General features: G+C 43.9%; 2 protein-coding genes, 1 long non-coding RNA gene and 1 pseudogene across 3 annotated transcripts; 1 reads left to right on the top strand and 3 right to left on the bottom strand.

The window, feature by feature from the left end:
* Window positions 1-20,463: 20,463 nt before the first annotated feature.
* LOC146346938 (epidermal retinol dehydrogenase 2-like) lies at window positions 20,464-70,619 on the bottom strand. The gene is made up of 7 exons (XM_084849485.1): window positions 70,558-70,619; window positions 57,678-58,021; window positions 54,860-54,991; window positions 41,508-41,607; window positions 32,616-32,760; window positions 24,958-25,083; window positions 20,464-21,845 (listed from the first exon to the last, which is right to left on the bottom strand). The coding sequence occupies exons 2-7, from the start codon at window positions 57,996-57,998 to the stop codon at window positions 21,704-21,706; spliced, it is 966 nt and encodes a 321-aa protein (XP_084705611.1). The 5' UTR covers window positions 57,999-58,021; window positions 70,558-70,619; the 3' UTR covers window positions 20,464-21,703.
* A 22,127-nt stretch (window positions 70,620-92,746) lies between these two features.
* LOC146346935 (uncharacterized) lies at window positions 92,747-220,215 on the top strand. Its single transcript, XR_014789841.1, has 4 exons — window positions 92,747-93,127; window positions 155,574-155,693; window positions 210,365-210,530; window positions 219,566-220,215. It is a non-coding gene; the product is annotated as an uncharacterized LOC146346935 (long non-coding RNA).
* Window positions 104,750-111,794, bottom strand: LOC146346937 (epidermal retinol dehydrogenase 2-like; annotated as a pseudogene).
* On the bottom strand, window positions 126,072-137,197 carry PENK (proenkephalin). Its single transcript, XM_084848063.1, has 4 exons — window positions 137,012-137,197; window positions 136,801-136,897; window positions 135,545-135,685; window positions 126,072-127,024 (listed from the first exon to the last, which is right to left on the bottom strand). Exons 3-4 carry the CDS (start codon window positions 135,680-135,682, stop codon window positions 126,359-126,361), a joined length of 804 nt encoding a protein of 267 aa, XP_084704189.1. The 5' UTR covers window positions 135,683-135,685; window positions 136,801-136,897; window positions 137,012-137,197; the 3' UTR covers window positions 126,072-126,358.
* Window positions 220,216-255,160: the final 34,945 nt, after the last annotated feature.

Raw genomic sequence — 255,160 nt, 5'->3', positions numbered from 1 at the left:
CCGAAATATCCTGTGTCCCCCAGACGCTGTCTAGGAGACATAGGATCGTGCCCTAAGTCAGTCAATTTTGGCATTATAGCTGTATCACAGTTCATTAACTGGTCGAGCAATAAATGCTGTGGACATTCTCACCATCAAATCAACCTATGGAAATCTTCGCTGTCACCTTTAACCACAGATAAATGTAATAGTATAACAATAGATCTTCCAGTAAACAGTGTATCATAATTAGTTTGCTTATAAACCAGTCCTGTTCTTCAAAAACTATTACTGCACAATTTTGAAAGTGTGATATAAGTTGGAGTATGATTCACCGCATCTCTGGCAGACATTAGTTTGCCGCTTATAAATAAATGTCACTCTGTTTGGGGTCAAGTACCACTAATAGTGCATATTCAGTATGTTTTAAGTGCGTAGGTGCAAAAGTTCTCATGCTATTATTTTCACGTCCATTGCCAAGTATCCTGGAGAATAGGCACACCGTAAGCTCTCCTACTTTCTCTGAAATATTTTTATTTTCTAAGGAAGTTGCTTACAAATCTGTCCAGTGTTCTGTTCTTTCATATGAACTAGCTTTTAAAACTTTGTTGGTTCTCTAATTGAACCATATTTCCATGTTTTTAAATAAGTCTTTTATCCAAAGATCTTGAGGGTTCTTCCACTTTAATCTCACTGGCTAAACTAATTTTCGTCACAGTTATAGGCCAGAGAAATATTTCAACATAAATGAAGATAGGGTCTCACCTGTGGAATAGCCCAGTAAGTTGGGGGAATAGCAGACAATGTTCATGGGAGGTAATATAGAAGTGTAGGCTTATACACCTCTTCTGGGAGGAAATTGTGTGGTAAATCTAAAAATCATAAATGAAGCAGTACTGTTCTGCATGTGCTACCAAAAGTTGTACGCCAGGAATGGGGAATGTGTGGCCCTCCAGATGCTGGACTACAATTCCCATTGTCCCTAATTAGCATAGCCAATGGTGGGGGATTATGGGAGCTACAGTCCCACAACATCTGGAGGGCCACATGTTCCCCATACCTGATGTAGACAATACTATAAAAGGTTTGTAGACCAGTATCCTACAGTGTCATATCACTAACACAGATTACATTGCACTAGCACAATGTCAATACTATTAGCTTGTGTGATGAGTTTTCCAGGAGTCCTGTTGTGTAAGCTAATGCAATTGACTTTGTGCCGGACATTCCTTACACTAGGACAATGTAGTTTACATTAGTGGAATGACACCACAGGATTCTACCTAAATAATTTTTTAAGCTTCTGATTTCCATTTTAATTCCATGTTTCTTACACAATGCTAGCATAAACTATAAAACTGGCCTTACTCGGCAGAAGGCTTCTTCTGTATGTGGAAGGGAACTTTTGCATACAACTTCATTTGTAGCAATGACTTGCATCAGATGAGGGAAAAGGTGCTGCTGTCCTGCCTGATCACCTGACTATTCGCAGTTAATGCTTGATTCATGCCTACATCCAGTGCTATAGTCTTACCACTGAAATAGCATGTTGCTAAATCAGATACCTTCAGCTTTAAAATAAATGTATTTCAGTTGACAATATTTAAGAGCAGTCTAAAGTTACTATACTAACTACAGCTGGCTAAGCTGTAAAGCCTCTAAACAGTGCTGAAACCAGAATGCTATGACGTTGCTGCTACATATCACCAAATGACAAATGGACAGCAGTGTTTGGTCAAATTCAAAGAAACTGTTCCATTGTTTGACACAATCTAACCTAGCTGTTGCTGTACCATAAAACGCTTATTATGCCTATTTACTGTAGAATCTTTTGTGTACATACTTACCTTAAAGCCCAGTACTCTGGTTCAGTTCAACTGTCAAGTGTTTATCTATTTAATAGAGAGGTTGAGAGTGTAAGGGGACATGGCCTGAAGGAGAGGAAGAACTCTAAAAAGGTGCTTGGGAAAACCTGTGGTAAATGCAGTATTTTTTTAGTATGAAATTACAGGATGGTTAACTACATCTGTTCCAGGTAAATTGGTAGAAAGTGTTAAAGCTATCAAACACAAAGAAAGGGATGGGGATATGTGGCCCTCAAAGTTCCATCATTTCTCACCGTTGGCTATAGGCTAATGGGAACTACGTTCCAACAACATCTGGATGGCCACATGTTCCCCACCCTGATACAGAAAGACAAGTCCTGAAGAAGATTCAAAATAGTTCTGCAAAGATATGTCTTGTCCTACCAACCTTTTAGAATTCTTTGGGAGTGAGTAAACACGTGGAGAGGTGTCACTCAGTAGACCTCTGCCTGAGACCCTGGAGATCTGCTGCTAGTCAGGTAATACTGGGATAGACAGACTAGTATGGCTACTATAAGGTTATGCTATTACCATATAAAGCCCTAAACAACTTGGGACCAGACTGCCTTCCCTTAGATATACCAAGGCGACATCTAAGATTGTCAGAGGAGGGTCATTCCAAAATGAAAAGAATGTTTCCATGAAGAACCCTGATGGCAGGCCTTCTCTGTAGCAGCACCTGCCCTCTGGAAAACCCTCCCCCATGCAGCTTGGTAGGAAGAAAATGTGGCATCTTTCAAATGCCTCCTAACAACACACCTTTTCACACAGGCTTTCCCTGGGCTGTAAGTAAACTAATGCCACTTCACTTTGCTGCTCCTTCAATAGTTTTTACTGTAGGTGTTTTAATGTGCTTGTCATATGGTGTTCTTAATATTGTACCTAAATGTATTTTAATACTATGAACCATTGAAGCTTTTTATTATATTCAGTGGTATACAAATGCCACAAATAAATAGTGGGGATAGTGCCTAACCTGAATATTCTCCCAAGACGCAGCACATGGAGCCATATGGGCCCATTAGGGAAAAAATAAACTAGCAGTGTCGGGCAATACTTTTATTAGACCTAACTAAAATACCACAAGATAGTGTTTTGTTTAACATCTTGACTGAGGAAGCATTGTAGAGAACTCAAAAGCATGCTTATTGTTTTGCCACATTTTAATTGGTCTTAAACAAAGGTATTGCCTAGCATGACTGGGTCACCTTCTAAACCTAGAATTCCTCAGCATGCTCAGGATGATGCTAGTCTCCTTAAACACATTTTTCTTTTATGCAGACACTAGAATCACTTGCTGAAAAACGTAATAACAGAATTGAGGTGCAATCCTATGGCCTCTTGACAGCAGCTAGATGGCCATAGGATTGTTTGGTTTCTGGGAACCGCCTTCCTGCCCCCTCCCATGCCACCTTGTGGGCAGCTCAGATTGTCCCTGGGCTCCACGCTCAGGTGAGCAGCATGGAGCAAGGAAGAAGGGGGTGTTCCTGGGTGCAGGGAGTGCGGAAGTGCCAGTACAATGCTTCCTACGTGTTGTTCAGCCAAACTCCCCCCCCCCCTCCAAAGTCCTGTGTCTAGACAGCCAAAATCAGCCAATTAGCTGCAATTGGCGGCTGGAGTGCAGGGAAAGATCCCCTCCGCGCACAGCCTGCCCTGCTTTGGATAGGTGGTCGCCTATCGCAATAGGATTGTGCCCTAAGTCTTCCACAGAGGGTAAACTTTGCATGTGTGTACATACCTTATCGTGTACTTGACTTTCTCAATCCTCCTACTGATGAAGTTTCATTTCTAGAGTAAAGCATGAAATCATACTTTCTCAAATGGTTGAAAATGGTTTCTTCCATCTTGGTAGCTGCATACAGTTAGCAACTGCCAGAGGTGAAAGATATTAAGGTGAGAAGCAGATACACTGAAATGCAAAGTTCAGCACTGGACTTCTGAACATATATGCATTCTTCTGGTTCTTCCATCGTTTCCTGGTTACTGAAGCTGGAACAATGCTTCTTTCTGTTGCCAATCACATGGTTCTCATTAAGAGAGCTTTGATTTTTGTTCTCTGAAGAGCAGAAGCATGCATTTAGTAAAGTGGAGGTATTTGAAAAGTTTAAATACCCCCTGTATCAAAGGTGCTACTAGCAACCTTCTGAGAGAAGGTATAGCAGACTTCCCTGAGATTTAACCAATTTAGTTTTGTAATCATTTCTGTGCTGTGAGAGAACAACGTCGTGTCTTCATGAAACCTCATGTTGTATGAGGTGACACCATTGGACTGCAATATTCAAATCATGTTTGCAGTGCTGCCTCTAAAATTGATTGCAATTCTACAAAGCAAATGATGGAAAGGCTGCAGCACTCGGAGGAGATTATGTTTGCTAAAGAAAAATGTTTTGAGGAAAGATTTGAAAGAGAGCAGCTGAGAAAACACATTTGTGCTAGGACAACCTTCCCCAACCTAGTGCCCTCCAGACATTTTAGAAAACAACCCCAACATACTTTTCCATTGGTCATGCTGGTTGGGCTGATGGGAGTTGAAATCCAAAGCATCTGGAGGGCACCGGGTTGGAGAAGGCTGTGCTAGGAGGAAGTTCCAATTTTAAGGGGAAGCCCGTATCTTTTCTCTCTTTTCTTGGTCCTGCTCATGTGTCTTTTACTAGTAGCCTGGCAGAAACTTATGTGAACTTTTCCTCAACTTTTGTTTCTATGAAAGTAAGAGCTTTACTGCTAAATCTGTGTCTCAGATGGATGTAAACTGTTAAACTCACAGAAGCAGGTGCTGGGGAAAAATGTAGCAACCTTTGATGATACTCTGGCTTATGATTGAAATGAATAACTTTTTCTTGCTCCAGCCAACTAGCTTCTTTCCCAAACTTGAATGGGTGAATCTGAGATTCATCAGATCAAGAGCGAATAAACAGCTTTGAGGACAGCCCCCCCCCCCCCCGGTAATAGATTTGCAAATCTTTACCAAGTGTTTAGGGCTTCAAGCATTACTGTATGGGTAGTTAGTGGTCCCTGAAATCTCTCTCAAGCCAGACAACACAAAGTTGGTATTAAAGAATATATATATTTATTGCTCAAACAGTCCAAGAGAATAAAAAGTATTAGCTAAGATGAGGCAGATTACAAACATTCATAAATCACTAAGGGAGCAATCCTATGGCTGCTAGACAGCGGCTAGACAGCCATAGGATATCTGGTTTTCTGGGAACTGACCTCGGAGCTCACGCTTCCGGAGAACTGACCTCCCCTGACTTCCGCACTGCCTTGGAGGCAGTGCAGAACAGCCCTGTCCTCTGTGCTCACAAGAGGAGTGCGGAGTGGCCAAAAAGGGGCATTCCCGAAGGGCGTTCCGAGGCTGGGAGGGCAGAAATGCCTGTACGACACATCCAATGTGTAGTAGAGCAGCCTCCTCTGCTGCTCTGCCCTCCCGTGGCTAGACAGCTGGAATGCAGGGCAAGAGAAGAGTGGAAGGAACAATCCCCTCCATGCTTCTGCCTTGCATTGGATAGGCGGTTGCTTCTGAACTCGGAGGTGGCCGCCTATCTGAATAGGATTGCGCCCTAAGAGTATAATGAAAATAATAGCAAGCATATTTTCAACATAGTAAAACCTAGGTTCCTCGCAATCTAATAGTCAATATCAAACTTTCATGTTTACCTGATTAGGAGTGTTATTCCATGCGCTGTGGATACAGTTAGTGAGCAAGAGGCGGCCTGTGGCAAACCAGTTTTGTGGGATCAGCTCCAGCTTCTTCCTTCTGATGAAGTGGACAAGGTGCTTTCATCTGTAAGGCCAACCACCTGCTTACTTGATCCTTGCCCATCTTGGCTCATTATGGACTGCAGAGAGAGACTGGGTGAGGGGATCAGGGTGGTGGTGAACGCCTCCCTTGAGGAGGGAGTGATGCCATCAGCCCTCAAGGAGGCAGTGATAAGACCACTATTAAAGAAGCCCTCCTTGGATCCCCAAGTTCTGAACAACTTTCACCCAGTCTCGAATCTGCCATTTTTAGTCAAGGTGATTGAGCGGGTGGTGGCGATGCAGTTGAAGGCACACGTGGAAGAAACCGATTATCTAGACCCATTTCAGTCGGGCTTCAGGATTGGGCATGGGACAGAAACGGCTTTGGTCGCCTTGGTGGATGATACGAGGAGGGCTCTGGATAGGGGTGAATGCTCCTTCCTTGTTCTCCTTGACCTCTCAGCAGCTTTTGATACCGTTGACCACGGTATCCTCCTGGACCGCCTGGAGGGGTTGAGCATTGGAGACACCGTATTGCGGTGGTTCTGGTCCTCCTCTCCGGCAGGTGCCAGAGGGTAGCACTGGGAGAGAAGGTGTCAGACCTGTGGCCGCTCACTTGTGGGGTGTGCGTGCAAGATAAGAGTTGAAAATGGGAAGGGAAGGAATACAGGAACTGAGAAGGGGGGAGGAGCCAAAGAACAAGGCAAAGAAACTAAAGTACTTTTTAATTGCTTTTTTGTTTTTTTAATAATGAATCTAGTAGAAAATAAAGAAAGGGAAGACTAATAGGAATAGTTGAATTGAGAAGGACTGGGTGGGAAGGAAGAAGAATGACAAGCAAAGCTGCAGTAGAACACACACCACACAGATCTAGGCAGCCAACTCTCTCTCACAGTGAAACCAACGCAGACTGATCTGTTATAAACAGCATTCTTCCCCCCCAATCACTGTCACTGATTGGAGGCTGCTGGGTTAAGTTCAGCCCTAATCTGGCAACTAGAGTTGCCATTTGTCAAGGCTCACCATTTCCCTCCTCTCCCCTTCCCCTTCCCCTCTTCTTCCTTGCCCCCTCCTTGATCTTTACAAGTTGATACATTTTAGAGACAGGTTGTCTGGGCTTCAGAATAGGTCTGAATCTCCAAGGCACATCAAGTACTTTGGGGGCAACCCGCTTCACTTCAGACTGCCTATTCTGACCTGCTTTGGAGCTCAATGAAGCCCCCACCCCTGCACCTTCATTTGCTTCAGGACTCGGACCAAAACAGTGCACAGCCCTAATACCCACTACTATAGGGAACAAGAACGTAAGGCAGTGGGGTTTTTCCTCTACCCTACATAAGGTAAAATCTGAAGCTACTTCTTCCCAGTGAACCATTCATCGATTTAAACCCTCATGATCAAGGTTTACTCCAAATATGAGCCATCTATCTCAGGACATAAAGCACATCTACAACAGAAATGCATAATGTTCATATATAAATCTGGTGACAAAAAGCAGATTTGGGCCACAAGATACTTGGAATGCAAAAAAAAACCTAAAATGCGTTTCTTTGCTAATGGTCTGGGACTGATTGGAAGTATAATGTTCGTATTTCTTAATTGTTTTTGAAGTACCATCTTTCAGTGAAACTGCTGTAGTTATAAATAGGAAACACTCTTTTTTTAAAAAACAGCTTTGGTACAGCAGCGTCTGCAAAAAGTTTAGTCCTGTCTTCAGATATTAGCATATCAAGATGAAAAGACCAACTCTATATAAAACACAAACCAGGCCTCCCCACAGTGAAAATAAACAGCAACTCCTATTTTGGAAAGTAAATCTCTGTGACTCTATATGGGGCATGCAGTGGTGGAAGTTTGGATGCTGAAAGGTTAGTACAGTCTCGGAACAAATATAGAACTTCTTCATACAGTTCATAGATAAACTATGGAATTTGCTACCACAAGATATCGCAATGGCCACCAACATGGATGATTTTAAAAGGGGACTGGACACATTCATGGAGGATAAGTCTATCAATGGCTACTAGGCATGATGGCCATATGCTACCTCCAATATCAGAGATAGTATGCCTCTCAATACCAGTAGCTGAGGAACACAAGCAGGAGGGTGCTATTGCACTGTTGCACTGCTTACGGGCTTCCCCATAGGCATCTGGGTGGCCACTGTGGGAGCAGAATGCTGCACTAGATCAGACCAACAACAACTAGATAGGTTGTTGGTCTGATCCATTATGGCTCTTCATATGTTCTTAGATTTATACAACAGACAATGCATACAATAAAGGGTGCCATGTGGTGGCTGTTACTAAATGGGAAGCCATACCTATACATTGGTACAAAAAAATACATCTCGGAATTTTCCTCTATGCTTCAACACAGCAAAAACCAAAAGAAATGGCTGGAGATAACTACCCAATGCATTCAGCAAGCTGCAGCTATCATGTTGTAATGTGTGCAAAGAACACTATGGATTGGACCCAGGATCTGCCTTCTGTAGATGAAGGGCTCCGATTATGAAAGGTGTCGCTGGCCAGTTTCTGAAGATCCTCCCCTGCCCCCCACAGTTCACCCTATTCAGCAGGGATTCTGACCCCCTGTGTAGCATTTTCAGGGGGCTGGACAGGCTGCTCTGGGGGAAGTTAGAAGGGCAGATAAATCCACTTCCACAGGCCCAGTTGCACACCTCTAAATCTGGATCCAGATTTGGAGGCCCGATTGGCACAGACATTGGTCTTGTTTTGGCGCCAAATAAAAATGTGGCTTTTTACCAAAGCCTTCGAGGGCTAAATGCATTCCCTGGCACATTGTTTTAACTGTTTTATTGTTTTAGATTTTTACTGGTTTTAGCTTGTTTAATAGTTTAATATGTTTTTAGGTGTTTAAATTATTTATTGTTATATACTTTTTACACTGATTTTATCTGTATGCCACCCTGAGATCTTAATGATATAGGGTGGGATAGAAATATTTTAAATAAATAAATAAAGCAAGCAAGCAAGCAAAAACAGTGAGATGGACAATTCACTTCTACATCCAATGTGGGTGGAGGATGAAAGGTGGTAAAATGTCAGCATTGGTTATAGGCAAGTTACTCTAGTTACCATCATTCCTTCACACTAACTGGAAAAATAACTAGCAGCGTTGCACCCAAGTCCTGCTGTCCAGAATGCCTCAGGAGGGAAGCCTGAAGCTCAAAGATATGGGAATGCATGCATAAGCATTTCTCTGCCAAAGTCACCTAGCAGATACTATCATTCTATTCGGTGGTTTGGAATTCAGGACCAGTGAACAGGGACTTTCATTTGGGAGTTTAACAGAAGTGTTTGAAGGGAAGTCCAGGAAAGGCCGTGTCACTTGTGCAGAGAACGGAGCAACATGGTTGGCAAGGGAGCTATTGTGCTAAGTTGTTATATATGTGCTATGTTTTTTCCAGCGTGAGGATGTGCAAAACTACACAAGTGCAAGCTGGAAGGTCTAGGGCTTCGGGTGCACCTGTCCATGCTGTGCTTTATCAGGGAAGATGAGTTTCTGGACAGAATACAGGAAGCACTCTAAAAGGACAACAGGAAGTGGAGACTTTAAGGATGAGGAAGAAAATCAGATATATGCAGGAGACAGGCACATGCAAGAACATCACACGCAATCAGTAAAACATTCTGTGACTTTGGAGCTATGCAGTCCATTCCAGGGCCAACCCGTCAACGATGTTTCTGGACCACTAGAACAATGACAGGTGAGCCAGGCTTCACAGAGCACAAAGTAGGCCTCAGAGGCCTCTGTGGATGGGAGGACTCCTGCTGTGGCTATAATTAAAAGAGGATGTGTGGTGGTTGGGGAGCCCTTACTGAAAGGAATGGAGGCAGTGATGTGCTGTCCTGATATGTCATTGTAGAAGGTGAGTTTTCTCCTTGGTACACATAGCTGGGATGTGAAAGAGCATTCCAAGGCCCATAAAGCCTGCGGATCATTCTCCATTCCTGCTGATCCATGTGGGAAAAAATGATACTGGCAGACACGGCTTTGAACATGTTGCCAGTTACTACGAGGCTCTGGGTAGGAAAGTGAAGGACTTTGGGGCATAGGTGCCATTATCATCACTCCTTCATGTTGAAGGTTATGTCCTAGGAAGAGAGAGAAGAATACTGGCATTGAAAAACTGCCTACATGGATAATGTCATCAGAAAAGGCTTGGTTTCTGAGATATCCGGTTGGAGCCATGGCGTCCTGCAGTGACTTGCAGAGCTCCGCAGATTGCTTATCTCAAACAGCTGGGAAAAGGTTGAGAAACCTTTTTATCTTCCCCTGGAATTAAAAGGTGAAGCTTACATTACCATCCAGATGAAATCTTGGAAGAACAGCTGCTTCTGCAGAAAAACAGAGGGACTGAAATCTAAGATTAGACGCCCGAGTGTCATCTACTGAATTCTGTTTGAAACTCCTAAGCAATTAGGAGACATAAAGACAAATGGCTCCAAATAGCACTTCTGAATATAAACTACCAGCAATATCTGAGGACCTGTAATTAAATCTGCGTGGTTTTTTTGTTTTTGTTTCTGCAATTATACTTGCTTGTGCTTTTGAAAGTGGAGGATGGCAGTACCAAAGGAAAAAAGGAAAGGCTTGAGAATGCCACCTACGCCCCCAATTGCTCCCTCAGCAAAGGTTTCTAGAAATGCCGGAGATGAAGAGGAGTTGCTTGCTTTGATAAAAACTATGTCTTCTCAGCTACCAGAGCAGTCAAAGAAACTTGAAACAATTCAGGACTCAATTACTGCCCTTCAGGGGGCTGTGGAGTTAATTAATATCTCTTTTCAAAAGATGGAAGCGAAGGTTAATGCTCTTGAAGATCGGGTTACTGCTCATGAAACGGCCATGGAAGTGCCTCACAATATTTTGTCTGCTCAAATTTCTCAACAAGAGGCCTTCACATGCAGAACGAATCTACGTATCCTTGGTATTAAAGACGTGGCTACTGATATAGGTTTGGCTGAATTTATGGATAAACTTTTGCATGAGCTATTTGCTTTACCATCTGATTTTTTACTTGATATTGAGCATGCATATCATGTTCCTGGTTCAATACGTGGCACAAAAGGGACTTTTGGAACTCTTATTGTTCAATTTTCACGAGTCTCCACAAAAAATTATCTTATGTGTCCAGCAAGAGAACGAGGTGAGCTCCGATGGGGACCAGCAAATTACAAGATTATGCTATTTCCTGATTATACTAAAGAAATCCCTGACAGAAGAAGGCAATTCACCAAAGTGAGAAGTTTGGCAAAGGAAATTAACCTGCAATATCATATTAAATATCCAGCTACATTTTGCATTCTTTTTGAAGGCCAGATAAAAAGATTTTTGGATCCTGATGCTGCAGAATGATTTTTAATTGGTATTAAAATTAAAATAAGGGAACCAACTCTCTCAGCAGATTTCCCCAGAGTCCCTGAGTGTCTTCCAGATTTTTTGCAGTCCCCCCCCCCTTTAAATAGGACAAGCTATGCCAACTGCGGCTGCAACTGGCATATCTTGGGCAAATTACAGCCGCAATTTACATATAGCTAAGCACTTTATGGCCACTAATGGTGTAAACTAATTACACTAATTATGGCCGCAATTTCCCCAAGATACACCAGTTGCGGCTGCAATTGGTGTATCGTGCCCTGTTTAAAGAGCAAAAAAATCCACAAACAATCCAGAGGCCCACTAGCATGGAGAACCGGTCCGCTGTGGACTCCACAGGTCAGATTCCCAGGAATTTGACCACATTTGGGTCTGCAGCGGATTTCTCCAGCATCCTTAGATGAGAAGCATGATTAGAATGTAGAGATCTAAGGGTATAACTTATTCAAAAGGAATAGACCAAAGTGTAAGGGAGTATCATTATATGTAAAGGATGCATACACTTGCAAAGGATGCAGACACATCCATGAATCTCAGCATGGAAGGTTGTTTAAGAGCATTTGGGTAAAATTAAAAGGACACAGAAATGATAGCACTATTGTAGGAATCTGCTGCAACCTGCCAAGCCAGGCAGAAGACTTGGGGGATCTTTGACAATGGAAGGAGAAGCAAATGGTGGCTTACCCAGATTTTTCAAGGAACCAGCTTTGGTCCATGTAGGGCTCCACAAACGAGTGCACTGCACCATTCTAAGTCACTTCACAGGAACATACTTCTGGGTGGGGTGGGGGGATTGGAGGGAATGTCTTCAGACTGGCAGGGGCTGCTCAACCAATAAGAGAGGTCCCCCCCCTGCCCTGTCCAAGCTCTATCCCCCTTTCTCCTTCTCCTGAAGCTCCCATAATACAAAGGAGCGAAGCTTCGCATTAATTACTTCCTTAAAGCAACAAAGCAAACAGTAAAGAAATGCAGCATTGATATTTAGGGAACAGGCCTCATTGACCACAATGGGAGTTACTTCTGAGGAGACACCTGCTTCCCAACCTATGCCTGATTCCACCATTTAAAACATTTCTTTCCCTTTAAAACCACATTAGCAAGCATTGCCCCCTATCTCATTATCTCACTGTCTTCTATTGCACATTTGCCAGCAATTCCTGTACCCCCATCTCACTATCATGCAATAGCGTTGTTGCGCAATAGTGAGCCAGGGGTATATGACTTCCTGGCAAATGCACAATAGTGAGATTTTGATCATACTGTCATCATACTGTCAAAATCATACAGATTTTGATCATACTTTGCTCATACTGTCAAAATGATGATTGACAGTACCATCTGCGTTACTTAAACGTTGGCTGCGCTTGTGAAAACCCCATTTTTCATGCCGTGGCCTTAGCGTTCTGCATGGTATCCATAGCCTCATCATTAAATAACCCATCACCAGTGAATGGTAGGTCCTCAATCCGAGAGCACCCCTCCTGTGTAAGTCCAGCCGAGCGCAACCAAGCATGCCTACGGAGTGCAATTTCTCCGCATCACAAGCCATTTGGTGTCGAGCAGTGTTAATCTGCTGCCTTGCTACTCTTGTTGCCTCTGAGTGAAAGACGCGGGCCAACTCACGCTAATCATCTGGGAGAGAATCACACAGTGAACCCATCTTGTGTTTAACGAATTGAGTAACGTTAGATGTCCAAATAGTATAGGCATTATATTTTACACTATTTAATACTATTAAATCTAATAGTGTGTATAAAGGACAAAAAGTGGAATGCTGTTATCAAGCGCTCTGCTTGCAGGTGATTAGCATTGTCAGAGCCTCTCGCAGTGACTGAGAGATTTATGTTCTTATGAGCAGCAATAGGAGAACATGCTGTTCATTCAGAAGTTCCAGGTTCAATCCCCAGCATCTCCAGGAAAATAATCTAAATAGCAATGCTGGGGAAGGCCTCTGTCTGAGAAATGGTGAGCTATGGCCACACAGAATTGGCTATACACGTCTAATAGTCTGACTTGGTAAAAAGTAGTTGATACAGTTTACCACTGTGAGAATCTCTGGCTTGCAGACGCAGTGTAGGATGATGCAGGCATCCGTTCCTATTGAACCGAAGGAGTGGAGTCTGGGGGTAATGCCGAACGGTACCCTGGTGCTTGTAAACTAACAGTTATGCAATGCAGCATAACCGCTTCTGGACATGACCGTACAAGAAGGACCAGAACCATTGTGGTGAGCAGTTCCACCTTCTCTGCCACCTGCTAACGTTTATCCATCTTCTCCATGCATTTCCTTGTTCTTCCTCTTACTCCAAACATAACAAAAGATGTTTTTGTTTTTGTTTTGACATCTCTTACAAGCCTAAGCTCATTCTGTTAGCGCTTTAGTCCTGACGCTCTCCCTACAAACTTTGGTTATTTGATTATCCTCATCCATTCCCTATAAATGTGCCTCTTCAATCTGTGTTCATCAGAAAGCTCCTTATGCAGCTACACACACCCCCAGTTTCTTTAGATCCCTTCCTTTTTTCTTCTTCATGATAATTTTGTTATTGTGCCTTCCACATCTTGCTTTGAATTGCATTCTCCCCAAGTATTTCTAGTTTACCCATGGAATCCCATCCAGTATTTTCCTTAAACTTATTGAAATCTACTTTCCTAAACTCAAAGGTGCATGTGTGACTACACTCAGCTTTCTGTTTCCTCAGTATCATGGTCACCTCAACCCAAGGTTACTATTACTTTAACCTCATCAACCAGTCCTTCGTTTTCGTGAAGATCAGTTCTAGGATAGCTTATCCCTTTATCTCTTCTACCACCTTCTGGATGATAAAATTGTCAGCAAGGCTTGTCAGGAATTTATTAAACCTTCCATTGTTAGTAATGTTTGACTTCCAACACATATCAGGGTTGTTGAAGTCTCCCATTACTACTATCTCCCTCCTCTTTATAAGTTTAGTAATCTGATCTTGGAAGGCATCATCCAAGGGAGTGTCTCCACGAGCAATTTACTTTGAAGTTGCTGTGGTTGGCGGTCATTCAGGGCACATGACATTGAACCATCTCTCAGCCACCACGGAGTTTCGCACTGAAAAACAGGTTCTTCTGAAACTACTTTTAGTCCAATTGTTCTCCTTCTGTTGTGGTGTGCACCACCCTCCACATTTACTCCAGCATGGTTTCCCTGCCCAGGGGTGTGTCTTTCACCTGGCTGTGGCCTCACTGACCCAGTCAAGGGGTGTTTCCCCAATTTTTTCCCTGCCTGTGTTTCCCTGATGTTTCTGCCATTTCACGGCTGGCCATCAAGAGTTCTGAGCTATCTCATGGCATTTACTTCACCTTGCCTACCTCTAAACTCTGGTGGCCATCCCTGCAAAGTATAGGTGTGCTCTGAGCATCCTCTAACTTTTTTAAAATAGTAAAGCATTAAACAAAATAGCGGTTTTGTCATCAATTATGACAAGATGATTCGCTCCCATCTTGCCACCTTTTTTACAGCATGGGAGGGGATACCAACAGATTCTTGGGCCCTAGAGATTGTATGCCAAGGCTATGGATTCGAGTTTTACACTGTTCCTCCCTTTTTGGGCATTACAACCATGACTTCTTCTCTGGTGCTTTTAGAAGAGGTGAGCAACCTCCTGCTGAAAGGCACAATCAAGCTGGAGCCTCCCACGGACATGCAAGGGGGTTGCTATTACCAGTATTTTACAGTACCAAAAAAAGGTACGGAGGGCTTTGCCCAATTCTGGACCTCAGAGGGGTCAACACGTTCATCTCACCCAAAAAGTTCAGAATGACGACGTTGACCTCAATCCTACCCTTTCTGCAGACAGGAGATTGGTTCACGATCATTGACTTAAAAGGCGCGTACTTTCATGTTGCGATAGAGGAATTCAGCCAGCACTTTCGGTTTGCAGTCAACGGCTTCCCTTACTAGTTCTGGGTTTTGCCGTTCTGGCTCACCACGGCTCCATGAGTCAACACAAAATGTATGGCCATGGTATGTGCACACCTGAGACTACAAGGAATTCAAATTTATCCTTACATCGACGACTGGCTTCTGGTTGCTCAGTTGGAGAGCCAATTGCAAAGTGCCATTCTATGGACACTGGATCTATTGGAAGACCTAGGTTTATGCATAAACCTGGAGAAGTCAGTCTTGACTCCCGCCAGACTTATCCAGTCCATTGGGTCAGAGGTCGAGCGTTCCTGCCTCGGGATCGAGCACACGTGTTGGTGAAGTTGGCTACTGATATTCAGGGCCCTTGCACCGTGCTTGTTTACACGATACAAAAGTTGTTGGGGTTGATGGCGGCTATGACAGCAGTAGTGCAATATGCCCATCTCCACAGGAGAACACTACAAAACTGGTTTATAAGGTCCTTCAACCTTTGACAAGATGTGCAGAACATCTACCTTCATCTCCATTTTGTTGTCAAAGCTTCTCTTCAGTGGTGGACGGTGCTACCCAACCTCATACAAGGCACACCTTTCCAGCTTCCTACTCCATCATGGCTCGTTACAACAGATGCCTCTCTACTAGGATGGGGGTGCTTATTGTGGGGACCTCTCTACTCAGGGGTTGTGGATGGAGAACGAGGCCAGCAACCACATCAATGTTTTAGAACTTCTTGATGTCAACAAGGCTCTGAGAGCATTCAAGGAGGTCGTTTCCACCGTCATATTCAAATCGCATCCTATAACATGACAGTTATGTATTACCTCAACAAACAAGGTAGGACCCACTCTGTACCATTACTTTGTCTATTGATGTGGATCGTGGAGTGGTGCATTGCTCAGAGGATTGTCCTTACTGCGAGTCATGTGGCAGGCAAGGACAACTGTTGGGCAGATCACTTCAGTCGCTCTCTTCCAATATCTCATGAACGGGAACTCAAGGCAAGTGTACGCAACTGGCTGTTCAGTCGATGGGGTCACCCTGTCATAGACTTGTTTGCGTCAGAGGAGGATGCTGTGTGTGAGACATTCTGCAGCTGAGCTGGCAGAGGTGCATGGTCCCTAGGGGATGCATTTACGAGAGACTGGAGCAGAAGCTTTCTTTATGTTTCCCTGATTTCCACTCCTCATCCGAGTGGTGGCGAAGATGGAGAGGGTCAATGTAGATGGCATCCTGATCATGCTGCGGTGGCTGAGGCAGGCGTGGTTTTCCAGACTCCTGTACCAGGCCAGGGGAGAGTATCTTCAACTCCCACTGATACCGAACCTGCTCTTCAGAGATGTGGACAAAGTGAGACACCGGACCTAGTTACCTTGCATCTTATGGCGGATCCAGCCCTAGATTGGATGAACTTACTTGCACCAATTCAAGCTGTTCTTGAGGCAGCTAGGAAACTTGCCACCAGAAAACCTTATGCAGGTAAGTGGGCAAGTTTTACATCTTTTGCTCAGGACAATGATTTTAACCCTGCCTGCTGTACCATACAGGACATACTGAATTTTTTGTTGTTGCTCCATGAGCAAGGACTTAAATATTCTTCTCTTCCGGTTTATATAGCAGCCATTTTGGCTTCCTGTCCTGTTGCCAATTGTTCTGTTTTTTCCCATCCTTTGGTTCATCAATTTTTGAAGAGAGTTGGGAATCTTGCCCCTCTGGCAAGATCTCTGGTGCCAGCATGGAGCATATCAGTGGTACTGCGTGCACTCACCAGGAAACCTTTCAAGCCAGTTGCTACAGTGGATTTTCGTCCTCTCTCTAAAAGTGGCATTTTTAGTGGCCATTACCTCTGCCAGACACTCTGGAGAGTTATGTGCTTTTAGAGTGGACACTCCATATCTGTGTTTTCATAAGGACAAGGTAATACTTTGTCCCGATGTTGCCTTTTTGCCTAAAGTTGTTCCAAGCTTTCATTTGGGTCAGGATATAGTTCTTCCTGCCTTTTTTGCTTTGCCTTTGTCAGCAATTGAAAAAACGCTACACACCTTAGATATTTGCAGGGTTTTGGCATCCTGTAAAGCTAGAACAGAGTCACTTTGTTGGTCCCAGCATTTGTTTGTTATGGGGGATCTAAGAAAGGGCTCCCCGTCTCCTCCCAGTGCCTAACGTCCTGGGTAGTCCAGGCTGCTAAACTGTTTTATGATCTGAGATGGTTGGACTTGTCTGGCGAGGGTGCACTCAGCCAGAGTGGTAGCGACGTCAGTGGGATTTACAAGAGGGGTGTCGATACCAGATGTCTGTAGGGTGGCAACATAGTCGACCCTGTCCACTGTGTCAAGCACTAGCATCTCGACATGTAAGCCAGGAGAGATTGTTCTTTTGGCTGGACAGTTCTGTCAGAGGTACTTCGAAGAGGACACCAACCCACCTCCTGATATGTAAGCTTGTTATTTGCCCATATGTGTGATGCACAAAGAAGAAAGTCAGGTTGCTTACCTGTAAATGTAGTTCTTCGAGTAGTCATCTGTGCATTTGCACAATCCACCCACCATCCCCACTACAGTGTCAGTGTAATGTTTTTTCTCTGTTGGTACCGAGGTTCCTTGGTTTCTAAGGGGGCCACAATTGCCAGTCTCCTTGGAACTGAGGGATTGAGTGGGAACCTGGTAGAGTATGCACATTGGGATGGTGGGGAGAGGGTTCCCTCCAAAATTCCTCAGCTATAGATGTTTCCCAAATCGAGGCTCCGTGCAGGCGCAGAGCCCATATGTGTGACGCACAGATGACCACTTGAAGAACTACAGTTACAGGTAAGCAACCTGACTTTCTGAATTTTTTTTTCCAATTCTACAATATCTTTTTTCAGTTGTGGTGACCAGAGTTGTGCACAGTATTCTAAGTGTGGTTGCACCACAGATTTGTAGAGGGGCAGTATGATACTGGCAGTTTTATTCTCAATTCCTTTCCCAATTATGCCTAACATGGAATTTGTCTTTTTCACAGCAGCTGCACACTGGGTTATTTTCACTGAGCTGCCCACCCAAACCCCAAGATCTCTTTCTTGGTCAGTCACTGCTAGCTTATACTTGAAGTTGGGATTTTTTGCCCCAATGTACATCATTTCACACCTGCTTACATTGAACCCATTTGTCATTTTGATACCCACTCTCCCAGTTTAGAGAGAGATCCTTTTGGGGCTCCTCGCAATCCCTTTTTCTTTTAACCACCCTAAATAATTTGGTATCATTGGCAAACTTGGCCACTTCACTACTCACTCCTAATTACAGATAATTTAGGAATAAGTTGAAAAGCATTGGTCCCAATATAGATCCCTGTGGGATCCCACTATTCCCTCCACTGGGAGAATTTACCATTTATTCCTACTCTCTGCTTTCTGTTATTTAACCAGTTGCTGATCCACAAGAGGATCTGTCCTCTTATTCCATGACTGCTAAGTTTGCTGAGGAGTCTTTGGTGAGGGACTTTGTCAAAAGCCTTTTGGAAGTCCAAGTAAACAGTGTCTACCGGATCACCCCTGTCTACATGTTTATTGACACTCTCAAAGAACTTTAAAAGGTCAGTGAGACAGGCCTTGCCTTTGCGGAAGCTGTGATTCTTTTTCAGCAGGGCTTGTCCTTCTATATGCTTACTAATTTTATCTTTAATAATGCCTTCAACCGATTTACCCAGAACAGATGTCAAGCTAACTGGCCTGCAGTTTCCTGGGTCCCCCCTGGAAGTCTTTTAAAAAATTGGCGTTACATTGGCCATTTCCCAGCCTCTCGTACAGAGGCTGATCTTGGGGACACGTTGCATATTTTTGTTAGAAGTTCAGCAATTTCATATTTGAGTTTTTTAAGAACTGTAGGATGGATAGCACCTGAGCCTGGTGATTTATTCACTTTCAATTTGTCAATAAGGTTGAGAACTTCATTTTTGTTACCAATGTTTGCCTCAGTTCCTCCAACTCCCTTCCTGAAAACATCAGTTCAGGCACATGTATCTGTCCTATATCTTCTGCAGTGAAGACAGATTAAAAGAGTTGGAGTGCCTGGTTTTAAAGGAGAACCTAGATGTAGTGGGCATTCTGGAAACCTGGTGGAATGGAGAAAAACAGTGGGATACAGTCATCTCTGTATATAAATGCCATAGGAAGGACAGAGAAGGGCATACTGGAGGAGATGCTGCTCTATATGTCAAAGAAAGCATAGACAACCTAAGCACTTTGGCTTGGGGGCTTTTAGCATTTGCATAGAAACACCTAATCACAGCATCTGCCCCCAGATGACTCTGGCATGTGCATCTTCTGCTATGGCACTTAGGCCTCTTTGATTGGCTATCATGTTTTACCATATGCTTATGGCCTATTTCTTTCCCTTCTACATTTCAGCAGTAAGAAACATTTTAATTTTCATCCCCTAGGGATGGTTCAGTCCAAACTGGATGCTTCCCAGTTCCTGTCGGCTTTCCCCCAGGGTTCAGTTTAAAAGCTGGTCTGCCACCTTTTTTGTGTTTAGTATCAGCAGTTTGGTATCATTTTGGTTCAAGTAGAGCCCGTCCCTCTTGTACAGGCCTGGCTTGTCCCAAAATATTCCCCAGTACCTAACAAATCTGAACCCCTCTTCCTTCCACCACCGTTTCATCCATGCATTGAGACTTCTCAGCTTCGCCTCTCTAGCTGGCCCTGCGTGTGGAACAGGTAGCATTTCAGAGAAAGCCACCTTGGGAGTCCTGGATTTCAACATCCTAACTAGCAACCTAAATTTGGTCCAGGACCTCACAACTACATTTCCCCATATCATTGGTACCAACATGGACCATGACCACTGACTTTACCTCAGCACTAGAAGGCTACCTAAATGGCTTGTGATATTTGTAACCTTCACACCAGGCAGGCAATGTATTATGCAGTCTACATGCCCATCACAAATCCAGCTGTCTATGTGTCTAATGACTGAATCACCCACTACCACAAGCCCCCTTCTCTTGGAGACACATCCTTATTGTGAAAGGGTATTTGCTCATCTTCCAAGGAACGGGTCCCTTGGAAGGGATTCATCATTTGCTTATGGCCTATTTCTTCCCCTTCTATGTTTGGGCAATCAGAAACATTTTCATTTTTATCCCCTAGGGAACGTTCAAGCGGAACCAGATGCTTCCCGGCTCCATCTTCCTCAGAATGACACCCTCCTACCACAAGACCCCCCCCCCATTCTTCATGACAGCAGAGCTGCTGTCACCCAGGGATTGGGATACAGCTGTTAGGTCCCTGAAGCTATTGTCCACCAACCTTTGCCTCTCTTAGCTTCTCCTGGTGAGCAACCTTGGCTTCAAGGGAACAAACTTGTTCCCTGAGAGCCAGGAGCAAATTATGCCAAGCACATACCCATGACTTCTGTCCAGCAGACAGTCATACATGTGTGCAATACACTGGATAGCCCCCATACCCCTACTGGCTTTGTACCATCAAAAGGTAGGCTCAAGATCAGATTCTTGCTTTGCCATGAAATGCATTAGGTGGCTTTGATCAATTATAACTTACAGGGTGTCTTTGAGGGCAAAAAGAAGCACACATACATACTAAAATTAGAGATGGGCAAACTGCCAAGCTTGATTTCATTCCACTTCCCATTTTTCCACTGCTACATGTGTTCCATCTCGTTTCTCCACTGGATTTACATTTTTTAAAGTCTGTATGAAAATGCATATGTATTTCGTACACAGTTCTAGCAAATGTATGCGTTTGTGTGTGCACTTTTTCAGATGTACACACTTTTTGTAAGTGAATTTTTTCCACTGAAAAGCATTTTTCTGCACATAAATATACGCATTTTGCACTGGATCCAAGTCTTCCCACATACCAGTGGGACGCACTGCTCATGCAACAAGGAGATAGAGGTTCTAAAATCAACCCCAAATAAGCAGAAACATGTTTACGGTACAGGGTAGGTTAGTGAAGTAAGCAGAAGGAAGCTCTGCAAACCTGAACCAATCCAGAAACAAGTGTTCCTGCTTTTTTCCGGCATTTATTGCGGGATTGCTAGTTCCCTAATGGATGGGTCCCACTTGTGCAACAGATCAAGTGGGAGTGCAGCAGCAGTAATGGATACTGCCCTTTCTGCGCTATTTGAAATACATGCATTTTGTGCACACTTTGTCAAATGTACACTTCTTTTTTAATGAGAATTGTATCAAAGTTTGGAAAAACAAGGATTTTGATATCTAACTGCATTGCGATTTGTGTTCAGGTTTGGGAAATACAAATTTGTTAAGTTTGCACTGAAATGAAAACTGAATACATTTCTCACCCATCCCTAACTGTAACCTTCCTTAGGCCCTTGGGACAGAGGAGAATAAAAGAAAACAGGAGAGACATTTATCTATTAAATATGTTATTAATTAGTTACTGCTTTTTCCACTTCACTTTCACCAATATTACGAATTTTAGCAACATATAAATAATCTCTCAGGTGTCTTTAATTCCTGATATCATACGTGTTAAGAAAAGCATAACTTCTTTACTGTCACTATTTAGTTTGTTTATAAAAGAAAAAAAAGCTGTACAAACCTGAATGCAATGAAATGGCATTGATTTCCAAGAATTAAGTGATTTTATTGAAATAAAACTCTTGATAAGCTATATAAGGGACTTTCCATCAATGCTAAAAATAGTTGTAATTTTTACACCCATAAATGTAATTTGGTTCTAAAGTAGATTTTACTTCTTACTAATGATCCATCCCAGTGTTTAGGCATAAACATTCAGAATTCTAAGACTTCGTCATTAAGAGAGTTCCATACATCTTGCTTTTCAGTACAGAAGTCAGTCAAGGGAACTTGGAGTTTTTGTTGCTGGTTTCTGATATTTGTCTTTAATCGTCTTTGTCCGACCGCTGAACTTATCCATCATATTGAGAACCCCCATATAGTTTTCAAGAAGAAGACACACTTTTACAGACACAATGCTAGGAAGAGGGAAAAAAGAACACAAATCACCAAATGTTAAACTTCAAGAAAAACTCTCCCTGCTTTATTCCCATAATTTAATTTATTATCCCACCTTTCCTCTAAAAATGTAGAGCTCAAGATGGCTAAACATTAATTCATAAAATAAATTTAAAAGAATACAGTACAATAATAGGAAAATTAAACAGGACAGCCTGGCAGACAATTAAAATCACAGTCCCAGATAATCTATACAGGCCAATAAGAAGTCCACCTAAACAAAACAGTCTTAACCAGATGACAGAAAATGAAAAGTAATGGGTCCAGATAAACCTCCTGTGGAAGAGAGATCCACAAGTCAGGTGTATACACAGAAAATGCTCTCTTATACATCTCAACCAATCTTTGATCAGCTGGTGTTGTGAGACAGAGATATGCCTCTCCATTAGGTTTTAGGATGACCATGGTTAGTGCAAAAGCAATTGATAAAGGTTGCCGCAGTTAGTGCGAATGGGAGCAAAAAGGGGGGTGGCTTATAGATTTCTGTGAAAAAGACTTACTGGAGATTGGGGCGAGTGTGGATTCTAAGCAGGGCCCCCACCCCCAAGGGTCAGGGTAATACTTAAAACCCTGGGGATCACTTTGCAAAGGGGGCAATTGTAACCCCTTTCCCCCCTTTTAAGTGTTAAAGGCTGTCAAATGAGCCTGTGTACAGTCTCGTCCTGTCAGTTACCTTGTATGTTTGACAACTGAAACATACAAGGCAGCAGACAAGGCAAGCCTATATATTTTTGACAGCCGGAATTGCGCAACTCCAACCAAAAATAAAATAAAATAATGACGACATTTGCACACATTCCTGGGGCAGAAAAAAAACTCAGCTCCATTTATGCAAATGTCAGGCCCAATTTTTTTTTTTTTTAGGGGTTGGCAAATGACTGACAGCCCTTCCAAAGTGCCGCTTGGGCATCAATGGAGGGGCCGTCACTGCAGCATGGGCAAGATCACTTGGGAAGAGTGGCAGGTGTTTCTGCCCCTCTTGCCAAATGGGTCACTCACCGATATCTGCAATCAATGGCTTGGCAGTGCTGGGTTTGGATGACATGCCAACCCATCGTGGGTTCAACAACTCCTACAACAAGCCAAGGGTTGTCAGGGTGGCTTGTTGGTGACAGAAAAGAGGAACAGGTTCTCAGGATGCAAAAATAATTGTCTGGAACAAACCATGATGGGTTGTTGTGTTGTTTGAACCTAGACTACTTCCCGCAGAGTGACTTGTTTGTGGGCAACAAGCCACCCTAAAAAGCAGGGGGAGGTGAGGATCCAGTGTAGGTCACAACGAAGCAAAACATGTTCTCAGGATGCAAAAATAATTAACAGGAAGCTTGACATGTTTTGGTCTATCCCTTGTTTTGAGGTCTTCTCAGTTACCAGTAGATTGATACAGGAGACAGTCTTTTTGCTGTGAGAGACTGCAGACATCTTTCTCTACCCCCTGAAGAAGGCCTTAAAACAAGGGACAGGCCAAAACACATCAAGCTTCCTGTTAATTATTTTTGCATCCTGAGAACATGTTTTGCTTCGTTGTGACCTACACTGGATCCTCACCTCCCCCTGCTTTTTAGGGTGGCTTGTTGCCCACAAACAAGTCACTCTGCGGGAAGTAGTCTAGGTTCAAACAACACAACAACCCATCATGGTTTGTTCCAGACAACAACCCATGGTGGGTTGTTGTGTTGTGCAAACCCAGTCAGTATGTTCACGATCCAGAGAATCTCCTCTTGAGTCTTCAGCTGCAAGAATGGCATTCTGCCAAGTCAGACTATTAGTCTATTGAGCCTGTTCTCCCCTTCTAAATCACTTCTAAATCACTTCACCCACCACAGCTGCTGCTACGACAGAAAAAGATACCTGTACCTATTATTTCTCCACTCCAGGGACAGACAGCATGTGGAGAGTAAATTAGCAGCCCTTCTCCACTCTGCCCAAGCAAACTAGTGCCCCCCTGAACAGCAGCATTTCAGTAAAAGGAAATGCTGAGAGAGCCAATCATGGCTGTCACATATATCTTGGTCCTTAGTTGCTCCTCCTGCCTTTTCTGGGCCTGTGGACAGAGCAATGTTAGATGGCTTGTCACAGTGAGGGCAAAATGCAATGGGATGGTTATGCCCCACTGATTTCATACCATCCCGATTCCCTTCTGCAAGTGGTGGGTCCTGCCAATTCTGTCACACAAGACCCACTGCTTACGCAAGGGAGATTTAGTGCTTTAGGGGGCAACAGTAGCACTCTTTCTGCAAGGAGGGAGGTTGGCGGAGCATCCTTATGCGAGTTCCGCTTACCAACCTCCTTCCAGAAACGAGCATTTTAGCTCATTTCAGGTTGTCCCAGAAATGCGGAATTGCAGTTGTGAAATTGGTGGTAGCCACTTTTGCAATGGAATTAGCAGGGCATCATGGAATCGGCGGTGGTGTAAGAACCCCGTTGTATTCTGCCCAATGATTGGAAATGAACTGCCACCGCATACAACAGTAATAGATTAGTTTCCCTCTGTAATAAAAGCCTACATTTCCTTCAAATGTCTGCTGGTATGTTTAAAACTTGTTTGTTTTGTAGATAAGCTGTTGGTAAACCATTGAATGCTTTCACAAGTCACTTGGCAGCCCCAAGCAGCAACATAGCATGAACCAAGTAATGCATGCTACAATTCATTTCAATGTGGAACATAGGAAACTGCCTTATACTGAGTTAGACCACGGGTCCATCCAGCTCAGTATTGTCAACACTGACTGGCCGTGGCTCTCCAGGTTCTTAGGGGAAAGTTTTCCCCTACTGGAGGTGCTGGGGACTGAACCTCAGACCTTCTGCATGCAAAGTATGTGCCCTTCCACTGAGCTACAGAACTTCCCCTGCAAATGCCAATGTCATAGAAGATCATGGGTCTCCTCTCTGGATTGCATGCTGCTTGACTAGTGACACTAAAATACTGCTTGAGTTTCTTTTGTCTTCAGGGAGGCGTTCTTCATCTGTTAGCTCCAAAATCTTACAATATTAAGTGCCTTCACTGGCTGTCAGGCTTCAGGGGAAGAGAGAATGTGAAATGGATGTAAAAGGAAATAATTTTATTCTTACCTTTTTAGTGTGTGAATGAAGTATATACTTCGTGGCATGTAGATATATGTATCATTCTTCAGAACACCAGACACAATTCTTTCAGCCACATATTCTGACTCTAGAATGGGCAGTAAAACTGGCCACCTGATAAGAAATATTAAAGAAGAGTACTTTGAATGGCCAGGCCTTCCCTGCTGATAGCACTAGTGTGAAGTAAGTAATTTTCTAAATCTGTTTATTGTAAACAGTCCATGGCCAGATTGTAAAAGCAAGGCATACAAGATATACACACAAAAACATATAGAGAAACAACGAAGAAAAGTGCTGAGCAAACCAAAAACAAGTTAACTGAGCTTTCAACTTAACTGCAACAGAAAAAATCTTAGCAACTTTTCCAGTAACTACAGGAATGGTGTCAGCTAAAACATAAAACATACATAAAACAGATGATCTCTGCCAGGAGCCTTAGATAATAAAGGCATAGTCCATTCTTTCCTATTATCCTGATAGGAATTACTGTATAATAAAACATGCATTACAGTCCCTAAATCCCCTGAACCACAGGGATAACAAGGTTGCAGTGAAGAATCCTCCTGAATCTCCTCTCTAGCATGGCAGATGGTAAAGCATTAATACGGACCAGTGTGGGTGGGTGAGCTGGGTGGAGTCAACCTGACTCATCTCTGCCCTCCTGGGAACTCACTGCAGCACCAACATAGGTTGGAGGCCGAGGGGGGGGGGAGTTGCCGTGGTTCACAGAACTTCCATCTCTATCACCAGGAGACCACTCCACCTTGTAGTGGGCCTTGGGGGCTGCACCTGGTGTTGGGCCACAGAGACAGATTGGGGATGCTGCTGGTGTGCTGCCCACCCTGCTGCCCAGCATCCTCCCTGAGCTGGCGGAGGCAGTCACAAGTGTGGTGTTGGAGGAACCCAGGACGGTGGTTCTGGGTGACTTCAACTTCCATGCTGAGGCTGTCTCCGGAATTCCAGCTCAGGACTTCATGGTCTCCATGACAACCACGAGGCTATCTCAGTATGTCATCAGCCCAACACATGAAGCAGGGCATACCCTTGATTTGGTTTTTGCTCCAACTTGTGAGATGGGTAGTCTGAAGATTGGGGGGGCTCTAGGTAACCCCATTGTCATGGTCAGACCATTTCCTGGTGAGATTTGAACATACGGCATTACTCTCCTCCCGCAGGGGTGGGGGACCTATTTGGATGGTCCGCCCCAGGAGACTGATGGAATCCAATGGATTTCTGAATGCTCTTCGGGATTTTCCAGTGGAGAGAGCTGGTGATCCAGCTGAGGCCCTAGCCTCGCTGTGGAACAGTGAGATGCGGAGGGCCATCGACTTGATTGCACCTGAGTGCCCTCTCCGGCACTGTGGAGCCCGTTCTGCTCCCTGGTATACTGGGGAGCTACAGTCAATGAAACGGGCTGGATGTCGGCTACAGCACAAATGGCGCAAGACTTGAAGTGAAGAAGACTAAGCATGCTTTAGAGTGCATAATCATGCCTACTGTGTGGCAGTGTGGGCAGCAAAGAAGGTTTATTTTGCTGCCTCCATTGCGTCCTCAAGTAGCCATCCAGGGGAGCTCTTCCAGGTGGTCCAGTGGTTGTTAACATCTTCCCCAGTAAATGGGGCCCTGGCCCCATCAAGGACCCGCTGTGACCTTTTTGCATCGCACTTTGAGGACAAAATCGCTTGTCTCCGCAGCGACCTTGATGCTATTGTTAGTGCAGTACAAGTCGAGGTGTCTGATGCCACCATCTGACCGATTCTGTGGGATCAGTTCCAGTTGTTATGGCCTGATGATGTAGACAAGATGCTTGCAATGATGCAACCATGTGCCTTCTTGATCCCTGTCCCTCCTGGCTAATAAAAGCTAGCTGAGGGTGTATGACTGGGTGAGTCCAGAGAGTGATAAATGCTTCCCTACGGGAAGGGAAGGTCCCTACTGTCCTTAAGGAGGCAGTAGTGCAGCCACTCCTGAAGAAGCCCACTCTGCACCCAATGGTATTAGACAGCTACTACCCAGTCGCAAAAAAACCCTTTTTAGGGAAGGTAGTTGAGAGGGTTGTGGCGGACCAACTGCAGGCACTCTTGGAGGATAATAATTAACTAGACCCATTTCAATCTGGGTTTCATCCTGGTTACAGGACTGAATCAGCCTTGGTCACCCTGATGGATGACCTTTTATTGAGAGAGGGACAGGGGGAGTGCAATCCTGTTAATTCTGCTTGATCTCTCATCGGCTGTTGATACCATCAACCATGGTATCCTCCTGGATCGACTCCATGGGATGAGTATCAGAGGCACTGTGTTACAGTGGTTCTGGTCCTACCTACAGGGCTGATTTCAGAGAGTAACATTGGGTGACTATTCCTCGGCCCATTGGCAATTGAGCTATGGGGTACCGCAGGGCACCATCTTGTCCCCAATGTTGTTTAACATCTATATGAAGCCACTGGGAGCAGTCATTAGGGGATCTGGAGCTAAATGCCATCAGTATGCTGATGACATGCAGCTCTATCTCCCTATGAAATCTGAAACAGGAGAGGCTGTGCAAGTCCTGATTCAGTGCCTAGACTCAGTAATGGGCTGGATGAGGGCCAATAAACTGAAGCTGAATCCTGGCAAGACGGAAGCCCTGTGGGTGAGTGGTTCCCAGGTCTGGGAGATAGGCTCATTGCCTGTTCTGGATGGGGTTGAACTCCCTCTGAAAGACCTCTGAAGTCTGGGGGTACTCCTACATCCATCATTGTCGCTGGAGGCCCAGATGGTTGCGGTGGCTCAGAGTGCCTTTTACCAGCTTTGGCTGGTTCTCCAGCTACGGCCTCTCCTGGACAGGGGTGGCTTGACCACAGTGGTACAGGCATTAGTAACCTCAAGACTGGATTACTGCAATGCACTGTATGTGGGGCTGCCCTTAAGGCTGGTCCGCTAGTGCAGAATTCAGCAGTTCGGCTGTTGTCGGGAGCTGCCCCTTCTCAGTGTGTAACTCCTCTGCTGAAGGAACTGCACTGGCTGCCTGTTCACTACCAGGCCAGGTTTAAGGTATTGGCACTAGTGTACAAAGCCCTAAACAACTTGGGACCACAATACCTGAGAGCGCCTCCCTCCTTACCAACCTGCCCGATCCCTGAGGTCATCAGAGGAAATGTTCCTGGATTCCACCAGGAAAAGAGCCTTCAGTGTGGTGGCCCCCTTCCTGTGGAATTCCCTGTCTTTAGAGGTCAGGCAGGCACCAACATTGTGTTCCTTTCAGCGCCTCCTGAACACGTTGTTATTTCAAGAGGCCTTCCTTTCATGACCAGCCGTAGTTTGTTAAATACCGCTTTGTTGGGGTTTGTATTTTTAAATTTTTTTAAAAAAGTCTTTTAACGTGTTGTTTTATTCTTTTACCATGTTGTTCACTGCTCTGAAATCTTTTGATGTGGAGTGGTATATAAATATTGTAAATAAATAAATAATAAATGCAACCTGAGGCTTATAAACATAAACAGTTTTGAGTTAATTAGCCCCTTTCTTCCCAACTGGGAACTGAATGCCAAAAGAAGAAGAACATTTGCCTTCCAAGGATATCAAATTTTGCCATTCATTATTATACAGTCCTAAAAAAAAAAACACCCCTTCTTTTGCCTTTTCCTTGCCCAAAGGAATACATTCAGATGGAGAAATGCCCATTTCCATTATTTTACAGATAATGTACAGCATTAAACCAACTATTGTTATAAGAGTTTCGTCAGATCATAGAACAGTAGCAAGAGTCCTGTTGGTCAAAACAAAATTTAATCAATCTAGAGTAGATGCCCAAGCTATACAAGTTATGGAGTTTAATTCAGTTTCCAAGCAAAACACTGCATTTGCTACACACCTAGTGACCCCAAGAGTTGTTCTGAGGAAAAGTGACAAATCTTTCTACCTCATTATTTATGCCCTGTATCCAAATGGCTACCCTATATAAAAGCTGGGTTATAATCTTAGCATGAAGTACCTGTAAAGTCATATTTATTAATCAGCCACCCTTTGAAAAACAGAATCTTTGGAGAGCTTCTAGGCTATTATACACCAACAACAGTGCAGAAAGCCTCTGAAGGCTCCATTTTAAAGTATGACGAAAACAAATACCAAGATACTTATAATAATATAGTTGTTCAATTGAATTTTCCATTGAGAGCCCAGCTATATAATTTTCTAAGTTTTGAAAAGACTAAGATCTCCGTTTTGCTATAATTTATAACTAAATAATTAATGTCACAAAAAATGGGCAAAGGCCTTCAATGAAGGATATAGTCCCAGCCTTGATTGTGACAATAAGACAGAGGCTGTGTTTCGATGTGGGGGTGAATGAAGCCATACTAGCTTTTTCCCCCACCCATGCTGTGCGTGCGACCACCATTCGCATAATTACCCGCAATGCAGTGTGGGTTGCAATGTTGTCTGAACCCACGCGCTGTGCATCGGGGGTGATTTCTTATAAATGCCACAACCCATACTACAGCCATGGGTTGTGGCATGGGTAAGAAGCCACACCCACCGTGCCGGGTTTAAGCAACATGGCAACCTGCACCGCACGCACGGGAGCAGGGGATAAGCCACAATGGCTTCTTTTGCCCCGTGATCGTCTGAACCCGGTCAGAGTCATCAGCATACAGCAACAATGGTAACTGAGTGGCAGCTAGTTTGGGGGCATGAGAATCAATTGAATTTAATAAATTCAATTCAGGAATAGATTAAATAAAGTGGGTGCTAATATACAGCCTTGTCTTACACCTCAAGTAGAGAAGATAGCCTTAGCTAATATCACCATTTTGGCCACATCTAACTTGCAGAGTTGTTGCTGGATGTAATTATTTAATTAGCAAAATAGCCTCTTATCAACTGAAGAATTTTTTAAACTTCTGCCAGATGCATCAAGCAAGCTCCTGGGTAATTACTGCCAGTGTCTGTAGACTGTCTGAAAAAAGCAGAATCAAAATCTGTTAACTCTCCCTGATGCCAGTGATTTGAAGCTACCAATGTGGAATCATTGGTACCATATCCTGCATTTAAATCTCCCATTAACAAACAAGAGGCTGAAGTATAGATAATTCTCATGTTGCGTATATGCTGCTTTAAATTATCCCAAGCTGTTGTAATTTCATTGATATGACTTAAAGGGGGGACATAAATATTAATAAAAATTCAATTTCCCTAAATTTAATCAATAATGTCATTGCATATGGATTTAGGTCAGGAAGTCTAATAACATCTGCATCCAACGGTGCAGTGGTTTTAGATATTTACTGCTTATTATAGCATCATTCCCAATGTATGCTTTAACAACTGAATAATCCTACTGACAATCTCTTCAAAATGAAATCATGTCTTCTCTGCTTTACAGAAAATCACATTATGAACATTCTGGTGGTGGAACTATTCATGATTTTGAGAGAGAATATGATGTATCATCTGCAAATGATGGATAAACTCAGGCATAATATTTCAGACATTTGATAATGGCATAGGTTGGCCAGGTTACCTGAAGGATCATCTCCTTCCATATATACTTGCCTGGACCCTAAGATCATCTTCGGAGGACCTTCTCTGGGTGCCCCCACCAAATGAGGTAAGGCGGGTGGCTACTAAGGAGAGGGCCTTTGTAGTGATGGCATCCCAGCTGTGAAATTCCCTCTATGGAGAGGGTCGCCTGGTGCCTACATTGTGGTCTTTTAGGTGACCATAATTCTGCAGTGAATCAGAAGATTGTAGAGAAGAATATCAGGCCATCCACCCTGAAGCTGAACTGAAAGTAGGTCATGCATCAAGACAACGATCCTAAACATACAAGCAGATCAACAAAAGAATGACTGTGGAAGAGGAAATTCCATGTTTTAGAATGGCCTAGTCAAATACCAGAACTAAACCACATCGAAATGTTGTAGCAGGACCTGAAGCAAGCCATCAAATGTCATGAAGCTGAAGCAGTTCTGTAAGGAAGAATGGGCTAAAATTCCTCAAAACCGATGTGAGAGACTGACCAACACTTACAGGTAACGTTTACTTGAAGTCATTGCTGTTCAAGGGGGTGCCACCACGTACTGAATCTAAAGGTTCACATACTTTTCCACACATGGATTTTGAAGGGTGAATCAGTGGTGGATAAATACATAATGAAAAAGCATTACATCTGTATGTCATTTGTTTAATCAAGTTATCTATTGTTCTTTATCTAGGATTATGGGGTTAGATTAAGACCTAATAACATTTTAGGCTGGAAATATATGATGATCCTAAGGGATGCTCAAACTTTATCTTGCCACTGTAAGTGTGTGTGTGTGTGTGTGTGTGTGTGTGTGAGATATTTGCTATCTTCCAGTAAAGAGGGTTGTATTTTTGTTAGAACATCAACAATTTCACATTTACAATGAATGTCATCCAGACCCTCCAATTTGTTAATTTTTAAATGGTCAATTAGCTCAAGAACTTCATCTAGTCACCTCCATTTGACTCGGTTCTTCAGATCCCCTAAAGTGTTTCAAGCATAGGTCTAACATGCAGTGAAGATTGATGCAAATAATATAGCTTTTTTGTAATTTCCCCAGCCTCCTTCAGCAATACTTTCATGCCTTTGTGTGAAATATTTTCACAGCAATACTTTGTCTTAACAGTCTAATTACTTAACTGGGCAGCTATTTGCTTCCGATATATCTAAAGAAATGCTATTAAGGGAGCAATCCTATGTCTCCTAGACAGCATCTGGGGGACATAGGATGATTTGGATTCCTGGATCCAAGGCTGGAGCCAGCACTCCAACCTTGGAGCCAGGAAACCAAGCTCCCCTCCCTCTTCCCTTGGAGAGAACTGCACTGGCTGCTTCTACAAGCTTGCAAATGTGAGCTCGTAGAGGGGTCAAAGGGAGTGTGTCAGTGGGCAGGGAGGGGACTGGGGACATGGGGATGTGAGCTATCTCCAGCAGTCCCTAGCCTCCTTCTCTCTCCCTCTTCGAAGCTTCTGCTAGAGAGGCAAAAATGTCCACCTAGCTAAAATGGAGAGTGGGAGGCTCAATACACCTCCCACTCTGCACTGGATACACATAGGCCTCCAATTTCAGAGGCATACAAGTACCCAGGGCAGATCTGATAGGATTGCACCCTAAGTTATCTTTCACTTGCCTTGTTGTCAGCCTGTTTTACCACTTGGTGCTCCTTTTTAATTTCCTAATTTGAGTAACATTTCCACTTTTTGTAGAATCTTTCCTGACTCTTTCATTAATTTGTGTCTCATTAAACCACCCAGAGAGCTTTGGCTACTGGGTGGTATAAAAATGTAATAAATAAGTAAATAAATAAATTTAATAAGCTTTCACAACAGCAAACAAGGAAGGGTAATTGTGGCATTTCTTTTGTATGTGCTATTGGTCTGATTAGTCATGTTCTGATGGAAAAGGAAAGCATTTATTCTGAATAGCTGTCACCTCCCCAAACATGAGTGTACACCAACCCATCATACACACATTCCTTATATAGAATAAACCTCCAGTAGAACCTGCTTCCTTATACATATGCTTAAGGAACTGGGTACAAGAGCAACTCCTTTTATGTTTTAATCTATCTTCATTAATTATCTTATACAGATAATAATTTTAAGGCCATACGCACATAAATATATAAACAGTTAACTCACTGTGTTTGACAGCCATCAAACATTCCTGTGTTGATGAAAAATGGGCAGGCAATTGTGGACTTAACACCAGTCTTTCCCAGTGCCACCATCTCTAAGATTAGAGACTCAGCGAAGCCAACAGCGGCAAACTTACTTGCACAGTAATCTGTAAAGTGAGAAAGAAGATGTAGAAACATCGTAGCAGTATAACATTGGTATAAAGGAGAATATTTGTTCTAGGCATGATCCTTTTTGCACATCACACCGGGGACATTTTGAGTTTGTAACAGCCAAAGCCATTCTTATATTTCTTCACAATTTTGTTTAAAAATGATTAACTCTGAATTCTTGCCAGAGGAACATATCTCAACTTAATACAAGCACAAGTGACACTGCTTCTAAAGAATCAGAGCCAAAACAGACATGACCGTAAATCTACATCTAGCACCTACATCTTTTAATTTTTTTACTCTAGAGTAGGCACAGGGCTTCCAATCTGGATTGGACTCTAGCATGGGGCGGGGCAGGGAAGGAGGCTTTTAAAATCCAGATCAGGCACCCTGTGCTTACTTTACAGTAAAGATAAAAGAAACAAAGCTGCTAATACAGATTTAAAGTATGTCTGTTTTGGCCCTTATTGTTTAGAGGCCTGTATGTCCCTAACTAACTCATTGCCTTCAGTTCCACTTTGCTAGGACAGATACTGATGCTGAAGCTCAAATATTTTGGCCACCTAATGCGAAGAGAAAACTCTCTGGAAAAGACCCTGATGCTGGGAAAGATTGAAGGCAAAAGGAGAAGGGGACAGCAGAGGACGAGATGGCTAGATAGCATCACTGATGCAATGAATATGAACTTGAGCACACTACGGGAGAGAGCGGAGGACAGGAAGGCCTGGCGTGCTATGGTCCATGGGGTCACGAAGAGTCAGACATGACTTAACGACTGAACAACATGTACCTAACATGTAGCTAGTCTTACTAGCGATATTTAGTGAAGCTATATGCCAGGTCTGTTACCCAGAAAACATCCCTCATCTATGACATGATCCTGGATGAGGGTGCAGACCTGGCATGTATTACGGAGACCTGGCTGGCTGAGGCTGCTGCTCCAACTCTGGTGACCATGTGCCCAGCCGGGTTTTCGTATGCACAGAAGCCGAGGGCTAGGGATCAGGGAGGGGGGAGTGGCTGTTATCTACCAGGAGTCCTTGGTCTTCACCAGACCCCCTCTCTAGGAGACCAAAGTTGCTGAGTGCATGTACTGGAGGTTGGGCCTGAAGGGCAGTCTGGGGATTCTGCTCGTGTACCATCCACCTCGCTGCACGACTGACTCCCTGGCCGAGGTGCTTGAAGTGGTCTCTGATGTGCGTGTACAGTCCCCTAACTTATTGGTGTTGGGAGACTTCAATGTACATTCAGAGGCCGTCCTCATGGGGGCACCTCAGGACTTCATGGAGACCATGGCTTCCTGGGAGCTGCACCCGATTCCAGCTGGGCCCACCCATGTAGCTAGACCTTGCGCTAGGTCATGCGCTAGACCTTGTGTTTGTTTCTGGAGAAGCGGGGAGTGATCTGGAAGTTGGGGGTATATCCACCACTCCCTTGTCATGGTCAGATCACTATCTGGTGACATTGGACTTCTGGGTTCCACAACCCCTCCGCAGGGGTGGAGGACCCATTAAAATGGTCCGCCTCAGGAGTCTTATGGATCTGAATGGATTCCTGAATGTGCTTGGGGATTCTCTGAAGCACGCCAATGGCCCCTCAGTCGAGACCCTGGTGGGTGGGTGGAATGCCGCAATCACTGGGGCATTAGATCAGGTGGCTCCGAAACGCCCTCTCCCCCTGAACAGGGCTCGAACTGCACCATGGTTCAATTTGCAGTTACGAAACAGGAGGTGAGATGGCTAGAGCGCTGGTGGCGGAAGTCTCACTCTGAAGACGATCAGACATGGGCTAGAGCTGTATCTTCAGCCTATCACGTGGCAGTAAAGACAGCAAAAAAGGAATATTATGCTGCCTCTATTGCATCTGCAGAGTGCTGTCCCAGGAGGCTGTTCCAAGTGGTCCAGAGCCTGGTCAGTCCAGTTGCTCCAGAACCGCTGGAGCATTCTAAGGCCTCCTGTGAGGCCTTGGTAAGGCACTTTGCAGATAAAATTGATCGGATTAGGAGTGTTATTCCGTGCGCTGTGGATACAGTTAGTGAGCAAGAGGCGGTCTGTGGCAAACCGGTTTTGTGGGACTGGTTCCAGCTTCTTCTTTCTGATGAAGTGGACAAAGTGCTTTCATCTGTAAGGCCAACCACCTGCTTACTTGATCCTTGCCCATCTTGGCTCATTATGAGTGGCAGAGAGAGGCTGGGTGAGGGGACCAGGGCGGTGTTGAACGCCTCCCTTGAGGAGGGAGTGATGCCATCAGCTCTCAAGGAGGCAGTGATAAGACCGCTTTTTTTAAAAAAAGCCCTCCTTGGATCCCCAAGTTCTGAACAACTTTCGCCCGGTCTCGAATCTGACATTTTTGGGCTAGGTGATTGACCGGGTGGTGGTGATGCAGTTGAAGGTACACTTGGAAGAAGCCGATTATCTAGATCCATTTCAGTCAGGCTTCAGGCCTGGGCATGGGATAGAAACGGCCTTGGTCGCCTTGGTGGATGATATGAGGAGGGCTCTGGATAGGGGTGAATGCTCCTTCCTTGTTCTCCTCGACCTCTCAGTGGCTTTTGATACCGTTGACCACGGTATCCTCCTGGACTGCCTGGAGGGGTTGGGCATTGGAGACATTGTATTATGGTGGTTCCGGTCCTTCCTCTCCGGCAGGCACCAGAGGGTAGCACTGGGAGAGGAGGTGTCAGACCCGTGACCGCTCATTTGTGGGGTGCCACAAGATTCCATCCTCTCCCTGATGCTATTTAACATCTATGTGAAGCCGCTGGGGGCTATCATCAGGAGGTTTGGGGTGCGGTAGGCGGATGACACACAGCTCTACCTCTCATTCAAATCTTCACCAAAGTTGGCTGTAGAATCCCTGTCCAATTGTCTGGAGACGGTGAGTGGCTGGATGGGGAGGAATAAGCTGAAGCTGAACCCTGACAAGACCGAGGTACTTTTGGTGGGAGAGAAGAGGAGGTTGGGGGATGATGACCTGGTGTTGAATGGGGTACGGCTACCCTTGAAAGACCAGGTCTGCAGCCTGGGGGTCATTTTAGACTCCCAGCTGTCCAAGGAGGCTCAGGTGTCAGCTGTGAGCCAGACAACGCTGTACCAACTCCAACTTATACAGCGGCTGCGCCCTTACCTTCCCGTCCATCTGCTCCCATCGGTAGTACATGCCCTGGTCTCCTCTCGGCTAGACTACTGTAATGTGCTCTACATGGCATTACCCTTGAAGACGGTTCGGAAGCTGCAGCTGGTACAGAACGTGGCAGCTCGCCTGATTAAAGGCAGCTGCCGGCGAGATCACATCACTCCAGTGCTGAAGGAGTTGCACTGGTTACCAGTCGTTTTCCGGGCCAAATTCAAGGTGTTGGTTTTGACCTTTAAAACCCTATATAGTTCCAGCCCAGCCTCTCTTAAGGAGCACGTCCAGCAGCACCAGACAGGCTGCTTAACAAGATCAGCCTTGGATGGCCTTCTCTCTGTCCCATCAGCCAGGAGAGCTAGACTGGTGAGGACGAGGGAGAGGGCCTTCTCTGTGGTGACCTCCACTCTGTGGAACTCCCTCCCTAGGGAACTCCACCATGCCCCCTCTTTAATGAGCTTCCGCCACATATTGTTCAGGCAGGCATTTGGGTTGATTGTGTGGATCACAACAAACTGTGGCTAATTCTTAAAGTGATGGGAGTACCAGACCACCTTACCTGTCTCCTGAGAAACCTGTACGAGGGTCAAGGAGCAACAGTAAGAACCAGACATGGAACAACCGAGTGGTTCAAAATTGGGAAAGGAGTACGACAAGGCTGCATATTGTCGCCCTGCTTATTTAACTTATATGCCGAAGACTTGATGCTTTCGAACTGTGGTGCTGGAGAAGACTGTTACGAGTCCGCTGGACTGCAAGGAGGTCAAATCAGTCCATCCTAAAGGAAATCAACCCTGAGTGCTCATTGGAAGGACAGATACTGAAGCTGAAGCTCAAATATTTTGGCCACCTAATGCGAAGAGAAAACTCTCTGGAAAAGACCCTGATGCTGGGAAAGATTGAAGGCAAAAGGAGAAGGGGACGGCAGAGGATGAGATGGCTAGATAGTATCACCAATGCAATGAATATGAACTTGAGCACACTCCGGGAGAGAACACAGGACAGGAAGGCCTGGCATGCTATGGTCTATGGGATCACGAAGAGTCGGACACGACTGAACGACTGAACAACAACAGGGGTATTTTTAGAAATATGATGTTTTTAATGTAGAATGTTATTGTTTTAATCTGTTTCTATTATTGTACATTGCCCAGAGTGGCTGGGTGACCAGCCAGATGGGTGATTAATAAATTTAACAAATTTTTAAAAATAAACTATTTGGGCCATTTTGTGCCTCTATTATACTCTAAAACCTGGTTACCAATGCTACATTCGAGAGAAGCCCTTTTTTAGCTCTCCCTTATTCCAAACACTTCCAAAACACTATAGGTGGCTTCACTTTCTTCTCTGGTATCTACCATGGTAGATGATTATTTGACAGATTGCTTTATTATTTCACCACAGAGAATTTCCCATGGCACATGACCCAGAAATTCTATAGTTATTGCAGTTGTTTATTTCCCAGTTTCCACACAGATCTGTTGATTGCAAGCATGACATACTGCTTCCCAATTTTGGTAGCCCCCAAAAGTGCAGCCAAGGAAAACCCTGGAATCAAAGTTATATTTTGTTTTCCTCTCAAACTGCGTGAGAGATATTTCTGTGGAAACCATAAAATAAACATTCATGAATGCAGAATTTAGAACCTGCCATGGAATTTGAACAGAAGATTTAGGGCACAATCCTATGCATGTTTAGACAGAAAAAAATCCTACAACTTCCAGTGTTCCCCAGCCAGCATAGGAGTTGTAGGACTTTTCTGGGCTAAGCATGCATAGGATTGCACCATTATTGGATTATGTGGGGATCTGAACTCCATCCAGAAGCTCTCAACATAGCTCCCAGCAGCACTAGTCCTGATCAGAGGCCTCTAGGCCAGAGATGCAGAATCAACCTCAGGCCCAGGGAAACCTGGCTGAGTTTCCCAGATGTCCATGCCCACTTCCCCTGCCCCCTCCCCAATCATTTGGTGGTTTCTGAGTGTTGGTGCAATTTTTCCCCATTCTAAAATGTTGAAGTGCCTCCCCTAAGGCTTCGTTACAGGCAGCAAGAGCTTTACGTTAAAATATGCTGGTATTTTGACCTTGCCCCTTATGCCTTTGGCTCTGCCCACTGCTGGAATACGGCCCCCCAAAAGCATCTCTGAAATGGAATTTGGCCCTTGAACTGAAAGAGGTTCTGCAGCCCTGCTCCAGTAACAGTGTACACCAATGACATCATTGGTTCACAATAAGATTTGTCTGCTGCAAACTACAATGCTTGGACTAAGTCTTCCCTATTGCTGCATTTGTAAGGCACTGGAAACAGGCCAAATCTGAGTGGTACAGATTTTAGCCAAAGTGAAGGCCTGAGTGCTCCTGTAGCATCATGAGAATGATAGTTCCAGTGCCTGCCTCAGGTACACTATGTATATAAAGGGAGAGCCAGAGCTTTAGCAAGAGCTACATCTTATGGCATCAGTCTGTAGGCCCTCCCTGGTGAACCACTAAAGAGGTTAGGAGAGTCCCATCCATGCTGCAGCCTTTGCAAAGGTCTGTGCATACAGGTGTGCATTAGTGATGTCACTGCCACACATTAACATTTATACAGCTACAACACTGATACGTACCAAATATTTTATTTTTCTTGAAATTTATCTATCTAAAATTATTTCTAGGCTGCCTTTAAGGGTGAAACCCTCTCGAGACAGCATACAAGATGAAACCCACATAAAGCGGATACAGTAACAAAAATCCATAAAAGCAGAGATTGCCAATTAAAATAAAGAAAAACTAAATTTAGCAATAAAAACCAGTGGCCCTGATTTAAGGGAAGGCCAGTGAAAGTAGATGGGTCTTCAGAACTTTTCTGAAGACCTACGAAGAAGGGGTCTGATGAACCCCTGATGGAAGTTGATTCCAGAGTTACGGGGCCACCACTGAGAATGCCCTCTCCCTTATACTCATCAGCGTAACCACCCTTGATAACCTAAGACTATGGGCAGACTGGTATGGGAGAAGGTGGTCCTTGAAGTAGCTTGGGTCCAAATCCTTTAAGGCTTTAAAGGGCAGAACTAGAGCTTTAAATTGGACTCGGAAATACACTGGCAACAGTGCAGCTGGTGCAGCACTGGTGTCACATGAGCTGACCACTCGGCCTTCACCTATATCCATGTGGCTGTATTCTGCACCAGCTGAAGCTTCTGAACTGTTTTCAAAGGCAAACCCACATATAGCACATTACAGTAGTCCAGCCTGGATGTCATCAGAGCATGAATAACTGAGACAAGGTTCTCTCTCTCCAGATAGGGTCACAATTGCCATACCAGCCTAAGCTGGTGAAAAGTACCCCTGGCCACGGTGTCCTCCACCTGAGCTTCCCCAGTTAAGGCTGAGTCCATGAGCACGCCCAAACTGTGCACTTGGTCCTACAGGGGGAGTGCAGATCTAATCCGCTATCTAGATTAGTTGGATTCCTTACCCACAGTTCTTTCATCTTTTCTGGATTAAGCCTCAGCTTGTTTGCCCTCATCCAGCACCAAAACCATCTCCAGACACTGGTTCAGTCTCCCTAGGATCATTAGATGGAAATGACAGGTAGAGCTGAGTGTTAGCTGCACATTGGCAACACTTCAGCCCAAACCTCCAAGTGACTTCTTGCAGCAGTTTCATGCAGATGCTGAAGAGCATAGGAGACAAGATGGAACCCTAGTACACATCATGGGCCAATGGCCATGGGTGGAGCAGAAGTCTCCAAGCAACACCTTCTGTGACCATTCATCCAGGAGGGGCTGGAACCACCATAACACCATGCCTTCTATGTCCAACCCACTGAGAGAACCAACAGGGACAACCAACAGGGACACACTCCCCCCATCCCTTCCCTGGCATATGTCATAAGGTGACCAAAGCTGTTTCTGTCCCAAAACTGAGCCTGAAGCCAGACTGGAATTGATCTAAATAGCCTACATCATCCAACATTGCCTGGAGTTGAGAAGCCACCAATGCTCAAGAATGGCAAGTTTGACACCCGGCAGAAATTATCAGAAACCAATATATCTTAGCAAGGTTTCTTCAACAGTGGTTTCACCACTGCTTCCAATAGCGGTTTCACCACTGCTAGCAGAGATCACCACTTCCCTCAAGGAGGCATTAATCACCTCTGAGGTCCAAGTACCCAGTTCAGCTCTGGCTGATTTCACAAGCCAGGGTGGGCAAGGTTCCACTAAGTAAGTGCTGGGCCTCAAGCTTCCAAGCAGTTCATCCATGTCCTTAGGCTGTACATGCTGGAAGATATCCATGATAATGTGAGTAGATGGCACTCCCATCACATCCTTCTCTAACTTTGTTAAAACACTGGTATCTAAATCAGCACAGATATAAGTGACTTTATCTGCAAAATGACCAACAATTTGATCACAGTGGGCTTTTGAGGGCTCAAGTTGTTGTTTTTCCAGGGCCAACTCTGAGAAGGCCCTTAACTATCTGAAAAAGCTCTGCTGGATGACATTTACCAGATGCAATGGTGGCAAAGAAGTACAATCTCTTCTCCGCCATCAACACAGAAAACGATTTAAGATGAATTCTTAATTGTGTTCAGCCTTTTGCCATTTGCACTCTAGTTGTCTGCCCCATTGCTTCACTGCCCTTAGCTCCCCAGAATACCAGGGTGCTGATGTGGCTTTATGACAGGGTTGGGGAAGTTTGGGAGCTATTATATTAAGAGCCTAGTTACTCTTGTCATTCCAGGCAGAAACTAGGGTCTTGGCAGGACCGCCAGGTTAAGTCTGCAGGAAAATTCCCATGAGACCTCAGAAAACCCTCTGGATTCATCAGCCTCCTGTGGGAAGACCCACATTCAGTTCACCACCCCTGTGGAGGTTACAAGCAGCTTGAGGGTCAAGACTGGCCAGTTAATGGTCTGTCCATGCCAACTGAGTTATTTCTCACTCCTCCACCCACAGATCACTATTCCTAGCCCAGTACAGAAAAACCAAATCTAAGGTATGTCCTGTTACATGTGTTGGGGCAGATATTACCTGAGATAGGCTCATGGTTGATATGAAGCCCACGAAATCCTGTGGCCTTGGTATGAATATTAAAGCCCCATTAAATTAAATTAAATATTTTTAAATTAAAATTTTCCATGAAACCTTTCAGCTGGCATCTCCAACCTGGTGCATACGGGTGCCAATGTGGCCACAGATACTTCTCTTGGTGCCTGCCAGGCTCCCTGATTTATTGTGTTGCTTAAGCTGTTTTTAATTACATTTAAGGCTGCTAGGGACTGCAGTAAAATTCTATTTCACAGTTGAGGTCTGCTACATAAATCCCTAGAGTTTATGTGAAAATCTACATGGGGGCATTATTCCATGAAGCTCTTCCCACCAAAGCTACATGTAGTTGCGCCCTCTTCCCCAGTCTGTGACTTTGAGGTTCTAAAAAGGGGACTTGATACTTCCATGCATGAGCCAGGAATTTGAGCACGAAGTCAAATTAAGCTGTTGGACTAAAAACTGAATTAGAATAGTTTCCATATACGCTTTTGTAAACCATGGATTGAAGAGCAATGCTAAAATAGCAGAAGGGCTATGCAGTTTGTACCTTTAGATTCCAAATCTCTGCTGTGTACCAACCTGCCAGTCCATTGACACCAATTAATCCAGCCACGCTTGCAACAGTCACCAGATGTCCATGATTAGAGGCTACCATGGCCGGAAGAAATGCTTTGACAGTCTACGAAGAAAACACAGGAAGGCAACCAATCATACTATAAGAGATGACCATATGAGTGTGTGTGCACACGCTACTGTAGTGGTCAAGACAATGGGCACAAGTGAAGAAGTACCCTTTTAAAGCTTCGATGACCAGCGATGACCTCATCATTTCCCAGCCTCTGCTGATACTACTTTACCATCATATAATGCTACCTCACAGGGTTATTATTTATGGAAATCATATTTTGAGAGGGAATGTGCTAAGTATTATATTAGAAGGAAAGGTGACCTACTGTCCCCCACCTTCTTGTATATTTTTATTAAAATAGTTCTCAAATGACATGACTTAATGACTGAACAACAACAATTATTAATAATATTTCATTTCTGCAGGAATACCATAGAAAATTAAAAAAAAGTTTTTTTCTCACGTACCATCATTTCTCTTTTCATAAGCAGTATGAGACTATCATGGATTTACAAACTTTTCCATCTTTTGTCTTCCTTACAATTAACCCAGTTTGAGTAGCGTGCCATACCTTCATAGTCCACTATTTAAATTGTGGGAATTTTACTCAGTTTGCATAAGTTTCTGGCAATGGTAATTTCTGCTCTTGTTAGAAGTTGGGAGATTAATAGCAGATGTTCAGTTTTTAGCTTTACTGGATACAACTATTAATACTATTGTTGGGTCCAAAAGTAAATATCAGTTTATTTTGCAATGTGCACTCTTAGAATCACCATCATTAGCAAAAATATGCTCTACTTTTAAGCAAATGTAATTCCTGTTTTTCCCTTATACAGTCAAAACTATTATAATCTAACTAGTTTAATAGTGCGAGTTTGTTGTGTCAAACTCAGAAAATTACGGTTATATCTCCACAATTTTTCCTAAATTAGCCACTAGGGGGCTCCATCAGGGAAACTGCGGGCATTAACGCTTTTCCTTTTCCAGTTCTACACTGCAGATTCTAAATCAATCATCCTTCATCTCTGAACATAACATTGCCAATAACAATTGTTGTCTTTATTAATGACCTATTCTTCAGAAGACTTTTCATCGCCCTTACAAATATTGTTTATCTATAGCTGCATTTGTACTATCTGGGAAATAGGAGTGATATAAATTTATCGGAACAAAAAGGCGGATTTTCTGCTTTTTCTTTTTGTGTGTGAATACAAATACTTTATTTGCAAATAAATTAGAAATACTTCACTCTCATGAAGTAGAGCAAGCCAAACAACATCACTCTGGGACATGAACCTGGCATCATTTTTCTATTGGAGACTAGCTCACTAATCCCACAGGATCATCCTCAGTGGCAGAAAACCTGTGGCCTCCCAGATTTTGTTGGTACTCCAACTCCCATCAGCTCCAACCAGCATGGCCAATGGCCATAGAAGGTGAGAGTTGTGATCCAGCAATATCCAGAGGGCCACATGTCCCCCACCTGTTTTAAGTATAAATACCCAACTGTCCCTTTGAAATCAGAGCTTCTCCAGGTTTCTATCATCCATCACACCCCCACAGCAATTCCCTCATTCTTAACTCGTTTTATGTTTGCACAGAAACTAAGAGTGAAGACAGCCATTCTAAATATAGTGTACATCAGCAGTAGGGAACCTCTGCCCATCCAGATACTTTGGATGACATAATCCCTTACCAGTGGCCCTGCTGGCTTGGGGCTTCTGGGAGTTGGAATCCTAAACATCTGAAGAGCCAAAGGTTCCCCACTTCTGGTGTACATGGTCTGAAAACTGTAAGTGTTCATAAAACGTCCGAGAAATATTTGTGTCTTTTTTTTTCTTTTTTGTAACTTACCTACACATCCGCTGCCCTAAAAACAAATGGCTCAGGATGCACAGAATGTATATACCACATTTTAGAATATATGCCTATCTTTAGCTGACTTTCAAAAGTCTTTCAGAATAAGTCTTTCTTATTCAGGATTCATTATGATAGGAGGGAAATTTGGGGGGCCAAAATCCTTCATTTAGGATTCTCAGAATGGACCATTAACCTTTATTTCCGGGCCCGATTCAAAGTGCTGGTATTAACATTTAAAGCCCTTAACGGCTTGGGGCCAGGTTATCTGAATGATCGCCTCCTCCCATATGTGCCTGCCCAGACCTTAAGATCATCCTCAGCAGCCCTTCTCTGTGAGCCCCTGCCAAAGGAAGTGAGGTGGGTGGCTACTAGGAGGAGAGCTTTTTCTGCTGTGGCACCCCAGCTGTGGACTGAGCTCCCTAGTGAAGTTCGCCTGGCACCTACACTGTATTCCTTTCGGTGTCAGGTGAAGACCTTTTTATTTTCCCAGGCATTTTAGCATTTTAGCTTTCTAGACTTTCAGCTTTGCTGTTTTAAATCTGTATTTTAAATTCCTGCACTGCTGCTAGGTTTTATTGTAGTTGTATTGTTATATTGTGGTTTTAATGTTCTATATATTTTAAATTGTTTTACTATGTGCCATTTGGTTTTAATTTTTGTGAACCGCTCAGAGAGCTTCGGCTATTGGGCAGTATAGAAATAAATAAATAAATAAATTTTAAAATACTGTGTAAAGGTCTCTGTTAAACAGAAAGGGGAGGATTGTGCTGTATTTCAATTATAACACTTCCTAAATTCCAACTATTCTACAAACTAAGACTTCTGTGCACATTTACATGGGGAAAAGTTCTATCAAACTCAGTAGGACTTATTTCTGAGTAAACAGGCATCGACTCATGCTGTAGCAGGATCATGCTGTAATGCACACTGGCCATTTGCTTTAAAAAGGCTCTCTTGACAGCTGTAAACTTTACATGCCCAAGGTAAAGCTAAACAATCTTTTTTTTGTATTCTGAAGTTTTAAACTATTCTAGGAACGCCATCAAAAAAAGAGAGCCCTGTCCTGTATGATTTTCACCTGCGCTCTTATTTTTAGTTCCTTTTGGTATTTTAGTCAGTTATGTTCAGGCTAACAATTTGAAATATTAGAACTGGAAGCACCAATCAAGTCCTTTGGCATGTAGATCGAAGAAGGCAATCCAGTTTAGCCTGCCCACCATCACATTCCTACTTCTTTTTAGTCTGAAGGTCAAATCATTTATTTATTTGTATCCTGTCTTTCTACCCAAAAATGGTACTCAAGGTGGCTACATCTAACAACACCTTACATTAAGCACACTTTTTCAAAGGCATGCTTAATAGTGCTGCTTGTATTTTGAAGCAACAGCAGCTGATCAGCACGGCTGCTGGTGAGGAAAGGCAATCAAACAGTAAACAGTAATCTCTCCTCCTTCCCTCTGCCCTACAGCAGAGGCTGCATAAGAGGAGCGGAAACCCTCTTGAGACCCCACCTCCAGCAGTGCCTCTTCCTCTGGGCATTAAGGCTTCCAGCAATGAGGGGAGTGTGCAAGCAAGGAAAGGTAGCAACTGCTTCTGCCTCCTATCTTGTTCACCTCTTTTGAGCACCACTGAAGGGAGGATGGGGCCCATGGCAGTATCTAAAGAAAATCTCAAGCGGTTGCCTCTGCCTGTGCACTCTCTCTCTCTCTCTCTCTCTCTCTCTCTCTGTGATGCAGCATAGATGGTTGCTCATATTAGGATGAGCCACTCGCTCACCTGTGGTTTCCCTATGGGTTGCATGAGAGTGAGGATTGGGCCCAACAATCCAAACCACACCACCCAGTGAGATGATGAGCAAGAAGAGATTACAGTCACTCCTCGCTTCTTTCTCTCAGCAGCAAGGATTGGGCAAGTAAGAACATAAGAAACGCCATGCTGGATCAGTCTGAAGGTCTATCTAGTCTAGCATTCTGTGGGAAGCCCATAAGAGAACCAGCAGCAGCCAGCAGAGCCAGAACTGTGGCAGCAGAGGAATTCATCTGAGGAGCAGGTGGGAGGTGTTTTCCTTGGGCAGCGTCAACTCCCTGCTCCTTCACTGCTGCTACAGCAGCCTGTCTGGCCTTGGGAAGGCCTCATTACTTCTGGCAGCTGAGGACCTGGTTCCCTGGGGAGTGTTTGGCATCCAGCCATTGGCTGTCCCTCCAGGGAGCTGGACTTAAGGGAAGCCAACGTGGGCGGTGGTGCCCTCAGAGGGGGAGACACCAAAGGGGGGGGTCGCCCCTTTGGGGGGGCAGCGAGGGTGAGGGCCATATCCCTTGGTTTTCTCTCCTCTCTCTGTGTTTCCCGTCTTTCTCCTCCCCTTCTGGGGAGTGAGGGGGGATTACTGGGGCTGTTGGGGGGGTGGCCTTTGACTGTGTTCATTTGTTTTCAAGTCAGGCTCTCTATTATTGTATGGGTGAAAGGGAAGTGATTTTATACCACAGGGTGAGAGCCTGCTGGTATTGAATTGTGCCCCCGCCCTCCGTCCAGGGTGAGAGATGGGAGGGGAGTGTTAGGTGTACATTCCAGGTGAGAGATCGGATGTTGGGCTTGACTGTTTTATTCTGCTGAATGTTGCTGAGTTTGATGTCTTTTCTGAGACAAAGTCAGCATTATGTGTGTAGGGGGGGCAATAACGGGACGGGGGCATGGGGAGATATGGTGCCGGCAGAACAAACATTCATAGGAGAAAGGAGAGCAGGTATCTTACACCTATCCAGCCTTCTGGTTGCCCTGTCAGCCCAGGTACCTTGGGAAGCAGGGCAAGCCACCGGCAGAATCTTTGCCTGCTCCTTTGCAATGCCAGGTCAGTCCGGAATAAGATCACAACCATCCATGATTTAATCTTGGATGAAAAGGCTGACCTGGAATGCAGTATAGAAACTTGGCTGGGGGAGACAGATGGGCCTGAATGGGCACAGCTTCTCCTGGTTGGGTACCCCGTAGTAGAGCAGGTAAGGAGAAGAGGACAGGGAGGTGGTGTAGCAGTGGTCCACAAAGTTAACATCCCCCTGAGCAGACTCACTGTGAAGGAACTGGCTCACATCGAGTATGTATATCTTGGTCTCGGGACAGACTGGGGATTCTGTTAGTGTACCAGCCACCCCAGTACAAGAGATGAAGAGGTACTCCTCCTCAGCAAATGAGATCGTTACCTTGTCATGGTGCTGGAGCTTGAGCACCTCAATGACGTCATGAGCTAAACCGTGAAGGGACACCCAAGACCCCCCCCCCCAACAGCCCCAGTAAAGACGAGAAGGTCATGGCAGAGAGGTCAGACTAAATACGATCCCTGGGGAAGGAAACGGCAACCCACCCCAGTATTCTTGCCATGAAAACTAAATGGATCAGTACAACCAGAGATATGTCGGTATACCATCGGAAGGTGGAACTCCCAGGCCGGAAGATGGTCAAAAGGCTACTAGGGAGGAACAGAGGATAAGTTCAACTAGCCCCAGATGTGATGACGCAGCTAGCTCAAAGCTGAAAGGACGGCTGGCAGCCGATGGTGCTGGTGGTGAACGATGAATCCGATGTTCTAAAGATCAACACACCATAGGAACCTGGAATGTAAAATCTATGAGCCAGGGCAAATTGGATGTGGTTATTGGGGAGATGTCAAGATTAAATATAGACATTTTGGGTGTCAGTGAACTGAAATGGACTGGAATGGGCCACTTCACATCAAATGACCACCAGATCTACTACTGTGGACAAGAGGACCACAGAAGAAATGGAGTAGCCTTCATAATTAATAATAAAGTGGCTAAAGCAGTGCTTGGATACAATCCAAAAAACGACAGAATGATCTCAATTCGAATTCAGGGTAAGCCATTTAACATCACAGTGATCCAAATATACGCCCCAACCACAGATGCTGAAGAAGCAGAAGTAGATCAATTCTATGAGGATCTGCTGCACCTACTGGATAGTACGTCAAAAAAAGATGTTATTTTCATTACAGGAGACTGGAATGCTAAGGTGGGTATTCAAACGACACCTGGAATTACAGGCAAGCATGGTCTGGGAGAACAAAATGAAGCAGGACATAGGCTGATAGAATTTTGCCAAGACAACTCACTGTGCATAACAAACACTCTCTTCCAACAACCTAAGAGACGACTTTATACATGGACTTCACCAGACGGTCGACACCGAAATCAGATTGACTACATCCTTTGTAGCCAAAGGTGGCGAACATCTATGCAGTTGGTAAAAACAAGACCTGGAGCTGATTGTAGTTCAGATCACGAACTTCTTATTGCACTATTTAGAATCAGATGAAAGAGAATAGGGAAGACCCACAGATCAGTCAGATATGAGCTCACTAATATTCCTCATGAATATGCAGAGGAGGTAAAGAATAGATTTAAGGGACTAGATTTGGAGATAGGGTCCCGGAAGAACTATGGACAGAAGTTCGCAACATTGTTCAGGAGGTGGCAACAAAAAACGTCCCAAAGAAAAAGACAACCAAGAAGGCAAGACGGCTGTCTACTGAGACACTGGAAGCAGCCCAAGAAAGAAGGAAAGCAAAAGGCAACAGTGATAGGGGCAGATATGCCCAATTAAATGCAAAATTCAAGAGGTTAGCCAGAAGAGATAAGGAATTATTTTTAAACAAGCAATGCACGAAAGTGGAAGAAGATAATAGAATAGGAAGAACAAGAGACCTCTTCCAGAAAATTAGAAACATCGGAGGTAAATTCCAGGCAAAAATGGGTATGATCAAAAACAAAGATGGCAAGGACCTAACAGAATCAGAAGAGATCAAGAAAAGGTGGCAAGAATATACGGAAGATCTGTATAGGAAGGATAATAATATCGGGGATAGATTTGATGGTATGGTCAGTGAGCTAGAGCCAGACATCCTGAAGACTGAGGTTGAATGGGCCTTAAGAAGCACTGCCAATAACAAGGCAGCAGGAGATGATGGTATCCCAGCTGAACTGTTTAAAATCTTGCAAGATGATGCTCTCAAGGTGATGCATGCCATATGCCAGCAAATTTGGAAAACACAAGAATGGCCAACAGATTGGAAAAGATCAACTTATATCCCCATACCAAAAAAGGGAAGCACCAAAGAATGTACAAACTATCGAACAGTGGCACTTATTTCACATGCCAGTAAGGTAATGCTCAAAATCTTGCAAGGTAGACTCCAGCAATTCATGGCATGAGAATTGCCAGATGTACAAGCTGGGTTCAGAAAAGGCAGAGGAACTAGAGACCAAATTGCCAATATCCGCTGGATAATGAAGAAAGCCAGGGAGTTTCAGAAAAACATTTATTTCTGTTTCATTGACTATTCTAAAGCCTTTGACTGTGTGGATCATCACAAATTGTGGCAAGTTCTTGGTGGGATGGGGATACCAAGTCATCTTGTCTGCCTCCTGAGGAATCTGTGGTTCCAAGTAGCAACGGTAAGAACAGACCACGGAACAACGGACTGGTTTAAGATTAGGAGAGGAATACGGCAGGGTTGTATACTCTCACCCTACCTATTCAACCTGTACGCTGAACACATCATGCGATATGCTGGGCTTGATGAAGCCAAGGCTGGAGTTAAAATCGCTGGAAGAAACATTAACAATCTCCGATATGCAGATGATACCACTTTGATGGCTGAAAGCAAGGAGGAGCTGAGGAACCTCATGACAAAGATGAAAGAAGAAAGTGCAAAAGCTGGGTTGCAGTTAAACCTCAAAAAAACCAAGATTATGGCAACTAGCTTGATTGATAACTGGCAAATAGAGGGAGAAAATGTGGAGGCAGTGACAGACTTTGTCTTTCTAGGCGCAAAGATAACCGCAGATGCTGACTGCAGCCAGGAAATCAGAAGACGTTTACTTCTTGGGAGGACAGCAATGACAAATCTTGATAAAATAGTGAAGAGCAGAGACATCACACTGACAACAAAGGTCCGCATAGTTAAAGCAATGGTATTCCCTGTAGTAACCTATGGCTGCGAGAGCTGGACCATAAGGAAGGCTGAGCGAAGGAAGATAAGATGCTTTTGAACTGTGGTGCTGGAGGAAAATTCTGAGAGTGCCTTGGACTGCAAGAAGATCAAACCAGTCCATACGCCAGGAAATAAAGCCAGACTGCTCACTTGAGGGAATGATATTCAAGGCAAAACTGAAGTACTTTGGCCACATAATGAGAAGACAGGATACCCTGGAGAAGATGCTGATGCTAGGGAAAGTGGAAGGCAAAAGGAAGAGGGGCCGACCAAGGGCAAGATGGATGGATGATATTCTGGAGGTGACGGACTCGGCCTTGGGGGAGCTGGGGGTGGCGAGAGCCGACAGGAAGCTCTGGCGTGGGCTAGTCCATGAAGTCATGAAGAGTCGGACGTGACTGACCGAATAAACAACAAACTGGCCACCCCACTGCCTAACAGAGTCCCTAACTGAGCTCACAGAGCTGGTCTTGGAGCTGGTATTGGCTTTTAGTCCTGGGTGACTTCAACATCCCCCTCAGGTCCAACTTGCCAAGTGTAGCTCAGGAGTTCATGGCAACCATGGCCCTGTCCCAGATGGTCAAGGGGCCAACACATGAAGCTGATCACACGCTCAGTTTGATCTTCTGCTCCAATCAGGAGAATGATCCATGGGTGGAGGCTCTATCTGTCTCCACATTGTCATGGACGGATCACTGTCTGGTCAGGGCTGGTATCATGGCTACTACCCACCTCTGCAGGGGTGGAGGACCAATTAAGATGGTCCACCTCCGAAGGCTGATGGATCCATTGCGATTCCACAATGCCTCGGGGGGGGGGGTGTTCTTGGCTGGTGCCACTGCCGACCCTGTCAAGTCCCTGGTCTCTGTGAGGAATGAAGATCTGACCAGGGTTATTGACATGGTCGCTCCGAGACGTCCTCTCCTACCCGCTTCCAAATAAGCTACATGGCTTACAGGAGAATTGAGGGAGCCGAAGCTGCAAGGACGACAACTAGAGCGCCGATGGCGGAAAACTCAACTTGAATATAAGACACATCATAGGGATCATTTGAAGACCTATGGGGTGGTGATATGTGCAGCAAAGACAGCTTTCTACTCTACACATATCATGTCCGCAATCTCGTGCCCAGCTGAGCTGTTCAGTGTGGTTAGGGAGGTGAGTCAGCCCCCCCCCCCCCACACACACACACACTGAATCTGATCTTAGAGCTTTCGGTAGCTCGCTGTGACGCCTTTAATGAGTTTTTCGCAGATAAAATCTCTTGGATATGAGCCGACTTAGACACTGTCGTAGGGACAGAAATCAACGGTGGGGTGTCCAGCAACTCTGCTTGCACAATTAAACTGGATCATTTTCAGCTTGTGAGTCCTGATGATGTGGACAAGCTGCTTGGCTTGGTCAAAAAGACAACTTGCCCTCTCAATCCCTGCCCATCCTGGCTTGTAGTCCAGGGAGGGGAGAGGGTAAAACAACTTTTGCTGAATATTATTAATGCCTCCCTAAGGGAAGGTAATTTTCCATCTTGTCTGAAAGAAGCAATTGTTAGACAGCTTCTGAAGAAGCCTTCCCGTGACCCCCTAGACTTCAATAATTACAGGCTAGGAAACAATCTACCATTCTGATGCAAGGCAATTGAGAAGGTGGTGTCCATTCAACTCCAGGCAGTCTTGGATGAAACTGATTACCTGGACCCATTTCAAACTGGCTTCAGAGAGGGATATGGAGCTGAGACTGCCATGGTCGCATTGGTGGATGATCTTCGCCTGGGAATCGATAGGGAGAGTGCATCCCTGTTGATTCTTTTGGATCTCTCAGCGGCATTTGATGCCATCAACTATGGTATCCTTCTGGATCGCCTGAGGGAGTTGGGGGTTGGGGGAACTGCTCTGCAGTGGTTCTGCTCCTTTTTCTCAGGACGGTTCCAGATGGTGTAGCTCGGGGATAGCTGTTCCTCGAAAAAGGAACTATTATGTGGAGTCCCTCAGGGCTCCATTCTATCCCCAATGTGGTTCAATATCTACATGAAACTGCTGGGAGAGATCTTCAGGAGGTTTGGGGCTGAGTGTTATCAGTACTTTGATGACACTCAAATCTATTTCTCCTTATCATCTTTATCCAAGGAAGGTATGACTCCTCCGAATGACTGCCTGAAGTCAGTAATGGGCTGGATGAGGGAGAATAAGCTGAAACTGAATCCAGGCAAGACAGAGGTGCTCATCGTGAAGGGTCCAAATTCAGATATTGAGGTATGTCAACCAGTTCTGGATGGGGTTGCACTCCCCCTGAAGGAGCAAGTTTGTAGCTTGGGCAGCTTTTTGACCCAAGCCTGCTCCTGGCACCCTAGGTGGAGGCAATGGTGAGAAGTGCCTGTTATCAACTTTGGCTGAGACACCAGCGACACCCATTCCTGGAATATGTGGTTCCACATATATGGACCTGGTAATGGTGGTGCACGGGCTGGTAATCACTAGGCTTGATTTCTGCAATGTGCTGTACTTGGGGCTGCCTGTATATTTAATTCGGAAACTTCAACTAGTATAAAATATGGCAGCCAGGCTGGTCTCTGGGACATCCCGTGGAGATCATATTACACTGGATTGAAAATCTTTACACTGGCTGCCAATTTGTTTCCGAGCAAAATATAAAGTGCTGGTTCTTACCTTCAAAGCCTTACATGGTCTAGGTCCAAGGTACCTTAGGGAGCGCCTTCTCCCCTACATCCCAGTCTGCCACCTAAGGTCCTCTGAGGGCTCTCTGCTGCGGCTGCCTAATGTGAGACTGGCAGCCACACGCAAGGACCTTCTCCTTTGCCGACCCTCAGTTGTGGAATGACCTGCTGGTTGAAATGCGCCTGCTGACCTCGTTGAAGGTTTTTAAGCAGGCATTAAAGATGCTATTATTCTGGCAGGCCTTCCCTTTTTGGAACCCTTTTTCTTCAGCTTTTACACACCTCCTCACCTTTAAACTTTGTGCCAGTTATCCACGTATGTTTTGAAGCCTGCCTGAGCCTTGGGCTTAGTTACCTGAGATACTGAGGAAGAAAGGGCTGTATGCCAGAGCAGGTTTTGTGGACTCCCACATACACTTCATACTTATTTTCACTGAATCTCATTTGGCATTTTCTTGCCCATTCACGTGGTTTAGATACTTCTGAAGTTCTTCATCATCCTGAATCCCTGCCTCTCATTTGCAAGCCTGATGACCTTACTGCTCATCTCTGATTTCAGATCAGGAGGGTAGGGGGCACTGCTTGTCTCCATCCACTGTGGAAATTGCCCATATTTCCTGTTCTCTTCTATCTGTTCTTTAGCCAGTTTCCAATAGGTAATTATGATTATTTAGTATTTCTATGCCACTCTTACTCACTGTCCATCCAGAGGGACTTACAAATATGAAACACCAACAAATATATAACAGAAATAATTCGACCTTCTCTTGTCCCATCACTAAGTTTACTCAGCAGTTTTTGGCAAGGTCTTTCTGAGAGATATATTCAAGCTTAATTTGAATAAACTGATTTATAAGATTTCTCAGGATTTAGACAGATGGGCATCTTTAAAGATGAGTTTGTGGGATAAGGTAAATACACTCAAGATGAATACTAAACCTAAGATTGTTTATGCTGTATGTGGGATTCCTTTATCTATACACCTGGCAAATATTTTCATAAAATCAATGCTCTGTTTCATAATTTTTTTGTGGGGGGGGTATGCGTCCACTCCACCATGATTATCTTTGAAAAGGATGCAACTTCCAATTAAATATGGTGGATTTGGTTTTCTGGATCTTGCTCTATATCACCAGGTTTATCAGTTGAATTGTACTGTATTTTGGTAATTCCCATTTACATCGGCTCTTCCGCTTTGGTCAGTTTTGGAATCTTCTTGTCTGGTTCCTCTCTCTAAATGGAATGTATTAGGTTCTAGGCACACAAGAACAGATAGGGTTCCTCCCACAGTTTCTGCTGTTAGAGATGTGTGGCATATAATGTCACGTCAGTTACACTTTGATCCGTTTTCTCATGCTACCTTGACTTTATGGGGAAATCCAGATCTAAATTGGTAAGACATTATTTTTGTGGTGCACATGGACAGATAAAGCGATTTTTACTTTGGATCAACTGGTGGGTGCTAATGATAAGTTCTTGTCGTTTTTATCCTGTGTGCCAAATATGATTTGCCAGCTATGGCTGAATGGCAATGCTTGCCATTTGTGAGTATCTAGGTTTGGTCCTGCTGCTTTTATTGCATCAGAGTTTCCATCATTATTGGAAGTGCTTATTGAGGCTGGTCAGGCAAAACAACCCAGAATCCATGTCTATAAATGCTTGTTATTGGTGAATAATTACGATATAGAGGAATGGAATAGGGAACGGGATCGTCCCATTTTGCCCAAACAACAGATCATTGCTTTGGCTTCTATACCTGTCACATCTAGGGATCTTGGGCTGCGTCTTATTCAGCAAAAACTTTTGCTTCATGTCTAATGGATGCTGCAACGTCTCTTTAATAAGGGTTTGTCTAATTCAGCTAATTGCTGGTGGTGCAATGCAGGTAATGCTTCTTTTAAACATATCTGGCAATGTCCAGTCGTTGCTTCTTTTGGGGAGGAGGTTATTATACAGATGAATTTTGTACTGGAATGGCCTTTAATATTTACAGATGTACATGCCCTTCTAAATTATCTACCATGGAAATTAACAAATAATCAGCGTAAATGGAATTTCCGTGGCCTTTTGACAGCTCAAAGACTGATATTACAACACTGGAAAGATAAATATTAATCTCCTATAATGCAATGGATTGTGGACTTTACAACATTTTCAATATTTGAATGGGTGGTGTATTGAAGCTACCTTCAAATGGATGTTTATTTGGATAAGTTGAAGCTTATGTATAATTACAAAGAAGTTGTATTTTTATACATATGTATTCACTGATATGGATATATACAAATCTATGTATGTATATAATTTTTATATACATTTCTTTTTGTTGATGAAATTTCACAATAAAAATGAGTAACAATGAAATGAAATAAAATGAAATAAAATAAAATAAAGCTTCCTATTCATTTATGTAGGACAGAAGTTAGGCTGACAGATCTTTAGTTTCCCATAGCCCCTGGATCCCAAGTTGGTGTTACAGTAGCTACTTTCCAATCCTCTGCAATGAGATGGATTCTAATGATGTTGCCTTTTTTTCACCCCCAGCTATCATCTTTTGAGTTATTTTCTCTAGTAAAATGTTTCTCCTGGCCACTTGTTAATCTAGGACTAGGAGTGTCAGACTGGCTAACTTCAATTCTGTAAAGTGCTTGGCTATATCACAGAATCCATTAACCCTACTACAAGTCCTATAAGACTGGTTGTTGATTAGTAAAACAACAACAACGATTCAAGTCCAAATGTACTTTCACAGTTAATCACAAATTTGTTACCCAAAAGTTTGCCACTGCATTCACTTCCATTGTCTTCTCCATCAGCAAGTCTGGAGAGTCCAAGAACTTACTTCCTGTTACAACGCCGGCATTGTTAATCAGGATACTAACATCACCAACTTCCTTTTTCACCTAGAACAAGCACAGCCTGTTAGAATATGTTCCATTTTTATTTTATTTTTTTACAAAATTTAGCAAGTTTACAGAGTTGAAAATAAAGCACTAAACAGAGAAAATGCCATCTCTGTAACCAGGATAAGCTTCTGAATATAAAGGGATTTGCAGGATTCTTCATAATGGGTGAGTTTGCACGACATGACAGCCCACCCTGGTGAACAAGCCATCCAGTGTTGGTTGCTCACAGAACAACCCACGGTGAGCCAGACAGATGATTGGGCTTCCTGTGGGTTGTTCTCCCCCTCAGTCCTCCGGATGGCTCCGGCACATATCCCACAGGACTTTGTAGCAGAATCCATCTTGTCTGCCCATCCCATCCCCATTGCAACCCCATTTTTGTTCTGCAGCTTTCTTTTTCGGGCCCCAACGTTTGGGCAAATGGCGCTGGAATATATGTATGTACGTGTGTGTAATTTTTTTCAGCCCCAATAATTTGTGCAAAGGTCTTTGTTATTTTTAATTATTCTTATTTTTGTCAGCTTTTTGCAGTTGCACAAGTCTGCACTTGTGGCTGTCAGAAGTATATAAAGCCCTGCCTTGCCTACTGCCTTGTAAGTTTCAGCTGTCAAAGGGAACCAATTGAAATATGAAGCATACAAGGTAATTAACAAGAAGGGGGTGCATACAGGCAACTTTGACTGCTGTTGACAATGGATGGGTTGGGAAAAGGGGACCAGATTCCCCCCGCCCCCTTAGCAAGATGATCCCCAGGGTTTTAAATGTTGAACTGCTACTTGGGGGTGCCCTGCTTCCATTCCATACTTCCCCGAGTCTCCAGCAAGTTCTTTTAAGGGAGATCTACTTTCCCCACCCCCCTTTTCACTGCTCCCATTCGCAGTAACTACAGCATGTTCATGGGGCTGAAAAAATAATAACAACATTTCCAGCCCCATTTGAGCAAATGTTGGGGTATGCAAAAATAATTTTAAAAGGGGTTGGTGAACGAATGACAGCCCCTCCAAAGTGACATTTGGGCATCGGTGGAGGGGCTGTCACTGTGGCACAGGCGAGGTTGCTCAGGAAGAATGGTAGGGCTTTTCTTTGCTCTTGCTGAATGGTTCACTGCCCAATCGCCACAACCCATGATGGGTTGGCTCTGCCGGGTTTGGATGACACACCAACCCATCATGGCTTAAACAACCCCAAGAACAAGCCATGGGCTGTCAGGGTGGCTTGTTGGCAAAAAATAAGCCACCGTGCGGGAAGTGGTCCAAGTTCAGATGACACCACAACCCACCAGGCTCGTTTCACACAATAACCCACAATGGGTGGTTGTGTCATCTGAACCCAGGCAATGTCTAGGTTCACACAACACGCTAACCCACAATCAGTGGTTGAGTGTGGGTTGTTGTTGAACCATAGGTTGTTTGTTGAACCATGGGTTACTGTGTTATCTGAACCCAGGACATTTTCTGCAGTGTGGCTTGTTAACCACCCTAAACAACCCAACAACAACCCATGGGTTCTTAAAGTGGTTTGTCTGAGAAAAATAGGTCATATTGCATGGTTAACAAGCCACCCCATGGAAAATGTCCTAGGTTCTGACAAAACACTAACCCACAGTTCAACAACAACCTACACTCAACCACTGAGTGTGGGTTAGCATGTCGTATGAACCCAGCCAATGTCAAGAAATCTTTTTTTCTTTTTTAGTTTATCAGTTTTCCTAAGAAAGACCAAACATTCTCTGACTTATTTTTCTAGAAAAATAGCAGAAGAGGTTCTTATAGTCAAACCCTTACCCACTTGAGATTAACAGCACTTTGAATGGCCTATTTATAGTCACTACGGTTACCCTGTGATGAGGTGGTATAAAGCTCTTACTATTTTTCAAATAAATGTTTTGCAAAGTATGTGCAGATCTACTTCTTCCATTTAAACTAATAGGGAATTATTTGCGGATAGCGAGGACTCCTGTGCCTATAAGAAACTACTAGGCAGAGGCAACATTTAGTGATGCAACATTTCACAGAAGCCAGCTATACAAGACAACAGTAAAGGCATATGTTAGAATATGGGTCACCACAAAATCTTCATTAACCAGGGTATAGGGCAATGCTTTACTTTTTGCTCACAGCCTCTTTCTCAAGCAGGGTATGCTTCTGATTTCAGAGCCTCAAAAAAGAAAAAAGAAAAGCAAACTGGTGGGGGTGGTGGAAAGGTTGTGAAAGAGAAAAAGGGTTCAGCACACCCTTCCTGCCCACCAGCACTTCCCTCCTTTAGATTTCACCCTCAACTTTTATAAAATCTGACAGTGATCTGTGTTCTAAATGTGTAGTTACCCTCTCACAGTAAACACAAATAACGAAATCCAGTGACATCACTGCAGTCTGAGGGACCATAGTTCAGTGGGATATTATATGCTTTGCATGCAAAAGGTCCCATGTTCAATCCTTGGTGTCTCCAGCTAAGGCAGTCAGGTAGTTGGTGACTCCTACCTGAATAAATCAAAAGGCTGGTAGTATCAGGCTGACATGGTGGCTTTTTACAAATGGAGTTAAGCGCAACTTTACATGAAGCTGAACTTCCTGTTTCATCTCCTAAGATATCCACATGCCACAGCTGCACATCTCAACGTGCTTAATAATGACTAGGTAAAATATTATAAGTAATACAAAGTCCATCTCCAATATATAATTACCTGATCTGCCACACGATAGATCTCTTGCCTCTTGCTGCAGTCACAAATGTAGTCATGTACTCTTACAACTCCAGTTTTTCTTGCTAGTCTAGCTGTCTCTTTGTTCCCTTCCACATTAATATCCCAGAGAACTAGAGTGGCTCCAAGACGAGCAAATTTTAAAGCCATAAGCCTTCCAATTCCACTTCCAGCTCCAGTTATAAGCACTATTTCACCAGCAACATTCTTCTTCCGCACAGGAATAAATAACAAAAAGATGGACTCCAGTGTGTAATATATTAATAGCCCAACGACTCTGAGTGTTTCCAGGAAGAAATTCATCTTGGAGAATGTTTTCCAATTAGCTGTTGAATAACCACAAAGATCAATTACAGTCAATTGCCAACAACATACATCAAGCTCTACCGTCCATCCACAGTTGGGGTCAAAATGTATCCCAACAGTGCAGAGCGGCAGGGGGAAATCATAAGATTTCTAAGTCTTCTACAACTCCAGGTTCCAAGAATCCCTCAACCTTGATAAGGTTTGAATTGCCAGGTAGTCCCACCACCCAATCTAGCGAAAAAATGATGAGTTTATTCTGTTTGGGGTCAATATTAACCCCTACTGGAATGACTAAGAAAAGTGAAAAAAAAAAAACCACCCTTAAGCTAGTGAGTTGACACCTCCAGGGTGTCACTCACGGGACCTGCTACTTTGACCTGGCGCTGGGTAGGCAGGCGCTTTGGAGTTCCGCATTCTTCACTCTGAAACCCAGAGCGCTCCTCATGTTGAGGTGGAAATTGTGATGATCACAAACCCAGCATCCTGTACTGCCTTCAACATATTCTTCTCACCATCATGACCATATAACCTTGACTGAGCTGATGCTGCCCCAGCCACTTGTCCACCATCCTCATAACGGCCACCTTGATTTCTGCTGCTGTATGGGACTAGTCTATGATGTCATCAGGAAGAAAGGCCCATCTACAGCCTACCTTCACAGTCTCAATGGTGCTGGGTCTTGTTCCTGTGCCCATAGGCTCCTCCCACCAGTATGCTATGAGGGGCAGGTAGGCATGCACTCCACCCTGGCTGCTGCAAATATTAAAGGTGAAATGCACCATCTGCACTTCTGCTCTCCGCAACTGATCCAGCACTTCCTCCTTGCATGCCTGGTCCAGGGAGGGCTCTATGGTCTTGTGAAGGTAGTACATTGTAATACAGGACCACAGCCTCTATCAGCTGCCTGAACCCAATGGACTCCACCAGACTGAATGGCTGGTCACCCAAAGCCAATGTCTCACCAGTGCAGCTGGTGATCTACAGTAGTGTTGGAAACAGACATCTCGTGACTCTGTATTTGCCCCACCCCATGTCCTCCACAGTGGCCTGCCTAATCCTCTGTTTCTTGGGGGGGGGGGCACTGACAGGTGTAAGCCTTGAATTGCTCATGCTGACTCTGTCCCGGCACAACAGCCTTACCCTTGCCCCCTGACTCTTCTGTCCCTAGCAGGAGTGACTGATGTTGCTTCTTCCAGTGCTGACAGAGACCGGTGGTGGCATAGTGCCCAGCTTGCTTTCCCCTGCTCATATGCTTCCTGCAGTGCAGGCATGTGGCATACCTGGGAATCTGCAGCAACCCCAGAATGATCCCACACAACACTATATTTCTTGGAAGGTGACCCAGAAGTTCTGCTACCTCAGTTCTGAGTCTCCTCCAACAACACAGGAGTACTGGGGGCACCAGAGGGGAGCTGGTGCTGGCAGTTGTGCTTCTGCCTCTTCCACACTGCTCACCACACTAGTAATACAGACAATGCTGCCTTCTGTGCAGGAGCTAAGGCTCATAGGGCTGTGGGCAAATAGATCATCCGCTTCTCTGGCCTTGCAGAGAGACACTCCACTGCATCTGAAAGCTCCTGAGGAATGCCAAGACCTAATAAAATCTCTTCCCGCCTCTTCCACCACTGGGGAGTCAAAGTCCTGCTGCTGCCCACGGCCTCCTCCACAAAAAGAGCCTGCTCTGCACTCTGCATGGGCTGCCTCCTACTCCCGCAACCAGCCCCAGAGCTTGGATGAAGCTTCTTGGAGGAATGCTCCAACATGCTATTACTGCCTGCTGCAAAGGAGGGACATTTGATCTTGGGCAGGAAGGGCAGCGGCAACAGCTCTCCCAGTCCCACTGTCTCCTCTACCTCTTCCCCAATAATATTACTGCTACTGACACTACACGCCTTGCCCATGCCATGAGCTGATTTCATAACAGACACGTGTTAATGTTATTAGAATGAAACAGTGCTTGAGCAGACAAATTATCTGTCATACACACAGATAATTAAGTACTAGATGATTAATTACTGGGTATTAAAGTAATATACCCACAAGACACCTCCCCCAAAGTGATTGAAGCTCGTTAAAGCACACCCTTGAAGGTGGGCCTGTCAGTCACTCAACCATACTCCGTTCCTCCCCAGTATCAAAGGATACCACCTAGGAAAGCTAGAAAAAAGGGAAATTAAAACACTCAAAAGTAATCAGAACTAGTGACTTCTACCAGAAGGATAAACATTGATAAGCAATTCATATAATTTTGGCATCTATATTGTATGCCTACAGAATTTGGGGGCAGCAGTAGTGAACCACTGACCCCTCTTGGTTGAGCTGATTTGAGATAGATCTTACAGTGGTCCCACACACTCAATTCTGAGGGAATAGAACAGGCAGCACAGAAAACCCACAGGTAGTTTCTCTTAAGGGAGGGAGTGATCACTTTGTATCGAACTAAACTAGCACCCTGGCTCCACGGACAGGGCCATCTACAATGGCAAGGTAGACAGGTGGTCCCAGGAGGCTGGAAATCTAAGGAACAGGGCAGCCAAAGGAAGAAGGCCATCAGCAGTAGACTGAAAGGCAGGTCTGTGTGAACAGTAGGTAGAAAAAACAGATGCCTTATGAAAAGAAGACAAGGAACAGAGGAAACAAGAGCACTGAAAGATGGGGAGTGGGGAGAATGCTCATACAGAAGTAGCAGAAGCTGTCTGTTGGCAGAAACAGAAGGGACCAGGACAGACGAGACAGATACTTGATAAAGTAGGAATGTGAACAACCAAGACTTTTTCCAGCATGGATATGCCATTTTTAAAGGCACTGGAGCCCTGAGAGAAGAGAGATGGTAGTAGTCCTACATATAACCTTGGAACACAAATGATTTTGAGCTGGATAGGAAAATGTCCACTTTCTCATTCTGAAGTTCCTTGCCATAAATACCTCTTCTGTCTACCTGTTCTTTCTGTTTTCCCTCCCCATATTCTTTTGGATCATTCTGATTCTGATCCTCCTTTTCAAGTTCCTCCTTCTTCCCTTGGTAGCAGCTTTTTCAGGCCCCTGCCTCCTCTTTTCCTAGGCCCTTGCTTGATCTATTCCTAGGTTCTTCTGGCTGTGTCGCAAATCATTAGGAGCTGAACCAGAGATAAACATCTGCCCTTTAAACTAGAACAGCATATCAGACAGAGCTTCCTACTCTTCTCCCATATGCCAATTATCTCTCCCTTCTTCCATTCCACACCTACTTCTGTTTGGATTCACCTTAGAATCATAGAATAGTAGGGTTGGAAGGGGCCGACAAGGCCATCGAGACCAACCCCCTGCTCACTGCAGGAATCCAAGTCACAACATCCCTGACAGATGGCTGTCCAGCCTCGTCTTGAATGCCTCCAGTGTGGGAGAGCCCACCACCTCCCTAGGTCATTGGTTCCATTGCTGTATTGCTCTAACAGTCAGGACGTTTTTCCTGACGTTCAGCTGGAATCTGGCTTCCTGTCACTTGAGCCCATTATTCCGTGTCCTGCACTCTGGAATGATCGAGAAGAGATCCTGGCCTTCCCCTCTGTGACAACCTTTAACCTCTGTGACAAACTTGAAGAGCGCTATCATTTCTCCCCTCAGTCTTCTCTTCTCAAGGCTAAACATGCCCAGTTCTTTCAGTCTCTCCTCACAGGGCTTTGTTTCCAGTCCCCTGATCATCTTTGTTGCTGTCCTCTGAACCCTCTCCAGTTTGTCTGCATCCTTAAAATGTGGTGCCCAGAACTGGACACAGTACTCCAGATGAGGCCTAACCAGTGCTGAGTAGAGGGGAACTAGTACTTCCCAGGATTTGGAAGCTATGCTTCTATTAATGCAGCCCAAAAGAGCATTTGCCTTTTTTGCAGCCACATCACATTGTTGGCTCATATTCAGCTTGTGATCGACGATTCCAAGATACTTCTCGCTTGTAGTGTTGTTGAGCCACGTATCCCCCACCATGTAACTGTGCATTTGGTTTCTTTTTCCAAGGTGCAGAACTTGGCATTTACCCCTATTAAATGTCATTCTGTTGTTTTCTGCCCAGCGCTCCAGTCTATCCAGATCACTTTGAATTTTGTTTCTGTCTTCCAAAGTATTAGCTATCCCGCCCAATTTTGTGTCATCTGCAAATTTGATCAGCATTCCCTGCACCTCCTCCTCCAAGTCATTAATAAAAATGTTGAAGAGCACTGGGCCCAGGACAGACCCCTGCGGTAGCCCACTCCTTACCTCTCCCTCGTTTGAGAAGGTCCCATTGAGAAGCACTCTTTGAGTCCGATTCTGTAGCCAACTGTGGATCCACCAGATTGTTGTTTCATCTAGCCCACTTTGAGCAAGTTTGCTCATCCAGATATCATGGGGCACTTTGTCGAAAGCTTTGCTGAAGTCAAGTTATATTATGTCTACAGCATTCCCACAGTCCACAAGGGAGGTGACTTGATCAAAAAATGAGATCAGGTTCGTCTGGCAGGATTGTTCGTGACAAATCCATTTTGGCTCCAAGTAATCACGGCATTGTTCAAGGTGCTTACAGATGGATTGCTTTATCATCTGCTCCAGAATTTTCCCAGGGATTGATGTCAGACTGACTGGTCTGTAGTTCCAAGGTTCTTCCTTTTTACCCTTTTTGATGATAGGGACAACATTAGCCCTCCTCCAGTCATCTGGCATGTTACCCATCCTCCAGGATTTCTCAAAGAGAATAGACAGCAGTTCTGAGAGTTCTTCTGCCAGTTCCTTTATTACTCTAGGATGAAGTTCATCTGGCCCTGGAGATTTGAACTCCTTCAAAGTAATTAGGTGTTCCTTGACCATATGCCTATTGATCTCAAGCTGCAATCCTGCCCCTTCAGCCCATGCTTCGCCTTTGCCAGGGGGGTCATAGACCCTCTTTTGGGAGAAGACAGAGCCAAAGTAGGAATTGAGCACCTCTGCCTTTTCTTTGTCATCCGTTATCGTTTTGCCATCCTTATTTAATAGCTGAACAACCATTTATTTCCTCTCCCTTTTACTATGCATGTAGCTGAAGAAAGCCTTTTTGTTGTTTTTAGCATCCCTCACTAACTTCAGCTCGTTCTCAGCTTTAGCCTTCCTGACGCCATCCCTGCAATTCTGTGCTACCTGCCTGTACTCTTCCTTTGTTACTTGGCCTTCTTTCCACTTCCTATATGTGTCCTTTTTTGTTTTCAGGTAATCTCTAAGCTTTTTGGGAAGCCACACTGGCTTCTTCTGTTGTCTTCCACCTTTTCTTCTTGTTGAAATTATTTGTAATTGTGCCTTGAGAATTTCCTTTTTTAAAAGCTCCCACCCATCTTGAACTCCTTTTCTCGTTAGCATTGCTTGCCATGGGACCTTACTGATCATTGTTCTGAGTTTATTAAAATCAGCTTTCCTAAAATCCAGGGTACGCGTTTGACTACACTCAGCTTTTGCTTCCCTTAGAACCAAGAACTCAAGTACAACATGGTCGCTTTCCCCCAGAGTTCCTGTAACTGCTACTTTATCCACTAAGTCATCTCTGTTGGTTAGGATCAAGTCAAGGATAGCCGATCCTCTAGTTCCTTCCTCTACTTTCTGTAGGAGGAAGTTATCCGCCACACAAGTCAGGAATTTCCTGGAGGGGCCATGTTTTGCAGAATTTGTCTCCCAACAAATATCGGGGAAACTGAAGTCCCCCATTACTACTACATCATGCTTCCTTGAAACATTGGCTATTTGCTTTTCAAAAGTTACATCCTCGTCTTCTCCTTGATTGGGTGGCTGGTAGTAGACTCTGACCATCAGGTTCCTTTTATTCTTGGCTCCATTTATTTTGATCCAGATGCTCTCAATGGGGCTACCAAACTCATCCTCCTGCATTTCTGTGCAGAGATGTGTATTTTTTACATATAGTGCAACCCCACCTCCCTTTCTGTTCCTCCTGTTCTTTTTGAACAAGTTATATCCTTCAATTGCTGTATTCCAGTCATGAGAGTCATCCCACCAAGTCTCAGTTATACCTATCAAGTCATAATTTCCCTCTTGTATTAAGAGTACAAGTTTGTTCTGTTTGTTTCCCATACTCTGGGCATTAGTATATAGACACTGAAGACCATGTGCTTCATAGTCTGGCTTTCTTCCTACATGTGTCTGAAGACTATTATTGGGCGCTATTAGAGCTGTTCTCTCCGTTGCAGTGCATGAGCCTACGTCCATTGTTACCCCCAACTTTACATCTCCCTTCCCCATAGGATTCAGTTTAAAGCCCTCCTGATGAAGTTCTACATGCTGTGGCCAAACGCATTCTTCCATCCTTTGTGAGGTGCAACCCATCCCTTGCCAACAGCCCATCTTCCAGGAAGTATAGCCTGTGGTCCCAGAATCCAAATCTCTCACGTCGGCACCACCTTCGTAGCCAGTCATTCACCCAGAGTATTTTTCGTTCCCTTTCTATCCCTTTTTACTGGAAGTATGGATAAGGAAACTATCTGGGCCCCAAAGTTCTTGAGTTTCCTTCCCAAAGCTTCAAAGTCTGAACCTTGAGAGGGTTCCACTATTAAAGGTGTCCTAGAAATCATTATATATATATATAAAAAAATACATTCTATCAGATACAAGGGTGTGCCCAAGCCAAATAACTCTGGCAAAAGCACACATGATTTGGCCTAAGATCTGGGTTGGCTCAGATGCTTTTGCTCTAACCTTTGCTCTCTAAATCTCTCAGTCCCAAATACATTTACTTGGAAGTAAATGCCACCGATTTCAGCATTATGTGCTCCCAAGAAAGCATTATTAAGCAGGCAGGAAAAGGACCATTAGCCCCTGTGGTAGCAGAGAAAGGATATGCAATACACGAGCTGTATTTTGAGAACAGGGACTCGCCTGGCCCCCAAATCAAGAATACATTTGTATAGTTTCCCATAAAAACCTTGCCCATAGTCTTATGCACTTTTCAGTTTGAGAGACTTGAGGTTGTTCAATCCTAGGAACAGCTTTGGGGAGCAGATCCTATTGACCTAGTCAGGTTTACTTGGAAGAATCAGGCTACACTTCTCCTGAAGTCAATGAGACAGATTTAAAGATACATAACTTCAGCTTTAAAATATGGGGCACAATCCAGCTGAATTATCCCTTTCTCCCAGTCACATTTTAGACTAGTTTTTCCTAAATATCCCGTTCCTACCTCTTCTACCTCTTTGTCGCCAGAAAGTGAACTGTACTTTTCCGGCTGATGTGTGACGCAAAGGAAATCTTGAGCATACTGAACATGATTTCAGAGTTGCAGGTGCTGGAAGTGTGGTCTCACTTTAATATTAATGTTTCAAGTCAGCCTTTTCTGACTTGGTGCCCTTCAGCTGTGTTAGACTACAACTCCCATAATCCTCAGCCAGCACAGCACAGATGGGGTGATGGGAGTTGTAGTCTAAAAAGGTGAAGGGCACAAGTTAGGGAAGGCTGTTCTAAGTACAACAGGTTAAAATGGAAATTTTCATTTTCCATATTGTTCGTTTCTAATAACAAAAGTATTTCCATATTTGTAAGTTTCTGATACAATAGTGTTTCATTTAAGAATTATTTTGTCCTGCCTTTGTATTACAATTACCCTGCAGGTAGCTCACAAGTCAGTACATATGAACATAAGAAGTACCATGTTGAAACAGGCCAAAGGCCACTCTAATCCAGCATTCTATTCATACAGCGGCCAACCAGATTGATTGATTGATTGATTGATATTTGTCTCTCGCTCTATATCAGTGAGATCTCAGAGCAGCATACAGATAAAATACGTTGAAACAGTATAAAACAATAAACAATTTAAACCACTAAAAGCATATTTAACCATTAAACAACCAACTGAAACATCTAAAACAATACAACAGTTAAAAGAGTGTGCAACTTTAGGGAGCTCAAAGGCTTAGGTAAGAAGCCATGTTTTAACTTGGCGCTGAAATGAAACCAATGTCTGCGCCAATCGGGCCTATAAGGGGAGGGCATTCCACAATGGGGGTGCCACAGCAGAGCATTTGCATCAGTTCTAGCCATGGCTAGTTTTTAAAGCAGGGTTTTGGAAACCAGCTTTCTTGCCCTGCAAATACCATGTAACTTTAAAAGCTTGGCTGTGTATATTTGCACACTCTTGCCAGTACTGTTCTAACTACAGGAAACAGGAGATGGTGGTGTTAGTTAACACATTACTACCAGTTAGTCATGTTAACAAAATTTAGCATTTAAATTTAATGCCAAGTTAGAAAAGGCTGACTTGAAACAAGTAGAACATCAGCACAACAGCACCCTCCCGCCCATGTTCCTCAGCAACTGGTGTACATAGACACACTGCCTCTGATACTGGAGGTAATACAGCCACTGATAGCCTTACCCTCCATGAATTTGTCTAATCCCCTTTTAAAGCCAACCAAGTTCGTGGCCATCGCTATATCTCGTGGTAGTAAAATCCACATTTTAACTATGCACTGTATGGAGAAGTACTTCCTTTTATCTGTCCTGAATCTCCCAGCAATCAGCTTCATTCTGGATTCCAGTATTACGGAAGAGGGAGAAAACCTCTCTACTTTTCCACACCATGCATAATATTGTATACTTCTATCATGTCTCCTTGTACTTCCCTTTTTTCCAAGTTAAACAGTACCAGATGCTGTAACCTTTCCTCATAGAGGAGTTGCTCCAGCCTCTGAATAATTTTGGTTGCTCTTTTCTGAACCTTTCTCCACTTTATAATATGGTTTTCAGGTGTGGTGACTAGAACTGTACACAGTACTCCAAGTGTTGTTGTACCACAGATTTGCATAAGGGCAGTATGATACTGGCAGTTTTAATTTCAATTCCTTTTATAATTACGCCCAACATCAGATCTGCCTTTCTCACAACTGCTGCACACTGGGTTGACATGGGTAGAGCAATCCACTACAACCCCAAGATCTCTTTCTCAGTTTGTCACCCTCAACTTGAATCCCATCACTGTATACAAGAAGTTGGGATTTTTTCCACCAATGTGCATCACTTTACAGTTGCTTACACTGAGCATTAAAATGGCAAATGCAGTTCATTTACCCACTTTAGAGAGGTCCTTTTAGAGCTCTTTGCAATCCCTTTTTAACCACTCTAAATAATTTGGTGTCATAAGCAAAACTGGCTGCCCCACTGTTCACTCAAAATTCCAGATAATTTATGAACAAGTTAAAAAACACCAGTACCAATACTGATCCGTGTGGGTCCCTTCTGTTTATATCCCCCCACTGTGAGAACTGACCATTTATTATTACTGTCTGCTTTCTGTTCTGTTCCAGTTACCGGTCCATAAGAGGACCTCTACTTTTATTCCATGACTGCTAAGTTTGGTCAGGAGTCTTTCATGCGGGACTTTGTCAAATGTCTTTTGGAAGTTCACGTAAACATTCACAGCAGATCACCCCTCTCCACATGTTTTTTGACACTCTCAAAGAACTCTAAAAGCTTAGTGAGACAGCACATACCTTTGTGGAAGCCATGTTGATTCTTTTTCAACAGGCTTGTCCTTCTAGATGCTTATTAATTGTATAATTAATGCTATTTTCCACCAATTTACCCAGAACAGATGTTAAGCTAAGTGGTCTATAATTACCTTAATTCCCCCAACCTCAAGATATATTTTTAAAAATTAGTGTTACATTTGCTACTCCCCAGCACTTGTTGTTCAGTTGTTCAGTTGTGACCAACTCTTCGTGACCCCATGGACCATAGTACGCCAGGCCTTCCTGTCCTGCGCTCTCTCCCGGAGCGTGCTCAAGTTCATATTCATTGTATTGGTGATGCTATCTAGCCATCTCATCCTCTGCCGTCCCCTTCTCCTTTTGCCTTCAGTCTTTCCCAGCATCAGGGTCTTTTCCAGAGAGTTTTCTCTTCGCATTGGGTGGCCAAAATATTTGAGCTTCAACTTCAGTATCTGTCCTTCCAATGAGCACTCAGGGTTGATTTCCTTTAGGATGGACTGATTTGTCCTCCTTGCAGTCCAGGGGACTCATAAGAGTCTTCTCCAGCACCACTGGAGAAGACTCTTACTTGACTCCCCAGCACAGGGAGAGGCTAATCTTAGGGACATGTTACATATTTTTGTTAGAAGTTCACATTTGATTTTTTTTTAAAAAAAAAACCTCTAGGACGGATGCCATCTGGACCCAGTGACTTGTTTGCTTTAAATTTTTCAGTAAGATCTGGGGCATGCTGGGAGCTGTAAGCCTTTTTTTCTGTCTAAACATGTATAGGATTGTACCTTAAAAGGTGATCAGGAAGCAGCATGGCCAATGTCTAGGGAGGGCGCCCCACAAGCAAGGGTATCTGAAGATGATCTTAACTGACAGACAGTTTTATATGTGATCAAGCAGATATCCTAGGACCAGACTGTTCATAAAGTTTTGTAAGTGAAAGCTAGGACTTTGAAGAGCTAACTAGTTGTGAATCTCCTCTCTGAATCACCCCCCCCCCCATAGTATTCAAGCTGCTCAGTCTTCCTCTCTGCTCCTACTTACATAAAAATGGTAATGTTAATTGCATTCACACCTTTAGCATCATGTGTAATTTAGCCTGAGTTGTTCCTGGAAACAGACAGGGACCTAGTACAAAGCACAGAAGAATTATGTTCCCCACGGTAAATCCCAATTAATAATCTAGCTGCCATATTCTGGACTAGCTGAAGTTTCCAAACAGCTTTCAAAGGCGGCCCAACATATAATTTACCACAGCATGCATAACTGTGGAAATTATTTAATGAAAGGGAACTCATTGATACTGGAACACAGAGAAGTTAATTTTGTAGATTTATCATCAGCAATGCTGAGCTACTTACATGGCACTGTATCCACTTTTAGTCTAACTGAAGTTCCATTCATTTGAATGGGCCTCATCTAAATAGGGCTAACATTGGATACAACCCATGGTACTTTCATACTTGGTGTAAAATATCTCTGTGTCCCAGGAGTGCTATGCTTTACCAGGACACATCTCACTGAATGTAGTGGGACTTACTACTGAGTAACAGTGCTTATGACTCATTGTTAGCCTGATCTCATTGTTCCTTCACTGTTGTGCAGAACACTGAACATCTGTTTTGTTTATTATTGTGCAAAGCATGCAAAACATTGAGAGAAAGTGACTGCTAGAGACATAACTCACATGATATATCTTCCGTCTAATTACAGTGTGTTTCCTCTTTAAGACAAACTATCATTTGATGGGCTGTTTTCTCAACTTAAAAAACCTGCTATACAACTAGAAGAGTCTACAAAAACAGTTTTCCTTATCCTTCTGTCAAATCTCAGTGTCACAGTTACATCATCTAAATAAATGTTTGGTCAAGAAAGGGCATGGCACCATCAAAGTTAAACACTTTTACAGCATAATCCTCTATGCATGTGTACTTACAAAAAGTCTGGGGTGGGTTTCCTCCCTGTATTGCAGTCCTGATTCCATCTATTTAGGGTGCGTTCCTATGCATGTTTAGATAGAAAAAAGTTTTACAACTCCCAGCATCCCCCAGCCAACATGGTTGCCTGGGACACGCTGCAAGTTGTAGGGCTTTTTTTTCTGTCTAAACATACATTGGATTGCACCCTTAGGCAATCAAGACTTAAGCATATGTTGAAATCAGTGAAACTTAAAAAATGCTTTTCTTTAACTAGATTCCAGACACAGTAATTGATAGCTTAGTTCAGTCCCAGTTTTTATCAAATATAGCCTACTTTGCACAAAAATATGCTGCCTCTCCAGAATGAACCAGGGTAGATAAGCTAGCATGTATTTATTTACCACATTTCTATGCTGCCCAATTAGCCAGAGCTCTCTGGCCGGTTCACAAAATTAGTACATTTAACAGCAGCAATTTCTGAAGGGTGGATCTGTACGTGCCCAGAGCCACTGGCAAACAAAATCCCAAATTTCTAGAATCATAATGGCATTACTGTTCACCACTGTCCAGACCGGTTGGACAAGAAGCTCAACAGGCCGCTGGCCATGTTTTTCAAGAATCAGTCCCGCTGATTTCAATGAGTTATGCTTCCCTCCAAGTGCCTTTACATCGTCAACAGCCCAGCCCTTCTAAAAAGGGAGCGGCGTTCATTAGTTGCTGTGGTTCAGTCGTGCCCGACTCTTCGTGACCCCATGGACCATAGCACGCCAGGCCTTCCTGTCCTCCGCTCTCTCCCGGAGCGCGCTCAACCGGTTTCGTTTGGCGCTTCACAAACCACTGCAGCCAGAATACCTCTTCGGACGGGAGGAAGCGCTGCCGTGCACAGGTTTCGCTGCCTGGCGGGAGCGAGGGCTTAAGCGGCTCGTGGACCGCGGTCTCTACGTTACCGCTTAGCAAAGCAGCAGAAACGCGCTCCCAGCCGCCTCTCTGCGGAGCCTGGAGGGGCGGAGAGGCTCCCCAAAGAGGAGACTGACGCCACCGCGGCGGAGTCGGCGGCGCCCGCCGCGCGAACGCGAGAAACCCCCGGCCGCCCTCCCAGCCGGCTAACTGCCGCGCGCGCACGGAGTCACGGCGCCCTTCTTCTCCCCCTGGGGAAGCCGCGGGAGCTGAAAACATTACCTCGACTCGTCGACACAAACCAAGCGCGGCGCTGGAACTTAGCCCGACGCACGGAGACAGGCAGGGCGGCGGAGGCAGCGCAGGCGCTCTATAAACCCGTTCGGGACAGGGTCCGTCCGCCGCTGTCTCCTCCCTCTCTGGCTCGCTGTGTGAGAGCGCCAAGGCCGTGCCGAGAAGGGGGAGGAAGCGAAAGGGAGCCGCCTCCTCTCTGAGGCGCGGAGAGACCGTTTGGCCGGGGTGCTGGGGCAACTTGTGGCCTGGCGCTGAGGCCCCCACCTTTCCAGCCCGAGTCAACCCAACTCCTCCCCAAGTCCAAACGGACGGAGGCGAAGGGCCTGCTCCCTTCCTGGGCGGCCTTGCGAGGACGACTGGACGCCTGGGTATCTGCTACCCCGAGTGAAGAAGCGCAAACTGGCACCTCCCCCTCCTCTGGGTAGCGCAGCGGAGAGGATTGGGCCTGCTGGGCTGAGTGTCCCAGGGAGGCTACTATAGTTGGGCAAAGGCAGATGTTCATGCATGGAATAGCTGGTCGTCTCAGCTGCGCATTCCCCCCCAGGTGGCCGGAAGGCTGCCCTGCCCTCCTTGGAAGTAGTGGTCCAGCTAAGCTTGGAGCTAAAGCCAAGAACCTCACAGTCCAGGGTCCCCCCAAATTAGGGATGTCAGAGCATTCCACCACGGATCTCAGTGAGGCCGAATGCCAGTGCATTCGCCCCCCCCGAAATCCATGGCGGAACGAAGCCCCCCGCCCCACCACCCCGCGAAAGGCACGCAAAATGGAGCACTTACCCGGTGCCGTTCGAGCTGCTTTGCGAATGGCGGCCGTGTCTGTGGCCGCCATTCGCTTCCCCATTTTTGCCGTGATAGGCTATGTAAATACTTAGGTAGCTTATCATGGCTAACGCAGGGACGCCATTTGCGTCCCTGCGGAGGCCGTGATAAGACTACGTAAATATGTACGCAGCCTATCACGGCAAAAAAACAGGAATGCAAAAGGAGGCTGCCGTAGCCGCCATTTGCGTCCGCAGGCTCCGCACGCCTGTGAATGCACCCGGCCGGCGGCTCCGTGGAATTGCCACGGAGCGGAGCTGGCCGGGTTAGGATTTCAGGGGGAGGTGCAGAGCGCCTCCCCCCAACCGTGAATCACCCTGTTCGAAAAGGTAAGTGACTTTCGCACATCCCGACCCCAAATAACTAACCAGTGTGCAGCAGTTGATGAGGGCAGTACGGCAGCAGAAGCAAACCCCTATTTTATTTTTGTAGTTACGCTGGGACTGTTGCAGAATTTTGCCCTTTTGCCTGGTTCAGCTAGACAACAGATACAGACTTTTGTTTGAGCAGATGTTTATTACAGAACACCAAGGTGTGGTGCAGTCAGGCGTGACCAATGTGGCCCCTCAGAACTGGACTCAGAACGATAGGCGACTTGACAAACAAGTAAACAAGGCACGTGACGTAGGCTTTGGTCAGTATTTGGTGCAGTGCTGAGTCAAGGGGCTACAACCTTCCTTCAGAGGAAGTTTTCCAGTTTCCAGACTTGAGGACCCTGCTAGGCATTGTGACTCACGTGCAGAAAGTTAATCAGCCACCATCCGCTAATATTAATTCAATCACTGCCTCTAGCATTAATCCAATAACTCTCAGCACCTCAGCAACACATTCCTATGGTAACAATGCAAGTGGTATTTTTCCACTTTAGTATGATGGTTTAAGTGTGTTTATAATGCACTTAATCAGGCTTGGCAAACATTTGTTCTAGCATATCAGGAATGTTGAAGTAGTAGTAACACGTGGAATGGCAGTGGGGGATGGGGACACGGCACAGAAATGTTAGTTGTGTGCTTCACAACTGAAGTGATATACATGGCTATTTAAAGGGAGCCACCATAAGACCACCCCTTAATGAATTGCTGCCTTGTTGTGGCGAAGGGGCTTGCATAACTCAGTGAAGCCATAAGCTATGCCGTGCAGGGCCACCCAAGACGGACAGTTCATGGCAGAGAGTTCTGACAAAATGTGGTCCACTGCAGAAGGAAATGGCAACCTACTCCAGTATTCTTGCCAAGAAAAGGCTAAAAGAGATGATGCCGGAAGATGAGCCCCTCAGGTCGGAAGGTGTCCAATATACTACTGGGGAAGAGCAGAGGGAATTTCCAAGTAGCGCCAGAAAGAGTGAAGCGGCTGGGCCAAAGCCGAAAGGACACTCAGCTGTGGATATGTCTGGTGGTGAAAAGACAGTCTGATGCTGAAAAGAACAATATTGTTTAGGAACCTGGAATGTAAGATCAATGAATCAAGGTAAGCTGGAGATGGTCAAACATGAGATGGCAAGATGGAACATCGACATCTTGGGAATCAGCGAACTAAAATGGACAAGCATGGGCGAATTTAATTCAGGTGACCATTATATCTACTACTGTGGGCAAGAATCCCTTAGAAGAAATGGAGTAGCACACATAGTCAACAAAAGGGTGGGAAAAGCAGTACTGGGGTACAATCTCAAAAACGATAGAATGATCCAAGGCAAACCATTCAACGTCACAGTAATTCAAGTCTATGCCTCAACCACTGAGGCCGAAGATGCAGAGGTTGATCAGTTCTATGAAGACCTACAACACCTTCTAGAACTAACACCAAAAAAAGATGTCCTCTTTATCATAGAGGATTGGAATGCTAAAGTAGGAAGTCAAGAAATCACTGGGATAACAGGCAAGCATGGCCTTGGTGCACAAAATGAAGCAGGACAAAGGATAATAGAGTTTTGCTGAGAGAATACACTGATCATAGCAAACACTGTTTTCCAAAAGCACAAGAGGTGACTCTACACATGGTCATCACAAGATGGTCAATATCGAAATCAGATTGATTATGTCCTTTGCAGCCAAAGATGGAGAAGCTCTATACAGTCAGTAAAAACAAGATCTGGAGCTGACTGTGGTTCAGATCATGAGCTGCTTCTTGCAAAATTTCGGCTAAAATTGAAGAACGTAGGGAAAACCACTAAACCATTCAGGTATGACCTCAATCATATCCCTTATGAATATACAGTGGAGGTGAGGAATAGATTTAAGGGATTAGACGTGATAGACAGAGTGCCTGAGGAACTATGGACGGAGGTCCGTAACATTGTTCAGGAGGCAACAACTAAATCCATCCCAAAGAAAAAGACATGCAAGAAAGCCAAGTGGCTGTCTGACGAGGCTTTACAAGTAGCTGAGGAAAGAAGGGAAGCGAAAAGCAAGGGAGAAAGGGGAAGATATATCCAACTGAATTCAGAGTTCCAGAGAATAGCAAGGAGAGACAAGAAGGCCTTCTTAAATGAACAATGCAAAGAAATCGATGAAAACAATAGAATGGGCAAGACTAGAGATCTCTTCAAGAAAATCGGAGATTTCAAGGGAACGTTTTGTTCAAAGAGGGGCTTGATAAAGGACAAAGAAGGCAGGGACCTAACAGAAGCAGATGAGATTAAGAAGAGGTGGCAAGAACACACAGAAGAACTATACAGGAAAGATCTGAATGTCCCTGATAGCCATGATAGTGTGGTCACTGAACTTGAGCCAGACATCCTAGAGAGTGAAGCCAAGTGGGCCTTAGGAAGCATTCCTAACAACAAAGCTAGCGGAGATGTCAGTATTCCAGCTGAGCTATTTAAGATCCTAAAAGATGATGTTATTAAAGTGCTGCACTCAATATGCCAACAAATTTGGAACACTCAACAGTGGCCACAAGACTGGAAAAGGTCAGTTTACATTCCAATTCCAAAGAAGGGCAATGACAAAGAGTGTACAAACTACCGCACAATTGCGCTCATTTCACATGCTAGCAAGGTTATGCTCAAAATCCTACAAGCTAGGCTTCAGCAGTATGTGAACCGAGAACTATGGGAAGTACAAGCTGGGTTTCAAAGAGGCAGAGGAACTAGTGATCAAATCGCCAACAATCACTGGATTATGGAGAAAGCAAGAGAATTCCAGAAAAACGTCTATTTCTGCTTCATTGACTACACTAAAGCCTTTGATTGTGTGGATCACAACAAACTGTTGCAAATTCTTAAAGAGATGGGAGTACCAGACCACCTTACCTGTCTCCTGAGAAACCTGTATAAGAAGCAACAGTAAGAACCAGACATGAAACAACTGATTGGTTCAAAATTGGGAAAGGAGTACAACAAGGCTGTATTATTATTATTATTATTTATTGTATATTGTCGCCCTGCTTATTTAATTTATATGCAGAGTACATCATGAGAAATTCCGGGTTGGATGAATCACAGGTCGGAATTAAGATTGCTGGGAGAATTATCAACAACCTCAGATACGTAGATGATACCACCCTAATGGTAGAAAGTGAAGAGGATCTAAAGAACCTCTTGTTGAGGGTGAAAGTGAAGAGTACAAAAGCTGGTTTGAAACTCAACATTTACAAAACTAAGATCATGGCATCTGGCCCCATCACTTCCTGGCATATAGAAGGGGAAGAAATGGAAGCAGTGACAGATTTTACTTTCTTGGGCTCCAAGATCACTGCAGACGGTGACTGTAGCCATGAAATTAAAAGATGCTTGCTCCTTGGGAGGAAAGCTATGGCAAACCTAGATAGCATAGTAAGAAGCAGAGACGTCAGCTTGCCGACAAAGATTCGTATAATCAAAGCTATGGTTTTCCCAGTAGCAATGTATGGCTGTGAGAGCTGGACTATAAGGAAGGCTGAGCGCTGAAGAATTGATGCCTTCAAACTGTGGTGCTGGAGAAGACTCTTACGAGTCCCCTGGATTGCAAGGAGGTCAAATCAGTCCATCCTAAAGGAAATCAACCCTGACTGCTGATTGGAAGGACAGATACTGAAGCTGAAGCTCCAATATTTTGGCCACCTAATACGAAGAGAAAACTCACTGGAAAAGTCCCTGATGCTGGGAAAGACTGAAGGCAAAAGGAGAAGGGGACGACAGAGGATGAGATGGCTAGATAGCATCACCGATGCAACGAATATGAATTTGAGCACACTCCGGGAGAGGTCTGGCGTGCTATGGTCCATGGGGTCACGAAGAGTCAGACACAACTTAATGACTAAAGAACAACAACAACAACAACCATAAGACCAATAAGTCCAGAGTCTAAAATTACCTAAAATTACACAGCTTGCAAGAAAAGAAAGGGAGGATAAAAGTATCATAAATAATAGCTTTCATGCAAGTGTATGTTTTGAATAGGCAGTACATCTGTTCTTCCATTTTAATTATATGGGCCTGTTCATACATGCAAGTCTTGTATATATGTAACCATGATAGCTACTAATGTGAGCTGAACAGGTTATGGATACAGGCAGCAACCATTTCCCCAATTGTGGCTGTTGCTTTCCCATTCATCGGGCATACTGTGGATATCTCTGTGTATTAATTGCCCAATTTACATTAACAATTCTCTATGTAGTTGTCTACCGGCATTCACAGATATATGAAAAAAAAAATGTATGATCTAGCCCCAAACATCTGGGAACTTCAGGGAAGATACTCTTAGCATTAACAATCCGAAGGCATTGTGCAGAAATTCCATCCTTTTATTTCCTTAAGGGATTTTCCACAGTAAGGAAAACAATGGAAGAAGTGGGAAAACATGGGTGGGCTATGAATAGAAGACAACGATGTTGTCTTCTATTCATAGCCCACCCATGTTCTGCGTGGGATGTTCTGCGTGGGATCGAGACCCAAGTATGTCGCGAAGACCCGTGGACTCGCCAGGTATGTTGTCTCCCGGGAGGACAGATTAGAGACATGACTGAAAGGTTGCCTGCATTCATAAAGCCCACTGACAGGTATCCCTTTCTTCTCATCCATGTGGGAACAAATGATACCGCCAAGCGGAGCTACGAAGAGATCACGTCAGACTTTGAAGCTTTGGGAAGGAAACTCAAGAACTTTGGGGCCCAGATAGTTTTCTCATCCATCCTTCCAGTAGTTAGAAGAGGGATAGAAAGGGAACGAAAAATACTCCGGGTGAATGACTGGCTACGAAGGTGGTGCTGATGAGAGAGATTTGGATTCTGGGACCACGGGCTATACTTCCTGGAAGATGGGCTGTTGGCTAGGGATGGGTTGCACCTCACAAAGGCTGGGAAGAATGTGTTTGGCCACAGCATGAAGAACTTCATCAGGAGGGCTTTAAACTGAATCCTACGGGGAAGGGAGATGTAATGTTGGGGGTAACAATGGACGTAGGCGCATGCACTGCAGTGGAGAGAACAGCGCTGATAGCGCCCAATAATAGTCTTCAGACACATGTAGGAAGAAAGCCAGACTATGAAGCACATGGTCTTCGATGTCTATATACTAATGCCCAGAGTATGGGAAACAAACAGAACGAACTTGAACTCTTAATACAGGAGGGAAATTATGACTTGATAGGTATAACTGAGACTTGGTGGGATGACTCTCATGACTGGAATACAGCAGTTGAAGGATATAACTTGTTCAAAAAGAACAGGAGGAACAGAAAGGGAGGCGGGGTTGCACTGTATGTGAAAAATACACATCTCTGCACAGAAATACAGGAGGAGGAGCTTGGTAGCCCCATCGAGAGCATCTGGGTTGAAATAAATGGAGCAAAGAATAAAAGGAACCTGGTGGTCGGAGTCTACTACCGGCCACCCAGTCAAGGAGAAGCCAAGGATGAAACTTTTGAAAAGCAAATAGCCAATGTTTTAAGGAAGCATGATGTAGTAGTAATGGGGGACTTCAATTTCCCCGATATTTGTTGGGAGACAAATTCTGCCAAACATGGCCCCTCCAGGAAATTCCTGACTTGTGTGGCGGATAACTTCCTCCTACAGAAAGTAGAGGAAGGAACTAGAGGATCGGCTATCCTTGACTTGATCCTAACCAACAGAGATGACTTAGTGGATAAAGTAGCAGTTACAGGAACTCTGGGGGAAAGCGACCATGTTGTACTTGAGTTCTTGGTTCTAAGGGAAGCAAAAGCCGAGTGTACTCAAACGCGTACCCTGGATTTTAGGAAAGCTGATTTTAATAAACTCAGAACAATGATCAGTAAGGTCCCATGGCAAGCGATGCTAGCGAGAAAAGGAGTCCAAGATGGGTGGGAACTTTTAAAAAAGGAAATTCTCAAGGCACAATCACAAACAATTCCAACAAGAAGAAAAGGTGGAAGACAACAGAAGAAGCCAATGTGGCTTCACAAAAAGCTTAGGGATGACCTGAAAACAAAAAAGGACACATATAGGAAGTGGAAAGAAGGCCAAGTAACAAAGGAAGAGTACAGGCAGGTAGCACAGAATTGCAGGGATGGCGTCAGGAAGGCTAAAGCGGAGAACGAGGTGAGGTTAGCGAGGGATGCTAAAAACAACAAAAAGGCTTTCTTCAGCTACGTGCATAGTAAAAGGCAGAGGAAAGAAATGGTTGTTCAGCTATTAAATAAGGATGGCAAAATGATAACAGATGACAAAGAAAAGGCAGAGGTGCTCAATTCCTACTTTGGCTCAGTCTTCTCCCAAAAGAGGGTCTATGACCCCCCTGGCAAAGGCGAAGTACAGGCTGAAGGGGCAGGATTGCAGCTTGAGATCGACAGGCATATGGTCAAGGAACACCTCATTACTTTGAATGAGTTCAAATCTCCAGGGCCAGATGAACTGCATCCTAGAGTAATAAAGGAACTGGCAGAAGAACTCTCAGAACCGCTGTCTATTCTCTTTGAGAAATCATGGAGGACCGGGGAAGTGCCAGATGACTGGAGGAGGGCTAACGTTGTCCCTATCTTCAAAAAGGGTAAAAAGGAGGAACCTGGGAACTACAGACCAGTCAGTCTGACATCAATCCCTGGGAAAATTCTGGAGCAGATCATAAAGCAATCCATCTGGAAGCACCTTGACAACAATGCTGTGATTACTCGAAGCCAACATGGATTTGTCAAAAACAAGTCCTGCCAGACAAATCTGATCTCATTTTTTGATCAAGTCACCTCCCTTGTAGACCGTGGGAATGCTGTAGACATCATATACCTCGACTTCAGCAAAGCTTTCGACAAAGTGCCCCATGATATCCTGATGAGCAAACTTGCTCGAAGTGGGCTAGATGAAACAACGATCATGTGGATCCACAGTTGGCTACAGAATCGGACTCAAAGAGTGCTTATCAATGGGACCTTCTCAAGCTGGGGAGAAGTAACGAGTGGGGTACCGCAGGGCTCAGTCCTGGGCCCAGTGCTCTTCAACATTTTTATTAATGACTTGGAGGAGGAGGTGCAGGGAATGCTGATCAAATTTGCAGATGACACAAAATTGGGAGGGATAGCTAATACTTTGGAAGACAGAAACAAAATTCAAAGTGATCTGGATAGACTGGAGTGCTGGGCAGAAAACAACAGAATGGCATTTAATAGGGACAAATGCCAAGTTCTGCACCTAGGAAAAAGAAACCAAATGCACAGTTACAAGATGGGAGATACGTGGCTCAACCACACTACGAGCGAGAAGGATCTTGGAATTGTCGTCGATCACAAGCTGAATATGAGCCAACAATGTGATGTGGCTGCAAAAAAGGCAAATGCTATTTTGGGCTGCATTAATAGAAGCATCGCTTCCAAATCCCGGGAAGTACTAGTTCCCCTCTACTCAGCACTGGTTAGGCCTTATCTGGAGTACTGTGTCCAGTTCTGGGCACCACACTTTAAGAAGGATGCAGACAAGCTGGAGAGGGTTCAAAGGAGGGCAACAAAGATGATCAGGGGACTGGAAACAAAGCCCTATGAAGAGAGACTGAAAGAACTGGGCATGTTTAGCCTTGAGAAGGGAAGACTGAGGGGAGATATGATAGCACTCTTCAAGTACTTGAAAGGTTGTCACAGAGAAGAAGGCCAGGATCTCTTCTTGATCATCCCAGAGTGCAGGACACGGAATAATGGGCTCAAGTTACAGGAAGCCAGATTCCGGCTGAACATCAGGAAAAACTTCCTGAGTGTCAGAGCAATACGGCAATGGAACCAATTACCTGGGGAGGTGGTGGGCTCTCCCACACTGGAGGCCTTTAAGACGAGGCTGGACAGCCATTTGTCAGGGATGCTCTGACTTGGATTCCTGCATTGAGCAGGGGGTTGGACTCGATGGCCTTGTAGGCCCCTTCCAACCCTACTATTCTATGATTCTATGATTCTATGTCTGGACTCCCTGTGAGAAACACAGGGAAAGCACCTTCCATTATTTGTAACTGATGAAGCAGGAATTGGCTATTTGCTACTGTTTTGAAATTAGTACATGAGGGCCCCTTCACACATGACCATAGCTATGCAGGAACCTCTATGCAACATTTGGAAACCATAACCACCGTATCATACTAAGGGCCCTAAAATAAGATGTAATTAATCAACCTGTATTATCTGCTGAAAGCCAGGTTTGTGTGAATGGGAATATATCCAATAATACATATTTCAAGGCTTGGCATGTGTGGTTTTAGAGGGGACAAGAGATAACTAACTGGTAGGTGAACATTAACAGTTTCTCTCATCAGGAGGGAGATATAGATAAGGTTAAAAAAACACCTGATAGCCAGCACTTATAAATTCCATGCTGGAGGCTTCTAGAACCATCCAGTCACTGCTCTGTTCTGGACTGGTAAGCTATATGCAGAACTGAAATTGACTCTCCGTGCATTGAGGGGATAGGCTATTTTGTATGTACACCATACTATGTTTTGTCCACAGTAGTGGGCATGATATAGCCATGTTGGCAGGCAAGAGACAATTCACCTGAGCACACCACCTTAAAAATATTTTTTGTTTGTTAATTTTAAGAAATCAGTTAAAATTGTACTACAACACCTTTTTATGTAGGCCAGGATGGGGAACCTTCAAGCCCCCTGGAGCAGATAAGGGGCGGGGTATAGGTAGAAGAGGTAATTGGCAAACATTGCCTGCCCTCTTCCACTCCCAGAACCATCTGGTTGCAGGTGAGACAGTTAAAAGCTGCTATAACCTGGACATGTTCTGGAGCAGCATAAAACCTTCCAAGCATGTTTATTTTTATCCAACAATTCAAATCAGCTAACTCTTCAACCTACTTCAGCATTTACAATCAACTATCAAGTTTTTAGAAAGTTTCCAAAAACAATAGCCAATGGGCTGCCCACATTATATGTTCAAAATTACCTCAAGAAGACCCATGGTGGATAAGACCAAAGGCCTACCTAGTCCAGCATTCTGTTCTTATAGTGGCCAGTCAGATGTCTATGAGAAACCCACAAGCAGGACATGAGCACAATAGTGCCTCCAGCTTATGTTCCTTAGCAACATGTATTGAGGAACATACTGCCTCTGAAACTGGCGGTAATATATAACCATCATGAATAATAGCCATTAAGGACGTAATCCTATCAAGATAGTCGGCTGCCGCCAGACTCGGAGACGGTCAACTATCCAATGCAGGTGGAGTATGGAGGGGATCCTCTCCTCCGCACTCCTCACGCCACCCTGCATTTGCTACTAGACAGCTGATTTTGGTTGTCTAGCTGGTAACTTCAGAGTGGGAGGGGGGAGGCCACACGGCGCATAGGAAGCATCATTACGACACTTGTGTGGTCTCTTCCCTCCTCACCCCCAGAAACACCCCCTTTTCACTCACTCCACACTACGTTTATGAGCATGGAGACAGGGAAGAACTGTGCTGCCTACGAGAGGGTGGGGAGCATGTTTTCTGGGAACCGTGTTTGGAGCCCTGGCTCTGAGCTCGGTTCCCAGAAACTGAATAATCCTGGATTGCTTTCTAAGAACCTTATCCTCCATGGAAATTGTCTAATTCCTTTCTACGGCCGTCCAAGTTGGCAGCCATCACTACATCAATATGTTGTCCAATAGCAGTGTTCTCTGGGCAGCATATACATTCTCACTGCATTCATCCCAGATTTCAGTTTACTCTGAATATGTTTTAATTGTTTCTCAAATAAAAACACTAGCACTGTTGTTAGTCTTAGTTGATGTAATCATTAATGAAACCTATGGTTAAAGGGATTGAACACCTCCCTCAATATCTACCTACACAGTGCTTTAGGTAGGTATTGCCCCTGAAAACACATTTGGCTGTCTGTCTTATTGTTGGTGTGTATGTTTAAAAGGTAGAAATACAGTTTTAATTGAACATGGATCAGGATGGTCAGTGAATTAATTGCCATGCAGAAAGGTGAATTTACAATTACATTTCAAATGTCCTGCATTTTTTGTGTCATCTCTGAATACATGCACTCTACCATGCATTCTTATTTGTTGTCAATATCACTTGTGTGCATTTCCCCCCTTCAAAAGAGCATGATATACATACAGGTTCAAGTATACTTTGTAATATGAGATATAAGTTAAATTGGCAAGGCTTTCCCCTTGTCAGTTTTGAGTCTGGAGAGGTGACAAGATTAACAAAAACAGTAATATGAAATTGACAACATTTTTTTCCTTGGGTGTGTCCATTTCTCATGAGATCAAAGGGAACATTTGACCACCCACTGCATTACCCATCAGACTCCCTGCCTGAGCTGATGGAGGTGGTCTCAGATTTGGTATTGAGGGCCCATAGGATAATGGTTCTGGGGCCTCTCAACTTCCATGCTGAGGCTGCTGTATCTGGGACAATTCAGGACTTCTTGGCTGCCATGACAACCGTGGGGCTGTCTTGCATGTCTTTGGCCCAACACATGTAAAAGGACACATGCTTGATCTGATTTTCTCGACTGGGCAGGAGAATGGTGATCTGAAAGTGGGAGAATTAACATCTGTCCCATTGTCATGGTCGGATCACTTCCTATTGAGATCTAGACTCTTGGCAGCCTTTCTCCTCTGCAAGGGTGGGGACCTATTAAAATGGTCTTCCCACAGAGGCTAATGGATTCCAATGGATTCCAGAGGATACTGGGGGATTTTCCTGCTGATATGGCTGGTGCGCCTGTTGAAGGCCATGCCACTCTGTGGAATGCAGAGATGACTTGGACAGGTAACACGATCATACCCAAGCACCCTCTCCCTCTGAGCAGAGCCTGGCCAGCTCCTTGGTAGACACCTGAGCTGAAGGAAGACCACTAGAACATGCCAAGTCTGACCAAACTGAGCTCATTATCGAGCCTACTCTGGTAGTGAGGGTGGCAAAGAGAGATTTCCACCACTATTGTATCTTCTCAGTGTTGTTCAGTTGAGCTTTTCCAAGTGGTTTGTGGGCTGTTACAATCTGGTCCAGGGAAAGAAATGGTGGAACCCTTGGTAGCACGCTGTGATGAGTTTTCATGGGACTTTGGAGATAAAGTCACTCAAATTCATCATGAACTGGAAACCACAATGAATGCATTTCCATTAGTAGAGGTGTCCAGAGCACCGTCCGGTCCATTTTTATTGGATGAGTTTCATTTATTGAGGCCCAAGGATGTGGACAAGGTGCTTGGTTAAGTCTTGTTGATCATCTGTGTGCTTGACCCTTGCCTGCCATGGCTTATTACACTGAATAAGGAGGGGATGTCTGGCTGGGTCCAGGAGGTTGTAAACTCCTCCTTGAGAGAGGGAATGGTGCTGGCCTCTCTAAAAGAGAAGATAATTAGGTGACTCCTGAAAAAGCCTAAACTGGACCTAGAAGACGTTAACAACTATAGGCCAGTACCTAACATCCCCTTCCTGGGCAAGGTGCTTGAGTGGGTGGTTGCAGAACAACTCCAGGCAGTCTTGAATGAAAATGATGATCAAGGTCCATTTCAATCAGGCTTCAGGCCTGGTTTTGGAATGGAAACTGCCTTGGCTGCCCTGTGGGATAACCTTTGCTGGGAGAGGGATGGGAGGAGTGTGACCCTGTTGATTCTGTTGGACCTCTCATTGGCTTTCGACACCATTGATCATGGTATCCTTCTGGATAGGTTGTCTGGGCTGGAAGTTGGAGGCACTGCACTGCAGTGGTTCCGCTTCTATTTGGATGGCTGATTCTAGAAGGTGGTGCTGCGGGATTAATGCTCTGTGCCTTGGCAGTTATGCTATGAGGTTCCGTAGGTCTCTATTCTATCCCCCGTGCTGTTTAATATTTACATGAAACTGCTGGGAGAGGTTATCCAGAGGAGTGGGCAGAGGTGTCATCAATATATGGATGGCAGCCAGCTCTGTCTCTCCTTGTCATCAAATCCAGGTGAGGCAGTGGCTGTTTTGAACCATTGCCTGCGCACAGTAATGGACTGGATGAGGGCCAATAAACTGAAACTCAATCCAGACAAGACGGAGGTACTGTTAGCAGCTGGGTCGTCTGCCCAGCTAGGTGATACCCAACCTGTTCTGGAGGGGGTTGCACTACCCCAAAGCATCAGGTTTGTAGTTTGGGGGTGCTCTTGGACCCAGAGCTGTCACTTGAGGCACAGGTGGACTCAGTGGCATGGAGCACCTTTTATCAGCTTAGACTGATATACCAACTGTGCCCTTATCTGGACAGAGGTAGCCTAGCTACACTTATCCATGCTCTGATAACTTCTTGTCTGGATTACTGCAATACGTTATATGTGGGCCTGCCTTCAAAAACGGTCCAGAAACTTCAGCTGGATCAAACAGGGCTGCAAGACTGTTAATGGGGACTGCCAATGTGATCCTATTATGCTAGTACTTTTCTGCTCTGGCTGCCTCCCTTTCTGGGCCAGATCCAAAGTGCTGGTAGTAACATTCAAAGCCCTAAATGGCTTGAGGCCAGGTTATCTGAAGGATCATCTCCTCCCATATGTACCTGCCTGGACCTTAAGATCATCTTCAGCAGCCCTTCTCCAGCAGCCTCTGCCAAAGGAAGTGAGGCAGGTGGCTACCAGGAGGAGGGCCTTTTCTGCTGTGGCACCCCAGTTGTGGAATGAGCTTCTCAGAGAGGCTCACCATGCACCTATATTGTGCTCTTTCTGGCACCAGGTGAAGACCTTGTTACTTTCCCAGGCATTTTAGGTTTTTTTTAGCTTTCTTGTTTTAAATCTATTATATTTTTAATCTTTGCATTGCTGCTAGGTTTTATTGTGGTTTGTCCTTTTATGTCATAGTTTTAAGCTTTTAAAAACTTATACTGTATTTTATAATACATTTTGTGGTTTTAATTGTTGTGAACTGCCCAGAGAGCTTCAGCTACTGGGCAGTATAGAAATGTAATAAATAAATGAACATCTGTTTTATACTGTGTTTCACTAACATGGGTGTGTCTGTATAGAGATGGTGAAAGAAATGGTGTAATGTATGAGCAAGCAATGCAGAAAGGGTAGATCATACACAGCTTCCTTGCCTCCCTTTCCATTTTCATTTCAGACTTTGAGATCTGGATTACTTCTTGTTATCTAAAAACATTCCCTTGGTGATTTAGCAATCAGTTGATAATTACTTTGATTAATCCACCTTTGAACTGATATATCTGCATATTGCCTTTGGCATACTCACTGTTTTTTCATTTTTGCATTCATTCAGATGCCTCTGACCATCACTGCATCGTCTTCCATTTTGTAAAATTACATTCAGGGCAGGAAAAGTGCAACATGTGAAAAGAGGTAATAAACGTTAATTGAAGTCAGGAAAGTTCACAAGTGATTATTAAAGTGTTTGAAATTGTTCATGTGCTTTTAGCACAGGAGGAGTTATTTGACCACCCAGCTCTTGATGTTTCTGATGGATTCATGTGCTGTCAATTCAAAAGGTTGAAAATGACAGGAAAAACTGTACATGTTTAAGCGGAGAATTGTGATTGGTGCTAAATGGAAGACAGGCACCTGAACAGTTGGACAGACCATGCTTCTCCCTCATGAAGTAGAGAGACACAGTGAGGAGAAAGGTGCTGAGGTTAACACCTGCTTGCAAGCCATATTCTCTGACCTGGTTATGTGCAAGAGTGAACTGTGGTCAAACTGTGGAGACAGAAAGTCATCCTCACATGCTCAGAGGCATTAAGTTCATTAGTGTATCACTTACCAAAGAAAATATGTTCTGGGAATGGATCCTGGGTTATGTAATACCTGTATCTGGGGGATGGGGTGTTAAGTTATTTTTATGGCAGTCCTCCTGTGTCTTTAACAACTAGAACACCTTGATATACACCCATTACTCCTCTGTTAAAAGAACTGCACTGGCTGCCTATTAGCTATCGAGCCAAGGTTTTGTTGCTGATATACAAAGCCCTAAATGACTCGGGACCAGAATACCTAGCTGACAGTCTTCCCTTATACACCCAGTTGACTTCTGAGATCTTCTGAGGAGGGCTCAATGGTCATTCTGTGGCCAGTGGAATGTCACCAGGTAGCAGTACATAAGCAGGCCTCCTCAATGGTGGCAACCACCCTTTGGAACCCTCTCTCACGTACGATTTCAGAGGCAGAAATAGTGGCAGGATTTAAACACTTCTTGAAACACACGTATTCAGGGCTCCTTCTCATGGAACTTTTATCCTGCGATTGAGATTGCTCCTTCACAGAAGTTTGCGGGCTCTTTACATGATGCCGTGACCCTCCAGGGCGTCTCCTGCACTAAACGCCCTTTGTTCCATTTTTAAATAGATCACAGATAATGAGCTATCAAATTACCCCGTTGTGTTCCACTTCAGTTTCCTCCATGAAAAAAGTTAAAGCAGCAAGAAGAGGAGCAAGATAATGAAAGATAATGGAAGACTCAGATATAGGGAGAAGGGGAAGGGGAGGGCAGGGGGGAAAGGAAGCATGTGTAAAGGGAGTCAGTTGTGATCCTGCATTTAAAACAGAAGCAGAAAGCCCCGTTTTAAATACAGGATTTTAGGATGGTGTAGAGATGCTCTCAGACAGGCTTTTCCTGACTTGTGAGGGACTGTTACCACACTGTTTATTGCTTTGATGATACAAGGTTTCAAATTCTTTTAAACTTTATTTATTTATTCTTTTTATATGGTTGTACTGTATTTTAACATAAATCGTTTAGGAATTTTAATATATTTAGTTACATTATTTATATATCGCTCCACATCAAAAGATTTTGGAGCAGTGAACAGCAAGGATAAAAGAACAGAACACCATGTTAAAACAATTAAAACGTTTAAAAAGAAACAAGTTCTGAGAAGACCAGATTTAATAAACCATGGCTGGTCACTCAAGGAAGACTTCTGGAAATCAAGTCTTCAGGAGGCACTGGAAGGAATACAACGTTGGCACCTGCCTGACCTCCAAAGGCAGGGAGTTCCACAGGAAGGAGGCCACCACACTGAAGGCTCTTTTCCTGGTGGACTCCAGCTGGGCCATGGGTCCATGTGGAACCATCAGGAACATGCCCTCTGATGACCTCAGTGACTGGGCAGGTTGGTAAGGAAGGAGGCGCTCTCTCAGGTATTGTGGTCCCAAGTTGTTTAGAGCTTTGTACCTTAAACCTGGCCCAGTAGTGAATAGGTAATAGAGTGATACAGAAGTATTATAAACTAGATAATAAACAAACTGTGGAATCCAGAAATTCAACATGTGAGGGGATGCTTTAGTTATTGTATCATTATGCTGAAAAAAGCATCATGGGCTGCACTTCATATTGTCATGGAGGGGTCCCATCTGTTCAAAGTGTTGGGGCCCTGATAGAAAAAGAGGTTTATAACTTTATTTATTTATTTATTTATTTAATGCATGCAGCTATCTTTCAAGAACCATCATCCCAGGGCAACTTACAATATAAAATGTACAATATCAATTTCATATAAAATCCATAAAATCACAATTCAATTTTAAACAACAAATTTAAAATAAGCCAGTTTCAATAAAATACCCTGAATAGGGGAATGCTCCTTATTCCCACTGCCATGATAGCTACCTACAGTGAGTAGGACTGAGCTGCAAGGTAAGCTTTAGTTAATACTAAAAAAAACCCTCCCCAATTAAGTTGGATAGTTTATTTAAAATTAGGCCAGACTTAATTGTGTCAGTTGAAAAGACATGGGATGGAATTAGGTCCATCTGGAAAGAAGTAGGATGACATCTTACTCCACTTCATGTAAGTGGACTTGCATAATAAGTTACACAATACATTGGTAGCAATGTTTGAATATATTACTCTAGAAAGAAAAACCTTGAAATATTTTCATTTTCTTTCTCGATTATCTTGCAAATCATTTTTTTCTGGATTGCCCTCCTTTTGAAGTGCAAGCTGAGGGGAAGTAGGCATTAAGAGTACCACTGTCAACCATTCCCACATAAATGCACAATTAGTTATTGGTGTTAAGTAAAATATTATGTATCTTATTTTAGCTGCTGCACATATGACATGACGCAAGTGACTGGCTCTGTGTTAACACCTATGAGGGAATAATCACAATGGCCACTGGGGCTGCTTTTCTGAATAGGTCTCATAGGTGCGATTTAAGATTATCTAACATTTTATAACAGAAAGCAATTTTAACAGGTGCAGGAAATGTTTCTTTATTAAAATGCTATTCAGTGAATTACAATACATTTCAAGCTGAAATAGCTTTTCTATCAGAAGATCATTACAGCGATTGAAGAAAATTCCATGCTCCAAATAGAACTCCGTTCTTTTCCTGAAGATAGGTATTGCAACTCAGATTTATGCCTCTGAAGCCACACAACATAAGGAATCCTCAAAGGGATTCAAAGGGAACCGTATTAGTTGGTTGTAGCAAAAATAACAAAGTGTCTCGAGGCATCTTAAATATTAATGACGTAATGCTATATAGCATAGCAGGGGAAGGTTTCAGGGGGTTGAGAAAGAAAAAAGTTTTTATTTTTCTCTCCCAACTCTGCAAACCCTGAACAGCATACAAGATTGTGTTCTAGGCTGGGTGGAATTCCTAAGGAAGAACATTCCAGTTAGGATATGGCCTTTGTTGTTGCAGGCCCTCACTTGTTATTACTCAGTTTAAGGAAAGTTAGAAAGAAGTGCAATTAAAAGCAAAGCAGAACAGACAGCATAGTTATCTTCTCATGGAACAGTAGCAAGCTCTATATAGTAATACGCTTAGTGACTGCTAGTTCTTAAATACAGATGTTTGAGACAGCTGCAGTGCATTCTGCTTTTTCAGCCTGAGGAAACAGCAGCCTCTACAGGCAGGCAAGTGGAAAAGATTAGCATTAAAAAAAATGTAAAGCTCTCTATCTAGCTGGTAGGAAAACAAAAGAAAGTCCTCCCAAATTAAGAACAACCACAACAACAATTCAAGTGGAAAGAAGCAGAAACGAAGAGTTGAAGCCATCATCCCACATATTTTAAAACCCCGTAGTTGTAATGGGAAAGAAAAAGGGAAGAATTCAAGCAATAAAGCATAGCAAAAGAGTTGGGCTAGCCTTCAGGAAGATAAGGAGCCAGATGGATGTCCCTTGAGTGGATTTTGGAACAGCATTGACATTGAAAGGAAATAGCATCCTTGGAGGTAGATTATAGGACAATGGTGGTGGTAGTTTGGGACCTGAATTTAAATGGCATTCCAGGCCTTTCCTTTGTTAGCTCAGTGATGCACCCCTTTTTACAAGGAAAAGGGATTTGATCACACTATAGAAAACTGATTTTTTTCCCCCCACCAGGAGATGATATTTTACAAACTAAATTGAGATTGATGCTAACTTATGTACATGTAAATTCTAAACACTCCCTAAAATGGTCTTACAGTGTAATCCTATGTAATCCTATGCATGTCTACTCAGATGTAAGGGAAGAGTATATAAGACTGCAGCCTTAGGGCACAATCCTTAGGGCGCCTTTGGTAATTGGAAGCCCCTGAACTTGGGAAGCATCCGATTATCCAATGCAAGGTGGGAAGAGTGGTGGAGGTTCTTGTCCCTGTTCTCTCACCCTGCAGATTTCACTAGATGGCCTTTTTAGCCTGTCTAGTGAGAATGGTTCAGAGGACGAGGGAAGGAGGCTGGAAGAGGCTCAGGATGACTTCCCTGGCCTCCTCCCTCCCCATCCACCAGAACGCCCTACTTTCTCCCTCTCCATGGTTGGGTTTCTAACCTTTGAGAGTCAGCTGGTGCGGTCCTTTCCACTCCAGGGGGTGGTGGAGGGGTCAGATCTGACTCCCTTTCCAATGTTGGAGCACCGTCTCTGACCTTGGAATGATTTTACGAGCAATCCTATGGTCCCTGGGATGCTCTCCCAGGGACCATAGGATTGCACTCTCTATGGTGTAACACTAACCCCATCGCACCACAAATATGTACACACTGCATGCATCTTTCATACAACCACAGAAACAAACAAAACTAATGCTAATAAGCACAAGACAAACACAATTGAAATGGCATGGAAACACCTTTTTTTCTTTTTCTTTTTTGTATGGACAGTATATTGATCTATGGCACAGTTGTGGGAGATAAGACTGCAATGAAATTGCGAGCGGAGAGGTGTAATAAAGAGATGGACGCAAGTGCTTGGATTGAAGTTAGGCCACATTTATTGAAATATTTGCAAAGGGGAAAACCTAGGTTGGGCACTGAACTGTGCCAGCTGCTAGCTGGCACTATAATGGGTGAAAACATACACAGCCTGAGGAGTGGCGTGACAGCATCGCCACCCCTCAGGACTACCCCTTATGGGGGAGGTAGACCTTCCCCTGTCACCGCCTCCTGGGCCGCAAAGCTCCTGGGTGAGTGAGGTGAGTCGGTCTCACAGGCAACCTTTATCCCCCTGCCAAGCCGCAAAACCTGTTCGGGAGGCCTCAGGCGTCACCATAACAGTGCCTCTGAAGGTTCACCATCCCTTAGCTCATTCCCCCTTGCCTGTCCTATCCACCCTCGGAAATGCTACCTGAACTTAACAAAAAATTAGATCTTTACCTAAAGGACTCACCCAACCCCATTAACAGTGCGAAGTAGGCGAAAAGACGCACAGCCCAGGCCAATCGGACCATCAGCCAAAAATTCTTACATGGCCCCCAAAAGGGCAACTGGTTAGAACCCACACTGCTTAAGGGAGGGCAGGAGAGAGCCACATGAGCGAGAGGCAGTTGGGAGGGGCGCAGAGAGTAAAAAGGCCTCTCCGACCCCTCCCAGTGGCACCATGGGGGTTCCACCAATGGCGGCCCGGCATGTCTGCTCACCCCGCCACCTGCAAACCCCCCCCCCCCCACAGCCAGGCAAGCTGAACGTGGGGGTAGGGCATTTTCTACAGCTCTAAAATATTGTTAGGCAGTCCCCACTTCCTTGAGTGGTGAGAATGTCTAGAAGCAGCTCTACTAGGTTTAGAGTGCAATCCTATGCATGTTTAGACGGAAAAAAATGTCCTACAATTCCCAGCACTGGGAGTTGTAGAACATTTGTCTAAACATGCATAGGATTGCACCCCTAGTTTCTTTTGGATAAGAGAGCACTGGTTACTTAAAGAGTGTTAAGGAGCAATATTTGCTTTATTTACCATTATACAAGCAGCAGTGCACAAGTGCAGGCAAGCAGTCACTTCTCTAAGGCAGCACATCCACCACCTGATATCATGTCCACAGACAGAGGCTAGATCTACACTACTGCTTTATAGCGGTATTGGAGTGCACTGATAACTGTGGGGACACTTTACACATTCTATATACCACGAGCATAGACTTATTTCCTGCTTTTTATTCTACATCATCCAAAATACCACAACAAATGTCATTGCACATCCTACGAGGTATGAATGTGCAAGAGGGATATAGGATTACCATGATGGGATCATAATGATGTGACACAAAGTGTAGATCTGGCCAGAGACTCTGCAACCCAAGGCGCTGCCATCTCACAGCTCTCTTACTCTCTGCCTTCAAATGGCCAGCTCTTGTTTCTCACAGACCTTGCACCTGGTGAACTGCCCATTCATGAAACATCCACAGCCAATAAAAGAATGTTTCTTTTTTTGTGTCACCACCTCATTCTCAATTCTAGATGGCCTAAAGCTCTTCCTTGAAAATGATAAGATATGCAGAATTTAAGAAAGAGTGAACGTGGAAAACTGGATGGCTGAGATCATTGTTTGTACTATATATTTAATAACAGTGACAAGGAAGCTATATTAAAAGCAGATAATTTTCCCATGACAGATGTGCTGAAGCATGTCCCCCCAATGATTTATTAAATTCTGATGCCTACTGTTTTTTCCCATGGCTGTAAGCAAATGAAAAACCATCTGAACTGAGTTGTCTTTCAGTGATAATTCTTGCTGTTCCTGAACTGGTTCCTCATTTAACTCATGCCCTGGTTCATAATGCCAGTTTAAAACTGCTGCAACTTTTTCTGTAGAGGTGGGAGTATATTTTTCTGGGCCAGCACTGAATATGGACACTATCTCTGAAGTCAGTTGCCACTGAGCCTATTTGCACTATCGTTCCAGCAGCCACTGTGAATATTCAAGCCATGGTAGGCAGTTGCTGTTGTGGGCGGTCGCTGCGGCTTATCGTAACATACAAACCTGAGCAGGGTGGCTTGTTACTGTAGGTTCTAGGTGGCTTGTTACTCATAGCAACAAGCCACCCTGCCTGGCTTTGCATGTCACGATAAGCCGAGGTGCCCACCCACGGCAGCTTGAAGCTTCACAATGGCTCCCAGCAATTGTGTGAACCTGATATCTGTTTTGCATCCTTAAACTGAACATTCTGGATTACTTTTGATGGAAGGAGCTAGCCATGATACACACCATCTCTAAGGAGCTGGTGCCACCCAATAAAGGCCTTTATGGAGAACAGCAGTATGTATATGCTTTTCTTCACCAATGGTCTCAGGCTGCATCTGATCTTCTGACTCTCAGACTTACAGCTTTTCCTCCTTCACTTTTTTCTCCATTGATGGACATGGGTAAGTACTATATAAGAAATTGTTCCTCACTCATGGCAGCAAGCTTTAGGGTGCAATCCTATGCATGTTTAGACAGAGAAAAGGCCTACAACTCCAGGCTTGCTGGGAAATGCTGGGAGTTGTAGGCCTTTTCTCTGTCTAAACATGCATAGGATTGCACCCTTAACCTCCTAGCCCAGCTTTTCTTCCTCCTCACATCAGGCAGGCTCTTGGATAGACAAAGAATCTTAATTCTTAGCCAGTGACTGAAATATCACACAGCCCAAGTGTAATAAAAATGTAACCTAAAAGCCATTGTATGTGCCTTAAGCAGCACGTATGTAAGAGCTGCGCATGCCTGGAATGAGTGAGCAGCCAGTAACCCTAAGATAAGGTAGCTAGGCAAACTGCTAGCAACCAATCAAAGTGACACGCTAGCTAAGGAATGCAAGCTGAAGTGATAAAACTGTAGCGCGGGTGTTGTCCAGGGTTGACTCTGCTTTTGAGCGTGAGCTCCTTTGTCGAACTGTTTGCAAACAATAACATCGAGTTGGACCCTGCCTGAAGTTGACTGTCCTCTTTGGGGCAAATTGGACTAGCCTCCAGGGGGTGAAACCACCATTTTGTGCAACAATCTGGCAAGTCAGTCAGGATTACCTTGGACCACCCCAGGGTCGAACGACGAGGCCGGTGAAGGTGCCCGTGGGGCGTGCCGGGCCGCCTTTGAGGTCTGCCACGGCACCAGAGAACGGTGGTCGGGACACCCGGGAGGTTAAAGGCGTGGATTCCATTGATTGAGTCAACCAGGCTGAATGGGTCCGAAGGGACGGCACCAGGGTGCTGGGCGGAGTAAGTATTTGATTTCCCTTGTGTCTTTCTGTTTGAGTTGCCTTCGGAGCATCTGAGAATTGTCAGGCTCCGTGTATGGTTTTGAATAGAGGTAGGCACAATGGGGTCAGGTAGCTCCTGTTAAGAAAACTCTGCAACCCCGCTGGAATGCATGCTCAGGAACTTTAGGAAGTTCAAAAGAGATTTTAGAATTAAGATGGCCAAGGGTAAATTGACCTTCTTTTGCCAACTGGACTGGCCAGCATTTGGAATTGGCTGGCCAGACATAGGATCCTTCGATGTAAATCTTGTAAATGCTGTATATAAAAATGTGGTGAATAATGGGCAATGGGATCAATTCCCCTATATTGATTGTTGATTGAATTGGTGCGGAAAGAATCCCCCTTAGTTACAGAATGTGTAAATGTGTTACTGGCGAAGGACCGCAGGTGCAAGAGACCCCGGGTGCTGTCTGAATCAAGTAGTGAGATAGATTTGCCTCAGGGAAAGTGAGGTTATCGGCATTTGGATAAGTGCTGACCAAAATCCACTGAAGGCGAGAAAAGGTTGAATATAAAGTTCAATATTGTAAAGTCATGATGGTATGCTCCAAGGTAAAGCCCAAAGCCCCTGTTTTCTCCGATTCAAGCCCCACAGAAGGAGCTTGAAGATTGGGAGACCCTGCCAAGGTGTTCTGAGCTCCCCCGCATCTTATTCGGTCTGTTAGGTTGGGAGGAGAGTTTGTTGGGGGAGGGAGGGGGCCCTCCAGAGACAGTTTGTCTGCCACCGTATCCAAGTTTGTTAGAAGAAGCAAAAGCAGTTGAAAAAGTTGCAACTTCTGAAGAAAGATTTGTTTGAAGTCTTAAAGACTGTGGCAAAATCAAGAAACAAAGACAGAGCAAGTTCTTAAAATATCAGGGTCTGTGTAAGCTTATCTCTGTCAGCCTGCTCAGTGCAGAGCCAAGGGAGAGTAACCTAACCCCCCTCACCATGGCTGGTTTAGCCTTAGCAAGCAGAGAGGCTGGAAGGTATGTGTGAGGACCTGACAAAAGAGTGAGATTTGCAAAAAAAAAGCATCACAGCTGGAAAGCTGAGCAGCACTGCTCTGTTCTTATCTGTCAAGGAATCTAGAAGAGGTGTAAGGTTACACCGTCCCCATTTGAACTGATGAAGAGACAGAGAGCTTTTGTTAAAAACATCCCGTCTTTATGGCCCAAAGCCTTCTTTGTTTAGATCTATCATTATTCAGACTTTTGAGAGGCACTCTGCACATGGACTGGAACTTTGGACAGTTAAAGACTTGCCGTGAAAAGTACTGTGAAGCTTGGCATAGCCTTAAACTCCCATTGTTGTAGATTGTGTGTTTGTTTGTGATTAGCTCAGTGTACAGTTTGATTTGTGATTTCAGCACTCAGATACAAAGCTGCATTTCCAAGGCTTTGATTTCATTTACCCTAATGAAGCATACAGATGCAAATTGCTAGAGATTCACAGACTACAAAGGAAACAGCCTTCAAAAAGTTCAAAGAGAAACTACGAAAATTAGTTTCCCTTTAAAAAGGGGGGCAACAAATTCTCTTAACTTAAGAGGTGAGAGGGAAAGATACCCCCCCTCTCCCGTGATACCTCTAAGCCCAGCTGTGTTTCTGAAGCCTGAGAAAGTTCCTGCCCCACGTGTTCCAGCTCTTTCTCAAAATCTGAACTGTTCTGACGTTCCATTTGCTCAGAGGCAAACCTGACACTCTTCTAAAACTCATGCAGTGTGGAGTTGCTGATGCAAAGATGGTGGCTTGGAACTCTTTGCACGTATGAGAATGCCCTTCCCTTGATTTTGATGGGCCCTGGCCATGCAGTCGGAGGAGCAGTATAATTGTTAGATCTGCTCCACCATGCCCTACGATGCAAAACAAATGTTTTCTAGTCATGGTGTTAGATTTTAATGATATGAAAAAGGTATAAAAGAAGGCAGAAGAAAGTAGCAGGGGCGAAGCCCCCATATGAAGCTTTGACAAAAATATTACCCACTAGAAGTGGACAATTAAAATAAAAAAGGCTTTCCTTAAATTGAAGCAAGCCTTAATATCACCACCGGCTTTAGCCTTATCAGACCCTAGATCATAAAATGTTTAGATGCCTTGATGAAGCCAAAAGAAGTACCTGTGGTGCACGTGACAGCATATAAAAAGAGTGCCATTCCTGAAAAAAGAAAAGGCAATGCTGGCAGCCACCCTGGGCAGAAATATAAACCGTGGTTTGAAAATACAGAAGCGACCGGCGGGGCGGGCGGAAAAGGAAAGGGCTGACCAGGCTCGATAAATGTGCGTATTGCTGAGAGAAGAGACATTGGAAGAAAGATTGTCCAGAGTTGAAAGAGAAAAGAGACTCACCCTGAAGGCTGCCAAATGCGGGCAGAGTCCTCCGGGGGGGAGTCTAGCTGAAGGGCCACCACCCTATGAACAAACGCTTGGGAGAATCCCAAGGTAAAAGTAAGGGTTGGTGGCAAGGACTGTGAGGCCCTAGTAGACACTGGAGCCACGTTTTCTATGATCCATGTGAAGCCCCCATGGCGAGAGAAAGTGGAAAGCATGTAACTGTAGAAGGAATTGAAGGGGAAAAAACTAAATTGCCTGTGTGTAAGCTCCTCCTCACGAAGATTAAAAATAACATACTGGAACATACCTTTGTAGTTTCACCCGCATGCCCAGTTGCCCTCTTGGGGCAAAATTTGTTGACAAAACTGCAAGCTGAAATCTTCTTCCGTGAAGATCAGATTGTCGCTACAGCTGCCAGTAAAGCAGGGCTCAAATTATTAGATGGCTCTTCAGGCAATTGAGATTGTGTCAGAGGCCAAAGGTACTGAGATTTTAGAATATGTCCATATTCACTCAGTCCAAAACCTTTGAGAAACATTGGTAATAAATGTCCCTATATTGCAGCAGGAGACCCAAGGCTGAGACCTAGTAAATTGCCTAAGCAGTTTCAGGCTGAGCTAGGATCTTACCTGAGCTTTCCCAAGTCCATGTCTAAGATGTATATCCACTGTACCACACTGGATTACAGATAGGTCATTAGGCCATGGGCATGTTCTTTGAATGTTCAGTTCTGTTGATAGGTACTGTAAGGGGAAAACTGGAGGCTAAAATTTCAGGGTACCTCAGATGCCTAGGCACACTTACTTTAAACAGCCTCAGCTTGGCCCTGAAGCTGTAGGTGAGGTTCCCTTGGGAAATTGAGACTGAGTGTCCATATTCACTCAGATTTACTTAAATTCTACAAATAAGGACTAAAACAATGACATATGGTAAATGCATTTATTAAAGAAAGATAACAAAAGTTTAGCAAACACACAAACTCTTCACCCAGCCAAGCAAAGATAAGGCATACTCACAAATCCTGCAGCTCTATGCCTACCACTCACACCATACTTTGCCAATAAAAGAGGACTTCATCTGTCAGCAAAGGGAAGTCTCTCACAATACAGGACCCCTATTGTAGTGATCGTAGTAATTTAGAGACATTTCCTTACAAGAAACATTGGGATGGGAATTTGGAGATGTTCCCTGGAGAGTGGGGTGAGGGGTTGGAGCCTGGGCTGGCTGAGAGAGCTCGGGAAAAGAACTGCTTGTTGTTACAACTCTGTTTAATAAAAACCACCATGTTATCTTCGTAAGATATGGACAAAGACTTATTACGTGGTGTCAGAAGTGGAAGCCACAAGGCTTCTGAAGCTGTGTAGCTTTCTTCTGCCTTGGGCCAGCTGCGTGCTGTGGGCAAGCAGGGCCCTACCCAAAGGCCTGTGGCCTGGCCTCCATTTAGCAGCAGAACCACCAGCTTCTACATCACAAAGGTAACTATGGAGCTGTTACAATCCCCACCCAGCCTGCAAATGTCTGGGAATGTTGCAGAAAACTGGAGAAAATTCAAGCAAAGATTTGAACTCTTATCTGGCAGCCACAGGGGCTGAAGGGAAACCTGATAAAAGTAAAATCATCAATACTGCTTCATGTGGTGGTGGAGGAAGCAGTATAAATTTACAATAACTTCCAGTATGCAGAAGGGGAAAACATGAAGTGCAGTGCAGTAATGTTAAAATTTGAGGCGTACTGAATACCCCCAAAGAATGAGAACTTTGAAAGGCATAATTTTTTTTTACATGCATGCATAAAATGGATGAAAGCATAGAGCAATATGCTATGGAGCTAAAAACTCTTAGTAGGGACTGAGCCCTTGGGACCTTAACAGACTCTGATCAGAGACAGGATTATTTGTGGTATTAGGGAGAATGAAATACAAGAAAGGCTGCTTTTCTCACCGCAGAAAAAGCTGTCAGGATATGTAGGGCAGCAGAGGTAGTGAGGGCCCAAGCAAAAGAACTGAAGCTAGCTGAAGAGACTGTCCATGCATTAAGCAAGCAACACCAAGGTCAGCAAAAGCTAAATGAGAGAATGCAGCAGCCACCTAACAAAACTCCTGGGAAAGGAAACAGACGGTTGAGCAAAACTTGCAGAGACTGTGGCAGGCAGCACGGGCAAAACTAGTATGTTGCATTTGGGAAGGTCTGTTATAACTGTGGTAAGCACAACCACTTTGCAAAATATTGCAGGTCACAAGTACTAAAACCACAAGTACATGCTGTTGAGCAGCGGAAGCAGTTTTTTGTGGATGTTGTAGAATCAGACAGAGAGAACAGGAAGGACTGGAATCTGCCAGCGGAAGTACAAGGAACAATGGTGTCCTTTAAGCTAGACACAGGTGCTCAGGTTAATGTGTTGCCTGAAGAAGATTATGAAAGGCTCCAAGTTAGGCCAAAAATACATCCCACAGGTATTCAGCTAACTGGGTATTCTGGAGTAAAGATACCAGTAAAGGGGCACTGTATTGCCAGCATCAGATACAAAGACACTGCGTATAACTTGGCATTTATTATAGTTCCTAAACATGTGACTCCAATTCTAGGTTTGGTGGCATGTGAGAAGCTGAACCTGGGTACTGGCCATACAAACCAATTGGGAAAAAGAGTATGAGACTGCTTTTGCATTATCAAGATATATCTGAAGAACTTGGTTGTGTACCAGGTAGGGATGGCGGAGAATTTCTCCACGAATCTCCAGGAGGCCGAATGCCAACGCATTCGGCCCCCCGAAATTGGTGGTGAAATTCTCCGCCGGCCCCCTGCCCCCCCCCGGATGGGACTTACCTCGTGCGAATGTCCCTCTCAGTGGCGGGTCCCGGCGGCGTTTCGGCAGCGGCGGCAGCAGCGGCCGGTCTTCTGACCAGCTGCCGCCGCCATTGCAAAATAAAAAAGGAAAGTAAAAAACAACAACACACACCCGTGATAGGCTACGTAATGATTTACGTAGCCTATCACGGCTAGATTTCCAAAGTCAGCTGTGATAGGCTACGTAAATCGTCATGTAGCCTATCACGGGTGACTTTGGGGAAAAAAAACAACGCGTACGCAAATGGCGGCGCCCATGGGGCGCCGCCATTTGTGTTCCTTAGTTTGGCACGTCTAGTCTACGTAAAGATTTACGTAGACTATGGCAAAAATAAGGGAACGCTATTTGCGTTGCCCTTATTTTCGCCGTAGTCTACGTAAATCTTTACGTAGACTAGATGTGCCAAACTAAGGAACGCAAATGGCGGCGCCCCATGGGCGCCGCCATTTGCATACGCGCTTTTTTTTTTTTTCCCAAAGTCACCCATGATAGGCTACGTGACGATTTACATAGCCTATCACGGCTGACTTTGGAAATCTAGCCGTGATAGCTATTTGCGTTGCCCTTATTTTCACCGTAGTCTACGTAAATCTTTATGTAGACTAGACGTGCCAAACTAAGGAACGCAAATGGCGGCGCCCATGGGGCGCCGCCATTTGTGTTCCTTAGTTTGGCACGTCTAGTCTACGTAAAGATTTACGTAGACTATGGCAAAAATAAGGGAACGCTATTTGCGTTGCCCTTATTTTCGCCGTAGTCTACGTAAATCTTTACGTAGACTAGATGTGCCAAACTAAGGAACGCAAATGGCGGCGCCCCATGGGCGCCGCCATTTGCATACGCGCTTTTTTTTTTTTTCCAAAGTCACCCGTGATAGGCTACGTGACGATTTACATAGCCTATCACAGCTAACTTTGGAAATGTAGCCGTGATAGGCTACGTAAATCGTTACGTAGCCTATCACGGGTGTGTGTGTTTTTTTTTTAACTTTTTTTTTCGCGGCCGGGTAGACGGGGCGCTCCTCCCTGGCCTGAATTTCGGCGGCGAGGGATGGGGCGCCTCCCCCCCGGCCTGAATTTCAGCCGGGCGAGGTGGGGCACCTCCCCCCCCTCGCCTGAACTTCGGGGGGAGAACCGAAGCGCTTCCCCCCCACCGCGAAGCAAGCTGCAGGACCAGGTAAGTCCCGTTCGTCCATCCCTAGTACCAGGTGAACATACCATCCAAATAAATAAATCGGTTTCCCCAGTGATCCATCTACGCAGAAGAGTGCCTTTTGCACTTTGTGACAAACTCAGAGAGAAGCTCTTAAGAATGGGGGCTTTAAAGGTCATCGAGAAGACTGTGGAACCCACAGAATGGGTGAGCTCTCTAGTCATTGTAGAAAAACCTAATGGCAAGTTACGGGTATGTCTTGATCCCAGAAGCCTCAAGAAGGCTATCAAGAGGGAGCATTTCAAACTTCCACTAGGAAGGAAATCATGGCACAATTTGCGAATGCCTGTTTTTTCAGTAAACTTGATGCATCCTCTGGCTTTTGGCAGTTAAAACTCACAGAGGAGAGCTCCAGACTCTGCACATTTAATACCCCTTTGGCATATATCATTTTCTGAGGCTGTCAATTGGTGTGGCTTAAGCACCTGAGGTGTACCATAGAACTATACACATGATAAATGAGCACATTGATGGAGTGGACACCTAATGGATGATATCACTGTGTGGGGTTCTACCAAAGCTGAATATGATCTGAGGCTTCGGAAGGTCTTAGATGCAATGAGAGCAGCAAATCTGAAATTAAATAAAGAAAAGTGTATATTTGGGGTCACTGAACTGACATTTTTGGGAGATGTGATCTCTATTGAGGGGGTAAAACCTGTCAAGAGAAAGGCTGAGGCCATTGAAATGATGCCATGGCCCCTGTCCAAGAAAGATGTGCAACAATTCCTAGGGATGGTTAATTACCTTGGGAAATTTATACCAAGTTGGTTATCTAAAGCAACACCCCTCCGGGCACTTCTTGAAAACAAACATGAGTGGTTCTGGGGTGCACCACAGGAAGACACATGGACCATCTTGAAACAGGAACTTATCAAAGCCCCTGTGTAAAAATTCTATGACCCTGGCAAACCACTCAAGATTTTTTCTGGTGCCTCACAGTCAGGGCTGGGTGCAGTGATTATGCAGGACCATGGTGGTTGCTGGCAACCAGTGGCATATGCATCCAAGGCATTGACAGAGGCAGAAACCAGGTATGCCCAGATCAAAATAGAGCTGTTGGGCATCCTGTTTGCTTGCCAGAGATTTCACCAGTTTATCTATGGACAGAAAGTGCAAGTAGAAACTGACTATAAACCTCTGATAGCATTGTTTGAGAAGCCATTGAATGACTGCACTTTGAGAATCCAAAGGATGATGGTCAAACTACAAAAATATGACTTGACTGTGTTTTACACACCAGGAAAATTGATGTTCACAGCAGATGCACTGTCCGGGGCCATACAACCTTCATTACACCCAAAGCATATTTCTGACATGGAGGTGCAGGCATACGTAGATCTGATAGTACAGTCACTTCCCATATCTGATAGAAAATTCCAGCAAATCAAAGTGGAAACAGAGAACGATGAAGCCATGGGTCTCCTAAAAAAAATTTATACTTGAAGGGTGGCCACAAGACTGCTGCAGCTGTGATCCAAGCCTATGGGAGTACTGGAACTGCAGGCATGACCTCTCAGTAATAGATGGGGTGATCTTCAAAGGCAGCAAGGTAGTGATCCAAGGATCCTCCAGCACGAAATGCTCAGAAAGATCCATGAAGGTCATCTAGGAATTGAAAAATGTAAGAAGACGCACGGGAGGTCATGTATTTGGCCATGGATCAACCAGGATATTACTAACTCAGTAGCAAGCTGTTTCACTTGTTTAAAGTTCCAGCCATCCCAGCAGGCAGAGCCTCTGCATCCACACCTGGTCCCACCGAGGGCATACGAGAAGGTAGGCACTGACCTCTTCACTTGGAATTCATGAACATACTTGATCGTTACTAATTATTACTCTCTGTATCCAGAGATCTGCAATCTGAATGGTACAAGCAGTGCGTCAGTGATAGCCAGCCTGAAGGCAGTGTTTGCAAGGCACAGAATTCCATGTGAACTGTTTAGTGACAATGCGCCTCAGTTTTCAAGTTCAGAGTTTAAGCAGTTTGCAAAGGATTGGGACTTTGATCACAGTAGATCCAGTCCCCATTACCCCCAATCCAATGGTCTTGTGGAAAGGTCCATCCAAACTGTTAAAAACCTGATGATAAAGGCAGTTGACAGCAGAGGGGATTTATATAAAGCACTATTGGCTTACCGCAGTACACCACTGGACAATGGCTGGTCCCCTGCACAGTTACCCATGGGAAGAAGAATACCCTCTACACTACCCATAACTGAGGAATTACTTACAAGGCATGACCATATAGATGTACGAAGAAAGAAAGAAGTTCTGAAGCAACTGCAAAAAACATCATTTTGACAAAAGAGCTCCCTGGTCTGCAACCAGGTGACAAAGTGTGCGTGAGAAATTACAGCTCCAATATCTGGGATCAGAGGGGCACTGTCCAGCAGCTAGCGCACCCACGATCATATTTAATTCAGACAGATCAGGGAGAGACTTTTCAGCGTAATCATCGGGATCTCTGGGCACTCCCCCCAAATTATACAGTTGCTCCAGCAGGTGAGAACAGAGCAGGCCGTATATCAGCACCACTTGCATGGTTACAGGAGCAGAATGAAAAAGGAGTTGTTCCTCAGCATGACATTATGGAAGACAAGGTGAAGGAAGGTGAGATGCCCTGGCGGTCAGGAAGGACAGTGAAAGTTTCACAGAGACTTAGAGAAACTTGCTGAGCAGCCTGGTATAGAGCAGGGAAGTGAGTGGTAAAGATTCACTCTAGAGTGATGTGCTAGTAACTTCTCTACAGAATTTAGTTCAGAGCGGACTGTTGGTGTTTGCTGAGAAAAAAGGAGATGTAGTGATTGTAGTAATTTAGAGACATTTCCTTACAAGAAACATTGGGATGGGAATTTGGAGATGATCCCTAGAGAGTGGGGTGAGGAGGTGGAGCCTGGACTGGCTGAGAGAGCTCCAGCAAATAACTGTTTGTTGTTATAACTCTGTCTAATAAAAACCACCATGTTATCTTCTTAAGATATAGACACAAACTTATTGCACCCATGAGGCCCTGAACTCAGAGGGACTCATTATGTCTTCATCATACTAAGACTTACATTCATTTCCAGACTTGGTAACCTCCTTCTTATTACATATTCTAAAATCTTTACATCTATTGGTCCACGTCATATTATAGGTCACTCTCTCTTCATAAAGTTCAACCTTTCCTCAAAGTTCTCTCCCCTATTTCTGACTCATGATGTTTAAGACTTAATTCTATTTTCAGCTCCTTTTTACTTCTCTCTTTTTCCTAGACAGGGGAATCCCAAATCACGTGTTCTTTTCTGTCATCCCTTACCCGTTAGCTGGTTCCCTTATAAGGATACAGACAGTTGGAAGGTTATCAAAACATCTCTTATCAATTTATATATGGTATCTAGCAAGCTTCTAATACAATGGATCTTGCTCCCCTACTTGCCCCATTACACATTAAAGCATTATCCCCACTTATAAGTTCTTTCCCTTACCCCCTAAACCCCCTTGTGCCAAAAAGCTTCCAATTCCTGTACCCCACACAATATCTCTATACCAAATGAAAAAACCAAGGGACAAAAAATCCTTACAATATTATCTTACTATTCTTTCAAATGAAATTAAGGGAGTAATCCTATGGCCGCTAGTCAGAGGCTAGATGGCCATAGGATATGTGGGTTTCCGGGAACTGACCTCGGAGCCTGCGCTCCAAGGTCGGTTCCTGGAGAACTGACCTTCTCCCCCCCTTCTGCGCTGCCTCACAGGCAGCACGGAATGGCCCTGTGCTCCGCACTTGGAAGAGGAGTGCGGAGCGGCCAAAACGGGGCATTCCGGGGGGCGTTCTGGGGTGGGGAAGGTGAAAATGCCAGTATGACACATCCTATCCGGCAGCCTCCTTCTCTGCTCCGCCTTCCCATGGTTAGACAGCCAAAATTGGCTGTCTAGGCGCAAATGTAGGGCAGGAGAAATGCAGAGGGAACGATCCCCTCTGTGCGTCTCCCGCCCTGCATTGGATAGGCGGTTGCCTCTGAGTTCGGAGGTGGCTTCCTAGCCCCATAGGATTGTGCCCTAAGACAACTATGCTGAAAACAACTATGACCAAGAGGTCATTTCCTTGCTTTAATAAGGACAGCTAATGATTTGTTGTATGTTATGCACATATATTTTAAGTGAAAGACTAAATATTTGCTGAAAGCAATATTTTAAACAGAAGGTCACCCAGTATCAATTACACCAATGATCAAGAATAATCTTTTGAAGCAATAAGCCTAAAATAGTAATCTGTTAATATGGTATATGTCACTCAGATGTTTTCGCACTTCTACTCCGACCTTTGACCTGATCCAAGAGATTGTGGAGTCCAAGATAGTTGACAAGAAGAAAAACTGATTCTCTAGGAATAAAACTGGGGAGAAAACAATACAATATTTCTGGTTAGCTGTGAAAAAATGTTAACATTGTTTTTAGGGGTGTTCAGGAAGTGCCTCCCCATTCTCCATTCCCAGGCTGCAAATGTAGGGAAACAGGAAGCCAGATGCTGAGGACCAACAAAGGAATGGTGATATCTTCATGCCCTGCTTGTAAGCTTCCTGGGTTGTGTATTAGAGACTGATGTATATATCGAGGAATACCATGCGATACAGCCTTTCCTGGACACTTCACATGCAGGAATGGCATGTCCAAATGTTCCACTGTGTTAAAAACAGCCTGCTTCAAAAGCTGACACATCAGGTAGAAGACTGGACAGAAATTATAACATGCTAGCTTTACCATGTGCGGACTGTTTGTTTTTACAGGGGAGATCGTTTTAACATGGAATTTCTCACGTTCTCTCTAAAGTTGTACAGTCTAGGAAGCTTGTGCCACATGCTGTTGAATTATTCCTGAGTGAATGGGAGTTGATATTCAAGATGGCTTGCTTGACAGTGCAATCCTATACAATGTATACATGTCTACTCAGTATAATTGTAGGGCATACTGGCCTTGTATAATATAATAGAGTATTCATTTCTACTCAGAAATAATGTTCACAATTTTCAGTGGAGCTTACTCCCAGGGAACAGGATCAAAGCCTAAAACACACATCTACACAGATATGTTTCTCTGACTTTTCTTGGGTTTGGCCCCTCCTTGGTAGCGAATCCCACAAATTAAGAAGCTTTGCTTTGCTCTGCTTTGGTCTTCATTATTCTTAAGTCTATGCTTCAGTTGCATGGACAAAAAATAGATACATAGCCTACTGACCTGACATTTTATTGTCATCACATAAAGCTGATCCACTTGTAATAGAAACCAAATGCCCATGGTTGCAGGCAATCATAGCTGGGAGAAAGGCTTTAAAAGTCTGTGACACAATTGGTAAATCATAGTTACTATTAATCATGCTTCATATATTTTCCAAATTTGCTTCAGCAATGTAATGGGACAAAGCTTTACAATTAAAGCACATATGCTATCATAGTAGTTTAAAATCTTAACATCAGTTTATGTTTTAAATCTTTACATCAGTTTATGTTTTGAATCTCCAGATTCAAACAATTGAGGAACTTCCCCAAACAGAAGAGTTTCTGAAGCTATTGATTTCAGTAGACTTAAACACATTTAGCTTTGTGTTACATTGTGGGATTTTGGAGAAAGAGAAAAAGGGAGCATGGAGTAAGAGCAACAACAACGAAAGTATTATAATTAGCACCACAGTACTAATGAAAACCCATAGTCCTTAGGTTTGCATTTTATAACTACTCCACAGTTTCTTAAATGTAACCAAATTGAAACCATATAAGTTTTTTTAAAAAGAAGAATTGAATGTAGTTTCATAGTTATCCACAGTAAGAAAATGATTACCCAGAAATGTGCCTCAGTGTTCACTTCCATGGTTGCTTCCATATCAGCATACTTTAGATCAATGAAATCCTTTGCATTCAATATGCCTGCATCGTTGATTAGCATTTACATCTCCTACTTTTTTAACCTACAATGAAAAGGAAAAATTGAGATATTATGTACAATGGACACTGTGATTTATTAACACAACTTGGAGTGTATTTTTGTAGAACCCTAGTTGTATTAGGTGTGTTTCAAAGAAGATGTTTTGTGTCTCGTTCGCAAACCTTGCCAAGAAGAATTCTGTGGCCTAGTTTGGACATTATGATAAGCCAGGATTCCAGGGGATCATTTACAAGCAGCGCACTCATGCACATGCTCCAGTCACATGTAAGAAGGCCATACATCCATCGTTTGCTTAGCTGCTCCCGCTTGCAGCTGGAGCAATTGCACACGCTGCCTCATCCACAATTAGCAGAATTATTTTGAATTCTGGCATATTGTGATGTGCGAATGTGGCCTATGACTATCCATATCTTCTCTATTTACATGTCTATTCAATATCCCTGCTGCAACTGTTAATCTCTTGTAAAAAAAACGACGGCGACGACGACGGAGGGCTGTTCAAATGATGTGACAGCAAGAACCAGGCTACAAATGGAGGAACCCACATATGCAGCCATTTTCATGATTGTGGTGACTGGAAAAAGTGCTTCTACAATCAGACAAATGCCCACTTGCCACTACGGTTGTATCTGTGTACAGGCCAATTCACACTGAGGTATCTCCCTGAACAGGAATATGCAGAGAAACTAAGCAGATGGTGGCCTTTGTGAAACAGCACTAAGTGGGGATTTACCTGTTACTACGAAGCAAACCTAGAGCTCCCAAATACATATTTGCCTCATCACACTAATGAGGGGAGTGGGAATGAGGACAGATAATCTTCAACCATTAATTCTACACCACCATAGGCTACACATCCCTGAGCAAAATACAAGGCCAGAAATTAGGGTGGTGAAGGAAAGACATCCATGGTTAACATGTTCCTGTCTGCAGTTCTTCCCTGAAATGTCCCTCACCCCCTTTTTCATTTTTCCTTGAGAAACTGGAGTTTGGGAACACACATTTGCTGAGGTGATGTGTAGTTACACTTTTAGACACTATTATATGGAAGTATATCATGTGGAAATGAATGAGAATTACTTCCATGTAATCATTTTGTGATGAGGGTGTTAAGCAGTTTTTATCAGTAGCCAGTAAAATGCATCCCTTTATGTTTGTGCAGCCCACTCCATGAACTACTGAAGCAGAAATAGGAGACCAATTTCAAACCAATTTCTATCATTGTTCCTCTATTGTGAAATTCTATGCCTCTGGAGATCTGAAATGACTACATCCTGAATTCAGTGGGTATATTACTTGAAAATGGGTCTCACTGATTTCAACTGAATGTACTTCTAAGTAAATATGACATTGGGTTGGATCCAAACTTATCCTTCCAGGAATGGAAGGACTCCTTTCATTGGCAGAGAGAACTCCCAGCGAAGGCTCCCCACGGAAGAAGATTGTAGTGATTTTTGCCCATTCCTCCCTGCCCCCACAGCTCCCAACATCACCTCACACATTGTTCTGGAGAATCCCACAACCCTTTAGAGAATATTTTCTGGGAGCATAGGAGGCAGTAGGGGAGAGAGTTGATCACCAAAACTCACCTCCCCCTTCCACTGGCCAGATTATCCAGTTCTGCTCTGTACAATTCTAGTTCCAACCCTATGGCCTGGTTTGCACAATCATCACAGCCCACTGTGGCTTAAATAAATAAGCCATGGTGGGTTGCAGTGCATGCCGGTGGCCATTTTGAATATTCAAGTCATGGTGGTCAGTTGCCATGGCTTATCGTGACATCCTAACCCGGAGAGGCTGGGTTGTTGGCATGATTAACAACCCCCACAACCACAACCACATAGTGTTAACCATGCCAATAGCCCACCCCCGCTGAGTTCGGACATCATGATAATCCATGGCACTTGCCTGCTGCAACTTAAATATGCAAAATGTCTGCTAGCATGTGTGGCAACCCACCATGGCTTAGCCATGGTGGGCTGCAGTGATTGTGTGAACCTGGCCTATGACTAGGGCCTAAGAGAGCAATCTCATGGCCCCTAGACAGCATCTGGGGGGCCATAGGATTGTATGGTTTCCTGAATCTGAGGTCAGAGACAGGGCTTTGACCTTAGAGCCAGGAAACTGCACTCCTCACCCCCTCCCACTCACCTTCGTAGCCAGCGTGGAGAGAACCATGCCAGCTACCTCTCTGCACTCAGAGAACAGAGTGCAGAGATGGGGAAAAGGGAGTGCTCCCAGGGACGGGGAGGGGAGGAGTCCAGGGTGGCTATAGTACACCGTTTCCTATGGCCACCCAGCCTCCTTCCCTCCCCTCTGATTTGCTGCTGCTAGATAGGTGAAATTGCCTGTGTAGCAGAAATGCAAGGCGTATGGAGCATGGAGGCAAAGCTTGCCTCTGCTGTCCTCCCATCCTGCACTCATACTCAGCAGACTCTAGAGTTTGGAGGCTGCCGACTATTCATATAGCATTGTGCCCTAAAATGGCTTAAATACAAGTATTCTGTTTTACCTGGATTGTCGACTGGTTGCACCTCTGTTCTTTACTTTTTCCTGTCCCCATGGGCATTGCTAGGTTCTTCAAAGATCCGGGGCACAGGCCCATAACACAAATTTGCGTACATATAATATATATATCTATCCAATTCTAAGTGTGCCTCGTGTGTGTGTGTGTGTAGCATGTAGTATGCTTTCATGTGTATAGATTACATACATACATACATACATAAGAAGTGTGCACTGATCCCCCATCGCACTTCAACTCAGACGCCGATTCAGCATTTTGGAATTATCCTGCTTCCGCTTGGGCCAATTTGTAGTCGGACCACTTCAGCTCAGCGCCAAACCTGAGTCAAGGTTTGGAAAAATGAGTCTGTATAGTTCCTGTTGACTACCATGGAAAATTAGGAAAAAACTGTAACTTTTTTCTCTTGGTCAGAACTGGATGATAATTTCAGACACAGTAGCCCCCTAGAAGGGGGTTACACCTACCCAATGTCAGAAAAATAGGTGCAGGGTTTATATTTTGATTTTCTTTTAGAGTGAACTTCCAATAACATTTTATCACTTGGAAGAATTGGATAAAAATTTCAGGATTCATTGCCTCATCAGAGGAGATCATGTCTGCCAAATTTCAGAATGATAGCCACAAGGGTTTTTGTGCAAGGGTGGCTTGACATTTTGAGGTCTCCAAAACAGGTCATACTTATCTCCTTATTTTCCTTGTGGACCATTGTTCTGAAAATTACAGACAGCCTACAGTTGTCCCTAAGTAAGGGTAGGTGCAGCAGTTCATCTGGAAGGTGAGTTCTCCAATTTAGGGGAAGGAGTGATTTGCTTTCCCTTCCATTCATCCGTTCCCCAATAGTTTTTGGGTAAATTTGTATGAAAATGCAAAGGTCATTAGAGGTGTCCCCCAGGCAAGAAACCTGCAAAGTTTCTGAAGGATGCAAATTTAGAATTCCTAGAATTTATTTACATTTCACCAATATTAGCAGCAGGGAAACCTGGGTGGGAAGGTACTATTGCACTTATGTGCTGCTTGTGGGTTTCCTATGGGCATCTGGTTGGCTTCTGTGTGAACAGAATGCTGGCCTAGATGCACCTTGGTCTGATGCAGCACAGCTCTTCTTATGTTCTTAAATATAAAATGCCTCTGAGCATATGCAGAATGCTTTTCTTTCACCACTGAGCATTTACATGCTCCCCCTACCAATTTTATTGCCCTCCATGCAGCCATCCCTCCTCATCCCTCTTCATAGAAATGGATGTCTTGTTTTGCGCAACTCTCCTGCACCTCGTCCTTGTTATGCAAAAGCTCTCATTGTATCTTCCGCCATAACTTCATTTGTGCCAAGTCTTCACCAGGATTCAGCCAATGAGTCTGTTTTCAAAACTAGGGCAAAGTTATGGAGAAGCTCTGAGCATACACTAAGTGCCTTTCCCTCACCACGGAAGCTAGAGTTCATGAATGATTAAAACACACACACACACAAATGACAAAACATGCATAGGACTGAGCTGAAAGGGTAGTCAATTCATTAGATGGAATTGGGTAGTCACTGTTACTAAGCCTGCAGTACCATGCTCACAACTCAGGACTTAGTTATTTCTGAGTAAACATGCAGAACATCAAGGTACAAACATCCCTGCAAAAGTAACTTGTGCTAGAATCCTATGCACACTTTCCTGATGGTAAGCCTCATTAAACGTAATTGGGCTTCTGAGTAGGCATACATAGGATTGCATAAATGACCAGTATTTATCTCACTTCCACTTAACAACAAACCAAAACCTATTTTGATTAAAGCTTTCTGTTCATGGGAACATAGGAAGCTGCCTTATACTGAGTCAGGCCCTGGGTCCATCTAGCCCAGTAATGTTGACATTGACTGGCAGTAGTGGCTCTCTGGAGTTTCAGGCAGGATTCTTTCCTAGCCCTACCTGGAGATGCTGAGGATTGAACCCGGGACCTTCTGCATGCCAAGCGTTTGCTCTGCCACTGAGCTACAGACCTTCCTATTGCTGGATAATGGCAACTGACAAACAAAACAGCCCCAGATTTGTTTCTCTGTAGCCATGTGAACCCACTTTCCTCAAAGGCTTGAGTAAGGAGAAGGAGAAAAACCAACCCTCTTGTCTGTTTGTATAAAGTCAATTACAGTTCAAAACTTCTCTTGCCCACCAAAGAGAATTCTCTTTAAGAATTCCCCAGGATATGCTCTGTGTGGAATAAAGAAGAGAAAGAAAGAACAGGATAAGGAGGGAAGAAGAAAAGAAGAATGGCCAGTGGAAATGCCGGGGGGGGGGGGTAGAGAGAATCCCCTAAACCAAATGGCTCCTTTCAGAGAGGTAGTACTTCAGAGGAATTTAGGAGGCTGTGGAGGGTTGGTAAGGATTGCACATACTTAAATTATGAGGTGAGGTGGCTGAGGGCTTTTTCTAGCTTTTTAAAAAACTCTAGAAGCTATTTAAAAGACTCAGCAGCTCCTTGATCATGACACCATATAGTCCTAACCCTTCTTTTGGAATTATTTGAGTCCTACAGCTATTTAGGAGAAATTAAAGTGGAGGGGGAGAAAGAAGTTCGTGGAGGCTGATTGGATCCTTCGCTGTACTGAAGCTGCTAAATTTCTGCAGAATCCAAAGGTTCCAGCTTGGGGCAGTAAAATCAGATGCTGTGTGAAATACTAGTATTTCACATGAAGCTCTTTCTTCCTTCTCTCTCTTCAAAATGTCATTGCAAGCAAGCTCCCAACAGTGGGCATGTAAGAGCAAAGAAGTAGGGGGGGAGAGATTTTTTGCACCTAAAAAAACCCTACACCAGAGATTAGGGATAATGACCTCCTAATAGTCACCTTAAACACCTTCTGATTAGGATCTCTAATCCCCTTTGTGGCTTGACAGTTTTCCCTTTTTGTTTTGTCTTTGAGGAAAGGAAACTTTACTCATGGCTAGCACAAAAGCCACTGGACCTAGCTATCTGAAATTTGGCAGGTTCAGTCATCTCTATAGGGGCTGCCAGGTCCCCAAATTCTATGCACTTATGTGGAAGCACAAAAAAATTATAGCTCTTTCCTTTGACAGATTTTCTTGAAGATAGCAAATTTTACCTGTGACTAGCACAAAAGCCAGTGAACCTAACTGCCTGAAATTGGGCAGGTTCAATGAGCTCCATGGAGGCTACCAGGTCTCCAAAGGTCATGTATTTATCATACAAACTAAAATAGTTAGGGCTGTTTCTGTTTTCCAGTGCAAGTCAATGGGAAAATGTTAAAAATAATAAAGGTAATTAGGACAGCTCAAAAGATCGAGGCATAGCTCAAAAACTATCTGGGGCCCATGCCCAGGTGGGTCCTTTTCTAACAATGCCCCTGCCTGTCCCCAGATAGTCAGGTAATTTTCACAATTCAGTTTGCCAAATTTATTCTTGATTAAAACAATTATAATGAGATAGGACATTTTTGAATCATAAGCAAAGATTCATGTGTGGTTGTTGTTGTTTTTTACCTTATCTGCCACTGTGTAAATTTCTTCCCTTTTTTTGAGGTCACACTTGTAGATATAAACAGCTACAGCTCCATTTGATCTGACAAGCTCAGCAGTCTCTTTGTTACCCTTTTCGTCAATGTCCCAGAGAATGAGAATGGCACCAAGACGGGCAAAATTTAAAGCTATCCCTCTTCCAATTCCATTAGCTGATCCTGTAATAAGTACTATTTGCCCAGTTACATTTTTTTATTACAAAAGAACATCAAAACAAAGGCTTCAAAGTAGTAGTAGATTAACAAAATTATAAATTCCAGGGTATCCAAGATCCTTATTATAGACATGATGCTCTTGAAGATATCTTCTTTCTTTTTAATAACAGTTAATATCCTGGAAATTGGAACTAATTTTCCAGAAAAGTTTGGTAATTTCATTTAAAAAATGTTCTGAGTAGATCCTTCTGTCTCAGCTTCAGAATGGGAAATGTAGTGATTTATCTCCCATGGTGGTTGTTAAGGAAATAAAACACATTTTAAAGCACTCTGCACATTAGGAGGGTGTAGCCAACTCCCATTCAGACAAAATCAAACAAAGCAATTGTCTAAGAGAACAATTACATATGATTACTTTGGTAATGTGCATGACTAATATGGATGCTTGAAGTGAGAGAGAGACTCTGCAAGCCAGGTCCTTGCTGACATTTTCACCCTGCCTTGGGGTCTTCAGGAGCTACTGATGGAAAAAGCAGTGTGTTCATGCCTGGAGAACTTCTTTGTCTAATACTTGATGCTAGGTTAGGTCTCTCCTCTAGAATTGAGGGTTCAGGCCTTTCCATGATAGGCAGGGGCACCCACCAGTCTCCAGGATGGCTGAGCAGTGCACAATACTCCTGCAACCAAGGAAAAGTGTTTCTTCCTCCCTGCAATGTGCATGCAACTTTGACCCCCTTGCTGGCAGGGGGATTCTGGAAGTTGTAGTCCAACACATCTGGAAGGTGCTAGGTTGAGGAACGCTGAACTAGGGTATGCTGGCAAGGACCTTCAGAAACTGTGAAGAGTCTCTTATCCAATTAACCTTTAACAGCTGACTGGCTTAAAGAAGGGGAAGAATATCAATGGCTACTAGTCATGACGAGTATATATTCCAGTACTGGAGGGAGCATGCCTTTCAGGGCTTCTCCACATTTAGCAAAAATCACCCAGCTTTACTGGGGCTTTGTCTTCCAGAGTCTTTGCAGGTTTAACGATCGACAAAGTACACACTCTCCCCCACGCCCCCAGGGTTTTCTGCCAGTTTCTTCCCATGTGTTTCATTGATACCGCCAGCAGATTGTGCTGTTTTATCGCGTGATTTAGGTTTATTACTGCATTTTTGGTGACATTTAAAATGGCGGATTATCCCTTGAAAACAACGTGAGAGGCATCAGAGGTTGACAATGTCGTGAACTTCCATGAGTGAACAATCACAAGTTCACGATAAATGCCTTGCGTGGAGATGCTCTCAGTCAGTACCAGTTGCTGGAGAACATGAATGGGAAGGTGCCATGGCACTCATGTCCTGCTTCTGGGCTTCCTAGAGGCATCTGTGGTAGTAGAATACTAGACTAATTAGGCTTTTGGTGTGATCCTGGGGTGGGGGACTGTTCTTATGGAGAGGAAGCTACCTGCTACTGATGAGAAATGCTGCTTATTGCTGACTGAAGTGGCAGCAAAGCTGGTTTTTTTTAAAAAGCAGGAGACTGTGAAACCTGACACCTAATCCAACATGGTAAGAACCTCCTCTACAAAAATTCGAATTTTTCTCAATCCACAAAGATAGCAAAAAGCAGGGGAAGGCTACCTCTGGCACACGGTGATGCCAATCCAACTTGGGGAGGATTGGGCATCCTCTGCAGAAGGCTCCACCCTCTGCCCTCTTCCCCAAGCCCTGCCTCCTGACCTGGATGCTTGGGAAGGTGGCACGGGAGAGGAATCCTCATGTTATATCTGACTGGAGATAACAAAGGGATTCCCCTTCGCACTGCTTGCCTTCCCATTGGAATGGCACAAAGGGGAATCCCTTGGTTATCTCTGAACAGAGATTAGAAATAACATGGGGATTCCCCACATGACTCATCTGGGGTATGTAGGACCCTTTTCCTAGAGGCCCTGGGCAAGTCCCTTCCAAACCTGCTCATGCCCCAGTTAGGACATGGGGGGATGTTGGAAGGAGGTTCCCAAGACAACCAGGTATGGCAGGCCCTGGTACTACAAGCCCCATCTGAGTCCCTTCCCATGCCAGTAGCATCCCAGTTAGGATACGAGTGGTGTAGGAAGGAGGCACCCAATTCCACCGACACTTGCAGGAGCTGTTCCTGCAAGTGCGGGCCAAGTCACTTCTTTCATGCAGAGAGAGGCATGGGGCCCCATGTTTCCTCATGGAGAAAGAAAAAAAAAAAACCATGGCCAGGCTGGGTCAGGTGATGTCACTCACAAGATGGGAGAGGTTTCAGGGGCAGGGCCCCACGCCTTGACATCATCTGGCCCACTGGGGCTGAGGAGTCCAAGTGCTAATGCAGAAGCTTTGAAGGCTTTGTGAAGAGTAATATTTGCACTGATTTTGATCAAGTGGCATTTCATCAGACTATAGGGAGAGTAGTCTTGGAAGTTAAAGTTGCCACAGGGGCATCTACTTTAGGGATCTTTAGATCATAGAATCATAGAATAGTAGGGTTGGAAGGGGCCTAGAAGACCAGAGAGTCCATCAATCTCAAAAGACATCTTCTAGTAGAGACAAACATTTCTTTGGAAAAAAAATTGGGAAGACAACTTGCCTTAGCTATTATTTTTTTTTAATCTATTTTTCTTTTATTTTTATAATGAAATAAACACTACCAATAATATAATCAGAATCTTCAGTTTCCAACGTTACAGTATTCTAAGAAAAAGAAAAAAAGGGATGATAGCAAAAGAAGGAAGAGAAAAAAAAGAAAAAAAAGAATTATATTAAACTTCAATAAGAACAAATCAAATATTCAACAGTCCTATAGCACAGGAATAGAAGCAAACAATCCATTTCCATTGGCCATATATCACCATTCAATTAATGTGTATTAATAAACATTAAAGGCTTAGCCAACAAGGAATAGTAATCATCATCATCATCATCATCATCATCATCATCATCCCATAATGACATTAATAATGATAATACTAATAGAAAGGGGGTAAAAAGGTTAAGAAAAGGATAAAAACAAAAGCAAATCATTTGTATATTTTAAGTAATATCATATCTAAAATATATTTATATTTGTACACACACAGATAGGCATTTTATTACAATATAACATAAAAAGGAGAAAGAAAAAAAATGCAAACATTTATTCTGGCATACTGCCTAGACATCTTATCAGTTAAATCCCAAACAACACTTCAAAAGAACAGTAAAAATAGCTAAGTTCCAACTCCGGAGGCTGAGAGAGTTGGTTCCCTTATTTTAATTTTAATACCAATTAAAAATGATTAAGCAGCATCAGGATCCAAAAATCTTTTCATCTGGCCTTCAAAAAGAATACAAAATGTAGCCGGATATTTAATATGATATTGCAGGTTAATTTCCTTTGCCAAACTTCTTACCTTGGTGAATTGCCTTCTTCTGTCAGGGATTTCTTTAGTATAATCAGGAAATAGCATAATCTTGTCATTTGCTGGTCTCCATCGGAGCTCACCTCGTTCTCTTGCCAAACATATACGTTATTTTTTGTGAAGACTCGTGAAAATTGAACAATAACAGTCCCAAAAGTCCCTTTAGTGCCACATATTGAACCAGGAACATGATATGCATGCTCAATATCAAGTAAAAAATCAGATGGTAAAGCAAATAGCTCATGCAAACGTTTATCCATAAATTCAGCCAGACCTATATCAGTAGCCACGTCTTTAATACCAAGGATACGTAGATTCACTTTGCATGTGAAGACCTCCAGTTGAGAAATTTGAGCAGACAAAATATTGTGAGGCACTTCCATGGCCGTTTCATGAGCAGTAACCCGATCTTCAAGAGCATTAACCTTCGCTTCCATCTTTTGAAAAGAGATATTAATTAACTCCACAGCCCCCTGAAGGGCAGTAATTGAGTCCTGAATTGTTTCAAGTTTCTTTGACTGCTCTGGTAGCTGAGAAGATGTAGTTTTTATCAAAGCAAACAGCTCCTCTTCATCTCTGGCATTTCTAGAAACTTTTGCTGAGGGAGCAATTGAGGGAGGTAAGTGGGGTTCTCAAGCCTTTCCTTTTTTCCTTTGGTACTGCCATCCTCCACTTACAAAAGCACAACAAGCAAGTATAATTGCAGTAACAAACAAACAAACAAAAAACACTTACGCAGATTTAATTACAGGTCCTCAGATATTGCTGGTAGTTTAAATTCAGAAGTGCTGTTTGGAGCCATTTGACTTTATGTCTCCTAATTGCTTAGGAGTTTCAAAGAGTGTTCAGTAGATGACACTGGGGCGTCTAATCTTAGATTCCAGCCCCTCTGTTTCTCTACAGAAGCAGCTGTTCTTCCAAGATTTCATCCGGATGGTACTGTAAGTGTCCCCTTTTAATTCCAGGGGAAGATAAAAAGGTTTCTCAACCTTTTCCCAGCTGTTTGAGATAAGCAATCTGCGGAGCTCCGCAAGTCACTGCAGGACGCCATGGCTCCAACCGGATATCTCTGCCTCAGCTATCCTTGATTGAAGACCAAAGATGCAGGAAAAAGAAAAGAAGGAATGAAAGAGACAGGTGCTGGAAGGTCGATATCTACCCTAGTAGATTGGGAAGGCTCATCTTGTAATGCTTTCATTTCTTTCTAGATTATTTTGCAAGTCAATTTATTGTAGTTGGCTTTTTTGGAATTCTTTGTTTTTGATTTGCAAAGATTGCTCCAGCTATTGGGCAGTATAGAAATGTAATGAATGAATGAATGCAAGAATGAATGCATGAATGAATGCAAGAATGAATGCAAGCTGAGGGGAAGAAAGACATTAAGACCATCACTGTCAAGCCTTTCTGCATAGATGCACGACTAGTTATTGGTGATAAAATACATGAGTAAAACATTATGCATCTTGTTTCAGCTGCTGCACGTATCACACCCAAATGACTGGTTCTATATAACTACTGTGGTCACTGGAATTGCTTTTCCAAATAGACCCCATATATGTGACTTGTAATTATTTAATATTTTATAATAGAAAGCAATTAGAACAGGTGGAGGAAATGTTTCTTTATTATAATGCTGTTCATTGAATCACAATGCATTTCAAGCTAAAATAGCTCTTTCATCAAAAGAACATTGCAGTGATTAAAACTAGTGCTGTGACGAAAATTTCTCCCACATCTTTTTCAACCATTCTCATTCAATTTGATCGAAGAGAAATTGCTTCCAAAAAGAAAGTCAATGGTGAAGAAATTTTGGATACATTCTCATGGTCTGGGTTTGGGTTTCTTGGGCTTACCTTAGGTGGCTGAGGAGTGAGCACAGGTGTCCTGTTTTTCATTGTGCAATCATCTCTCTGGCCGCCTGTGGCCTCCTCAACTTCCTACACTTCAGTTAAAGTCCAGTTTAAGGCACCATGAGGTAATTCCTCCCATAGGGCTTTTGTAGATCAGGATGTGCAGGCAGTGTGGGAGGCTGGCTGTGATTAGGTAAGCTCAAAATCACCACAAAAATACACTATAAAACATCCTCAGTGAGGCAGAAGAAGGGAAGCCTCTTTCAAGGGGGGAGAAACCTTTCATGAAATTGGAGGACAGCTTTTGACAGAGCACTAACTCCACCTCATCCCTGGAGCTGGGCACAACACTGTTCCCATCTGCTTTGCGGTGTATGCAAATGGGGGCCAGCCTGCCAAGACAGTTGATGCTATTGCAGCATGAAAACCCCCAAAACCATTAGGGGAGAAAAAGAAGAAGCTGTGCTACAAGGCCTGCCAATGGGGAGTCCTACCTGGGAGAAACGGTTTTCCTTTATTCATTTAGATTCCATAAATCAACATGTGTTTGTTGCCTCATAGACCCATCATGTAAATATCTATGTAAAGCATTTACTGATTTTTGTGAGAGTATTCTGGAGTAAATGTGGATTGCAGCCATCATGAGAAGATCTGGGGCTGCAAGAATAAAGCAAACTAGAAACAAGCACTGTATCCTGATACGGCTGTTGATCCTGCTAATTATGAATAAAAAGCCTCAGAAATGTGGCTTGTCAAAGAATGGGAAATGAATATATTGTTACTTGAGAAAGACTTTGAAAAAGACTTTGAAAAGCAGAACAATTGTGTTATCACAAGGAGATCTGTTTAACTCTAGGCCAGTCCCAAATGTACCTTCTTGGCTAAGATGTTGGTGTTGCAACTGCAGAGGCATCAGGATGAAACTGATTATCTGGATCTATGTCGATCAGGCTTTCAGACAGGATATAGGGCTGAGACTGCTTTGGTTGCTTTGGCTACCTACGCTAGGATCTGGATGTGGGGAGCACAACTCTATTAGTTTTCTCAGACCTCTTGGTGGCTTTGATACCATCTAACATGGTTCCTTCTAGACCGCCTGGTGGGACTCAGCCTTGAGCATGCTGTTTTGCAGTGGTTCCAGTCCTTTTTTGTCAGGCCATGTCCAGGTGCTGGTGGAATACTATTTGACTCCATGGCCATTGGCCTGTGGTGTCCCACAGGGTTCTATCTTTTTCCCCTTGTTGTTTAATACTTACATGAAACCACTAAGAGAGGTCATTCAGAGCTTTCGAGTTAGGTGCACCAATATGCTGATGACACCCAGCTCTATTGCTCTTTGCCACCTAACATCAGGGAAGCAGTTGCAACCTTTGAATGTTGCCTGGGTTCGATAATGGTCTGGATGAGGGTGAACAATCTGAGGTTAAATCCAGAAAAGACAGAGGTGCTGTTGGTCAGTAGAAAGCCTGACTTGGGGACTCGAAAACAGCTTGTTCTAGAAAGTGTTTTGCTTCCCTTGAAGGATTAGGTCCATAAGGAGTGCATTTGCACAATTATGCTTGGTGTACCAGCTGTGACCCTTCCTGATGATGCTTTGGTTACATCAGGTTTAGATGAACAATAAGCTCTATGTGGGGCTATCCATGAAGGGTATCTGGAAGCTTCAACTGGTACAAAATGTAGCAGGTATGCTGCTAACAAGTTCACAGTACCTGGGCTATATTACACCTGCCTTGAAAGACCTCCACTGGCTGCCAATCACTTTCTGGGCACAATTAAAGATGTTGGTTTTAATCTTTAAAGCCCTAAACAGTTTAGAACCTGGCTATCTAAGTAACCTCCTGTCTCATTATGAACCTGCCTGAGTATTAAGGAGAGGACCTTTTGAGGGCACCATTACTCACAGAGGCCTATATGTCGGGCATGCATGGAAGGACTTTCTCCTGTGTTGCCCCCAAACTACAGTATGTGCTCCCTCATTAACTACAATTGGCCCCCACCATCTTGGCTTTTAGAAAGGGTATAAAGATGCCATCTTTTCAATTTAGCTTTTCAAAATGTGCAGTTTTAATGTTTTCACTATTTTAGTATTTTATTTTTTTTTTACTGTTTTTAAAGTTTTATTGTTTTAAATTGATGTACACTACCTTGATGGCTTTTTAGCGGATATAAGGTGGTATATAAATGTTAATAATAAACAAATAACCTGATGAACTTTAATAAAAGCAACAGTTCCCAATTTCATCACATTTCCCTCCCTTCTTGCCAAGTGGAACACGGATGTTTGTCCAAATGTCATTGTGCAGTGATTGATAAGGTATGTAGATGACATCGAAACAATTGTTTACACACTTTGCGTCTATTGCTCCTTCTTTGATAAACCATCTGCAATAACATTCCTTCTTCCTGTGGAGTAGAATTCCTTATGGTGGCATTCGCTACCACAAGATGTAGTGATGGCCACCAATTTGGATGGCTGTAAAAGGGGATTAGGCATAGTCATGATGGCTATATGCTGCCTTAGGGATGTACGAAAGTCACTTACCTTTTGCGGATTATGTTGATGGTGGGGGAGGAGGTGTTCCGTCCCTCCCCCCGGAATCCTCCACGGGGGGGGAGGCACTCCGTTCCTCCCCCCCCGGAATCCTCCGCGGCCGGCTGTGCTCCGCGGCAGCTCCGCGGAGCAGCTGGCCAGTCCCAGCCAGGCCAGAGCCGTCCGCAGCCGGATTTCCGGCCGCGGAGGGCTCTGGGAAAAAACAAACTGCGTACGCAAATGGCGGCAGCTACGGCCGCTGCCATTTACGTTCCTTATTTTTGCCGTCTTAATCTATGTAAATATTTACGTAGACTAAGACGGTGAAAATGAGGGGAACGCAAATAGCGTAGCTGACGGATACTGTAGCCGCCGCCATTTGCGTACACTTTTTTTTTTTTTTTTTACCCAGACGTTTTAGGCTACGTAAAAACTTACGTAGCCTATCACGTCTCTGTAAAAAAAAAAACACAAAAAAACTGCAAATGGCGGCGATGGCGGCAGCCAGTCGGAAGACCAGCCGCCGCTGCCGGAGCCGCTGCTGCCCGGAAGATCCGCCCCAGGTAAGTCTCGTCCTGGGGGGATCCATGGGGGGGCGGGGGGGCCGTTTCACCACAGATTTCGGAGGGGCGAATGCACTGGCATTCGGCCTCACCGAGATCCGTGGTGGAATTCTCTGCCATCCTTATGCTGCCTCCAGTATCAGACACAGTATGCCTACATACACCACTTTCTGGGGATACACAAGCAGGAGGGTGCTGTTGCACTCATCTCCTACTTGTGGGTTTCCCACAGACAGCTGGCTGGCCTCTGTGTGAACAGAATGCTGGACTAGTTGGACCTTTGGTCTGATCCAGCAGGGCTCTTCTTATATATCAAATGAATAAATAAATAGGGCAGAAATACTGTAACTTTATCCCCAGTTACTCCTTTAGAAACACCGACTTGCCGTACCACTGCTTCCTCTTCTCTTGGGCTACTGACGAATTCTTTGGATATGCTTTCATCACTTCCTCTGTTCTTTAGTGTATACTTAAAACATGGTCAACCACAGCTGTTTCCTTCTCCAAAAGCTTACCTCCCATTTTTCTTTAATTAAATCTAGATGCCTCCTCACTCTTTTCCCAAACATTAATTTCAACTGGGAGAACCTCCTGAGGCACTTTCCAGGAAACCAAAAGCAAGTATGACAGCTTTTCATCCCAGTCATTAGGATTTGTGATGCCATTAGTTTTAATAATTCATCTCAAGGTACCATTGAATCTCTCTACTCATCCTTCTTACCAAACCTTTATATTAAGTAAGCAAGACTTACTTCCAATTATGTCATCGTTAATGACAATGCGACTGCTGATATGGAAGGCGGGTTAAAATGAGCTATTTTTATTAGGTAAGTAATATAGGATCAAACAGGCTCATTTGCATACTAGTTCTAACATGTTAAAGAGTAATCAGCAGCATTAAAATCACTGAAATGGCAAGAGGCCAAGATCAGAAACTCAATGTGTGTTATAAATAAAAATCTTTATTCCATACAGAGTTATGCTAGCATATTTGATTGGCAAGCACTGTAATAAATTCTTTTGAAACACTGAGTTTAAAAACATGTAGTTGTTTTAGTAGTTCTTTATTATATAATGAGTTGCATGTTTATGTGTCATACAACAGCTAATATGCACAAAAGCTTTTCAGTGAAGCAGGTATGGCAACGGAGGGAGCAATCCTATGGCCTTTAGACAGTGGCTAGTTGGCCATAAGATATGCTGTTTTCCGGGAACCGATCTCCCTCCACTTCCACACTGCCTCGGAGGCAGCATGGAACAGCCCCATTCTCCGCACTTGCAAGAGGAGTGCGGAGCAGCTGGAGCAAGGCGTGGCTGGGGGTGTTCTAGGGTGAGGAGGGAGGAACTGCATGTACGACATATCCAATGTGTTGTACAGCAGCCTCCTCTCCCTCATGCCCTCCCCCCCCCCGCGGCTACACAGCCGCAATTGGCTGTCTAGCAAAAAATGCAGGGCAGGAGAAGCGCGGAGGGAACGATCCCCTCCGTGCTTCTCCTGCCCTGCTTTGGATAGGTGGTCGCCTCCGAATTCGGAGATGGCCACCTATCTCAGTAGGATTGCGCCCTAAGTTTATTGCGTGGACTATGGATTTGCAAGTAGATATAGAAGTTTTGAGGCATTCTGGAAAACCAACACCTCATTTTTCCCCCTTTCCTGCCTTCCAATGGTAAGCAGGGTAGCGCCAAAGTCTCCTGCGGGATCTTGAGATCTAGTTCATTTGTCTGATCCAATATTTTTTAATGTTTTTATATTTTATATTGTTTTACTGTGTGTTTTTTTGGTTTTAATTTTTGTGAACCTGCCCAGAGAGCTTTGGCTATCGGGCGGTATAGAAATAAATGTATGTATGTATGTATAAGTCAGCTTGGATTTCAGAAATGGCAGAAATATAAACTGAGAGCCACAGTTGAAGTCATACTGCTCCCCCTTACTAAACCACTTGTTGTACCACAGAGAGTACTGTGCTACTCCCATTTGAGCTATTTCTGCTAGCTAATTCATATATGTGTGTGTGCGCATGCATGATCTTCTGTGTTGTGGAGGGACGGTTTGTATAATGCAAGGACAGCTAAGTGGTGCTGAGTGGTGTGCTGAATTTCTGTCTGCTGTGTTCATCGATGCACATTGCACCCCTGTCAGTGAGGGTGCCACCATCTTCATTAACAATATCCTGACGTGCAGTGCATTCTGTTTCTCACAAAGGAATGAATGACAACTATGCACTTCTATGCAAGGAAGTAAAGGGAGGCACTCAGGAATACCACTGAGATGTAGTTTAACCTACACATGTTCCTGGTAATTTTAGCCCCATTTCCACTGTGAATCAAGACTGTTGGCACAATCGCATCTTTTCATGCTAAAATGGTGTGGGATGTAGGGCTGTGCACTGCTTTGGTCCGAAACCCGAATAACGAGTTGAAGTGGGCTGCTTCGGAGGTGCCTCGGCATGATATTAGGTGGAGCAGAATAGCAATGAGGCACCCCGAAGCTAAGTGGCTTGTATATGAAGTCCCTCGTCTGACTCAGTGATTCGTTCTGAGCAAACCCGACAGCCTGGTACCAAAAGTATCAACTTGACAAAGTTCAGCGAGGGGTTGAGGAGGAGGATGGAGGGAGCTTTGGTGAATGGAAACTGTAGTTGCCAAATCAGGGCTGAACATAATCCAGCAATCTCCAATCAGTGACAGTGGTGGAGGAGGGGGGAAGACTGAATAACTGGAGAAAAACGGCTGCATTTCGGAGACAGAGATCATTCTGATGGCGTTACTTAGGGATGTGAGAACCCACCCCCATCTGGGTTCTCCGCTCCCCCTGCCTCTGCTCCACTCGCTTGTCCCTCTGCCTTCGCCATGATTGCCATGTTTTTAAAAAACATGGCAATTGGAAATCTATGTGCGCATAGACTTATACGCAAAAAGCGCCATGAATCTTGAGTATATGGGCAATTCACAGCACCTTTTGCATATAAGTCTAGGTGTGCACATAGACTTATATGCAAAAAAGTGCAGTGAATTGCCCAGGCAATGATTTGGCTGTCAAAGACAGCCGACCAGCAGTGTGGCACACCCCCACCCCCGCTGCTCGCTAGCTATCTTCTCCTCATGAGCAGGAGACAGCTAGCAGTCCTTGACAGCCAAGCAGGAAGGAGGAGGAAGTGGCATGGGGCTGAGATGTATAACTCTTTGCTTTGAGAGTTTTTGTGGGAAAAAATCAAATTTCAGCTGCACCTAGCACAAAAAATAGTGGGCCAAACTGTCTGGAATTTTGCAGGTGGGGTCCCCTCCATGTTGGCAGAGAGACTCCGACGTTTCATGTATTTGTCATGAAAACTGAAAAGGTTATGGCCATTTGTGTTTTCCCATGCAAGTCAATGGGAAAACGCCCACAGTGAGTGATCTGGATATTCAAATCTCACTTTGAATCCAGAACTGAGTTGAAGCAGAGGGGATCCGAATCAGTCCAAATCAAAGCAGGGCTGATTCGGAGGGCCTGAAGCGGCATTCAAAGTGAAGCAGGCGGTCTGTGCACGGCTCTAGTGAAATGTAAAACATGCCTTACATATAACAAGTGGGACCTGCAAAAAAAAAAAAAAAAGACATGTGGAGCACTTCTGTCAGGATGCCAAATGTTCCATTCCATTGTCTTCTCCTCTGGTTTTCTTTCTTTTTCCAGGTAGTGCCAGCATTCTCCACCCACTGAGCATGCTCAGTCGTCATTCGGGTTTATTTGGGGGAAGCGTCTCCTGTTTTTTGCCCTTAAATGCATACTTCTGTAGGTCTTGCATTTCTTCCAAGCCTGTTTATGCCTCCCTCTTGTGTATAGATAGTGCCATTTTGGCATTCTGAGAGCTGAGATTGCTGTTAGCATGTAGCTGTCATTCTTGCGATGTTTTCATCCGCAGAGTAAAAAGTTGGAAGCACCCATTGAATTGTTCCATATGTTCCCAAGGCCCAATCAGTGGCCATGAAAGACAGGGCATTTTTAGTCATGGCGCCATTACTTTAGAATTATATCCCCAGGCTCATCTATGTTAATGTTACACCATTTGTCAAAGATGTGGCTATTCCGGAAGGCTCTTCGTGGTCTGTTTATGGTCTGATTCTTGCGTAGTTGCTGATATGAGATTTACTGATTGCTGCTGTTTGAGCGTGGGCTTTGTTTTGAATTGTTTTTGAACTGTCTTTAATTTAGTGAGGTTAGGGCACAATCCTATACATGTTTAGACAGAGAAAAGGCCTACAACTCCCAGCATTCCCCAGCCAGCCATACTGGCTGGGGAATGCTGGGAACTGTAGGCCTTTTCTCTGCCTAAACATGCATAGGATTGTGCCCTTAGCCACCTTAAATTTTCATGTAAAACAAAGGCGGGATGCACATTTTAAACATAAACAAACATTTGAAGAAATTATTTTCTATCCTTTTAAAATAAACTGGTTTTTATAATTTTAAATATTTATTTCCTGATTTTTTCAAACTGCATGCAGCATTTTCACACCTACCACCACATTCAGGCAGAGCTGTTGCCGTAGGTTGGAAATATTTCCTGTTAATTCCGACTAATATTAGCAGGTTATAAACAACATTGTCAAACACATGGAACAAGTGATTAGTTTTGGCTTTTGAAACAGAAAAAAAAGTAAAATTGGATGTGAGAGTTGAAAAAGACTGGGGAAAGACAACAGACACATGGAAAGCTTGTGCATCAGATTACTTGTAGTAGCTGGAGAAAAGAATGAAAAGAAATGGAAAGAGAGCAACTGACAAGGAATGCCTCATTGTCTACAAGAGGAGCTTAACTTGGAATGCTGTAAGGCAGTGTGGTGTAGTGGTTAAGCTTAGGGTAGCCCAGGTTCAAATCTGCTCAACCCTGAAGCTCATTGGGTAACTCTGGATCAGTCATATTCTCTCATGCTAACCTAACTCACATGGTTGTAGTGAGGAGATGTGTGTGTGTGTGTGTGTGTGTGTGTGTATGCTGCCCTGAGCTTCTTCAAGGAAGGGCAGGATAAAAATGTAATAGAACAAATAATCTGGACATTATTGTGGTCTATATTTTTTAATGTCACATTCATGCTTCTGTTTGTGCCAAGCTCATCAAGGATCATATGGTTAAGGACACCAGTTTCTACGCACTGTAGTGACACAGAAGCTAAACTCTTTCTGAAAAGAATTATGTAGCCAGCACTATATTTTCCTGCTTTTTGGTGGCCACATATCCTCGCATAAAGCAGAATGACTGCAACATTCACAGCCATCCAGTGAACAACTTAGTGAGATTTACCTTCAGCCTTATGGGATATGTTCCAGTGTTTCAAGCACAAAAAAACTGAGCATAGCTCACATATCCACATATATGAGGAAAGGAAAGTAGTTAGAGGATGGACACCAAGGCATTTGGACAAAGAAAAGCAAATCATGAAAAGTTTATGTAAACTGTGGGGATCAACTGCCACTCATGACAAGGTAAGAAGATCTCTGTTGGGATTCTGCAAGAGTGGTACTGAGCTGTTATGAGTTCCTGCACTTATGGCAAAAGGGCTCATCGATTCTGAAGAAGCTAAAGGAGGTAGTCTGAAGTCAAGATCCCAGGGCTTTATTGGAACAGAGCCATTTCTGTACAAGCACAACATGTGAAGAAACTTAAGTAATGCAAATTAGTGCTCTTTTTTTTTTTAAACTTTCAACAGAATTGATTTTCAGAGATTGGGAATTCTGTTAGAAACCACTAGATCCACCAAATTTGAGAAATGTCTGTCAGTAATTCTGCAAACTCAGAAATATGACTCTCATGTACTTTTTAAAAAGATGAATCCATATAGTCTGGGGAAATGTATTGCTTATTCAGTTCACAGACCACTTGTACAAATGATTAAAAAAGTAATCTGCTCATCAACATGTATCAAACCAAGTTTGACTGCCTTTTAGTGCTTTAATGTGTGCTTGTGTTCTTTACATTCATGTTGGCTAAATGGTTGTAGTAAACAGTAATTTTGAGTTTTAAAACATCCAGTAATTGCTAAGAAAATAAATACTTCAGGATATATTATGCAGTTAGGATGAACAATTTATTGTATATACAGTTAAGCAATTGCACTGTTTTAAAGAAATGGATATGGTAACTAAAACAGATTTAGCATGAAAGTACAACATAGACAAATTAGACTAAAACAGAAGTTATTTGTTGACCTTAAAAGAGTACAGAACTCAAAATAACAGGCACCAGGTTGCATTATTAACTAGGACAGTAAAAAACTGTACAGTACAAGCAACACATTACGATAAATTATGATCAATGAGGCAGTCTTTGATTTGGGACAAAAAAGACAAAAGGGAGGATATTAAAATCTCATAAATCCACCATATCTCTTTTCCATCTCTGGGACCTCTTTGGAATAACTTTCTCCGTCTTCATCTGAAGGAAGAAGAGAATTGGCAAAGCGCTTAAGAAATCCACCATAACGTTTCTGGTAGTCCAGCCACCATTCTGGCCTTCCCACTCTTCTCATGAAGCCACCATATCTCTTTTGCAGCTCTTTGGCATCATCTTCCAATTCTGGACTGCGCTTTATGCTTCTCATAAAGCCACCATATCGCTTGCTGACCTCACTATCATAATCATTCAGGTCCTGATAATGCCCTATTTCAGCATTTTCCCCTGTTCCGAGAAGCTCCTTCAGCAGATCAGAGGAATTAGCCAAGGTATCATCATCTGAGTCCTTCTTCATAAACCCTCCGTATCTTTTAGCAAGGATTTCTCCTGCATTAGGTTCCTCCTCTGGTTCTATATGATAGAGCTCATCCATCTTCTTCATGAAGCCCCCATACCTTTTCATGAACCCACCATATTTTTTGGCTAGCAAATGACTCTCATCTTGTTTTGGGTTGTCCCCTAAGGCACCATTGCCTTCCTGGGATAGATCCAGTTTATTTATTTGAAGGAGTTCCTTGCAGGTTTCCCAAGCCTTGGCAGAAGGCAGCTTTCCTTCACATTCTAGTGTACATGCCTGAAAAATAGTTTGATTTACAAATGCATGTTAACATATAAATAAGAACATATTTGAGATGTCTTCTTGTCTTGCTAAATACACAGGGAAATATAGAAACCAATGTTTCAGGGTATAAACTAAGTTCTATATAGGTGGGACATTAAAAGAGGCATGATTGCCCATTTTTCTATCTTTCTCTGAAATAATGATCCAAAGTTTGACATTGTGCTAAACAAATGTGCAGCTGTAATCAGTTTTAGTTGAAATTTGTGGAGGGCCTCACCTGAGAACAAGAGAAGCACCACACTTCCCCAAATATCTATAATTATTTCTTAAAAAGTAAATGAGTTGCAAAGCACAGAGCCAGTGATAACATGGCACTATCTAATGATGCTGTTGAAACATGAAGGAAAGCTCATCAAATCAAAGGAAAGCAGATGATACCTTGAGCACCTTCATAACCCTTTTGGGACATGTTTAGATGGGCACACCATTTTGTAGAGCTGCACATTCCTTCAAATAATTGGTCTTTAAAATAAAATTAACAGAATTCTTCTGATGCACTTCTTGAAACAGAAGCTTCACAACAGTGAAACAGAGAACTCATGGCAGTGGGAGTGTGGAGCAGCCGAGCTGTGGATAGGAAGCTTGTGGGAAAACACTGTGGGGGGTTGAAGTAGCATTTCCACACAAGTGCTCTATGTACGTCTGCCAATCCTTGCAAATTCACAGCAGACCTTCTGCAGTTGCTGCAGTTGCACATATCACAGTGGCTACATGTATAGTGTCCATGTGGACACCTCTTGGCTGTGAGCTCAGCAGATACTTGCAAAGGATGAAATCCAGTAGTGTCCATCTCCCAAAGAAAAGGACACTATTGAAAGAAGGGAATTGCCCTCCCCCTGAAGCCCCACCTTGCATCCCCAAAGCTGCTCTGGAGGGTTGGAGGATCCACAGAGCAGATTTTGGCATGGTGCAATGGCGAAAGAAAGGGGAACTCTGACTCCACGAGTGAAAGTAGAACCTTGGATAGAACCCATAGAGCAGCGGTATAGTTGTGGCTGTTCCAGTGGAGAGGTTATACAACTGTATTGGTAATGAATGGACAACATCAACTTTTATCCAAAGGAGGAATTGTTCATTAAAAGCCTCACAAAAAGCTCCTTACAGGGTGGCTTACAAAATTTTGAAATAATGAAACATCACATAATCAATAAAAGCAGTAAAATCACAATGTAACTACATAAAACAGCACACCTAAAAAGTATAGTTAAGAATCATGCCAGCACATCTCTATTACAGCTAGTCATAAAGGTCCTCAAAAATAAAAGATAGATAACAATTAAAATGTTTAAAATAAAAATAACACATTTGAGAATTCAAATTTACTATATCTAACATCGTGTTTCGTACTCCTGGCTCACTGCTTGTGAAGTGCCAGCTATGATCTGCAAAAAGTTGTTTGAAGTATTAGCGGTTACTAAAGAGTTAACAAAATGTGGTGAATGTGGTGTAAATGCAGTGAATGTAAATTTAAAAGAATGGGTTGGATCCAAATTGGCCATTCCATCGGAATGGGCTTCTTCCATTCATGGAACCCATTGGGATCCAGCAGAGGCTTCTGGCTGGAGGAATAGGATGGGGAAGTGATCTTCTCCAATTCCCCTTCCCCTAAAGACCCCTGTGTTGTTTTTTATGCTCCTCTGGATGGTCTCCCAGCTATCTAGAACAGCTTTTCAGGCAGCACAAGGAGCTTCAAGGGGAAAGAAGTATCATAAAGATCACCTCTCTGCCCTCTTCCTCCAGCACAAATGAAATTCTCCTACATGTCATTCTGGATCCAGTCCAATACGTTGGATCCAGACTTGGTCATGCTCAGAGTAAACCATTGAAATCAGGTTAGTTGTGACTAACTTAAGTCTTATTGATTACAATGGGTCTACTCTAAACATGAATCTGGAGCCAACACAATGTCAATAATGTTACTACTTAACTGGTTTATGGTAATAATGCATTTTTTTTAATGTAGAGTGTTCTATTTAAAATAGTTTGATTGCTTCTGAAAACAGAATTCAGTATAGACATAAATCGCATCTCCTCTCTCTTCTTGCTTCCCATGTAACAGCCAATAAAAACTCTCAATATGCATCCATGTTCATTCCAGTCCAGTGAGGGAGAGGAACTGGGAATGGTACACACAACAGCACCAACCAAGGCTTGGTCTCTACATCTGGCACAAATGACTGCATTCCTATTTCTGACACTAGTTTGGGAACAGATGGTTGGCTCTGTCAATACTGACCGGTTTAATTTCCTGGCTGTTTGGGGCTAGGGGGCTGGGCCAGAATCTAGGAGAAGTTGGGGCTCTGTATCAGGGGCAGGAAATCTATTTTGATCTGTGGGCTGGATTGCCCTCCCAGACACCCACCCACTCCCCCCTTCTCCATGGAGAGAAAGGCATGGAGCTCTGTGCTTCATTCTGCACAGAAAAAGTGACCTGACAGACACGTGCAGACTCTGACCAAGTTGAACGCTTCCTTCCCACACTGCTTGGATCCCAATCAGGGTGCAAGCTGCACTGGAAGGGATTCAGCCAGGATTTGCGGGACCAGGTTTTGCAAGCTCCAGCAGAGTGTGGTGGAATCCCTTGTTATCTCTGATCTCTGACTGGAGATAAAGAACAGATTCTCTTTCCTGCCACTTGCCTTCCCGTTCTCTCTGTCTCTGTCTCTGTCTCTGTCTCTCTCTCTGTGTGTGTGTGTGTGTGTATCTTGTTATTTCCATTCATTGAAGGGAATTCCTCTCCCTAGATCTGCTGGTGTGGTTTGGGGAGGGGCCCATAGAGGGTGTAGAATCCTCCACAGGCTGGACTGGGCAACCTCGTGGGCTGGATTAGACCTGTGGGTAGGAGGTTGCCCTCTATGCTCTATATCAAGGCTTTCTATTTCTCAAAAAGATCACCAGTGTTGCCAAACTGAGCAAAGTTAAACAATTTTTGGCTGGTTGCCACTATATGAGCATTTTTCTGGATGCTCATATAGTGCAACTCCAGAGTGATCCTATCGACAGTAACAAGATTCCACAGGAAGAAGTGACTTTTGGATTCTTAAAGTGAATTAAGGTATTGAGAAGAACTTTTGATGAAAATGTAAAAACACTTTGATGTGGCTGTACTCTCACTTTACCGGGATCATATACTGCTCTGCAACTGCAGAGTTCAATGTCAGCTTTGGGGTCCTCCCCCGATAAAAACCAAATACATGCATGTATTGACTTGCTGTTTGGCTAATTTCAAGTTAAACAAGACATCCTTCATACATCCTATACCAACTGGTTGATTTACACAGTCAGCCCTTTCCTGTTGTTATCCAGTATGTTCAAAGAATGGAAGCGCACAGAGTGTAATCAGCAAGCCCTATTGATATTTTCTTGTTTAATTCTTATCTTGAAATATTTTGAATAGAGGATGCATAGCAGCAGTGGATTTAGACAGTGTCTGAAGAATATAAATATGTCAAGCAATTTAAATTTAACTGCCTTCAAGTAAATGCCTAGGGAGCTCAGAATCTTAAAGGACAAGCACAATACATTGTGCATGACTGAAGTGTGGCATACAGCTAGTCTCAGGGTGTTTTTTTTAACAGTATAAATATTATTTTCTATACATGAAAAACAATGTTTGATTCAATGCATTCTTATAGCTGTCTTATTTACAGCTTCATTTTAAACATCAGTATTGAAGAAACATTTAATTACATGCCACAGCATATTCTACTAATGATGAAATGAAGAACTTAAGGAGCAATCCTATGCATATTTAGACAGAAAAAATGTCTAAATCCCAGCCAAAAATGTATAGTATTGCTCCTAAATACGTAAGTAGGTGCTCGTGGTCTAACTGTGTGGTAAGATCTACATAGAGTGGATTAGATCTAGACTTAGTCATACTTAGAGTAGACCTATTGAAATTAATGGGATTTAAGTTGGTCATGAATAACTCATGTCCTATTGATTTTAATGGGTTTACTCTAAGTATGATCATTAGCACATAGAAAACTGATTCATGGCTTCCCGGAGGCAATGTGTCTATGTACATAGCATATGCAGGCACAGTAGTTTCCTTCATTAGTAAGTCTCTGTTACTAATTATGGAAGATGGGCTTCAAGGCTAAGAACTTTCCCCCCTTCCATCTGTCATCCTGACCAAAAACATGCAGGTATTCACAAAGGGAAGCTATTCGTTTTATTGAAGGCATGCAATTTTTTATGGGCTGAAACAAAGATGCTCGAAGTCTTACAGGAAGAAGTGTATGACTTCCCTTCCAGAAAGGCTTTACATTATATCTGTAATTGCTTGGTGGGTGTCAGGAACTGCAGGGATGAGAACTTGCAGCCCCAGGCACTGTACATATCTGCCTCATGTGATGGGCCCTAGGCTTGCAGGTTGGAGCATTTTCATAGGAAGTCAAGAGTTGGGTACTCTGGCTACCAAGGCTCGCCAGTAGCTTTCTTCACTAGAAGGGCAGACTGGGACTTTGCCTAGTGAAGGCAAGCTCCTACTGGATGTAGTGCCTGGCTTGTTTACTGGTTTTGAGCATCCAGCACTGAACCCTGGCTTGATCTGGCAGCTCTGACTTTTGGCTTGGTCTCCTGGCTCTATCTGCTGGTTTTCCTCCCCCCCCACCCCCCCAGTTTCTTGCTTCCACTTGTTGGCTGCTATGGCTCAGCTCTGACAAAGGGCAGTTAAAATTTAGTATAGAATATCCCATTCCCCCCCCCCCAGTCTCTGCAGTAGAGAAGTGCTGCATGGTTGAATATGAATATCTGAATTAAAGTAGGGGTCATAACAGTGGCTATAAACAATATCGCATTTACTATTTCTTTCAACAGAGCTGTGGTTGAAACTGTCATTTGCCTATATGCATATGAACATGCTTCAAAATATATACCCATTTGGAAATCTATTCATTTTCAAACAGCTACAACATATTGCTAGGTACTTCCTATGTATATGGAACTCCGATATCTCTTGTAGCATTATGTTGCCTGATTTGCTTGTTTTTTTTTATCCCCTTTTGCGCTAAAGCAAGAAGGGAAACCAAATGATAGAACAGTTATACGAGCCTTTCCCAACCTAGCACCCTCCAGATGTTTTGGACCACAACTCCCATCATTCCTGACTGTTGTCAATGCTGGCTGGGACTGGTGGGTATTGTAGTACAAAACATCGGGAGGACACCTGGAGGTTGGGAAAGGCTGGTTATACAGAAATACTTGGTTAATGACACTGTGCCTTTAAATTCATAAAATAAATGGCTAAATCCACCCAAATTTAAGCATGCCCCATTGATTTCAATGAGTGAGTTAAGCCCAGAGATAATGTATCAATCTGTACTAACACTGCTGTTTTACTAATCTATTCTTAATTTTCGATATTAAGTATAAATCGCTTATCTTGGAATATTAACTAAAGGTGATGATAACAATCGTGATAGCAGAAAAATGTTTTTAAACCAATTCTATTCACTTATGAATAACTGAATGCCAATCCAATCATTATGTCAAAATATCTCATCTGTTACATGGCTTAAAATTTAGAACACAGAATATTTAGTTCTTAGTTACATCCTACATCCTATTTCAGAGCACACATTTATAGATATTGTGCTCTGAAATATTGTCAAAGAATTGCGAGGTCCTAAAACAAGTGATCTGATCTGAACACCTTTTTGTATGGATCTCTAACATTCCATTTTGTCTGTTGTGCAGTGCGATCCTATGCATGCTTACTCAGAAGTAAGTTCCACTATGCTCCATGGGTCTTGCTCCCGGGTAAGTGTGTATAGGGTAAGATTGCAGCATTGGATAGATCATTAATGCGATTCCTGATTCTTCATCTTACTAGAAGATTAATTTAAGCAATGTTTGTGGTGCCAGGAGTACCATCTTTGCTGCTTGTGATGCTTTGAACCTTGTCTTTTCAATAACGAAATATGTCCAATAAAGGGGGCATTTTATCTTTTGCCTCTGCCACTCACTTATGTTCTGCTGTGCAAATTCCTTTCAGAGACTGACTTGTTTTCCCACATTTGCTCTGGCTACATATTATCTTCCTGGAATATATGCAGTTATGAAGAAAGCAACAGCTTACTGAAACAAAAGCTGGATAAGCCAAACTCCTTCTACAATCTTTGACATACATGGAAATGAAGGAGCATGGCACTTCAAAGATATTTCCCTTAAATGTCAGTTCCCTTGTGATTCCCCTTTTTTATTTTTCAAAAATATAGTCCTGCTGCATCACCACTGTCTCTAACGACTTCAGTGGGAAGTTGGGACAGTTAGTCTTTTCCTGGGTCTTATAATTAAATGCCTAAATGCTCTTTTGCTCCAAGATTGCAAAAAGCACCAGGACTGAGTGCAGAGGTCAAAGCATATTTCTATCTGTGGTTGTCCTACAAGTGCCATTTCTCTCACAGAATCATTGGTTGAACACCAAAGAGCTGGTTTAAGGAAGCTCAAGGATTTTTATGCACCCAGTATGGTTTTTCAACTTTTTCTTTTTGAACAATACATCCCACGCCACAACATATTAGAAGCCACTTTTGAAACTCATCTTTGTGGCCTGGTTTGCATGACACAACAGCTCACCATGACTTAATTTATCCATGGGGGCTGTTGCGTTGTGCCAGGTACCCATAGGTACCATTGCCACCATACAAAAACCCAGGCAGCAGTGGGTGTTTGAGGGTTAGGCAACTGTCAAATAACCCTAAAGCAAGCCATAGGTTATTTGAGGGTTGTCTAACCCTCAAACCACCCCTGCCACATTGGTTTACATGACATGACAAGCCAAACACCTGTGGGTACCATGCAAAAATGGTGCCCACAGTGCGGGTTCCCAGCATGTGATAGCCCCTGTGGATAAATTAAGCCACAGTGGGCTGTCATGTCATATGAACCAGGTCAGTTTGCTTCAGACTAGGACTGGGGTGACCAAGGTTCAAATTCCCTGGATGATCCCAGGCTTTCTCAGCCTAACCCACCTCCCAATGTTGTTATGAAGATAAAATGGGGAGGGGACCATATACATCACCTTTTGGTCCTTGAAGGAAAGGTGGAATACAGTGTAATAAATAATGAAATAATAAATATCAAAAATGACTTGCCATGTGGCATGGAGGACTGCTGTTTGAGCAACAAAAGCTCCCCTCATGTGCACATGGGACTAGTCTCCACCCATACACACCACACATATGGATTTGGGCAATAACATTGGAAAACACCAAAAGCCAATTCAGTCCAATCCCTGTCACAAGGATCAATACATGTACAGTGATTAATCCATACAATCCATACCACAGAGGATCTCAGTCAGACAACAGGTGAACCTCCAGATTCCTTCCTTCAGGGAAGCAATATTTAATAGGGAAGGCATATCGTCCCAGCAAAAGCAAAGCCCGAATTCAAATGGGAATTATATGCTGTTAATGATGCCTAGGGCTAAAAGAGGCCAGTCCATCCCTGAGATGTGCCTGCTTAATCTTCCTGAGTCATGTTTTCCTTCTCACTTCAGCTGTCTGTATGACCCTTGGTTCACCTGGGCCAATCAGTTAGTTCATGTTGCCCAAAGTCTTCACAATTGTAGGACATACAGTAGATCAAAACTTCCCTCCCCAAGACAAGAATGCAAAAACCAAGAATGGTATCAGTTCTGCCAATGCTGTGATCCTGTGGGATAAGCATGACGCAGGGAGACAATAATGAACCACGGAAGTGAGATCTTTGGTGTTCAAGCTAGTCCTAAAACCCATGGATACTTTTATGCAATTTAGGATTGCAAATGCCCAGTTTATATTTCTTATCCAATGCAAAAAGAATTCCATCCCTTCTGCCTAATTCTCTATACCCTTCAGTCCCCTGAAGACCACATAACCTATCAAGCAGGTTCTATTCTTTAAACAGTGAGAAATGTGGGAATTCTCCATGGTGCTGAACTGACTGATATCTGTGGACAAGTATATGAACAGATGATGGGGTTTTGCAAATGCTCATTATTAATTTGCCATAGAAACATAGATAATTTGCATATCTGGTACCCAATAACACTAAGATCAGGTTTCAGGCAGTATTGTCTAGTAGGTGAAAAGTGCATACTTAAACTCTTTCGAGGAAAGACATATGTCTCTGAGGGCATATTCATAAAATTATAAGCTTATACTCCATACTGTTAATCCAGAATAACTACCTCTCCCTTATGTACTCAGGTACATTGTATTCAGGTACATTGATATAGATTAAAACCAACACATCACATATAAACATATGTGGAAAATACATGGAAATATTATTTAACAGCTAATCAAGGGTGATTCAAGTGCATAATTGGTTGGCTCATCTGTGTTAGTGATCTACATAATTCTGACTTTTGAAAACTGGCTTGTGCCAATATAGCTTTTCATGGTAATACAGTGTCTTGGGCTTCTTAGTTGGGTAAGAGTTGAGGTCTTCAGAAAACAAAGAGTAAATTGTGCTTACCAGTGGGTTGATATCGGCATGGTATGACAATCGTTGGGTACAAGATGCACAGTCCTTGCTACATTCCGCCTGAACAGTAAGGATGAGGCATGTGCTAAGAACCAAGAGCAAGAAATGACATCTTAGAAGCAATGCCATGGTCTGCAAAAAGAAGAAGCAAGAGTTTAACTCAATGACAGTCACCTTCTCTCTTGTTCCAACACATATTGTGTTACAAATTCAGATATGAAAGGAAATCAGGGTGAAAGAGTTCTAACCATAATACATCAGATACAATCCCGACAGTCATGAATTTGAACAAATGTGCTTACAACCAAATCTCACTGATTACAAGAAAGGGCAGGCACTGAAGATCATGGCATTAAAATCTGTGTAATACTTAAAAGTTTTTTTTTGTTTTTTTTAAGCGAATGTGTTCTTGTTGCCCTGGTACATCAGAAAGTTGAAGCTCATGTTTCATTTTATAGCTTAGGGACTACACCCATGATTTATATAATGCTGACGGGTTCATTTGAACAAGTAGGATCCTGAACATTGCATCCAATATTAGTCTAACTTAAGTCCCATTCATTTCAATGGGTCTACTCGAAGTATGACTAACATTGAATACAGCCCTGAAAGTTAACGTTGAATAATGATGAAGAAGGAGGAGGAGGAGGAGGAGGAGATTTCTAAACAAACAACTGAAGAAATGTTCAGTCCCTTCATTTGTTTTCACGTCAGGTTAATTAACTTGAAACAATGGCCATTCCATGGTTCTGTGTATTCACACTTTCTAATGCTGTTTAGAATGACATTTCTGCCACTGACAGTGGATGAGAGAGGAAAATGTATAAAAGTACTAAAGTGTACTTTGATAAAGTACAAAATCACGAGTGAAGCAGGTGGATTAAGGGGTAAGGTATCCAAATAAAGACGTCTCGTGTATGAGTTTGCAATAATGGATACTGCACAGAATTGCGCTCAGCCTCCGAATAAGCGCCAAAGGGTCAAGAGAAGGAGAGAAAGCTGTGATACTAATCCAGTGCGGAAAGGGAGCGCAGTGCTACCAGTGGCGAAAGCGGGCAGAATGGAGTTTCATCCAAGTTCCTCGCTAAGCTTACAGCACCAGCAAAACAGGTAGTCCGTTTTCATGGAAGCCGACCGTTACCCAGAGAGTGAAACTTGGGCGGAGTAAAGGCCGGGAAAGGGCAGCGCTAGGGAATCCCTCACATCGGAGCGCCGCGCGCCTCGGCAACGCGCTCCCGCTCACTTACGTGTCTTTCTCCGCGTGGATCCGCGCTCGTGTCTCCCGCGTAGCGCAGCCGGGGAAGTATCGGTGGACGAGCTCAGCGACGCCTGCCTCCCGCGGAGCTGTGGGGAGAAAGAGCAGAGCAGAGCGGAGAAGAAACCATCCGAAACTGAGCGCGCAGCAGGAGAAGTCGCGAGCCGCAGTTGCGGAGGATTGTCAGCTCCGGGAAAACTTACAGGGGCGAGCGGCGGCGGCGGCGGCGGCGGCGGCGCTGCCTCGTCTCCCCAGACGGAGCTCCTTCGTGGGCTCCGGAGCTCTTGGGCGGAACCAGGACCCGGGCAAGTGAAGAGCGCGACTTTATACCTAGTCAAAAGAGAGGAACGCGGGGCACCCCCCAATCGCGTACAGCCGCCGGCTGACGCAGCGCCTACGACAGCCAGTGGGAGCGTCTGGTAGCAAGGCGGGGCGGCGGGGCGGGAGGGGGAGAGGAGGCCGCTCGCGCCCGCCCGCCTGCCTGAGGCCGGCAGAAGACGCACGGTCCTGTTGTTCCCCTGGGCGAGTGGGTGGGTGGATGGGCTCTTCATCTGCGCCCTCCCCCCGAGCGGGGACCAAGTCCAGCCCGAGGTGGCCTCCCCGCTCCCTCGAAGGGGGGAAATGGGCCCTTCCACGCTTCCAATGGGGAGGGCAAGGCGTCCCCCTGGTTATGGGGACTGGATGTTCCAGGCTGGATCACTTCCTCCTTCGCAATGCAGGGCTCTGATTCTGAGCCCCATCACAGGAGGATGCTGGACGTGCGCCGTTGCCCTCAAATGTGACACGTAAGCGTCTGTATCATATACCTCTTCGAAGTCTCCCCCCGCCTGCCCCCCCACATGTCCCATTTCTTAGCTGCTCTGGGTATGAGATCCATTCATCTTTAAAAAAAACAAGCAAAGGTAGCCATGCTGGTCCGAGAGAGAGAGAGAGAGAGAGAGAGAGAGAGAGAGATCCTAAATCCATAGTTGGGCAATCCCTTTATTAGGACCAACCAAAATTCGACAAAATTATGCAAGCTTTCGAGTTCTACAGAATTCTTCATCAGGCTAGGTGGTAGAAAAAACGAGGGTGGTACAAAGAGCAGGGGATGGGGGAAGATTTTTTGTACCATCTAGCCGGATGAAGGGTTCTGTAGAACTTGAAAGCTTGCACATTTTTTTTTGTAATTCTGGTTGGTAATTCTGGTAATAAAGGGATTGCCCAACTATGGGTCCTGGATCTGGTCACCTGTGCTGTAGGACACAGGAGTATTGGATGGCCTAAAGGTTCCAGCATTGTTTCCTTGCTGCTGCTGCCTGTACAGGTATCAAGAGCAATGGAAATACAGGGATTTCAAAATGCTCCCCAAATTCAGGAATTTGAGCTGTCAGTAGAAGTGATTCTACATGGCCAATAGTCACAGCATACAGGGGGACTAGACCGACCTCTATGTGGATCCCAGCTAGTCCAAACTGAAAACCAAGGATGTATCTAAAAGACTGACTATTGCAGGAGAAAGAACAACCCATGAGCTACCTCTTTAGCATGTTTTTGGCAGTACTTCCACCCCTGCTTCTGATTTAGCCCCACAATGTGAAGCCAGCCATGGAGGAAAGTCCTACCTGCACAAGCCCACAGCTGCTTCTTGCTTGGATTATGGACTCCACAGCTGTCTAGTTTTCTTCCCGAGAGACTGAGAGAGCTTTGTATCCCCCTTCATTTCTCACACAACATACACGTTTTATGAAGAGCTGAGCATAGGAGACACTACATCTTTAGGTCATGGAGGACACTTGGACATTTTCTTGGGGCAGATACATATGGGGTGACACCCAATATACAAGGACTAGGTGTGCGTATGGTGAGGATGGTTGGCTAATTCCCTGTGTGAGCCAGCTGCCAATAGGGCCATCCCACTTAGGGAATGCCGTAAAAGATTCCAGCTGCAAAGAGACAGAATGCTGGAGTCTGGGGATTACTGAAGGTGGGAACGTCAGGAAAACACTGAGCTTGCTGAGAAAAATAACTGGTGAGTTGATTAAAAGTTAACTGTGTTTTAAGGAGGAGGGATTAGAATGTTTCTGATTGGCATGTGGACCTCTGTTTTAAACCAGCATCTTTCAGAGATTATCCCTTTCCAGATTATCATACATTATCCACTACCACAAAATGTAGTGATGGCTACCAACTTGGATGGCTTTACAAGGGAAATTCATGGAGGATAAAGCTAACAATGGTTACTAGTCCCTCCAGTATCAGAGGCAGTGTGCCTCTGTATACCTGTTGCTGGGGAACATGAACAGGAGCATGCTATTGCATTTGTGCTTCCCATAGGCCACTGTGAGAGCAGAATGCTGGATTAGATAGGCTTTGGGTCTCATCCAGCACAGCTCTTTCTATGTTCTTATGTTTGGATTGTTCTGTGCCACAAGCAGAATGAAGGAGTGAACAAGATGCCTAAGTCAGAAGCATTTGCTGGCAAATAATAGTTTACTCTAATAAATAAACTTTCACATGTACTATTAAAAGGCAGGTTTTCTTGTTATTTACACAGACTCTGCAGCTTTGAACAACTCCCAGATGCACCTACAGCTGCCCATAAAATGACTATCTGAAAAACAAACAGATAAAGAAAGTCCCAAATGTAAAGTGTTAAGAGGTGTGAGAGGTGAGTCGACCCCTGTAAACGGTACACAATTTCACACATTACTGAGCAAAACAACCACCATTTGTCACCAAGTGTTCATTCAAACACCTGCTTGTCACATTCATACATTACATTTTTAGACATGCACCTAAAAACATAAATTGTGAAAAGACCTGGAGATAAGATATAGTGTTCCTGGGAAGCAGGAATTCAGATAAACTCAGTCACCAGACAGAAGCAGAATAATCCCACTAGAAAAGTCTCTCTTTAATGTTTCTAATCCACAGTGAACTATGGAAGTCTCCCTTCTCATGTTTTAGACCACATGTACCTATTATTCCTCAAGAGGAGCTAAAACTCCAGCCAGCTTAGTGGTTCTCTATACATTGACTGACTATTATAAACTGTTAAATGGGTCTGCATAAAAGGAAAAATGACAAAACCCCAAACCCACTTGCTAAATTAAAAGAAAGAGTACCTGTATGACCTGTGTTTGATAACATGACTATAGCTCTTTTAAGGTACTTAACAAGGTATTAAAAATCACAACAAATGGTCTTAAAAATATGCTGCTTTTTGCAGTTTAATTTTGAATATATTTAACAGGAGGCTCTTGATCCTTGTCCATCCCTTTTCACCACTGCATTGAAATATTTTGCCCTCCTCTACTGTAATGCTTCTACATTCACAAATCTGTTGAAGTGGGATACTAGAATAAATGGCTTAGCTACACTAGACTGTGGGACCAGCTCAAAATGTGCTCCAATATTGTTATATTACCAGTTACTGCCAGTTACTCGGACTGTATTCTGACGATTAAAACTCAAGTGCTATTTGACTCATGGAAACAGGCTCCACCATGGCACGTAATAAACTGAATTCCAATATATACTTAATGGACTGGTTTGCATGTAATGACAACCCAGAGTATGGATTGTCATTGAACTGTGGGTTGTTGAATCATGTGTTGTCATTATGTGTGAACCCTGCACTATGGTTTAGCTGTGGGTTTCTCATCATGAACCAGTCAATGGTCACTGTGCTTATCTTGTACATATTTGAACTTTGCCTAGAATCATCGCAGATGATACCTCTCACATTTCATGACCTTCTGGCCTCGCTGTTTACATCCCCCTGTCCCCTTATTTGTATATCTGCAAGCTAGAGATAGTATTTCATGCACCTGATGGAGTGGACTCTAGTTGCTTGAAAGCTTATGCTACAGCGTTGTAGGCGATGCTATGCTACTCGTTAAAGGTGCTGCAAGACTCCCCTTTGTGTAATTTCTATGCAGCTCTTGTATGAAAAGGGTTGCCCCCAAAGGACCACAGTCACTGCTTCCACTGGCTTTATCTCTCTTTATTAGAATTCAGGTAAATGAGGTGAGGAACAGATGGCTGCTGAGCCCACTCTGAACCTGAGGAGAAAAGAAGTGAATGCCAAAGATACAGACAGCTGTATTGAAAACACACAGGCAAAAGAAACAGGTTCACTGGAGCATTGCGTCCTAGCCATAGTTTCAACAGAAAAAGGGCGGTAACGACAAGACACAAGAAGGAGAAAATAAAACAAAACCTCAATGTGCTGTTAAGACATAGGAAACTTTAATAAGAAATATGAAATGCTCAATGCATTTTGATATTTACCTTCAGTCTCAAAAGCATCATGCCTTAGTGAAGTATCACAGCAAGTCATTTTCCTTTGCCTCTGAAGAAGGTATATACCAAAACGTGTTGGCATTTTCCACATCTTTTATTAAAGTTTCCTGTATCTTAGCACTGTTTGAAGGCTTTGCTCCCCCTGCACCCATTTTGCCTTCTAGTCGTAGTGTCAGAACACAGGCTGAAGGGAGAGATCTGCTGCATTTCGAACACAGGCCAAAGGGAGAGATCTGCTGCATTTCGAACACAGGCCGAAGGGAGAGATCTGCTGCATTTCGTAATAGCTGCCAGAGGCATCCACTGAGCGTGCTCATTGCATCTGATCCTACCTGCGTTATTCTCGGCCAGTCTTGCTCACTAGAGGGCACTCACCCCCTTGCAGGAGAGTTTGAGAACAATCCCATTCTAAGGAGTAAAGAGAGTTTATTCAGTACTGGCATTGATTGGGAATGATGCATTAAGGCACATGCTTGGCTCATCATTCATAATATTTGGAGGTGTGGGTGCATGCATGTGTACACTTCAATGAGACAAGCCATAGCTCAGTGGTAGAAAACATACCTTACAGCAAGGGTTCCCCCCCCCCCAATTCAGCCTATAGGTTGTAGGAGGTCCCCAAGCCCTGTCTGGCAGGTCCTCCACCTTGACCCACAGCAAAAGCCCAGAAAAAAAGGAAAAGAGCTCTAGGAGCAGGCTCTATGGTTCCTGCCATAGAAGCTTTGTTTCTAGAGTGTCCCACATGTTACCAACCCCTGTCCTGGAGCCTGTTTTTCCTCCCCCCACCTGTTTTTTTTCTGGACAAGTTCCATGTAACAGAGTATGGCAAGTCAGGATCCTTCAGGGATAGAGTGGATTAGAGGAGTGAGAAAGGCTAGCCAAGATTCCTGGATGGCTGGGTGATTTGAGAACTAAGGTTTCAGGGAGGAGTGTGGTTTTACCTGATCAAAAGGTTGTGCATCCCTGCTTTACGGCTGATGGTTCCAGATCACATCCCTGGGATCATTAAGAGGATCACAGATAATAGGGCTGAGAAAGACCTCTTCCTGAGACATTGGAGAGTCACTTCCCTGAGATATTGGGGCAGGTGGATGGGGCTCTCATGGTATGGGGGTAGATGGTCCAGTGTTCTGACTCTGTATAAGGCAGTTTTATAAGTTCATTGGAAGTGATATATGCAGACATGTACACACCCATATCTACATATATATATATATATATATATAGAGAGAGAGAGAGAGAGAGAGGAAACTAGCCTATACCGAGTCAGGCTATTGGTTCATTTAGCTGTGACTGTCAGTAATTCTATGATTTCTACCTTTCTCTCCTAGTAGCTTTTGATCTGCCTTCTTTGGTCTTTGAAAACTGTCAACCTTTCACTTAGGAAGTGACCAGCCCAGGGCCATGTAAACCCACTGACAACATAAGACACAAAGCCCAAATCGGCTAAGCTTAGCACAGATTATATTCAGGTCAGAGCTCACAAAAGTACTCTTGTGACACCTGTTTATTTCAGAGGGGCTTGCACAAATCTTCCCAGAGTATCACACCCACTGTGCCTGATTATGAAGTCTTGTTATTTAAAGTAGGCTTCCTTTTGTGTGTGTCAGTGATAAAATGTAATGTATGTAAGATACAATCCTCAGTTCATAAACTCTGCATAGCAGTGTCTGGGAGAAAAAGTCTTATTTCTACTAGCCAAAATTATATCCATATAATAGGTGGTATATCTTTCAAATAATGTTTCTTCAGACAATACAGCAGTAGTCTTTTATTTCCATTTCATACATGTAGTTACCGAGAAATGAATCTTGTAAATGCTTTTGCAAAGGAATGAATATTGAACAATGAGATAAAAATTCTAATCACTGTGCATATGTTTTCCGTGATAGTTGCCATCAAGATGAATTACACAGCAAGTTTTAGAGAATAGATAAGAGGTGAAATACTGAAAGTATCTGGAGCAAAAATTGACAATTAGCTTTCCTTTCTTATTTAGATTACAATGAATAAGGAGGTGGCATCCTACTAAAATGAAGGGATGCCTCATGCTAGTGTTCTTCTTATGTTCAGGAGATGCTGAGCATATAACACAAATAAACAGTAGCTATGAAAGGCTTATGTATTACAAATTAATATTCTTTTTAGTGTATTACTTTATAAACAGAGAAGCAATATGAACAAACCAGAGTCCACAATCCAACAACAAACCATAAGTTTTCTTCCTGGTTTGTTCATGGTTAACAACTCACAGTTAAACCATAGTGCAGGGTTCACACATAATGACAACCCATGATTCAACAGCAACCCACAATTCAATGACAATCCATACCCTGGGTTGTAATTACGTGCAAACCAGGCCATTAAGTATATATATTGCAATTCTGTTTATTAGATGCCATGATGGAGCCTATTTCCAAGAGACAAATAGCACTTGAGTTTTAATGGTCAGAATACAGTTTGAGTTAGCATACAGAAATGTTAATTATTTATAACCTGAACAGATTTATCATCTTTTGGGAGGAGGGGGTATATCAACAAACTAAAAGATATAATTCTGAAAAGGAAAAGGATTGATATATGAAATGGATTACTTTGTATAATGTAGGAACCAAAGGATTCACATAAAATTAAAGATAAGATCATGCTTGTGGGGGAAGACCACAATTTGAAGCACTATTAAAAAGCATAAACAATGGAATTACAGTGTCAGCTGAGATACTTACCTACACAGTTCCAGCTACTATGTAGAGTGCACCACATGATACATTGTCTACAGCCAAACCTAACAATTCAACTACGTTTATTTCAGTTCCTTAGCTATCAGTTCACAGGTGGAACATTTACATCAAGTGTTCTTAAAACTACATCATCATCCAGTAAAGTGAAGAAACAAAGCCAGAATGGTAATTAAGAGTTGCCTTCTAGAGAACTGATGCAGCAGAGGAAGTAAAAGAGCATGACTTGTTTTGTAAAATAATAATATTTTATTGTGCTTTTTTCAAATAAATAAATAACATAGATAAACTAAAGAAACTGAAAACATTTATCAATTAAAACTATGAACATTGAACAATGAATATTGTCATTATGTAAGAGAGATGGTCATAGAATTAACAATAATAGAACATTCATACAGAAATAAAGTCCTTCCAAAAAGATCTGTGTTGAGGGTGCGGGAGGGAGATGCTGTACTTAAGTAAGCATTATTTATATGAGAAAGAAACATAAACCATCTATCAATAAATGAATCTGACTGTGATCATCCATCACTAGCAGTAGTTGTCATCTTCAAATTGCAACTAAAATCTCTCTAAAAGATCATCAAGCATCTATAGCCCATCCTGGACAATAGATATTTCCTGATGTCAGATCCTAAGAAGTAGGCCTGTCCTTGCTTACACACAGTCCCCTAACTTATAGCATCTACACACATCAACAAGAAATCCTAACTTCACTGGCTGATGGCTCTCAGGCTGCTTTAAACACATGCACGCGCGCGCGCACGCGCACACACACACACACACACACTCGCACATGCTCTCTCTCTCTCTCTCTCACACACAGTTCTTTGGCAGGAGGCCCTTACTCCTTATGCACACCATATATTTAGATTGTTCTTAAAACTGATGAAGTTATGCTCTTTGAAAATTGTTTGAGCTTCAGAAATTATTTGCACTGTTTCCAAAATGAAGATCTTAATAAACAGATCTGCTGCTGGTTATTAAGAATTTAATTGCAGTCATGGCATTGGGGAGAAAATCCAATAGGGACTGCAGTGTTAGGGTGAGGCCTTTAAGCCCTTTCACCCCCACACATTTTCTGATGAACTCCCCTCCCCAGTTGCTATTTGGCCTGTGGGGAAAAACATTTAGGTACCATATGGCTTCCTGTATGTTTTGAACTGCAAGGCAAATAACAGCTTTGGGGTGGGTGGGGAATTCATCAGGAAAATTGTGCAGAGAAAGTGTTAATCCTGCCCCACAGCACTGTGGGCCAGATCAGATTCTCCATCCTCACGCACATCTTTAATCAAACTCTTTAAATGATAGCAGATGGCCTGCTATCATGTCTGGAGTCAAATATGCCCTTCGTACTTTTTCTTCAAATAATTAAGAGATTAGATCAGTAAATATTTCAAAAAGCAAAGCTGAGTGTTAATATTTGCAAGCAGAAGAAAAGAAGGACTATTTAAACCTCTGGACATCTTTGGGACACACCAAGTGGTCCTCTGGCATGTAACTGTGGTGCACATTTTGTGTGTTTAGTTTGCATTAGGCTTATAGAAACCTATCAACAGGAAGACAGCCATGGTGCCACCGAAATAACAATCCTACTGAAATAAGCATTATCAGTGTAGTCCATGATCGAAGGAGACTGGACCAAACACAGGCAATCAGTTCAAGATGGATTTATTAAAAGCAATAGTCCTCTCCTATTTTTTTATGCTCCCACACTGTCTCCATTTGCAGCAGGATTATGAAGGACAACTAACAGTGCAATCCTTATGGATGTATACTCAGAAGTAAGTCACCCTGAGTTTATTGGCCAGCCAACTAGAACAGAGTGCTGTCTTTTGAGACCTTTTGAGACCTTTGGTGTCACAGAGATTTAAGCTGCCCTGCCACAAGGTGGCGGGCTGCCCTGGTAGGGGCATCCCTTTGGCTTGCCCCTTCAGGATGCCACAAGGGCGAGGTGCCTTTTACTTTCTCCTTCTTCCTTAGTTTTCTTTTTACTCTCTGCTTGTCCATTGACTACCCGCTTTGTGTGAGTGGGGTGTCCCTGAGTGAGAGCAGGGATCCCCTGACAACAGTTGTACTTACATCTCATTGTTTGCCCACCCTGGGTGAGAGACAGGGGATCAGGGCTTCATATACCAGAGTTGCTTCTTCTGCCCAGGGTGAGAGCCTGTGGTTGTTAGAAGCGGGGTCTCCTGGGTGAGAGACAGGGGGGAGAACTGTTTGCCACACTCCAGGTGACGGATGGGATGAGCATGAACTAATGGAAGTAGGTTGAAGGGCAAGGAAATAAGCACCTTCTTGTTCTTTATATTGCTTGCTTGGTTGGCAAGCCTGATGTCTAGATGTGACCAGTGGCTGGTTATAACCACAAACTACAAACTGTGATTGTGTTGTTTGGTTGGGAGCGACTGGTGGATGAGTGGAGTGTATGTGTTGAATGGTTGAGGGTATGTTTGAATGGTGGGTGGGTGCTGAGAATGTGTGGGTAGCTCATCCACTGAGCCCTCCTGTCTTGTGGTGCTGCTATTTAATGCCAGGTTGGTCCACAATAAGACCATACTCATGCATGATTTAATCATGGATGAGAAGGCCGACCTGGCATGTATTACTGAGACTTGGGTGGGTGAGCTAGGTGGGGTTGACCTGACTCAGCTCTGCCTACCTGAGAACTTGGTGAAGCACCAACATAGGTTGGAGGGCTGGGGGGAGGGGGAGTCACTGTGGTTCATAGAACCTCCATCTCTATCACCAAGAAACCACCCCACCTTGGAGCAGGCCTTGAGGGGCTACACCTGCTGTTGGGCCAAAGAGATTGGGGATGCTGCTGGTGTGCCGCCCACCCTGCTGCCCAGCATCCTCTCTGACTGAACTGGCAGAGGCAGTTTCGAGTGTGGTGTTGGAGGAACCCAGGATGGTGGGTCTTCCATGCTGAGGCTGTCTCTGGAGTTCCAGCTCAGGACTTCATGGCCTCCATGACAACCATGAGGCTGTCTGTCATCGGCCCGACACATGAAGCAGGGCATACTGTTAATTTGGGGTTTGCTCCAAGTTGTGAGTTGGGTGGTCTGAAGATTGGGGGGGGTCCATGTAACCCCATTTTCATGGTCAGACAATTTCCTTGTGAGGTTTGAACTCATGGTGTTATTTCCCTCCTGCAGGGCTGGGGGACCCATTCGGATGCTCTGCCCTGGGACGCTGATGGAATCTAATGGATTTCTGAATGCTCTTGGGAATTTTCCAGTGGAGAGACCTGGTGATCCAGCTGAGGCCCTAGTCTCACTGTGGAATGGTGAGATGCGGAGGGCCATCAACTTGATTGCATCTGAGTGCTGTCTCCAGCACTGTAGAGCCCGCTCTGCTCCTTGGTATACTGGGGAGCTGTGGTCAATGCAACAGGCTGGACGTTGGCTAGAGCAGAAATGGCATAAGATTCGAAGCGAAGATGACCAAGCATGCTCTAGAGCACATAAAAGTGCCTATTGCGTGGCGGTGCGGGCAGCAAAGAAGGCTTATTCTGCTGCCTCCATTGCATTCTCAAGTAGCCATCCAGAGGAGCTCTTCTGGGTGGTCTGGGGATTGTTAACACCCTCCACAGTAAATGGGGCCCTGGTCCCATTGAGGACTCGCTTTTTGCATCACAATTTGAGGACAAAATTGTTTGCCTCTGCAGCGAACTTGACACTGTTGTTATCACAGTTCCAGTCGAGATGTCTGATGCCACCATCTCCCCAATTTTGTGGGATCAGTTCCAGTTTCTGCAGCCTGATAATGTGGATGAGGTGCCTGCAGTAATGTGACCAACCACATGCCCTCTCGAACCCTGGCCCTAATAAAAGCTATCCGAGGAGGTATGACTAGGTGGGTTCAGGGAGTGATAAATGCTTCCATGTGGGAAGGGGTGGTCCCTGCTGTTCTTAAGGAGGCAGTAGTGCAGCCACTCCTGAAGAAGCCCACTCTGGACACAATGGTATTAGACAACTACCACCCAGTCACAAATACCCCTTTCCTAAGGAAGGTACTTGAGAGGGTCGTGGCAGAGGAACTGCATGCACTCTTGGAGGATACTGATTATCTATACCCATTCCAGTCTGGGTTTCGATCTGATTATGGGACTGAATCAGACTTGGTCGCCCTAATGGATGACCTTTATCGAGAGTGGGACAGGGGGAGTGCAACCCTGTTAATTCTGCTCGATCTCTCATCAGCTTTTGATACCATTGACCATGGTATCATCCTGGATCAACTCCATGGGATGGGTATCAGAGGCACTGTGTTATAGTGGTTCTGGTCCTACCTGTGGGGCTGATTTCAGAGAGTAACATCGGGTGACTATTCCTCGGCCCCCGGCAATTGAGCTATGGGGTGCTGTAGGGCACCATCTTGTCCCCAATGTTGTTTAACATCCATTATGAAGCCACTGGGAATGGTCATTAGGGGGATTTGGAGCTAAATGCTATCAGTATGCTGATGACACGCAGCTATATCTCCCTGTGACATCTGAATCAGGAGAGGCTGTGCAAGTCCTGGACCAGTGCCTGAACTCAGTAATGGGCTGCATGAGGGCTAATAAACTGAAACTGAATCCTGGCAAGATGGAAGCCCTGTGGGTGAGTGGTTCCTGAGTCTGGGAGATAGGCTCATTGCCTGTTCTGGATGGGACTGCACTCCCTCTGAAAGATCAGGTCTGTAGTCTGGGGGCACTCCTAGATCCATCACTGTCGCTGGAAGCCCAAGTGGCCATTGCAGCTTGGAGTGCCTTTTACCAGCTTTGGCTGGTCCGCCAGCTATGGCCTCTCCTGGACAGTGATAGCTTGGCCACAGTGGTACAGGCATTAGTAACCTCAGGACTGGATCATTGCAATGCGCTTTATGTGAGGCTGCCCTTGAGGCTGGTCCGGAAGCTGGAGCTAGTGCAGAATGCAGCAGCTCAGCTGTTGTCGGGAGCTGCCCCTTTTCAGCATGTAACTCCTTTGCTGAAGGAACTGCACTGGCTGCCTATTCACTACCAGGCCAGGTTTAAGGTTTTAGTACTAGTGTACAAAGCCCTAAACAACTTGGGACCAGTAGGATACCTGACAGAGCACTTTCTTCTTTACCAACCTGCCTGGTCACTGAGGTCATCGGAGGGCTTGCTCCTGGTGGATCCACATGGACCTATGGTCTGGTTGGAATCCACCAGGAAGAAAGCCTTCAGCATAGTGGCCCCTTTCCTGTGGAATTCCCTGCCTTTGGAGGTGAGGCAGGCGCCAAGGTTGTGTTGCTTTCAGTGCTTCCTGAAGACGTTGTTATTTTGAGAGGCTTTCCCTGAGTGACCAGCCATGGTTTATTATGTTCAGAATCTGTTCTTTTAAAATGTTTTAATTGTTTTAATTATGGGGTTTTATTCTTTTATCTTGCTGTTCACTGCTCCAAAATCTTTGATGTGGAGCAGTATATAAATATTGTAAACAAATAAAATAAAAATAAATAATGGGACTTACTCCTGGGTAAGCATGTACATAGGATTGGAACCTAAGTGATTTCTTTTATGCAACATGTTTTAATTAGAAAAGACAAGTAAAGCACAGTTAATCAATTATTATCTTGGCTTTAGTAAGGACCCTGACATAGTATGAATATTTGAAAAGTGTGGATTCTAAGATCCTACTATAAAAGGGATATACGCTCAATTGAAAAATAGCACGAAAAGGTTAAATAAATAGATCAACAATGACAGAACTGAGGGTAACTTTTTCCTCAGTCTTTAATTTCTAAAAGAACCAAAGGATATAAAGACAGAGGTATGTTTAGCAATGAAAAATTCATTTTTTCAAAGGATCCTGTGCTACTTGATGTCTGATCCCATACATCACTCACTGTTATCAGAAAATTATGAGAAATATACTCAAGATGGCACAGGATAGGAGTCTACTTATATGTTACATTTTGCTATGCTGAGCTTCATTAGATATGGCTCTATGTACAAAATACGGCATTCTGACACTCACTGTTATATACTTACAATGACAAGATAAACATTGTCTGTGTGACAGCATGGATATACTACCAAATACCCCTAATTTAATGTTCTTTTTTTATAAGCTGATGCATAAGGAAGCACCAGGGGATTAATGTTCTCATGGTAACACTTAGATGACAGAGGATGCAAAAAAAAGCTCACTGACAAATTCCCAGTTGTTATTGGAAATGGCTCTATAAGTGTTAAAACAGGTTACTGGAGGATTGTATGGTAAGATTTATTATATTCATCAGCTTACATGTATAGGCCTTGACTCCTAAAAAAGAGAACGAAACTAAGCTAGTGGCAATTAAGGGTCAGATGGCCCTCCTCAGTACCCATGTAAGCACCAGTTATTTCTCCAGAATGAATGGAATTTGAGAGAGTCTAATGCAGCTTGGCAAGTGAGGAAACTTCATCTTCCTGCAATCTACTCTAGCACATCATGTACTCACCTATACAAAAATGGCAGTTACATCACTGAAATGAAGTGAGTCACTTATGAGTTGGCAGCATGGATAATTCCAGCTCTTCCTTCAAATCCAAAGGGGCTGAATGGCAGGACAAAAAGTACAATAACAGCCTTCCACTAGTTAAGAAGCAGATTCCTCTTAAGCGATGCTTTGTATGTGTTGGATTACAAACAATTTCATTTACTGTAGGAATGCCACTGTCAGAACATGGAAACAGTACTGAATCCAGCTTGACAGGCAAGCAAGGACAAACAAGGCCCTTTTGATCCCAAACGTTCATCTTGGCTCTTCATCCAAACATAACGATGGACAGTTTAGGGAAATTATAATTCGTTATCTTTCTAATCTAGGTTTCTGCTTTGTTTCAATCTCAAGTTGAACTAAATTTTGAATATCACATTTAGATTTGCAGATTCACTGTGGCAATATAAATGTTCACAAAGCTGGAATTCTATTCTTTTTTTTTTCATTTTATTATTACAGTAAATATGTACACAGACCTGTACAAAACTCATTACGCAGCATTTTAATTTTTTTTAAATATTTATTGATTTATTTCTGTACTGCCCAATAGCTGAAGTTCTTTGGGCAGTTCACAAAAATTAAAACCACAAAGTGCAGCATAAAACAATATAAAATATAAAAGCTTATAATAAAACCACAAAATAACAGTAAACCAGAATAAAACCTGCATGACCGCTGGCATATTCCGTACATGATTAATAAGGACTATGATGATGGTAATATAATGTCTTAGACCATTTCATAAATGCACTGATGAATTCAATAGCCACTGAGAGAAGTGGTTAACTGCTATTTTTACAAACAGTCTTTATTGCTGTTGTTTATTAATGTGGGGGTTTTAAGATTGTTTTAAATATTGCCGATTGTTTATTTGCTGACTTGAGTTCCCTCTCAGGGAAAGAGGCAGGATACAAACTTTACAAAAAAAATAAATGAATCCAGTGTTCACAGAGCATTATGCACATGGGCTTTCATACAACCTGACATTGCACTCATGCATCATTCCCAATTGCATATAGAACTCCACAGACATTGGCTTTCCCTGTTCAGATATCCATGCTGAATGCATGGGTATTGGGGATCAGAGCCAGGGCAGGGAGCAGCACAATATCAGGGGCAGGGCGAGTTGGATGTCTCTTCTACTTGGGGAGTCCCCATCATGTAGTTAATGCATGATTGGGGCTAGAAATGGCTGAGAAGTTTGGCTTTGATGAGAAATTACCCAAATTCTCAAAGGTCTCCAAATCTGGAATGGAAAGAAGTTGAGATTTAAAAAAAAAAAAAAATCAAATGTGAGAGACCCCCCCCCCCCTACAGATTTGTCCATCCATGTCCAGGGTTTTGAATGCTTTGCTTTTTAAAGTGTGGGTTTGAATTCCTGTGTATCCGGTCATGTTAGTGCTTAATTAGGGTTGCCACCTCTTTTTTCTGATAGTCTCCTTATCTTTAACAGCTATATGGCAGGCAGGTGCATCATAGTCCTGTCCATGCTCAGAACAGCTGTGCCTACCAAATTTGACTGGCGCAGATGGGTGAGAATCTTGTTGCAGTTCGTCTTTGATGAGAATTTACCAAAATTGGCAAAGTTCATATTCAGAAAGAACTAGAGACCTTAAAAATTGAATGTGAGAGGAAGTGAATTGGACAGATTCAGCCATCCCTAATTGGGGCTTGAGTATTTGTATATTCTTTCAGATTCAAACAGAAGAATTAATGGAATCTGGGACTGGAGAAATCCTCCTTCCTATCTTAGGTTAATTGAGAGCTCCTGGAAGTAGAAGAAAGATCAGAATGATTATGGCATCCAGGAAATGGGTGGAATTTGATGTCACCCTTCCACAACCCATTTTCTAAGGCACATGTGGACAACCTGTGGGCCCCATACACTCCTTGGAGGCCTTTGGTGCAGCCCACCATGGTGGTTTCTGCTACCCCATCACTAATTTCCTCTCACCACCAATTTACTGCTACCAAAACTGCTGATATTGCTTCTACCACTTATCCCAGGGAATTTCCCCATGCCACCACTGATATCCACCCAAATTGACATGGAAAACAGCCAGTGGCTACTGTATCATGCCCCTGCTGGAGGACTCCTCCTCCAAGGAGCTAAAGCTCCCAGAGATGGATGATGCCATTGAACCATCCATATCAGGAGCACTGGGGGAGCCTGGACCCTCAGGGGTGAGGACCATGGGTGCATCCCCACAGGAAGAAGGCAGCTGTGTTTCAGAGAGAGAGAGAGAGAGAGAGAGAGAGAGAGGCTGAGTGATTCCCCAGTCCCAGAGAGCATAGATGCCATAAGAGGCAAATCAGCAGGGCTCCTTTAAGAAGAAGCCAAAGAAGGATTCCTCAAGACAAGGGAGGTACTCAGGAGCAAGGCTTGTAATGTACTGCTGCTGAGCCTTGGGTGAGGCTCAGGAGGCTCTGGTAATATAAGTCTGTTCATTATCAGTCTAGCCTTTGCTGAAACAGTGCCATTTCTTCAGCTCCTTGAGCCTGGTATCTTGTTTCCTTGGCCTTGACTTGTGTTTGGACCTCTGTTTTATTGATCTTTGGACTTCTGCCTGATGCTGCCTTCTGGACACTGATTCTGCTTGACTGATGTGTTTGACCTTGGCTACTCTTCTGACTTCTCTCTGGTAAATCCATGTTTGCCCTGTAAAACTGTGCTTGCTTGACTTCTCTATTGTAAACAGCTGTGTTTTGCATAGCAGAGAACTGAAACTAGTGGGAGCAGGACTTTTTTTTTCTTGTTCATCTTTGGTGAGCTGCACCCTCAGGAGCAGCAACAGTCTGTGACAGTAACAGGAACTGTGGTGGTGGGTACAGGAAGCCTTGGGGTGCCACATCTTTGATAGCAGCAGCAACAGGAGGTTTTGAACAGGTGGCAGGTACAGGAGGCTTTGTGGGCTTTGAGACTTGAGATTCCAGAGGCAGCTGGAGAGAGGGGGTGGGGTATGTGTGGTGTGAGAGAGAGGGAGGGGGAGGGGAGGGAGAGAAGGATGGATGGATAAAGAGGAGGGGGAGAGAGAGGGAAGGGAAGAAGGAAAAAAGGGTGTACCCCTTCCATTTTTGGCCCCACCCACTGCCAGTATACAATCCATGACTGCTTTTCTCTGAACCAATGTGGTCCCCCCCAACAAAAGTTGCCCACCCCTGCTCTAAGGAGTCAGCTAGAACATCAACATTCACTTATGAAAAAAAAAACGGCACTCTATAATCTTCATGTTACACAATCTTGGTAGAATGTTTTAACTCATTCAGTCCCTGTGGGCAAATTTGCACTACAAATGTTGATCCATTTCAAACTTCTTTAGTTGCTATGGCTTCCCTAAGCAATCTTGGATAATTGTAGTTTTCTGAGGGTACTGGGAATTTGTTTTAGGGGTCCCTAGCTTTTCTTGGAGCTACAGTTACCAGGGTTACTTGACTGAGTGATTTACATATTGATATCCTGCCTCATTCTGTATTGTAGACAGCTTACAAAATCCAAAACTGTGAGGCAATCCAAGCATAAACATGAGAATAAAAAATAAGCACTCAAATACAGGTAATATTATTAGTCGCTGAAGCCTGTTACAGGCACAGAGGTAAAATTGTTTTGCATTTGTAGTGTAGATATACGCTGTGCTTCATTTAAGCATTAATTATTATTTTAATAGTGTTGATGCTTTCATAAAGGAGTAGAAATAGAAGTTCATCAACATAAGAGGTGACGAGTTAGGGATGGAATGTGTGAGTGTGTGTGTGTGTGTGTGAGAGAGAGAGAGAGAGAGAGAGAGAGAGAAAGTAAAACTAAAGTGCTAAAAGGGTCTTCTGTATGATTTACTTATTTCAACAGGCAAGGTCCCTAGAATGGGTGGTGGGGGTGGGCAGAAGGGGCTAGAGCCTTACGTAAGATTGGTTAGGCTGATCTCCCCCTGTACCCCCCGGGGATGATTAGGCAAAAAGGACTGCTGTTGTAGTCAAGGCAAATTGATAATGAAGTGAGAGATGTGCAGGTCCAGTTTCTAGGGTCCAGCAACTGACTGCACCATCTTGCTTGCCACGACATGAGGACAGACCTTTGCTATGGAAGAGATAAGCTCAACTAAATGTATTGGATGATGACTAGAGTGCCGATGGCGGGAAAACTGAACTTGAATCCGACAAGACACATCATAGGGATCATTGAAGACCTATGAGGTGGTGATACGTGCAGTAAATAGAGCTTTCTACTCTACACATGACATATCGCCTCTGCAAACTCGCTCCCAGCTGAGCTGTTCAGTGTGGTTAGGGAGCTGAGTCAGCCCCCCGACACACACACACACACGCACACTGAATTTGATCTTAGAGCCTTCAGTAGCTCGCTGTGACGCCTTTCATGAGTTTTTTGCGGATAAAATCTCTTGGATACGAGCTGACTTGGATGCTGTTGTAGGGACAGAAATCAACAGTGGAGTGTCCAGCAACTCTGCTTGCACAATTAAACTGGATCATTTTCAGCTTGTGAGTCCTGATGAAGTGGACAAGCTGCTTGGCTTGGTCAAAAAGACAACTTGCCCTCTCGATCCCTGCCCATCCTGGCTTGTAGTCCAGGGAGGGGAGAGGGTAAAACAATTTTTGCTGAATATTATTAATGCCTCCCTAAGGGAAGGTAATTTTCCATCTTGTCTGAAAGAAGCAATTGTTAGACAGCTTCTGAAGAAGCCTTCCCTGGACTCCCTAGCCTTCAATAATTACAGGCCAGGAAACAATCTACCATTTTGGGGTAAGGCAATTGAGAAGGTGGTGTCCATTCAACTCCAAGCAGTCTTGGATGAAACTGATTACCTGGACCCATTTCAAACTGGCTTCAGAGAGGCAGAGAAGCTGAAACTGCCATGGTTGCATTCGTGGATGATCTTTGCCTGGGGATCGATAGGGAGAGTGCATCCCTGTTGATTCTTTTGGATCTTTCAGCGGCATTCGATGCCATCAATGGTATCCTTCTGGATCGCATGAGGGAGTTGGGGACACTGCTCTGCAGTGGTTCCACTCCTTCCTCTCAGGATGGTCCCAGATGGTGTTGCTTGGGGATAGCTGTTCTTCGAAAAAGGAACTATTATGTGGAGTCCCTCAGGGCTCCATTCTATCCCTGATGCTGTTCAATATCTACATGAAACCTCTGGGAGAGATCTTCAGGAGGTTTGGGGCTGAGTATTATCAGAACTTTGATGACACCCAAATCTATTTCTCCTTATCATCTTTATCCAAGGAAGGTATGACTCCTCCGAATGACTGCCTGAAGTCGGTAATGGGCTGGATGAGGGAGCTGAAGTTGAATCCAGGCAAGACAGAGGTGCTCATCGTGAAGGGTCCAAATTCAGATACTGAGGTATGTCAACCAGTTCTGGATGGGGTTGCACTCCCCCTGAAGGAGCAAGTTTGTAGCTTGGGGAGCTTTTTGACCCAAGCCTGCTCCTGGCACCCCAGGTGGAGGCAACGGTGAGAAGTGTCTGTTATCAACTTTGGCTGATACACCAGCTACGCCCATTCCTGGAACATGTAGACCTTGTAATGGTTGTGCACATGCTGGTAACCTCTAGGCTTGATTTCTGCAATGCGTGGTACTTGGGGCTGCATTTATATTTAGTTTGGAAACTTCAACAGGTACAAAATATGACAGCCAGGTTGGTCTCTGGGACATCCCATGGAGACCATATTACACCGGTTTGAAAATCTTTACACTGGCTGCCAATTTGTTTCCACGCAAAATATAAAATGCTGGTTCTTACCTTTAAAGCCTTACATGGTCTAGGCCCAAGGTACCTTAGGGAGCACCTACTCCCCTACGTCCCAGTTCGCCACCTAAGGTCCTCTGAGGGCTCTCTGCTGCGACTGCCTAATGCCTAACTGGCAGCCACACGCAAGAGGACCTTCTCCTTTGCCGCCCCTCAGTTGTGGAATGACCTGTCAGTTGAAATGCGCCTGCTGACCTCGTTGAAGGTTTTTAAGCAGGCATTGAAGGCGCTATTATTCCAGCAGGCCTTCCCTTTTTAGAATGCTTTTTTCCTTCAGCTGACATTTGTATACTGTTTTAAGCAGTGTTGTTTTGAGCTGTGTTTTATTGTTGGATTTTAAAAAACTGTTTTTTGTTCAAAGTTGTTTTTAGTTATATGTTGTTTGTCCATATGTTTTTATGTAAATGGGTTTTAAAGTTTGTACATTGTATTTTAATGTTTTAACTTTTGTAAACTGCCCAGATAGCTTCAGGTATGGGGTGGTACAGAAATGTAATAAATAATATTAATATTAATAATAATCTGACAGTTAATGTGTGGAGGGAGAGAGAGAGAGAGAGAGAGAGAGAGAAATGGAGACAGAGGTGAGGTTGATAGTAAGCTTCTATTTATCTAGCATCCTACAGTATTCATTAACTGTGTCTTTTCAGTACAGTTTAGTTTTGAATTGAATTTTTAATTTAATACCAGACCACCTTGAGTCCCCCACCTTAAAAACACTTCTGAGGCTCCTGTAAACAAGTTGCGCTGGTTGGAAAAGCAACAGCTTCCAGGCACTTCCCAGCAAAACCTCAGGTTAAGGGATTAGATTTAGCACCCATCTGAGTCTTCTTCTTCCCCAGGTCTGCCTGCCTACTTCACTTATAACTCCATAAAGTAGGAGTTACAAGGTTTATGATTCAAATGAAGTATCCATCTATTTAGCCATGATCTGAACATTTTATAACCAGCAATTCTATGTGAAAATAATTCGATGCAGGTACCTTTACTAGCTATAAATGTTGTGCCAATTTTGAAAGTTACGTCAGGCATTATTATGAAAAAGCCATTGTCTTATGTAGGTTGCTGAAATGTAGCCACTTTTCCTCTAAGGAAACAGAAGAAACAATCAGACAACAACATGTGCAGACTTTTCTCTACAAACCAAGTTCCATTAAATCATGATCACTGGGACAAAGAGTATACAACTGGCTTCCAACTGTACAGATAGCCTAAGGCAATAAAATAACAAGATATACATAGGAGACTGGAAATCAGTTCTGCAACCTTTAGGTAGAACTCTTGGGCATCAGTGATTCTTATTTAGGACCTTGATAGTTGAAAATAAAAACATTTTCAAATATAAGTTTCTGAATTGAGGTGATTTCTTTGGAAGACTACCATAAAATTAATTGGAATATCAGTGGTGTTTGGATGATTGAAGATAGAGGAATTTAACCCAGTTATAAGTAAAGTATTAAGAACAGGCCTGTGCACAGACCCCCTGCTTTGCTTCAGATACCAGTTTGGACCTTCCAAAGCAGCCCCACTTCACTTTGGACCGATTCTGACCCAATTTGCTTCACTTCGGATTTCCAAATCATTTGGATTTGACATTTTCCCATTGACTTGCATGGGAAAACAAAAATGGCCATAGCTTTTTCAGTTTTCATGATAAATTCATGAAATTTGGGGACCTGTCAGCCCCCATGAAGGGGATCCCACCTGCCATATTTCAGACAGTTCGGCCCAGTAGTTTTGTGCTAGGTACAGATAAAATGTGCTGTTCTCAGAAACTCAAACCAAAAGTAATAAAGGATAATCAGAGAAGTTGGGTGTTTAAGCAGTGATTAGGAGGAGGTCACTATCCCTTTTCTCTGCCATAGGTTTATTTGAAGTGCAAATAACCCCTTTCCCCTTTTCTATTCAGCTTCACAGTGGATGACCTCAGGCTCTCTTTGGTTGATTGGAATATGCATTAGCTGGGATACTGGCAGGCTGGCCGGCAGGCTGTGCTGTTTTCTACATGAACTCTCAAAGCAGTAGTAGGGCACCGCAAGGGCCATCAACATCTTGTACCCTGCATTTTCAATGAGGCTGAATGGCTGGTTGTCCCATGCCACCATCTCACTGATATAGTTGGTGATCTGGTCGGGCATTGGAAACCTCCACCTTGTGGAACCATACTTCCCCCACCCCATCTCCTCCATGGTGGCCTGCCTAAATGCCTTGGCGGTGAGAGATGGAGAGTTTGCAGGAGTTCCAGCACTACCAGCCTTCTGCTTGCCCCTGCTGTCTGCCTGCTGGGATGTGAGGGCCTCTTCCCCAAGCAAGACTGATTGGTGCTGCCTCCTTAAGTGCAGGAGCAGGCCGCTGGTGCTGCAGTGCCCTGGCTCCCCCCCTTCAGAAATGCCTTGCAGTGGTGGCAGATGGCAGTGCTGGGATCCATTCCCACCTCAAAGTGGTCCCACATGATGCTGCTCTGACATGTCTGTGGAGACAGAGACTGCCTGCCTTGAGTCTCAGGGGTCACCACACGAGCAGGGGGAACAATGGAAGGAGGGTTGGGTGCTGGAGTTTGAGCTTCTGCCTGCTGCTGATCTTCCCCCACATGGGTCTCCTCTGGACCCTCCACCACACTGAGGACATCAGACACCTCTGATGTAATGTCCAGCAGCGGGCTCCCCTCTGCCACTACAGAAGGAGATGCTGCTCCTTTGGCAAGAGTGCTACTGCTGCTGCCTGCAACAGTGACCTCCAGGCACTGTGACTTGCCTCCGCACTCTGCTGCCCTGCTACACCAGGATACACTATCTGGACTGGGGGAGAGCTTGGCTACCAGTGCTGTTAGTCCCAGCAACGCCTCGCCCACCTCTGCCCCTGCCAAGACCCTGAAGATGCCTCATGTTGGGCTTGCTTTGCTACACAGTGTAGTATAGAATTTAAATAATATATGTTGTGTAGTGCTTTGCCCACTGTTTTTTGAAATGTGCCCTATGTAGTGCTTTGCCACACATCGTTTGCTTGTCCACAACACAAGCATGCGTGCACACGCGCACATGAACAAAAGAAAAGCAGATACTGAACTACCTACAAGCAAAGGTGTGTGTGTGTGGGGGGAGGACTATGTATAAACCTAACAGAAGACAAAAGTAAGTGTGTGTGTGTGTGTGTCTGTGTTTTAGGGAAAAGATAAAAAATGGGCAGGGAAGGAATACAGGAATTGAGAAGGGTGGTGGTGGTGGTGGTAGAAGAGGGGAGTGAAGGACAAGGAAAGGAAAGGAAAGGAAAGGAAAGGAAAGGAAAGGTCTATCTATCTATCTATCTATCATCTATCTATCATCTACTATCTAATCTAGACAGAAAGTAAGGGTTCAGCATTGAGAAGGGTGTGTGTGTGTGGGCGGGGGGAAGCTAAAGGGGAAGGCAAGGCAAGGCAAACTAAAGTACTTTTTATTATTTTTTGGGGTTTTTTAAATAAAGAAGAAAAGAATGAAAGGTAAAACCTATTAGAGAAGGGGGTGGGGAGACAAAGAACCAGGCAAGGAAAGGAGGAAACTCAAACTAAGTACTTTTTCAGTGTCTGGTTTTTTAAATAAAGAATCTATAAAAGAAAGAAAGAAGGGGAATAGTTGAATTGGGAAGGAAGAAGAAAGACAAAGCTGCAGCGTGTGTGCATGCACCCCCCCCCAGATCTAGCTAACTCTCTCTAACATGTAAACAACCACCTCCAACTCTAACCAGTGTTCTCTCTCTCACAATGATATGAAAGCAGACTGATCTCTCCAATATATCCAGTATTCCTCCACCTCTGTCACTGATTGGACACCATTTCCTCCCTCCCTCCCTCCCTTCCCGCCTCCCCGCCCTCTCCTCTCCTCTCCTCTCCTCTCCTCTCCTCTCCTCTCCTCTCCTCTCCCCTTCCCACTTCCATTCTCCTCCTTGCCCCCTCCCTTAACTTTTGCAAGTTGATACATTGTGAGACAGACTGTCTGGGAATGGCTTCAGTAGCTCTGAACCCTCCGGGACAAGCTGCTTCTCTTCCGGGTGCCTTTAAAATCAGAATCCAAACAGTATACAGCATTTCAGATGCCATCTGGCCTTTGTTCATTTACAGTTCTGTCATTTGGTCTTCATGGATGTCCTGCAACTTTTTAAAGGTCAGTGGACTTAGTGCTGAAGTATTGCCAGGGTATTGTGCAGTTTTCTCTAGAATATATAGGAGTGCAGAGTGCAACATGCAAGGAACATCAAAGGCATTGGGCTAAATTGGATGCTACTTTCCCTTTCATCCCATCCATCCTGTGGAGCATTAGTGTGTCTGCTCACTGCAAGCCTCTACCATCCATGGCTATCCATTCTTAACTCTCCCTCTTCCTCCTCCTGCACATTACCTGAGAGAGCGCCTCCTTCCTTACCAACCTGCCTGGTCACTGAGGTCATCAGAGGGCATATTCGTGGTGGTTCCACATGGACCCATGGCCCAGTTGTAGCCCACCAGGGAAAGAGCCTTCAGTGTGGTGGCCCCCTTCCTGTGGAACTCCCTGCCTTCGGAGGTCAGGCAGGTGTCTACATTATGTTCCTTCTGGCGCCTCCTGAAGACATTGTTATTTTGGGAAGCCTTCCTTCAGTGACCAGCCATGGTTTATTAAATCCAGTGTTATCGCAACTTGTTTCTTTTAAAATATTTTAATTGTTTTAACATGGTGTTTTATTCTTTTATCCTTGCTGTTCACCACTCCGAAATCTTTTGATGTGGAGTGGTGTATTAATATTATAAATTAATAAGTTGAATTATAAAAACTATTCTAAAGCATTACTAAGTTCCTCTAGGTATGTGATGAATAAAGGCAGAAGTTAGAGTAAAAGGAAAAACCCAAGACCTGGAAATAATTATAAGCCCCATCTTCAGAAATAACTCCAAGTCTAAAGCTCAGAAATAATTCTAAGACCCAAACTCAGAAATAATTCTAAGTTCTACTTTCAAAAAACACAAGTCCTAACTTGCACAAATATTCCAAGTTCCAAAGTCTAAAAGTCTAAGGGGGTCCATGGTTATCCAGATCCTTGGTCCAGTGGTCCAGTTAAGATCAGAGGCAAAGCAGCAAAGGAGCAAAGTGAGCTGCAGCCCTCACTACTTGTGCTTCTATACACTTGATCTGGACAAAGGTGGGGCCCCCACCTGGACAAAGGTGAGACCACCAACTTCCAATCAGAAATAGGGTGCATGGGCGATTAGATTACCCATTCATCAATCAGAAATGAGGTGTCTATCCCCAACTATCTCCCATTTTATTCCCACATGTTTTAGGAACATCTCTGGCATACCCCTAACGGGTTAATTTGAAGTTTACTAAAACATGGCTAAAAGTCTGCCATCTGGGCATGTTATCTTGATTGATATATTTCTCCCTGCTACATCTTCTTTGAACTCATGTTCATTGTTGGTCATATATGGTCATATCTGCCTGAACACCTGTTCGCAATTGTTGCTTGTGCTCAGTGCTATGACGTCCCCACCCAACTAGCACCTAGTAAGGACATTTTCTTATCTGCAGGTGTACACCACAAAATGTGGAACAGTAATGTTCCTCCTCCTAGTGGGCATCTGAGCACACTCAGTTCTTCTCATTTCACTCATACACTCACATTGGTTTGTCTACCTTTGTGACCTGTCCTTGAACTTACTCTGGTGTAGCCACTTGTAAAGGCTGCTGCATTTTTCCCCTTTTTTCAAAGCCAGTCCTCTCAGTTAGAGTTTTAGTTAGTGAGATAACATCAATTAGCATAGAACCAAATCCTTAAGGTCTTTTTGCCCATGTGTCAAGAGTCTGGAATATGAGTCTGGGGTCTCTTGGGGGGTCTTCTTGAAGGTCTACCCAAAACCTCATTCAGGTCATGCAACCATTCCAGATCAAATTAGTCATCTTCAGTTCTTTGTTAGCAGCATTATATAACTCTCTTAGCACCAGATTAACATACCACACAGGACTGGTGGATCTTTGGCAGCTGACCAGTCAGCTAGGGGATGCTGGCCTTGGCGTTTATATGCACTTATATGAGTCACATTGCAGACATGTTTTCTGAATGCATGCAGGACAGGGGGTGGGGGTGCAGTCTGCCACACCCCATCATATGTGCATTAATTGTATGTGTGCAGAATCTGACCTGCTGTCTGAAAAGGGCTGATCTTCAACTATCAAGAAAGATATAGGAAGTCTAAAATGATATCTGTGTGGCTGTCATTTTCAAGAGGGTCATAAGACTCTGAAATGGATGCAGCAAATGGAAGATTCAAATTCTTGAATTGCTCATTGATGTCTCACGTTGCAGCCTTATGATTTTACTACAACACACAGGCCAAGAAAATGAATATTTTGGCTGACTTCCTTTCTCAATTCCAGAAGGCATTCCTGATGATACTTTAGTGAAGAATTAATGTGTTGTTTTGACAGAATTCTGAAATGTATTCGTTGAGAATGATCGTATTTGCAATTTGTGTGCACTTGTTTGGTGGTTTCTATGTTGTATAATATAGTGTGCTTAATGGGTTCTAGGACTGATGTATTAGATACTGGCATTCTCCAGAAGGATAGTTTGTGTGCTAAAGAGGAGGCTGCATTATGTAGCACACCAGAGATAGTCCAATACATACCTGGGTGCAGAGTCTGTTAGGGGGCAGGCTGCTGCTGAGTCACCATTATACTGAACAAGTGGGACCTGCAACAAAATGTTGCAGCATGGAGTGTTCAGTGTTCCAGCCCACCAGCCAGCCTTCTTCCAGGATACTCCATTGCATCCCCCTAAGTCTTCCATTCCCCCCTCCAAGAGTGAGTCAGCATTTTGTGGCCATTACGCATGCTCAATCTTCACCGGGCTGTTTCCCCCACCCCGTAGGGATCCCCCCCATGCCTCACGCAGAACTGGGGTACATCATTCTCTTTCTGGTGCATCATTCTGCCACTTCACAACTGGGATATATCTTCATAGAGGCTTCTGAAAGGCTTCATGTTTGTTCAGTCTACCTGTGACTCTCATAGTCCACACACACATCTTTAGCTCACACTGTTTGCTCTGCTCATTTGCACTACAAACAGAGGTAACTGTGAAACCAGTATGGGATTGCAGTCTGTATGGCCTTGCCCCTTGCGCCATGATCATAGCTGCATCATGTTTAGGCATGCTTCCCGCATTAAGCCGAGCGCTTAATGTAGGAAGCACAAACTAGGAAAGCTGTTGTGCTGTTGCGTGCCCTTCTACAAAGCCACTCTGGCAGCTGCAGTGTCAGATTGAGCAGACGAACACTTGGCAAAAGCACCAGTTCATAACCATGAGAAAATCTTCTAGAAACAAAACTAAAACAACCGACTTGCCAAGTTGCCAGGCCATAGCGTGAATGCTCAAGTGATTGTGCCTTGGGAAATACTTCTGTGCAATTCAAGAGTTAGTACCCACCTTGTTGTGTCCACCAAATGGAACAAGAAGCAGTAAAATTATCTATTCCTTGACTGTCTTCTTTTCCTGATTAATTACTGCCAGAATGAGACTTTTGTAATCCAGATCACACTTCCACAGACCCTCTGAAATGTCTAAGTAGTCGCTCATGTCTCTCTGTACCACGAGTATTCCATCCAGTCACTGCAAATCCAGAGCAGTACTGTGATCCTGGAGATGTGGATGGTCCCTACAGAATTCCTGTGTTGTCTTTGGAGACCTGCCTATTCATCTGGCTTCTCATTTAGTTCCAGTTGCCAAGCCTCATCACAATATTAACAATATACAAAAAATCAAAACCTACCCCAGGAATATGGCTTAATGAAATAAGCACACTAGTTTTTACAGTTCTGAAATATGATAATATGACTGCCAACCACTGAACCCATTCTGAAAGCCAGATTTTAGCCCCAAAACTTGAGATAAAGCAGAGAAAGCCACGTTGGTCCATTTGAAAGCATTCTAAAATTCACAGGCAGACAATACTTTTATTAGGACCAACCAACCAAAATGTCACAAAACAGATTTTCAGGTTTTCCTGAAGTCTTCATCATACTCGATGTTAAGCAAAGGATGGGGGCGGGGGGGGGGGGAGAAGAGGAAAAGCAAACAAACCCTGGGTTGATATTGAAACCACAAACTCTGCATTTAGAACTTTTCTACACAAGTCTGCGAATTACTATATCTACTTGAGGTTTCATTGCAGAATTGAGTTCCAAACTATACAAAGAGCTTTTCCTTTCCTGCTTTTCTACTGCATAACTTCTGGGTGGCGCTGTGCTATACCAAAATATCACCACTGCACAAGTAGGAAAATACCTTTTTTTTTGCTTTCAGAAATAACACTCAATTTTCCCTGCTCTAAAAAAACCTTGGAAACTGCTCTTAAACAGAGGCGAAATTGGAGAATCATGACATCATCTAAAGAACCCATAGACAACTGTGAGTAAGGAATCACAAGTATGCAATAAATACCTCATCATGTAGAAAAGCTCTTAGTCACAGTGTGGCAATAGAGGTAGGAGGATACTGCAAATTTAGGCTGCTTTCTTTTATCCACTTACCTAGGAGTCATCCCAATTAAAATACATGGGACTTACATCTGAATAGACATGCATAGGCTTGCGCTGTTCATGAGATTAGGCTCCACTAGGAATTATGGAGAACTGAGGCTGCATTTTGGGCTGCTGGAGCAAAGAAGGAAATAATGGGTGATCCCCCATTTTTGAAAACATGGAATCCAGCAGTTACCTGGATCTGTCTCCAGCCTTAAGCAAAACACACAGGTTGCTTGTGAGATAGAAAACAAAAATAAAAAATATGGCAGTTTTAATATTAGCAAAACTGGATATTAATCTCATGTGATATACTATGTAAAAAGTCAATAGGAGATAAATTGGGTAGCATTACTTAATGCTTAGAGATAATATAACCCTCCAAAAGTGAAGTTCTAGTTTCAGTTGATAGTTATCTTCCTCCATCTTCCTTCCTGCTCCTGAACAGATACATTGAGCATTATCCAAAGCACCCCAAAAGCAGAGAAAGCTATGTAGGACCATTAGAAAACACCCCCCCCACTTCATGGGCGATTTCTTTATCGGGACCAACCAAAATGTCACAAAATAGCAAGCAAAATTTCTCCAGAACTCTGCATCAGACTGGATGTTATGCAAAATGGTGTGTGTTAAGTGATGGAAATAATTTCTGCACATATGTAGACTGTGTTGTCTTCACTACTGAATGACCACATATCTCCACTAATATTAGTTATTAGTGGTCAGTCCTAATATCTGCTTAGGCAGGGATTCCTGTGGGTCCATAAAGACAACCTTGTGATCCCTTATTTATTTATTTTTAAGGTTGATAATCCACACCTTCATCCAAAAAGGATTTCAGGGCAGTGTGCAGGTTCCCCTGTGACTGCTATTTACATAACAAAGGGCATGCAAGTTAATTGCAGGCATGCAATTAACGTCATGTCAATTTTTCCTTTTAGCTTTCTTGCATTAAGATCCAGACTGGATTCACAGTTTAGGGCACAATCTCATGGGATGGCCGAAAGCCTGGACTCGGAGGCTTACAGCCATCCAATGCAGAGCAGGAGATGTGGCGGAGGCGATCTTTGCCTCCATGCTTCTCCTGCTGTGTAATCCAGCTAGACGGGCTTTTTCACCCATCTAGCTGAGGCGTTGGGGAGGGGGATGGACGGAGGCTGGCGAGGCCAGACAATTCCTTGTAAGCCAGCCTCCCCAATCCCCTCCCCACCCATGGAAATGCCCCCTTTACCTTCCCTCTGAGGTCGCCTTTGCGACCTCGGAGAGGCAGCCAGCATGGTTCTCCCTGCATGGGCTGTGAGGGAGAGGAGGAAGGGGTGAGGAGCTTAGACTCCTGGGTCTGAGGTCAGAGTGCTGTCTCTGTCCTCGGGTCCTGGAATCCAAACTATTCTATGGCCCCCAGACACTTTCTAGGAGGCTTTAGGATTGCTCAGTTAATAGCTAATTCAGACTCATATGTAGCAGTAGAAAATCAGCTCATACAGCCCGTGTGAAACACAGCAGCTTGTGTTTTACTGTGGGTCATTAGAAAAAAAAGTTCAGTACAATACATAATTTCGACAACTGAATCTGCTACAAATTGTTGGGTTATTATTACTAAATAGGAGAGGGGCTTGTGTACACATGAAATAAGCGACACCATATTAATGTGGGAAAATTATCTTTTTCTGTCTGAAGCTCTGAAAGCACAGATCATAAAGAGAAACTTCAAGGGTAACAGGACTGTGTTACTATCCAGTTTCTGGGTAGTCCCAGGAGTATCTTCTAGTTGCACCAAGCTGCTATTGTTTAGTTTATTGCTAAATTATTTATATCCGATCTTTCAGGATAGAAATCCTTCAGAGGTAGCTTACAAATGACATCAAAATACAATCTCAGAAAACACAACAAACAATATCAACCTTTATCAAGTAATCTGGGCCCTTCCCATGGGGCAGCTGGTCATAGACAAAGGATCAATAGAGGACCAACTAGCTGGAACAGGAGCAGGCACCTGATGTCTTCTTTTTCACCTGCTTCTGTCTCTCTCTTGGAATTGCCCTCCCATGGGGTAGATGGGAGTGGTGCCGAAAAATCTCAAGGACCATGTTGTGCACTTTTGGAAAGCCTGCTCTTTTTGTCACTTTTAGGGCTAAACTTAACATGTGTCAAATCACACATAGCAGGGCTATGTGCGACTGGATTATTTACTTCAGTGTAAGTGCATGTGGCCCTAATTCAAATTGGGACCACAGTGCTCCAGGAGGGGGGAATTTAAGCTTTCCCATCCCATTCTTGTCCCCAAATTCCACCCACCGGGGGGAGGGGTGTTTTTTAAAAAAGCAAAACCTGTATCCATTGCTCTGCATGACAAATGTTTAGTTTGGCCCTTAGTTGGAATCCAAAATGGGAAATTACAGAAAATATGTCCCCATACCCAGGTATTTAACTCAGACTCTCCATTTGCATTATTCAGGCATTCTAGCCCTTATGCAATTACGAGAAGAGAGCAAGGAAACACTACCTGGCCCTGCCCCATTCTGTCTGGTCCCCACCATGTCATAGATCTAATTAGCCTTGAGCAGATATTTATGTTTCGCACTTTTGCTGTGGCAAATGCTGCACTGGGAGAGTGGATGGCGAAGGCTCTCTGGAGCACCTTCTCAAGTCAGCAGAAGTCCCTCTTGGCTGGGATGGGGTAAGGTGGGGGGGAGTGGTGCAATTTGCCACTCCTCCAGCTTTGTTGCCTGATGCGGGCATATGGGCCCATGTAATGGTAGGGCTGGTGCTGTTGTAATGTATCTCTGGGCAAAACCCCTGGGATCCCTTTACTGGGCCTTTCCCAAGACACACACCACTTGTCACAATGACGAAACATTTTGCTCGTTTCTTATATGGGTGCACTTCATTTAGCATGCATTATTACCAGGGGCCTCGATCACCGCCAGAAACTTTGAGATAGTTTGTTTTGGGAAGTTATCTCCATGGACTCCTATACTCTTCCATAAAAGAGCAGCAAACCCAAAAATGTATTTAAGAAGCATTCCACAAAGCTGTTTCTACAAATGTTCTACAGCAGATGTGAAACTGTTATAAACTGTACATTTTTTAAAAAAATGCAGAAAGCAAAAATGTGCCCATTAAGTGTTGCTAAATTATAATGGAACAAAATTTGCTTTCCAGTCCCATGAATACTAAGCAAGTTTGTTATGATTAGAGCTACAGTATTACAATGAATTCTAAATGTTATTCATAATAATGGGTCACAATGGAAAGTGCTTGTCACATGTGCATTGGTTTAATTGTATATGGCAGCCATAGTTAAATATGAATGCTTATTTCAGAAGCCTTTTCTAGTGGCGAAAATAATGCCTGGCAAAATTATAGGCAATGTCATAGACCCAAATAACATGACATTTGCATTCCTTAATGTGCTTTAACTTTTTAAATGTTTTTTCAGCAACTTCTGCTGATGTGTATTGCACACAGTAATCTCCAATCACAGAGAGATGAAGTCCAGTAGGGAAAATTAAATACATTTTTAAACAAAACATTAAAAATACATATATGTTTTGCAGGAGAAAGGGAGGCTTATTGGCTGTGGTGTGTTCTTTAAATGAGACTGCATTTGGTAATAACTTTCTTTTGTGGGCATGCGAATGCCATTATATTTCCTATTCATTTTGCAGTCCAGTCTCATGCTCACAAATCTGAATCGTTCCCTGTTGGACTGAGTACTTTGGTAAATTTTGAACTGTATTCAAGCCAAAGAGTGGCCATCTTCTTTAAATGCTCACAGATCAGTTTTTCTCATTGTGCAGTTGATATAGAATGTCTCAAGAAGAAAATCAAAATGATCAAAGAATAAATGCATTATGCAGTGTTTGGAAAAGGTGGGGAAGGGGAGGAGAAAAGGGCTATCCTTTCACTTTTGAGATCCACCTCTGTTGAGGACATACCATAAAATAGGTTGTTTGACATTCCAGCTTTCAGAGTCTTTCTTTAAAAACGGACCTTAAACAAAGCAGTTCTACATGGTATAAGCATTAAGAAAATAGGTAGAAGCCCAGAGTCACAGCAAAATGAAGTCAAAACATTTCAGTATAAGTGAATTCAATTTTTGCTTTTGTGGAGTTCATTCAGTATATTTGGTTTGATGCTGGGATGGCGTAGGGCCAACATGCTCTCAGGTTACTGGATTCCCCCTGTCACCCTATGGAGGCCTGGCCCTATTTTTCAGTTTCTGTCATTCTCCCCTTCCTCTCTCCTTTGAAAACAAGTTTTTTTAATTGGTTTTTTTTTCAGTTGTTGAGTGTAATACACCACACTGCATCATGTCTACAAGAATTTTCACATTAGCAAAGCACATTTGCACACTGTTAATTTTAAGAGTTCAATGGGCCACACAACATTGCCAGTCCCCACAGATCATACTGATCTGTCATCTAATCGCATGAATGACAAGGGCAGCAATAGAAACAGCACAGGCTGTGAAGTCTGCACCATCTGGTAATTTTTTTAAATTAACAGAATTCTAGCCAATATGGGCAGTTGCCAGGATTCTTTTTCTTTCTCAGCCAAAAGATCATTCTAATCTTCCTATAAATTGTCGGCCAGGCTATTACTGTTTAACCTATGCTTAGTGTCAACAGCATGCTAGGCACCATGGTCATGTATTTAAATTATACTGCCACAATGCAAAATACATGTTGTTTAGGGATAACTCATCATGTATTACATGCTCTTGTAATGTGTTTCTAAAACAGGTTCCTTGGCGGGGGGGGGGGGGGGGCTTCTTTGCCACATATATAGTGATTTTCATTTGCATGGAACTTAATTGCATTCACACATCAATACTGTGTAGGCCTCTGTTATCCCCATTTTACATGTGGAGAATGATGAATCAGAGACAAGTGACTTAAGTCCCATTCACACATGTATATCATTCATCACTTGATGATGACAGCAAGTAATGACTTCCATGTATGAATGAGTCATCATCAGTGTTCACACACCACAGCTAGAACTTCCATATGGCTTCAGAGACATGAAGTTGAGTGGGGGTGGGGGGAGCATGCCTTCATTTGCAAAAACGGCAAGCCCTGCCTCACATGAATCTGTTATCTAATTAGAACACTTAAGGCTGATTCACAAATGCATGTCCATCACGCAGTGACTTGACTATATGAATGTACCATCACAGATAACACTTTCATATCCCCACACTTCACCTCAAGACAATGCTTTCAATGGAGACAGTTCACACATTCCCCCCTGCATGCCATCACGTTTGAAGAAGTCAAGTGATAAGAATGTGCATGAAATGAGATGGGGCTGCAGTTGTCCCTCTTCCTAGCATGCAAGATCAGACTGAAGGAAGTCTTTGAATATACATCTTAAGAGTTTCTCCCTTTGCCTTGAGCATAGCACATGTGTGATGAAAGACACCATAACTGTTTTGAGCATTCCTTTAAACCATGGTAGCAAAGGTAGCCCCACAGATGCTTTTTAATGGTGCTATAGGTGAAGACAAGTCAGTAAAAATAGATGAATGTAGCAGCCTTGAGAAACTTTCCTTTTTCATAGTACATTGTACCATTTTGCTTCCTCAAGCTTTTGGAGAGAAAGCAAGATAAGATCACAGTTGTAGCTTGCAAACGAGTGGGAAAAGTGTGGCAAAAGAAGCGTTTGGGCATATCTTGAACTAGACATGTATCTGTAAATCATCTCCCCACCTATTTTCTTCTTTTGCAAGTGTGTAAGACTATCTTAGTGGCCAGTCATCTCTAACCTACCAAGAACTATATTTGCCACTTGTAATGTAAGGATTTCAAGGACTTCCTGAAATGACAGAGATTATCTGAAGGAGGTGGTAACCCCAGCAAAATTTACAAAGCAATTAGATCAATTGGCTACCTAGAATACGAATCTTTGTATCTTTGTTCAGATACAAAGATTTGCAATTATAATCCTTATTTGTCTGGGAAAGAGCTATAGCTCAGTAGCAGAGCAATAGAGTGCACGCAAGCTCAGTGGCAGAGTGTATGCAAGAGGTCCCAGGTTCAGTCCCTAGTATCTCCAAAGATGGCTGGAAAAGACTCCTGTCTGAAATACTGGAGAGCAGCTGCCAGTCATTGTAGACAACACTCATCTAGGTGGATCACAGGATCTGATGATATAAGGCTACTTCTTATCTTAGTCTGGAGCTGCTGTTACTAGCAGATGGACATTTATAATTGGCATTTTCTTACGGTTTTGCCTTATAAGACATTTGTTGGTATATTTTACTGAAATTTAGGGAGAATTGTAGTGTATGACATGCAATCCACTTTTACAATACAGTAGATGGAATTCTTATCACAATATCTACTATTCAACAATTGAAACTATTTGGTGGAGGTGGGAAACAACTTGGATATGATGATATGGAGCAGAGAAGTTACAAGTAGGAAAAGACCTAAGATTTTTCATCTCCAAATTCTGCTCCTCCTGAGTGGACTTTTCAGAAAGAAAGAAAGGCCCCATTACACATATTTGCTTGTAATGTGTAGCAATACAACTCACTGAAATCAATAAGATTTCAATTGGATTTAAGAGTACTTAATGTTTTGTGGTTGTTGTTTTTTTTTTTGGCAATTAAAACAAAAGGGTGAAAAACAACAATCAACACCACCAAGAACAACAACAAAAAACACATAAAAAAGCATATCCATTCACAACACCATTAGTTTTTATGAGAGAGAGATAGGATTTGACGCTTCTGTTTCAAATATCTATGTGAATGTAAGCAGTCTATATATCTAAAATAAGCATCCAGATGAAACTGACAACTGTAGGGTATATATTCAAATGCAGCAACATCTTCAGACCATTGAATGATAAGGTGGTGGATATATTTCCTTGAAGGTTTGAAGTATGAGTCTCTTTGCAACTGTTAGGGTTCTCCAAGTCCACTTTTGCTGTCCATCCGTTAATCTCCACATCACAGGAATATAATTTAAAAGCTCATGAACAACACAATTATCACAGATTTTTCAAGAACCAAATGTATGTTGGCAGTAACTTCCAACCAGAAAGAAGCCACCACAGGGAGTACCTAAGTTTCACTCAGCTGTACTTTCCATTTTTCTGGAGGTAGACCAAGAAAAGACTGCAGCAGTTGTAGCTGAAACAGCAGTATTTCTGTGGGTTTGGCATATGGCCCAGAAGTCCTGACCAATAACATTACCTTCTGTGCACTGGCTAGTGGTCATCATTCATAGACATGGGTCCTCTCTCATTTATTCACTGCACAACATTAATATTCCCATCCCATCACTTAGGATGCTATTTCTGGATTAAAGTGATAGTTGTTTTCAAAAATGTTATATTTTTGGCTGCTGTTCCTTGTGTCTATGGTGACGTGCCATTCATATAACATCTGTGCTTCAAGATTGTTACATTTTCATTTACTACAATTTAATGATTTCAGCAGGTCCCTGTTTCAGTACTTCAGAGTAATCTGACACAGAATATATAAGAGCCCTGCTGAACAGACCAAGTTTCCATTTAGTCAAGCCTCTTGCTGCCAACTGTGACTAACCAGATGCCTCTGGGGACGGATGGGTGAACTCCCCTGCACTCACTGCGCATGCCACTTGCTGTTCTCCAGACACTTGCCCGACCCTGGTGAGCATGTGGTCAAGCCACTGGATGGTCTGCAGGTGTCCAATGAGAGCACACAGTGTCCCACTTGTCCATGAGCCACCATTTTGCATAAAATCACAGGTAAGCCTTTTACAGAAATCGCCATTTTGCCCCAAATGGCAGCTGTAAATAGTGCGATTTATGCAAAATTGCAGGTAAGCCTTTTACAGAAATTGCCATTTTGCCCCAAATGGCAGCTGTAAATAGTGCGATTTATGCAAAATTGCAGGTGTAAATGGTCTAATTCAATAATTTACGCCTGCAGTTTTGCATATATCACGCTATTTATGGCCGCCATTTTGCTGCTTGTGGACAAGTGCGATGCCACAAACTTGCCCAACTTGGTGCATGCTGAGTCAGGCAAGCTCGAGGTCCACAAGCTGACATCCACAGGGTGCCAAGGAGATGAAAACTCACCGAGTTCAAGCTCCAAACCAGATTCTCCAACATCCCTACCTCTGGGTAGCTGCACAAGCACGCATGAAGACAACAGCACCCCCTGTTGTTTGTCCTCAGCATCTGGTAGACTCAAACTCTCAAAACATTTCATTGTATGTGACTAATAGCCATTACAATCAACATAAAACATCATGTAATAAGAAAATATAGCACATTCGTCAAGGTAACATATCACCAACACAGTCAACTGCAATAGCATTCAGAGTGACTGAACAAATATCTTTCACAGCTTTAGCGAACATAGCTGTAACAGGTATATATGTAACATATGTTATACAGTATGTAACGTAAAGATTGCAATCTGACAGTAACCAGTAAGTCTTCACATAGAAACCTTTACCCTGCAAAGATGCCAAAAAAACTGTCCCAAGAACCCCCCTCTAGGGTTTTGATATAAAGGATAGCACAATTAACAATATCATATATCCACCAGTTCTCCCAAACCACAGATACAGAGCTGTAGAATTCCTGGAACCTAGCTTGGATCTTTCATCTAAGAATGCTGTAGGTAGGCATGGTATGAAAATGTAATTCAGTGAATGACATTTTCAAAAGTAAGAGTTTATAGATATTGGGCTCCTGCATGATCTATTTTAAAAAAAACTGTACCACTGAGAAAAAAAATTGAAAGTTTGATAAACTCTGTTGTTGTTCAGTCGTTCAGTCGTGTCCGACTCTTCGTGACCCCATGGACCATAGCACGCCAGGCCTTCCTGGCCTGCGCTCTCTCCCAGAGTGTGCTCAAGTTCATATTCATTGCATTGGTGATGCTATCTAGCCATCTCATCCTCTGCCGTCCCCTTCTCCTTTTGCCTTCAGTCTTTCCCAGCATCAGGGTCTTTTCCAGAGAGTTTTCTCTTCGCATTAGGTGGCCAAAATATTTGAGCATCAGCTTCAGTATCTGTCCTTCCAGTGAGCACTCAGGGTTGATTTCCTTTAGTAGTAGTATTATTATTATTATTATTATTATTATTATTAAATTTATTAATCGCCCATCTGGCTGATCACCAAGCCACTCTGGGCGATGTACAACATACAATAAAACAGTTTAAAACAATAAAATTCTACAATAAAAACATTTTCTAAAATACCCTAACCCACCCCAAATGCCTGCCTGAACAACCACGTTTTCAATGCACGACGGAAGCTCATTAAAGAGGGGGCATGACAGAGTTCCCTAGGGAGGGAGTTCCACAGAGTGGGGGCCACCACAGAAAAGGCCCTCTCCCTCGTCTCCACCAGTCTAGCTGTCCTGGCTGATGGGACAGAAAGAAGGCCATCCGAGGCTGATCTTGTTAAGCGGCCTGTCTGGTGCTGCTGGAGGCGCTCCTTAAGATAGGCTGGGCCGGAACCATATAGGGTTTTAAAGGTCAAAACCAACACCTTGAATTTGGCCCGGAAAACAACTGGTAACCAGTGCAACTCCTTCAGCACTGGAGTGATGTAATCTCGCCGGCAGCTGCCTTTAATCAGGCGAGGATTGACTGATTTGACCTCCTTGCAGTCCAGGGGACTCTTCGTAAGAGACTTCTCCAGCACCACAGTTCGAAAGCATCAATTCTTCGGTGCTCAGCCTTCCTTATAGTCCAACTCTCACAGCCATACATTACTACTGGGAAAACCATAGCTTTGATTAGACGGACCTTTGTCGGCAAGGTGATGTCTCTGCTTCTTACTATGCTGTCTAGGTTTGCCATAGCTTTCCTCCCAAGGAGCAAGCGTCTCTTAATTTCATGGCTACAGTCCCCGTCTGCGGTGATCTTGGAGCCCAAGAAAGTAAAATCTGTCACTGCTTCCATTTCTTCCCCTTCTATATGCCAGGAAGTGATGGGGCCAGATGCCATGATCTTTGTTTTTTTAATGTTGAGTTTCAAACCAGCTTTTGCACTCTCCACTTTCATTGTTCGTTGTGATCCGCACAATCAAAGGTTTAGCGTAGTCAATGAAGCAGAAATAGACGTTTTTGGAATTCTCTTGCTTTCTCCATGATCCAGCGAATGTTGGCGATTTGATCTCTAGTTCCTCTGCCTCTTCGAAACCCAGCTTGTACTTCTGGTAGTTCTTGGTTCGCATACTGCTGAAGCCTAGCTTGTAGGATTTTAAGCATCACCTTGCTGGCATGTGAAATGAGCGCAATTGTGCGGTAGTTTGAACACTCTTTGGCATTGCCCTTCTTTGGAATTGGAATGTAAACTGACCTTTTCCAGTCTTGCTGCCATTGTTGAGTGTTCCAAATTTGTTGGCATATTGAATGCAGCACTTTAACAGCATCATCTTTTAGGATTTTAAATAGCTCAGCTGGAATACTGTCATCTCCACTAGCTTTGTTGTTACTAATGCTTCCTAAGGCCCACTTGACTTCACTCTCGAGGATGTCCGGCTCAAGTTCCGTGACAGCACTATCCTGGCTATCAGGGACATTCAGATCTTTCCTGTATAGTTCTTCTGTGTATTCTTTTCACCTCTTCTTAATCTCATCTGCTTCTGTTAGGTCCCTGCCTTCTTTGTCCTTTATCATGCCTGTCTTTGCACAAAACGTTCCCTTGAGATCTCCGATTTTCTTGAAGAGATCTCTAGTCTTGCCCATTCTGTTGTTTTCCTCGATTTCTTTGCATTGTTCGTTTAAGAAGGCCTTCTTGTCTCTCCTTGCTATTCTCTGGAACTCTGAATTCAGTTGGATATATCTTCCCCTTTCTCCCTTGCTTTTCGCTTCCCTTCTTTCCTCAGCTACTTGTAAAGCCTCATCAGACAGCCACTTTGCTTTCTTGCATTTCTTTTTCTTGGGAATGGATTGAGTTGCTGCCTCCTGAACAATGTTACGGACCTCCGTCCATAGTTCCTCAGGCACTCTGTCTATCAGCTCTAATCCCTTAAATCTATTCCTCACCTCCACTGTATATTCATAAGGGATATGATTTAGGTCATACCTGAATGGTTTAGTGGTTTTCCCTACATTCTTCAATTTTAGCCAAAATTTTGTAACAAGAAGCTCATGATCTGAGCCACAGTCAGCTCCAGGTCTTGTTTTTACGGACTGTATAGAGCTTCTCCATCTTTGGCTGAAAAGGACATAATCAATCTGATTTCGATATTGACCATCTGATGATGTCCATGTGTAGAGTCGCCTCTTGTGCTGTTGGAAAAGAGTGTTTGCTATGATCAGCGTGTTCTCTTGGCAAAACTCTATTAGCTTTTGTCCTGCTTCATTTTGTACACCAAGGCCATGCCTGCCTGTTATCCTGGTGATTTCTTGACTTCCTACTTTAGCATTCCAATCCCCTATGATGAAGAGGACATCTTTTTTTGGTGTTAGTTCTAGACGGTGTTGTAGGTCTTCATAGAACCGATCAACCTCAGCTTCTTCGGAATCAGTGGTTGGGGCATAGGCTTGAATTACTGTGATGATGAATGGTTTGCCTTGGATTCGTACTGAGATCATTCTATCATTTTTAAGATTGTACCCCAGTACTGCTTTCCCCACTCTTTTGTTGACTATGAGTGCTACTCCATTTCTTCTAAGGGATTCTTGCCCACAGTAGTAGATATGATGGTCACCTGAATTAAATTCACCCATGCCTGTCCATTTTAGTTCGCTGATTCCCAAGATGTCGATGTTCAATCTTGCCATCTCATGTTTGACCACCTCCAGCTTACCTTGATTCATTTATCTGACATTCCAGGTTCCTAAACAATATTGTTCTTTACAGCATTGGATTTTCTTTTCACCACCAGACACATCCACAGCTGAGTGTCCTTTCGGCTTTGGCCCAGCAGCTTCACTCTTTCTGGCGCTACTTGGAAATACCCTCTGCTCTTCCCCAGTAGTATATTGGACACCTTCCATCCTGAGGGGCTCATCTTCCGGCATCATATCTTTTAGCCTTGTGATACGTTCCATGGGTTTTTCTTGGCAAGAATACTGGAGTGGGTTGCCATTTCCTTCTCCAGTGTACCACATTTTGTCAGAACTCTCTGCTATGACCTGTCCATCCTGGGTGGCCCTGCACGGCATAGCTTATGGCTTCACTGAGTTACGCAAGCCCCTTCGCCACAACAAGGCAGTGATCCATGAAGGGGAGATAAACTCTAAATCCTGATTATTATGCAGCTCATATATTTGTTGTTGTTGTTGTTCAGTCATTAAGTCGTGTCCGACTCTTTGTGACCCCATGGACCATAGCATGCCAGGCCTTCCTGTCCTCCGCTCTTTCCCAGAGTGTGCTCAAGTTCATATTCATTGCATCGGTGATGCTATCTAGCCATCTCTAGGGATGTACAAAACACCTACCTGGCTCCGCGCCGGGCAATCCGCAGTGGGGGGGAGGTGCTCTATCCCTCCCCCCGGAATCATCGATGGGGGGGAGGCGATCCATCCCTCCCCCCGGAATCCTGCCCAGCCGGCTCCGCTTCACGGCCAAGCTGCGGAACCGTCAGCGCCTCCGTCCGCCTGCAGCCGGACATCTGGCCGCTGGGCAGCCCTGCAGGGATGCAAATGGCAGCTATCGTAGCCGCTGTCATTTTTGTCCCTGTATTGAGCCGTGATAGGCTATGGAAATATTTACGTAGCCTATCACGGCAGGGGGAAAAACCCCAGCATACGCAAATGGCGGTAGCTGCCACCATTTGTGTACGCTGGGTTTTTTTTCCCTCCTGCTGTGATAGGCTATGTAAATACTTAGGTAGCCTATCATGGCAGGGGGAAAAAAAACCCAGCGTACGCAAATGGCGGTAGCCTCCGCCATTTGCTAACGCTGGGTTCCCCCCTCCCTGCCGTGATAGGCTACGTAAATACTTTCATAACCTATCACGGCCTCTGCAGGGACATAAATGGTGTCCCTGCGTTAGCCATGATAGGCTACATAAGTATTTACATAGCCTATCATGGCTATGAAGAGGAGGAAGCGAATGGCGGCCGCAGGACGGCCGCCATTCGCAAAGCAGTGTGGATGGAAGCAGGTAAGTGCTCCGTTTCGTGTGCCTTTCGTGGGGTGGGGGGGCGGGGGCTTCGTTCCACGACGGATTTCAGGGGGCCAAATGCACTGGCATTTGGCCTCACCAAGATCCGTTGTGGAATTCTCTGACATCCCTAGCCATCTCATCCTCTGCCGTCCCCTTCTCCTTTTGCCTTCAATCTTTCCCAGCATCAGAGTCTTTTCCAGTGACTTTTCTCTTCACATTAAGTGGCCAAAATATTTGAGCTTCAGCTTCGGTATCTGTCCTTCCAATGAGCAGTCAGAGTTGATTTCCTTTAGGATTGAAGCTTATATATCCAACCTCTCAAATTATGATTGCCTCCAGGAATAGTGAAAACATCAGATAGTAGATTTTTTTTAAAGACCAACAGCTCTTGACATAACTTGGCTCAGCCTCCCTTCTTCATTTGTTCTTTCCAGCAAAGTTTGGACAGGTGATCCTCAGGCATATCCAAGATTTTCTTATGATACAAAAGGGCTGCCTTCTGAGATCTAGCTTCTACTGACAACACACCTGTCTCTACCCAGACTGGCATATAGAGGTATGCTACCTGTGAACATCAATGTGTACAGCAATGAGAGCTAGTAGCCATCTCCTCCATGGATTTGTCAAATTCCCTTTTAAAGCCATCTTCAAATCTAGGGATAGCTTAAATCCTATCCATATGGAGAGCTGAAGAATTAGCAGATTGTGATCTATATTTCATCATGAGTAAATCATTCCTTAATCCTGCTGTAATGTCTTGCTTCTCGGGGGCCAATTAAGACTACAGCTTTTGCTTAGAGACTTGGAGCCAAATCTTGCCCTGAGCTGGTAGAAATATATTAATGAGAAAGGACATGGCTGCCCATTGAATACACAGTTCCAGGAATTCAATCTACAATTCAAAGTCACTAAGAAAGCAGTGCTTTTGTAACAGAGGTATTTGCTTTCCTCTACTTTCCTCTTTCCCGTTGTACTGCATTCTTTATGAGAAAGGGAAGTCAAGGTCAAATCATTTAAAAACATTTTCCCAGTTATTTTCTTTTTCTTTCCTATCATAGCACGGTCTGTTGTTGGTACTTTTATTATTTTGGAGCTCTAGGAAGGAATTCATGGTTCTCCAAAAACAGCAGAGTCTTCTGTGCCTTCCTTCTTCTAAGTCCAAAGGTAAAAGGGATGGGGCCCAAAATACCAGCATATTTTAGTTTAAAGCTCTTGTCGCCAGTAACTAAGCCTTAGGAGAGGCATTTCAACCTTTTGGAATGTTGAAAAAACTGAACAAAAGCCAAAAAGGAAAGGGGCTGGGAGCCAGGGAAGGGGGTATGCTCATTTGGGGAACCCTGGAGGGCCGGATTGGGATGACCCTGAGGTTCTGCACTACTGTGCTAAAGCTTAAATGTTTAAATAGTTTTTCTGCTCCTTCTCCAGGGATCTCAGGGCAGTATCCATGATCCCCTGCCCTCCATGTTATCCTCAAAACAACGTTGTGAGATAGGTTGGGCTGAGAGATAGTGACTGGCACAAGATCACATAGAATCATAGAATAGTAGGGTTGGAAGGGGCCTACAAGGCCATCGAGTCCAACCCCCTGCTCAGTGCAGGAATCCAAGTCAGAGCATCCCTGACAGATGGCTGTCCAGCCTCGTCTTGAAGGCCTCCAGCGTGGGAGAGCCCACCACCTCCCCAGGTAATTGGTTCCATTGTCGTATTGCTCTAACAGTCAGGAAGTTTTTCCTGATGTTCAGCCGGAATCTGGCTTCCTGTCACTTGAGCCCATTATTCCATGTCCTGCACTCTGGGATGATCGAGAAGAGATCCTGGCCTTCCTCTCTGTGGCAACCTTTCAAGTACTTGAAGAGCACTATCATGTCTCCCCTCAGTCTTCTCTTCTCAAGGCTAAACATGCCCAGTTCTTTCAGTCTCTCTTCATAGGGCTTTGCTTCCAGTCCCCTGATCAATTTGGTTGCCCTCCTCTGAACCCTCTCCAGTTTGTCTGCATCCTTCTTAAAGTGAGGTGCCCAGAACTGGACACAGTACTCCAGATGAGGCCTAACCAGTGCTGAGTAGAGGGGAACTAGTACTTCCCAGGATTTGGAAGCTATGCTTCTATTAATGCAGCCCAAAAGAACTTTTGCCTTTTTTGCAGCCAGATCACATTGTTGGCTCATATTCAGCTTGTTGCTGGAAAAACACATTTATTATCACTGGTGATTGAACATCCCTAGGTAAAAATATAACTTTCTAACTTTTGTATTATTTAATTCCAAATACAAAGAATAATATTTCTATATGCCTGCAAATTAGATGTGGCAATGATTTTATTTTAAGGACTGATCATGCAAATGGATGACCACCATGGTCCACCAATATCAGTACAAAACAAGAAGCAGTTCTGCACTAAGCAACTTTATCTGCTGTGTTGGAGAGAGGAGAGAAACCAATGAGTGGCTAGCTAGAGCAGCTGGGAGCCCCACTTCAAAAGGGATTGTAATCTTCCACTACAGTGGTGAGAAAAAGTTTGTGAACCCTTTAGGATTGTCACATACTTCCAACCTAAGATGTTATTAGATCTTAATCTAATCCGATAATTCTAGATAAAGAACAATAGATGACCTGATTAACCAAACGACACACAAAGTTGTTACATTATGTTATACTTTATTTCTTTATAAAAGGCCCCCAAAGTCACTCACGAAAATATACAAATACAATATTCAAACAATACACTAAATGCAAGTTTAAAGCAGAAATATCACAACAGCTGATTAAAACTAAAACAACTAAACCTTGCAGCCTGAATACCCCTCCTACATATCCAAAAACAAAAATCCATCAGCAAAAATGGCAGAGTAGAGCTGGAATAATCCAGGGCTCCTTATAAGGCTTCCCAGGCAGGGGATGGGCAGAACAGAAGAGGGGGAAAAATGTCTTGGTTGGAACAGTGCCTCCCCCTGAAGCAGAGCCCCCCAAGCTGCAGCTCCAGGCTTGCGTTTAAGGTCGTGGGTGGGGGGAAGCAGGTGGAACAGCTCACCCTCGATGGAAAGGAGCTTCCCCCTGAAGCAGAACTTGATGCTTTTTCAACGTTTATTTATCCACAACTGATTCAGCATTCATGATCCATGCATGAACCTTTAAATTCAGTACCTGGTGGCACCCCTTGAACAGCAAATGACTTCAAGTAAGCGTTTCCTATAACTGCTGGTCAGTCTCTCACATCGGTTTTGAGGAACTTTGGCCCATTGCTCCTTACAGAACTGCTTCAACTCAGTGACAGCTGAGGGCTTCCTTGCATGAATAGCTCGCTGACAATTTTGCCAGACACTTTGCAGGTAAAGTTGCAGACCTCTGCCCTGACTTTCATGACATGATTGTTGCAGTTCCTAATGTCATATCCCGGCATCTGCTTGCCTGGTTGTGCTGGATAGATTTCAGCGTGTACAGCCTGAGGATGTGGGCATGGTCCTTGGTAGATCAGCTACTTGTGCACTTGATCCTTGCCCGACTTAGCTGATAAAGGAGAGTGGTGAATGCCTCCTTAGAGGTGGGTGTAGTTCCATCTAGCCTTAAGATGGCTGTAGCAAGACCTTTGCTGGAAAAGCCCACTCTGGATCTCACCATACTGGAAATTTCCAACTAGTCTCATATTTGCCATTTCTACATAGTAACATTTCAGCTTAGCTCCAGGGATTCATGGATGAAATGGGGATTGGTTTGGGACCAGTTTTCTGAAGGACTGCCTGAGCCCACATGAGGCTGTTTGTGCTCTAAGACCAGCATCAGGGCTCACTCTCAGGTCCTCTAGTAAGGCCTAGTAGGTTGGTTAGCACCAGGGACAGGGTTTATTCAGTAGTGGCCCCACACCCTTAGAACTCTCTTACTTGGCCTCATGGATGCTGACTTTAAAAAGAAATTTAAAACCATTTTTATTCCCATCCATTCTTAACTAGCTTGCTGTGCTATATATTTGTTTTAACTGCTGTAGATTTTAAAATTTTGAATGGTAATTTATATTGTTTTTATTCTACTCTGTGCTTAATTTGTTGTACTGAGAGAGTTTAACTGCTGCTGGTTTTTAACTTGATGTTGTATTTCATAGTATTGTTGTGTTTTGATGTTTCATGTGTTTTAACATCTTTTTGTAAGCTGCCTTGTGAGGGCAATGTGCCCTGAAAAGTGGGATATAAATGTATAACAACAACAACAACAATGTTGTTGGGGGAATTGCACTGAAACTATGGACTTGGGAGAAGTGTGTGTGTATGTGCGGGGGGGGGGGTGTTAACTCCTTTCCTCCCACACTGTTCTCCTCACAAATATTCCACCCCTCAGCTGCTATTAGCCCTGTTAGGGAAACATTTTTTTGGGGGGTGCATACTTCTCCCCTAATGAAGCAAATAGCATGGGGAAGTTTGTGGGGGGGAGATATTTACTTCAAGAAAATGGCACTGGGGCAGAGAGAAAGGTTTACCCTCTCCCCCAGTGCCACAATCCTGAGGTGTGGGAAAAGAAGGTACCTCCCTGTTGTTGTTGTTGTTCAGTCATTAAGTCATGTCCGACTCTTCGTGACCCCATGGACCATAGCATGCCAGGCCTTCCTGTCCTCTGCTCTCTCCCGGAGTGTGCTCAAATTCATATTCGTTACATTGGTGATGCTAACTAGCCATCTTATCTTCTGCCATCCCCTTCCCCTTTTGCCTTCAATCTTTCCCAGCATCAGGGTCTTTTCCAGAGAGTTTTCTCTTCGCATTAGCTGGCCAAAATATTTGAGCTTCAGCTTCAGTATTTGTCCTTCCAATGAGCACTCAGGGTTGATTTCCTTTAGGATGGACTGATTTGACCTCCTTGCAGTCCAGGGGACTTGTAAGAGTCTTCTCCAGCACCACAGTCCAAAAGCATCAATTCTTCGGTGCTCAGCCTTCCTTATAGTCCAGCTCTCACAGCCATACGTTGCTACTGGGAAAACCATAGCTTTGATTATATGAATCTTCGTCAGCAAGGTGATGTCTCTGCTTCTTACTATGCTGTCTAGGTTTGCCATAGCTTTCCTCCCAAGGAGCAACCGTCTTTTAATTTCATGGCTACAGTCACCATCTGCAGTGATCTTGGAGCCCAAGAAAGTAAAATCTGTCACTGCTTCCATTTCTTCCCCTTCTATATGCCAGGAAGTGATGGGGCCAGATGCCATGATTTTAGTTTTTTTAATGTTGAGTTTCAAACCAGCTTTTGCATTCTCCACTTTCACCCTCAACAAGAGGCTCTTTAGATCCTCTTCGCTTTCTGCCATTAAGGTGGTATCGTCTGCGTATCTGAGGTTGTTGATAATTCTCCCGGCAATCTTAATTCCGACCTGTGATTCATCCAACCAGGCATTTCTCATGATGTACTCTGCATATAAATTAAACAAGCAAGTCGACAATATGCAGCCTTGTCGTACTCCTTTCCCAATTTGGAACCAACTGGTTGTTCCATGTCTGGTTTTTACTGTTGCTTCTTGACCCTCGTACAGTTTTCTCAGGAGACAGGTAAGGTGATCTGGTACTCCCATCTCTTTAAGAATTTGCCAGAGTTTGTTGTGATCCACACAATCAAAGGCTTTAGCATAGTCAATGAAGCAGAAATAGACGTTTTTCTGGAATTCTCTTGCTTTCTCCATGATCCAGCGAATGTTGGCGATTTGATCTCTAGTTCCTCTGCCTCTTCGAAACCCAGCTTGTACTTCCAGTAGTTCTTGGTTCACATACTGCTGAAGCCCAGCTTGTAGGTTTTTGAGCATAACCTTGCTGGCATGTGAAATGAGCGCAATTGTACGGTAGTTTGAACACTCTTTGGCATTGTCCTTCTTTGGCATTGGAATGTAAACTGACCTTTTCCAGTCTTGTGGCCACTGCTGAGTGTTCCAAATTTGTTGGCATATTGAGTGCAGCACTTTAACAGCATCATCTTTTAGGATCTTAAATAGCTCAGCTGGAATACTGACATCTCCGCTAGCTTTGTTGTTAATAATGCTTCCTAAGGACCACTTGACTTCACTCTCTAGGATGTCCGGTTCAAGTTCAGTGACCGCACTATCATGGCTATCAGGGACATTCAGATCTTTCCTGCATAGTTCTTCTGTGTATTCTTTCCACCTCTTCTTAATCTCATCTGCTTCTGTTAGGTCCCTGCCTTCTTTGTCCTTTATCATGCCTGTCTTTGCACAAAATGTTCCCTTGAGATCTCCGATTTTCTTGAAAAGATCTCTAGTCTTGCCCATTCTATTGTTTTCCTCGATTTCTTTGCATTGTTCATTTAAGAAGGCCTTCTTGTCTCTCCTTGCTATTCTCTGGAAATCTGCATTCAGTTGGATATATCTTCCCCTTTCTCCCTTGCTTTTCACTTCCCTTCTTTCGTCAGCTACTTGTAAAGCCTCATCAGACAGCCACTTTGCTTTCTTGCATTTCTTTTTCTTGGGAATGGATTGAGTTGCTGCCTCCTGAACAGTGTTACGGACCTCCGTCCATAGTTCCTCAGGCACTCTGTCTATCAGCTCTAATCCCTTAAATCTATTCCTCACCTCCACTGTATATTCATAAGGGATATGATTTAGGTCATACCTGAATGGTTTAATAGTTTTCCCTACGTTCTTCAATTTAAGCCGAAATTTTGCAATAAGAAGCTCATGATCTGAGCCACAGTCAGCTCCAGATCTTGTTTTGACTGACTGTATGGAGCTTCTCCATCTTTGGCTGCAAAGGACATAATCAATCTGATTTCGATATTGACCATCTGGTGAAGTCCATGTGTAGATTCGCCTCTTGTGCTGTTGGAAAAGAGTGTTTGCTATGATCAGCGTGTTCTCTTGGCAAAACTCTATTAGCCTTTGTCCTGCTTCATTTGGTACACCAAGGCCATGCCTGCCTGTTATCCTGGTGATTTCTTGACTTCCTACTTTAGCATTCCAATCCCCTATGATGAAGAGGACATCTTTTTTTGGTGTTACTTCCAGAAGGTCTTGTAGGTCTTCATAGAACCGATCAACCTCAGCTTCTTTGGCCTCAGTGGTTGGGGTATAGACTTGAATTATTGTGATGTTGAAAGGTTTGCCTTGGATTCGTACTGAGATCATTCTATTGTTTTTGAGATTGTACCCCAGTACTGCTTTTCCCGCCCTTTTGTTGACTATGAGTGCTACTCCATTTCTTCTAAGGGATTCTTGCCCACAGTAGTAGATAGAATGGTCACCTGAATTAAATTCACCCATGCTTGTCCATTTTAGTTCGCTGATTCCCAGGATGTCGATGTTCAATCTTGCCATCTCATGTTTGACCACCTCCAGCTTACCTTGATTCATTGATCTTACATTCCAGGTTCCTAAACAATATTGTTCTTTACAGCATCGGGCTGTCTTTTCACCACCAGACACATCCACAGCTGAGTGTCCTTTCGGCTTTGGCCCAGCCGCTTCACTCTTTCTGGCACTACTTGGAAATATCCTCTGCTCTTCCCCAGTAGTATATTGGACACCTTCCGATCTGAGGGGCTCATCTTCCGGCTTCATATCTTTTAGCCTTGTGATATGTTCCATGGGTTTTTCTTGGCAGGAATACTGCAGTGGGTTGCCATTTCCTTCTCCAGTAGACCACATTTTGTCAGAACTCTCTGCCGTGACCTGTCCATCTCGGGTGGCCCTGCACGGCATAGCTTATGGCTTCACTGAGTTATGCAAGCCCCTTTGCCACAACATGGCAGTGATCTATGAAGGGGGTACCTCCCTGATCTACCTACTAAAGCCAGTCAGACTGGCAGTTGAATCTTATTTAAAACTGATAATGGGACAGCATCCTCCACCTGAGAGCAGCAGACACCTCTGTTCTCCAACAGAGGGGAATAGCCAGGGGTCTGCTGCAGTTACCTCCTCCACACCACCCAGCATCTGCCACATGAGGCAGCCACCTCAGTCTGCCTAATGGTAGGGCCGACCTTGACTGGATATAACCCAAAGGCTGGTGAGGTCTGAATTAAATATTAAGAAATCTCTTTAACTTGTGTCTGAAAATTTTAGATGAACTGCTCTAACCGCTGTGTATTGTTAGATATGTTATAGCCAGGCTTAATACATTTGGTTTACTAGACCAAGCCTAACGGCTCCCAATGTGTATATGCCACTGAAATCAGACAAACAAATAGGTACAGAGAAGACAAAGAGCAGTATGTCTCATAAAGCATCACATAAGGAAGGAAATCTGGAAGCCTTTTGATTGTAACAGCATCTTCCCTGCTGAGAAGTTAATAATCTGTTCCCTGTGTTTGCTCCATTTGAACATTAGTTTGAAGAACATCCATTATTTTTGCTACTAGCAGAGGACGAAACAAAATCTTTGCATCTGCTGTTGTGAAAAGCAAAAAAACCAAATTGATCTGCCACTGCAGTCCCGAAGCAAACAATGAAAGCTTTTCAAGGATCAAGCCTTTATCATGTCACACATAATAAACTGCCATCATTTGAAGGCACAGCCTACTCTGCTTCTAAACAACTTTTCTGAGTCATGATCAAATGCAGGAGTTCAAGTAGTGCTCTTATTTAGCTTGCTATTCTTTGAAATATGAGGGCATGGATCAGTCATCACCACTACTAACACATCACATAATATATATTACTTCAGTCACCACTAGAATGCCTGGAGTGTGTACTTTTGCTCACTTATTATTAGCTGAGGTTTATACAGAATCTTTAGATTTGACCCTTTTCAGATTAGAATATCTGTCCAAGCAAATTCATGCTCAAATGTGATTTCTGAATTTCAGCACTGATTTCAAATGCTAGTCATTAAAAAATAGAATAACAATATACTTATAAAACGAAGAAAATGGCACAGACTTTTATATGCAAACTATTAGCCAGGATCAGTTGGAAAACACAGAATCTGATTACGCTGCAGTTGGGAAATACAGTGTAAACTCACGACAGGATGAAGTGACTGGTGAGATGGTCTCCCACTGATGCTACTTAAATATAAATTATAAACAGCAACAGTAGCAGTAGAAACACTGACAGCACTTTGAGTACAGAGGCAATTATAGGAAGCAGATGTCTGCATACAGATGTAACCCACTGGTATATTTGGCTTTAAGGGTATTCCTGCACATGCTCAATAAGAGAGTGAGATAAGAGTGGCCACCATTATGGGCAGTTACCTCAATGCAGTTTGAAAGAAGCTTCCTTTCTCCTCTCTGTAAGGCCCTGTACCCTTGAGACAGGTTAGTAGTGAGGTTTCCTTTACATTTTTGAAAGAGTCATGATTTTCCCAAACACTATGAGTTCCTTGTCTGTTTATGTTCTTTTATATTAAGGTGTGTGTGTAAAGTTTATTCCTACATTACTGGACTCTGATCCACTTTGAGAAGACTGCTGTGGAGCTAGGGATGGGGGAGAATTCCACCATGGACCCCAATGAGGCCAGATTCCAAGAATCCGGCGCCATTGGGGCCCTTGGCACAATGGAGCACTCACCTCTGCCTCCCTCTGGAATCAGTCTGGGTCAGATCCCTCTGTGCATTGATCCTGTGGAGCCAGCCACCTGCTCTGTGTTGCTGGCAATACAGCTGGCAGCCATTGCCGTGCCATATTGCTGTGCTAAGTCTCCAGGCGCAAATGGCATAGTGGGAGCCATTTGCGGCCATAAAGCTGGTAGATTAGCCTAAATGCAGCCATTTACAGCTGCATTTAGGTTAATCTACCAGCTTTATGGCCACAAATGGTGCCCACTACGCCATTTGCATCTGGAGACTTAGCACAGCGATACGGCATGGCAATGGCTGCCAGCTATATCGCCATTCGCCAGTGATGTGGAGCAGGTGGTCGGCTCCGCAGCATCAACGCAGAGTGGAGCCGGCCTGGATGGATTCTGGGGGAGGGATGGATAACCTCCCCCCGCCTGCGGACCCCCCCAGCTGGAATGGGGTAAGTGATCCGCCCATCCCTATGTGGAGCTGAGGTGAAATGAGAAGAGACTGTTTTTCCTCTTTGGCAAGCAGAAAAATCAAGCTTCAGGGGAAGGGGTGTGTATGTGAGTGTGTGTGTGGACCCAGTCTGGAAGATGGAACTTTGAGAGGGCTATGCTCTGTTTTATTGTTTTGTCTAATGTGAATTGTTATTTATGCAAAATTCTTATACATGTATTATTATTGTTGATAATTCAGAAATTAAAATAGTATATGTTAATTGTTTCTGTAGAAGGCCTTTGCTGTGGGTCCCTTTAGAGACCCTGTAGAAAGTGTTACACAGAGACCTCTGGGTTAATTTTGATGGGAAAAATGGAAAAGAGTGGGTTGGGCACAGCCCAATGTCAAGCTCCATAGATTTTCAACAGGTTGAATGGATAGGATTTGCTTTGCATTTGCAAGAGAATAACAACTTGACTTTTCTTTCGAAAGGTTTGGGAGAAGGTAGCTAAAGAGAAGGTTAATTCTGAAAAAAAAGAGAGCAAAATATGCCAAGGTTAAACGAGCATACCATAAAGACAGTCCGCAGAAGAGGACTCCACCAAAAGGTCAAGAGGAAGGGAAATGAATAATCATTTGCTTTATTGTGAAACAAAGCCTACAGAAAGAAACCTATTGAAATTCTGTTGTCTTTCTTTGTACTTTCTATGCAACTTTTTCATGAGAAAAGCATTGAAATCCAGTACCACTCTGGACTGACTCCTTGTAGTGAATGTGGGGGATGCTCTCAGGAAGAAGTATGTATAATTTAAAGGATGTTCCTTGCATTTTCTGTTAGACATTGCAGCATCCATGCAGAAATGTGCAGCTACAATCTGGATGCATCTTTACTTGGCTATTTCTCTTAGGATGTTCCCCCTAACAAAAATAATAGTGCAAATGCAATGTTGATTTAAAATGGATGCTTCTGCTACCTAAAGAGTGAAGAGTTTCATGTATGTTTGCTGTCAATGTTTTCCAGGTCCATCCATGTTCAGACTGAGCAGGATTCCAATAATTTCAGTCTAAACCAGTTTAAATCCAAATCATCCAGATTAATCATTTAGGGCGCAATCCTATCGGGGTAGGCATCCGCCTCCGAACTTGGTGGTAACTGCCTATCCAATGCAGGGCAGAAGAAGCGTGGGGTGGGGTGGGATCGTCCCCTCCGAGCTTCAGCCACCCTGCATTTACGGCTAGACAGCCGATTTTGGCTGTCTAGCCATGGGACCTCGGAGCATGGGAAGCGGCAGCTGGACGACACATAGGATGTGTTGTACTGGCATTTCCAACTTCCCTGCTCTGACATGCCCCCAGGAACGCCCTGCTTTTGCTGCTCCGTGCTCTTTTTCTGAGCGCGGAGCCGTTCCGCGCTGCCTACAAGGCAGTGCAGGAGGGAGTGGAGACTGGTTCTCAGGGAAACAACCTATTCTATGGCCATCTAGCCGCTGACTAGCGGCCATAGGATTGCTCCCTTAATGGATTATAGTTTGTAGGCTTTTATATGAATGCACATCTATTCAGTGCTGTTCTATGATCTACATGCATAACAGAGAGGCTCTTCAAAATGTAGACTCAGGCAGTGTGGAAAGTGCTGCACCCCAGTGTTTCGGGCTTTGAAGATCTGTAATATAAAACATCAGTTCTGCTTCGGTCTTTAAACATGTCAACAGAAATGGTTGTAATACATTTCACTCTTCTCTAGATGCATACAATAAAATATCTCTTTCCATAATGGCTAGCTATTATTGACAGTGGAGCCCCTTAAAGCTACAACACAACAAGCTGAGGCCTGTGTGAAGTCAGATAGCTCCTGAAGAGATGGCTGTACAAGGTATTCAGAATCTTTATTTGAGAGTCTGCTTAGCATTTCCAGTACGGGCTGGTTATTATAACTATCGCAAAGAAAACTCTCTTTAGAGGAACTGAGTGCATAAATACACCAAAATGTAATGTAATATTTTGAGGAAATTGAAAAAGTAAATAGATTCCACGTGTAATTGCCATACAGTGGAATAGCTTCACCATTAAAAACAGTTGTTGGCAGCGCCAACTGCCGCTTTACAGAATTATGTCTTATTAGCATAAATGCCCATGAAGCGGCAAAATGAAATGGGGCTGTTACTCTCAGCTGGTTAAAGAATTCCCACTATCAGGGCTGTTTAATTACTCAGCAAGAAATGTAAATCTTGTGAGAGTCTAACACATTATATATGACTCACCATTAGGACACTATCTTTTCCAGCAGCCAGCCTTTTGCAGGAATGTCTGTGGTTCCCCACTCCTGCACTATGGGAAGGCCAATGGAAACAGGTGAATCTTCAAGAGTTTTCCCAAAGACCTGAAAATAAGGGGCCTGATGAATCCCTGATGGGAGATGATTCCAGAAGTTCAGGGCCACCACTGAGAAGGCCTTCTCTCTTGTACTCACTAGCCTCAATGGTATACCTTTGCCAGGTACTACAGAATGGGGTTCAACTCCAACGTAAGTGCTGTAGCACATCCCCCCCCCCATTTTATTCTAATAACAACTTGCTTGCTTAGACTGAAAGGTAGTCACTGGCTCTAGGTTATCCTGGCAGCTTCATGGCTGAGCTACAAGACAGTGGGGTTATTCACATGACACAACAGCCCACCAGGGGTTAACTGATGGTGAGGCAGTGGTTCATGTGGTGTATGTGCAGCCACCATTTTGAATATCCAACTCCCACTCGAGGGTTGTCATGTTGTTTGAACCTGGTGAGTGTGGGCTATGTGAGGGTTAAAGAACCGTCACTTAACCCATGGTCTTGTTTAACCCTCACATAATCCATGCTCTCCAGGTTCACACAAGATGACAATCCCTGAACAGGGGTACATATGCAATTTGGTGCATGCAGGCGCCATGGCTTATCATGGGTTAAATAACCTATGACAAGGCGCTGTGTGTTGTCCGAACCCACGTCACTGGCTCTTATGGGTCAACTCTGGTGAAGAAGTATTTTAGTCAGGAATACAGTAGGCAGGGATATTCAGAGAGACCACCCTCCCACCCTCTGGATCCTCTTGAGAGGATTCTCAGGGTGGGTCAGAAGGTGGGTGGCTGCTCCAGAGAGCCCTACTGGTTGCTCTTCCCCTGTGGCATTTGCTGCAGTGGGAGAACAGGGCAACTGTGGGTCTTTGGAGCACCTGCTGTTTTGCAACCAGGTCAGGCAGCAGTTCCAGAGAGTTCTGTTGGCTCTGCTTTACTGCTGTGGCAAATGCCACAGCAGGAGAGCAGCCAGCAGTGCTGTCTGGAGCACCTGCCTGCTCAGCAGCACCTGCCCAGCAGCACGCATGGGGAGGGGGCTCCTGGTAGTGGGGGGAGCACATAATTCTCTGCTCCTCCCACTCTGCCACCTGTAGTGGGTGCTTCATCCTGCTTCATAGGAGGACCAGCCCTGCTCAATCCTAAGAACCATTTTGTAGTTGAACCTATTAATCTGGAACCAGAAGAAGCTGCTGAGCTCAGTTCGACCATTCTTCTGTAAAAAAGGGATCTGATAGCAAATGAGAGAGGAGAGGAGCTATCATTGGGAACTGCCAGTATTTTGTGGTAGCCACCATTTCCCCATCAAAATGCCTGGGAACAACACTATGTCTGAGGCATTCAGGGGGGTCGGGGGGAATGGCAGCTGCTACCAGTGGCCATCAAGAAGAACTCCTTCACTGACTTCAAATTACAATTAGCGAAGAGAGGGGGGAAAAAACCACTGATGTCTGCCACCAATGGTAAGTCCACCCCTGATGAAAATAGCCCTCACTCTCAGAGATCCCTTTTTGCTGTTCCCCCCAAATCTGAGCTGATGATTTATAACTAAGAACGTTCAGCTCAGCATTGCAAAGAACTTCTTATATTTGGATATTAATTTGGGTATTGGTGTGTTATTTTGTTTATTTATTTATTTATTTCATTTCTATACCACCCAATTGCCAAAGCTCTCTGGGTGGTTCACAAAAATTAAGACCAAAGAGCACACAACAAAACAATATAAAATATATAAAACATTAAAACCACAGTATAACAATACAACCAGAATAAAACCAGAATACAGCCTAGCAGCAATGCAGAGATTTAAAATTCAGATTTAAAACACCCAAGCTAAAAGTCTAGAAAGCTAAAATGCTAAAATGCCTGGGAGAATAAAAAAGTCTTCAACTGGTGCCAGAAGGAATACAATGTAGGTGCCAGGCGAACCTCACTAGAGAGCTCATTCCACAGCCGGGGTGCCACAGCAGAAAAGGCCCTCCTCCTCGTAGCCACTAGGGATGTACGAAAGTGACTCATCTTTCGCGGATTATGTTGATGGTGGGGGGGAGGCGCTCCGTTCCTCCCCCCTGGAATCCTTGAACGGCCGGCTGTGCTCCGCGGCAGCTCCGCAGAGCAGCTGGCCAAGCCCAGCCAGGCCAGAGCCGTGGGCTCTGGGAAAACAAAAAACCAAAACCCCGCATACACAAATGGCGGTGGCTACGGCCGCCGCCATTTGCGTTCCTTATTTTTGGCCATCTGAATCTACGTAAATATTACTGTAGACTAAGATGGCCAAAAATAAGGAATGCAAATGGCGGCAGCCGTAGCCGCCGCCATTTGCATACATGGGTTTTTAAACCCACCCAGCCATGATAGGCTACGTAAAGATTTACGTAGCCTATCATGTCTTTTTTTTTTAAAAAACCCACCCAGCCATGATAGGCTACGTAAAGATTTACGTAGCCTATCATGTCTTTTTTTTTTTTTAAACCCACCCAGCCATGATAGGCTACGTAAATCTTTACGTAGCCTATTACTTTTTTTTTTTTTTTTTTACCAAGACTGGAAATGGCAGTGGTGGCAGCCGGTCGGAAGACCAGCTGCCGCCGCCTGGAAGATCCGCCCCAGGTAATCCTCGTCCCGGGGGGGATCCATGGGGGGGGCGGCAGGCCGTTCCGCCACAGATTTTGGGGGGCCGAATGCACTGGCATTCGGCCTCACCAAGATCTGTGGCGGAATTCTCTGCCATCCCTAGTAGCCACCCGCCTCACTTCCTTTGGCAGTGGCTCACAGAGAAGTGCCGCTGAAGATCTTAAGGTCGGGATAGGCACGTATGGGAGGAGGCGATCCTTCAGATAACCTGGCCCCAAGCTGTTAAGGGCTCTGAATGTTAATACCAGCACTTTGAATCAGGCCTGGAAATGGACTGGTAGCCAGTGCAGGTGGAAAAGTACTGGCATAATATGAGCTCGCTGACCAGTCCCTGCTAACAATCTTGCTGCCCTATTTTGGACCAGCTGAAGTTTTCGGACCATTTTCATAGGCAGCCCCATGTATAACGCATTGCAGTAATCCAGATGAGAAGTTATCAGAGCATGGATAACTGTAGCTAGGCTATCTCTGTCCAGATAAGGGCGTAGCTGGTATACCAGCCTAAGCTGATAAAAAGTGCTCCATGCTGCTGAGTTCACCTGTACCTCAAGTGACAGTTTTGGGTCCAAGAGCACCCCTAAACTACGAACGTGATCCTTTAGGGGGAGTGCAACCCCCTCCAGAACAGGTTGAATATCACCTAGCCGGGCAGACGAACCACCCACTTACAGTACCTCCGTCTTGTCTAGATTGAGTCTCAATTTATTGGCCCTCATCCAGTCCAGTACTGTGCCCAGGCAATGATTCAGAACAGCCACTGCCACACCTGGATTTGATGAAAAGGAGAGATAGAGTTGGCTGCCATCCATATATTGATGACACCTCAGCCCACTCCTGCAGATAAGTTTCATATAGATATAAAACAGCACAGGGGATAGAAGCAGTCATAGCATAACTGCCATGGCACAGAGCAATAATTCCCCAGCACCACCTTCTGGAATCGGCCATCCAAGTAGGAGCGGAACCACTGCAGTGCAGTGCTTCCAACTCCCAACCCAGACAACCTATCCAGAAGGATACGATGGTCTATGCTACCAAAAGCCACTGAGAGGTCCAGGAGAATCAACAGGGTCACACTCCCCCGTCCCTCTTCCGGCAGAGGTCATCCCACAGGGCGACTAAGGCAGTTTCCATTCCAAAACCAGCCCTGAAGCCCGATTGAAATGGATCTAGATAATCCTGGAGCTGTCCTGCAACCACCCGCTCAAGCACCTTGCCCAGGAAGGGGATGTTGGCCACTGGCCTATAATTTTATATTCCTTTTTTATTTGTTAGATTTGTATACTACCTAACTGGCAAATGCCCTCAGGGTGGTTTACAGTCATAAAAGAACAAAACAATAACAACCCAACAATAACAAAATAACCAAACCAATAAAAATGCTTTATTTGTATACTTTCCAATCTCTTAATAAAACATTTAAGACAGATCTTGGTCACATGTGACTTATTCCAGAGAACTTGGTCTGACGAGATCTGCTGTCCAAATGAGGCTTTTTATACTTCTCAGCCCAGAATAGTCCTCTCAGGCCCCATCTGTTTCTTGGCAAGTGAAATTTACAGGACACTCTGTCTCCTTTCCATTAGTTCTCTCCTGGGTTGTGCTGGTGATCTAGTGGTAAGGAATTCTGGGGCCCAGGTGAGCAGGTGGCTTCTCAGACTAAGGGAGTGTTGAGTTCCTTGGGGATCTCTTGACAGACATGGTTTGGTTCAGGCCTTCTGTTGGGGCCTATGTTAGAGCCTAGCTCTTCCATGGCTTTGCTGCTGGTTCTTTTGATCTGGTTGGCCTCTCCTCATCTTGGTTGGAGTCTGAGGTGCTGCTGAGGGTAAGGGTCATGACAGCTGAATACTTTGGTATTTCATATCCCAAACCCTGAATATCTAGGGGGAAATGCCTTAATTCCTTCAAGATTCCCCATACTAAATTTCCATGTTTTATCAAAATGTTTTCCTTTCACTCTCAACAGCTCGCTCTCTGTATTCATAGCTCTAATAATTATAGCGTAACTAAAATATTCTAATCCCTTGGTGAGCTAATTAAAACATATTTGTGTTACATTCATTCAGTAATAATGGATTATGATGCTTTGCATTCGTTTAGTAATTTAATGAAGACAGGTCCAATCAAAACAAACATGTTGCCACATAATAGCTCCTGGGCACAAACTGTTCTGAACAGATTTGTTTCATAGTTATCCTGTTATCTGATCCTGATGGCATGAATCACAGTCACATTCCATACATCTGTTGGACACTGTTGTATTGTTTTTTTAATCTTTAGTACCACTTGCAGGCTAGTAGAGCATGTATATGCCTTCTCCATCTATGAATTCCCCGACAGACCAATATTCTAATACTAAGTGTGGGAACTGGAACAAAATGTTGCAGTGCATTCCTGTGGCCTGAAGGGACTGCCCCTGTTCAGGGATTCATACAGCTTGGAACAGAGGAGCCTTGTAATGGTGTTCAGACCTCTTGTGGGGGGTGAGTTTCAGGAATTGGGAAGAGATAAAGGACACCTTTTCTCTCCCCCACCAAAGTTCTTCCTCTGCTGTGCTATATATCACTAACAGCGCAATCATATGCACACCTACTGGGAAGTAAGTCCTATGGAGTTCAATGGGTACATGTATGTAGTAGGGGCAACATGTGGCCTGTGAACTGTCTGAGGCCCTTGCTGCCTGCCACTACCCAAAATTGTAAAAAAAGAAAAAAAAAGGTGGGGATACATCCGGAGCAGCCATTTTGATCCTTTTAGTACTGTGGAGCTACTATGGAGCACCAAAAGGGTAAAAATTAGCTTGCAAAGCAGGCTAGAACTCTATTAAATATCAACTAAATGAACAAATAATATCCCCACCACACTTCTTAAGGCCCTCATGAAAGTATTCAGTTGGTTAGTTTCTGAATAAAAATGGGCTCCTCAACAGAATTCAACAGAAGCACCACCACCACGCACAACATTCAGACACACACAGTTTCACATACCACTTCTTCCTTTTTCATTTCAAGAGTTCTTTGTATATAACATTAAGCCTTCATGTTTCCCTTAGGGAAATTTCTTTCATGTAACTGGGAAACAATAGTTTAGGCAGAAAGGTAGAACCAATATCAACAGAGTCAATTGTGAGAACATGAAAAAGAGAACAAAATACCTTATCCTGCACAGTGGAGAAGAAGGGAATGATGGCAAACCTCATGCAGCCTGCCAGGCACTCATGCATGGAGCAGGGACTGGTAGCAGGGTGGGAAAAGGGGCAGGAAGCTGAGGGGCTGGCTGGGGCTGGTTGAGATGTGAGGCACGGCAGCTGCTCAGGGGGTCAAAGGCAGAGAAGCTGAGGAGAATAGGGGGAACCGAGGAGAGGGAAGGTGGCTTTGGTCCCTCATGCCTCTTTTCCCCCTCCTACCCTGCTGAGGAGGGGAGCAGGTGACCTTGGGGCTGCAGAGCTCCCTCAGGCTCCCCCTCTCGCCTCCTTTGTCTGGCCAGCTCTGTGTGGTAGGTAAGTGGCAGCTGCCAGTCACCTGCACTCCCTTCCTCTGTCCCCTCTTCCTGCCATGTCTGCCTCCACAGCAGCAGCAGACTGGGACCTTGCTGGGGGCCAGCTCCAATAAAAGTACAGGAGCAAAGACCCGGTGTGACCTGCCAGCACTACATAGCTGGTCACTGTGCCTAAGAAAAGGTCCAAATTTAAAGACTGATTATTTGAGTGAATTCTAATTTTAAGTGTCAATTTGATATTTTAGAGGATCAAGCATCATTCCCCAAATCAGGATCTGAAGTTAATCAGCAGAATTTTATTTCCTTCATATCGAAAAGTTACATCTGACCTCAGCAAAGGAACACATGGCAGAGGAGCACTAATGTGCCATCCCAACCACCTCCAGCCATCAACACCGGGGAAGGAGGATTGCGCTCCTGGGACTCCATAAACACGAACACCTCAGTATGTTCAGTAGTAGTGTTATTGCTCAACAACCAAATGTGGCGCTAATGTGAGCATAGCAATCACAAGTCAGGCGGAGGGGAGTGATGAGGTAAAGCCACTGCTTCTTTCCCAGCACCACTGGCCACAGTACAAAGTGGGAGGGTGGCTTTGCCGGACCCTTGGTTTTACAATCCTCCCCCATGACAGCAATGGGAGGGGGATTAGTTACACCAGCTTCAGGGTTGGCATAGCTAATGAGCCCACATCAGGCCTGTCTGAGATAATGGCACAGCCTGGGATCCAGTGGATCCAAAGCTTTCTCCTTCCTGCCCCACCCATGGAATACCCCATTTGGGGGTACTCTGCCTGCCTTTGTTGGCAGCAGAACCAGTGCCAGTAGATTTCCACCTACCTGGATGCAGGGGCTGTCCTCCATGTTAGTGCTCTAACATGGTGGCACTCCTCTCCACTGGCAGAGGGGCACTAATGTGCCATCCCAACTGCCTCTAGCCATCAACACTGGGGAGATAGGACTGAACTCATATAGAACCAACTAAAGCCCTACTTAGAGCAGACCCATTGAAATGAGTGGGACTTAAGTTAGACATGACCAACTTACATCCCATTCATTTTGATGGGTCTACTCTAAGTAGGACTTTAGTTGGATTCTACCCCTGGAATTCACAGAAAATGAAAACTTCAGTACATTCTAAGCCAGTTTTTAAATGTTAAATTACCCTGAATCCATTCCTAAAATGGCTTTGGATGACCTCCAGTTAACAAATATATGGACGTTTCATGGTACATGTCTCAATTGAACTTGGCTCCACAAACACAATAATCAATAGGGCCGTGCATCACTTAGGTGCTGAATCTGAATACCAAAGTGAATCGGGGTGCTTCAGGGGTGCCTCGGTGAGATCTAAAGCGGATCAGAACACCACCAAGGCACTCTGAAGTGAAGCGGGTCACCACCGAAGCATCTTGGTCCACCTCAGAGATTCAGAGCTATCCTGATGCCTTCTGAAGCCCAGACAGCCTATCTCTAAAATGTATCAACTTGTGAAAGATCAGGGAAGGGGAGAGGAGGAGGAGTGAGCGAGCTTTGGCGAATGGCAACTATAGTTGCCAAATTAGGGCTGAACTTAACCCAGTTGTCTTGAATCAGTGACAGCGTTGGAGGAGTGGGGGGAATACTGTATGTATTGGAGAAAAGCCTGTGTTTGTTTCATTGCGAGAGAGAGAGAGAGAGAGAGAGAGAGAGCGCTGTTAGGTGGTGGTTACTGGAGAGAGCTGTTAGTTGGCTAGATCTGTAGGGGTGTGTGTGTCTGTGTTGTACTGCAGCTTCGCTCTTGTTATTCTTTCCACCCAGCCCTTTTCAGTTCAACTATTCCCTCCCTCCCTCCCTCCCTCTTTATTTATTTATTTCCTAGATAATTTATTTAAAAAAACAAAACAGTACTTCAGTAGTTTAGGTTGCTCCTTTCCTTGCCTTGTTCTTTGCCCCCTCTTCTGAATTATTCAACTATTCTGATTAGTTCTTTCTTTCTTTCTGATTCTTTACTTAAAAAAACAAGAACAATTTAAAAAGTAGTTTAGTCTCCTTGCCTTGCCTTGTTCTTGGCTCTCACCCCCAGCCCTTCTCAATTCCTGTATTCCTTTCCTTCCCATTTTTGAACTCTACATCTTCCCCCGCAAAATAAATAAATAAATAAATAACCTTTTTTTCATTGCTTGTATGTAGTTCTGTATTTGCTTTTCTTTTGCTCTTATGTGTCTCTGTCTGTGTGCTTGTGTCGTGGTCAAGAATAGCACTACAGACATCCACATTTCAAAATACAGTGGGCACAGCACTGTATACACACACATAACATCTATTATTTAATTAGGGATGTGTGAACCCACTCCATCCAGGTTTTCTGGGTGCCCACCCAGCCCCTGCCCGCCTGTCCCTGTACCGTACTTGAGCCCCTCCCATGCTTGGTGAGCAGCCTGCACTCACTCCAGCGGCCTTGTTGAGCTCCATGGTCACAGTTTTTTGCAAAATAAAATGGTGATCGCAAAATGCACATTTTCACACATACGCAAACATGTACATTTTCAAAGTGCGCATTTCCACGTGTGCAAATATGCACATTCACAACATGTGCATTTTCGCAATTGCCGTTTTATTTTGCAAAAAATGGTGACAAGGAGCTCAACGAGGCCGCTGGGGTGAGTGCAGGCTGCTCACCAAGCGTGGGAGGGGCTCAAGTGCAGTCCAGGGACAGGCAGGCAGGGGCAGGGGCTGGGTGGGCACCCAGAGAACCTGGACGGGGTGGGTTCACACATCCCTAATTAAATAATAGATGTTATGTGTGCGTATAAGGTGCTTTGCCCACTGTATTTTGAAATGTGGATGTGTGTAGTGCTTTTCTTGACCATGACACAAGCACACAGAGACACAGAGACACATAAGAGCAAAAGAAACTGCAGAGCTCAATGAGGCTACCGGGGTGAGTGCGGGCCACTCGTATAGTGTGGGCTGGGGGCAAGTAGGGGCAGGGGCTCAGACAGCAGGGCTCAGGAGTGCAAGCAGGGGTGGTTCCGCTCCTGGATGGAACTGGGTGCCTGCTCCATCCCTGCTAATAATCATTCACATCTGAAAAGCAGTAGAGCCACTCAGAACATCACTCTCTGGTGAGGAGAAATAAAATGACCATGTCTTTTCCTGAAGCCCTGAAAGTAGTGTAAGTCTGTGAGAAGAATCAGTAAAACAACACAGAGAATTCTCTGTTCTCAGTAAAAAAAAACTATCAGCAGTGTAAAGAATTTACACAGCGTAAATCAAATACATAGTGTATTGGAAGATTTTGTCATACAAGTATTTTTTCAACCTTTTGCTACTTTATACTTGTTTCTGTCATAAGGGCCAAAACAATGTTTTCTTTTGTTATTATCAAGAAGTCAAATTCCAAGCCTGGGTACTGAACAAAAAAAGAAAAATTAAAAACAGTGGTATGTGCTTCAAACATTTTTGGAGGAAAATATAGAAAAAAACTTGTAAAATGACTTATGTTCCTGTACTTCAAGTTTTAAATTCAAGAGAAGTCAATTATGCTTTCATGGCATGTTTTTCAGAATAAATAGTGACATTATTAGAATTCTTACTTATACAATGGAACTTCAAGTTAACAAAAGACTTTTCTAACTGGACTTGGATACAAAACTGATCAAAGTGTCATCATATCCATAGAAACCCCACTTATCCATTTATAATTTCTTCCTTCATCAAATACATTATAAGTAGAAAAGAATAACGTATATACTACCAATCATCTGGAACATGTCTGATCTTTAATCACACTGTCAGAAATCTTCCTAGGTCGGTTAGCTTGATTACATAATCATAGTTTGGCAAAGAAAGAATAAAAAGTTGGGTCTTTTGAAATTTAGCATTCAGTCTTATCAAGAGGGCTAAATATCTCCGATATCTTCAGGAATGAATTTCTCTAACTGCGGAAAATCCTTCTTAGTTTCATTGTCTTCCATCCATATCTTGCCTGTTTCCTCAGGGCCAAAACAGACACTACTTTAAATCTGTATCTAGGAGCTACATTTTTTTTTTTCTACAGTAGGCACAGGGCCCCCAGTCTGGATTAGGATTTAGCATAAGGAGTAGGGGAGCTTTTAAAATCTGGATCAGCCCTCCTGTGCCTACTCTAGAGTTATTTTTTAAAAAGACACAGCTGTAAGAAATGGATTTAAAGTAATGTCTGTTTTGGCCCTTAAAGTTTACAAAGCAAAGGGGTGTGTGCGTGCGCACACACGGATATGTGCGCATGACTCTTCGCCCCCTTTCAAATATTGTTGTGAGTTTGGCTGACTAGATCACTCTGAATGTGTGGCCAAGGCTTTGACAAAGCAATGTTAATATTTCTCAGTGACTGTGGATAGTCTCCTAAACAAGGGATGGACAGACTTTAGTCTTCCGGGGTTTGCTTTCAAAACACTTGGAAAATACTGAACCAAAGTGAAGGGAGTTCATCCACCACTGACTACTGCTATTGCTGACCTCCATGTGCATGTTGGCAGGGCTGGATCAAGGCTGTGATGGGCCCTGGGGCAAGCTTCCTGTAGTGGGTCCTCTACTCTGTCCCCAATACTGAACTCACACATGACACTTGTGCGTACATGCACACACTCAGTCAGCAATGTACAGCAAAAACTTTTAACTACCTATTTTACTGGAAATCATCTTCCATGCTTTCCTGAAAGCAAAAGACTAGTATCTCTTCCATGGTAGAGAACTCAAATACAAACACAAGCTTCCCCCTTTACAGCACACAAAGAAAACATAAACATACATTGAAGCGCTCTCTCTCTCTCTCTCTCTCACAGACACACACACGCGCGCGTGCGCGCGTCCTCACTCAGATACATCCAAACAGGATGGGTGGACATGACCTTTTGCTGCCTGAGGACCAGCAACTGCCTCCCATTCCTCACTGGATGATCTTTGGCCAGTCTCTTCTTCTCAGCCTAACCTACCTCACAAGAATCTTGTGAGGATAAAAATCTTTAGCTCCTGGAAGGAAGGCAGAATATAAACGTAATAAAATGGAATAAATTTATACGTGAAAAACATAATTGCCTTACACTATGTTTATACCCAGCCGCTTCAGCATGTAAAATGGGCAACTGTGCATTGCGTGCTGCCTGTGTGCCCTTGTTTACATGCACATGCACTAGAAACAAGATTCATCTATTATTACCCCATTTGGAAATTTATCTTGTAAACTCAGTTCACGTTATTGCTTGTGAGCATGATCAAGTGACCGAGTCAGCTGGTTCCCACTCGCTTCTGCTTTCCGAAACAACTCAGGAACCCATGGTTTGTTCTTGGGTTAAAGCTCTGTGTTGTTTAACCCTAAGCAATCCAGAGTGCTTGGTTTGCCCGTTATGACAACAACCCAAGAATGGCTTGCTTGTTCTTCCATGGCCACACCAGTCCCTGGGTTGTTTTAACCAGGAATTGGATTTAGGTGTGAACCAGGTCATAGAGACCCTGGGGAGGGTGCCTGAGACTGATACCAAGTCTTACAGTATAACTCATACTTTTAAAAATTTGAAAGCTGGGAATCTGGGCTAGTTAGTGTTTCCCCTCAGATGTTTGGCTAGGGGCTACAGCCCCCTTAGACCTGTGCTTAATCCAGCTATGCATATTCTACTTCCAAAGTAAATACCTGAGCTGCTGATTCAGCTTCATTAACTCTGTTTGGGATGGATTACTGAATCTTTCATTTGGGAAAGGAGTTATGTGAAGACTAGCAGTTTATGAAAAACTCCTGCCCCAAATATTTCTGCCCAGACCCAAACATTGCTTTTGACCGTGTAAACTATCTGGGATGCTCGATTTGTTGTTGTTTTAAAAATTAGGTACATGATGTGTATCTTCTATCATGTCACCTCAGAACGAGATAGCTTTCTTTTACCCATCCATTATCATTCAACTTCCTAGATCAGGTGTGTTGAACCTCTTTCAGCCCAAGGGCCAAATTCGTTTTTAGAGAAGCTCTTGGAGACTGGATTCCAGTGGTGGGTGGGGCCAAAGATACCAAACATACGAGCAACTTGTACCTTAAAGATCTTATTTCTAGTGGCTAAGCCTTATGAGAGGGATTTTAACCTTTTAGAACAGGGGAAAAACTAGTGCTGTGCTGAAAATTTCGACTCTTCCTTTTTTCGGCATTTTGTGGGGGTGAGTGGGGGAAAAATGAAAAGAGGCTGGGAGAGGTGAGAATTTCAAATAATTCTCTCTTGGGGAGGGGAACAGTGTTTCCACATACCTTTTTAAGTGTAGGCAATTCTTGAGGGGGTCTTCTTTCTAATTTTTTTTTTTTTTAAAAAAAACACTCCCTGCACTTGCAGGAGCCCAGGACTCTTCGCCAGCCTGGCAGTTCTTTCTGAACTCCCAGGAGACCATGTGACCTCGCCCTCTCCAATAGGCATTCAGGAAGAACTCCTGGTTGGTGAAGAGGCCTCAGCTCCTGCAAGTGCAGGGGGTGTTTTTTAAAAAGTAAAAAATAGACTGAAGGCCCCTCAAGGATCGCCTGCACTTAAAAAAAAAAGGGTATGTGGAAACCCTGTCCCCCTCCCCAAGATGAACATTCTCCAACATTCTCCCCCTCTCCGCGAAAGAGGCAGAAAAAACAATGCCTCTTTTGCGGGGAGAGAAAAAGCTCCCGAAAATAAGGGGCAGGTTTCGGCACATCACTAAAAAAAACTGTGCAAAAGGCAAACCACCAAATTATTGGTCATTGAGCAAAGGGGTTGTGGCCATACAGGGAATTTGGCCCCTTGGACTGAAAGATTTTCAACATCCCTTCCTTAGACACACCTTTCTTGCAGATCCTATGTGTTACAGTCCCAGTAGCTAGTATCTCATGGGTTTCTTTGTTGCAGGGTGAGTTGTTGGCATGGTTAACAAACCATCCACAACCCATGGGCTGTTTTAGGTTTGTGGGTGGTTTGTTAACCACACCAACAACGCAGCCTCACTTCGCATGACACGACAGAGCTGTGGCTGGGGACTGAATACCCACGACAAGCCGTGGCAATTGTGCAAATCACATCAATGTTTGGCAAAAGAGAAGCACAGAATGCCATAAACTTTACCTTGGAGAAATCACTTTCACCATGGGCCACAAGGCTTGCTGATAAAGAGGAGAAGAAAGGAATACAAACTGGAGAGCAGGCTGTGCTGCTTCTCCCAGGCAGAAATGTCTTCCATCTACCTCGGTCTGACAGCTAAGCAGGGTCCTTCTCTCTCTTACCTTAAAACACACACACATGCGCGCACACACACACACACACACACACACACAGAATAAAATGTAGGCCCTGTAGAGTTATGGATCTGTCAGTCAAACTGTGCAAATACTTCAAAACCCTGGCTGCTCTTGAAACTGTTGTTGTTGTTTTCTCAAGGACTTCATCCTGGCTTAAGGATCTCTGCATGTGAAAGATCAGAAAGGTACTATGCTGTATGTGTTTTGAACTTCATGTCCAACCTTCTCTGTGTTTTCCTTCATGTTAGTCCTGTTGGTTACAGATCATTGCCTACTGTCCATTGGGGATCCAGCTGCTGAAGGGAATAAAACTTTTTTTTTTTTTTAACGGAGACATGGCAGACACAGCACTACTTGCAAGCATGAAACACTTGAAGTACCCGGTGAAGTGCAGAGGAGAGATGTCAAAGCCAGGATCCTGCGTGTCTTCACTTGTCAGAAAAACTAAACTACACAAAACCAAACCAGCCCATGGCCAAGTGCAACTTTACTTCTAAATGAGCACTGAATTGGACTGAGCGTAACTACACTGCACTGAGCTGTAGTTGAACATTTTGGCATACAACGACTGAACTTTTAGATTCAGCACTGATTTATATCAGCTGATTGCTGTCGAAAGATCTGGAATTGCCATTATCAAGTAGTTAAGGCTGCAGTCCTATAACTTACTTGGGAGCAAGCCCCTTTGAGCTCAGTGGGCTTACCTCTGAATAGGCATGTATGGCAGGGCTGGCACCAGACTTCAGGATGCCCCTGCAGATGGTGCTGCTGAAGGGCCCTCCACCCAGGGGGATCTTTATGACAACGGAATGAGAAGCGCATTGGAGCATCATCCAGATTTTCATGGAATTGGCTTTGGTCCATCAGGGACACACAAAGCAAGAAAGGTTGAGTGTACCATACCTTTAAAATCTGGTTTCCACGGGTCACACAGGGCTTGAAAGGAACATACTTCCGGGTTGGGTGGGGGGAGTAGAATGGAACATCAACCCAGCAGGTGCTCCTCAACCAAAGAGAGGGGCTTGTTTCCCCGGCTCCCTGGCTACCATGTTATTATCCCTGACAGCATCTGAAGGCTCCCCATGAGAGCACCCCACCAGTGCAATTTCACCCCATTCCAGCGAACAGTCAGGACGTTACAGCTCCCACCCCCTTTCTCCTTTTCCAGGGAGTAAATACAGGGATCTTGCCGCTTCCCCCATTGACAGTCTGCAGCCTGTGTTGCCTGCTTTCCTTCCATTGAGAATCTGTAGCATCTTTTCCCCACTGAGAAAATAGGAGCTGCACTGTTTCAGGTACTACCTACCTAGTGAGAGGCGGTGGCCAGGAGTGGGAGCCTGAAGCCCTGGTATTTGTCTGTAGATACAGTGAATACCAAAGAATGCAGGAGAGGGAGGAGAGGAGGCAGAGGCAGCAGCAACTAGCAGAGGGAGTCAACTCCAGCCAGCCTTTTCCCTTCACGCAGAGAAGCAGTGAAGTAACACAAGCATCGGAGAAGAAAAGTTACACAAGCATCGGAGAAGCACATAACCACAGTTCTCAATGGGGGCGGGCTGGGAAATGGAGGCTAGTTACTCCCACTGGAGGAAAGTACAGGTGATTCTGAAGGCTTGAAAGCGCTCTAGCGCTTTGATGTGTTGGAAAGGCAGGCTAGTTACTCTAGTTACCTAGGTTACTGAGGTCACGGTCAGGTGAAAGACACCCCCCTAGGAACACCCAATCATACTGAATTTAAAGGGGAGGGATGGGCACACAGCAGCTGAACTGCAGGGAAACCAAACTAAAGAAAAACAACAGAATAAAAGTACTTTGCAAAAGTGCGGCTTCCCCACAGGTAAATTCTGGGGTGGCTGCAGACTAGCCATGATGTCATGCGCCGCACAGGACCTCCAAACAGTCCCAATACGCAGCAAATGGCCCATGAGGACAGGCCCTCCTCCTCCCTGCTTTTGCTGCCACAGTCCACCCTTTCTGCTCACTGCTCCCCAGCCCACCATTCTCCACCCCCTCCCCTCGCTGCCATCTATCACCAAACGCTCGGCTATGTTTGGGCCCTTCTTCAGAACCAGGCACTGTCAAGAGACCAGACAGATGTCACATGAGATCACCTGTGGCATGGGTGATGTCCTGGGGCATTGCTCTTCAGGAGCAGCAGTCCATCCTCTGTTAACTCTGGCTAAACAGAGGATGGACAGCTGCTCCTGAAGTGTGGCACGAGGGATCTCCTAGGATACCTCTCCAGTCTCCACGATGCCTGGCTCTGAGGAAGGACCCCATCAGAGACACGCATTTGGGTCTGGCCAGCGAGTTTCTCCTGCCAATGTTGCTCTCCAGAGGACAGGCAGCAGTAGTGAGTGGAGGGTGTCAGGAGTTGGCAGGGATGGGCCCTCCTGAGCCCATGGGCAGCTGACCCCTGATGCTAGGCCTGATGTATGGGATTGCTCTGTAAAAAGAGAGCTGCCAGGGCTCAAGCATGCTTGAAAACTGCTCCCAGGTTTTGCCCATTGTGCCCTTTAATTCCCAGATGCATTGGCTGGGATGTAGCTGCTCAGGGCTATTGACACATGTGAAAACACACTGTGAACATTTCTGAAAGTTACAATGTATTTCCCCCCTTCAGATCAGATCATCAAAAAAGGATGGGCTGCACTGTTTAATACCCAAAGGCTATACTGCAGAAGGAAAGTTCAGCTGCCTTTAGTTTTTCCACTGAAATTCACAGCTTCCTCCCTATACCCCCTCCCTCCCCCCCTCTTTCTCCTGTGTTCTTTTGAAAAGAAAACAGCAGGAGACTGTTCACACACTGCCTCCATCTTTTTTAGTTTGGTTCTAACACTTTGGCAAGCCAGGTATACACCAATTGCTGGGGAACATGAGTGCTACAGTGCTATTTCACTTGTCTCCTACTTGTGGGTTCCCCACAGGCAGCTTGTGTTGGCCACTGTGTGAACAGAATGCTGGACTAGATAGGCCCTTGGTCTGATCCATCATGGCTCTTCTTATGTTCTTATGGATGTGGAATGGCACAAAAGTCGGGAAACCACCCAATGATTGGCAGACTGTGACCACAGGAGAGCCAGATTTGGCCCCCAGGCCTCAGGTTCCCCATCCCTGTTCTAAATTCATGAAAGGGATAGCAGGAGTCCAAGCCTGTTGGGCCATCTCCCATATCATGTTCACACATTGGCATGATGTCTGAAAAGGGCAGGCTACAGCTGTACAGCTGTTTCATTTTATTGGTCATCATTGGGCCCATCACCAATTCCAGTCACAGGAAATATGCTGCTCCTTCTCTCAATCTGGGCACCTTGTTGCTAAGAAAGTATCCCTGTTTGCTCTCTTTGCTGCCTGCATGCCCACATATGGGCTCACCTCCATGATGCTAGATATGGAAATGTGTGTCATGGTCCCATCTCAGGGACGGGAAGGAAGCAGGGCCCCATTTATCCAACTTATGCAGCATCTTGTGCATCAGATGAGAGCCACCAGGAAATGATAAACTAGCAGAAGAGCAGTTCTGAAAATGAACTTCATCAAAGTTTATAAAGGTGTCTTGCATACAGCTGGATCCTCTTAATACCTACTTGTAATACCTTTCATTTCAATAACACAATACAAATTTAGGTATTTCCGCCCCTTCCCCCCACTCATAACACTTAGTTTTTATTTTGATGCAGGATTCAAGGAAGCTAATTTGTATTTGATTTCCTTCTGAGAATTTAATTTCCTGATGTTGTAAGTAATGATATGGGAGTCTTTGAAAGATTCCTGGCGAAATTACTTGCAATATTAGGGAGTCAATTTACAGCTATTGCACCTATCTTATGAGAGTATGACTTGAATACAGCTGTGTATGTACACTGCTCTACAGTATTACTATTTTTTAACTGAAGCTGTGTGCTCGGGCAAAGTGACCTGCAGTGAAACTAAAGCTGCTCTCACAGAAAAGACAGGCCTGTATTATCAGGCTGTTTTAGATTTGGGTAGTTCTGTATGCCTCTAAGAGTAATCCCGTGGAGGCAATAGAATGCTCCTACTTTAGAAATCCCAAACTAAGACAGCTGTGTTTTGTGGTAAAATAAAGTTGTCAACAGTTACTTGGATTTTAGAGTTGTCTGCTGAGGGACAAAGAGTTGTCATCTGTGCCACTTGCTCAGAGAACACAGCTTCATTGGTGTGCTTGATGTGGGGCTGAAGAAAGCCCAGAACGATACCTATGATGAAATGGACAGTTGTGTAAATTGGCTCTGAGATTTGCTGTGGCAAGATAAGAACTTTGGGGGGAAAAACTATATGGCCACCTTCCTGAACTTCCCTTCTCTACTTGCATGCACAAGCAAATCAAATGAAACTTGGAGCCAAATGGCATATTATGATGGAGATGCATGATGGAGGAGGGAGGTTAACTCTTTCTTGGTGCCATTTTGATGATAAGAAATCTCTCCATATAGTAGCAAAAGGGCTGTGCCCATGTTTTTGCTACTGGGGCAAATAGTAGCCTTGGGGAGAAGAAATTTCATTGAGAAAATAGCCCATGGAAAAGGTTTTAAAAGATTACCTCCTGTAAGGTGGTCTCAAGTCTGAATTCCCCTTCCTTCGTGGCAGCTATTTGAAAGAAAGTTGAAAAGACGGAAATGCATTCATGCATCTTGGCCCTTAGTAAACACAATTTAAGCTCCGTCTTTTATTTACATAAGGAATGCACAATAGTTTGAAGGACCTCTCCTTACTTTATTTGTATTGTATTAATTTTACCATATATGTAATCTGCTTTCCAACCACAATGGTTGTTGAAGCGGTTCACAACCATAACATCAGATTTATAGGCAGATGATATTGCCTATAACTTACTCTGACAGATTTGGAATACCAGGTGCTACTGATGGTCTCAAACAATAGTATTGTGGCTCCTGGCTCTCCTCCCCTGAAAGACGGATGTGACAAAGGGGACATTGGGAGTCAGATGTTCTTCAGAATCTTCTCTCCAGTCCACCAGGTGTTCCTGTGGCCAATACTGCTGCTGTTCAGAGCAACTGTTATCAGCCTCTGGTTGCTGGAGCTGTGCTGGGAGGTGGGGGACAGTGATTTAACAAGTCTCCTCCCTAGTACTCCTGCTAGTCCAGTGTACCTACCTCACCAGCAATGCAGCAGTGGGCTCAGGGAAGAAACCTTGAACATAGAAAGACAAGGTTTCATTACAGTGCTTTTAGAGCCAAATATATTTGTACTCAGCATACAGTTGGCTGATTACTCCACTAATTATCCAGGTCTATTAATTTATGTATCAGCTGGAATAATATGTTCAGCTTGCACTTTTTGACTCTATATTTGTGTCAGCTTTGTGTTCATTAGAAGCTTCTTTCTAAGCTTTGGTTCAGCTCTGAAATCCTATGCATGGTTAGACAGAAAAAAGTCCTACAACTACCAGCATGCCCCAGCCAGAATGAATGGCTGGGGAATGCTGGGAGTTGTAGGACCTTTTCTGTCTAAACATGCATAAGATTGCATCCTTGATTCTTTAAACCGGTTACTCTCTGGCTGCATTTGGACATAATGCTAAACCATGGTTTAGTCTTATTTCAAACCACAGCAAGCCTTGGGCTTGCACACTCCCCTCCCTTCCTCTGGTGCAGCTGCAAGGAGGAGACTGGATGCTTTGACTTCTGTTTTATATTAACCACAGTTGAGTGTGTTGCCTGAAACCTAAAGGCTGTGGTTGATCTTAACTATGATTTGCTGAAACAAGCTTGCTTCTTAAACTATGATTTGAAGTTGGTTTATTTCAACAAACCATAGTTAAGATTAACCACAGTTTGTCTAGGACACCATGACAAGCTTTAATTCATCTTAAATGGAAGTGAAAGCTTCAGTACTCCTCACAGCCATGCTCGAGGTGGGGGGGGGAATGCACAAGTGCAAGGCTTTCTGTGGCTCATTTTCATAATGTTAAACCATAGTTTGGTGTTACATCTGAAGGTAACCGTTGCCCGATACTTCTTCCAATTACAGTCCCATGTCCTTCCTTGCCTGAGTTCTACCAGGATATTTCAGCAGAAATGCATCACAGTGCAACAAAATATCCCATTGGCATTGCAGTATGTTGTGCCAATATCGCAGGCAAATGTGCCAGCACAAATGTTTATAATGGCGATATTAGTGCCCTGCATGTAACAGTGTTTTGTGCCATGCCTACAATACCAAATACAATATTTGTATCTTGCCTGTCTTGAGGTAAGCCTTAACCTAAGCAGTTACGTAAAGGTAAAAGCAGTAATAAAAAAGCAAAAGCAAACACTACAACTCCTCTCCCCATTAAAACAGCTAAAAACTGTTTAGAGAAAACACTGTGGGTTCCATCGAATATCATGAGAGTGGGCTTCTGTTCATGCAAAAAGACTTCCTCTTCTCCTCCTCTCCATTGTACCCCACCAAAATCTGCTCAGGAGGGTCCCCTAACCCTTCAGAGCAGTTTTGGGAGGTGCATGGGGAGCTGCATAGGAGACAGCAAGTCTGTTTCATCAGTAGTGTCCATTTTGCTAGCAGATGGCCACAGTTTGCTACAAAACCATATCTTTTATTTGCCTTCTAAAAGACAAACACATTGGGCATAACTGGGATGGGTGGGAGGTGTCTGTAGAAAGTAAGTTCCTGAAAGCGTTGACTATAAATGGGGAGGATCTTTTCCCAATAGAACACACTTCTTGGCGGATGGGGGTATGGAGCTAGGCCTCCCCTAAAGAGACATGGCAGTTTAAATATTAAAGGCACTCCCTCATGTAGGGTTCTTTTTTTCAGAGCAATGTCTGATCTGAAGCACCTTAATTTCTGAGGACTTGAAATAAGATAATATGTTTTTGAATTTTTGAAATGTCTTGATTATCTGCCACACCCATTGCCTGCTGCTCGCGTATTAGGTACAAATATCCTATCAGGACAATGCTAAGAAATGATTATTCTATAAACAATTGTCTCTTATCACCCACATTTCTTTTTCTCATAATTGTTCTTGTTTTCATGCTAGACAAATATATTCCGGAGAACTACACATAAATGTCTTCCTGCATTCATATAGAACAGGCTACAGGATCAAAACTGTCAAAGAACAACAAAGACATACTGACTCAATATCTTCATTGTATTCCTTGTAACTCTGAAAATAACTGTTTGAAAAAGAAGCTTGTTTCCAGGTATGTTATTGATATCAGATTGACGTACATTCTTTCCAGGTGTTCTAGAGAGAACAATAATAGGTAAACAGTGAAAGATTAAGGACCCTCATCTCCCACTTAGTACATTTTCCACTTTTGTTTGTATGGCATTTGGTTTAGTAGATTTTTCTCATCACTTCCTTATTGCATGATCAACATTACGAAGAGGCAAAAAAGAAAAGCAATTTAGAGCTTGTTGTGGCTGAAAGCACATTATGGCAGAGCTAGTGGAAAATAAAAAGGACAAGTCCCTTTCATTCCCAACTGTCAGCATTACAAAATGACTAAAGTTTGTTTAAAATCTAAGATAAACATATAAAACATTACACCCACATTATTAAAGGCAACATTTAATAAGAGAACACAGTTACTGTTTATATAGTACTTCTCTGGGCTGCTTGATTTTGCATTAACCTTGGATCTAGAAAGCTTGAGTTCAAATCTTCAAGAGCCCACTTGGTTCTCTCAGGCAGGCAGTCTCTCAGCTTTAGTTCATCTTCTATAGATCAGGGATTATGCTATCTCATAAAACTCATAAAGCTGTTTTGGAATAAAGACTAGAAGCATGACCTTGTGATCACTGTAGTGATTTGAACATCCCTCCACAGCCTGGTGCCCTCCAGATGTTTTGGATTACAATGTCCATCATTCCTGACCATTGGACATACTGGCAGGGGATAATGGGAGTTGTGCTCCAATGCATATGGAAAGAACCAGGTCAAGGAAGGCTGGATTATAGTGTCAGAGTAGCACTGGGAAACCTGAATTCAAATCAGCCCGGAAGCTAACTGGGAGACTTTGGGGCAACCCCAAAGGCCATCTCCAATCATTCAATAATACAATAAGAGTGGGAGTACACTGCAAAATATGATTAAGACATAGCCCAGCATAATCCATTACTACGTCCAGTATATACAGTAACTGGGGACTTACACCATGATAAAGACTGTAACACATTATGGAGATGAGCAATAGTGAAAAAGGATCAAAACACAAAACCATTTAGTGAATATATAAGAACTAAAGGAAATCAAATATTCCAAGAAGATGTATGATCACAAATAGCTCTAATGTTAGTAGTTTTAGCACAAAAAAGGAAAGAGATGGAGAGACAGAATGCTCTGCCCATTTGTGATTGCCGCAGCTATTAAACATTCATCTTCCTTCATTATTCTGAATCATACTGGCAGTCAATCATATGAAATTCAACCCATTCCTTTTTAATAGACAGAGCCACAATTAACAACCAGCTAAATCAAGTATAATCTCCTGAGTCTGATTTGTCAGAAAAAAGACCAATACATCCTCACCTACACAATCTCTTTTAGATCCCAGACCACTTTCTCTCAGCCTAACCTACCTTAAAGTGGTTGTTGTGAGAATAAAAAGGGAGAGGATCATGTGTGTCACTTTGACCTTTGTGGAGAAAAGACAAGTTTTAGATAATAAATAAATAAATAAATAAATAAATAAATAAATAGTTGCCCCTCTCCTAATTTCCCCAAATGTTTTGATATGATGGCATATTTATGCTGATTCAGTTAGTTACTATTCTGCAGTATTCTGCAAAATATTCTGGCAGAAATAATCACATATAAAATAAGTACCTGATAATTGATCAGTATGTCTGAAGTATACTTTAGTAAAAAAAAAAAATAATTAAAAGGGGTCCAAAGGAAGCTGTATCAAAGTTATTTTTCCAATTGCCATATTAATTTTCTTTCTGGATTTCTTTGTTACCAAGTAAGACCATGTAAGGACAATGATAACAATAACTTGGACAAAACCACAAAAGAACCAACCCGAAATGACTGCTGGTTTCATGACAACAGTGTCAGATAGCTGTTGCCACTTGGAAAGCACTGTCAGTCACAGTTCATTTCAGCAGGGCAGGTCTCTTGCTTGGCAGCCATCTTTCTTCTGCCTTTGGTAGGGATGTCAGAGAATTCTGCCACAGATCTCGGTGAGGCCGAATGCCAGTGCATTCGGCCCCCCGAACTCCGTGGCGGAATGGCCTGCCCCTCCACCGCCCGCCCCCCCCGTGGATCCCCCCCGGGATGAGACTCACCTGGGGCGGATCTTCTGGGTGGCGGCGGCTCTGGCGGCAGCTCCGACGGTGGCGGCCGGTCTTCCGACCGGCTGCCGCCACCGCCATTTCCAGGCTTGTGTAAAAAAAAAAAAAAAAAGACGTGATAGGCTATGTAAAGATTTACGTAGCCTATCATGGCTAGGTTTTTTAAAAAGATAGATGTGATAGGCTATGTAAATCTTTACGTAGCCTATCATGGTTGGGTGGGTTTAAAATAAAAAAAAACCCGCGTACGCAAATGGCAGTGGCTATGACCGCCGCCATTTGCGTTCCTTCTTTTTGGCCATCTTAATCTACGTAAATATTTACGTAGACTATGACAGCGAAAATAAAGGGGAATGCAAATAGCGTAGCCGCCATTTGCGTATGCGTTTTTTTTTTTTTTACCCAGAGCCCTCCGCGGCCGGAAATCTGGCTGCGGACGGCTCTGGCCTGGCCAGGCCGGGCCTGGCTGGCTGCTCCGTGGAGCTGCCGCGGAGCACAGCCGGCCGTTCGAGGATTCCAGGGGGAGGAACGGAGCGCCTCCCCCCCGGCCAGGATTCCAGGGGGAGGGATGGAACGCCTCCCCCCCCATCAACATAATCCGTGAAAGGTAAGTCACTTTCGTACATCCCTAGCCTTTGGTTGTCTGCTTTCTTGTTCATCTTTCCATTCCTCAGGTCTTTGTCCAGTATATTCTAGGACTGTGAAAATACCACACACAGAAGTCCTTGTTGGACGTCTATTTCCAACAAAGTTGGGGCAGAGGAGGGAAATTCAGCAATACCCACAGGGTAGCACCAGAGATAAGAAGTTGTTTTACTTTCAAGCAATGGACCTGTCCATCTTTTTTCTGCAGAAAGTCCTTGGAAGCAAAGCTTAGTGTCATTTCCAGGGACATGATGTGCTGGAGGAAGATGTACATTCTAACTGCTTGATGTGTCTTTTACCTTTAAAATGATTTTTTTAAAAAGAAGTAATAATGTAGAGATAGACCTCTACTGAAAGTTTAATAAGGTAATGTCTACACCCAAACGTCCATCTCACCCAACCCAAACGTTGCTCCCCACATCCCATCTTCAGGAAAGGTTTTGCTTCTTCCCACTCCCCTGAGAAACTGTGAAACATTCCCTGGTACCTTCTCCTACCACCACCAATGGACTTTTCTTCCTTGGCTCTTTTTCAAAGTTCTATAGCCCCCTTTCACTTGATCTCCATTCTATAACCTCATAAGAGTATGGCAATGCACTTTATGCATGCTGAGCATTTATCCATTGTGGGGCATTCATATAATTGTTGGATTTAATGTTCAGAACTTCTAAGCCTGTTTCTCTTTTTTCATCCTGCATGACTGATTCAGTAATTCTGTTGTTGTTTTGTTGACCCATAAAAAATTGTAATTAAGCATTGTCATACTCCAAATCCTAGAGAGTCCTATTTTTATTGGCAAGGTCTGGAACAAGAAGTTTATTTGTTGCAGTATCATCATTTTAATCACAGCTAGAAAAAATAGCATCTGCGAGTTTTCTATTTGAGATTTGACTTTACTGTATAATTTTTCATAATTTTTATATAGATCGTTATTCTCTTTACCCCTATCTTACTGATTTCTCATTCTAAAGTCATTTTAACAAGTTGTATTTTTTAATTTGAAGGTGCATATTAATTATTGACCCTATTTTTTCACTTCTGTTTTGAATACTTTAGTCAAATCTAATGGATCGATTATGGTTAGGGCCATGTAGTCCACATAAAGATTCACTTTGAATATTTCTATTTTGTTCTTGCCTCTTTTATCTCTGTTTGATTCCTTATCACTATTATGAAGGCACTGAACACAATATAAACAGCAGAGCTGTAAGGCACATCCCGACCTTCTTTCTTTCATTTGGTGGAGATTATGCGAGATGTATCCATTTACTGAAATGAGTGCCTTTGAAGCCGTATGAATTGCATAGATCTGTACAAGAAACTTCTGGCCAAAATGATGGATGCTGATTTCTGAATGTGTTCAAATATTACAGAACTAAGCTGGCTAAGGATTTGAAACCTCTCTCTGAGTTAAAATTTGCATTGGGAGGTACTTCTACTTGTGGCATTTGAGTTCAGTGCAATGTTGTCACACTTGTAACAGGAGACTGAACTTTAGCACAGGGTTGGGCAACCTTTGGCCTTCGGCCTAATTTCAAAAGCTGTCTGTAAGCAATCAGTTCAGACTTCTGGCAAGAGTGACTTGTCCCTCCCCTAGCAACCTGCTGGGTGGAGAGGGAGAGAGAGAGAAGGAGCTGGCAGAGTTAGTTAAGTTAGTCAGTGAATAGAATCAGAGAAAGCTTGTGCATGAGAAGAGGAGAGAAGCTACTGAAAGCCGAGATGTGATGTTAGGTTTTTAGAACATCGTCATCATCATCATCCAGTTATTGTTTGTTCTGAACACTGACCCGTTAAACAAACAAACAAACAAACAAATAAATAAATAAATATTGGTTTATGCAATATTTAAATACCTATGTTCTGATCTGCGTGCATTTCAAGATTGGCATATCTCACCTAGGGATCTGGTAGAAATCCACAACAGAACCAAATGAGTTTGGATTTTCATGAATCCAACGCATGGATTCCACAGAGGACCAGCTTTCCCCCTGTCAGGTGGATTCTGTGGACTTGTGGACCAGTTTTCTAACTTCCCGAATTTTGCGCAAATTTTGTCATAGAAAAATACTCAAAATAAAAAACCCAGGCCAAAAACGAGCATTTCCCCCCATACGCTAAAGTATGAAAATGCGCAGTTTAGGGGAATTTTTGCATTTCTGCCTGTGCAAAATTGTACAAGTGCATGTTTGCGCAAATTTGGGAGGGGGAAAATCCGATTCTGGCAATGGGCAGAGGATGGAATGAAAAGCACCTGACAATCCATGGAACACATGGAATGGATTTTATACAATCCGTACATTCCTAATCTCACCCTACGTACCAAGTATATAAAGAGGAGAGTCCTACTGCTCTCTATAAATCAGCTGGTTTTCTGTGGAATTCTGGAAAAAAATATGGACTCAGTGACCTCTAGGGGCCAGGGCCTTATAGTGGAGCCCTAGTTACATCACAGTTTCCTTTAGCTGCTAAAGTTTAGAAGGACTTGAACCCTAAACTAGTTGTAGTTATTCCTCATTATGCAACAAAATGAATTAAAAGAAAAAGAATAAAAATAATTTTTAAGCAAGAAAGGTCTGTACAAAATTGAGATTTCCAACAGATTGTTGCTTGCTTAGCCATACTCTCAGCCATCAAAATGCATTTTAAAAGAACAAAACTATATGCATCAGGTAAGGAGTGACGTATGATGGGAAGGGATTGAAGAGGACAGAGGAGTGCCCAATAGACTGATCAAGAGACAAGGTGGATAAATGAAAACAGATTCAAAAGTATGCCTTTTTTATTATCTAAAGAAGTACTGGTGACATCCAAAGAACTGTCTAATATGAAATTTACTGGCTGTGGTGAGGTTGGTTTATGTTGGGCAGTGATAGCCTCAATCTGTACCAACCAAGTCTCAGTGTCTGCAAAAATGTGGGATGTAATGCATCTCATAAAACTAGCAGCTTATGAAATATCAGTCATTATGTTTTGTTCACTGAAGGAATTTGGGATTGTATTGCATTAGATATAATGGACCCACTTTCAACATCAGATAGAACTTTTGTAGTTAATTGTTACAAAACACATATTATTAAAGAAGCCGCTGTGTAATTGTAATGTAAGCCTGAAAATATTTGTTTTCCTTTATTTTTAATTCTCCATATGTTAATAATATGTTAATATAAAAAGAATAACAGGATTTGCCCTGTTAAGATTATGCAGGGGGTTTATGGAGCTTTTAAAGTGCATCTTCTAATTTGAGAAGGGAGATGATGGGAAAGAAGGCAACCAAAAGTTTACCATTCCAGGCCTTGGGTTCAGATGCTCTGTGATGTAGCCTGGATTGCAGGGTTTTGCTACGGTCTGATCTTTAGCAGGGGTTAGGTCAGGTCAGCTTCCTCAGAGAAGCAAGGCAATAAGAGATCAACACCACAGAAAGCTCTGAGTGGTGCTAGGGCTGGAAGCCAGACCTAGTCGCCTGTATGTTGCTCCAACAACGATCAGAGCAAGACTGATATTTAAATAGGAGTGTTGCTGAATTTAGGCTAGGGATGGGCAGACTCACCCACACCCAGGTTTGCTGGGCACTCACTGAGCCCTTCCTCATGGTGCCATGCGAGCTTCATCACAGCCCGACAAGTGCCTGACAAAGTCGCAGGATCACCTGTCATCCCTAGCGAGCTGCCATTGTGTGCAACAATGGTGGCTTGGGTTCTTCCGGGTGGGTAATGTTGTGTACTTGGCAGCTGTAAAGACCTCATTTATGCAACATTACAGGTGTGAATGCTCCATTCACACCTGTAATATTGTGTAAATGGGCCCTTAATGGCTGCCAAGTATGCAACATCAACTACCTGGAAGCACCTGAGCCACCATCATTGAACACATTGGCAGCTCACTAGGGAGGATGGGTAGCCACCTGGTGCTTGCTGAACCACGGAGTGCTAGCTGAGTGGGTCCGTGAGCAACCTACGGTTCAGCAAGCGGGGTTCAGGAGGGCGAGTGAGGAGGAGTTGTCAAACTCCAACACCCCCCGCCCAGAGTCTCGCGCCATCTCTAATTTACCCTGGTTGGTTCTGCCTCCATACTGACTGAGCCTTTGTCTCTTAAAGGGACGTGGTCTGTTTTGGCAGTCTCTGGCTGCAATTATGTGGGAGTGGCTGTGGCATGCTAGTTTCCTCATAGCCTGAGTTCTCAGAGTTTGAGGGTGGCAATATGAGCTCCTCTGCATGCAGGAGAGTTGGGCCCTGGAGAATTGAGTCCCAGGGAGGTCAAAGCCTCATGACACCTTTCTGTAGCTGAGTCTTCTCCCTGAACCATTAACTCTAGAGCCGCTTCTTTTGAAGACAAGGAGTTAGAATCCTGAAAGGATGAGGGTTCAGGGTCCTGGTCCATGACAAGAAGTAGAGTTATGAAATAAAGGGGACATGAGGAAGGGTTGATGATGAGAGCAAAGTGGCCATTTCACTAAGAGATATGGGTTTAGGGATGGCGGAGAATTTCTCCACGAATCTCCAGGAGGCCGAATGCCAACGCATTCGGCCCCCCGAAATTAGTGGAGAAATGGTCTGCCACCCCCCCGCCACCCCCCGGGATGGGACTTACCTTTGGTGAATGTCCCTGGCGCTGGTGGCTCCCAGCGGCTCCCAGTGGCGGTGCGGCGGCAGCCGGTCTTCCGACCGGCTGCCACCGCCGCCATTTCCAAGTAAAAACAAAACAAAACTCAAGCAAACGTGATAGGCTACGTAAAGATTTACGTAGCCTATCACGGCTAGATTTTCAAAAAACACCATGATAGGCTACGTAAATCCTTACGTAGCCTATCACGGCTGACTTTGAAAGAAAGAAAGAAAAAAAGTGTGTATGCAAATGGCGGCGCACATGGGCGCCGCCATTTGCGTTTCTTATTTGGGCACGTGTAGTCTATGTAAACATTTACGTAGACTACGGCGAAAATAAGGGCAACGCAAATAGCATGGGCGCCGCCATTTGCGTACGCGCTTTTTTTTTTTTCAAAGTCAGCCGTGATAGGCTACGTAAGGATTTACGTAGCCTATCATGGCTGACTGCAGGGATGCAAACGGCGGCGGCTATGGCCGCCGCCATTTGCGTCCCGGCCGGCAAGGAGGATTCGTGGCTGGAGGGACGGGGCGCCTCCCCCCTGGCCAGAATTTCGGCTGGAGGGACGGGGCGCCTCCACCCCGGCCAGAATTTCGGTGGGGAGGGATGGGGCGCCTCCCCCCCCGCCAAGAATTTTGGGGGGAGAAACGGAGCGCCTCCCCCCCATCGCGAAGCAAGCTGCGGGACCAAGCAAGGGACTTTCGTCCATCCCTATAATGGGTTACAGAAAAAGATGAATACGGTGAGGAAAAGAGGGAGAAAAAATGTCGTGGATAGCTTTGATTTAATATTGAAGAAGAAGGCAACTTTGGCCAGAAAGTGAGAAATGGGAGAAAGAAGAAGGCATTAGCAAAAGATCAGAAGTAAAGAACAGGTAGCAAGGTTGTTAAAGTGGGTATAGGTCAGTGTGGTAGAGTACTGTTGTATAACTAGATGGAGTGGCCACCAATAATGCCTTTTTTGTGTTATTGCCATTTTTCAAAGATTTCATTTTCAACTGATTGCAGACATTGTGATCAACAGGAAGCAACCTCCAAACTACAGAGGGCCAAGACCACATAAGCCTGTCAAAACCCATGCCTGACAGGAACTTGCCATGTATGAAAATATCAAGTTTAAAGACATGATGAACTCTCATCTAGGGTGGCAATCTCTGGTCAATGTAATATAAATGAGTAACAAAAAGAGGTCATTCCCTGGCATTTCAATATATGATTCCAGAACCTGGAAAGTATGAGAGAAAGTGACAAAATACTATTTTCACACCAACATTTGCCTGACAAGATAATCATAACCCATCACATTTTCAAATTCATGGAGTGAATAATTGGACACATACCACAGCTATTTCAGTAATCAGTGCTTGGTCACTTTTGAAATACCGATTTGTTTGCTAATATCATAGGATGCTTGCTATTAATAAAATCTGAAGTTAATTAATATACTCAATTCAGATTGCAACATATAATTTACAGCTTTGTACTTAATAATTTAAAGAAGTCTCTTGACTATGACCCCATGATGTGTCATCTCAGTGCTATATATTAACTCAGTAGTACTGTCTATTGAGTTGCTTGCTTTTATGTGTTGGCTGGATTAGGCTGAGTTTATTTCTGATACCATCTGTCACGAGAGGCTATGTGATGCGGATGGATGTCTGCTAACTGGACTGTTTTCTTGTGTGTTCAAGCAGTTCTACAATTCTCCAAAGACATTGCTAGCACTGGATGGAAGGTCGCTACAGGAGAGCAGATCTGAAGCTGAGATCATTACTGTGAGATGTATGTGAAGTGCTTTGAATACATGAAAGGGAGCTGCATAAAATGTTAAGTATTAAATTCATGTCTGTGGACTTCCAAGGTGCCTGTTCCTTCTATGCTGCAAAATCCTTAGCCAGAAACATCCTCAAGCTCAGGCCCTTCTACAAACCCCAAGTCAGGTTGCATGCAGCCTGGTCTTCTGTAACAGCTGTTGGAGAATCAAGCATGGTGCTGCAATTTGGATCACACAATATGATTTCAAACATGAGCAAGACTTATACTTTCTGCCTTGCTCTTTGTTTTGCACTTCAGGGCTGGGAAACAAGTGGTTCTCCAGATGCTGATGGACTGCAACTTCCTTCAGGCTTAGTCAGCAGAGCCAATGGTGATGCATGATGGGAGTTGTAGTGCAACAAAACCTGGTGGGCCACACAGTCCCCACGCCTGCTGTACTTGACTCCATCCTCTGCTTACTTTTACCTTGGTTTTCATTATGTTCATTATTCAAGGGTTTGTTTTTTTTTAAGCCACACATCTTGTTATTCTAATCCAGTTCAAACAATAAATCCTTTCACATCTCTGGCCTTGCCCTCTCTCTTGAAATCAATGAGACTTTGATGCATTTAACTTTGGTTGGATTGTGCCCTGAGAGCACACTTTGAGCACTGATTTTTTTATTTAGATGTGTGTAAAAGGAAATTATGCAAGGATAGTGCTTGGTATCTTCCGTTCACCAGTTCGAATAAACACAAACAAAAATGAAAGAGTATAAAGCATAAAAGAATATTGGCAACACAAAGGGAAGGAGCCCTTTGGTGCTGATGCTGGCTAAGCTCCACAAGCACTATCACCTAGTTAGACATTGGTATGACTTTTGCTGCCATAGTCTTACTGTGCTAAGGGTAGGGATGGATGAATTGCCAGTTTCACTTTCACTCCCACATTTAGATTTTTAATATCTCAAGTTTATGAAGAAACGTGCAAATGCTGATAAGTTCTTATCAAAGAAATGAACCAATCAAAATTCTCTCCCATCAGTATGGGCCTGAATTCAATCGACACAGCTACTCCCAGCATTGACAGGACTATGTTGACTTGGATTCCTGCACTGAGCAGGGGTTTGGACTCGATGGCCTTGTAGGCCCCTTCCAACCCTACTATTCTATGATTCTGTGTTGTACCTGCCTGCCACGAAGCAGTTAAAGATGAGGAGCCTGTCAGTAAAAAGAAGTGGCAACCCTAATTCAACACCACAAACATGATCAAATAAAGAGGGATTCGAACCCAGACCTTTAAGAGCTAAGCATTCAAAGCCCTCGGCATGGATGGGCGAATCTGACAGTTTTGCTTTCTCCCGCATCTGTTTCTTTTAATCTCACATTCTTTCCATCCAGCATATGAAGGTATTTGCGAAGGCCACACTCCCTCGCTGCTAGCAGAAGTAGCTATGCTGCTATGGGAAATGGCCATGTGGCTGTATTCCCACTGATTCTGCTGGGAGACAAGGTGCATGGGAAGAATTGTGCTCTGCCTGGCTCACCAAACAGCTGTTTTGGTGGGCTGCAGTGGGAAGCATGATTCTGCTGGGAAACAAGTTTCCACAGACTTTGGCTCCCCCCAGAATCGCTGGGCATCTGGCCGCATGGAAATGACAACTGTGGTGGTATCAGTGGGGGACCCATAGGGGGCCACAAATCCCCCTATGGGAAGCTGCATGTGGCCTATGACCTGTGTGTTGCCCACACTTGGGTTAGAATTAGTGATGTGCTAACTTAAACCCATTTTCTCTACTAATTCCCTCTCCCCTCCACCCTCTTCCCTCTCCCCTTTCCAAATGTCAACCAATCCAATTCCCCCCACCACTGAAACTCTGTCATCCCATGGTCCCTCCAGCTCCTCTTCCCATTTATCTTAACATTCCACAGTTCAAGTGATCACATCCCCCTCCCCTGTAAACACAAACCCCAAACATAATTGATTACATTGCTGTTAATACATGAAGTTCTGCATCAAAGAGATGCTTAGCTGAGCTGCAAAGTCCACCAAGTAACTGGGGGAAAAAATCCCAAAGACAAAAACTAGAGTCACTTTTCAAGTGCTCATTATTCCCCATCAAATAGGATTATTTAAAGACCTGAACTGTTCTGTATTTGATTAAAGTCATCAGGATGTCTGACAGAAAGAAGTGCTGAAAAATTTTCTGATATGCTGCTCTATATAATTGGATAATAAAATATCACTGGTTCAGCTTGAAATCAAGAAGCCAATCAGTTCAAAGAAACCTATAAATGAAAGTCTAGTCAGAGCCATCTCCAGAGGAGGGAAACAGAAGGAAACAAAAATTCTGCTGTGATTAAAAAATATTGTGACAGATTTGTCCTTGTCTAGGGATTTTATGAGATGGAATTTCTGTATTTAGCTTGATTGTCTATTGGCAGGTAAAGTGTCCCATGTCATTCAACGGACTGCTCTGAACATAATAGCTGCTTCCTGACAACTGTTTTAAATGGTATCTATAGTATTCCTGGAATGCGTAGATCACACCTAAGCGATTCTGTGAATTGGTTCAAATTACATTAGTGCATAAGAAAGGGTTTTCTGGGCACCACAAGCAATAGAACTGACTGAGTTTTAGTGCTTCTCAGAAATCAGGATCTGAATTTATTCAGGGATCAACAATTGTTGCCTGGTCTTAGTCACCACGTGAAACACTGTGGTTGCCTACCCTGCTAGTTTAGGAGACATGGTGCTTGCCCATCTAGGCATCTTGGCCCAGCAGGGTCCAAGGAACCTAGACAGAAGCCTTCTGCTGCCTCCATCCCACATGAGAAAGGGAGGCACAGACTGCGTTATGGTTGACTTGGCACCTTGTCTCAGCAGGACCAAGGAAGCCTCCCCCTTGCCTTCCTTTCCCATGGGACAATCCTCACCCACCTCTGCAGCAAAGGCGGCTGGGGCTCAACACATGCACTAAGCAGCTCACTTGCCACAGTGAGCATGGTGAGTGAAAATGCTGAAGCCTGCATTTATTTGCTGTTACTGCCCTCTTTTCTATCCACAGGAACACTCTAGGAGGCATACATAGGAATTATACCAAAATCTCTCTCTTTCTCTCATTCATTATATATATATATATATATATATATATATATATATACACACACACACACACACACACACACACACACACATATACACACTGTGTGTGTGTGTATATATATATATATAATAACAGTTCATAAAATCAACTGTATGGATTATTCCCGAAGAGAAGTGTTCATCAATATTGGAAAAAATAAATGTAAGACGAAAAGCCTATTTATGCATGCTTTTCTAAAGCGGAGAGGCCCTTCTGTGATGCTATTAACAACTGCATGTTACAATGACAACTATTTGGCTGGAAAATCACACACACACACACACACACAATCACAGGGATGGTTTGAAAATTAGCCTTCACTGAGATTTGTTGTGACTCTTGGCAAATGCCTCTCCGTATTAACTGAGGACCTAACACTACCATATGAGGACTTCGGTACCTGATAAATGCATTTATGATTTAGCTCTATATTTTATAGATGTTCTTCAAACACATGAATATTGGGGAATATGGGGAAGCCATATAAGGTGGTGTGTATTAATTTAGCAATATGGGCAGGTTCATTTGATGTCAGTACTTACAGGGATACAATTTTGATTTCAAGATATGCATGATATTATAATGTATAAAGGAGTAAGAACAACAGGCTTTCTATGCATAATTTGAGTGTGAATTCTAATTAGCCTAAAATACAATGAATTTGCAGAGACATCTTTTCCTGCTATCCTTGAGCACAGCAGAGTTAAATGTCACACCGTAACATCTCTCAGATTGGCCACTTCCTCTTCACACCTCCTTCTGTATGATGAACTGTATCTTGCCTGCAGTTCTGTAACCTTTTTGTTTCCAGCTTCCCCAGTTTCTTTCCCCCATTTCCCCTTCCCTTACAGTACTTACCCTAATGCATAATAGTGCATCCAAAATTTGTATAGGATATAATTTTCAAAGATAATAAAACAAAAGAGAAAACAGGTATAAATGGCTTTTTTCATGCTTGTCAAAATTTATACAATACACTGTCAGATTTTCTTCACACAAGAATCCTGCACAAAAGACATATGAATTCAGAGTTAATTCAGCTAATTATTATTTCTTCCATGTCAGTGCATCCAGAGAATTATTTATAAAATCAGGAAAAAACCACGCTTCCTATAATTTATTCTGCCATTTGCAAATGTTTGAGTTAATCAGATACATCACTGGAAATACTAAAAGACATTCAAATTATCTTGCTTTGAATGAATCTTAAAAATAAAAAAATGAGAATACTTTTTAAATTACGAAAGTGAATTATGCAACTTTGGTTCTTGTACTAGCTCATATACAATACTCAGGGTTAAATTTAATTGTAGTACAATAAAACGTGTGTGTGCGTGCGTGTGCGTACGTGCGTGCATTTTTTAAGGTAAAAAAGGTAAAGGTGTCCCCAACCAGTCGTGTCCGACTCTAGGGTGCGGTGCTCATCCCCGTTTCTAAGCCGAAGAGCCAGCACTGTCCGAAGACGCTTCCGTGGTCATGTGGCCGGCATGACTGAACACCGAGGTGCACGGAACGCTGTTACCTTTCCCGCCGAAGCAGTACCTATTTATCTACTTGCAATTTCTTGCTTTCGAACAAAATGGCAGAAGCTGGGACTGAAGACGGGAGCTCGCTCCGTCACGCAGTACTCGGGTCTCGAACTGCTGTCCTGCCGACCTTCCAGTCTGCAGTTCAGTGTCTTAACCACTAAGCCACTGCAGCCCTGCATTTTTAAAACTAGTGGAATATTCAGTAATGACCAGTAGCTAATAGCTAGTTTCACCGCTTTCTCCCCACAAGATATAAATATGTCTACATTTAATTTTAGATCCCTGATTTATCGTGTTAAAACAAAATGGCTCAAAATGGAACAACTGTAGTTTTGATCAACAACAGCAAGGAAGTGAAAAATATACTAGCCAATGATTGTAGAAGGTTAACATCCTTCTAAAGGATGTTAACCTCAAAGGAAGTTAACCTGAGAGAGCGCCTTCTTCTTTACCAACCCACCCGGTCACTGGGGTCATCAGAGGGCAGGCTGCAGTGGTTCCACATGGACCTATGGCCCGGTTGGAGTCCACCAGGTAAAGAGCCTTCAGTGTGGTGGCCCACTTCCTGTGGCACTCCCTGCCTTTGGAGGTCAGGCAGGTACCAACGTTGTGTTCCTTCTGGAGCCTCCTGAAGACCAGCTGCGGTTTATTAAGTTCAGAATCTGTTCTTTTAAAATGTTTAGTTTTAATTATGGGGGTTTATTCTTTTATCTTGTTGTTCACCACTCCGAAATCTTTAATGTGGAGCAGTATATAAATATTGTAAAATAATAATAATAATAATAATAATAATAATAATAATAATAATATAAAGCAGGGGTGCAGGATATCTTTCAGCTCAAGGGCTGAATTCCATTTCAGAGAAGCTCTTGGGGCCCCACATTGCATTTGTGGGCGGGGCCAAAGGTAAAAGGGATGGGGCCCCAAATACCAGCATATTTTAGTTTAAAGCTCTTGTCGCCAGTAGCTAAGCCTTAGGAGAGGCATTTCAACCTTTTGGAATGTTGAAAAAACTGAACAAAAGCCAAAAAGGAAAGGGGCTGGGAGCCAGGGAAGGGGGTATGCTCATTTGGGGAACCCTGGAGGGCCGGATTGGGATGACCCTGAGGTTCTGCACTACTGTGCTAAAGCTTAAATGTTTAAATAGTTTTTCTGCTCCTTCTCCAGGGATCTCAGGGCAGTATCCATGATCCCCTGCCCTCCATGTTATCCTCAAAACAACCTTGTGAGATAGGTTGGGCTGAGAGATAGTGACTGGCACAAGATCTTGTTATCTCTCAGCGACCATGTTGTACTTGAGTTCTTGGTTCTAAGGGAAGCAAAAGCCGAGTGTAGTCAAACGCGTACCCTGGATTTTAGGAAAGCTGATTTTAATAAACTCAGAACAATGATCAGTAAGGTCCCATGGCAAGCGACGCTGACGAGAAAAGGAGTCCAAGATGGGTGGGAACTTTTAAAAAAGGAAATTCTCAAAGCACAATCACAAACAATTCCAACAAGAAGAAAAGGTGGAAGACAACAGAAGAAGCCAATGTGGCTTCACAAAAAGCTTAGGGATGACCTGAAAACAAAAAAGGACACATATAGGAAGTGGAAAGAAGGCCAAGTAACAAAGGAAGAGTACAGGCAGGTAGCACAGAATTGCAGGGATGGCGTCAGGAAGGCTAAAGCGGAGAACGAGCTGAGGTTAGCGAGGGATGCTAAAAACAACAAAAAGGCTTTCTTCAGCTACGTGCATAGTAAAAGGCAGAGGAAAGAAATGGTTGTTCAGCTATTAAATAAGGATGGCAAAACGATAACAGATGACAAAGAAAAGGCAGAGGAGTTCAATTCCTACTTTGGCTCAATCTTCTCCCAAAAGAGGGTCTATGACCCCCCTGGCAAAGGTGAAGTACAGGCTGAAGGGGCAGGATTGCAGCTTGAGATCGACAGGCATATGGTCAAGGAACACCTCATTACTTTGAATGAGTTCAAATCTCCAGGGCCAGATGAACTGCATCCTAGAGTCATAAAGGAACTGGCAGAAGAACTCTCAGAACCGCTGTCTATTCTCTTTGAGAAATCATGGAGGACGGGGGAAGTGCCAGATGACTGGAGGAGGGCTAACGTTGTCCCTATCTTCAAAAAGGGTAAAAAGGAGGAACCTGGGAACTACAGACCAGTCAGTCTGACATCAATCCCTGGGAAAATTCTGGAGCAGATCATAAAGCAATCCATCTGGAAGCACCTTGACAACAATGCCGTTAATCCTCGAAGCCAACATGGATTTGTCAAGAACAAATCCTGCCAGACAAATCTGATCTCATTTTTTGATCAAGTCACCTCCCTTGTAGACCGTGGGAATGCTGTAGACATCATATACCTCGACTTCAGCAAAGCTTTCGACAAAGTGCCCCATGATATCCTGATGAGCAAACTAGCTCGATGTGGGCTAGATGAAACAATGATCCGGTGGATCCACAGTTGGCTACAGAATCGGACTCAAAGAGTGCTTATCAATGGGACCTTCTCAAGCTGGGGAGAGGTAACGAGTGGGGTACCGCAGGGCTCAGTCCTGGGCCCAGTGCTCTTCAACATTTTTATTAATGACTTGGAGGAGGAGGTGCAGGGAATGCTGATCAAATTTGCAGATGACACAAAATTGGGAGGGATAGCTAATACTTTGGAAGACAGAAACAAAATTCAAAGTGATCTGGATAGACTGGAGTGCTGGGCAGAAAACAACAGAATGGCATTTAATAGGGACAAATGCCAAGTTCTGCACCTAGGAAAAAGAAACCAAATGCACAGTTACAAGATGGGGGATACGTGGCTCAACCACACTACGAGCAAGAAGGATCTTGGAATTGTTGTCGATCACAAGCTGAATATGAGCCAACAATGTGATGTGGCTGCAAAAAAGGCAAATGCAATTTTGGGCTGCATTCATAGAAGCATCGCTTCCAAATCCCGGGAAGTACTAGTTCCCCTCTACTCAGCACTGGTTAGGCCTCATCTGGAGTACTGTGTCCAGTTCTGGGCACCACACTTTAAGAAGGATGCAGACAAACTGGAGAGGGTTCAAAGGAGGGCAACAAAGATGATCAGGGGACTGGAAACAAAGCCCTATGAAGAGAGACTGAAAGAACTGGGCATGTTTAGCCTTGAGAAGAGAAGACTGAGGGGAGATATGATAGCACTCTTCAAGTACTTGAAAGGTTGTCACAGAGAAGAAGGCCAGGATCTCTTCTTGATCATCCCAGAGTGCAGGACACGGAATAATGGGCTCAAGTTACAGGAAGCCAGATTCCGGCTGAACATCAGGAAAAACTTCCTGAGTGTCAGAGCAATACGACAATGGAACCAATTACCTGGGGAGGTGGTGGGCTCTCCCACACTGGAGGCCTTCAAGGCGAGGTTGGACAGCCATCTGACAGGGATGCTCTGACTTGGATTCCTGCATTGAGCAGGGGGTTGGACTCGATGGCCTTGTAGGCCCCTTCCAACCCTACTATTCTATGATTCTATGATCACAGAAGCTCCAGTCATCTGGCACTTCACCAGTCCTCCATGATTGCTCAAAGATAATAGACAGTGGTTCTGAGAGCTCTTCTGCCAGTTCCTTTATTACTCTACGATGCAGTTCATCTGGCCCTGGAGATCTGAACTCATTCAAAGGAATTAGGTGTTCCTTGACCATATGCCTATCGGCCTCAAGCTGCAAACCTGCCCCTTCAGCCTGTACTTCACCTTTGCCAGGGGGGGTCATAGATCCTCTTTTGGGAGAAGACTGAGCCAAAGTAGGAATTGAGCACTTCTGCCTTTTCTTTGCCATCTGTTATCATTTTGCTATCCTTATTTAATAGCTGAACCACCATTTCTTTCCTCTGTCTTTTACTATGCACGTGATGTAGCTGAAGAAAGCCTTTTTGTTGCTTTTAGCATCCCTTGCTAACCTCCGCTCATTCTCAGCTTTAGCCTTCCTGACGCCATCCCTGCAATTCTGTGCTACCTGCCTGTACTCTTCCTTTGTTACTTGGCCTTCTTTCCACTTCCTATATGTGTCCTTTTTTGTTTTCAGATCATCTCTAAGCTTTTTGTGAAGCCACATTGGCTTCTTCTGTTGTCTTCTCCCTTTTCTTCTTGTTGGAATTGTTTGTAATTGTGCCTTGAGAATTTCCTTTTTTAAAAGCTCCCACCCATCTTGGACTCCTTTTCTCGTTAGCATCGCTTGCCATGGGACCTTACTGATCATTGTTCTGAGTTTATTAAAATCAGCTTTCCTAAAATCCAGGGTACGCGTTTGATTACACTCGGCTTTTGCTTCCCTTAGAACCAAGAACTCAAGTACAACATGGTCGCTTTCCCCCAGAGTTCCTGTAACTGCTACTTTATCCACTAAGTTCTCTCTGTTGGTTAGGATCAAGTCAAGGCTAGCCGATCGTCTAGTTCCTTCCTCTACTTTTGGTAGGAGGAAGTTATCTGCCACACAAGTCAGGAATTTCCTGGAGGGGCCATGTTTTCCAGAATTTGTCTCCCAACAAATATCAGGGAAATTGAAGTCCCCCATTCCTACTACATCATGCTTCCTTAAAACATTGGCTATTTGCTTTTCAAAAGTTTCATCCTTGTCTTCTCCTTGATTGGGTGGCTGGTGGTAGACTCTGACCACCAGGTTCCTTTTATTCTTTGCTCTATTTATTTTGATCCAGATGCTCTCGATGGGGCTACCAAGCTCATCCTCCTGTATTTCTGTGCAGAGATATGTATTTTTCACATACAGTGCAACCCCACCTCCCTTTCTGTTCCTCCTGCTCTTTTTGAACAAGTTATATCCTTCAATTGCTGTATTCCAGTCATGAGAGTCATCCACCAAGTCTCAGTTATACCTATCAAGTTATACTTATTATATTCCCTCCTGTATTAAGAGTTCAAGTTCGTTCTGTTTGTTTCCCATACTCTGGGCATTAGTATATAGACATCGAAGACCATGTGCTTCATAGTCTGGCTTTCTTCCTACATGTGTCTGAAGACTATTACTGGGTGCTATTCGAGCTGTTCTCTTCGTTGCAGTGCATGAGCCTACGTCCATTGTTACCCCCAACTTTACATCTCCCTTCCCTGTAGGATTCAGTTTAAAGCCCTCCTGATGAAGTTCTTCATGCTGTGGCCAAACACATTCTTCCCAGCCCTTGTGAGGTGCAACCCATCCCTCGCCAACAGTCCAACTTCCAGGAAGTATAGCCCGTGGTCCCAGAATCCAAATCTCTCGTGCCGGCACCACCTTCGTAGCCAGTCATTCACCCGGAGTATTTTTTGTTCCCTTTCTATCCCTCTTCTAACTACTGGAAGTATGGACGAGAAAACTATCTGAGCCCCAAAGTTTTTGAGTTGCCTTCCCAAAGCTTCAAAGTCTGACGTGATCTCTTCGTAGCTCCGCTTGACGGTATCATTTATTCCCACATGGATGAGAAGAAAGGGATACCTGTCAGTGGGCTTTATGAGTGCAGGCAACCCTCCAGTCACATCTCTAATCCATCCTCCTGGGAGACAACATACCTGACGAGTCCATGGGTCTTCGCGACATACTTGGGTCTCAATCCCACGCAGCAAGGAGTCTCCCACTACTATCTCTCTTCTCTTCTTCTTCCAGTACTACCACTCTTCTCTTCTTCTTCACCTCTAAGCTTCATGCTGGGGTGGGGGGATTTAAGCCTGTGTCTCCCCACTCTTAGTCCAGTGCTCACCCACTGTGCTACGCTGGCTCTCCAAGACAATAGGAAAACCACAGAAAGCTTTTAGCCACATACATAATTTCTCCAGCTGTAGTCAGTCAAGGTTGTTCAGCTTTGATAAACTAGGCGTCACACTGGAATATAAACCACCTTCACAGATTAGCTTCCAACCATTCAAAAAGCACGTTCAGGGTGCCCTGTCCATCGCCCCAACATCACTGGGTTCAGTGGTGTCATTCTGCCAGTAGAAGGGAACCGCTGACAGAATGGATTTCCTCTCCCTCCTGGAGCTCCCTGCATCCCCCCGAAAGCTGCTCTGGAAAGCTGGGGGACCAGTGGAGCCCACCAATCACCTTCCTTTCGTAAGAGAGACAGATCAGAGGCAGTTATTGGTGATCCTGCTCATCTTCTGTCACTGCCTGCGTGCATCACTGGCAGGGCTGGCCCACGACATTTTGATGCCTGAGGCAAAGGAGGCCCTTCCTGTTCCCTAACTTAGAGGGTGCAGGGGAGGTTGGAAGGCACACAGTTCTCTTCTTGAACACCTTGCTGCTGCCTCCCAGCATCTGCCACCTGAGACGACTGCCTCACCGTGTCTAATGGCAGGGTCGGCCCTGATCACTGGCCTAGGAAAACAACCACAATTCTAATAGCAGCAGCCAGTCACATCGCAAGGGGCATCCAATAGCTTTGGCTTTCCTACCTGGTACATACAGCAATACTGAAGCCCTGTTTGGGCACTGGTCTCCCCACGTTTTCAGGATGTGTGGGGAGAGGTGTGGGACAGTGCATGCTAGCCCCACCCCCAAGTTCCCCTTCCCCGTTTGCTGCAGCCTTTGTGCATTGAGCTTCTGAAGGGGGAATCTTGGCACATTCAGAGGACGAATATCTGTTAAAATATGAGACAGAGGATGAACAAGTAAAAGACTGTATGATAAAATGGACACAAAATGCTGGTCATAATATATCAATGGAAGAGTGGGAAAATATGTGGGGAAAAGATTTAAAATTTAATTTATGTACAAGTTTTAAAGAGAGTTTTTATAAGATGATGTATAGATGGTATATGTCACCATCCAAATTGTCTAAAATATATGAAGGAAATGTTGGAAATGTGAAGACCAAGAGGGAACATTTTATCATTTATGGTGGACTTGTAAAAAAGCTAAAACATTTTGGAAACGAATACAGTCCTTAGCTCAAAGGATATTAAAGACTACTATAGAACTAAAGCCAGAAACTTTTGTATTGGGACTAACAGATAAACATGTAAAAGAGAAGGGGGAACCCTCTTTCTCCGCATGACAATGCCTGCAAGGTTATTGTATGGACAAAAGTGGAAGAATGAAACAATACCAACTGTGATATTTGGATCATGAAAATGATGGAACTGGCAGAGATGGCAAAACTTACTATTATAATTAAAGAAGGCAGAGATGGCAAAACTTACTATTATAATTAAAGAAGGGTCAACAGCTAAATTTATGTTAGATTGGAAAACTTTTATAGAATTTGTACAAGAAATAGAGAAAAATGATATCTATGTATGTGGATTTTGAACTTTGAGATGGTTGATTCTCTTTTTTCTGTTGTTGTTAAAATTAGGAGAAAGGAGATAATGTCTGGGAACTCAGTGTATGATATACAACTAAGACAAGAACCAGAGAATAATAATAATAATAATAATAATAATAATAATAATAATAAGCATTTGTTGTGTAAGGGGAGCCAAAGGTAGATATCTTATAATCTTAAGAGATATTTTAGTGTAAGTGTATTGTTGTTGTGTTTCTGTTGTTGTTGTTGTGTTTTGTCTTTCTTAAAAAAAAAGTCATCAAAAAAGAAAGAAAGAAAAGAGAACTACTTTCTCTTTTTGCACTCTTTCTAGTATGAATCAGCAGGCTGTCATGGCTTCTGCTGCAGTTACCAAAGTTCTGTCCAGACTAATATTTTATGCATCCACTGTTGGCACTTTTCTATAATGTCTGAAGCCAACCATGTATTATGCCCTGAGATATTGAAGAGCGAGGCAAATCTCAGGGATTAGTGGCCAGCTGGGTAATGCTGAGGCAGAGACAGACGAGAGGTGCTAGACATGAAGCCCACAGGCCTTTGCCTTAGGGGAATGGATGTGCACAGCAGCAGTTTCTCACCAGTGATTTTGGGACTTGTAGTCCTAGCTCCCAGTAGGAAAAGATGCTTTGCTGGTGTCTGGGAGTGCTGCTGTTGCTACTACCTTCACCTGTCCTGAGATAAGCTCATTTGCCTTGTAGCACGGGCAGGGGAGACATTGGTGGTTTCTCAGGATCAGGGCAAACACATCCCCTACCTTCAGCAGGCTGTGAGCAGGGCTGTGTCCAGCTCATGACCACTGGAGGAAGATTGCTCACTATATCCTCAACATCCAACTGAATGCAGAGTTCCAGAGAATAGCAAGGAGAGACAAGAAGGCCTTCTTAAATGAACAATGCAAAGAAATCGAGGAAAACAATAGAATGGGCAAGACTAGAGATCTTTTCAAGAAAATCTGAGATATCAAGGGAACATTTTGTGCAAAGATGGACATGATAAAGGACAAAGAAGGCAGGGACCTAACAGAAGCAGGTGAGATTAAGAAGAGGTGGAAACAATACACAGAAGAACTATACAAGAAAGATCTTAATGTCCCTGATAGCCATGATAGTGCGGTCACTGAACTTGAGCCGGACATCCTACAGCGTGAAGTCAAGTGGGCCTTAGGAAGCATTACCAACAACAAAGCTAGCGGAGATGATAGTATTCCAGCTGAGCTATTTAAGATCCTAAAAGATGATGCTGTTAAAGTGCTGCACTCAATATGCCAACAAATTTGGAACACTCAACAGTGGCCACAAGACTGGAAAAGGTCAGTTTACATTCCAATGCCAAAGAAGGGCAATGCCAAAGAGTGTTCAAACTACCGTACAATTGTGCTCATTTCACATGCCAGCAAGGTTATGCTCAAAATCCTACAAGCTAGGCTTCAGCAGTATGTGAACTGAGAACTACTGGAAGTATAAGCTGGGTTTCAAAGAGGCAGAGGAACTAGAGATCAAATCACCAACATTCGCTGGATCATGGAGAAAGCAAGAGAATTCCAGAAAAATTTCTATTTCTGCTTCATTGACTACGCTAAAGCCTTTGATTGTGTGGATCACAACAAACTCTGGCAAATTCTTAAAGAGATGGGAGTACCAGACCACCTTACCTGTCTCCTGAGAAACCTGTACGAGGGTCAAGAAACAACAGTAAGAACCGGACATGGAACAACTGATTGGTTCCAAATTGGGAAAGGAGTATGACAAGGCTGCATATTGTCGCCCTGCTTATTTAACTTATATGCAGAGTACATCATGAGAAACGCCGGGTTGGATCAATCACAGGTCAGAATTAAGATTGCTGGGAGAATTATCAACAACCTCAGATACGCAGATGATACCACCCTAATGGCAGAAAGCGAAGAGGATCTAAAGAGCCTCTTGTTGAGGGTGAAAGTGGAGAGTGCAAAAGCTGGTTTGAAACTCAAGATTAAAAAAACGAAGATCATGGCATCTGGCCCCATCACTTCCTGGCATATAGAAGGGGAAGAAATGGAAGCAGTGACAGATTTTATTTTCTTGGGCTCCAAGATCACCGCAGATGGTGACTGTGGCCATGAAATTAAGAGACGCTTGCTCCTTGGGAGGAAAGCTATGGCAAACCTAGACAGCATAGTAAGAAGCAGAGACATCACTTTGCCAACAAAGGTCTGCATAATCAAAGCTATGGTTTTCCCAGTAGTAATGTATGGCTGTGAGAGCTGGACTATAAGGAAGGCTGAGCGCCGAAGAATTGATGCTTTCGAACTGTGGTGCTGGAGAAGACTCTTACGAGTCCCCTGGACTGCAAGGAGGTCAGATCAGTCCATCCTAAAGGAAATCAACCCTGAGTGCTCATTGGAAGGACAGATACTGAAGCTGAAGCTCAAATATTTTGGCCACCAAATGCGAAGAGAAAACTCCCTGGAAAAGTCACTGATGCTGGGAAAGATTGAAGGCAAAAGGAGGAGGGGACGGCAGAGGATGAGATGGCTAGATAGCATCACCGTTGCAATGAATATGAACTTGAGCATACTCCGGGAGACAGTGGAGGACAGGAAGGCCTGGCGTGCTGTGGTCCATGGGGTCACGAAGAGTCAGACACGACTTAACGACTAAACAAATATTTGATTTATACCCCACCTTTCTACCAAAAAATGGCGCTCAGGGAGTCTTGTAAGTTGACAGGGTGTTGGTAGTAGGGTGTCCAGGTGTCTTGCTTTATAGAGGACAGGCCTCTATTTGAAGGGTTGCCAGAGGACCATCCTCTATCTGAAGGGCTGTCCCGTCCAAGATAAAGAACCGCAAGGAGCCAGGAGAGCAGGGGCTTTGAAGTTGCCCATCCATAGTTAGGACCTGGACAGCAGACTGAGCAGACACATAGGTCACCTAGTCTTTCCCACTATGTTGACATGTATTTTATGTATAGTTAAATTACAGTTATTATTTCTAAATTTGTACGTATACATATAAATAGGCATATGCAAATATTATGCAAATTGGTGTCCTATTGTGTCCACATTTCTGGTGATGTATAAGTGGAAGTCCACTCTAGTCTGAAGTGATGTAGTCATCTCCTTTTTGAGACCCGCTAAGCCTGAAGATATGGGATTGGATCCAGAGTTGTGCTTAGTGGATTTCTGCTCATGCTGGTGGAAAGGAGGGGGGAAAATTATATTTGCCAGTTCCACTTTCCTCCTGCAGCCCCCCGTTTCTCCTGAAATTATTTATTTATTTATGTATTTGTTTTATTCACAACATTTATATACTGCTCCACATCTAAACAGTACAGCAACAGTAAAAGATTAAAATATAAAAAGAATAAAACACCTATTCAGACTTTTGTTTTTAAAAACAGAATATCAGTAAAAACCACAGCTGGTCAATCAAGGAAGGCTTCTTGAAATAAAGATGTTTTCTGGAGGTGCTGATGACAAGACAATGCTGGTGCCCACCTGACCTTCAGATGCAGGAAGGTCCATACAAAGGGGGTCACCACACTGAAGGTTCTTCTCCAAGTGGACTCCAATATGGCTGTAGGTCCATGTGGAACCACCAGGGACATGCCCTCTGATGACCTCAGTGACTGGGCAGGTTGGTAAAGAAGGAGGCGCTCTCTCGGGTATCCTGGTCCCAAGTTGTTTAGGGCTTTATACACTTGTACCAAAACCTTAAACCTGGCCTGGTAGCAAATAGGTAGGTAGTGCAGTTCCCTCAGCAAAGAAGTTGCATGCTGAAAAGGGGCAGCTCCTGACAAGAACTGAGCTGCTGCATTCTGCACTAGCTCCAGCTTCTGCAGCAGTCTTAAGGGCAGCCCCACACAGAGTGGATTGCAACTCTATGGACTCTAGTGTGCATAATGAGTTTGCTCATGCCTGCACACTGTGGCCAAGCTATCCCTGTCCAGGAGAGGCTGTAGCTGGTGAACCAGCCAAAGCTGGTAAAAGGCACCTAGAACTGCTATGAACACTTGGGCCTCCAGCAACAGTGATGGATCTAGGAGTACCCCCAGACTATGAAGCTGATCTTTCAGGGAGTGCAACCCATCCAGAACTGGCAATGAGTCTATTTTCCGGATTTGGGAAACGCTCACCCACAGGGCTTCTGTTTTGCCAGGATTCAGCTTCAGTTTATTGGCCCTCATCCAGCCCATTACTGAGTCTAGGCAGCAGAAATGCTGCTCTGGAGCACTGAGGGACCCTCCAGAGGGTATGAGAGATGGTCTAGGGAACTGCAGAGGGAAAGGGGATTTGGCAAAGATTTTCCCCCACCCAGCAATGAGATTCTGCTGGATTTCAGTCTCATCCATGAACAGAAAGAGCCCTCCCATTTGCAAAATGGCCAATCTGGACCCAACCCAAGCAGAGACTGCTAGATGCATGCCTCTTTCTTTCACACAGAAAAAGACCGTTTTATGTTTCCAGTCCATCCTATTTTGTGCAGTGATGTAATTAGGAGACTATAGTGAGCATGAGAATCTAAGACGGTGTGGCCACAGGCTATTTTGGAAATAGGATCAAGACCTGTATGTTGTCTGCCATTGTTACAGAGTATATGAAGTGCAGGAGCAATGTGAACTCTCTCCATTCTATTGGAGGGCGAATAATCTTACTGAGGCTTGAGCAAGGATTGCAAATTGATTGCCTAGTTACACTGCCTGCAAGTTTTATTTCATTCCCAAATAACTTCACAGTTCTTTCTCTTCTCTAAAATTATTATATTTTGCCTGCTGTGATTCCATTTTTTTAAAAAAAGCAAAATGAATTTCAAAGGTTGACAGCAAAGATCAAGTTTACTGACTTTCTTTAAATCCTTGTTGAGTGCCCGGTAAATGCAATCCAATGAGCCATGCAGATCCATTTACCAAAAAAGACCATCTCCTTTCAGTAAAGCTAGATTGGCTTCTTAACCACTTTCTCCAAACCACTGCAGAGGGAGAAGAGCCTGTCTGCACTCTGCATCAGGAATTAGTAAGTTAAATTAGCATTTCACTGCTGTACAGAATTGATTTTCACAGAGGACTGCAATTCTGCTGTACAGAATTGATTTTCACAGAGGGCTTGGGAGTCTTAGAAAAGAAGAAGCCTTAATTAATTACTTAATTACTTAACTTTCCACCCATGTGTCAGATGCCCTTGGTGTGGTTCACATTCATAACCCCCCCAAATAACGTAACAACCAGAACAATAAGTGCAACAATTAAAATATTAAAGAGAGAGTTTAATCAGAGCACTAGATTAGAAATTAAATGCTACCCAGAAGAGGAAGGGCTTAACCTGGTGGCTTAATATACACAGTGAAGACACGAGGCAGTTCTCCCTGGGAAGGGCATTCCACAGACCAGGAGCCACTACAGATAAGGTTCCTTCCCTGGTAGCCACTCTTGTGTAATATTGTGGGTGGTGGCACCCAGAGAAGAGCCTCCAAAGATTATTTTAGCAATTGGGCAGGAACATGTGGGAGAAGACGATGGGAGAAGTTGTCCCTAGAAACGTAACAGATATAAAATTTAATTATCAGTTTCCTTCCTGCATACACCCTCTTGTTTCTTCTAGAATCCCCATTGTCCTTCCAGTATAAGTCCTGAAATGTACTAGCCTGAAATCGACCCAAGGCATTCTGAAACACTGGCTTGGATCAAGCAGTGGATGTCACAAACATCAGTGGCTCTAGTCCTGATGGCTATATGTTACCTCCACTATCAGAGGCAATATGCTGGGGAAAATAGGTGGGAGGGTGCTGTTGCACTCGTGACCTGCTTCTGGGTTTCCCATGGACAGCTGCTTGGCCACCATGTGAAGGAAATGCTGAACTAGATGGGCCCCTGGTCTGATCCAGCATGGGTCTTCTTATGTTCTTACAATGGGCTCCCCTGTCCTTTGCAGATAAAGAAAAATGTTTATCCAGGAAGAGGTGTACACATGCAACAAAATGAAGAGGGATGAGGAGCAGAGTTGTAAGGTGATGCAATGGTTATTCTACTTCAGACTCCAGGTGGTGGGTCACATTTATGAATGTTTCCTGACATAAACCATTTTCTGCAAGTAGAAAAACCAGTATAACAGGTAGCAGTCTGGGCCAGAAACATTCTTACACACACACACACACTCACACTCATGTATCTTTAAAAAAAAACTACCAGGGATTTTTTTTTAATGTGGTGAGCACATCAAAAATGGCATTCCCTTCCCCTTAGTCTGAAGTAGTATAGTCTTCTACTACAGAAGATTCAACCACCTCCTTCTGATGCACATGTAGACAAGGCCTAAAGTATGGAGTTTGGTGTTTCTCATGTTCCAGTGGCTTCCATGAGGTGAGGGTAATGTATAGAAGTAAGTATTGTACCATGTGAAAAACAGGCAAGGACACTAGCATTTGTACTGTCAGATAAAGGAGATGCAAGCCTGATACATGTATTTTGTGGACCTGCTCCAGGAGCTCTCCAAAATCGGTGTATCGGACTTGCATTCATCTTTTCCAGCATGGTTCAGACATAAGAATCTCAGCCTAATAAGCTGTGGTTCATTAAGTCAAGAACAAATGTTGCATCTGCATCCTTCCCCCTTTGCCTTTGCTCTTCCCTCTTCTCTTCATGTGCCAGCTTCAATATGGTGGATATTTTAAATCATAGTTTCCAGTTATGTCTGAAATAGGAAACTGTGGTTTGATCTTGGACTCCAAATCATGATATGAAACTAGGATCAGTTACTTTGAATTAGTCTCAAAGTGTAATTCCAGAGGGACAGCTCCTAGCATTAGCCGTCATAAGGCATTGTGCCACTATTCTGTCTTTTTCTCCTTAACAGAGTTTCTCTCGAAAGGAAAAAGATGAAAGAATTCTAAGAAAACATGGGGGTAGAAGCTGACATTGTCTGGACCACCTGTAAACTTCCTTAAATGAGGCAGGGCAATGGCACCATAAAAGCCTTTTCTGGATGCACCCTTAAAAAACGAACAAAAATCCATTATGCAGGAATGCTCAAAATAATTATTTGTAGGTTTGGGGAAAGTACTTTATGTGTTCCACTCAGGTGTTCCAAAATCCTAAGTATGGAGGGGAGACAAGGATGTATGCTCCACTCCCACCCTTTCCACCCCTACCCTCTGTTGCTGAGGAAGGTCTGAAAAGAGGCTGTTTGGCTCAACGCAGTTACAGCCCTTCACACTATCATGATCCTTGATTGTGCAGGATTCCAAACTGTGCAAAGCACCATAACAGAATTCAGCAGAATATGTTTACATGCCTCTCTTCAGACCCTCCTCCTGTTGACACACTGGAGCCTGTGACCTTGGCCTCCCCGCTTAGGATTTCGAAATGCCTGAATAGGGCTCTGATGTTGCTGGGATTCATGTATGCCTGCATTCCACTGATAAAGCCGCTCACTAGCAATTGTATTTCTATGGCAGTCTGATGAGAATTCAAGTACACAATATTATTGCTAATTAAATCAGCACAATAGCTAACCTGGGCATCCAAAGGATGGAGTACTTTGTGTAAACACTAATCTCCAAAATAGTCACAACACATTTTTTTAAAAATCCTCAATAGTAATTCTTCAATAGTAGCATCCAGAATAAATGCACTAAACACGTTACCTTATTCTGAGAGAGGGAGGGAGGGAGGGAGGAGGTTTTGGAATATGTGAGACTCTAACTGAAGTTCTTGAAGAAGAAAGCATTATTTCCCTTGAGTGAAGGGCAGGGCTGGGAACATGAAATGCTAGTTCATGGGGCTTGGTAGAGAAGGCTGCAGCAAAGAAATTTCTGCTTCCCTTGTGCTGAGGCATTTCAGAAAAAAAACCCGCTCCATAACCATCATTTCAGAGTGCTAAATGCAATGCATTATTTAGGATGCAAGTCTTGTGACCTGTCTCCACAAATTTAATTTACACACCTATGCAAGACGTACTGTTAAAATAGAGTTTCCCGGTAGTGTTTATGCAACACATACCTATTTTTCCACATTGCTTTACCTCCTTTAGATTATATTTACTGTAGGCCTCTTTCCCAGCAAGGCCGGCATCAAGAGTTGGCATGGTTGGGGCCTACAACACAGCAGGGGGCCCACTGACAAGAGCTCCCTGGAGATGCACCTCCTCTTCACCCTTGCACTCCGCTTGTTCACCTGCCTCTCGCTCTGACCCAGGCAATGGTGGTGGTGGTGAGAAGGAGGTGCAATAGATACTGCTGCCTGCTTGTGCACTGGCTTTCTGTCTGGCAAGTAAGCCGGTGGGAGCAATGATGAAGCTGAGCTGCAGTAGCTGGCAACCGTGGTAGAGAAAAGGTTCTCAGTAAGGGAGGGGGCCCATTAAGGGTGACTTGCCCAAGAGCCCTCAACAACTTGGAACTGGCCTTGTTTCGTTGCAACATCTAACTGCGTCTGTATCTGTGCCTCCACAGTTGTTTAATACTCATATTTTACATGGGAAAGGTTCAGGGCATGGACGCATCTATTCTTGCATAGCTGCGTATCTTACTGGCATACTGCCTAATTTTATACACACAAAGGAAGTTTGGGGGGATTGTCATATTTGCAGCCTTCTGCTGCTATTAATAAACAGGCTTTTATTCTTCCGTGAAACTGTCCTCATTATTGTCATAAATCATGATTCATAAATTAATGACTTGGATAAGACTTCACCATAAGGGATTCCAGGCCCTCACTTAATCAAACAGATGCTGCCTCTTGAAAGAAGAAACCTAGTCACAAAGAACTTCAGGCTCTGGGCACAAAGCTCCCACTGACCTAGAATTGCCCCTTGATGCCATTTTGCTTGGTGACTTTAGGTCCATTACATCCCCCCGCCCCCGTTCTATGCATACGTATTCATGTCCTCATTTAGTTTATTTTTTCTAACTAAAAAGCCCAAACACAATGGTATTTCAAGGCCTAAGATGCTTCCTGCCCTTCTGCTCTCTTCTGCTGATTATGTAATGATTGCAAACTGACCAGTTAACTGGAATGGACACTAAAGCATTCCATTTACTGAGCCAGAAGATATGAACAAGAACATACCATTCATATTTAATGTCAGCTGAGTCAATGAATATAAATGGAAAGAAGCAGGCAGCAGGAGTGAGTTGGCTTTTAGATGAACAAGTTGGATTTTAAGTATTTTAGGTTAGTAAAGATCCTTTCCACCATTACAGCTTTGGTAGCTTATGGGCTGTAATGGACAACAGAATGGAAGCATTCTAGTCAAATCTCAAGTCATGCATGAGCTCAGGAGGTGGTGTTGAACAAGCCACTATTTATTCATTTAACACATTTATACTGGGGATGTGCACAGACTCAGACCCTAGTTGAGTGCCTTGGAAAGTGGCCAGCTTCTGCTCAGACCAATTTGGAGTCAGTCTGTTTTGACTATTTTTACTCTTATCCATTAGTCATTAATGGAGAAGAGTAAAAATACTGGGGTTATACTTGACAGCCTACTTTCTCTGCCCTCTATTCTTCTAAGGGATGCAGTTAATCCTTCTCTGTGACCCTATCTGAGCAAGGGTGTTGATGAGAGCAAGTTAAGGTGGACAGGTGTCCAATTTTACAGAAGACATCCTCTATTTTTGAGAGCTGGCAGAGGGCAGTCCTCTATTTGAAGATGTATCCGGTCTAAATCTGGTTTAGAGCCAAAGGACGATGAGGTGGAGCACAGGGAGCACAGAAGAGAAGACTGAGGGGAGATAGGATAGCGCTCTTCAAGGACTTGAAAGGCTGTCACAGAGAGGAAGGCCAGGATCTCTTCTCGATCATCCCAGAGTGCAGGACACGGAATAATGGGCTCAAGTGACAGGAAGCCAGATTCCGGCTGAACATCAGGAGAAACTTCCTGAGTGTCAGAGCAATACGACAATGGAACCAATTACCTGGGGAGGTGGTGGGCTCTCCCACACTGGAGGCCTTCAAGATGAGGCTGGACAGCCATCTGTCAGGGATGCTCTGACTTGGATTCCTGCATTGAGCGGGGGGTTGGACTCGATGGCCTTGTAGGCCCCTTCCAACCCTACTGTTCTATGATTCTATGATTCTAGTGGCCTTGAAGTTTCCCATCACAGTTACCACCTGGACAGCAGACTGAGCAGGCACATAGCTCATCCAGGCAGTATTCTCCACTATGGTAAGATGTACTGTCTTTTTATTTAAATTAAACTATTTTTTCTCAATTTGCATGTATACATATAATTTCACATATAGAAATGTTATGCAAAGTGGTGCCCTCTTTTGTCCTCTTTTTGGGGGATGCAGTTCCTCTTTGGGGGGATGTAGAACTGGCCACCCTGGAGCACACTGAACCTGCCCCTTGTGGAATGAGCAGGCCATTCCTGTCCAAATAACCCAGGAAAACATGTATGCTTCCATAGCAGATTTTCAGGGCCACTTTACAAGTCTTACTTTTAGAAGACAGGGATGCACACTCCCAGCTGTATCTGATAATACAAAAAAGGTAATATAGCAGATTGTAGAACAGGCTCCAGAAGCATGACTGGAGATTGTGTGGATATGCCTTTCCTCAGAGACAGATCTGTACAGTTATCCTCTGTACATTATGTCTTCATGCAATGGCACCAGTCTACTGTAGTGGCCTCCAAAGACCCATAGTAAGTAACATAAAGAAACACAGCCAGTGGCCCCTATTGGCGTGATGTAACTGCTCTTAGCATGACTGTACCACAGCAGGGGCCAGGGCAATTGCTGCGGTGGCAGCAGCAGCATCTGTGGAGACAGCCAAGCCTTTTCTTGGGCTGGGTACCGTGAAATATTTAAACACTGGGCCAGTGTTAGCACCCTTGAGGAAGCACCTTTGAGCTTCTCTTGCAGCAAGATCACCAAAGGTCAGAAACAGGCTCACATTCTTCTCTGAAACCTTGGAGTACCATTCTGATCCCATTAAAACTGTTGGCAAAAGTCCCAGTCACTACTTTGGCCCAGGACTGTGTCTTTGGATGGCAGTAAAAAAAAGAAAAGAAAAAAGTTTTAAGGACCTTACAATGATTTCTTGATAGACTGGGTGGCTGTTAGTCGATGTTTAGTCAAAACTATTTGACCTTCCCAGAGACTGATGGTTCTCTGGCTGTGGCACAATTCAGTTTTAACGACAATTGCATTAAAAGATCAATACATCGCAAGAATCCAATATCAATAATTCCAGTTCATCATTCTAAAGGGAATGAACTTTGTCAGAAGTGGCCACTAAATCTGAACTGTATGTTAGCTGGAGCATAGCAAATCATGTCAGAAGACAAGAAGCCCTGACCTAGCACTGACACTGTCTATTGTGATGAATATAAAAGCCAATGACATGACTGAGCTTCGTTTCCCCCATTCAGGAATAATTATATAACACCACATGCATGTATTTAGTGACACCTGCTGTGTAGCTGTGAGGTCGTACTTCAAGTCATGTGTAAAAAGAGATCTGGTGAGGCATTTCAATCATTTTATTTAAACTCAGACTGCAATCCTATACACATTTTCCTGGGAGTAAGCTCCCTGATCAGAGTGGGGCTCACTTCCAGGTAAACATACATAGAATTGCACTGTCAGAGTTAAAGGACAGACCTGAGTGACTAAGGCTAATATCATTTAGATTTTTACATCACACTCATTCCTCCCCTCCCATTCCCAAGGTACTGTGCATTGGTTTCTGTGATTCCACTGAACAATTTAATTACTCTGGAAAACATCAGTCTCATTTTTTTTATCCAGCTGCAGAGGCTAGTGCAATGTATAAATATTATATGAAGCATGCTGCTTAGATATGGTTGCTTTGACCGCACAATTGACACAGCACAGTTGCTCTGGAGTTACACAAAGTTCTACCCACATCTTGCATTGTCACTGCTCTGGAAATTTGTGGACATCCACAGATCAGGGTAAGGAGTGCATATGGTCTGCTCCCCCCACCCCTAATTTACAGGCACTGCATTGTATGCTGGTGTTATCTTTTGCTATGGGTTAAACAAATATTTCCCAGGAGAGCCCAAGCATGGTTCCATTCTGTGGCAGCTGGCCACCATGTTTCATTCACCAAGATGCAATCCCCAACTTCAGGCATTGCATTTGGGGGAGTCTAAATGGCGCTAAACACTGGTTCCATTCCCATAAATGCTACCACTGGGTAAACGTCTTTGTGGGGAGAAGAGGGTGAGGTGAGTGACCAATGGCAGTGGCACAGAGCAACAGGTGGGCGGGCCAGGCTGGCATTGGACTGGGGCCCTTCCGTGACACCATGCCAAAGGCCCACTAAAGTCCAACACCACCCTGGTCATGTCAGCTGCTGACATAAAATATTAGCAGGTGCCAAATACCTATCAAATACTCAGAGCCCAAAATTGGCTGAGGAGCTGCACCCCCCGCCCCAAGGAAACATTCTCTTAGTATAAAATGCTGAAGGATAAGGGGACTTACTACAGCTTCACGTTTTACTAATTCTTTGTTGCTTCTGCCACCTGCACTAATGCAATGTCAGAGATACTAATGACCTCTCTGACCATGACTTATTCATTTATTTATTTAATTTCTATAGCTGAAGCTGTCTGGACGGTTCACAAAACTTAAAACCATAGAGCGCAGCATAAAACAATATAAAACATGAAAGCTTAAAGCCACAATATAGCAGTACAACCAGAATAAAACCTAGCAGCAATACAGAGATTTAAAATGTGGATTTAAAACACCAAGGCTAAAAGACTAGGAAGCTAAAATGCTAAAATACTGTGAGAATAAAAATGGTCTTCACCTGGCGCCGGACAGAGTACAACATAGTGCTTTATTTATTCTAGGAATTTATTTATTCTGGGAAATCTTGTGCAAGCAACTTTAGGCTTGTAGAAAACAACCATTCACTTGCTATCGATAGCAATGATATGGCCACTGCTTACAGCAGTTCATACTGGACAAAATAAATTCACATCAGTATATCTGAAATAAGACGAATACAGTGTGTGCACAACATGACATGGTACTAGAAAGGAAGCTTGCAATACACATCAATTGATAACGATTTATAGCAATAATTTGAATTGGGGCGTTTCAAATTACATGCAGGATCCATTCTTAATAAGAACATTTTAAAATTATTCAGGCATTATTCAGCATAGGTTTCTCTTAACTCAGGAAAGACATCTTGAAGGGGAAAAATAGAGATAAGAAGAGTAAATGAAGAAGGAGGGAAAGGAAATTAATTGCTATGCAATCTCTTGCTAGGCCTTATGACTCTTCCTGATCTTTGTTGCAAAGGAAATTGCTGCTAATCTCCTTTGCACTTTGCATGACACTGATTTTTAAAAAAGGTCATTTCTCAACAGTCACCACTAAACCGCCTTACAGATAAAAACCCTGTTCCCACCACTCAGAGTTCTTTTTGGAAAGTTAGTTAAAAATGCGTGGGACCTATACACAGTGGAGAATGAGAAGGAAGTGAGAGTTTGAAGTGAGATCAGGGGACAGAGAAAAGTGTGACAGGAGGATGTACTAAGAAGAATGGACTGGTCCTTATAGACAAAAAGCAGACTGCTCTTTTCTCATTGTTATGGTAGTTCTTATAGAGCACTGGTAATACAAGGTACATCATATTTAATTAGAACAAATTAAATATGTTTCCACAGGAAACATATGTTTCCTCTTTCCACATGAAAAAGTTGGACATTCATAGAACTCTTCATCAGACAGAATGTAAATGGTGCAACGTTTCAGGTATAGATGTGTTACGTTGAGTAATACATGACTTCAAATACATTACTGAAAGGGCTGCCAGCTTTTCTTAAGACAAATATTGTCCCCTTGGATGAAGCCAGGGCATGGGAAAATATCAGTCTTATGTGCTATTGTCATATCCCCATACTGAATATTTTAAATTACCTTCTATAATTTTTAGCAGACTTCTGTTTTAAATATTCACCGTTTATAACAGACATAGAACATATTTTATCTTCTTAGCCTTAAGTAGGCTGAATTGTCATATCAGTTGCATGTACACTGTGATAGTTTGGTTATCTGAGGATAAAGACCGAATGAAAATTTAAAACCAGTCATAGCAGATTCTTTATAATTTGCATTGCATGCATACATTCCAACAAGCTGAATGCTTGATTCAGCCCCCTGTCTTGCCCCTTCTCTCGTGCATCACGCAGGCTGCCTGCCTTTATTATTTTTTTAATGGCTCCAGGTTTTGGAGTGCTCTTGGACAAGACGCCCTCAATGGGTTCCCTCCATCAGTGAGTCTGTCCTCTGCTCTGACCATCATTGACCAGGAGCAGTACCACTGACCAGCTGGTATTGTTCCTTCCCAGGCTGGCACTAGACTCCACTGTGCCGTTGGAAGAATGCTGCTGGTGGGCTCCTGCTGCTGTGCCCCTCTCCACCGAAGCCCCCTGCCCACTCATCCCCTGCTCGCCAAAGGCCCACCACCAGACCAGCCTCCCTCCGTACACTCTGGGCTTTCTTTACGTGTGTGTGTGTGGGGGGGGCAGTGGGGGGGACTCCTCCTCCCCCTCCTCTTCATCTAGCCTGGCTGGCCGCACAGGCAAAGTGTTGTGGCAGCCAGCTGAACCTTCATCCCCCCACATAAGCATTTTTAAAAGAGTTTGTTTTTTACTTACTTTTTGAGTGGCGAGCAACCTGAACCAACCAGACACTGCCTTTGTGTGTGTGTGTGTTGGGGGGGGGACCCGGCCAATGAGGGCATAGGAGTGACATAAAGACCCCCGTGTGCTCTCATTGGCCATGTCCCCACCAAAGGCAGCATCGGATTGGTTCAGATCGCCGCCAGTCAAAAAGTAAGGAAAAATATTTGTCTTTGAAATGGGGTGCTGCAGAGCCTGCAGGCTTGGCCATGGCACTTCCTTTCATCAGTGGGGCTGGTCAGGAGGATGAGAAGGTGGCAGCTGTGGTAGGGGCAGGGAGGGGCCCTTCTGAACCTCTGGACCCTTGGCAGCTGCCTGCCCATTCTGATTGCTGATGCTGGGCTTTGCTCCTCACCCTTTTTCTTATCACTGCTACCACTTGCTTGGTTGACAGGCAGAGAGCCAGTGAGCAAATAGGCAGTGGCATCTGCTGCTTCCCCCCCCCCCACCTGGGCCAGAGTGAGAGGCAAGTGGACAAGCAGGTTGCAGTAGTGAAGGGGAGCAGCAACTCTAGGGGGCTTTGCTAGGTTGTGGGCCCTCAGTAGGTGCCTGTCCATGCTCACCTTTGACAGTGTCCCTGGTCACATATGTTTGCCCATCTTTCACTTTACCAGAAAAAATAAATAAATAAAAAACATTTAAAAGATCAGAGACACAGAAAATTAAAAGGACATTGGAATGATGTGCATTGGCAGCACTATGGACAATAGCCAATAGGTGTTGTCTAGAGCTGGCTTTTCTCCAACTCACACTGATCATGCCAGAAACTAGAGAGTAAGCCTCATTGAACACAAGGGGCCTTACCTCCATGGAGAGATGCATAGGGTTGCACTGTAAAAATATTATATTTCTCTACTCCCGGCAACGTTATCATAGATCATTTATCATGGAAGTTGTTACCCTAGTTCATTTTCCCAAATGATGACTATATTTGGCTTTAGATTTCCTATACTATGTTTGTATGAAATCAAAAAGCTAAATTGGCTAGAATGCAAATCTGATTTTTAAAACACTCCATTCCATCCTGTATTCAACATTAGGATTCAATTCATGAGAAATAAATTCCAGACTAAAAGACTCTCTTAGCATCACTTCTGAATCTGAACTTATTACGTGTGCCATGTATTTGTCAGCAATGAAAGATTCTCATGATTGCTAGTGATTTGCCCAACATTTATATTTCCTGACTTGGAAACAAGGTTCTCGATGGGCTCATATATAATACTTGCCTCAATATGAGGAACACATCATGTGCCTGATGGTTCTTCACCAGCTTAGACTAAAATCTGAGCTGGAGAAGAATTAAACCTCCCTGTCCATTCCAGTCACTCACCCATCTATCTCCAACTGCACTTTCTCCTTCCCACTCCCCTGCCTCCATTTACATTGCTTGCTGGGTCCAGCAGTGTTAGAATGGAAGGGGGGGGGGAGATCTCTCTTGGCCCTCCCCTCCAAGATGCCTTTCATACTGCTACAGTATAACAGCATGCCAGGCAGTGGAAGCACTGGGAAAAGTTAATTCACGAGCCCAGCTGGCACCCTTCAGTCATGCAGCTGTAGCAGTGTGCAGGGCATGTGAGGGGTGAAGAAGTACCTCCCCCCTGTCTGTACTGAGGATAATATACACATATTTTCTATACATTTCCTTTCATCAAGTGCACATTATTTAAACCATGAATATATGGTTAGGGGCAAAAGAGAAGAATTTATTACAGGATAGTGGAGATAATTGCTACCATATGCTGCATTGACATAGTACCTACCAATAGAGAAAAAACTACTCTGAGAACTAGACTTGTGTCTAGAAAGGTGGGCTGAGATGGGAAATTGCCCCCTGCCCATTAATTTGGTGGCAACAAAATATAACTGAGAACTGACTTGGAATATTTTGGTCACCACACCTAAGAAAAGATATTGTAGAGCTGGAAAAAGTGCAGAAAAGGGTAACTAAAATGATCAAGGGGCTGGAGCATCTCCCCTATGAGAGAAGGTTACAACAGCTGGGATTGTTTAGCCTGGAAAAAAGGAGAGTAAGGGGAGACATGATAGAGGTGTATAGAATTATGCATGGTGTGGAGAATGTGGGTAGGGATACATTTTTCTCCCTCTCTCATAATATTTGAACCAAGGGTCATCCCATGAAGCTGACTGGTGGGAGATTCAGGACAGATAAAAGGAAGTACTTCTTTACACAGTGCATAGTTAAACTATGGAATTGACTACCACAGGATGTAGTGATGGCTACCGATTTGAATGGCTTTAAAAGGGGATTAGACAAATTCCTGGAGGAATAGGCTATCACTGGCTACTGGACTTGATGGTTATGTGCTAAATCCAGAACCAGAGGCAGTGAGCCTATATACACCAGTTGCTGGGGACCATGGGTGGGAGGGTGCTGTTGTGCTCATGTCCTGCTTGTGGGTTCCTGGTTGACAGCTGGTTGGCCACTGTGTGAACAGAATGCTAGCCTAGATGGCCCTTGGTCTGATCCAGTATGGCTCTTCTTATATTCTTATGTTCTTAACTCTCAAAAGGACCAAGAATTCCTTTAGCTCTTCACTGAAGAGAACTGCTAGTCATGAATTTAGGATAGCATTTCCAATCTCTCTAGCATTTTTAAAAGTAGGCCAAATCCATTTCTTTCTCCATTTCAGCTTTCTAGCTGGCATAATTGAGGGCTCTGAACTATTTTGAACTTCTCCTGAAAGCACTTTATAAAATGGGGTTGGCTTCCTTTGTCCTGGCTTTAAGGGCTTTTAGCTCTAAATGAATGCTCTTCTCATGATGCAGAGGACCATCGTAATTACTTAACACATTCTTCAGCGAGTTCTGGATCTTTGAATAAGGTAAGTGTGTATGAGTTATATTTTATCCTGCTTCACTTTGTCTATTGTTAATGGATAATTCTCAGAAGATTACTCCATCTTGGATTTTTATCTATATATTTCTGCCCCAAACTAATCTATCTTAAAGGAATACACACACACACACGAATTTGCAATACAGTCATTGCAGCTTTGGAATCCTTGATATGAGCCCTGTGCAGGCATTGATCAGGGCTAAAAGTGGGAAGGGGATGTGGGTGTGCACACAATCCCCAATCCCAACGTCTCCATCACCAGTCCCCAATCTTCCTGCATTGAGCCAAGAGGTCTGAAGAGGGCATCTGCTCATGGTCACTTTGGAGCCCCTATTTTGGCCAAAGAGTGACTCATAAATTTATAAATAAACACATTAAAAGCCTATGTGCAGTCAAGGTTAAGACCTGAATAACTGGCAGGGCTTTTGTGTGCACTCCACTTTTAGCCCTTACACATTTAGCAGGCTGACTGTGTGTTGAATTTGTTTAATAATCTTACCTAAAGACTAGGGATGTATGAATCCCTTACCTGGTTCTGCGCCGGGGCAGCCGCAGTGGGGGGGAGGCACTCCGTCCTTCCCCCCGGAATCCTCCCTGGCTGGCTCCACTCCGCAGCGGCTCCATGGAGCTGCCAGCCGGGGCCACCCGCAGCCGTAGTTCCGGCTGCGGCCGGGCTGCTGCGGCCGCAAATGGCGGCCATCATAGCGGCTGCCATTTGTGTCCTTGCAAGCAGCCATGATAGGCTACGTAAGTATTTACGTAGCCTATCACGGCAAAGAGCAGGGATGCAAATGGCGGCCGCTACGCCATTTGCGCCCTTGCTCTTTGCTGTGATAGGCTACATAAGTATTTGTGTGTCTGCCTTTACCGTGATAGGCTACGTAAATACTTACGTAGCCTATCACGGCAAAGAGCAGGGGCACAAATGGCGTAGCGGCTGCCATTTGCATCCTTGCTTTTTGCTGTGATAGGCTACATAAATACTTATGTAGCCTATCATGGCTGCAAGAATGCAAATGGCGGCTGCAGCAGCCCGGCCATGACCGGCCGGGAGACCAGCTGGAGCCACCGCCACTGCCGCTGGAGCCGCTGCTGGAGTCACCGCCGCCGCATCCGCCCCAGGTAAGTTCCGTCCTGGTGGGATACTGTGGAGGGGGGGCGGGAGGCTGTTTCGCCATGGATTCCAGGGGGGGCGGATTCTTTAGAAGCCGGCTCTCACTGGAATCCATAGAGGAATTCTCTGACATCCCTACTTAAGACAAAAAAAAACAACAACAATTGATCTCTAGATTTAGCTCCACATGAGTCAAAGTTACTCAACAGTATTCCTCTTGTTTAAGTGGGTGTACTTGAAATGACTCTTCTTTTTGCTTCTCTAAGGCAATATAATACATCTATGCTGAGGGTGCCACATATGTCAGACCCTGAAGAAGTGTGAGTTGGGAGTAAAAGGAAACAACATGGGCTCAATTATAACAGTGTAGCAAGCTTGTCTGAAGCCATCTAATGTAAAGCGACTTTGGATCTGTGCCTCAACTGTAGTGCCAAACAAATCGAGGGAAGTAATTTGGCAGTGCAAGCAAAGAGAGAATTTCCAGAGGGAGATTTCTCACCTAGTAGGGGAACAGTGTTTTGTAAAATACAGCCAAATGCTGACTTTTATTCCTGTATATAAAAAGTGTGAGATGCTTGGGGATGTGTTATAATAGTGCTGTGCTACAGCAATCCTACATCACATCACATGTCATGCTACATGTGGAAATCAGTTCTGTGATTCTCTCCCTGTCCCCTGCCACCCCCACTTCCCGGTTGCTATGCATGTATTTTTTAAAAAACACACTTAGAAAAGCTGGAAGCTTGCCAATCCAAGCAGAGCAATGGCAGAGGATGAGTCTGTTTCACCTGTTGCTTATCCAAAACTGGGGAATAGGCATTATTTAAAATGGAAAATGCAGTTCAGTGTGAGCAAATGAAAAGTGAAGCACATTGGGGCAAAATATCCTGTCTTCACATATACACTGATGGGGTCTGAGCTGGCACGAAGAGTCGGACACGACTGAATGACTGAACAACAACAACAACAGAGCTAAATGAAAATGTTAGCCCAGTGTGCAGCTGCTGTGAAAAAGGGAAATTCCATTTTGGGGATCCTGAGGAAAGGCATTGAAAATAAAACTGCCAATATCAAACTGCCCTTATACAAATCTATTGTGTGACCACACTTGAAATACTGTGTACAATTCTGGTCAATGTGCCTCAAAAAGGATATTGTAGAGCTGGAAAAGGTACAGAAAAGGGCAACTCAAATTGCCAAGGAACTGGAGCAACTACTCTATGAGGTAATGTCACAACATTTGGGAATTTTTAGCTTAGGAAAAGGGTAAGTAAGGGGAGACATGAAAGAGGTGTACCAAATTATGCATGAGATGGATAAAGTGGACAGGATAGGGAGAAGGGAGAACCTGGAGTTAGTATTATGAGAGAGTCATTGGGGTTATGCAATAAAGCTAAGCGGTGAGAGAAAAGGAAGTACTTCACACAGCACATAGTTAAACTATGGCATTCTCTGTCACAAGATGTAGTGAAGGCCACCAACTTGGATGGCTTTGAAAGAGGATTGGACAAATTCATGAAGGATAAGGCTACCAATAGCTACTAGTCCTGATGGCTATATGTTACCTCCAGTATGAGAGGCAATATGTCTTTCAATACCAGATGATGGGGCACATGAGCAGGAGGGTGCTGTTGCACATCTGGTTTGCCACTGTAAGAACACAACGCTGCACTTGACAGGCCTTTGGTCTGATCCAGTAGGGTTCTTCTTATGTTCTTATGATTGTAGAGCTGATGGCATTTTTTCCCTGTATTGGTACAATTGTTAGAAGGTACATCCAGTCAGTGATCTCTGATTTGGTTCTGGGTCTAAAATAAAAGGTATAGTACTTACTACCTGTTTAGATTGGCCATAGTGAATTTCACTCCTCCCATGGTTTCTTAGCAATGACTTTAAAGATGATTCACTTTAGTGTTTAGCAGCTAAATGTTGCTTTGTGGAAAAACACATTTTATTGATTCAGTATGAATGGATGGGTTGTGCTATAATAAATGATTTTGTTATGTGATCTTCTACTTCTCTTCAAAGAGAGACTGGTCATGAACAGCACGTGGAATTGCTTGTGTATAGCTGTGTGGCCTTCATTAACCAGCAGAATGAATAAGCAGACCAGCCTTTTATTTCTTCATTGCAGTTGATGTCACCTGTGCTATGGACAACAAAACACCCAAAACGTGTGTTTTAAGGTCAAAGAATGAAACAAATACATTACAACTGCATCTATTTTGACCAATGGGCCCAATCTACGTGGCCAATTTCATGCAGAGGGAGAGCACGTTGGGGTCATTTGCAACAGATGATGCTGTCGCTAATCTGCAACAATCCTGCAGCTTCCCTCTGGAAAAGGTACATTTTTGGAAAATGGTTTTAGTGTGTTTATCCTTAACACAGCTCCTGAGCACAGCAGTGTGCCCCGTTCCCCCACATTAAATCTTGGGCGTGCCTATTTCTGTGACCCGGCAGTGACCTGGTGAAGGGTTGGGACTGCCCCATTCCCTCTTTTCCCCCATTTGCAGTAGGGCTGCTTTTACAGTAGGTAATGAAATAAATAAATAAATAAATAAATAAATAAATACCCTCCTTCCCAATCACAGTAGGGCTGTTTCATTCACAGTAGCCAGCTTATATGTAATGCACAATAAAGAATACACAGAGGGGAAGGAGAAGGGGTGGTCAGTAGCGGGAACCAGCAGCAGTGGTATTTCACAGGAGCGTTTCTGTGATACACTGAATACAAAACAATAACAACAACACAGAGGAGAAGGGGAATGGGCAGCTGTTTCCCCTGAGTGTGTGTATGTGTGTGTGTGAGGAGGAGGAGGCTTAGTTCAGGGCCAGGGAAGCGGAGGCAGCAGCAGCAGCTAGCAGAGGAAGGAAACTCCAGCCCTTTCCCTCCATGCTGTTTCTCCCCTTCAGAATAGCACATTACTTTGTTTTCCCCATTCATAAATAGAAACTGCTGGTTCTTTCATTCAGAATCATGCAATTGTGCTGTTTCTCCCCTTCAGAATAACATATTAGTTTGCTTTCTCCATTCAGAAATAGTAGCCTGTTTCCCATGTGTGTATGATTTTCCTGCATGTGTGTGTGTGTGTGTGTGTGGCTGGGGGAGGTGGAGGCTTAGTTTATGGCCAGAGGTGGAAGCATTAGCAGCAGCAGTTAGAAGAGGGAGGCAACTCCAGCCCTTTCCCTCTGTGTAGGACCTATGCAGCTCCCTCCAATCGGTCAGGATACTGCAATAGCGGATGGACTCATTCACAGAATGCAGCCTGTTGTCTCCATTCATAAAAGGGCAGTTTTGCTATTCCAATTGGTCAGGATACCGCAGTAGTGGCTTGACTCATTCATAGAATGCAGCCTGTTTTCATAAAAGCGCAGTTTTAATCTTTAATCTTTCACAGTATCTCAATAGTGGATGAGAGGGGAGAAGTGTGGGGTTAAACTATGGGGGCTTAATTCAGTGCTTACCGTAAACTTCCCTCAGGGGAGTGTGGACAGGGGCAGGGAACATGCTTCTCTCATTTACTGAGCAGCACCTACCAGGCTGATAACACTCAGTTTTACTCTACCCATCCAACTCTGAAGTATGGAGGTTTCAAATGCTGCATGACCTGTGAAAAGTGGGTTTTTAGGTACAGCATACTCCGTTTTTCTTGCTTCCTGTGCCACTGATGGACCAAAGCCGATTCCATGAAAATCCGGATGATACCCGAAAGCACTTCTCATTCCATTTTCATGTAGATTATTATTATTATTATTTATTAAATTTATTAATCGCCCATCTGGCCCGTCACCCAGCCACTCTGGGCGATGTACAACACACCATAAAACAATTTAAAACAATAAAATTCTACCATAATTTTTTTTTTAAATACCCTAACCCACCCCAAAAGCCTGCCTGAACAACCACGTTTTTAATGCACAACGGAAGCTCATTAAAGAGGGGGCATGACGGAGTTCCCTAGGGAGGGAGTTCCACAGAGTGGTGGCCACCACAGAAAAGGCCCTCTCCCTCGTCCCCACCAGTCTAGCTGTCCTGGCTGATGGGACAGAGAGAAGGCCATCTGAGGCTGATCTTGTTAAGCGGCCTGTCTGGTGTTGCTGGAGGCGCTCCTTAAGATAGGCTGGGCCGGAACCATATAGGGTTTTAAAGGTCAAAACCAACACCTTGAATTTGGCCCGGAAAACAACTGGTAACCAGTGCAACTCCTTCAGCACTGGAGTGATGTGATCTCGCCGGCAGCTGCCTTTAATCAGGTGAGCCGCCACGTTCTGTACCAGCTGCAGCTTCCGAACCATCTTCAAGGGTAACCCCACGTAGAGCGCATTACAGTAGTCTAAACGAGAGGAGACCAGGGCATGTACTACGGATGGGAGCAGATGGTCGGGAAGGAAGGGGCGCAGCCGCTGTATCAGATGGAGTTGATACAGCGCTGTCCGGCTCACAGCTGACACCTGAGCCTCCATGGACAGCTGGGAGTCCAAAATGACCCCCAGGCTGCAGACCTGGTCTTTCAAGGGTAGCCGTACCCCATTCAACACCAGGTCAACATCCCCCAGCCTCCTCTTGTCTCCCACCAAAAGTACCTCGGTCTTGTCAGGGTTCAGCTTCAGCTTATTCCTCCCCATCCAGCCACTCACCGTCTCCAGACATTTGGACAGGGATTCTACGGCCAACCTTGGTGAAGATTTGAATGAGAGGTAGAGCTGCGTGTCATCTGCATATTGATGACACTGCACCCCAAACCTCCTGATGATAGCCCCCAGCGGCTTCACATAGATGTTAAATAGCATCGGGGAGAGGATGGAACCCTGTGGCACCCCACAAGTAAGTGGCCACGGGTCCGAAACCTCCTCTCCCAGTGCTACCCTCTGGTACCTGCCGGAGAGGAAGGACCGGAACCACCGCAATACAGTGTCTCCAATGCCCAACCCCTCCAGGCGGTCCAGGAGGA

The sequence above is a fragment of the Heloderma suspectum genome, chromosome 4, assembly GCF_057233095.1.
Source record: "Heloderma suspectum isolate Gila_16-S chromosome 4, 16-S_ref, whole genome shotgun sequence".
Classification (NCBI taxonomy): Eukaryota; Metazoa; Chordata; class Lepidosauria; order Squamata; family Helodermatidae; genus Heloderma; species Heloderma suspectum.
The sequence above is the reverse complement of the archived record's forward strand: the minus strand, read 5'-3'. Positions and strand labels throughout refer to the sequence as shown.

Bases quoted from the DNA above. Each gene is read 5' to 3' on its own strand.
- LOC146346938 (XM_084849485.1), bottom strand. From the start codon at position 57,998: ATGAATTTCTTCCTGGAAACACTCAGAGTCGTTGGGCTATTAATATAT. The intron at 25,084-32,615 runs GTGAGTTAACTG...ATTTCTTATCAG, and splicing joins TTTGATGGCTGTCAAACACA to GTGGCCAGTTTTACTGCCCA. The intron at 21,846-24,957 runs GTAAGAATAAAA...CCCTCTTCCTAG, and splicing joins TTCATTCACACACTAAAAAG to CATTGTGTCTGTAAAAGTGT.
- PENK (XM_084848063.1), bottom strand. From the start codon at position 135,682: ATGGCATTGCTTCTAAGATGTCATTTCTTGCTCTTGGTTCTTAGCACA. The intron at 127,025-135,544 runs GTAAGCACAATT...ACTATTTTTCAG, and splicing joins ATGCCGATATCAACCCACTG to GCATGTACACTAGAATGTGA.